General features: G+C 39.6%; 3 protein-coding genes across 12 annotated transcripts; 2 read left to right on the top strand and 1 right to left on the bottom strand.

Moving 5' to 3' along the window:
- Positions 1-7,883: 7,883 nt before the first annotated feature.
- Positions 7,884-22,663, bottom strand: zcchc4 (zinc finger, CCHC domain containing 4). Its single transcript, XM_041778738.1, has 13 exons — positions 22,476-22,663; positions 22,001-22,119; positions 21,834-21,916; positions 19,720-19,992; positions 19,309-19,389; positions 11,304-11,376; positions 11,077-11,227; positions 10,892-10,992; positions 10,640-10,761; positions 10,254-10,329; positions 10,112-10,163; positions 8,184-8,331; positions 7,884-8,072 (listed from the first exon to the last, which is right to left on the bottom strand). Exons 1-13 carry the CDS (start codon positions 22,561-22,563, stop codon positions 7,949-7,951), a joined length of 1,491 nt encoding a protein of 496 aa, XP_041634672.1. The 5' UTR covers positions 22,564-22,663; the 3' UTR covers positions 7,884-7,948.
- Positions 12,980-19,302, top strand: si:dkey-219e21.4 (nuclear factor 7, ovary). The gene is made up of 7 exons (XM_041778739.1): positions 12,980-13,515; positions 13,954-14,180; positions 16,773-16,868; positions 16,971-17,210; positions 17,299-17,318; positions 17,404-17,534; positions 18,594-19,302. The coding sequence occupies exons 2-7, from the start codon at positions 13,962-13,964 to the stop codon at positions 19,190-19,192; spliced, it is 1,305 nt and encodes a 434-aa protein (XP_041634673.1). The 5' UTR covers positions 12,980-13,515; positions 13,954-13,961; the 3' UTR covers positions 19,193-19,302.
- Positions 22,664-25,913: 3,250 nt separating the features above from the next.
- ablim2 (actin binding LIM protein family, member 2) lies at positions 25,914-170,930 on the top strand. Of its 10 annotated transcripts, none has more exons than XM_041779471.1 (23): positions 25,914-26,202; positions 92,688-92,852; positions 114,628-114,811; positions 117,811-117,923; positions 118,194-118,320; positions 120,597-120,690; positions 131,554-131,641; positions 132,267-132,325; positions 132,609-132,650; positions 134,505-134,582; positions 134,667-134,810; positions 137,885-137,917; positions 139,851-139,968; positions 140,821-141,108; positions 146,806-146,913; positions 150,626-150,679; positions 156,600-156,637; positions 156,817-156,925; positions 157,037-157,095; positions 162,352-162,412; positions 164,848-164,855; positions 164,974-165,054; positions 169,114-170,930. In XM_041779471.1, the coding sequence occupies exons 1-23, from the start codon at positions 26,190-26,192 to the stop codon at positions 169,225-169,227; spliced, it is 2,178 nt and encodes a 725-aa protein (XP_041635405.1). In that variant the 5' UTR covers positions 25,914-26,189; the 3' UTR covers positions 169,228-170,930. The 10 variants fall into 10 exon arrangements, with proteins under 10 accessions (XP_041635405.1, XP_041635404.1, XP_041635408.1 ...); XM_041779470.1 differs by lacking the exon at positions 25,914-26,202 and adding an exon at positions 63,661-63,868; XM_041779474.1 differs by lacking the exons at positions 25,914-26,202; positions 150,626-150,679 and adding an exon at positions 63,661-63,868.
- Positions 170,931-209,593: the final 38,663 nt, after the last annotated feature.

Below are 209,593 nucleotides of genomic sequence, written 5' to 3'. Positions count from 1 at the left end.
ACAAGGCAAAAAAGGCTGGACTTTCATTAGTGGTACAAAAGATTAACAGCTGGAGGAGCATTTTGCAACTAACTAGGTTAATTGACAACAGATCAGTAACATGAGTGGGTATAAAAGGAGCATTTTAGAGATGGACAGCCAATCTGCAGCAAACCGTGTCTAAAAGTTGCAGAACAATTTCAGAAAAATGTTTATCCACGTAAAACTGCAAAGACAAACCCCACTATCCACAGTCCATCATATCATCAAAAGATCAGGAGAATCTGGAGAAATCTCTGTGAGCAAGCATGCTTGTTATCCTCGGGCCGTCAGGTTTCCCTGCATTAAAACAGTCATATTCTGTACTGGAAATCACTGCATGGGCTCAGGAATACTTCCAGAAATCATGGTCTACCAACAAAGTTGGCTGTGCCATCCACAAAAGACAGTTAAAGCAAGATCGTGCAAAGAAGACGCCACATGTGAACAGGATCTAAAGATGCTGCTGTCTGAGGCAAAATGGAAAACTTTTCTGTGGTCACATCAATCAGAATTTGACATTTTTGTTCAGAACTACAGATGCTATGTCCTGTGCACTGAAGAGGAGAGGAACAATCCAGCTTGTTATCCTGGCACAGCTCTGAAGTCTGCATCTCTGATCACATCTGGACAGGAACTATCAATGACAAAAGTACAAAGAGGGTTTAGACCAACATATGCTTTTATCCAGACAATGTCTCCTTCAGGGAAGACATTGACTATTTGAACAAGACAATGCTAAACCACATACCACATCCATCACAACAGCATGGCTTCCCAATAGAAGAGTCAGGGTTCTGAACTGGCCTGCCTGTAGTCCAGACCTTTCACCAATATAAAATATTTGGAGCATCATAAAAAGGAAAGGAAGTTTTTAAAAAAAAAAGCAAAATGTTTTTGTTAGTGAGACAGCATAGCATATTGTCCAAAGATCAAGGCTTGTCTCATCAAAATATATGCCCCTGGCCTGTCCACAATCCCCTCAAGAGTCAGACCCCCCCCCTCCTACCAACCATGCTTTCTCCACCTTTTAGAAAATGTATGCTGGCCATATGTGAAAAAATTAACTGTGATTAACTGCAGTTCTTTGAAAGCTGAGTTCAATTTCACTGGCCAGACCAAGGCCTGATTAGCACCAGATTTGTTGAATCAAGAAACACATCATGCCACGATCCAAAGAAATTCAAGAACAAATGAGAAACAAAGTGATTAAAATCCATCAGTCTGAAAAAGGATACAAAGCCATTTCCAAGGCTTTGGGACTCCAGCGAACCATCGCCAGAGCCATTATCCACAAATGGAGAAAACTGGGAACAGTGGCGAACCCTCCCAGGAGTGGTCGGCCAAGAGTGCAAAGACGACTCATCCAGGAGGTCATAAAAGAACCCAGAACCACATCCAAAGACCTGCAGGCCTCACTGGCCTCAGTTAAGGTCAGAGTTCATGACTCAACCATAAGAAAGACACTGGGCAAAAATGGCATCCATAGGAGAGTTCCAAGGCCGAAACCACTGCTGACAAAAAGAATGCAAAGCTCGTCTCACATTTGCCAAGAAACATCTTGATGATTCCCAAAACTTTTGGAGAAATATTCTGGGGCCTGATGGGACAAAAGATGAACTTTTTGGAAGGTGTGCGGCCCGTTACATCTGGCCTTAAAATAACACAGCATTTGGCATCCATCCATCCATCCATCCATCCATCCCATCCTTACTATTACCCACTCATCTCTCAACATTTTTATAACACCCTCCCCCATTAATTCACTTCTCAACTCTTTCCCTAACTCCTTAATACCTTGACCCACTCCCCTTATCCCTCAACCCTTTCCATCATCCCTCATTACTCAGCCCTCACCCTCAAACACTCATTTCTTTTTATACTCTTTCCACAGCCTTAACATCTTAACTTTCCCTTACCTCTTCATCCCTCATCCCTTGCCCAAATCTTTTCATTTCTTTATTGCCATCATCCATTATCCCTCAACCCTGACCCTTATCCCTTTATTCCTCCACTCTTTGAACCATACCATCCTAATTCCTTCACCTTTGCCATTATCCCCAATCCCTCAACACTTTCCCGAACCCCTCGATCCATCTTTCCCTTAACCCTAAAGCCATCGCGCTCATCTCCACTCTTCATCCCTCAACCCCTCCCCTTGTCCTTCCTTCTATCCATCTCTCAGCCCTTTCTCTTCATCCCTAAACTCTTCCCCTAACCTCCCATCTATCTCTTGACTTTTTCCCTCATGCCTTTATCCCACAACCCTTTTCCTTCATTCTTACATCCCTTAACCATTACCCTTATCCTGTCATTCCTCAATCCGTTGACCCTTTTCCATCATCCCTAATCACTCAACCTTTAACCCACTGCCTTCAGTCCTCATTCTTACAGTAGATCCCTCTTCTTGATCTTTAATCCCTTAACAATTTCCCCTTCATCCCTCTAGCTTTACCCAATTCCTATCATCCCTTAATTTCCATCATCCCTTTAATCCTACATCATTTGACTCTTACATCCTACCTAATTCCTTCTCTTTTACCATTATCCCCAATCCCTTAACACTTTCCCTAACACCTTCATTCATCCTTCCCTTAACCCCTACGCCTTTCCACTCATCTCTTTAATCACCTTATCTCTCAGCCATTTCCCCTAATCCTTTCAGTAATCCATCTTTTGGTTCTTTCCCGAATACCCCTTTGCTCTCCCTTACCCCTTCATTCCTCAACCCTTACCCTAATCTGTTCATTCCTTAATCTGAGGCACTTCCCATCATCCCCCCAACATTTACCCTCCATCATTTGACCTTTAGCATTCAGCCAAGTTCCTTGGCTTTACCATTATCCTTAACTCTTCCATCCATCCTTCCCTTTATGCTTCCCACTCATGTCTTTAATCTCTTCATCTTTTGACCTTTTCCCTAATCCTTCCATCTAACCATCCCTTGACTCTTTCTGTTATCTCTTTATACCATTACACTTTTCCTAATTCCTTCTGTCCTGCATCCCTTAACCCTTTATTCCTTAATCTGTAGGCCCCGCTCCAACATCCCTAATCTCTTCATTCCTCATCCTTAGACCCCTTTTCTTCATCTTTAACCCCTCAATACTTTCCTTTACCCCTTCATCCCACAATCCTTATCCAATCCAAACATCATCCTTTCCTTAACTCTTTCCATCATACCTTTATTCTTTCATCCTTAGACCCTTTCTCTCTCCCCCAACTCCTTTACTCTTAAATCATCCCTTGTCCCTCAACACTTTCCCTAACACCTTCATCCATCCTTCCCTTAACCCTTATGCCTTTCTACTCATCTTTTTATCCCTTCATCCCTCAACTCTTTCCCTAATCCTTCCATCCCTAGATCATTTCCATCATCCCTAATCTTTCAACACATTCCTTGACCCCTTCTCCCCCCATCATTTAACCCTTAATTTCACCTATTCATCTCTTTATCCCTCCACCCTAACCCTTCTCAATAACATTTTTTTAAACTATTTTTAATCCATTTCTTCATTGATGTGGTCTTGTTAGTGAAATACTGTAGGTAGAGTCAGACTAGGCAAGAAATAAGAACACACAGGACATAAAGCCGTGCTGTAGTTTTCAGTATTTTGTCTGTAAAGTACCACAGAGACAGCAGCTGGCAGCATCCTTCAAACTGAATAGATCCTGATAGAGACATGAAACAGGACAAAGCGCTGAGGTCTCATTCTCTGTGCAACAACAGAGAAGTGTTTGAATCTACATGGAGTGTGACAGAGAGGCTGGGAGGCGTGGAGCAGCACACATCCATCTCTGCTTTCAAGTGCATCACCACGTGTGTCTGCCCAGGTGTGAGGGAGGCCACCTGCTGCGCTTCACTCTGTCTTTGTTCACTGCAGATTAAAGAGCTGCTTCAAAGGTCAGTGACGGTTCAGACCGGATTAGAATAGAACCGACGACTGGCTCTTTCAGCTCGCCTCTTTACACAAAACGCAGCCGCTCTCTTTATAACCATCCTCCTCTTTAATAGTTGGTATTGAATAGTTTCAAACACTAAAGGTGTGCTATTTGATGTGCTCCACTTTTATTGTGTTGATATTACTTCCCCATCACTTTCAATACTTTCTCATTATAAGGATGACAAGGTGCAATGATTTAATCAAGCAAAATTCTCCTTTATCGTCATGCAGCGCTAAAGAATTTACACAGGTTTCACGTTTTGGCCTTCACAATCTGATACACATCATCCAGTGAAGTTGTTCTTTCAACTACTAGAGCTGTTGGAGCTTTCCATTTTCTTTCTTTGTCATTATACACGATATAATTCAAACTGTTAGTTCATTTTGTCTGCACTGTGTCATTAACTAAGTATTTTTCATTTCCAGTTTCTCGTTGACATCCTCCTTCATCTGCAGGGTTTATTCTAGCATGCTGGCAGAAGTCCTGCCAAGTAGAATCACTTCCTGTCAAGGATTTTGGCATGCTCGGGGAAACTCAGTGAGTCTAAATGCCCTGAGATACAGAGAGCAGAGGGAGACGGTGCTATCAGTAGACCGGGATGCTGCAGACTGAGCCGTTAGAGACGCTGTTCATGCCAGCCTCATGAGATTAGATAATTATTAATCTGCAGAATTTGGAATGAGACATGAAAACAAGACCTGTCTGCATGAAATAAAGTCACATAAATTACAGCTGTTATTGCAAAAAAGTTGGGACACTGTGCAAAATGTTAATAAAAATGGAATGCAATGATTGTCAACCCAGATACACCCATAATTAATTAACAATAAAACTCAATATCAAAGCCCTCTCTACTTTTTAGCATTGATGGTGTCTTTCCAGATGTGTGAGCTGCCCACGCCACAGGCACTAATGCAACCCCATACCATCAGAGATGCAGGCTTTAGAGCTGTGCCAGGATAACAAGCTGGATGGTCCCTCTCCTCTTTGGTCCGCAGTACATGAATTTCAAATTGATCCGACCACAGAGCAGTTTTTCATTCTGCCTCAGTCCATTTTAAATGAGCTTTGGCCCAGAGAAGACAGCTGTGTTTCTGGATCCTAGCTTCTTCTTTGCATGAAATAGTCGACTGTGTTGACAGACAATCATTTCTGGAAGTGTGCCTGAGCCCTGCAGTGATTTCCAGTACAGAATCATGCCTGTTTTTAAGGCAGGTGCTCCAGAGATGACAAGCATCCAATATTGACCTTCAGCCTCGTCCCTTATCACAGAGATTTCTCCAGATTCTCTGAACTGTTTCATGACATTATAGACGGTAGATGGTGGGAGATCCATTCTTATATTGAGATTTTTTTTTTTTGAAAATTGTTCTAATACTTTAAGCCCCCAATTGGTTGCAAAAATGCTTCTCCAGCCATTTTTATTTGTTCTATCATAAATATGGATTTATGAGATGTTGCAATCACTTTTATTTACATTCTACTAAGTGTCCCAACTTTTTTGGAATTGGGCTTGTATTTTAATGCAGCTACCACATCCTTCATGAAAAAATGTCTTTACAAGTCCTTAATTCAGTATTGTACACTTAGTGTACAGATCTGTTTCCAATGATACCAGATATCTTTTAATTATCATGCAAATGTATGAGCCTTTAAAAACAAGACACATCTCATGGTCTAGTATTGAAAAGTCAAACACAGAAAAATGCTTCTTGTATCTGTTTCACAGGGCAGATTTGCAGGAGATTAAATTTTTTTATATTGCAAGCAAAGTCCCTGACAATGTCCAGTTTGATAAAAGTGCATTATTGATAAGCCTGAAATCTTGTATTGAAACACTGCATAGAAATCCAGAAGGTAAACCGACCTCTCTAACAGAGAAGCTCTCAAATGCGATCCAGTTCCAATAGGCCACAGGAACAACCAGGTTCTTCAAACCGGCTTGTTGGTGACCACCACGCCCCTGCAGGGTTAAAGGTGAGCGTTGTTGTATACGTCTCCCTGCAGTGTTCCTGTCTCTGGTTACCTTCACTGTTCACTGTGAATAAACATGACTGAAAGCGTAACTGTGAGGATGAATTGCTCTTCTTACTGTTATTACCATGAACATATACAGTGTGTGACTCTGGCAGGATGTTCAGTGTGAGCATCCATCTCCTTTATAAGACAGCCTTTGTCTCAGTGGAAGTGATCGCTCATTCTGTGTTTATGTGAGAGACGAGTCACACTTACAGGAGATTCATGTTTGATCAAATGTAAACACAACCTGCATTCAATGTACACAAAGCCTCAAGTAACAACTCTGAAAAAATAACACTACTGTAAGCAAGCATTAAGGGGGTGTGGAGCTTGAGCAATGCTGCCATCTAGTGGACAAAAGAAGCCCACTTTCTAAAACTGCAGCAAAGCTTTGTGATTTTTCAGGTCAGTTTTAAATGTCTAAATCATCAATCCTGCAGATATCTTTAATTTCTGCAAAACTTAAAGAAAAAAAAACAAAACAAAACAAACAAAAAACAACAAAAAAAGAAAAATCTGTAAATGCATTTGCATCTGTTTCCCTGCTAATACGGTTAGCACGTGATCACAGAGTTCAAGAGAAGTATGCAGGGTTTTGTTTTGTAGAGAGGTCATGAGGCAGGAGGAAACCTGTTGTGGGTTGAGCTGCACATAATCCCTTAATTTCTGCAGGGTGCTGAAGGATTTCTTTGACTATCACAAATAAGGCCTGTGCAAAAAAGATGCACCAACTGGTTATTATCAGCTAGTTTTCACAACAATATGTGATTAGAAGATCAGAATTTTAACCAATCCAATAATCTCTGGTTAACGCCGTTGTGTCTGCAGTTCACAGGTGTGGTATATTCATTTAATTTAACTTCCTGTTAAGAAGTGTGAGGGCATTTAAAAATTAGTTTGATTAAAAGTGGCATTAAGGTAGCAATGAGTGGCAAAAAGTGGAAAATATTAGTTAAAAGATGCAAAATTTGGTAAAAATGGTGGAAATTGGTTGAATGGGGCAAAAAATTGGCAAAGAGGTGAAAAGGGTTTAAAAAAAAAAGGGGGCAAAAAGTGGCATAAATCTGCAAGAATAATGTTGAAAATGGGTGGGAGAGGGTGTTCAAAAGTTGCTCCACTAAATAATTTCAACATCAGAACCTGGTTATAGCTCATCATACTTCAAATCCAACATGAGGTAATGGTTAGCACCAATGCTGCTAATCAAACACACATGCAGCAACTCTGTAAATAAATCTCAACTGGAGAGGGCCCATTCACTGGGTTTTTCAGGGGCCGAGCCACTTCTGTGGGCAGACTTGCTGGTCTGCCTTCATCACTCCATGTGCAAGCACACTGCCTGATGTGTCAGATACAGTAGGTGGTGGTGTCTATCTACATGGTTGTTTGCTAATCTGCCAAGAAGAATTAAGAAGAAGCAACTAACCACTATCTTCACCACTAGTCATTTATTTATGCTCCATGCTGACAATGCAGTCCATTCTCCGACTATGGATGTTTGTTATTGGCGCTGGTTCTTCCACAAGTAAAGTTGTTGACATTCAAATATTATTAGTCCTTTTTTTTTGTCTTCTTGAATTTAATTAATGTATGAATCTGTTATTTGTTCTGCCATTAAAGTGATAGTTCAGTTTCTTCTACTAAAAGCTGTTGAGATACAGAGTTGTAAACTAGACTGTGCAGTGATGGTAGAGCCAATATGTTTAAAGGTGGATGCACAGGTTGCTACATGCTGTCTGGACAATAATACACACATACAAGCTTTAAGAGGTTTTTAGTTATGGGAAAGTACTCACATATTACCTTTCTCCCTGTGTAACACAGCGATAAATGAAGTTGTGTTTTTGGCAGTAATATTGCAGCATAGATCGCTTTTTTAAGAACATCCACAAACACTGAAAACCAGTTATTTTGTATTTAATAAGCATCTTGTTGCTTTGGGTTTCAATGATGCTAAATGTAGAGATCACACAGACAGAGCGGCCATCTTCTTTGCTCGCCGTGCCGCTCCAGACTTCCTCTTCCCTTTCCGTTTGAAGGCGGGACGGTTAGAGATGTTTTTTGCTCCACCTTTGGCTTTAAAACGTTGACTAAAGAATAGTGGAGAAGAAAATGTTACAACATGTAAACTATTTCACCTTTCTGTCTTTTTAAATAAGTGAAAAGATTAAACCTGTGCTGGTGATTATATCTGAGCTCACCTTTTGTTCCTGTGCTGGTCTTTGACCGGACAAGCTTTTCGTTTGTGCTCCAGGCTTCCACAGTTAAAGCAGCCCTGCTTTCCTTCACCGCGCCCACATGGGTGATCAGGGAGAGCACAGTGGCCACAAGACTGACAGTGTCTCCATGCTTAGAGGGGAAATAATCATCGAATAATACAGATTAACTGCTGTATTTCACATTTGTGCTGCTAGTTGCTTTGGATATGTTTACTACTTACATTTCATTCAGAAAGTATTCAGATCCCCTTCACTTTTTGTCAGTTTTGTTATGTTGCAGCCTGATGCTACAGTAAAAAAAATAAACATTTTTTTTTCTCACTGAAGGTTCCCAAGAGCACAGTGGCCTCCAGAATTCTCTAATGGAAGAAGTTTGGCACTACTAGGACTCTTCCAATAGCTGGTCACGCAGTCAAATTGAGCAACTGAGGGAGAAGGGCCTTAGTTAGAGAGGTGACCAAGACCATCCCAACAGTGAAGCATGGTAGTGGCAGCATCATGCTGTGGGGCAGCAGGGACTTGTACACTTGTAAGGGTTGAGGGAAAGCTGAATGGAGCAAAGTACAGATATATCCTCTATAAAAATCTGACACTTAGGACCTCAGACGGGGCTGAAGGTTCACCTTCCAGCACGACAGTGACCTTAAGCACACAGCCAAGACACCAAGGAGTGGCTTAGAGACAACTCTGTGAATGTCTTAGTGTGGCCCATCCAGAGCCCTGACTTGAACCCTGTAGAACATCTCTGGAGACCTGAAAACGGTTGTCCACCAACGATCCCCATCCAACCTGACTGAGCTTGAGAGGATTCACAGACAAGAACAGAAGAAAATCCCCCAATCCAGGTGTGCAAAGCTTGCTGTGTCATATTCAATGAGACTCGAGGCTGTGATTGCTGTCAAATAAGCTTCTATGAAGTTCTGAGTAAAGAGTCTGAGTGCTTATGCTAATGTGATATTTCAGTTTTTATTTTTGATAAACTTACAAACATTTCCAAAATGTTGTTTGGGGTACTGAGTGTAGACTGATGAGATACATCCATCCATTTTCTTCTACTCATCCGAGGCTGGGTTAGAGTTAGGTCAACGTGCCAGCAAGCTAAGCAAGTCCACCCAAACATCTCTCTCCCCAGCAATATTTTCCAGCTCTTCCTGGTGGATTCTGAGGCGTTTCCAAGTCAGATAAGATAATAATCCCTTCAGCAAGTCCTGGGTCTACACTGGAGTCTGCTCTCAGTTGGACCTCCACAGAGAGGTGACCCTCAGGCATCTTCGTCTGATGCTCCAACCACCTCAGCTGGCTCCTCTCAAGGCGAGCCCCCTCCGGATGTCCAAGCCCCTCACCCTTCCAAGGCTGAGCCCAGACACCCTCCTGAGGAATCTCATTTAGACCGCTTGAACCCACAATTTCCTTCTTTAGGTCATTACCAAGAGCTAATGACCATAGGTGAGGGCTGGAACAAAGATTGACCAGGAAACTCTAGAGCTTTACCTTCCGGCTCAGCTCCCCCTCACCATGAAAATACAACGGTACAACGTCTGCAATACTGCCAATGTTGCACCAATCCACTGGTCAATCTCGAGGTCCATTCTACCCTCACTCATAAACAAGACTCGGACAATCTTGAATTCAACACTTGAACTCCTTCACTTGCGGAAAAGACGCCCTCCCCAGATTAGTATGAGAAAAAAAGAATATTTTCCACTGTAGCATGAGGCTGAATCATAACAAAATAAAAAATCTGAAGGGGTCTGAACACTTTCTGCTACTGTAAAATACCATATCATTCAGCCCTAGGGGGAACCCACAGATTCTCACTTGTGGCTGAATTGTTATAAGGAGCTTTGAATCAAAACAGCATGGCACAGCATACATTAGTACTTGGTGTTAACATTTATATCTTTACTTACATGGTTTCACACATTTCTCACACACAGAGCAGTGCTTCCATTCCCGGCCGTCCTACAAACACAGACAAAAGATAGAAGTTGTCACATCTATCTTTGTCACAGTAGCTAACATAAAAAAGTTTGTATAGTTGTGTTTTCATACCTTTGATGGGCAGATGTTGCATTTAGCACAGTGTTTGTTGAGAGACCAGATGAATCTCTGACACACAGAGCAAAATCTAACAGGAGAGTAAAAAGGATCCTTTTAAAACCCCAAAAACATTTTTTACGTCTGATTCTTTCTGGGAAAAGTTCCTCTGATGGAGTACAAACGTATGGTTGTCATTTGAAAACAAGGAATGAACAAGAGGTGCAATGATCTATGACCTCCAAATCTAAGAATTTTATCTTTGAGTCAAAGTAGACTTTAATACAAAGTTTGAAGAAAACCCTTCAAAGTGTTGAGATATCACGCTGACAAGAAAACATAATGCCTCTGAATGGGAAAAAGTCCAATTGAAACAAGCTGTGTTTCAAGTATTTGTGTACCTGTAGCCCTCATCTTTGGGCAGGATGACGTCTTTAGGTGAAATATTAGTGAACAGTCTGACAGGAGACTGTTTCCTACCAGTCTTCCCATGTTTGTACAGAGGATGGTTGTCATAATCCACCTGGTTCAAACAAAATAATTATTTATTATAATATCTATAACCCAAAAATAAAAAAGGGTAATAAGGAAAGGATGCAGCCTCAAAAAGACGCAGCTCGTTGTTAATTTAAAGCCACTATGTAGAAAAATACCTGATAGTCGAGCATAGTGAGGGAGGGGAGACACTCCAGGATGCGAGGCTCAAAGAAATAGGGGAAGATCCACATCATGGGCATGTCAGTGTTACTGCAGTCTGCAAACACAAACACGTGGATGTTATCTTTAAAATAAAAATAAAGATTAGAGAGCTGAAAAAGAAGAGTATGGTGACACCTACCTTGACTCTGCCGCTTCCTCCACGTCTGTGAGATCAGAGAGAAACTTCTGGCTAAAGGTTTCACCAAACCACCAAACGGAGGGTCAGCCACCATCACCACCTTCTCCCCGTCACTCTCTGAGAGGAAGGTCTGCAGGACGGAGCTGGAGGCCTCAGAGGAGAAGGAAATCTTCACTATACTGAACAGTATCTAGACTTTAATACACTACAGTGGTTTAGATTTTTACCTCTCCGTCAAAGAAGTGATGGTTGAACATGTTGTAGTGACAGAACTCGTCCTTGTTGTAGAACTGAGCATATCTGGAAAACAAAAATCACGAGGTTATCAGAAACACGTTATTGAAAACCTGGGGATTTGTGGTCCAAAAGAGGAGGAATGTTGTCCCATTCTTGTCTGATGTAGGATTCTAGCTGCTCAACAGTCCCGAGACTTCTTTGCTGGATTTTTCCTTTTCTGATGCGCTAAATGTTTTCTACTGATGAAAGCTCTGCACTGCATGCAGACCAGTTTAGCGCAAGGACTCTTCTATTGTGAAGCCATGCTGTCTGTAGTTTAGAATCGTCTGGCTGAAATAGTCAAGGCCTTCCCTGGAGACACGTTGTCTAGGTGGGAGCACATGTTGCTTTAAAACCTCTATCTACTTTACAGATGTATAAGCTGCCCAAACCATAGGCACTAATGCAACCCTCTACCAACAGAGAAGCAGGTTTTTGAACTGAAAACAAGCTGGATGGTCCCTCTCCTCTTGAGTCCACAGGACATGATGTAAGTGGTTTCCAAAAAAATTTCAGATTTTGATTGATGTGACCACAGAACAGTTTTCCATTTTACTGTAGTCCATTTTAAATGGCCTGGGGTGTTTCTTGAACCTGTCCACATGTGGTTTCTTCTTCATATGATCCAGCTTTAACTGTTAGTTGTGGATAGCACAGCAAACTGTGTTGACAGAAAATGATTCCTGGAAGTGTTCCTCAGCCCATGCAGTGATTTCCAGTACAGAATCATGCCTGTATTTAATGCAGTGACATCTGAGGTCTTAGTATACTCTTGTGGGGCCTGGATGTTGACTCCTGGTCAGAGGCGCTGACTACACTCCTTTGTGACAACTTCTCTTTGGTGCATTTTTTGGGTATCATTGGCAAGACCATGTATTTAATGCCGACATGCTCAGGAAAGCAGGGATGGGGAGGGTCAGCTGCTGAATACAGAAATGGCAGTTGGGCTTTCCTGTGCATGATCAGGCTTACCACAAATTGGGTGCCCTGGACCGATGGGTGTGTTGTAGACGAGTCAGCTTGGAGGATACCTGGCACAGGCCTGGACGACAGCTATCAGGGGGCCAGAGCAGTACAGGACCAAGGTTGAAGTGCTGACATACCTGACCTGACCTGCGGTCTGATGGCCCAAAGATCACAAGCATCCAATACTGACCATCGGCTTGTATCTTGCTCACAGAGATTTCTCTGGATTCTCTGAATCTTTTGACAGTATAACAGACTAAAGATGATCAAATAATTTAAGTCATTTTTTTTTATTTCTGAAATTGTTCCACAATTTCAGGTGCATTTTTTCCCATATTGGGGGAGGGACTCTGCCTCTCTAAAATGTTCCTTTTATACCCAGTCATGTAACTGACCTGCTGCAAATTAACCTAATTAGTTGCAAAATACTCCCTACTGGTTTTTCAATTAGCACCACTTACTTTTCCAGCCTTTTGTTGCTCTGTCCCTACGTTTTTGAGATGTGTTGCTGCCATCAAATTCACAATGAGCTCATACATTCAATGAAATGGTAAAATGTCTCAGTTTCATCTAATATGTTGTTTTTGTTCTTTTGTGAAAACAACATGGGTTAATGAGATCTGAAAATCATTGCTTTCTGTTTTTTTTTTTTTATATTTTACACAAAGTCCCTACTTTTTTGGAATCAAGGTTGTAAATGGCCATCCCGTCCTTTAAGCACCTCATGCCAACCCTTTTGGATGGTTGCATTTGCTCTGAAAGATTACATTACACTCTTAGTAATTCACAGAGTTGGTGCAGCCTTAAAAAATGCAAACAGGGCACTTTTGAAGAAGTCAGAGGCCTCGAGAAATAAAAAAACAGGTCTAGGTTACAAAATAACGTAATTACCCTTTAAAAACTGAGCATTCAGATGACTGTCAAAGGAAACAAACTGAAACAAATTGTTTTTCCTGCTTTAAAACTGGAGGCTGAAAAAATAAGAGCAAGTCTGAACCAATCTACTGTACACACACACCTAACACACACTAGGCAAACACCTGGCTGATTCAGAGGTGTGTGTTTCCAGGTAACGATAAGCCATATTTCTCTAAGTGTGTGTGCAGGCTGGAGCTTGTAAGACATAAACACACCCTCAAAGGTGCACATTCTTCACAGAAACACTGAGACGAGAGACGCTGCACAGAAAGAACTCTGGTAAGAACTACTAAAGCATGATTTGATTGTGCTCTTATGTACTATTTAAATGTTCATATTTATCATAGCTGCTTGTTTAAAGTTAGTCTTTATTGAGTTTTAAGGTGGAGTCCTTTCTAAACAAGGAATCACACTGCACAAAAACGACTCATTTTGCAGATGTTTTTATAAAAAAAAACAAAACAGATTTGATACTTAACATTCACTAAGTTGTTACTGTTTGCAGTTGTTTTGTTTTCAGTTAATCTGCAAAACGAATACACTGCAAAAAGTGTGCATGAGTTCACAAAGGCATGCTCTCAGAGCGTTCCCTTGAACCTGAAGAACTGGTTTCTCTGCAGCCTGAATGAAAACACAGGAAACTTTCTGGATCACTAACACAAAAAAGTGAAAATGATCTGCACTGGAGGTTTTAGTATGTGTCTGTTTTTGCTACAGTTTCAAAAATGGCAGAAAAGGAGGGATTATCTGCTGATGATGGACAGTCTGCGGGGGCTCCCTCAGAACAGAGCGGTCTGGTTGCGACCTCTGCAGACTCACACAGTGTACTGCAGGATGGATTCAGCTACACTCCTCTGGACTCAAACAGTGACAGAAACATCCAGCCTTTTCCTCGTTCTCCTAAACTGAAGAAGAAGCTGGCAAACGCTACACCTCCGACTCAGGTAAACACCAGGAATGACTGATAATGGGATATTTGGGGGGGGGGGGGGGTCAAGGATGCTGCAAAAGATAGTGTGTATTTTTTCCCCTCCCCTTATTTTTGCTTTCTAGCATTATACATTGTTTTAACAGAGATGACCAAAAACTGTAAAGGGAGTGACAATACAACAGGGATTAAAGAACAAAAAAATAAACACAAGGAAGAATTAACGTTACCATTGAAAGCACAGCTATAGCTTATGTAGTGAGTTTTTCCATGCTAAATGCCACAACACATCTGGTTCTGCTGGATGCATAGTCAGATGTCTATTAACACCTCTATGTTATCAAAAAGTATGAGTATTGGCAGAAATGTTAATATTTCTGCAGAAACTGGCTGTTCATGTTGTCAGAATTACAGTTTATTTGAAGATGACATTACTTTAAAGTGAAGAACTTCAGATGAGGGGCAGGGGTCATTTCTGCACAGAGAAGCACAATCAAAAAAGTCAACTTTTGTTCTATTTACAACTGTGCCAATTACTGTAAAATAACTGTTAAATAAAAAGCTACTTTGGGTCCTGAAATTAGTGACCAGTTTTGCCAAAAACATTCAAAAAGTTCACAAAGAAATGGAAATGTATAATCTGGAGTGGCACAGATGTCCTGTGTTTAATCCAGCACTCCAGTTTGGTTTAGTACAGTTTGGCATGGTAAACCCCAAACATGCTCATGTTTCCACAGCTGTTGCCCATCCAGCCTTGCTGGTTTGCGATGGGAAATCCATCTCTTTTTTTTTTTTTTTTTTTTTTAGAGATCTGGATCATGTGGTTCAACTCAGTAATAAGAGCTGGTGTTCTGGCTCCCAAACAGAGCTTCATCTGGTCCCAGTTTGGACTACACAGTATAACAACAAACTTGGAAAAAAGCAAACTGGCGTTTAAAGAGCAGCCAGTTCCTGAAGACCTGGCTCATAAAGCCAGCTCGTTCTTGAGTGGCATATCACTACTCAGTTGCTCACCCCACAAGTAGGGATGCGTGTGGTTAAATGGTTACATCTGTTTATCAAATTAGCTGGCACGAGATTTACGAGTTCATTAGAACAGTTATCTATCAGTTCTTCATAAACAAGGCTTGAAATCCCAGTCTAATGCTCTTTTAAACGATAATGAACCTCCTGCCGCTACAGGCCGCGGTAGCTTCAGTTAATGGCTGCTGCCTTCCTGCCGAAGCTTTCTCCCGGCACTTCACCATATGCAAATATAAGAAGCTTAGCAGTTAGCGTGTAGGAGGAACAGAGGTGAATGAAAGTTTTTTAAGGGATATTTCAGTATTTTTGTAGTTGGTCGTATGAGGTACCAAGCAGTAGAAGTTGCATTAGCCTACAGTGATTTCAGTGAGCATTGCTCCTTTAAGAAGGACTGGATGTACTGGCCAGGAAGTAAGGCTATAAAGCCTAACAGATGGGTACAGTTTCTCCCCGGACCAACAAAAATACTGAAATATCTCTTTAAGTAATAAATGGAATTCAAGTGGTATGGTAGGTGTCTGAAGTGAAAAGAGGCCATATATCAAAGCATGAGGAACAAAGGCTGGTGGAGCTAACTGCTAATGTTAGCCATGCTGTGCAGAGTAAATCAGGCTCCTATCACACCAGCTTACACAATGACCCTGTGATGAATTTGACAATTTTCTAAGTATTGTCTTCTCTTTAGACTAGTTGGTTAAATACAGCTTAAATTATCATTTGCCATAATAAGGCTCATTTGTTTTAAAGTATATCAGTTTAAATTAAAAGCATGTTTATGAAAAAACAAGGGAGAATAGCTGTTAAAGGGCTCAGCTAGCCTCTTAGCTCAGTGCTAGACTCTCGTCTCTCTTCACCTGTCTAGACGTGTAATAGGAGGTCTGCAGGACAAAGTCATCAGTGATATTGATCACCTCAATGCCGGGTAAATCAGAATAACTTCTGGAGAAAAATACACTTTTTTGTGAAGTGTAGGGATTGTACCCAACACATGTAAGAATTTTCTGATATCGGCAGTGTGCAGGTCCAACTAAAGCTTTAATGGACTAACTTTCCTGCATTTCCATTCATTTCTAACTGGTCTCCTTCAATGCCTGCACCCCAGTAATTTACAACATTAATCAGAAAAACCTGTTTCTTTAAATATAATACATAATGCAGACAGAATAGATATTCCAGTCTCTTTATCAGATATCCACCAGACCTACCTCTTTACTCTGATTCTGTTTTTAAAAAGGATGCAAACTGTTTTTTAATGACTCTTCATACCAAAAGTAAAGAAGTTTTAAAACAAACCACGTCTATTTCATAAGAGTCTGTATGAAAATAGTGGACGCATTAATTGCAAGATAACTTCTGCATATTGTGCTAATATGTTGGCAATGTTTCACTGAAAAGTTGAAAACAAGACTCTCTTGTAGTTGCATACCTAGAGAATCTCTATTTTTATTGCCTTGGTATCAAAACAGGCATCGATACTGCTTAACTGCAGTACTGCTAGTATCATACTGCCGTGTAATAACAACCTCTGCTGAAAATACTCTTCACATTCTTGTATTCATCTGTAATTATGTTGTAAACTTTGCAGGAGCAGCTGAGCAGACGTTTGGAGGAACTGCAGGGAGAAAGATCAAAAACTGAGGCTCACATTGAGTCTCTGAAGAAACGCAGGGCAGACCTCGCTGTGAGTACCAGACCAGAGACTCTTAGTTTATTACTTTTTCCACTACCAGATCATTAAAAGTGTAAATAGACTATAGCTTTAATACTCTGTTGCCTACTGCAGAGAAGCACGGAGGTAATGAAGCAGCAGGTTCGAGACCACTTTGAGAGCATGCGGTCCGTCCTGAAGCAGGACGAGCAGGCGGTCCTTGACTCTCTGGAGATGGACCTGAGACAGACCAGGACCAGACTGGACCAGGTCCTGAAGAACTGGAAACACCACCAGGACCAGGTCTCCAAGGGCATCAGCAGTACACAGAGAGCGCTGAACGAGTGCGGCAGGATGGTAGACAACGAGGAAAAGGTAGACTAAAGAGCTGCTCAATAAGACAGTTTAAAAATACTCTATCCTTTTGTTTTAATCAGTGTCTGTGTTTGTATCTCTCCTGCAGGCTCTCAGTGAAACTTTGAGGTAAATCTCTGCACTGTACCATGAAAAGGTTTCATCTCCACAGCAGACCTCTGCCTCACTATTCTCTCTGTGATCCCTGTCTCAGCTCGAAGAAGCAGGACGCCTCAGAGAAGCAGATCCGACTGAATGATAAGAGATTTGAAAAGCTCCTGAAGACATTATCGTCCATCTCCAAACAGCTGAGAGCTCAGCTGCAGAGGAAGACCCTACTGTTAGGTACAGAAGCCATTATTAATACTTTATAGTACTTTTAAACCAACTAAATACAGTAAGGTAACTGATTAGGTGCTAAAAGATCGAGACTGGTGCTTCAAGCAATCAAAACAAGTGCCACAGTCATTGATATGATAATTTCAGAGATGGATCTAAAGGAATCCCTGTCTAGATTTTACATACTAAATAAACAAACCTTTTGGTACTGTTTAGTTTTTGTGAACCAAAAACCCTTCTTCAGAAACTCTGGACATCATTATAGACACCCGTATCAGTCAGTAAGCTTTTTTGGAGGTCTTTTTGCCTTTAATTTTAAAGAACAGTTGAAAAAAAAGAGAGGAAACACAGGAAGCAGTCAGTCTGAACAACTTTGAAACAAATCCAATTGTGATTATTTTGACTCTTACTGCAAATGCAATATGAACTACTGCACTGAAAGGAATTTCAATTTTAATATCATTACCATTTTGCTTAAAAAACACACAAAAACAAGCAGAGTTGATTTTTTTGTTCACTATTCCAAAAAAGGCACTTGAATGTTTGCAAGATGAGTAGAGCATTACATCTCTGTTGCAAAAAAACATGTATCCAAAGAAATATTACACCTTCTAAACTTAGAAAATTGCAGGTGGCAAGTTTACTGACTAATTGCTCAGTTTTATGGAGAGGGAGCTGGGAAAAACATGCACCAAGTTCTAAAGTATTAAGGGTTGACGTATATAGTTTTTTTCAGGACCGATATTAATACCAATTATTAGACTGATATGTAATCAAATTAGTAAATGTGGCAAAAAAAAAAACTGCATGTTAAAAATAACAAATTTAGCACTAGCTCTGTCAGCATGAGAAACAGCACAGCGCAACACAGTAGAAGCAGGAAACAGGAAGTGATGCCATGCATGCCCTGTGTCAGTGCCACCCAGACCTAAGTGTAAATAGTAACAAACTTTATTTATATAATGTCCTTCATTTAGCAGTCTCTAATGAGCTTAAAGCTGCACTGTTGCACAATCAAAGCTAAAATGGCATCAACTTATCCACAGATTGTCTATTTCTCTGCAGATTCATCTCCCATGGTCATTGACAGGCAGACCTGCCACAGCGAGATCACGGTGACCTCTGATGGCTGCGGCTTGTCTTTCTCAGGCTCCATCAATTCCACATCAGATCGCCCTCTCCAGTTTGATAAGGTGTGCTGTGCTCTCGGGGGCTCTCCTCTTCCGGCCCCTCAGAGTTACTGGGAGGTTGATGTCCGCTGCAGCTCTGCATGGGCTGTGGGCGTGGCCTACGCAAGCCTAGCGAGAAAGGGGCGGGACAAGGGTGCCAAGCTGGGCCGGAACAGGAACTCGTGGTGCGTGGAGCTCCGTAACAGCCACCTGTCTGCGTGGCACAATGACCGACATGTGGCGTGCCAGGGCGTTGGGCAGCCGTTGCTGGGTAAAGTGGGAGTGTGGGTGAATTACGAGAAAGGCCAGCTGGTGTTCTACGACGCTGACAACATGGTGGTTCTGCAGAGGTTCTCTGCAGCCGTGACGCCCATGTTTGACAGAGCTCATCACCAGTTCACCGAGCCTCTCTACCCCGCTGTACGCTTTCTTAAACCACCAGAGAGCCAGATCTGGCCGAACCACCTGGAGATTTGTCACCTCAACAACCCGTGACAATGAAATGGACTCAGATGGTCCTGCTTACCAGGATCTGTACAATCCTCTCCTCTATTCTATACAACCTCAAAGCGACTTTAACAAGAATGCTACAAGCTGAAATTCAAACTAACCTGAAGTCGATATCCAGCAGCAGACTCTTCATCGTCTCGTGTTTCTGCTCCATATTTCTCAGCTTAATCAGCTCCTGAAGTCTGCAGCAAAAACCAACAATCATTTTTATTAAAACTGAATAAAAAAGATTTCTGACAGTGATTAAAACTCATTCATGAGATTGTTCTTCACCATTTCCCGTCTTTTTCCCCTTGATACACCACTGATGAGCCAAAACATAGATGAAGGGATTTTTCCTGTGATTAATCTCACTGTTAGTAACGTAGAATTTAAATTTAGACAGGTTGAAGAGTGAGAAAACACTACAGTTACTGTCCTATGAGTGTGTTTTCCTACCAGACTAAACAAGATCACAGAGTTTGTGGGTAAACAATGACAGAATGAGGCTAATGTTCAATTTGATGCCTCACCTTGGTGTCCCCACACATAGGATCTTCTTGTACCCCAGGCCAGCCAGCGTGTCCAGCAGGAAGTGAGCGCTGCGGTCGGTGAACAAATACTGGGCGTTACTCTTCTTGTTGTCGAGCGGACGCAGCAACACGCTCGGTCTCCTTAGCTGAGTGGCGGTGATCAACGAGGTTCTGTGAGAAGAGTGAGCAGCGTGCTCTGCAGGCAGGAGCAGAATCTGACAATCGTGACAGAACTTCTTCTCATCCAGGCTGAGGGAGGCGAACTTTCTGAACCTAAGGGGGAAAATAAAGACCATTCAGAGGATGACAGTACATTTAAACCTAAAAGTGTTAGAATAGCTCTGGTTGATTACATCATTTCCCTGCAATTTACCGGCAAACCAGTCCAGGGTGTACCCTGCCTCTCTTCCCATGACAGCTGATATTGGCTCCAGCTCCCCAAAAGGGATAAGAAATGTAGGAAATGGATGCATAGATTACATAAGTCAGGACGGGCAAAAGGGGCTGAGATTGCTGCAACATAAACCTCCTGGGCAAATGAATCTGAGCAAGTATGTCCATTAAAAATTTGTGCCACTGTCAGCCAACTGTTAATTTAATCGTGCTTTCACACCGAGTCTCTTTGGTTTGGTTCAAACAAACTCAGGTTTGTTTGCAGAAATAGTGCTGCTCACTTGTGCTGCTGGGAAAGCTGTTCATCAAACCCTAGTGTGGACCAAACAAATGTACCAAGACTGCTTGAGAAGGTATGTTCTGGTCTGCATTTATTGAGACTTTGTTGCAGTTCATTTGTGGTGAGAGGAAACTTAAGTTCAGGAAGCATTGCGCTTTTTTGGATTAAACCAGCTACCGTAGCCTGAGAGTTATGTGTTAAAAATCAAAGGCAGACCTGAAGAAGCTTCAATTACTATACAATTACACACACAGGTTTCATTTCACCCTTTATCAGACTGCTGTTTGTATGAGAAATATCATAAAGATAATGGTCATAACAGGTCATAAATCCTATTAGGTCTATATTACAATCTTTGGATTTTTCTCGTACACTTACATATTTATTCACATATGCATGAGAGTGCATATTCCTGAAATGTAAGAAATTCCAACCTATTTATTTTCTTATACAAAACAAAGTGCTCTAGACAAATAAATCCAAACAGTACTTGAGACATGAATGAGGACAGCTTAAACTGGCCAAAGGAGAAGGTGACAGCAGGAAAGAGAAGAAGGCAACAGTTGGACTGTTATCTAAAGATGCATAAGAGGAGAAGTAAACAAATTAATTCTTCACTTAACCATTTTAAGAGTATTATTAAAGTAGAACGTTGCATGATACTGATGCAGGCAACACATGACTTAGTGTATCTTAACATGCAATATAACACTGAACTGTATCAAGTATTTCCCTTGATTACCACCTGCTTCATGGGTATGAAAGATAACTTTCTAAGATATAAGATAATGCAGAACACACCTGACAATTTCCTACTGACTTGTAGAAAGCAATTCCATAATGTCTGTTTTAGATTATGGAAAGGTAATTTATAGACACACTTCTGCATCAGCTTTAAAATCCTTACACCCAGTTCATCACTCTGCCATTAGATTTATCACAGGTAACCACTCATCATTGCATCCTGTATGACAAAGTTGGATGGCCTTTGTTAACAGTTCAACATGAGAGACACTATTTATTTATAACACTTTCACTGGAACTCTCTGCCTTCTGCCAAACTCAATCGAGTGATTGGCTAACGCCCAAGGTGCCAAGAGGTGACACTAAAATTAGTAAACCATCCTCCACCTTCTGTGCAGCACACAGCTGAGTGTACAAAGTACACTCAATCTTAACACAACCATCAGCATGGGTGAATTCAAAAGGTAGTGGGTTTGATGCCCAGCTCCCCCACACATGTCGATGTGTCCTTTGAAAAGACACTTAACCTTAATTTAGTCCCACGGCTTCATTGGTGGCTTATATATTGGTATGGCTAAAACTGAAAGGGATTAACTAATACTGATGGCCAGTTCTCCATAGCAACCTGTGCCATCAGTGTGAAAGTGGAGTGAATGGAGTGACAGGGTGCGTATGGGTTGGTGTGAAAAGTTCTTACCTGTTACAGTACTCCTTCTGGGTGAATGGTGGCCTCTTTGACTTATTTTCTGCTTCTCGTGCCAAAAGTCTGGCTTCAGAGACCTTAAAAAGCAAAAGTGCTCAGGTCAACGGGATGTAACCAGCAAATTCATGCCACATGCTCATCATTATAACATGCCTACCAACCTTATCATCTTCCCACTGGAAAAACTTGCAGTCTTTTCTGTCTCTGCAGGCTGAGCAGGCGTAAAATCTACGGCCTTTCTCTCCTCCTTTACTCACTTTTTCAAACAGAAGAGTTGGACCTGGAAAAAAAAAGGGTGACAGTGCACCGGGACAGGTATGTTGGGTTCGTTTGCAAATCAGATCAGACCCAATGATGGATGGCATGTCTTTACAGCATAAAAAGTACGAAAACTCATCTTTAACAACTTTAAAATACAGATGTAATATGAGTTCAGTTATTTCAAGTCACTCCAACCGATATTTTGCTCTATTAATAACTACATAAAACTCAGAATTCCTTACAAAAACTATTCCAATCCATAAAATATCATATTGTTTAAAACACGAAACGTGGCAGGCGTAAAAACCTAAAACAACCACGTTTTGTGGTGATTTCTGACAACGTTTCGTGGTTTTCTGTTAAATATCAACTCACCGTGAGGACAACATGGCGCCTTTTTATCTTCGTCTTGAAGAATAACATCTATTCCGAAAGTTTCATCGTTCTCCTCGCTCATATCCATGTTTTTATCGTTATAAAAATCTTAAATTAACGCATGAATATCTCGCACGAGACTTCTCTGTCAAGCAGAAGCCATGCCGTTTTACTGTCGCGCAGGTTGACGTCACGAGTTTGGTGTCGCAGTAAAAATACGTAGGAAACGAACCAAAACAGAGCACAATCTGTTCGGTATTTATCAGAGGATTATTGTGATTTCTAGGGGTTTATTTTGAACCACACCGGGAATTATCTTGTATTTGACTTAATGGCATTACAATAAATCTTGCTTTGCGGATAAATATGTGTTTTATTACAGAATGATTATTTTTAAATGTCTGTTGGATTTCTAGGCCTATTCAAAGGTTCATAAGAATTAGAGAAAATATTGTTAGTAATGAACCTTTGAACCAAAAATGTCGACAAAAAAATAACTTATAAATCATTCAGAGATGCTGTTATTGCACATGAATGAGAACATTGGTCTTAATAAGAATACATATATGCAATAAACAATAATGTACTATCTATGTGTCTCAAATTGGGGATTTTTTTGTGGAAAATAATGAGAAAAATGTTTTAGCCTCACTCAGATTAAACCTCACATGAATTTCTCATGCAACATATTATTTTAAGAATCTGGAATTTTGTCTCTAAATATGAGATCTTGAATACTGGAGGTTTTTAAATGCTGACCTTCTGGCTTAAAATATTAAATTCCTTAAATGTTTTTAGTATTCATTGTTCTTATTGTTATGTATCTTTCTTGTTTCTTTGTTGATAAAGTTAGTCTACATAAAAAGAAAAATGAAATTACTAAGTTCAGTGAAAATTTAATATTGAAAATTGCAAGGTTAAACTTTACAATAAGGTGACCAAATTGGCATACTTGCTTGGTAACAAATTAATAACTAATTGCTAGTTAACATAGATAGTGAGTCAAATTTTACAGTGTTTTTTTTTTTATGATGATCACCATACTGGGTACTTACTGAATCAAGACTCAATGATTAGTTACTCATTCTGTGTTTCCTATGAGTATTACACTGAGTATTTATTCAGAAGGCAACCTGGTCTATTCATTAATGCCCTTTGTTAATTTGCAGCTATGATTATCCTATCCTTTCATCTGTTTTCCCAAATGCTACTTTAAAAACCACTGACCCAATTAGTCTCATTATTCCACTTTACATAAAGAGGACACAAAGCATATAGGCCTAATAATGTTTATTCCCTGTTTTAATACAAGGCTATTATGATCAAAAAGCTGTACAAACATAACATCACACACATCAAACTGGTTTATCCAAATATTAACATGACCAGTTCTATCACCACCAGTTTCTCACACAATGCAGTTTGTTTACACTAAGCAGGACTGTAGTCCACAATAAGCAGCACGCTGCACATCAGAATGGATGTTCTTTTTTCTAAATACTACATTTCCCTCCTCTGCTGCGCCTGCGCCACCAGCGCAGTGGCGCTGTCAGCCCATAGTGTCAGCTCGAGGATGCAGGAGCAGTCTGCTGGATGCTGAAGCCGAGAGCTGACAAGGTGGCTGCTGTTAACTGACATGAGACAGGAAGAGATGGATGTAGTCCTTCAAAATAAAACAGACATGCTACAATACTGTTGGCACCTGAACGAATTTTCATTTAAAATTCAAGCCTTTTAAAATAATAAAGACAGCAAATTGAAGTTGAATGAACTATAAAGTTGTAAATAGTTCATATTAAAAGGGGCAAGTTAAACCTTAAGATTGCTATTTTAAAGGCAAGATATTTTTTCGGATGTTTACTGCTTTTGCACCAAATGGTATAAATAAAGTTCAACTGATTGGTATTCATTTTATTTCAGTTGGGCCTGTGTATTCATATTCACTTATTAATATTAAAATGCACGTATGGAAGCCCATGTATGCCACTTAAAAATCAAATCATTATTCATTAATCAAAATAATCTTTAAAAAAAATCATAAATCAAAATTCCAAGATAAGAAGACAAAACTATGAAAAACTATAAGATAAAAGTTGAAATTGTGAGATGATAATCTGAATCATAACTATAAGATCAAATTTTGAACTTTATCTCATAATTTACTGATCTCATTATTATGACTTATTATCTCATGAATCCGACTTTTTCCGTCATAATTACGACTTACAAACTCAGAATTTGCACTTCAGTTTTTTTTCAGTGGCATTAATAGGCTTCCATATGTTTAAGGTGTACCTTTGTGGTCTGTTGGTTTGAAGCCTTAAAGTTTGTTAGCATGTGTGGGAAAATAATATAGCTACATGCACAACATGTCAAGTAGTTGTAAAACAGCAAATTCTGTGACAAAGGAGAAGTGTTCTCAAATGTTGATACAAGACTGCAATACCTTCTGAATTTTATTGTTGGACAGGAGAGAGCGATAATGATGTTAGGAAAACATAGACTGCTAATTTAACGTGGTGGAGACATCATTCTGCCAAACATGGTAGAAAATTATGATGCTGGGGAGACTGAAGAAGAGGAATGTTGGACAAAACTTTGTCATTCATGCAAGTTTGGGTCTTAAAACTAAATGAAATTATGCTTTGTTTGACCTGTACCGTGCTGCTGCCAGCTACCGCATTAGCTAGCCTAAATGTCACAGACTGCTAGCTAGCTAACAGGAGCTGGCTAAAGCTACCAAAAACCGTTGATTAGTTTAGTTTACCATAAAGTACTGAAATCTGGCAATAATCAAGTCGTTTTCAAGTATTTCATAAACCCAACAAATGTATTCACTGGCACATTAATTGGTATGTGATTTTAAATAGCAAAGAATATTTCATAAAAGTCAATGTACGCGTTTGTTCATAAGTTGTTTCAAGCTATTTAAGCTACTTTAATTTTCATTATTCTATCCTTTATACATTTTTATTTGTGTTGATTAAAATAGCTCTAAATAAATTGTGTTTTATGAAAACACCAGGGAGTGTATTAATAATTATAATAAATAATCAGACTGAATGTAATTAGCTTTGTTTTATATTTTATTATAACAGAACGTGCTCTCGTATTATCTTGAAAAGAAAATGGTCAACAAAAAGAAAGCCTTCCCTTCCCTTTCCACCTCTTTCATGTATTTTTACCCCCACCATTAAAAAAATCACAAAAGTAGACCAACGTTAAAAATATTTAGGCTAACACAAATATATAACGAAATGGCATGGAAAAGACGTCAATTTAAACTGTAACTGTAAAAATTAAATCTTGGATTGTGTACTCAGGAGAAGAAAAAAAAAAGTTTCTCTCGCAGGCAGACTTTTCTTTTGAAAACTCACACCGGAAACACTATTCATTCTGCTGTGTGCTTTGACTGTAGTCTCGTTTCTCCACCGTGCGCCCACACCCAACCTGCACTGTGTGTCCTCGGTACAGAGAGGCTCCGCAGCCCTGCAGTGTCTGCGGGACATCGTCTCGTCTCTGCGGCTCTTCGTCTACCTCTCTGCGGCCTGAGCAGCACCCAGGGGCGGCCTGGATCTCTGCGACAGCCCCGGTGTAAACATCTTCCTGCTGCGTCCATCCTACGGGCTGCAGGCATCATCCATGAACTGTCAATGTGGATAGTGGCTTATTTACAGTGCATCATCTGACTGGAGAAGACGTCTGACTGGCACCATGAGCAGCACTGGTAAGTCCTTTATTACTGAACTAGGTCAAAGAAAAACACCAGATATATACTTTAAACATTCCCTTTTCTTCTTGTTGTTTGAGAGGGTTTTTGCTTTTTACAAATTTTTGAAAATTTTAACCTGCTTTTGCCGCACATTAACATCATAAGGTGTAAAAATGTGCACAAAATAAGCAGCAGACATCTGTTAAAATAGAGAATAATATATCTATCTTTGTATGAAAACATCAGTTTGAAGGGTTTTATACTACATGAATGTAAATATGTGATGCTGATGTAAACAGTGAGGCTGGTTTTGTTTTGACACAGTTACAAATGTGTCCCTGTGATTATAAAAGTCATGTGGGCTAATTAGTGAGGATGTAGAGACGCCCACTGAGGGTCTGGTGGCTCTGCAGTCAGTCCCAGTACAAAGAAGCATGGCTGATGTGTGTGCAGCAGGCCTGGACTCCTGGTGGGCTGCTGCCACAGCTGGCTTATTCCCCAGAGGAGGATCAGAAAAATGTAACACGGAGCTGCTCTTAATTTGAAGTCTGTTTGCTGTCACGTCCTGCAGCTACAGCTCTGCTCTGTTTGTTTTACATTATGCAAATAAATAAGAGGAATGCAGCATGAGCCAGTGTTGAACAACTTCTTCAACAGCAAGGACAATTAGTTCTCTGGAAGTGCTTGTAAATAAATGTAGTTTCAGGTTGAACTACATGGTCTGACTGCAAGGGAATAACAATAATATGAGGCTGTTAAATGATGGGATTCATTATTGTAATAGCTCACATTTTTCTCAGGACACCAAGGGGGTTCGTTCAAGGACCTTTAGGGGACATAATGCTAAGAAACAGCACATTTACGAGGCTGCTTTCTAGACAGGATTGTAAATCATATTTATTATATAAAGAAAAACAAAAATATGTGCTTTTAGTCAGAATTAGAAGAGGGAACTTGGGTAAATATACTACATGAGGGGCTAACAACTATAGTCATTACAGAAGGGAGATTAAAGCATAAGAAATAATCAGACTTGCTTATTTAGGTCATTTTTTTGCAGTTACAGTAAAAATAAGAGATTTAAAGACATTTGAACACTGCTGTCAGGCCTGGCTGCTTACTCTATGGTGTTGTTAGACGACTTGGTCTCACACAGACCTCCACTTCCTCTTCACTGCAGCCCAGCTGTTCTGTTGTCTGTCCATGTGCCTGGGCAGGCTAACATCATGTTAATGTTTACAGTGACTAACTCACAATCCTCCCTCAAAAAGTTCTGCTGGCCTGACTTAAACTGTTGGCCACACTACTCAACACTGCCCCTACAATTTCAGGAGGTATTGCAACCTTTGTTTTGTCCCCTTAAGCCTCCGCAAACATGCAGAAATACGGACAGGTAGAAGACTCGGCCTACATTGAAATTATAGCAATCATGATGATATTCGATATTTGCCTGTGTATTTCAGCATATAGCTATCGACTGTAAATTTTGTCCATACTAATAAATAAGTGAAGTTTTAGGCTGAATCAACAGACTTTTGTCAGTTGAGATCTTTTTCTTTATTTATCCTCATTCTTTAAACTTTAAAATGTTTTTTGAGGACTAAAGTTTGTTTCCTTGGTCTACCTGAAATCTTAAAGTGTGTCCCAAAGGATTGAAATGTCTTGTCTGAAAAGCATCAATATTGATATTGGTATCGGCAAAAATTCCAATGTCGTGCACAAGGTTGTTACAGTTAACTAAAACTAACTAAATAACTAAAATTTATATTCAAAAATCAATTCGTTAACTGAAACTTAATAAAAACTAAGCTTTACTGAAAAAGCAAAAACTAACTAAAACTGTATGGTGCGCTCACAAAACTAACTAAAATTAAAAAAAGATATGGAGACAAAATATCCGTAGTCTCAGTCTTTGGCACAACCAATACTGACTGGCACCAACACTAGAGTCTGGGGAGAGTAAAATGGCCTGATCTGATTGGTTAAGACTTCACATAGTGGTAGTTTTATGTCTGGATGTGTATTCAAACATCATTATTGAGTAAATAAAATGATAAGTGAAGAGTAGCCTGTTTAAATTTGTTTTTAAAAATGTATGACGCTCACTCAGCCCTGACATCTATCCGTAAGGTACTAAAGTACTAAAACTAACTCTAAAACTAATAAAAACTTCACTAAAACGAAGCATTTTTGCAAAATAAAAACTAAACTAAACTATCTAACCAGCAATCAAAACTAATAAAAACTAAACTGAAATTGAACACAGAAAGTGAAAACAAAATGGCCCTTTAATGGACATTTGAAACAGTTCACCACACCCATTCATTACAGTCGTTATTATTTTGAAGGGTAGTGAGTTAAGTCAGTTTGTAGAGTATGGCTAATGTTAGCAGTGCTAGCAGTGCCCATTGTAGGTTAACATCTGCATGTCTGCTAAATGTGGTTATACATTGCTCAGGCCAAGGGGTTATGTTAGTTTCTTCTAACATAAAACTGGTGAAACTGGTGCCTAGTTTAAGGTCACAATATCAAGTGTTGAAGCTTATGTATAGTTCCAGAAAAAGTCAAACAGCCATAATTATGACGCATGAGTTGATGGATGCCTGTTTTCTTTGGCATAACTCCGGTGAATGGTGCTTCAAATGATAAAACACTCTGCAAGTTTCCTCACATTTAAAGAAGCAAGTAGGTCTTTGAGCTACGTAGTGTCATCTTGCTGCAGTATATTACTCTTTGTCTTTGTTTGTTGTGTCTTGTTTGCTTCCTCTTTTGTTGTTTAAAAGTGATTTTGCATACTTTTATGTATTCAACCAGGACGACCAAACCTTGTGTGGTACAAATCCTGTTATTCCTTCCCTTACATTTGCACTATATAAAGTTGTTTTTAAGCTGCATCACAAGGAGTCCTTCCTAAAGCTCACAGTTTACAGATTTAGTAACTCAGTGTTTGCTGTGAAACCAGAAATAAGGTATGACTGAGAAGAGAGACTGTAGTCCATTAGTGAATATAGTTCTTGTAAACAGAAGCCTAGATGACCTGTGGTTTTAATGAGCAGACGTGTCGATGCTCTGCAGCACTGCCAGAGCTGTTAATGAGAGTGCTGCAGTTTGTCTACAGGTCGAGTCGGGGAAATTCATTAGCAGGCCTCTGCAAAGTGCAAACTGACGGCACAAACAAGAGACGTTTGTTTCTGACTTCTTCTAAACTATGCTTCTTTTTGAGTGATTGACCCTTCAACTTTTGAAGAATCTTGGCTGCACGTGTGAGTAGACTTGAGAGGAAAATTCATTTCACATCTCTACCTGTGTGTGATGACAGCTGGACTCCACATGCAGCGGTGATAAACAGTGTTAGATGAGTGCGTACGTGTGCAGAGAGATCAGTTGGATTTCAGTATGCTGGAGCTGTCTTGGTAGAATTTAATTTTGAAGGCCATGTGGGTATCAGCTCTTGCAGATGGAGTTTTGCTTTTAAAGCTGTAGAGAAGCTCGTCTTCTTGCTCTGCTCAGGTGTTCACAAGCAGTTCATGCAAGCACTGTGAACTTCAAGACCTAAGAGTAACTCTGGGGACCGATGGTGTTGTTGGGTTTGGGAATCGAGTGCTTTTTTGGGTTCAGTATCAGAATTACCTGCATTAACAGCAGTTTAGCTGATGGTTCTGACTGATGGCACACTTTCCCACAGGATCCATTCCTAAAGCAAAGTGGACAGCACTATAGCAAAGCTCAACACAGAGAGTATGGATCACAAGATCACTAATTCATGCAGAAATAAAGACAAAACTTAGTAACAGCATTCTACTTTGCATTGCTTACATGGTACTACTGCTTTTATTCACCCACCAACTTTTAACACACTTTCTTTTCTCTGAAAATGAACAATTTAGGCCCTATTCAGGCATTGGCACAAGTACTTGGTGATTTATCTAGTTTCAGTTTCAATTTTCATGGAAGCATCGAGTGTTAAAGAAGAGCTCTGTGTCTTCTGACTCAAACTAGAGAGGTCAAATGTCAGATTGTTAATGTGTTTCTAATGAGTCTAAGCCAGCGATCGCTCTGTAACAAAAGGAGCTGTTGTCTGCTTGCCTGGCACCAGATTTTTCACACTTTTAATAATGAATGAATGGCGTCTTAAAGTTGAGAATCAACCCATTTAACAAGGTTGAAATACACACATAAGGTATGTGATGTCCAGTGTGAGCTACAGAGTCTAAACAGACACTTGAATACACCTAAAACTTTGTTTTTTTTAATTGTAGGATGCCAGCCATAATTCCTCAGTCATGGGCATGAGTTTTAGGCATGTAGGATGCTGAGGATTCATTACAGGGCCTAATGTGCCACAACCTGGAGCTGGAGGGCAGCTGAAGTCGCTTCGCAATCAAGGTCAAGCTCGATTGCATCTGGTGATACACCTGGAGACCGCTGGTGGTTTTCAGGCCCTTCGGATGACCAGGGGCTCGTGGCAGTCCCTTCTACTTCCCTGGATGGTACCCTAGGCCGTGCTTACTCACCGCATCCACCCCTTACTCCACCCTAAAGGTGTGGACTTTTTCAAACAGAGTACTTTCCCATGCCTTTGGTAATATGCAGACATCCAGAGCATGTTTGCTGTCAGTCCTCTTTTCCACCCTCAGGTGGGCCTCCTTGCCACATCTAGACCTAATACTGGTCTCAATTTTTGGCTTGAACCTACCTTAAAGTTCTACAAAGTACTGTATTTTTATGCACAAGTCACTTGCTATTAAATTTGTGCTTTCAATAACAGTTCAAGCATTCTTCATTACATACAGATAGTCTAGTTCTAGAAAATTGATGCTATACTACAGCTAAATCTGAGGTTACTACAGCAATGGAGGCCATTAGAGTAGAACTTAATCCCGCCCATAGTTACCAACTTTTTTCAAGTTAAATGATGCTGATTGGTCTGAACAGTGCTCGGCACAAACGTTGTGAATTGGAGGTTTTAAAGATGAATTTGCCCGATGACAGCGATGGAGTCTGGCAAACCCATCTGCTTCACAAAATTAACACTGCCATGCACTTGTTGCTTTTCGTTGCTCAGCTAATATAATGATATATGAATTTGAACCAGCTGTTTACAATAATAAAAGTCCCCTCTTGTTATGTTGTTTGAAATCTTTTATGATGAAACAGTCATATCAGGAAATGTGTTAACATTTGCTAGATAAACATACCTAACACAGACACTTAAAATCATCTTTTTATAGACAGACATGAGCCCAAGTTTCACATCACAGGTTTATTTTTAAGAAGAAGGGTTGTTCTAGCTCTTGAACATACATCTAGAATGCAATTCTTTTTGTAACACTACAATAACACAGTTACAGCAAAGAGCAAAGACTTATGATATAAATTTGAGGTTATATTGGGCAGCTCTAGTGTGGAGGGAGATCTAGCTAGATTATGTTATCGCTGTCTTGTTCGGATTTGATTTTAAGGGTTTGTGAGTATCATCTCTTGCAGGTGGAGTGTTACTTTTTAAGTTATTTCCACAAATAGATGAGCTGCTTCAGTTCTTCAATAACAAGAGATACTGGCAGTGATAACTTAAAGACTTGTGCGTATCCTCTGCATTATTATGGTGCATAACAACATTAGGATTAGAATGAAGGCAAGTAAACACCTTGTGAAGCTTCAATCATATGCAAAAATATAAAAACTTCTAAGGAAATATTATTAAATATGTACAGTATATGCATTTTTATATGTAAAATAGCTGTCTGTGTAGCAAATAATACCCAGGGAGCATGCAAAAGTTCACTGTATAAACGGCAAAGAGAATTAAAGAGTAAAAGAAAATGAAGATTCAGAAGTAGAAATGCTCAGGAGACTGGAATCTGCAAGTAAGAGACGGGAGGCAGTAAAGAAGTTTGTCATTTCATCTCTTGACAGATTTTTCTGAAGAAAAAAATGTTACTTCTAATTAAACTGATTATAGAGACATGCAAGATGTGTTTGGAAGATGCAACTCATCCTCTTTTTCTCTGCAAAATATACAGTAAAGATCTCTGATAGCAGCTCTCTTCTTACATTCATGAGGAATCTGCAGAGAATTTGTGCCATGCAAAATATGAACAAAGAGTCTTGTTCATGGTACATTAATATGCAAAAAACAGCCAGAGAACGAGTATTGATCAGGACTCTCCCTATGTGACCTTTGGTGGTAATCTGTGCAGGAATAAACAAGATAATCTATGATCATCCAGCCGTGTTAGTCACTGATAATTATCCCTAGAGGTGAGGAGGGTCACTGCTAAAGACACCTGAGAAGTAAACCCATTAACAAGCTACAACAAACTGCATAGGTAGTCTCTATTAAAGGATACAGCATAAACACGCTCCTAAGGAATTAAAAGAATGTAAACTGGCATGTTGAATGATTTTACAGCTGGATTTTCTCGGAGGGTGTGTTCATGCCGAGCCTGTTCTGACTCAGGGGTTTATTTGAACTTGGGAGCACCACTCCTGTGGTTTTAACTAGATAAACAATGTCGAACACTAGTGGCATTTAACAAGCACTGTGACACAGATCTCTCTCATGTGATCAGTGTTAATCTGAATAAATGAAATCCCCGATGTGACTCATTTTATTTTTTCATGAGAAACGCCAAACTAGTGTCCTCATATTTGATCTGGTCTCTCAGAGGATGCTGCAGAGTCTGGTGAGATATAAGGGGAAAAAAAGGATATTAAAAATGCCTCAGCAGATATAACAAAGTCAATGTGAGGCATAGGAATGAACAATATAAACTTTATCTTTTATTTACATGAACCTGCTGACCCATGAAGGCATTGAGCAGCAGCTTTAGGTGCGATGCAACAGGGATGTGGTCTTGCTCTGCAGGATGCACAGCTGCTTGAAAGGCATGGTCTTATTTGCTTTGGCATTTACAAAAAGATCAAGACTTCACCTAAGAACAAGACCACAGAGGTTATAGGAAAGCAGTCATGATCTGAAAGTGGAGTTTTAGGGTCTGTATAGTTCTGTCTTATTTGCGAGGATTACATCTTCATTTCTCTTCTCAGACTACAGATTGGGTCTGATCTGGGATTTGGGCTTTCAGTGATAACAATGACATTCCATGTATTTCAGCACCTGCCCTTATTCTCTGAACTGTTCTCCAGATTTTATACATACTGTCACATCTTCCTCTTTCCTTACTGAGCTTTGGCTGTAATCTTGAGTACAGTATTGCTTTACATTGTTGTGAATAATAACCTCTTTACAGCAGATTATTGCAACTTCATTGCCCTATGGGTGCAGTATTACCCCTTAAGAGTTTCTTTGATATCCTAACACAGTGGTTCTCAAACAGGGGTCCGGGGACCCCTGGGGGTTCGCGAAATAATTCATAATAATTCATTAAAACAATGCCATGTAATCAAAAATCAAATAAATAAATACAGGGACCACTGTGCCATAAAACAACAATACTAAACCAATCACTCCCACATTATTCAGCTTTGGGCCAATAAAAACTCAGATATGATTGTGAGAGATCACGTAAATCTTTCACTCGTCATGCATCAAAAGAAGCACAAGAAAAAGCACAGAGAGCTTCTTATTTGGCTGCTCAAAGGATCGCAGAAAATAAGAAGCCATACTCAGCTGGACGAGAGCTTGTTTTTAGGTTGAAGAGTTAAAAATACAGCATCTAGGAGTACAAATGGCAGTTAACATATGTTTAATCAGTGTGAGGGTTATGTTGGGGTCCTTAGAAAATGTTCTGCCCTGTAAGGGGCCCTAACCCTTACAAAAAAGTTTGAGAACCTCCGTCCTGACACATTTGTCCCTAAGGACAAAAAAGGGTCAGCTTCCCAGAAACTGCTGTAAAACATTATATATTCATATTTTTTCTATTTTAAATAGTCAGTCTTTTAAAAGTACATCAGCCTAAAATATTCATATCAATTATGAATGATATGTTGTTTTTTAACCCTTTAAAGGCCAGGATGTTTTTTATAATTAATTATAATTGATTTTGTAACCTTAATTTGATTAAAATGGATAAAATGACGTTCAGTATTGGTATTTCTGGAGTAGATTTAATCATTAAAATTCCAGGTTCGCTGAAAATCTGCCACAAAGGATTCAAAGACATCAGTAGTGTAAATGGAAAGGCACAACAAGAGGAAAGCTAGCTTCAAGAGGAAAAGCAAGAAAGAGAAATCAATTTATGGCTCAAAAGTTATTTAACTTTTGATAAACTGTGTCACTTCTTGTCTTGGAAGTCTTTTAATGATCACATTCAGAGAAAAACTGTCACACAGACACCATTCTTTGCTGCTGCAGTGGGTCCTCTGGTTCTTCTTTGACCGTGCATGACGTGCTGTCCAGCAGTGAAGGAGAATTGATTTCTGGTTTATAGTGCTAACATTTAGCATGGCTAAATGAAGCAAAATATAATGCTAAACCAGACGGTATCAGAACAGTGCAAAAAATGGTGTACTTGCTGATACCGATACCTGCATTTTACCGGACGTATTTCTGATACTGCCCAAAAATCGTGAGCATTCGGCACTGACCTTCGGCCTTGTCCTCTGCTCACAGAGATTTCTCCAGATTCTTTGAATCTTTTGATATGATGGAATGTAGATGGTGGGATATTCAGTATTTACATTGAGGAACATTTTGATTGTTCATATAAATTTCTCTCTAAATCTCTCCCTTTATGCCCAGTCATGTTACCGACCTGTTGCCAGGTAACCTAGTTAGTTGCAAAATGCTCCTCTAGCAGTTTTTCATTAGTACCACTTACTTTTCCAGCCTTTTGTTGCCCCGCCCCAACTTTTCTGGGATGTGTTGCTGCAATCAACTTCACATGAACTTACACTTTTCATGAAATGGTAAAATACTCTGTTTCAGTATCTCATATGTTCTATTAAAATATGCGTTTATAAGATTTGACAATGATTATACTCTATTTTAATTTACATGTTACACAGCGCCCCAGCTTTTGTGGAAATGGGGTTGGTAGAATGGATATACGGTTTTGCTTGGACCTTCTACAAAACAACAAAAACTTATGAAAGAATGAAGCTGCAGTTGTGGGGTGGAAGCTTTGTTAAATATGGACTAAATTTTAAGGGAATCTGTCCTGGACTGCCTCAGCTCCTCTTTGTCATTGATTTAAGTCACATAAATATCCTGAAGACAATGACTACCATTAGTACCAGCTGTAACGCAGCAATTTCAGTTTGAGTACTAACTAGGGAGTGATTACAGCCCTCTAAAGAGCCCTCTATGATTATCTTAGTGACACTGTAGCAGTCAGGCTGGTTTCCTTGACGTGTGTCAGAAGTCCTATCTGCAGACGTCGCAGCGTACAGGAGCTTATACTGAAGTGTGTGTACCTCCAGGGTGTGAGTGTGTGTTTTCTGTCAGGTATGAGGATATGTGTGTTTACTCGGGCAGTTTAAACACCACTAAGTGTTTGTTCAGGGGATAACAGAAAGGTTAAGTGCTGTGCATGCATGAATTTGCATTTTCTGGATACAATACATAAAGATGGGTTTGTGTCTGTATCCAGTTTAAGCTCCTATCAGCCAATCAGTGCGCTCCATCTAGTGTTTACTGTATGGATTGCTCTCAGAAGTCATGAATGCCACAAAGGGCATCAGTGTCTTTCTACAGAAGACACAGAAGATAATCAGAAATCAGCTATAAGGACTACTACTCACTCAGGAATGATTAGACCTAGGGCTCCAAGCAGCTGAAGGACCATCGCACCCTGGCGCATGGCGGGGTGTGTTACAACCATGGGAGTGTGGTGATAATTGGGTGTAAGCAACCTGTGCAGAGCCTTTGCAGCAAGGGTGTCAAACTCAAGGCCCGAGGGCCAAATCCGGCCTGTGCCACATTCATACCGGCCCCCAGATCATATCATTTTTTGATTGTAACTGGCCCCCTAGAAGGAGGTCTGCAGATTTCCTCAAGTATAGCAATGTAAACTCAACCTTCATGGTTGAAAACCTCCTTTTTAAGTCATAAGAATTAGAAAGAGTAAAGAGTTAAAATAACTAGATAAAAAGTCAGGAATGTGGTAAAAGACATCTGTGTTTTAATTTCATATTTTCTAATTTGCATCTAACAATTATGGCTTGAAGTTTTGGTTTGGGGTTTTTATATCATAGTTTGACCTTTTCAAATCATGATTTTGACTTTTATCTCATATTTTGACCATTTAGGTTCACAATTTTAATTTTTTTGTCATACTTTGATGTTTTAAACTCTTGGCTTTGAGTTTTATCTTATATTTTGATATTTTTAACTCCTCACTTTAAATTTTAATCCCAAATATTTACCCTTTAAACTAAGATCTTAAAGTTTTAGCTCATCTTTGGACCTTTGTATTTATATATCTTATATTTTGATCATTGATTTTGAATATTTTCACCTTGTAAACTTTTGATTTAGATTTTCATCCTCCTATCTTGACCTTCTGAACTCCTAAATATAACTTTTAATCCCAAATATTGACCTTTTTGATTCAAAAAGGTCAATATTTTGAATTTTTTAATCTCATCTTTACCTTTTAAACCCATTATTTGGAATTTTATTTAGTAATTTAACTGTTAAAAATCATAATTTTAACTTTTGCCTTTTTTTTCGCAACATCATTTATCGTCAATGTTACTTTTTTTCTTTTTTTTTTTAACCTATAATTGGTTACTGATGAAGATGAGGTTGACAGTTTATTAGGCCATCAGGTTAGACCCAAATTCAGAATTCGGCCCCTGCCATGAGTGAGTTTGACACCCCTGCTTTACAGTTTTCAAAGCCATGCAGAGACATCCTTCATTGTATATTTGTAACTAGAGCTATTGCAGCGTTTTACCAATCTTTGAGGAAGCCCAGAATCCATGGGTGCTTTCTTTTTAATGATGTAATAGTTTTCTTCCATCTGCTGGTGCTGGTGCAGTGGTTGAACAGTGGAGACAACTGTAGTTCAGTCAGGCTGACAGCACAGCTCCTCTACTCCTCCACCAGGATAAATCCTGAGTGAGCTCACTGGTGCTAAGCCTCTGCACTGAGGCTACACCAACACTCACACGCATACTGTATACACTCACACACTCACACAGTAGTAATTAAGCTGACAATGTGGTGTGGGCTCGTGACATTTCCCTGCAGCCTGCTATTCTCCGTAGGCCTTTGATGAAGGGAAGAATGGCATTTTGTTTGTCCTCCATGACTGCACAAACCCAATAGACTGACGTCACTCACACAATTTGATGGGCATAGTTTACATGGTGGATAGAAGCAGAATCAGAGTCATCTTTTTAGCATGTCTTTAATGTAGCTCTAAAAAGTAATCCTTTGGTCTGAGCCTGCTTCTGACTCTTACATGTTTGGATCTAAATGAATGAAAAGTACCAAAAGTTTGCTCAGAAGTCTGTAATAATCCTATATGAAGACTTTTCACTCACTCCTGGATATATAAGGAATGTCTTCATCTGATGATGGTGCAATTTGAATGTAATGGTGCTGGGAAAGCATGCATCATCTCCAAGTGGGCCATGGTGTTGTACACTTTCAGTGTCTTCTTCTCTCAGTCTCATGAGCTTGCTTTATAGTCAGCACTCACAGTATGGAGATGAATTCTTCTAAAATTTGTCCTTTAACCTGCACTTAGTACCTCATCATGAAGTTGTCAACAGAATTTTAAAATTTTTAGCAAATTCAAAAATATGAAATCCTGAAATATCCCACTGACATAAGTATTCAGATCCTTTGCAAAACACTGAGATTTGTATATCAATGTATTCTGCTTTTATTAACATTTTACACAGCGCCCCAACTTTTTTGGATTGAGGTAGAACTTTGAAAAAAACATGTTCCTTTACCACACAATTTCCACTTCTAAATGATCATTTCTTTGCTTGCAAAGTCCTAAACGTTGTAAACTTGAGAGATAAAAAGCAGGAAACACAAACAGCCGGCCTGATTCGAGCTGTGATGGCAGTCTGTTGCTGCAGAGTCCACATCCGTGGATGTTTATTACAATAAAAAAAAGAAAAAGAGGAAGAAGAAGAAGTCGGCATATGTCGAGGAATTGGAAATGTTCCCGTGGCAGACAAGCCACAAGGAAATGGGACACCCTGCTGGTCTGGATGATGACTACAATGAAGACCTCAATGATATGGGCTTCACGTGGTCAAGTAGGCGTCCAGTCTTGTTGGAATTAGACAAGGTACCAAACGTACAAGCAGAGCCCACTCAACTCCAGATAACAGCGCAGTGGCTCCAGATCCACCACCTGAAGGATCTCTGGAACAGAAACCAGAGACACCTGAAATCCTTCCTGAAGACGAGCCTGAGAAAGTGTCTGCAGTAAAACCCCAGGCTGCAGAGAATCAAGGAGATCTGCAGTCCGCTGCTGCAGGGAAAAAGTCAGAGCGGTCTGACCACCAGAGCCATGAGGTCAAAAAATCATTGGCCAACGGTGGTAAGGCCAAGAAGAGGAGTGTCAAGGACAACAGCAAGAATGTCCAAAAGACCAGGCCTGCTCTCATCCTTCCCTCAGATACAGAGGAAGAGGTCCCTGCAGACTTAGAGTTCGGCTTCCAATTTCCAAGCAAGCGTTTGAGGTTGAAGGAGAACGCAGGAGTGGAAGTGAGGAAAAATGAGGCTCCCCTTGAAAGTGACACTGAAAAGCAGAGAGTCAAAGAGGAGTTCCTCACTCAAAAAGAAGAGGACTCTGGACTAAGTCTCCTGGCAGGAGCCAACATCCCTGCTCCAAACAACGAGGGTCTGAAAGACAAAATAAGACAACTGGAGGAGGAAAAGTCTCTCCTCCTGGCCGAGTTTTCCAGAGAAACCGGCACTCTCAAGGCGGCTCTGAACCAGACCCAAGAAGAACTGGAGCAAAAGAGCCGGCAGTGGGAGGAGGAGCGATCCCGCCTGGTCTCAGATGGACAGGAGGAGATCACAAAGATAAAGGCCTCTATGGAGCAGGCTAAAAAAGATCAGAAGCTCCAGAGACAGAAATGGAAGGAGGAGAAGTCCCGACTCCTGGAGGAGCATCAGGAGACTACCAGCAGGATGGAGGCAGCCCTGAACAACGCCAAACAGGAGCTGCTTAACAAAACCTGCTCTTGGGAGAAGGAGAGGTTTCAGTTGGTTGCTTCTCAGACAGAGGCACTGCAGTTTCAGGACCAGGAGACCATTAAGAGCCTCAGACACCGGTGGGACGAGGAGAGAGCCCGTCTCCTGGCTAAACACCAAGAGGAAAGTTTAAAGATGGAGACTGCTCTGAGCCAGGCTCAGAGAGACAAAGAAAGACAGCGACAACAATGGCAGGAGGAACGCTCAATGCTCTTGGATGATCAGAACATCGAGACCACCAGGATGCAGGAGGAGCTGACTCAGATCCAGATGGACCTGACTGAGCAGAGACAGAACTGGGAGGAGGAGAGATCACAGTTCCTCACAGAGACCTCCAGCCTGAAGGCCGCACTGAAGCAGGCCCAAGAGGAGAAACATCAGACGGACTGGCAGCAGGAGAAAACCTCTCTCCTGGAGTCTGTCAACATTATCAAACAGCCTTCTGTAGCAAAATTATCTTCACAGAAGCAGAAACAGTTGGAAAGGGTCTAGAAATACATGAAGACTCATTTTCAAATAGTCTTTTTTATTGATGAGTGCTGTGCAACCCTGAATTGTCCAGATGGATGGAGTAGTGGATGGTTGGTGGATGGCCACCATGTCCCAACAAGGCTGCAACGTCAGCAAGGAGGTGGTGGAGTGATGTTTAGGGCTGGAATCATTGGAAGTGATTTGGTAGCCCCCTTTAAGGTGCCTGAAGGTGTCAAAATCAGCAAAATATGTAGGGTTCTGAACCGCCCATTTCCTGCCATGGTGTAAAAAGAAGAACCATGCCTTCTGGAGTAAAATCATTTTACTGAAAGACAACCCACCATCTCATGCTGCAAAAAAATCCCACTGAGGTCTTGGCTGCTATGGGCATAAAGGGAGACGAATCATGGTGTGGCCACCATCATCCTCTGACCTCAACCCTATTGAGAACTGATGGAGCATCCTTAAAAGGAAGTTCTATTAAGGGTGGACGACAGTTTACCTCAAAACAGCAGCTCTGGGAGGCTATTCTGGCATCCTCGGAGGAAATACAGACAGAAACTAGACATTGTTCAATGGATGAGAGCGTTGTAAGGTGATATTAAATAAGGGCTCTTGTGTTGATAAGTATGTAACTTGTTATGTTGATGTTTTTGATTGAAATAGCTTTGATTTGAGAAAAATGACAACCTAATGCAAAAATCACAACTGATTTTTATTTAAGTCCTTTAGAAACTATTGAGTGTTTGAAAACTCTGTTTTGCATAATCATTTGGGACACTGCACTTTAAATTATTTCGCAGAAAAATGCCCTAGTCATCATTGGTAATTAGCTCAAATAAAATTAAGATTACAGCATAATTTTTGAGAATTAAAAACTCATATTGACTGATATTTATGCCATCTACAGATGCTACAGTCTTTGATACATTAGCTGCAGGTTTGACACCAGGGGGTTTTCTAACTTCATGGGTTTTTTTCTTTTCTTTTCTTTTCCTTGCTTTTTTTTGCATATCCTTGCATCCTCTCTTCTCAACTTTGACTTTACAAAGCTGTTGGATTGGCCAGATTCCATGTCTGGCATTAGGCAGATCCTTTTTGCGAAGCTTCAATCTAAAGCTTCTGTCTGAAAGCTTTTCTGCATTGAAAAGATGTTTTAAATCTTTTGCTGGCCTGCTGTTGAAAGAGTTTGGCCAAATGGCACCACTGATGGTGAAGAGTCATGTATCGACATGTCACCAGCTGCCAGTCGAGCTCTCCGTATGTAGATTACCTTGCTTCCTGAAAAGTTCTGTCCTTCTCAGACTCTGTGTATGGGGTATTTCTCCCTAGATGGCTATGTAATATAAGCCATGCCATGGATTTTTGAGACAATCTATCTGTTCAATGGGAATTTGAGAATATTTGGCAGCATTAGTAATGAACACAAACTAGTGCTACGACATAAAAATAATTGGATCGATCTGTTTTACATAGTGGTGCTTCTGGTATACGCCGTAGATGCACTGGAGTGTGCTGTGGAATTGCACACATTGATTAGAGAGGGAGTGATTTTGCTTTGGTGTGTGCTTTGCTTGTGGATCACTGTGCAGACAGAGTATGTGCAATATGAGGGTGAAGGCCTTTGCACACATGGTTCATTTCAGATGCACTGTGCACTTTCAGATGCTGTGCAAAAGAGGCTTGATCTGCGATGTTCTGTGGCTGATATCTACATGAAACCTGAGCAGAGCATGGAGTTTAAGATACAAGAAAGGATAAGAGATGTTTAGGCATGTCGGATCTGACTGACTGGTGGCTGTTGTAGCTGCTTGCCAGGAGATTTAAGGTCAAGCTCAGCTCTTCTTTATCTGTTTCCATGCTGTCTAGAAGTTTGTTTAAGATAGTGTTTTCAATATGACTACCAGTGGGCTTCAAAAGTCAGCAGGCCTTGAAATGTTGCCAGTGTATTTGAGCAATTTAGACAGTATGCAGGAAAAACTGAAATCAAGAAATTACCCAGTATTAGGTGCCTAAGACTTATATATTTTGTTCTTGGGGTATCATAATAGGTAGGGGTGCAGCGATACCAAGTACTTACTCCTGAGTACTCACTGTTACGGGGGAGGGCTGAAAAGTTCGTAGGCTGACCATGATGCAATAGTTAAATTTAACTAAATTTTGTTAATTTGTCAACATAGTGTGCTAAAATGACATTGTAACATTGTAGTCTTCCCTTCAGCTCACACTTTTCTTCCATTGGTGTTGCAGCGCTTGGATTCCTGGCTGTGGTATAGAACAGTGATTTTCAGCTGATGGGTCGAGACCCAAAAGTGGGTCGCAGAGCAATTTTCAGTGGGTCGCGACTAGGTGTCTGAGAAAAAATGGTGGCAAAAGTCCTGAAGTCCCTAATGGGCATGCACCGATACCTTTTATTTTACCCTGTTTTTATGGGAAATTGGATAAATTGAAATGTTTGATCAACATTTCAGCTAATTTATCTCCTCTTCTTGCAATAAATGGCTACTTTTCCCATGATAATGAAGTAGTTTCACACATTCTCTGGGAAATTAGCAAAAATTGACCCAATAATGAGGGGAAAGAGGGTATACAATTTGTCAGTTTTGTCCCTATTCTTTTTTTCTGTTAGCTGTTTTGGTCCAATCATGCTCCAGACTGCAACATATTTAATTAACTAAACATGCGTCGTTGAAACTTTTTTGGAAACTTGGGTCAGGATCTGTCGTAAGACAGACTGGTGGGTCCTGAGGTCATCATTGGTTTAATCGTGCCCCCCCCCCCCCCCCAGAAAATGTATGCTGAAACAAGCTGTTCTCAGAATTTTCCCTTCATGATGTCATTTGGGGAGCTAGCCCCGCCCCCACTTTAAAGAAAGTTCTGCCCTCCTCTCTTGATCGATAGTCAGGGAGAGTCACATCTATTAATCCACATCCGTTTCCTAAGAGGGGCGTGGCCAGGGGCAGAGTCAGACATCTTGTTAACATTTAAAGCTACAGACACAGAAACAGCTTGTTTTGAACAGGGCTGAAACAGAGGGGTTTTTAGACATGCAAAAATCTTATACTGGAGTGTATTTTCGGCGTGTTTTTGGGACCTCTGAGACCGATATAAACTTGTCTTAAAGGGGTAAAATATGTGACCTTTAATTTGAATAACAACCTCAGCTTTGTAGAAGGAAATAGACTTGTCATATTTGGAAGAAATCTTGTAAGAAAGTGATTCACGTGCTGCCTAATGATCTGACCTTCTGCTTCCAAAATCTTGTTAGATCAACCTTGAGTCAAAGTGGACATTTGTGCAAACTTAACAAAATCTCTGAAAGTGTACTTTGAAATAAAATGTCCAGACAAAAAAGTAAATGACTCAAAATGCCTCCAGTCTTTGCTATCACCTACACAGAGAGATTAAAACAATTCTTTTTAGTGGACTAACATGATTGGTAGCTTTGATGCAGCCATTACCGCCAGCTTGGTGACTGCATGTCACAGAAAATGATGCAACACTTCCAAAACTTTTCCTAACTTTTCAGTCATTCAATATGAAGTAAAGTGATAAAAGCTTAAAACTTGTCAGGAGCAGCGTTTACCAATGTATTATTTGCAAGTAATCAGACAGAGGAAAAAACGTGTGCATATTCAGCAGAGAAAACTGCCAGCACTGCATAATCCAAAGCAAAAGGCCCTTGCCATGTGTATTACAGATGAATTACAATCAGAAATCTGCAACAAAGATGTTCCATATTTCATTTAAAGAGAAACGAACCTCCTCAGGCAGTCGTTTTTTAGATTGCTTTCCATCACACTGACTCATGCCTTATTCATTCCCTCCTCTCTGCTCCACTATGTCGGAGTATTAATTGAGCCGTTGGTGTTGGACATGCTGAGTGTGTGACATTTAGGTGCGACAGCAGCCATCAAGGTCAGCCATGCATTTTACAGTGAGCTGTACTATACAGTACACAGAGTAATGTTACAGGCTGTGTTCACCAGCCGCAGCATGTTCATTAGATCTCTGCAGCTGTGGACTTTAATGAGGGGATGGGATAGAGAAAGTGGTCATGTGATCCTGTCTCCTTTTCTATTAGGGGACAGAAACTCCATTTTCTTAACCCTTCACTGACTCTAAATGAGCATTCAGAGGTCAAGTCCGGCTGGAATTGTTTTCCGCCCTATTGAAGAAACCAGTGTGTGTAATGTTATGTAATGAGCTGATTTTACCTCTGCAGTCTGATGACAGATAGCATTTAGGTTTTTAGCAAATTTAATAGAGAAGTAATGTTTTTGTGTTTACTTTGCTGTTTTTTTCTTTTCATTTACCAGAGTCTGCCGGTGTATGAAAGAATGCTTACTTCCTGATTTAAACCAAGGACTGTTCAATTAAAAAGTCTCTACATCAGTTGCATATGGTAAACAGTAAATTGTTTCATATCAGGGATTAATTTAGCATAATGAAGGTGAAAAGCTGTTAAAAATGGCTCTTCCTGGTTTGCATAGCTAGATATGTTTGGATTTTTCCCACTTAATAAATAAAATCATCATTTAGAAACTGCATTTTGTATTTGCTTGGGTTGTCTTTGTGAGATATTAGAATTGGTTTGATGATCCGAAACATTTAAGTGTGATGAATATGCAAAAAAATCAGGAATCAGAAAGGGGGCAAATGCTTTTTCACAGCACTGTATGCCCCTGTACTTTTCCTACAGGAAAGAACAGTTGGTGTTTATTCTATCTAATATTGCACTGCTATTATATAGAATTATTTGTTGCTTTTGTTTGTTGAATTATACATAAGATCAGTAGCTAAAGGAATAATAATAAATGCAAGAAAAATATTTCCATTTAGATTATTTTCCCCAATCATTCATTCCTAGTAGGGCAGGGAAATTAATCGCAAATTAGATTAAATTGCAATATGGCCTGCTGCAATTTTCATTTGCAGTAGGTTCAATATATCCTTAACGTGAAATTTGTGACTAAAATAACAGGTTAAAACTTTTTTGTGGCAGAGACATTTTGCATTACATATCATGCAATCCTTCTAGTGGAATATTTTTAGAATCATGTACAAAAAAATCCTATTTTCTTCATTTTTGTATGTTTTTCTTGTTAAATATTTGAATTATATTAAATTACCATTCCCTTTAATACAACAGTTCATATCCAATTTGCAAAATGAGTCAAAATCATCACAATAAGATTTTTTTTTTCAAAATTGTCCAGCCCTAGTTTGATCTATTATTGAGTTGGTTATAGTATAGAATAAATTATTGCTTGTTTTTGTTGGAAAATACATGAGATGAAAAACTTAAGAAGTACATTATACTGCCAGGAGTATTCACTCACCCATCCAAATAACTGAAATCAGGTGTTCCAATCACTTCCATGGCCACAGGTGTATAAAATCAAGCACCTAGGCATGCAGACTGTTTCTACATTTGTGAAAGAATGGGTCGCTCTCAGGAGCTCAGTGGATTCCAGCGTGGTACTGTGATAGGATGCCACCTGTGCAACAAGTCCAGTCGTGAAATTTCCTTGCTCCTAAATATTCAACAGTCAACTGTCAGTGGTGAAGCGATTGGGAACAACAGCAACTCACCCGCGAAGTGGTAGGACATGTAAAATGACGGAGCGGGGTCAGTAGATGCTGAGGCGCACAGTGCGCAGAGGTTGCCAACTTTCTGCAGAGTCAGTCACCACAGACCTCCAAACTTCATGTGGCCTTCAGGTTAGCTCAAGAACGGTGCATAGAACGGTGCATTCTTCATGGAATGGGTTTCCATGGACGAGCAGCTGCATCCAAGCCATACATCACCAAGTGCAATGCAAAGCATCAGATGCAGTGGTGTAAAGCACGCTGCCACTGGACTCTAGAGCAGCGGAGATGCGTTTTCTGGAGTGACGAATCGCACTCCTCCATCTGGCAATCTGATGGACAAGTCTGGGTTTGCCGGTTGCCAGGAGAATGGTACTTGTCTGACTGCTTTGTGCCAAGTGTAAAGTTTGATTATGGTGTGGGGTTGTTTTTCAGGAGCTGGGCTTGGCCCCTTAGTTCCAGTGAAAGGAACTCTGAATACTTCAGCATACTAAGAGATTTGGACAATTCCATGCTCCCAACTTTGTGGGAACAGTTTGGGAATGGCCCCTTCCTGTTCCAACATGACTGTGCACTAGTGCACAAAGCAAGGTCCATAAAGACATGGATGAGAGAGTTTGGTGTGGAGGAACTTGACTGGCCTGCACAGAGTCCTGACCTCAACCTGAAAGAACACCTTTGGGATGAATTAGAGCGGAGACTTAGAACCAGGCTTTCTGGTCCAACATCAGTGTGTGACCTCACAAATGCACTTCTAGAAGAGTGGTCAAAAATTCCCATAAACACTCCTAAACCTTGTGGAAATCCTTCCTAGAAGAGCTGAAGTTCATATGCAAGTCAAGGCAGGTGAGCCAATACTTTTGGCAATATAGTGTAAGAGATATGACCAGTTTTATTAAAACCTGGCTGGTGCACTAGGCCCCCTGGGGTCCCTCTTTATGCAACACAATCAATAAAAATCTGCTACCAACATCCCTTCATGCCACATTATTTACTGACTGGATGAATAATCTAGTTTTAAAGGAACAGGCCTCAAGCTCTTCCCAAAGAAGACTTTCTCTTTAGTAAAACTAATCCCACATCTATCAATGTCCTTAAAACCAACTTAGTTTTCAAATGATAAAGACCGTTTGTTTTTAAATGCTGAAAATCTTTTATTTTTTGGTGTTTTACAAATATTTATTTGAAATTGGGACACCAAGCTTGCAAACTGGTTCATTCCTGAAATAGCACTAATCACAGAGTAGCCTACATTTGGTGCTGATTGGAAAAAGTGATGTAGTCAATTGATCTAAACTCTTTCTTTGGTAGAGTTGTTTTGAAGAAAGTTGTATTTTTAAATGTAGGACCCTTACAGAGGGACTTCTTTAGCACACATTTAGCTGTTCTGTATGAAACCACCATCAGTTTGTGTCTTCATATCTATTGTTCAGGTGTTTTTATTATTTTTTAGCCTTTTTTTTTTTACAGTAAAACACTGTGGATGTCACATTGTTTCTGTGGATTCTGTCATCTACCCCTGAAGTGACCCAGAAAATCTTCATAGAGAATCCTCAATGCAGACTCTCACACATACAGAAAGAAATGATTTATTCAGCTCACAGTGCTCCTGATTTGACACATTTATAAATAACTAACACTGGTCCCTTTACCACAGGATCAAATGAATCTATTCTGTTCCTCACAGCGCTGTGTGAACTCAGCTGACAAACATCTGACGACTCAAAGTTTGTGTTTTATCCAACAAATACCTCACTATCTTTACTGTAGAACTAAAGTGTGCACTCAGCTGTAGTATTACTAACTTTTTATGCAGCAGAAGCCTTTATTTGAAGCACAAGTTCTAACTTTATCACTGTCTATGGGATTGTAACTTACTGGTGATATCAGAATCCCAGCTCTTCTTTTTGCAGATGATGTTGTGTTGTTTTTTCAGGCTGGGGCTTCCAGCAGTCATCAGGGTAGTTTGCAGCTGAGTGCGAGGTGGATGGGTTACGGTCATGAGCTTTGGGTGGTGACTGAAAGAATGAGATCACAGATTCAAGCGGTCAGAAAGAGATTCCTCAGGAGGATGACTGGAGGTGAGGTGAGGGGCATGGAGTGAAGATGCTGCTTCTTCACATTGGAAGAAGCCAGACTAGGTGGTCTAGGCACAGGGATGCCCCCTGGTCGCTTCCCTTTGGAGGCCTTCCAGACATGTCTAAGAGGAGGGAGACCCTGGGGTAGATCCAGGACTCAAAGGAGGGATTATATATCTGTTTTGGCCTGGGAATGCTCCGTATTATGCTAGGGGGAGCTGGGATGAGTTGATGGGGAGGGAAATCTGGGTCAGATTACTTATTTAGTTGTTTCAGTTTGACTTGTATGCATTTTTTTTTTAGAATTGAGTGATTTAGAGCAAACAACTCATATAAAAACATTTGCAAAAATCTTGATTAAAGTGCCGTTAAATCTATGAATAAAAGCCCATCTCAATTTAAGGCCCTGTCCTTTATACTGGCCTTGTGTTGATGCACATTTTGATGAATACAGGCAAGTTACACACAATAATTTGAATTTTTAACACTAATTAATTTGCTTTAACCCTTAATTCTACAACTGAGACTGCAAGTTCAATCAACCAAACTCCCCCCCTGCATTTCTACATTTGCACTGGAGGGGGCGCGAGAATGAATGCACTCTTGGATCCCATATCACATTGGCATTTTGGGTCCACTTCCAGTGTGAATGTGGAAGTGTTCTTGTACGTGCATTTCTCCTTCATTATGAGAAATTTACACCATATAAGTGCTATTTTCATTGAACAGAGTCCTCAATAAAAAGAAGTTAACTATGAGATTGGAGGAGCTGTTTTGTGTTTAATAAGGTGCCAAAGCTTAAAAAAAATACAGACTTGGAGTCATGATTTACCCAAATGCTTCTGCATACTTGATTGTAATTTATTGTGTCATGCACAAAAAGTGCCCAACCCTCATGGGTTTATAAGACACCAGAAAAACATAGCAGTGCTCCAAAAAAGTAATTTCATTACAAGCCATTACAAAGCTGCATGATCTTTTCCCAGCTCAATAATAAAGAAAACATTTTGCTTTTTTTCCCAGGCTTTACAGATAAAATCTGCTTTGAAAAGGTTCCTTTTCTGGAGCAAAACTGAAGTTTTTCATAATCGTCCGACCAAAAAAGGTCAGCATTAATCAGGAGCTTTTTCCTAAAATGTAAATCCCTTAAATCATTGTAAATAGGACGGTGAAACAAAAAATGATTCTTGTTCTCAGTTTCCCTAAAGTCACACGACAAGAAAACAAGTGGCAAAAATTGGTAAAAGTGGCATAAGAAGTTGCAAAAATGGGCTTAAAGCAGCAAAAAATGATTGAAAGTGGCAAAAAAGGGTCAAAACTGCAAATAAGAAATATACAAACAAAAAATAAAGGTTGATAATTAAGTTGACAATTAAAGCTTACTGTATAAGTTTGGGACCAAACTGATTAATAGGATTTCCACTGGATAATTTCTGAAGTCAAAGTTTTCCTTTTAAAGGTTTTCTGTGGCAATAATATTTCAAATTAAGACATAAAAGAGCTACAAATCATCATAAAAGAGCCACATTTGAAGAGCCACACGTTGAGTATGTCTGGGCTAAAGGTGAAGTTCCTAAGGCACGGGCGTCCAAACTTTTTCCACCGAGGGCCACATATTGAAAAATATAAGATTGGTGGGGCCACTTTCTTTTACTTCACCTTGAGGATATTAAAGTTATAAACCAGTCTAATGTAGATTAAGATAATCTTAGTGATTGAGTGCCCTCACGTGGCTAGTTAGTGGTTGACAAGACAATCAGTTTAAGGATTTTTGGCCCTGGCTACGCACCTGGAACGCTATTTAGTGGGGCAATTAATTAGGGCATTATAAATCAACATAACATTATTATTTTGGTTGCCGATATGTTTACTATTTACATTGTTGTCTTAGTGGCGTCACAAATTCATAAAAAATCAATTAATTCTTCTTGTCAAAATGTTTGTTTACAGAATTAGCGTGGTAGCACTGCCTAATGCTGAAACTATGAAGTACAATATGGTCATACAAATATTCCTGCTCCAATTTCATTTTATGTTCAAAATATGCTGCGAGCCAATCAAAAGTGGGCCGTGAGCTGCATTTAGCTCCCGGGCTGTAGTTTGGACCCCACTGTCCTAAGGGTAACTGTCTAAATTTATGCTGAATCAAACAGTTAATTTGAAAGAGTGCACATCTAAATTGTCTTAATTGCAAAAATACATGCAACTTTGAGACAAAATGATGAACCTTCAGAAGAGCAAGGGCTTCTCCAAAGTGTTTGTACACTTTTAGACAATGTGCAAGCATTTACATTGTGTGCATAATTAAAACAATGAATTAACCAACATTAGGTGCTTGGCCTTCTGTTTTTGTTGCTTCAATATTATTTGATCTTTTATTTAAACTTTATTTAGCCAGAATTAAAGCTGTGTTTAAGGGAGACCTCTATTTATCAGTGTCCTAATTTTACACAGTTCAGCGTTCTTTCTGGTTAGATTTACTATTTTGTTTTTCTTCCCATCTTTGTTTGTTTTGTTCAACGCATGAGACTAGAGGAAACAAAAGCCTTGGCTATTAAATGAGATTTACAGTAGCTGTATTTTTTTACTGGGTCTGTTTGTAGGGACAGTTGTCAGATGCATCATGGGAAAGTGTGCCACTAGCTTGAGGGCTAACTGTGCACTTAAAACCTGGATCAGATTCCTGCTATGAAGGAGGAAGGAGAGGGATCGATCAGCTTCAGTGAATTATTCATCACTTCACTTTCTCCTCATGGTGTGCGTGTTGTGCTGCCATTGATCGGTCCTTTGGTTGTTGGTCTGCGGCTCAGTCTGCGTTTACTGCTTTTAATACACACTTTTTCCTCTGACTGTGCTCCTTCTTGTTTTGTTTCCTCAGCAGCATTCTTCTCTTTCCCTTCCTCCTGTATATTTCCAGTCTTTCTCCTTCCTTCTTACTTTCACTCTCCTTTCATTTCCTTTTCTCTCTTTGTCTCTTGTAGCGTTCACACCTCCCCAGCGTAAATGAACCTATTAACCAGATTAACACGCCCAAATCACTCTGCGTGCCGCCTGTTTCGGGAGCTTTACAGTAAAAACCTAAATGTGGGTCATGCCAGCGTATGTTTTTTGGCTGTTAAATCTGAGCCAGAGGCCGGAGGAAAACGTTGTGAAGACGCAGATTCTGTGCCTCCCTGGTGATCTCTAATCCTGAACATGAGCTTTAGCGAGGCTCCCGCTACATTGAGCGTGTGTTTGAGTTTAAGAACCAGACGGGGATGAAAAGATGCTATTTTAGGATCAGAGCTCCACTTTACATTTAGGAATAGAAACAGAAATAGGTTTGGTGGGAGACGAGGTTGTAGTGGCCGTTTGTATTGATTTTTTCTCCTATTTAATATGCTGAATATATTTCACGCTTTGTTACATGTACAGTTAAACTGCAGGGTGTCTCCTGTTGTCATGCATCTATAATCACATTAAAATAAGCATGCACGCCCACCAAACAAGGGCAAGACTTTAAATCAGAACCAGCCAGAAAAAGAGACAAAATGCACACAGTCATTTTAATTAACAAGAATTCAAATTATATCCTAATAAGAACCAACTTCATATTTCTTTAAACCCATTTATTTCTCATGAAGGATTGGAGGACAATACATGTTGACTCAATATAATGTGACAGAATGACATAATTACACATAAGACTGGGGTGAATGATTTTGAAAAAATATCTTTAAGTGATTATTTTTACTCATATTGCAAAGATTGATATGAATTGTTAGCCTGACACGCCAGATCTGGTAAACCTCACATATACAGCGTTTGGGAAAGGGCAGAGCCTTTTAAAATAGACTCGAAAGGTGATTGGATAAATGCTCTGTCTAGCACTTCCCCCTAAAAAACTATGAAAATGCTTGTTCATGCTTCATAGAATTACTGAATACTGGCAAACTTTTTTAACTTTCCATGTACGATATGTGCACTACACAGTACTGCAGGGAGTTTGTAGACAGGATTATTTATTTCATGCTAGCTTACAGTGAGTATGCACCTTTTGGAATTCAGGCAGAGGGATGTCAGTCATCCTCCATGTTTGCTTTTCTTTTCTTTAAGATGTCAAAAATATAAAATAATAGCAAACTTATTGTATCAGGCTCCTCTTGCAGCCATCAAAGAAAAGCTTTCCAGGGAATTATAAGCCTGTACATCAAAGTAATGAAATACTCTGTCTTTGAAATTAAAGTTTTTTTTAATTCACTTTAATTAGGAGGAGGAGAGGAAGAGAAAAAAGATTAACAACCGTATGAGGAAAAGATTGAGGAAACTATAAAAAGAATGAGTCATTCCAGGTAACAGGTTCTGTTATGAGCTGGTTTCATTCCTTCTTCTCTGGCCTTCATCCATTCATCCCTCCTTCACTGGTTGCCAGTGGTTACCGCCTCCTTTCTCCTCCTCCTCTCTGAAATGAGACGCTGGCACAGCGTCTGTGTGGGCTCTCACTCGTGTCATATCTCTGGCTATGTGAGACGTATAATCTGGAGGGCGTTCCCTCGTGTTTACATGCACAACAGCACACAAACACAATCTCAGACACCACAAACCAGCAGCGCTACACTGCTGCAGTTTGTTATTAGCGCTCTGTTTATTTTATCTCAGGAGTGGCGGAGCTAAATAACCCTGATGTACGACTGCACCAACTCTCTCTGTCTCACTCGGACACACACATCGATTTATGCACCACACACAGACGAGTGAACCACTCTGGTTTTAATCTGGAGAAAGTAAATGTCCTGGACATAGTTTTGTATGACCTCCAATGTTTTTTTTCTCCATCTACAGTAAAAAAGTCATACATTATAGAGGGAGTATAGACCTTAAGATCCTCTTCATTTCAACATTGAGCTAATATTTAAAAGTAACAGGTCTTATTACAAATGATTTTTAAAGTCGACAGCCCAAGGTGCTGCTTTTTAATTCAATTTTCTTCACAATGCTGATGTCTGAGCTCCTTACTCTATCTCAAAGGTTTGGCCCAGCCACTTTCCTGAGGAGTGTCATTTCAACCAGTTGTAAACAGCACAAAACAGGTCAATCTGAGCATATTTCTCTATGCAGAAATCACTACTTGCCCCCCATCAAGGATTCTTCTCTGTGGCGTGACGCCATTTGCAAAGATTCAGGAAAACCAGGATGAGGTTCTGCTGACAGGAAACAGGAAAATACTCCCTTAAGATTGGTCTTATGTATTTGAGTGTCTGCCTCGAGCATCACTCTGGTGTATCTGTGATGGTAGCAGCATCACTTGTACACACAGAATCTGCTATTAATTAGTGTTTTAATAGTCCAAAAACAAATTTTTATTCAAGCCAGATTATAACAAAATTACTTTCTGACACAGTTAAAGCAGCTCTAGATCATACTACTCTAAGGCTTGTTGGACTTTCTCTGCGCTTACAGTATCTGCTGATATTTTCAATGAAAATTAGCCACTAATGATTGGTTGTGGCTTCTCTACTGAATCTTTGAGGTTTGCTTGTATCCATTTTGGGGAAAGCATTTGAAAAGCATCCAAAAAAGGCAACCCAATCAGCTGATTACAAAAGCTCACACCATTCATTATTCATTCCAGAGTTGAATCATTAAGGAGATGGTTATTGATGGATCTCTGAAGGTGAAGTATTTTATAATGATGCTTCAAAAATGGCTTTTTGCTCTCTAAACAAAACCTATAATGTGGCGTGACTTGACTTGCCAATCACCAGCCGTGCTTCACGAGACATTCCCTGCTCTCACAACATTTCTGCGGCCAAAGCATACAGCACGTGGTTGCGTGATGTGACTGAACACGGTATGTGCTTTGTAGACAAACAATGAGGTAATTCTTCACTTAGTCAGTGTTGGGTCACCTTAGGGTAACGGTAATGATGTTGGAACTTCTCCATCTCAGTGAAACAATGACCACTTCCAGCATGGTGACGGGAGAGAAGATTCATTAGGCAGAGAGCCAAGCATTCAAACATGGCTGAACCAGGTGACCTGAGGGGGGACGTTCTGCCATAAATGATAAGACAATTGAACACTTTTGCATTGCATAAGAGGAGATATTACTAATAGCAATGCTGGGAGAAAAGTTTCCTAGACCGTAAAGTCAGGTTTTCTGTCCATTACTTTGGTTCACATTAAAAGTATCAAATGATAGATGTATGAAGTTATCCATACGGATGTTCATCCCAAAAGGATAATCGACTGCATGCTTGTACTGCTCTATCTTCAGTTCCTGATGTCAAAGGAAAGCCAAAAGCAGATAGCAACCTGTGCTGGTTGAAAAGGGATTATTACAATGTGCATTTTTTGTCAGATCAGTTTAAATTGTTCGTATTTGTTTGATTTTTTTCAAAATGACAAAACCATTTGAAATCCTAAATGGACGTTCATGAAATAAATACGAATTAAGGATGACTTTCAATTACTTTTTTTGAGATTTTAGCCCAAACAGAAGGAATATTTCAAAAGGAAAAGTAAAACAATTGTTGAGTAAAAAAGAAAAAATTGAATTATTTATGACTCTGGCAGAATAAATCCTAAATACCTGATTTACGCTCTGCATAGACATGGACTAACATTGGTTTTGGGCAGTTTACTAACCCTCATCTTTTAGCACTTATTAAAGATTGTTCTGTCAACAGAAATAATCCTTAGAAGTTCAACAGCAGACAAAATCACGGTTTCATACTCATTCATCCAGTCTGGCTTGTATGTGACATTTTTTCCTCTTTCTAGAGATCCAGATTATTTGGCTCATCAGAGCCAATCATTAATCACCCAAAAGGCTCCTTATTTGGTGGCTTTTTTTCATGTCTTGTGAACAAAAAAAGAAAAAGGAAACCTGCTCTTAAATGAGAGCTGGATCCTGTCAATCCCATGAAGGAGCTGGCTCTTGGAATCGGCTTGTTCATGAACAACACATCACTACCTTTGCATAACTTGTCATGTTGAATTGAGTTGTCATTTTATTTTAACCAGCATTCCACATGCTTAAAAAGTTCTCAGCAAATAGACAGAACTCAAGGGGTGTGGCTCTGGGAGCTTTTGAAAGTTAGAAAGTCGGTCAATGTCCGCCCTTTTGACAAATATCGGCCTGGGCTTGCCTAACTGAGAGTTTAGAGAAGAGATTTATTATTGAGTAGAATATGTGACCTGTTGGTCAAACATAGAAGACAATGTTGGCGCGGTGGGAGTATTACACCAAAAGAAGTAATTAAAAAGACATTGGCAGTGGTTTCAACCATCAGCTAAATTGTTCTTTCAAACACTGGTATCAGCAGTGGCCCTAATTTTTGCGTCTCTTAAAAAAATAAACTAGTTCTTAAACAGGAGCTGGTTCCCATTGTTCACATAAAAGGGCTGGCTCTTAACTCTTTAAAGCCAAGTGCAAGTGTATCATATATGATACACACTTTTATGAGACCTCTATCTAATCAGAATGATCATTAAATTACTTAAAAACCTTTTGAAGACCATTTGATAAATGATAAGAATGTCCTCCAGTGGATTATCAGTTGAAATAAATATCGTGCTTAACAAATTCATTAGACCACCTGTCATATTTGTCTCAAAGACCATCCAGGATCATGAAGTGCTTTAATGCGGACTCTTTCATTTTCAGTGAGCTCTCCATGTTTTACCATTTTGAACAGGAATGAGGAATTTTAAACTGAATTTCCCCAAATTTTAGCCGGCTCGCTGGACTTCTCTGAGAAGTCAGAAATTAATGAGGCATAATATTCAACCACTTAAACTCATTTTTCTGTTCAAGAATGCAAGTAAATAACTATAATTTATAATAATCAAGAAATATTAATGTGCTTTACTTTTTTTCAGTTTTTCTGTAAATCAGTAAATTTGAAAATTCATGGATAACAATTATAAATAATATTTTAGCATTAAAAATATCATTTGGGTTAAAGAGCTTCTACATATTGGTGTATTAACCATTGCAGAAACATCAAAAATGATTTTGTAATTACCAGTGCTATTAATTTAGGGCAGCTGTGGCATAAACCTTAATTTGGTTAAGGTTAGGGTGGTCTAATAAATTTGTTAAGCACTGTATGTAATACAGCAAATGCAATACAAAAAAAAATACATTTTTATGGCAATTTTTTTCATTTCAGTAGAAGGTTAAAAAACAGGGAAACCCATTTCCACCACTTAATGAAAAAAAATGTGGAAGTTAGAAAATTTTAAAAAAATTCCCAAGTCACAATGATGAGATTGAAAGTTGAAATTATGAGATAAAAAGTTGAAATTATGACTTTTTATCTCATAATGTCAACTTTTTATCTCATAATTATGACTTACGATTTTATTTATTCAAGAATTTTCTTTCTTTCACATTTTCAATTTTTAATTTGGAGGAAATGGGCTTCCATCAAAAAAACATCTCAGTTCCAAAAATTGAAAAATTCCTGGCTATTATTTAAGGGGACAGGCTTTAAAGGGTTAAAACTGGCTCATTTATGACCCCCGAAATGTCACAGCTTTCTCATAACTTCTTGTCTTGATCTTAGTTGTCAGTTCAATCTGACCAGCAAATCACACATTTTATTTCACAATAGTTTTCAGCGTATATATAGAAAACTCAAGGGGCGGGGCTCTGGAAGCTTATGAGAATTGTTTCGCCATGAAACAGGAAGTTTCTGTTATTCATACATATAGGTTGAAAACTGCCTCAAACTGTACTATTGTGGCAACAGACCACTCCTAAACACATCTGTATGACACCATTATATATCCCCAACAGTGCCACCTACTGGTAAGACCCATTAAGACCTGCATGATATGACAATTACGCTCTGTGCTCTAACCTTGAATTTTGTTTAAAAAGACATAAAAGTTCTTTGATAGCTAATAGAAATCCCTGTGGCTGTGCCATGACCCCTGCATGCACTGCATCCTGTTGTGCCTGAATAGTGCAAGGGCCCATTCAATGCTGCTTGCAGCCTTAGTTGCTGTATAATATCTTACTATTTCCTTTAAAAGCATGCTTATGACAAAAAGGGGAAAAGCTGTTAAAGAGGAGCTGCTTGCCCAGTTTATTTGTATTGCCAGCAGCCTCATGCTGATGGTATTCAGGAGTGGAATCGTGTATGGGTTGTTATTTGCATCAGAGTGGGCTGATGTGAATTCTGATTGCAGGTCATCATAGAAGATGTACTGATAATGCTTTGCTTAGATACACGGGCTAAGTCTAGTTCACTTGGTATCTGAATGCCCAGAACAGATGTTAATGAAAGGTACTGCCCCAAAGACTTAGGCAGTAATGATACTTTATCACAACACACTATCTTCAAGGCATCTGTTTCAGTCTGCAGACACTGAAATGCAGCCCTGGAGTTACATAACAACTGTTGCTAAAATATATCGGCTTTTTGAGCTCTTCCGATTGGCCTGAAAACAAAGGATGTCACTTGAACCCAGCTGGATGGAGGACAGGCCCAGCATGAGCTGCAATGAGAGGTGAATGTTATCTACTCTGCCAGGCCAGACCAGCAGGAGCCCAGAGAGGAGGTTATTAAAAAAGGACCAAAAATAACAGGACAGGATGTTTCAGAGGAGCGCACCGAGGCTGAGCTGATTGTCAGCGAGCTGAAACACATTGAGGAGGGACTAAGGAGCGGGCATGGCCTCATTTCGTCTCTGACACCGTCCCCTTCTTTCTCACAAGAGCTCATTTCCCTTTCCCTTTTCTCTCTCTGTCGTCGGGAGCTGTGACGGATCATCGCTGGAACACTAACCAAAGGAACTGCTCAGTAAATGGTAGGAAGCTTCAGGGGGGAGCAGAGTGCACGGTGGAGGACGCTGCCATGTGACTCAGCAGCAGGCAGCACTCGAGCATGTTTGTGAGTGAGGGGGAGAGAAAACACACAGGATCTGCATTGCAAATCATCCAACACCAGAGCTGCCAGGCGGCATCCTCAACAGGCCCAAACGTGGGACCAAAACAGAGCCCTGGAGCCTCCAGCTGATCCAAAATATGAAGACACTTCTGCAACGACATTTATGGGGACCAAAAAGGCCACTTTGTGCTTTTGTCATTCAGACGTTTTGGCAGATTTTGAATAGACGCCTCTCGTCTTATGACTCAGCAGCTTTTCAATATTATGGCATCAACTTTCCGCAATGCTCCCAAGAGGAGGAAGTCTTGTGTGGCACTTGAATAAAAAGTTATAAAAGCAACAATGTCTGCCAAGCACAAAAACGCTGCAAAGAAAAGCAACAGCTCAGCTTGTGGCGTCTTTTCGGCTTCGTCACAAAAAAAGGCAGGGAGACAGATATCTGCATGGGCTTAGAGAAGCATGAAACATCCTCACAGTTGCAGGAAGAATAAGATTCCCATCCTTTCTCTTGCTCTTCTAAACCTCCTTCTTTCCTTCATTTTAAAGTAGAGGTTTGTGAACGCTGCAGGATTTTGTTGTCAGCTCAATCCGTCATCCTGCACATGCTCTATTCACATCCCAGAGAGGGACGAGAGAGGAGAGGAAGAGAGGGAGCATGCATTTCCTCCGATCAGGTGCTTTCATGATTTATTACCTTGATGCATCTTGACCTTTCTCCCATATTTCCATTTGGTATAACCAGTCTTATTTCACAACATTCTTATAGCGTCTACCCATGTAAATTTTCACATTGACATTTCAGCTTAAATGTGAAAAACACTACCTTGGAAAGTATTCAGCAGTGAATATGTAAGACTTATGAAAGAGTGAATCATGTGAGGTGTTTTTAAATAGATGTGAATCAGACTCCTGTTCCCATTAAGAGTAGATTTGGTGTGTACAAAAGCCCACTCTGTATGACTCAGTGCTTCTTTTTAAGCTAAAACATGGTGTTTTCTTGGTGTTTCCTAAAAGCAGCAGCCTTGAACATGAGCGTTTTGTACACTAAGCTATTGCATTTCCATTTTTCCTGCTGTCAGTTCAGAGCTCTTATGAAGGGCTTTGTTTATGAGGTGTTACTGCCTGTTGTTATTCTAATCTATATCATCCAGTCCAGCAAAATTTGGGCCTTTATAAATATTGTTTTTATTGTCAAACCCATGCATACTGCAAGAGGAGTTTTGCTTTCACACCTATAGTTTGTTTGCTTTGTTCTGATTCAGATGATTAAACGACTTGCTCTTTTCTGAGCAATATTTCAAAGAAGGCCAAATAAAGGGCTGTCCATGCATCATTACAACACAACCTGCATCTCCACAGTCCCACTTTGCATTCAAGATGCTTCTAGTTAACCTACCAACAGCATGACTTGAAGTTGACTTGGAGCTGGAGGTCGAATGCTTTATTGACATTCGGATAGATGAGCAAATGTGACTAAAGTTTTACTTCTCTAACAGAAACATAGTGGTTAATAAATAATAAACTTGTGGCCATGCTTACTGATGTTAAATGGTGGTGCAGGGTTAGCGCTGTTGCCTCACAGCTAGCAGGTTCCTGGTTCACTTCCTGGTCACAGCCTTTCTGTGCAGTTTGCAAGTTCTCCACGTGTGTGGGTTCTTTCCAGGTACTCCGGCTTCCTCCCACCACCAAAGACAGCAACCAGTCCAGGATGTACCCCACCTCTTGTCCACTGACTGATGGAATAGGCTCCAGCCCCCTGCAGCCCCAAACAGGATAAGTGGTATAAAACAGTGGTTCTCAACCATGGGGTTGGGACCCCCTTGGGATACTGAGAGGGGGTCACCAGATGCCTTTAAAAACCTAAGAATATTTGTTGTTAAATTAAATTAGTAAACCATTTTTCATCACTTTTTAAGACCAATTTTGCAAATTTTAGCACATTTTTGCCACTTAAAACCCATTTTTGTCCATTTTAAACCCTTTCCATCACCTTTTCTTCCTGTTTTTGCCAGTTCAAAACCAGTTCTTGCCACTTTCTGGCTATTGTTGACTCTGTTGACCCGTTATTCCCTCTATCAACCACTTTTTAAACCCCTTTGTCCCATTTTAACCACAGTTAACCGATTTTTTGCCAGTTTATATCAATTTTCCATCCCATTCCACCTAAATTCCAACAATTTTTTGCACTTCTAAGCCATTTCAGCCACTTTTTAATCCCCTTCTACCACTTTCTGCACCTGTTTTTGCTACTTTAACCTATTTTTGGTTATTTTTTGCCACTTTTAATCTAATTTTTTGCCACTTTTAACCCATTTATGTTCTTTAAAAAACCAATTTCACCACCTTTTCAGCATTTTTTGCCATCATTAACCAATTTTAGCAATTTTTAACTCATTTAAATTATGTATTTAACAAAAGTTTTTTTCATCTAAAGAAAGCTAAATGAATAAATAAAGATATTTGTTTCATTGATAAGAGTGATTATTATTCAGGTCAAATATAGAATACGGTTTTCAAAGCTTAACTTCAAAATGGACCATGACTTTGCTGACCTCCATGAGCCCCCACTTTGGCTGGGCCCCAGAAACCTCCCCTTTATCCCTCCTTATGGATGGCCTTGTCTACACAAGACTATCCTTGAATGTTCATGGCTGTTCAACCACCTTCAGGTACAGCAAGGGTCCCTGGTCTCTGGCACCTTTTTTTGGGGGGTTGCTGGCTGAAAAGGTTGTGAACCACTGGATGGATGGATGGATATCTGATGAGCCAGTTGTGATATTTTAATAAAAAAAAAATGTGAGTACAAGGGCTGTCAGAATTAATTGATTTCTTTTCATCGTGAATAAGTGCACACTTTGCACACTTTGGCAAAGCCACGTTAGTGTCTTCCTGCAGCCACAGCGATGTAAAACAAGTCCACCACTGCTCCGTATGGCGATTTCTGTGCTTTGGCTGATTGTTGATACATTATGTTTCTTCACGATCTAAGATTGTCCTGTCGTGCACCCCTATCATCAACACAAATTTGTGATTTTCATGGACAGAATTTCAAGGAACTGCCAGGAGGAAGAGGGTTTCCACATTTAGGAGCCAGAATCAGAACGTCATCTCTACTTTTTGCAGATGATGTGGTTCTGGGGTGGTTTGCAGCTAAGAGCAAAGTGGTTGGGTTGAGGGTCAGCACTCCCAAATCCATGGCCTTTATTCTCTTTATGCATTGGATTGCACCCTCAGGGTAGGGAGTGAGGCTCTGCCTCAGGTGAAGGAGTTCAAGCTTGTCTTGGTCATGAGTGAGAATAGCAAAATTAGAATGCCTCGAATAAGAAAGGTATAATAATGAGTGAGCTCTGAAATATAAACTTTATGTTTATCCTAACACCACAAGGTTGTTAAAACCACACAGGATGAAGCAAGAAAGATGAGCCTGAACTGATGAGATAAGACAGATAATCTAAATCTCTTTATCTCAGGTACTGAGTTATGATAGAAGATAAGGAAAAAAAAGGAATAATAATCATCCTTAGGCCTGTTTGACTTTATCAATACCTCTCACCACTCTTAAACTTCTCCTCCACTCATCTCCAGTCAGATCATGTCTCCAAAAGCATTCAGGACTTAATCAATTACCCCTCCATCTAATAAGAAACCACTGGGTCATTATACAGCAGGTTAATGCATGACCAGCTGCAGCACTAAAGGGATGCCGGCTATCATAAAGAGCTTCACTTCAAAGGCTCTGATGGCCCTATCAGTGCTGGGAATACTGCTGGGCTGGATAATGGATAACACAGGATCCCAAAAGCCCACCCAGGGATCAGGGAGGCAGAGATGAGGGTCTCTATCTCTATCACTGTGAGTGACTGTGAACCATCGACCCCAATCCCAAGTCCAACTGCTAATCATTAGACTGAGGTAAAGGCAGGGCATTAGACCGGAGGGTGGAAGCAGAGTGTGCGTGTGTGTAAAAATGTACAACAGTTAATGAAAACGTAGGCCGATATGGATGTCTAGATGTCGAGCAGCTGACTGGAAACTAGATTTATAGGGGAAACTCTGCAACTGAGAAGTAATGGCCACCAGGTCAAGACTTCATAGGCCTTCATCCTAACAAGTTAAAACAATTTGGTCCAAGTCTTTCCTGCAGCATGTCCACTCTGCACTCACCTCTTTCAGTATGAATCTGTTTGAGTAGAGATGGCGATGGATCCATGTGGATAAGAGCTCTCTGGATATCGATTAGTTATCAGCTGAGATCAATGATGAGAGTTAAAGCCAGTCTCCAAATACCAACAAACATGCAGCAGCTCAATATGAAGTCACCTTGAACATAAATCAGATATCTGGATGAGCTGCTGAGGAACTGCATACTGCTGCACTTTAGATACCTGTAACAGCTGAGGAACAATGGAGCTAATCAGTCATCTATAGGTTGTATGTCACTATGCACTGTATGATTGGCCTGCAGGTACTGAAGAGCAATGACACCTTAGAAAGAGACTGCATAGTCAAGAGTGTCTGATGGCAAAACATGTGGATGTAAAAGATTAAATCAGCTGTTTTTGGTAAAACAAGGATTAAATATGACTGGATTCCTCATAGACCTGTTTCTGTTATTCAAGCACTTTCAAAAGTAATCTATGATCATTTGTGTACCATCAATGTACTCATGAGTAAAAGTGGAGTTGGAGGAAGGTGCTACACTATACTGCAGATTTCCTCCAGTTTAAAAATGTAAACCTAACCCTGATGGTTTAAAATATCCTTGTTCTGTCATAAAAATAAGAAAAAGTGAAAATAATTCGTTAAAAAGTCAGGAATGTGGCAAAATAAAATTCTGTTTTCATTTTATATTCTTGATTTTGCATCTCACAATTATTACAAAAAGTTATGGTTTTGACATTTTATTTCATATTTTGACCTTTTTAATTCACATTTTTGACTTTTTATCTTATTTTTTACCTTTTAGATCCTCAATTTTAAATTTTTAAGTAATAATTTGACGTTTTAGACTCATGATTTTGATTTTTTTTTCTCACATTTTGACCTTTTTAGCCCCTTACTTTGACTTTTATCATAATTTGGCCTTTTGAATCCTAAATTTTAAATTTTAAGTAATATTTTGACCTGTAAAACTCACATTTTTTAATTTTTTTTCTCATGCTTTGAAATTTTTAACCCATGATTTTGAAATTTATCTCATATTTTGATTTAAAACTCATGATTTAAATTTTTTTTAATCTCATGTATTGACCATTAAAAATCATGATTTAAACTTTATTTCTTATACATTCACCTTTTAAAAACACGATTTTGACTTTAAATGCCTTTTGAGCTAATATGTTTGAATTTTTATCTCAGATTTTAAGCTTTAAAACTTCCAATTTTTACTGTTTTTTTTTTTAAATCTCAAAATCATTTACCATCGGTGCTAAGGTTTTCCCCCCATAATTCATTGCTGGTGAAAATGAGGTTGACAGTTTATGGTTAAATGTTGACCTTGTTCGGCCCTCAGGTTGGACCCAAATCCAGAATTCGCCCTCATCTTTGATTAAGTTTGACATCCCTGATGTATGTAAAGCTTCAGCGTAGCTAGTCATCTTTGTGATCCCCTGTATCTCATTATTTGACTTGGTTAATCTAAAGGACAGCAGTGGGATTTGTAGTCCTATAATCAGCCTACAGTGAGTCCCTAAAATACTGCTGCGCTAGGGTAACTAATGAGCTTAGCAGGGAAATAATTAACATCTTTATTAGGGGGGGAAACTTATTTTTATCTCTGAATGTGGACATGGAGGAACATCATCATTCTTATTGTGCACTGAACTCTCATTATGTCTGACTTTTAAGAGGTCAGCTTCATTGTAAGGCTCACAAAGCTGAATCTTTGCTTACTTCCAGCAGGGATGCACAGATTTATATTCACCATCACTCTATGGTCAAATTAAATTGCCTGTTTTAAACGGGAAGATGCATGCACACATCATTTTTGAATTTTCTTAATACTGGAAAAACTTAAACATGGAGTTTTGTCAGATTTTTTTATGTTGATATCAGGGATACTGACCACACTTCTCTGCCCTCTAGTGGCTAAAAAAAGTATAATTAAGTGACAACTTTAGCCACGCTAAACGAGCTCCGGTTTGTTTATCACTGAGCTGTCAAAGTGGTGTGTACTGGTGAGACTGGGACACACCCAGTGATCACCAGGAGGAGGTGTCACTCTCTTTGAGCTGCACATGCTTCTATTTATACCAGAGAGAGAGAGAGAGAGAGAGAGAGAAAGCGAGCGAGAGAGAAAGAGAGGGGGGAGTCATATGACCTCCAGCTCATTCCAGAGATAGTGACGGACAGAGCGCTCACTCTGTGCTCCTGACTATTATTACACCAGAGCGTGCAGAGGATGTGTCGCAACCCCGTCAGAGGACTGTGAAGAGCATTCTGGGATTTTGTTTTTATTGATATCACTAAAGGACAAATTTAAAGTCACATTTGGGAAATCAGCTGAGGGACAATGCCAGAGGAGAAAGGTAAATCTGACCTTTAATAACCTTTATTATGTTATTTCTAAAGTATGTGTGTTCACCTGCCAGTGCAGTCAGAGTGGAGGTAATGATTTGCTTGTATTAACCACTGACCAGTTCACCTCCTATCTTAAGTAGAAAGTAATCACTCTTTTACTACAATATGAGACAGGGATGGGAAATTTGACCAGCTGTTAAAATTTATCAATACTTTTTCAAATGAGATAATGGGAAACACATTACCTTATATGGATTTATGGTAAAGGTAAGAGCCAACACAATGATATCTTATTGACCACAATTTAATGGATTTGAAAATAGAGTGCTAAATAATTATAAACAGAGAAGATTTTGGATTTTATTTATTTTATTTAGGAACATATAATTATTAGTAAAAATAATTGATGTTGATACAACTTTCATACAAAAACGACAAAAACAGGACCCTGACACACAACATTGGAAAACTCTATTGTTTTGAATGGTCAAAAATTACAGGGAAACCCCCACGCTCTCTAAATTGCCTAGATATGTTGGCAACTTTTGTAAAAGTGAGTGGATCTTGCGAGGCATTCCTCACCAATTCCAAATTTTGTCAACAAGCAAGGAGCAACTTAGTAAGTCTTTTTTTTGTCAACAAACATTTCAGACATTCCTGCACACATGCCAAATTGCACAAATAAGTTGAGAACAATTGCAAAAGTAGGTAAATTTGGCAAGTATTGAATTGCATCAAGTTTTCCAAATTTTGCCAGCTGGCCAGGTATAATTAGGAAACATTCACTGTTTACAATGAAAAGAAATTGCAGGCAAAGGTTATTGGTCTGTCAAAGTTGCATAAATGCAGTGGCAATGTTTCCAACAAAATTCTGCAGACAGGCAAGGAACAAGTTGGCAACGATTGTTTTTATCTGGGGAAGCTCCTCCCCCTAGCAGAAGTGGGTGAATCTGCCTCCAGATTCTTTTCCAAATGTTGCAAACTGTTGAGACATAGGGAAACATCTTTTTTGTTTATAATTAAGAGATTATAGGGTAAGGTCACAAGTCTGTAAAAGTTGCATAAATTCATTGGCAATGTTTCTGACAATGAGTAGGATGGTAATAATTATTTTTTCTTTCCATTTCCTCAGTTTTCTAAATGCTGCAAACTGGCAAGGAACAAGTTGGTATCATTTGTTTTTGGCTGTTTATCATTGCAGAAAAACAATCAAGTTGCTCATATTTGTTGGAAACCTTTGCAGAAGTTAACGAAACTGGCTAATAGTTCCACCTACTTTTCCAAATGTTGGCACGACAACATAAGGAAGAACTTATTATTTACTAAAAACCCTGCATAAACAATTGCGCCGTCGAAGTTGCATTCTATGAATGCATTGGCAACATTTCCAAATGTTTCCGACAATGAGTGAGTTGGCAACATTTGATTCTCCTTTACAGTTCTGCTCATCTTTCTAAATTTTGCTCACTGACACAAAACAGGTTGGTAACATTTGCAGTTTTTAACAATTGAACATAACAAGTTCTCCACACACTTGAAATTGCGCAAACATGTTGACAACTTGTCCAAAAGTAACTGGAAGCGGTGATTTTCCAAATGTTGCTGAATGGTGATGTGCAGGTTGTCAACTTTTTTGATTACAATCAAAAATTGCAGGCACACTCTTGCACAGTCTCAATTGTGAAAATATGTTGGCAACATATTTCAAATGTTGCCAAAAAGATGTGATGTGGTAACATTTATTTTCCATTGCCAGTTCCACCCACTTTTCCTAATTATGCCAAATGGCTAAGAGCAGCAGCATTTATTGTCTACAATGATTAAATATTGCAGGGAAACTTCTCTGCACATTCAAAATTGCACAAACATGGTGGAAGCATAGGTGGATATGGTGAAATGTGAGTTTCATCCATTTTTTAGATTTTGCCAAAAGGACTGAGTTGGCAGCATTTATTTTTTTTATCATCAATAATTACAGGCAAACTCTTTTACACGGTCTGAAAATGCACAAATATGTTGGCAACATTCATAAAAAGGTGGAACATGCATAGCGCCTCTCGCCAGTTCCACTTGCTTTTCAAAATTTTACCAACTGGCAAGAAGAAGCTTAGAGGCTATATTTATTGTTTTAAATCATCAAGCATTTAAGGCATCCCTAGACACTATGTACATTGCAAAAATGTGTTGGCAACATTTGTAAAAGTCGGTGGAACTTTTGAGGTGTTAGTTCCACCATCTTTTACAAATGTTGCCAACAGTTATGAAACAAGCTTGCAACATTTATTGTTTTGAATCTTTAAGCTTTTAAGGAATTGTTTTTTAATATTTTGAATTGCACAAACATGTGGCAACATTGGCAAAAGCTGGAGGAACTGGCTACGTGCGAGTTCCAACCCTTTTTCCTAAAATTTTGGTTTGTTTCCAACTGAAATTATGTGAGTAGTCAATGTTTATTGCACACGATTATAAATAAAATTGCAGGAAAACTCTTGCTCATTGTCTAAGTTGTGCAAATGTGTTGGCAACATTTTCAAATGTTTCTATTAAGGAGTAGTATGGCAAGATTTTTTATTTTCTTCAGGAGTCCTACCCGCTTCTTCTAACTTGTCAACTGGTAAGGAGCAGATGCCGACAACATTTGTTTTTGATGATGGAACATTGCAGACAAACTTCTGCAAACATTCTGAATTGCACAAACAAGTTGGCAACATTTGCACAAATACGGATCATTCAAGGCAGCCTTTGCCACTTCCACCCACTTCTCCAAATTTGGCCAACTGTCAAGGAGAGAGTTTTCAATATTTATTTATTTATTTATTTATTTTTAATATCATCAAGTATTGCAGGCATTCCAGCTTAAAATTGCTCAATTACGTATGTTGACATCGTTTGGAAAGGTGGATGGAACAGGCAAGAAGTGAGAGTTTCCCTTTTACCTTGCCATTTCCATCCGCTTTTCCAAAAGTTGTCAATATATTAGAGCAATTTAGACAGATTCCTCTTAATTTTGTTTAAAGATATAACTACTGATTATTAATTTTGTGGAGATTTGATCATTAAAAAAAATTAAAGTATATATGGAAAATGTTGATAACCTCAGTATAAGGAAACATCAGTGTGTTTGAGTACAATTTAGACGCTGTGTAAGAGTTTGTCTGTAATTTCTTATAGGTGAAGAAATAAAACTTGCCCGGTATTGAGTGTCTAGCACTTCTGTTTTTGTTGCTGCAATATCAGACAGATTTCTAATATGGTTTGGTTTTTATTAGAATCATCGTTGTCCAGCCCTGCTACAAGCTGATTCAAGAATATATTACTGATTAAAACCAGAGTCTGTCTGTTTGTGTTTACAGCAGTCTTTGTAGGTAGCCTTTTACCTACAGGCTTCCTATTATGTAACCGTGGAGAGCTCAGAAGCATACAGCACTTTCTCTTTGAATACGGTGAACAAATATGAATGACAACAGCGAGCGTGTGTGGCAGCAGGCTGAAGGCTGCAGGTTGCTCCATCCCTGGCAGCAGCAGTGTTGTGTTGGTCCTCTGCCTGCCTCTCTCACTCTGGGAGCTCGGCCATTTGGGCGGCTTACAGAGGGCTGAGGAGCACCAAGAAATCCTGATGATATTACTACACTGATGTACAGAGCGTGTTTGCTGTTGCATAATAGGGCTGCAGCGACCTTTTAGGGCTTTAACATCTCTTAATGTGTGTTTACGTTATGTAGAGGGATTTACGGACTTTACAAATGTTCCCTTAATGTTACTAAAGTGACTTTATATGAGAAGAGATGCTTTGTGTATTAGATTTTATTAACAGTAACACTTACCAGGCTTTCATGTCCAGCATGGCTTCTACTTTTCATTGATGCCCAACATTTTTGGCTGTTTCAGGGGTGAAAATGTGGATGAAAATTTGTTGGAGCAGTACCCTGAAGAATAACAATTTTTGGCTGCAACAAATCTGTATTTTCATAATTCAGCAGGTTTTTTTTTCTTAATTTGCTCTGAAGTTAGAATATTGAAAATACTCTCTGCTCTTTGGCCTTGCAAGTTCAGCCAGGTGAATTTAGGAGCTACACTATTGTGGATAAAGTCAGAAACTGTGAAAAGAGTAGAAAAAAACATGCAGGAAAAGACTCATAGGCCACTTCAAGGACAACAGGCTCTGCACATGAGGTACACAGACAAACCCTGAGGCCACTGGTGCCCCAAATTGCTGCAACTTTCCACTAATGTGACCGCTCACCTTGGCACTCAGATAGCCTCACAACAAGGCAACTTTTACAGCCACTGTGTGGGAAAAAATCTGCAACAAAATCACATTTAAGGCTTTAACAATCACTAAAGTATCAACAATCTTTGAGGGACTTATAAATCCAAACTAATTCAGCATTTTGTTTATCTTTTAGCACCTAGAAAGAGAAAATCAGTCACAGCATGCTCAACATCTCCAGTTATTAGGGAAAAAACACAACTTTGGACATTAGTCAAGAGTGCTCTTGAACATTTATGCCACCACCAAACAGACAGAGCTCCACTGAGTGAATGCACAGGTGACATCAGCGCTGCTGATGACAGTGAAACTCATCTAATAGACTTAACGTCCCACACCTGCTGCTCACAAGGTTGATGAACTGTCAAAGATCATGGAGCCATCTGAGGATATTCTCTACAAGGCTGCAGTTTAACATCCATCCTCTTAAATGTTCACATCTGGCTATGGGTGGACTTTTAATTTCATGTCAAAAATATTTCACTAATTCTGCACAAGCTTGTCATTTTGTCCAGTAGGTGTGAGGTTTCAACAGTTTTTAACCATTTAATATCACTTTAATTTTCTAATGTGAAGGTCATGAAGGACAAAAATGTCCACTTCCAATAACTTTGGTTAACATTTACATATTTCTCAGTACTGTGTTTGGGTTCAATCTTTAAATCAACTTCAGTCCTGATCAAAATCAACTAAATATTTGAACACTTTCAGGGTTTTAACCCTTTAAATGCCAGTTTTATTACGATATGTGACTGTTGTCATTTAGAAAGAAATAAACCATTCGCTAATGGTTTTTATGTTCGTGTAATAAATCTGTGGTTCCCAACCTTTTTTACATTGAGCCCCTCCTTCACATATCTAAGAACTGTTACACATAAATTTGAATTGTTTTCATCGTCTAAAGCCAAACACAATAGCCCAAACCACTACTGTTATAAGCAAAAGAGCTTGTTATTAACCATTCATGTGGGTTTGATGATTTTAGGTAGTTAGAGTGGACCTAATTTAATCAACCTCTGAGCAGGCAGGCCATAGCGCCCCCTCTGACAGCTCTGGCAGACCCCTAAGGGGTCCCAGACCCTAGGTCGGGAATCAAGGTAATAAATGATGAGTGGCTAGGAACATTTCAGTAAATCTGATAAGATATTTTGGGGATTTTTCTTGAATTGTTTTTTATATTTTTTATTAGAATTTTTAAGAAAATGTTGGACATTTGTTTGAATGTTTTTGGAGAGTTTCATGGGAAGTTTTTGGGAAAATTTGCATTGATCACTTGGCATTTTCATGGGAAGTTTTGGAATTTTATTTGGTGGAAATGGACTCAAAATTTTAGGAAATTTGACAAGATATTTTGGGCATTTTGCTTGAATTTTTTTCTTTTTTTTTGTAGATTTTTTTTTTAAAAATTTTTAAGAAAACTGAAATAGTTTTTGAATGTTTATGGAGAGTGTCATGGGAAGTTTTGGGGAAAACTACCTTGATTATTTGGCATTTTCAAGGGCAGTTTTGGAGTTTTGTGTGAATGTTTGGTGGAATTTGCCTCAAAATTTAAAGAAAATTTCATGGAAATTTGGGAAATTTATTCATTAATTTTGGGGGGAATTATCCTTTGAAATTTCAAGAATTTCCATGATTTTTTATTTCAATTTAAGGGAATTAGTTGAGATATTTTGGGGGATTTTTGTGGCAGTTTTATTGGAATGTATTTGTAATTTTTTATGAAAATTTGATGAGAAATTCAGAGCAAAATTTTGTCTATTTTGCATGAACATTTCCAGGAATTTACATGGACTCATTGGGGAAATTTTTATTTTAATGTTTAGACTTTATGATTAAGTTTCCCTGAAACTTTTAGGGGAATATTTGAAGAAATTTTAGGGTACTTATCATAGGACAGTTTAAAAATATGCTAAGAAGAATTATCACAGAAATGTCTGATAATTTATAGGAAATTGCTGAAAATCTGTGTGGATGTTGAAAAGGAAAGTTTCCAAGAAATTCAGAACTAAAACCCAGTGGTGTGTAGATATTTGATCTTGTTCAATGACAAGGCTGAGCATTCAAACTGATCAGGTCTTACTTTTCCAAATAAGACAGAGAAACTAAAAATGCATCCCAAACTAAATCTCAGGTCTCAGGAGGTTAAGAAAGAACAGCTGAGGAGAGAAAGGATGCATGCACCAATCAGTACCAAGATCCTTAAAAAACCTCACGGTTCATGAAAAGATGTCTCATCTCACCTTTTTGACTTTTTGGACAAAAGCCACAAGGAAGAAACAAAGCTAAATTACTTCCCTGTGTGTCCTATTCACTAAGTTTCCACTATGGAGCCGTGCACAGTTGGTTGTAAAAAGTCACCTCAGTGTCTGTCCTTGTAAACATGCTAACTATTTCCTCTCTTCTGTCTGCTCCTGTACAGCCTTGTTAAAGCTGATCCAGTGTGAGGTTAACAGCAGTGTTGTGTCTAAAAGCGGGGCCGTAACTGTGTGTTACCGATCAGCAGGGAGGCGTGTTCGCTCTTACAACAATATGACGACGCTTGTGACGGCGTTTAATGGGGAGGACACACACTGAGGACACGTGCTAACACACACATTCTGTACATTGAGCTCTGGGACCAAAATATGCCCCGAGTATGAGAGGGTGTTTGTTACGTGATACTTTAATATTCAGTGTTTTTGTAATAAACAACAGAAAAAGTGACAGAATTCATGTTCTGTACTCTTAAAGGTCTGAACATTGGGCCTGTGAACATGCACTAAGTCATGCACACAGGCTCAAACAGTCGCTGCTCTATGGCGTGTGTCAGCTCCAGCCAAGGACGGTGTATCCTGAGAGTGTGATGTAATGGCTGGCGTGTAGTCAGCAGTCACAGCGACGCCCGTCACTATTCTGAACCCAGCTGTAAACAAACCATCTGTGTGTCCATCACTGTACTACTATAACCTCTGCTCACATAATTCACTGTTTCTTTGTAAATAAATGCATTAAACTATAACAAAGAAATGTGTAAACATATCTTTACAGTATGCTCAATACCTCAAAAGTATCCCTAGATCACCCTTAAGGGGTACAAGCATCCAAACCAACCTGGCCCTATGTGAAAAAATCTTTTACATCAGTGTGGAAGAATTTTGGGCCACTCTTCTTTGCCGAATTTTGTCCCAATTCAGCCACATTGGAGGGTTTTCCAGTTTGAACAGTCCATTAAAGGTCACGCCACAAAGTCCAGGCTTTGACTAGACCATTCTAACATCTTCATTTGTTTGTTTTTTTTTTTGTCCCTTCAGAGGTGGACTTGGATTTTCTGGTAGAGAGCAGAATTCATGGTTCCATCAATTAAGTGGTCCCCAGACCATCTCACTACCACCACCATGTTTGACTGTTGGTGTGATGTTCTTTTGATGAAATGCTATGTTAGTTTTTCGCCATGTGTAACAGGAAGTTCAACTTTTGTCTGGTCAGTCCACAGAATATTTTCCCAAAAGTCTTGGGGATCATCAGGATGTTTTAGTAAAACTTGAGACGAGCCTTTTTGTTCTTTTTGCTTTTTGGTTCCTTGGAACCCTCCCATGATGTAATTGTTGCCCAGTCTCTTTTTGAATCATGAACATTGACCTTAACTGAGTCAAGTAAGACCTGCAGGTCTTTAGATGTTATTCTGGGTTCTTTGGTGACCTCCTGGATGAGTCGTCAGTGCACTCTTGGAGTAATTTTCGTAGGCTAACCACGCCTGGGAAGGTTCACCGCTGTGCAAAGTTTTCCCCATTTGTGGATAATGACTCTCGCTGGAGTTCCAAATGGCTTCGTAACTCTTTTCAGACTGATAGATGCCAGTGACTTGTATTTTCTATAGATAGGGCCATGATGTGTTGCTGTTCGGATCTTGTAGCCTACTCCACTTTGTCAGATAGGTTTTAATAAAGGGATTTGTGGATTCAGCAGGTCTGGCAGTAATCAGGCCTGGGTGTCGATTGTAAAAATAAACTCTACTTTCCAGAAAAACATGCTTAATCACAGTTATTTCATGTTTCATATTTCAAAGCCTGAATTTTGTATTCACTCTGGTTATCTTTGTTTAATATCAAAATCTGTTTTATGATCTGAAAAATAAAGTGTGACAAATTTGCAAAATAAAAAGATAACAGGAAGGAGTTATTGCTGTTGTCTTTTTAATGATCAGAAAAGCTGTCTAATTTTTCCCCTGAAACAGCTGGGAAATGATGCATTTAAGGGACTATTTCCAGCGTGGATTAATGCATATTTACTATCTTAGGCTGACTGCTGTGTTGAGGTTTTGCACAACAATAGAGCTATTTATATATCAGGCTTTGTTACACGTATAATACTAGCAGGAAGGATACTCTCATTGTTAGAGCGGCTCTTTTAATGCAGTCTGCTTATAATGAGAAGAACATGACGTATTTATAACCTTTGACCTTAAAGCTGAAACAGAATCAACAAAACCTGGATGTTTAGTGTTTCCTTTTACCCTTGAGGACTGGGTTACATGGATTATTTTCACAGAGAATCTCTAGGGTCTCTTAGGGTCCTCTTTGGTGGCTGATTTTAAAGTGGATTTAACATTGATGAATAAAATTCAGACTACTTGACCAGTCTAATGGTAAGAAAACTCTGAAAAAGTTGATTTAACGTGACTTAACACCAGGTCACAGAATCCGAGGTAAAATCCTCCTATTTGGTGGTCAATTAGGCTGCAAGATTTCTGCTGTTTTTCTCTCTTTCTACCCACCAGCACCCTTGCATCCACCAGTAGATGCCAGCAGGGTTTGCCTTCTCATAACCCCTCTGTTTCTGCATGTGAAGTGAAGCAACAGGGATGAGGAGGTTTAAACAGGCCCATTTTTGGCAAAAGTACCACATTTTTGGCCTCTTTGAACCTGTGATTAACATATTTGACATGCTTCTCCAACTTTTTGCCACTTTTTATCTCCTTTTCACCACTAATTTGGACCAATTTTGCCACTTTTCAACCTTTTTTGCTTCTTTTGACCCATTTTTGCGATTTTAAAGCAATTTTGTCCAGATTTAACACATTTTTGGGCCCTTTAAGCCAGTGTTTGATGCTTGCAACCCACCTTTCTACTTTTCACTACTTTTCACCACTTTTTCCAGCCCATACTTGCCTCTCTAAACCCCCTTTTGCCAACTTTTACCGACGTTTGCCAATTTTGATACATTTTTGCTTCTTTTGGTCAATTTTTTCCAATTTAAACCAATTTTTGCCAAATTTAACACATTTTTTTGGACTCTTTCAGCCTATTTTATACTCTGTTGTCCTGTTCCCCCCACTTTTTTGGAACACTTTTTAAAGTTCTTTTCACCATATTTCTGACCAATTTTGCCACTTTTCAACTGTTTTTGCTTCTTTTGACCCATTTTTGCACATTTAGACTGATTTTTACCAGATTTAACACATTCCTTGGCCCCTTTTAACCAGTGTTTTAAAGCTTGCGACCCATCTCCTCCACTTTAACTACTTTTTACCACTTTTTCCAGCCCATAATTGCCTTTTTGCCAACCTATATTTTTTGTTGCTAGTTTTCATGAATTTTTGCTTCCTTTGACCCATTTTTGCCCATTTAAACAAATTTTGCCAAATTGAAGACATTTTTGACCCCTTTAAAACTATTATTTACTCTTTTGACCTGTTTCTCTTACTTTTTTGTTGCTTTCAACTTCTTTTTGCCATTTTTATTTCAGACAATTTTGCCACTTTCCACACTTTTTTGCTTCTTTTGACCCATTTTTTGCCCAAATGGACCACATTTTTCTTTTTTTTTTTTTTTTTTTTTTACCATTTACCACCACTTTGTCCTACCTGTATCTGCACATTTCTGTCCTTTATGGCATTTTAAACCCATTTTTAGTTATTATCAACCATTTCCGCCCATTGTAAACCAATGATTTTTGTACTTTCAGACCATTTTTGCAACTTTTTGCAATTATTCAATCATTTTTTACATTACTCACATCACATTACTTTATATGGCTTTGCTCAATGTGCCATCCACTTTGTTAACATTACTAATAAAAGGCAACTCTGTTTTAAGAAAAGAATTTTACATTTTGAAAAAGTTTATATTGCACTTCAGCATAAATAGATAAAAAAATAATTTTTGTTGCTTTGATTGGAGTGGTTATTGTTCAGGTATAGAGTGAAACATGTTGATCACAGCTTAACTTTATAATGGACTGTGGTTTTGCCGACCTCCATGGGCCTCAGAAAGCGCCACCCTTTAGTCGCCTTTACGGGCGGCTGTGAATGTAAGGAAACAAAATGGTAAAGCTTTTTCTAAGGTTAGGGCTTCTGTTTAGTTGGATTTCTTTAGAATTATTGGTCATTTTTATTTACAAGGAGGACATATTTGTTTATTTAGAAAAGACCTTTGGCCATAAAGGTTTTGTTTTTTTACTGAAACCCCCCTGGCCAGGGCCGTGAAAATATTTATTTGTTTAATGATGTTTAATTGTTTAATTGGCTAGTGGCTCTCATCCTTAACTGTCTCTAAAGTCTCATCCAGACTGGAGATCGATGATCTGTTGTAGTCAACACTGCAGGGAACAGCTGCAGCTGCATGAATTAAGCTGTCACAGCTCAAATCAAGCCAGTAGATGATTTCCTGTAATCCGGATGCCAACAGCTGGTTTTCGAATGTTTCAAGCAGATGAATGGAAAAATTTTCTTTTGAAAAGCCAACAAATATTTGTTCAAAGTATTTCATTTGACAAATTATGCCGTGAATGTTGGAAATGATTGCATCTAACTTTTTTTTAAATACATTTTGAAACTTCAGCCACTCCTGCAGTCCCCATCAGCTGTGCACACAAGCAGAACATACAGCACTTTTTGATTGAAAAAATGAGAAAATAAAGGCTTTTTTGATTAATTTATCCAAGGAAATCAGTATTTTTAGCAGATATGTTACATGCGTCTTAGATGGCTGGACTAACAAAGCTTCTTTTTCCAAGTAAGCATGATCTTTGTGCACTTTAGGGTGGGTTTAAGCACCGTGGATGTTAAAAATGTTTCTGTTGTTGCAGCCTCCCTCCTGTCGGTGATAAACCTGCTCGGGCCTTTCCAGCGTTTCTGCTCAAACAGCTGACACAGTCCTTTCTACAGAGCCTCTATTCATGAGTCATGCTCTTTCTCTCTGGGTTTAAATGAACGGCCTGCAGGACACGCAGCTCCCAGTCCCTCAATGTCTTTCTGCTTCCATTCTTTTATTCCCTCCCAATCAGCATTCCTGCTCGGGAACAGTTATTAGCTTCTTCACACGTACGTCTGCTGCAGACACGTGCAGACGAACACGCTCAGCTGTTAAGAGATTTTCTGCTGCATCACTGTGTCTGCCTCAGTCATATGATCCCTGCTATTAGACAGCACTTTCATGCAGACAGACGGGCTATGAAAGCCTTAGAGCAACTTTCTCCTTTCTTTTCTGTCTCTTATGTCATCTCATAGTCTTCATCTTTTGAAAAATAACTCTGTTGACCTGTCTGAGCTACTTCTTATCCCTTTTTCATCATTTCTGCATCTGTCTCTCAGCAATATGAACTAAAAAAACTTTTTTATACAGATATGAAGTGATACAGCTGTAAAAATGTCCATTAGACTAAAGTTTATGGTATATTGCTGACTAAGTGTTTGATCTAAGACAACATGGCAGAATCAAATGGTTGATGTCTTTTATAACAGTGTAGTGCAGTTTTTGTGCTGTTTTCCTTGCTGTCCTGACACTAGTATTGATCCTTTTCTGATGTTGTTATAAATTTGTTGATCTCATTTTCTGTTATGAAGATGAAGGAGCGCTTTTGCCTCATGTTTGTCTGGTTTGGACAGGTTCAGGTCAGAGCTCTGGCCGGAACATCCTCAGAGTTGTCCCTAATCCACTCCTGTGTTGTCATGGCCGTGTGCTTAGGGTCATTGTCACGGTGGAAGGTGAACCTTCAGCCCAGTCTGAGGTCCCGAGTGCTGCAGAACAGGTTTCATTCAGGGTATCTACTTTGCTCCGTTTAGCTTTCCCACAACCCTGACCAGTCTCCCAGTCCCCGTTGCTGAAAAACACCCCCACAGCATGATGCTGCCACCTCCATGCTTCACTGTTGGGATGGTATTGGGCAGGCGATGAGTGGTGCCTGGTTTCCTCCAGACCTAAGTTTAGAATTGAAGCCAAACAGTTCAATCTTGGTTTGTGCTTTTTTTTGCTCCAAGCAGGTTTTAATGTATTTTACACTGAGGAGAGTCTCCGTCTAGTCACCCTCACGGCTAGGTTTTTGCTCTGATATGCACTGTCAGCTGTGAGACCTTCTATAGAGAGGTGTGTGTCTTACCAAATCATGTCCAAACAGTTTGATTTAACACAGGTGGACTCCAGTCAAGGTGTAGAAACATCCCAGCACAGATCAGAGAAATGGGAGGAACCAGAGCTCCATAAAGGGTCTGAATATTTACACCCAGGCCTGCCCACAGAATTGGCTGGGTCCCTGACAAACCCAGAGAATGAGCCCTCTGCAGCTGTGATTTATTGATGGTATCAATGTTTTTTTGTTGGATCATTAGCATTAGCGCTAGCATCCTGGCTAACAGTTTCCTCAAATTGGAGCTTAAAAGTGTGTCAACATATCATTGGGTTGTGATGTTGAAATGATTGGTTTGTGCCACTTTTTCACCACTTTCAACCACTTATATGCACATTTTTCCACTGTTCATCAGTTTTGCACAGTGTTTTCCTCTTTTTACTATTTATTTGCCATTCTGAACCATTTTTTCCCACCTTACAAACCCATTTCATCACCTTCTTTCTGTCTATTTTGCCACTTTACACACATTTTTTTTGTCTTTTAACCCATTTTGCCACTTTTAAGTCCAATTTTACCTCATTTTCCACCAATTTCTGAACAATTTCACCACTTTCACTCTAATTTTTGTCAATTCTAACCACATTTTACTATGTGTTTTCCATAGTTTGCCCCTTTAGGAACATTTTTGGCTGTTTTTTGCCACTTTAATCACATTCTACTTTCTGCCCATTTTAACCTAATTTTATACTTTCCGAATATTGTCGCCTGGTTTGACTCATTTTGTGACTGTTAACCCATATTTTTTACTTTTTACACCAACTTTTGCCAATTTTAACCACATTTCACCATTTTTTCGGCCTTTTATTCCATGCTCAGCACATTTGTTGGTCATCGTTCACCCATTCCTGCAACTTTAAACAAATTTTTTAACCACTTTTAATCCATATCTGCTACTTTTAAATACCATTTTACCAATCTCTTCCCATTTTTGCCACTTTTGATTTTCACATTGTTTAAAGAAAAGGGGTTTAAATTAAAAAAAAATGCTTTATGCTATGGCATTTTGTTTCATAGATCAGTAGCATTAGTGCTAGCATCCTGGCTAACAGTTTCCTCAAAATGGAGCTTAAAAGTGTGTCAACCAATCATTGGAGTTTGATGTTGAAATCATCGGTTTGTGCCACTTTTTAACCACTTTTAACCACTTTTTGTGTGCATTTTGATGTTAATTTTTTCCACTGTTCATCAGTTTTGCACAATTTGTTCCTTTTTTACCCATTTTTGCAATTTTGAACCAATATTTTCACCTTTCAAACCCCTTTCATCACCTTCTTTCTGCCTATTTTGCCACTTTAAACATTTTTTTTGTCTTTTAACCCATTTTGCCACTTTTTAGTCCTATTTAACCTAATTTTCCACTCATTTCTATACAATTTTACCACTTTTACACCAATTTTTGCCAATTCTTACCACATTTCACATGTGTTTTCCACGTTTTTGCCACTCTTGCCCTCCTTTTTGACCATTTTTGGCTGTTTTTTTTTTTTGCCACTTTCTTCCCATTTAAACCCAAGTTTCTACTTTCTGAATATTGTTGCCTCTTTTGACCCATTTTGTGGCTTTTAACTAATGTTCTCTACGTTTCACCAATTTTTGCCAATTTTAACCACATTTCACATTTTTTTCTGCCTTTTATGTCATGCTAAGCTCATATTTTTTTGCCAGTTTCTGCCCATTGTTTGCCCATTTCTGCAACTTTTAATCCATATCTGCTACTTTTAAATACTATTTTACCAACTTCTTTGCCCAATTTTGCCTCTTTTGATTTTTATATTGTTTAAAGAAAAGGGGTTCACACTTTAAAGAATGCTTTATACTGTGGCATTAATAAAAACATCTTTTTTGCTTTGATAAGAGTGGTTCTAATCTAGGTGAAAAGTAAAATATGGTTATCACAGCCTGTCTTTTCAATGCACCATGATTTTGCTGACCTCCAGTGGAGCATACACCCTTATGGACGACCTTCCTTATAACGATATGATATTTCAGTTTTTCATTTTTCATAAATTTGCAGAAATTTCTAGAATTCAGTTTTCACAGCTATCACTTTTGATAGGTTACTGAGTGTAGATTAAAGAGAATAAAGAATATTTTTTTTGACTGTAGCATCAGGCTGCTACGTAACAAAACTGACAAAAGTGTAGGGTGACTGAATTCTTACTAAATGCACTGTGAACATGACTAGATTTAGATTGTTAGAACTAGATTAGAATGTAGAATATGTCTCATTTTGAGTGTACATTAATGCAGACACCAGACCAGTGGAGTTTGACACCATTTTTTACATGTTTTTCTCCCTCATTAGGTCAGAATCCTGCATGTAGGAAAACAGCGAGTTTACTGTTAAGTTATTGAACCTTATGGAGTACTGAATGAAAATACTCAAGTAGACAGGAGGTGACAGGGAGTCCTGGCTTAGAATCGATGCTAATCTGATTGGATAATTATCCCAGAGCAATAGGGAATCATGGGATGTTGATTGGGAATGGTTGTGTTTAACTTGAGGCAATGAGAATCGCTGCAGCTGAGCCAGCTGCAACACGTGGGATCATTTCTGTAGGCCGTGTTTGTCGTCCACATGGAGGAAATATTCACGGAGGAATCTGTCGGAGGAACGGAAGAAATCATAAGTTTTCACACAAAGACCATATTCATCCAGAGCTTGAATAGTTTCAACTATGATTCAGTAGTAGGGAAACTTGTGATAGTTGTGGTAGAATATAGCATCAAAATAGGGTACGATTTGGCGCTCTTGCACTTTTTCAGCCTCTGCACTTGTGTGTTTCTATGACATCCCCTCCTCTCTTAAAGGGACGAGCCAGTAAGGGTGCAGTGGTGTCGTTTGAAGGAGTCAGAGGTCAGCTTTCCGTAGTAGTTGACCTGGAGGTCGGAGATGAAATGCTGCAGGGGTCGGGTTGTAAGCACAGGTGGACGTCAGAGCTTTTAGGAGACTGGGAAATATAACTCCGCTGTCATAAGAGTCATAGTGAGGTAATTCAGCCCAGCTACTTTCAGAGTCTCCTCTTTTTCTCCCGTCAAACTACAGAACTTTTATTTTGTGGTCTTGGCCTGCAGGCTCCGTTCACGTCTTTTTCTTGGCGTCCTCAGAGGGTGAGATAATGGAGGGAGTTTTCTGTTGGATTAGCAGACAGGAAACTCTTCAGCGGTGAAGTAATGGCTGCATGAAGGTAAAGCCAGGTGTGAGCAGGCTCTTTAAAAGTCTTCACATGATGTTAATTATATTATACAGGTTGTAACACCTTCAGAGGATGTAAATATGGCCAATAAAACAGTCTGAAGTCTTGAGTTTGGGTTAATAGGTCTATGAGGGGTTACAAATTCTCTGTGGGCTAAAATCTGCCCTTTTTAAGGAGGTTTATTTCTACTTTAGCTATAAATATGAGACTATAGGACCTAAATTTGACAAGCCTTAGTGGAAACACCAGGCACAACCAAGGATAGAAGAATTAAGAAGTTAATATAAGCACTTTAAGAGCTGTCTTCCATATTTGAAAGGATGTTTTATGTGTTTTGATGCCACTGAATGTCTTTTCTTCTAATTGACAGTCCAGCCAGCAAATCCATGTGGGGCCCAGATGGGATATCAACAGGAGCACGGCTAATTATGTCCTCAGTTTCCATAGAGGCCCCTTATCATCTCACATTTTAACGTTATCATGTTCAGGCTTCTGTCAAACAGTTTTTACTGCAAGTTCTTCGCATACTGTTCGCATTATCCCTGAAATTAAAGCCATACTCAAGATAAATAAGCTGAAGTAGGATCCATGTCAGCCGTACATTTATCTTTGTCACTGTTATTGCCCTGAAAGTGTTCTCTATTTTCTTTCTGCACCTCCTGCTTTTCACTTTCTGTGTCATCCTCTTCTTTCTGCATCTTTTTCTACGTCTGTCTTTCTGCATCTTCCTCCTTTCTCTACCTGCATCTCTGTCTTCTCTTTTTCTACTTCTCTCTCCTTTCTTTTCTGCTTCTCCATCTCCTCCATTTTCTTTCTGCATCTCCTTCCTCTATCTTTCTGTATATCCTTGGTCTTTTTTACTGCACCATGTCTCTTTCTGCACCCTCCTTTAATCACAACTCAATAAATTTATTTCAGCTTTCCCATCTTTCTTCTCTCTCTCTCTGCATCCCCCCTTTACTTTTTTATCTCGTTCCTCTTTATTTCTGCTTTTCCCTCTTTCTTCCCTGATCTCCTTTCTGTCCTCTTGCTTTTCTCATTCCGTATCCTCCTCTTTTGCCTCTCTACATCTCCCTCTCTCTTTCAGCCACTCCCACCTGCATCTCTCTTCTTCCATCTCTCTGCATCTCTTTCTTCTTTCTGCATCTCAGTCTGTCCTTTCTTTTCCCTCTGTACCTCTCTTCCAGCATCTTCCTCCTCATTCTTACTGCATAAATTGCAATTTTTTAGTTGAGTTTTAGAGCTAGCAAGGTGTTATGTTATTGCCCTTATAAAGAAATGATAATGAACATTCCTAAATAATGCTTTTCACTCACTTATTGACAAAAGAAACAGCATGTAACCTTGTAATTATGTGCTTTTGGGTAATGTTTATATGTTTATTTGTAAGAAAACCAAAGTCCCCAAGGTCACCAGCTCGTCCAGCACCAAACACGCTGCTGTGGTAATGTGAGCATTCTGATCCCCTGCCCGCCCCCGCCGCCTCTGCAGATGGTTCACAGCAGGAATGTTGCCGAGCACCATGGGATCCCGGCGAGTTTAGGGAACACTCTATTTTTAGGAGGTGCAGGAGCATGGCGTCTTGTAAAGGCATTTGAGATAGAGCCGTGTGTGTTCCTGAGCGGTTGCCGAGGGCTCGGCATTACACGGACCTTAAAAGCCTTTTCATGTCGGAGCATTAAGTCAAGTTTTTCTAGAGGTACTGAGGAATTTTTCTGGAACTTGGCCTTGAGAGGTTCTCAGGTTCAGTTCAGGGTTTATTAAGTTTCAGGGGCTTTCAGCAACAGCATTTATGCCCCTTAATTCAACAAAAGTGAGCTTGAAAAACGAGCAGTTTAAAGGCTTTTCCTGTCATGTCACAGAGATGTCATATAAAGCCCATCAGTGTGGTTCTGGAAGAAGAGATCTCATTCACTTCCTCTTTAGTGGATTTGATTATCAGCCATAATGTTATAACCATCCAAGGTCGACTCACTGGTGCCCACTGAAACTACTTTATACGTTACATAAAGCACTGTTTATTTACAAACTACAATGTAGTTCAGCATTATTATGAACATTTCAAACTATACAAGAAAGATGCATGCATGGCGTACCTTTTCTCTATTTTCCGGTCCCATTTTAGTAAACACAGTTTTATAGGCTGTTTACAGATGACGTTAAGTCCTAGCAAAGATGGGAGGCAGGGCATGATTTCTGTATACAGAAGTGCTATAAACTTTTATACTGCTTAGGCAGCAACAATTGCTAAGACTGGGGAAAAAATCAATCTGATGCCAAGCTATGCTTTCACTAAACAGCCTGGGTCGAAATCTGTGCACACTAGAGCCCAGAGTCTGGTTCTGCATGGCAGCATGAATGTAAACCCTGTGGCACTGGCCTTGGCCCCAAGTGGACTGTGGCCAGTATGCATGATTTGTGGATGCAACCATGCCCCAGTTCAGGATGGAGAGTTGCATCAGTAAGATGATGTTATTATAACAACACAGTTTCTTAAATGCATGGTGGAAATCTCAGAATCTAGTCAACAAATGGTCTGACTCACCTCATGAATGACTTGAAGTTGTAGTCAGTGAGTAGAGTTGCAAATATGGGCTCATTTCTTCCTCTGAGATGCACATAAACTATATGGACAAAAGTATTTGGCCACACCTGTTGATTATTGAATTCAAGTGTTTCAATCAGACCCGTTACTACAGGTGTATAAGGTCAAACACCTGCCCTTGCAGTGTCCATTTTCAAACATTTGTGATTAGGGATGCATGATGTTATTGGTCTGGTATCGGTATCGGCAGATATTAGCTGAAAAACATAAATATTAGTATCGGCAGATGTCAACATTTCTGCTGATATTTACATCCGATATTTTGCCTGTGTGTTTCAGCATACATCAGCTGTAAATTTTGTCCATATACACTGATAAATTAGTGGCGTTTTAGGCTGAACCGACAGACCTATGTCAGCTCAGGTCAATTTCTGTATTTATCCTCATTCTTTAAACTTTAGCGGGTTTTTTAAGGACTGAAGTTTGTTTCCTTGGTCATCCTCAAACTTTAAAGTGTGTCCAAAAGGACTGAAATTTCTTGCTCAAAAATCATCTTTAAATATCAACATATCAGATAAAATCCAATATTGTGCATCCCTATTTGTGAACTTAAATGGGTCATTCTCAAGAGCTCAGTGGCTTCAAGAGTGGTAGTGAGATGGATGCCACCTTTGCACTAAGATGGTTCGTGAAAATTCATCCCTGCTGGATATTCCACAGTCAGCACTCAGTGAAATTGTTAGAAAGTGGAAGCGTTTAGGAACAACAGCAACTAAGACCACATAAAATCACAGAGCAGGGTCAACGACTGCTAAGGTATGGTGCATGAGGGTCTCCAACACAGCTGATTCCATAGACCAATCCTAATACTTCAGCATACCAGGACATTTTGGACAATGCTATGCTTCCAACTGTGTGGCAACAGTTTGGGGAAGGCCCTTTTCTATTCCAACATGACTGTGCCCCGGCACACAATGCATGGACTATAAAGATATGGCTTGATGAGTTTAGTGTAGAAGAACTTGACTGGCCTGCACAGAATCCCGAGATTGTAAGGCCAGTGCCTGACCTCATAAATGCGATACAAATTGAATGCACACAAATTCCCACAGAAACACTCCAAAATCTTGTGGACAGCCTTCCAAGATGAGTGGAGGCTGCTATAGCTGCACAAGAGTGCAAACTCCATTGAATACAATGTCATTACAGTCCCTGTTGGTGCAATGATCAGGTGTCCGAATACTTTTGTCCGTATAGTGTAGATTTGGATATAAGAAGAGGGTCCTTGACGGTGTCTTAAAAATGATTTAAAACAACAGTAGAGGCAGGATGAACTCTTTTGCCAACATAAAACATAAGCAAGTTGCTCGGGTCATGATCGTAGTAGCTTCTTCTTCTTCTTTCTTCTTCCTGGCCAATATCCAAACCAGCCATGTGCATACCCTCATCTGAATATCAAGCATCTTCAGGATGACTTTACTGCAAATAGCCTATAGTAAAAGGTTCTGTGATAGCTGTTTGGTTTGGTTCAAGGATTAAAAGTGCTGATGCAAGTATTTCTCTAACTGAATGGGGATTTGCTTTAGGAAAGTGGGCGTTCACCGTTGAGCCCTATACCTTCATGGTGTCTCAGCATGTCTATGTTTGGGCACTCGTATGGTTCCATGTGTGCAGGTGGAAATCTCTAATGGTCGCTGTGCGTTCCCAGAGGCTTCCAGTGGTGTGAGTGTACGTAGCACAGACATGCAGCGCTGCATTGCTCAGATAGCTGCCTGCCCGCCTGCGACCTTTGGGACAACGGCCTCAGAAGTGGCCGTCAGCCAGAGAACAGACTCCAGCGTGGCTGATTGATGATATGGACAACTGGGGCTGGCCTCATCATGCTGCTGGGGAGGACACAGTAACTCTCTGTCCTCAGCTGGAGGAAGGAAACAGATTTTCCTTATGTCACCCATGTCCAACTGAATTATTTCCACTACTGACCTCCTCTAATCAGACTGTCACAAGCCTTCATTCTTCAGTTTTTGAGCCTTTCAGCATTTTTTATGAGCTTGGAAAAGTTGGGACAGGAGGTCTGAACCTTTGAACTCCTAAGAGTTGCTTTTTAGTGATAATTGTCCACTTTTCTATGATGTCATTTTTACATGACATCATGGAGCCATTTTAAACTCTTCTTCAGCTAAACTTACATGATTTCAAAGGCATAGTAAATGACTGTATAGGTGCAGTATGGGCATCAAAACAGGAGAAAAAAGAGCTGCAGTTCTCCATGTAAGAAATAGTGATGCTGCTGCACACAGATATCACTTGAATGCATAAGAATTTCACTCTTTTGTATGCATCCTTATGCAGAATTCAGCTTCACAATGAGAACTACCACTGCTGAAAAGGTCAGCAGCACCTGTAATTATTTACACACCATGTGGTAACTGCTGTATGTCTGGGCTGTTATCAATCAGGAAGAATCACCTGATAGGGACGAGACAAATTAGGGGCGAGACAAGTGCTCACTGATAAGAGCCAATCAGCAACGAGATAGCTGTCATTTCTGCAAGTGAAACAAAATCCAGGAGTTTTAAGACATCACTGTGCCTATCCAGAGGTGAAGCATCTCTGAAGAGAAGTCTCTTGGCCTAAGAGCCATAATATGTAGAAATGTTGCTCTAAAATATCTATTGTAATGGAACAATGTCTCCCCCAATATGACATACAGTACTGTGAGGAACTTTTTTCCACTCCATGAACACCTGACAAACTGAAAAAACCCGGAAGATACTTACATTGATTTGATTTCAGGAGCTTATGAGACGATTGTGATGAGGTATGCTAGGGTAGCTAATGACCTGCATATTCATTTTAATGATTGGAAAGCTTTTTGAAGGCAGGAGGCACCACAGGGTGCTGTGGCACCACTGTTGAGAAAGGCTGGCCTAGGGTACCGTCAGAGCAGGTAGTCGTGGCTGTGCTGTGTATGTCCCAAGGGCCTGAAAACTACCGGTGGTCTTCAGTGTATGACCAGTGGTGAAATGCTCAGACCAAAGAGATGCTGTCAAGCCTGACCCTGGCTGCCTCATTGGATCCATTAGCACCCTATATGCCTTAGGCCTTGTCCACATGGAGACAAAAACAATATATTTCTGTTTCGTTTTGAAAAAGTTTTCTGTAAACACCGGATCATTTCAGGAAATGTCCGCATAAGCACCGAACCACTGAAAATGACTGAAAACGCTGTAGTATATTTGCCAAGCCTGGAGGTGGCGCTGTAACGCCTGAAATGCACCAAAAAGAGAGAAGATTACAGAAAACTGCAACAAACTTTCTCCCGGTTGCTCTCCTGGTTGTTCTCCGTGGTGGATTTAAGGACATCCTGTGTTTTCTGTTCCCGGTGGTAAAAGCCATTATAAGCTCAATAGCTTCAGATAATTCCAACATTTTGAAAAGCCAGAAATGGCTTAACTTGTATTGTGGTGACTGGACAAGTCGTCATGGCAACTGCAGATACAAAGCTGTTTGGACAAACTCAAAAACTCCAAATCCTCCACCAAAGTCGTGGCTTCATACGACATTTCCAGGAAGAGTCGAAACCAAACGCACTGCTCAGCTCCATCCAACTCAGTTCATGTTTTAATTTAGACTCTGTCCAATAAAGACTGTGCCCCATAATTTGTGTATTTATCACATTTCATGCTGCACGCTACTACCAATGCAACCTGGGATCCTTGCAGCATGAACCAGGAAAAGCACTTTGAACATCTTTTCTCCCTCTTAATGAGGAATTCGTCCATGAAACCAAAATGTTGGTTTACTAAATAAGTACATTGTATGGAGTGGAGTTTTTTTATTGAGGCCTTCATCCAAAAAGAGTAGTGCACAAAAGAGATTGTTTTTGTTTTGATGAAGCCCCCCTGGTGGTGGATTTTAAAACTTAACTCTCAAACTTTCCTTACTTTATTTAGCAGTAAATGTTCAATCAATTCTGTTACCAGGAGAGGGATGCAGGAAATCACCCAAGTTTACCTGTACATTAGCATGACCATTTTCTGGAAATACTGCCACTCTGGCCTTTATTTCCATAGATTTCGGCCACATATATGTGGCTTTACCTTTCAAACAGTGGCCACTGCATTCATGAGAATTTTCAGAGGTTTTTAATCCATGTCGGCCTCTTTTTTTACCGTCATTTGGCTCTACTTTAAGACTTGAAAACTGCTCTTGTTGTTTCTGATTTGACCAACCGGGACAGCTGTAAGCAGCATAAAACTCTTAGATGTACTTTGATGGTGCTTCTCTATGCAGAAATCTATCCCTGCCCCCCATCTGGAGTTCTGTTGATTATCTCTAACATCTATCATATCATCTGCAAACAGCCAATAGGAAAATAAAGTCCAAGAATAAGGAAACTAAGAGTGCAGATATTCGTAGATTTATTGAGATCATAACCCTGAATTTGTGGGATTTTTAAATGCTTGAATGACGAATCAGTTTGTTGTCAGGAACCCTGTGAAGGACATGACAGAGCAGCAGATTAACATTGACTGAGCAGCCCACTCATCATTCATTTTGTCAGCCAGCTGTATTAAATATAAACACCAAACTGCCCCCCGCTCCCCCTCTGACAGATTATTGGACCCTTATCACACACCACTACGAGTATCCCTCTTACCGGCAGCCTGAATGTCTGGAACAACGTGCTGGATTTACATCTGACCCCAAAGATCATCTCCTGTCTCCTCCTCCTCTCCGCCCTCTTCGTCTATTTGCTGTTTGAAGAGGAAGTGGAGACACTGGATCTCCCCCAACAGGTGCAAGGGTGAAGGAGTGCTCCCCCTCCAACCCCCAACTCCTCTCAGACTACCAGTCCCTCCTGTTGACCCTCCTCCTGATCCTTTCTCGCCTTTGGACTGTTGTCTTTTCCAGATGGGAGCAATCAACCCCGTCTTGGGTCTTTTTTTACGAGAACTTTAGACTTTCCCCTCCTGAATTCTTCCTTTTATTGGTTCGCATGCCCACGTAGATGGTCAACACAAGTAGCTTCACCTCCTACCTCTAACAGAAGATTGTGCAAATCCCTTTTTTGTCTTGATTAGTAACAGAGCCAACTCATTCTCCAATGAAGGATCAGATTGTGATCCAGACATTTGGTTGGACAGAAAACAGGTCATATCTCATCCAAAGAAAACTTCACAAAGAATCATCTTTCTTTATGTTTTTATTGCATTTGCTGGCCTCTGCATTCTTGAGTTTCCTCATTTTTCATTAAAATCTGATTCAGGGATTAGACCTCTCAAACTTCAAGTGAAGAGATCCAAAGAGGTTGTAGGTTTTGTTTGTCTTGGACACTCAGCAGCTCATGCTACAGAGCTATAAAATGACTTTGTTCCCCACGGCGGCTGAGAGAAGAGGAGCTCGTAAAACTCAAAGAAGAATGTGTTGCTCCTGTAGGTCTGGATAGGCTGGTGGCTGTTTTGACTCTCGTGTCAGAATACAGGCTACAAATTGGCTCATACTTCTTTTATGGCGGTGCTATGATTAGCATATTCACAGTTATGCATGTCTATGAAGCTTTTCAGCAAGTTTTGGTTTGTTTTATGTTTCAAGTTTGACAGTAAACAGGCCAGAATATTTTTAAAGTTTGACTCATGCTCCATCTTTGTAAATCTTCTTTGGTGCTCTGTTTTATTGAGCCTTAGACAGCCAAAGAAAAAATTTGTTGACTGAAATAACCCCCATGTTTCTGACCATGTTAAATGAGGTGAATCTTAACTTTTAAAACATGACAGCAGGAGAGTCCACAGAGTTACAGAAAGTGATACAGAGCATGTTATGTATATAAAAATGTTACATACATGTAATTAACTTGGAAACAACATATCTTAACTTGACACAACGATGTAAGATGTTTGTATTGTGTTTGGATGTTTGGTCTGTTAAGTTCACCGGTCAGTAAATTCAGGTATTAAGTCCCTTTATCATCTTATTTGAATGTAAATTATATGCATTTATAATCAATTTTTGAATCACCCTAGCAGCTAGCAGGGCTAGCCTGCCACCATATTGTTTGTTTGTATCCCAGAATGCATTGCGACTTGGCTGTGGCAACCAATGGCAGGCTGTTCTGTTGTCACGTCATGCTTTGCTGCATGTGCAGTCTTTGAAACTGCAGAAGAGAGCCTGAATGACTCGTAAAGAGAGAAATAGACAAAGAGAGGCTGTGACGTGTCCCTCACAGTCATTGCACTTGAAATAATGACTCAAATACCCATAAGCGCAAGAACTTTTTTGTAAAAATGTAAATACTTTTGAAGACTTTTTTTCACTGAATGATTATTTTTTATTTCTGAAGTCCCAAAGAGATGGGAAAACAAGTTGTGCAAAAAAAATAGTCATTAATGTTTACTACTTTTCATACATACAAATCTTGGAGTTTAATTTCAGTTTTTTTTTTTTTGTCTGTATAGTCCCATATATTTTGCAGCACACATATCTTAAAGCCCCGGTTGTCCTAATAAAAGGATGATTAGAGCTTGACTGTGCACCACAGGGTTGATGTTTTACAAGCTTTTAAGACAAAAGGAGAATATTTTGTAGGCTATATGTTGCTATGTGGTTATCATGCCATAATTATGGAAATTATATGATTAAAGGCAGGTGCTCACTGATCAATTGCTGTTATTTTAGTTCAACATACTGAGGTTAAAAATAATGCTTCATAAAGCTTTGTATGTTATTTTTAAGATCACACAGACTACCAGAAGGGTGCAAAGAGAAACCTGTTGCGGATTGAGCTCATTTTGACATAAAGGGAAGTTTTTCTCCTTTTTTTATTGTGATGTGAACGACCAGTCTGTTGGTCGTGTAAAAGCTTGACCCTTGGTGTAAAATTTCTCATTCAACAATTAAACCAAAATAAAAATGTGCTTAACTGACTAGTCTAAAATCAAATAAATACTCTCTTTAAAACAACTTAAATGGTGAAACATTACACCATAACAATGCAACGTTGGCTAAAATAACGCGTCTTCAAAGGTTAACATCTACATTTTTAGCAGACTGTTGTCCCTCAATACTTTCTTCTAAAGTCATCCACATAAATTGAAGGTGTGTAGGTTGCTAAGAGTTAGTCACAGGATGTGGCACAACCCAGGGCAGGAAGAGGAAAGGTGCCCAGAGTCAAGCCTGACAAATTTTGACACACGCATTTCTCTTGGCAGCCAGGGTCAAGCTCAACAGCATTTCTTTTGTCCTGGCCTTTTCACCCTGGTTATTCACCCAGAGCCCTCCAGAGATTTTTAAGTCCTCGGGACATCCACAGCAGGACCAAAGGGTCATGGCACAGTACCGTAGGTCTTGCTTACTTGCCACATCCAACCCTTATTCCACCCTAAACGTCTTTTGGCCATTACTGTCATTTTCTTTCCTCATAACAGTGAGATAAGTGGACTAGTTTTTAGCTTCTAATCTGGTTAGTATGCAGAAAAACCATTGCCTTGCTCAGTTTGGTGCTGGAAGCTTGATGAAACGCCTTCAATAACATGGTACTAAGTACAGAAATAGGTCTACCAAAACCTCAACTTAGACTCAGATACTTGGATTCAAATGTCTACGATGTAGATATCTGAATAGTTATTAATAAGGGAATTGTCTGGTTGAATGGTTTTTGTTTAATTCAATCTTGCTGCCGAGAGTTCCTCCCATTGTGCCAGTTTGTCATGTTGAATTAAAGTCCCTGTTAAGGATTAGAGAAAAAAAACGTCATAGCTTTAACTTAATCAAAGTCTAAATATTGTCCCAATAAACACCTTATTATCACCCGATGAATAAACTCAAACTGAAGGAAGGATAATTCCTGACAGAATGAGAGTTCTTGGTGATTTTCCAGAGAGCTGCTCTGTTTGGCTCAGAGCTACTCTCCCATCCTTCTCTCCCTCTCTCTGTCCTTCTCTAAATCAATTCATTCGATGAAGTCTCCTTTCCAAGCCCAATTACCGGTAACCATGGAGGCCTGATGAAACCGGCCTGACGACAGCGATGTTTCCTAAGAGCACAAAGGGCCTTTTCTTCAGCTGATAGTCCAGTTTGTGTTGAGAGGCTGATCCGTATGTGAGCGTGCTCTGTCAGGGTTATGATGTAAATTAATGTTAGGATGGAGATGTCTACCTCCGCCTCTCTCTTCTTGCATCATTCAAGGAGCCTCAGGGATGTTGTTGTGCCCTTGTTTTTGTTTTTGATATTGCTGGTGTTGACATCATTTTTCCTGGCATAAAAACTCCTTTGTCTGTGTGGAAAAAAGGGGATAAATCAATGAAATTACCAGGAAACATGTCAGCAGTAACGTCCATCCAACATGTGTTTTAAGGTTGTTTTTTAGATCTCTACTACGTGTAAGAGGCCACACTAGAGACTCTGTGTTCTTCACTGGGAGAACACTGGTTCTAATGTAACAGCGGCTATTTAACACTTTAATTTTGGGTTAACAGTTATGAAAATTAATGGGTTAGTAATATGGTTAAGTGACCTTTTTCATGAAAGAAGAAAAGGCTTTCGAGCTTTAAAACTCTTACACTGATGGTAGTATTTGCACCAAACTGAGTAAAAACCCGGCAGGCCTACTTTTAGTTGGAAACATCTCAGCAGCTGCAAGTGGCATGCAGATGTTCAGTCATTCTCCTCATTCTCCTCATTCTTCTTAAAAAATCTGTTGTGAGTGCTCCCTGACTCTTCAGGAAGGGATGCACAGAAGCATTTGTTGAAGCAGTGGTTCACCATTTAGGGTCCTTGCACCTCTAGAGGAGAGCCAAAGATTTCAGGAGGGGGGCGTGGAACATTATCTAGTCTGAAGTTGTGAAAACAAGATATTCATTCTTTTTTTTTTTTTTTTTTTTTTTTTAACCATGATTAGAAGCATATTGTGAAAAGGTGAACCTAAAAAAATAAAAATATCAAGAGCATCTGTTAATTTTTGAGCAAAAATGTAATATTTTTTGGCAAAAATGTGAAAATCTTGGGGGTAAAAAAATCCAAATTTGTGGATTATAAAGTCATGTATTTAAAAAAAACACCCAGAATTATAGAGGTCAAAAAGTTTTAAATACATGAGAAAGAAAACTCAAAATTTGAAATTTTAACAATCTGAAATTCTGAGAAAGTAAAAAATTATTAGTATTTAAAATCATAAATTTAGAGTTTTTTTTTTAAAGGGAAACATTTATCAGACACCAGAATGACAGCTGGTTGTATTTTTGACTTTTTTTGACATTCTAATTAAAAAAATAATCAAAATTATGGTTCATGTATATTTATTAATTTTGATAAATAATAATTTCTACTTTTTTTTTTTAGATTTACTACTGTTTGAACTTGAGAATTCAATTTTTCCTTGAAAATTTAAAGATCATCTTTATTTTTATTATTGTCATTATTATTGATTTTTTTTTTCAATTTATTTTTATCTTTATTTTTTATAATTTTTTATTTATTTATTTTCCTAGAGTGGCTTTAATATGTCATTTTATTAGGGCCATGAATTGTATAGTATATAGTCCTTTTTCTCTAACAAGTGTATGCAGCCCTATGATGTTGGGATTTTGTCAATGCAAACTAAAAATGATGTGCACTTTTTTCAAGTGCGATCTGGGAAGGCTTAGCTTTTCTCAGATATGAGTAGGGGGGGCCCTGAGGAAAACTGAGTTAAAGTAGTTCTCACATCTGACTACTGGATCAAAGACAAGATATTTTACTGGGCAGAATAAGGAACCTACCGGACATATTTTTAGAATTTGTTTAAAAATGGTGACTCGAGCATGTTAAAAGGTTCGGTGGAGGAGGGGTAATGGTATGGGGCTGTTTTTCAGGGTTAGGGCTAGGCCCTTTATCTCCAGTGAAGGTCAGTCTTAATGCTTCAGCATACAAAGACATTATGGACATGCTATGCTGCCAAATGTGGCAGCAGTTTGAGGAAGACCCTTTCCCTAACATGACTGTGCCCCAGTGCACAACACAAGGACTATAAAGACATGGTTTGGTGAGCTCAGTGTGTATGACTGGTCCACACAGAGGCCTGATTTCAACCCCATCCAGCACCTTTGGGATCGACTGGAATGAAGACTGCGAGCCAGGCCTTCTGGTCCAACATCAGTGCCTGACCTCGTAAATGCTCTACAGAATGAATGGGCACAAATCCCCACTCCCACAGAACCTTCAAAGAAGACTGGAGGCGGTGATAGCTGCAAAAGGGGGGGGGGGGGGGGGGAAGCCAAATCACAGCCCCAGTTTCTTTGCTCTGGTTGCTGCAGCATCTTGCATCACTCATTTAAAATCAGCACCCCAGATTCCAGACTAATTTGCCTTTACTAATTGGTTTGACCTTTCCTATAGAGATGCTAATTGTACATAAATGAAACATTCTTCCTTCCTCTGTGTGTCTCTTGCAGTGTTTCAGCAGCAGGCTGTCCACAGCCCTCTGGAGCAGCAGAAGCAGAAGCAGAAGTCAGGCGGAGGAGGGCCGATCCCATGTCAGAACTGTGGGAAGCCGTGCAAAGGAGAGGCTCTCCGAGTTCAGAACAAACACTTCCACATCAAGTGCTTCGTCTGTAAAGGTAAATGACAGACTGTTATGACCTTTGACTTCACACTGATTCTCCACAAGTCAAAAACATCACCAAATATAATATATCATTATGATGTTTTAGCTGTAAAGGAGACAAACAGCCTTTAAATTACTACATTCAAACAGACTGCCTTCCTCTGTGTTTATTTCCATGTTTAGCTGTGATGGTGTCTGGAGTTTGTGTCTATTTCTGCTCCCAGTGTCGGATTCCTGACCTGTCTGTTCTGTGTTTTATATGTGTGTGTTTGTGGTTAGTTGTTGGATTTGTTTTCTCATTTTGACATGTGACTGTGTTTTATTGGAGCGTGTGTTAGCGCCCCTCCCAGCTCAGACTTTCAGCACGAGTCTTGTGTCAGGCCGCTGTTGTTGTCAACAAATTCTGGTTGCTAGGCCACCGGAGGGGTCGCTACGGTGTTGAAGGCTTGCCGGAGTTTATCGCCTGTTATCACACACTGACCAGCAGACTCCACGTCTGTGTGTCACCCCACCCCTGCACCTCATCCTTCATCTGTAATGCCTTTAATAAAGGGTGGAATCAGAGGGAGTGCATACCCATGATGCATCAGTGATGACAAATCAGCTGAAATTAGTGATTGGTTTATTTGCTTTCTATAGCAGTAAAGAAGAGAGCTGTGAAGGGAATGGTGTTGTTTCTGTTGTTCCTCTGAGTGGATCCGTCCCAGTACGTCTGATTTTACAGCATATACAGACCATGGTTGCATTGCATGCCAGCAATAACACACTTTTACACTCTTCATTGATTGGTTACAGCTTATTTAAGAGCCATGACTCATGGAGATTGGTTCAACAGCAGCTTCTGTGGTTTAACATCGTACAGCTATTAAAGAATGCCTCACTAATTGAGCATAGTTTGTTTTTTCTTAAGGATCTTTTATGTCTGAAACGGCAAATCATGATGATTAGACGCCTGGAGTCACACTCAAATTACTCGTTTTAGTTCATTAGATGTTAATGCTCAAAAGTCATTATTTTAAAGAAACTGGCAACCGTGATTAAAGGAACAGAGAGCGTGTTGTCTGCACTGGGTGAGGTTGTTAGAGATGTATTCTGAGGGGCTTAATTAGGAAGCATTGTGCATGCTTTCTGTCAGAGCCAGGAGTGTGGTGATACCAAATACAGTAGATGCCATGTTAAAGAGATGTAAGGGTTGCTGCCCAGCACAGTCAGATCTTTATGTTTTATAAATTTAACTTATTTGGGATGGAGTAGGACATATTTTCAGTTAGTAAGGTAAATGTATGTTTGCAAACCAAATATAGGGTACTGATGAAATTTAGATTGATGAAAAAGCTGCCAGGCCTAGTGCTTGATAAAAAGATTGCTTAAAATAAGAACCACAAACATTAAAATGCTGTTTTAAACCCAATATAAGACAACACAAGATGTTAAAGCGGTCAAAACCAGAAAGGATCTGAAGAAACCCTCACTCCTCACAAGCTCCACCCACTTTTTCCAAAAGTTGCTCATGTATTTGCACAATTAAGAAAGTGGTCCCTCTCTTTTAGTTAAATCAGACTTCAAGAACTTCTTTATTCTTCAAAAACTGTGGACAGACTCCTGAAGTGTATAAAAAAAACCTGGCAATTGTACATTGAAATTGTCAGAATTGTCTTTATTTCTAAATGCAATGATTAGAAAAAGCCAGATTTTCAGCATTTTTAAAGATCAGTGGTATCCAAAAGTACAAGAACTTGAAGATCTTTAATGTTGCTTCCAACCCTCATTGCCAGTCGGCAACATTTGGAACGGTGGGTTGAACTAGTGAGGAGTAAACTTTTTCTACTAGGGCTGTCAAGGTCAGTCACATTAAACATGATTGACAATCAGTGCACTTATATTTCTTAATTGCAATCAGTCACATGCTTTATTTTTGCCTTCAGCAAACTTTGTATAAGCCACTGAAATGTCTCCCTGCAACCTCAGTGATGTAAACTAAGTCCACCACTGCTCTTCAGTGTCTCATTTTAGTTTTAAAAAGCTTATAGACAGCTCAGTGGACAAGTCTGAAGCCATCTGAACCATGTGATGTCAAGCATTTACTTCTACCGTTCATGTTTTTCCTTTACAGCATATAACAAGTTTCTTTTACTGTGGTTAAATTCACATTAGAATCTTCAATTTACCTTCATGAGCAGGTCTGTGTTGAAACTGGAAGTCAGTTCTTTATTTCAAGACAGCAGAAAAATCTAAAATGAAACAAAACAGATTTAAATGCAGAATAGAAACATTTTAGAATGGGATAGACATTAATCATGATTAACTACAGAAACCCTGGAACTAATCACAATTATAAATCTTAATCTTTTGTTAGCCCAAATTGCTACCTCATTTTCTTTTCCAAGTAGTGTCAGAGTATTTGTGCAACCAAGACAGTGTGAAGCAGTTCGTCTGCAAGTTTTAATGATTAAAATGAGCAAAAACTTGGAAAAGTTGGTGGAACCGGCGAGAAGTCGGGGTCTGAAATACACGGCAAAGCTGGTGAATCTCTCTCTTTGTCAGTTCCACCCACATCTCCACTCTTGTTCATAATGTATTCGTGTAATTTAGATGGTTATTTTTCTCGTTTGATTGAAATAAGACTAAAACATGCAAAATTATCAAAACTTGAAAACAGCCTCTTACACACGGTCTAAACTGTTGTCAAACTGTTCTGTACATTGAGGTTGTCCAGTACGTCAAAATGAAAAATTCGTGAAAATAATTGAAAAATATTTGATGATTTATAAATAATAAGTTACCCAGAATTGGTTGTAAAGCTTGAAATATGGGTAGAAGTTACAAGGAGCGAGGGTGGCAACAAATGGAAAAGGGTTTGAAGCTCACTACTCACTGGTCTCACACACTTCTCCAAATGTTTCCAACACATTTGTGCGATTAAGACGTATTCTCTCCCATTTGTTAGTTAAATAACTGAAGATAAAAAAGTGTTTATATCTTTACAGCAAGTTAGTTAATGAGGATTTGATCATTTTGAAACATTTTTTAAGAGAACAAAGTATTTTAACAACCTCCATATGTGCAAATGTGGTCATTGTTTTAGTAAAAGTTAAACAGTTTACAAGATTTTGTCAGCTTGTTTTTGTTGTAATAATTAAGGATGGAAAATGTCCTAGTTTTGGGTATTTAGGGCTTCTGTTTTGTTGCAGTGACGTCAAACAAGATTCAGTAAGATTTGAATTTTAGTTAAATCCCATCAAAATTATGTTATTGTAACAAACATTAGAGGACAAATTGTTGTTTTTTATCTTGTGCATCACCATTCAGCTTAAAAAAAAATATATGACTTGTTGGTCCATATCTCAGATCTATTCTGGGTTATTAATTGGCAGATTTTTCAAACTTTGCACATGGATTGATGGACAGTTTTCTCCTCTAAAGACAGGATTGTTGACTTTAAGAAATCTAAAAGTCAGGACTAGAAATGAAACATCAGGCAGTCTGAAGTTCAGATTACTCTGCAGCTCCAACCTTCACATCCAAGAGATAAAAACATCATGACTCAGAGTGATCAGCCAAGTTCAACACAGTAGCGCTGACTCAGAAGTGAGTGTTTTCTGTTATCACATTCTTAATATCTATTGATCATAAAACCTTGATTTGTGGATCATAAACACACCTCACCTCTGACCGAGTGCACTCTCTTTAAGCCGTCAAGATGAACCTGGAAGAGAATCAAGACCATGACCCCAGACAATATCGCAGTATTAGTGCCAATTACAACCAACCTGGGTGTTAGCCAGCGAGCTAACAGAGCCAGGTCAGCTAGCCATGTGTGTAATTAACACCAGGCTGAGAGTTGCAGTGGATTAATGTGAGTTAGTGTTAGCCACTTTAGCGTTGGACAGCTACAAAGAGGGCTAAAAGTACGCAGCATTGGTGGTTCAGACACATAGAGGAGCACTGGATCAACCAGGGGCTGAAATAGGATAAGGGCAACAATAGACTCAGTATGAATACAAGTGTATTTTAGTACATGCACTATCAATAATTTCACAAATGACAGTAAAAAACTGCTTTAAGACAGCATACAAAGCTGTTCAAACTTGCTTAAAAGTTTATTTTTAACATTTTTTTTTTGATTTCTTGATAAGCAGTGAGACAGAAAGATGGGTTTGGTCGCAGTTATGTAACTTTAAACATTTATTGTCAAGGTCTTCATCAGCAGATCAAGCTGTCATGGATAGTCAGACTGTTCTCCATGCTGCAGCTTCAGGCTTCTGGGCATCTGATGAGCACTAATTGCTGTTTTCATGGCAGTTTCCGTCAGCAGCAGGCTCTGTGGTGGAGGAAGTGTGTTTTATTTAGGTACCAACTGGGCCTGTCTCTGTGTATCCTGTTATGTCTGCTCTTTTGACGCCTCTAAGCTGACACTGAGACACCATCAATTCCTCCGAGATGCAGACAAACGACCTGGCAAAACAACTCCGGCAGACTTTTATCCCTAAGATCTGTTTTTTTGTTTTTATGAAACACCATCGCATCATCCAAAGAGCATTTGAATACAGAGGGGAATACTCAAATGTGAAAATATGCAGTCACACCCTAATGTTGACGAGCCTTAGTTCACAAACTGATAAATTGTGAAAGAGTTTGAATGTGAACAACTTCTTATGTCAGGCACTTTGTCATTCATACACCACGTTCACGATTCACACCCGTACAAACAGAGGAGCGGTGTCTTTTATTCATAAAGTAGGAGACATCTGCCAAGAAAAAACCTCAGTGTTATGAAGAAAAATTCTGGCTCTGGCTTTTAGAGACCATTAATCTCTTCTTTTAGACAAACTAAGACTATCTGTTGGTTTTAGCTAAAGATCAAGCCTTGATAGTTTATTCTGGACCTCTGTGAATAGCTAATAAAAAGGGGATTTCAACCATCTTCATTTAGTGTTTTTTATGATATCACTTCCATTGATGCCTTGGCAAGGCCTTTAAAGAGATCATCAGGCCAAAACCAATGCCAACAATGATTAAGAGTTGCCAACTATTTTTATCCAGTGCTTCTGGACGTCTTGGATATTTCCCCATTCAGCAACTTTTTGTCATCTTTCCATCTATATTTGCTGGATGGAAACCACAATGTGAGGACTTAATGAAAGCTTCAAAAACGTACATGTAAAGCTTCAAACTTAGAGAATTTTTTTATCATGCTGTTGTACTGTAGTTTGTGTGGGAACTTTGATTAATTAAGGTAGCTCTGGTTTCTGTGTTAAAGATGGAGAAAATCAACATTATAGATTGCTTTTGCCTGACCTAAGACTAAAACCCTTGAACTACTGCCATCACTCTTCAGCTGAGTTTATGGCCCAGAGTTATAGTCTGCAGCCTGATAACAGAATGATAGATATGATATCACAGCTTTTAAATACACTCATAGTCTGACACACAGACTGTGTGTAATACGGTATGCCTCATATCAACAGTTTTGGCACAGCCATTTAAATGAGAAAGAACTGAACTTACATTTTGCAGTTATGTTTTTTGATCCCTTATTTCCAAAAATTCAACATAGAGAAGATAAATCCATGTTATTGTGCCATCCTCTTCGCTATCTTGTACCCTGCTTGGTTAGTTACGTACAAGCATTTACACAGATATTGAACAAAATGCATATCCTTATGACTTCCAACTTTACTGTCATTCTACAGCTGAATTTGTGGCCCATAGTCTTTTACTCTCCATCCTTATAACAGAATGATAGATGTGATTATTGTCACAGCTTTTTGTTATGGTCATAACATGACAGTATGAAGTATACAGAGGCATACGATATCACACACAGACTGTGCGTAATACTGTATGCCTCATTTAAATGAGTTTTGGAATAGCTGTTTCAATGACAAAAGAAGTGAGCTCACATTTGGTAATGGTGTTTGAGTTTTGTCCCTTTTGTCCAAAAATTCAACATGAATCTCGTAGACTAATTGGTTACCTACATGCATGCATTAACACAACTATTGAATAACATGCATATCCTTTAGACAGAACATGGACTGAAAATTTGCATTTGGAACTCATGTCATTCTACAGTTGAGTTTATAGCCTATAGTCTTTGACTCTGCAGCCTTATAACAGAAGTATAGATTTGATTGCCTTAAAAGTGTTTCAACTATACTCAAAATTGGACAATGAACACGGCAAACATTAAGACACACAGACTGTGCGTAATACTGTAAACCTTATTTAAATGGCTTTTGGCACAGCTGTTTATATGAGAATAAAATGACACAAGCTTCGAACTTAAGTTTTGCAATGATGCTTTTCCAAAAGTTCAGCATGAATGGGGTAATTCCATATTGCCATCTTGCTCTTAATCCATTGGCTCCATGCACACTGACACAGCTGTGTTCTATGTCAGTGTGCGAACAGGTAGGAGAAAAAACAGAAACAGTGCAGAAGCTTCTGAGATTTTCTTTTTTCCCCCTATATTGTTAAAAAGGTAAAGGATGTAAGACAGTTTTTCAGTAACAGAATAAAAATATATTTTTTAAGCTTAAAGGGACCATATGCAGATAAAACATAAGCATCATCCTGGTTAGGAATGTATATTTCATACTGGAGATAATCAAAGCTGTCATTAGGTGAGGAGGCTTGATTATTTGTGGATCAGTCCACGGGCTGACTTGTAATTTTAAGCTAGAAAATGTGTTTTTGGGTTGTGGGAGGAACCCATGTACATTGACAGGGAGACCATGCACCACATAAATTAACCATAAATAAGCAATCTCAGACTAAGAAACTAAGCTGTTCTTTCCAGTGTGTGGACACTTGAAGATTCTCAGAGTGGATTGAAGCTGGAATTGAGCATTTTCATCTACTTCTGCTTTCTAAAACAAACTTTCTAACTTAGCTGGATATCAGCGCTTGCCTTGAGAGGGCTTCAGACAACCTGGCTAAATGGAAGGTAGCTGTACAACTAAGACGGAAACCAAACCAACTGTAGCACTGATGTTTACAGTATGCAGTCTTAAATCACAGCTCCGTCTCCTGCACACACTCAGCCTTCCTTTGAGGTTTTGGCAGATTTATAGATTGCATTGTTTTTGCACGACTGCCCAGTCTGAGCGTGTTTCTTCCTGGAAGCGAGCTCGGTGAATAGACGCTGCTCGCCACATGTTGAAGCTCTGACACTGGGCTCAGCGGTGTTATAATAGCAGATGGTTGTGATGTTCTCAGTTGGGTGTTGGCTATTGGATTTTCTCGTTCTTGGAGGCATGCTCTCCAGAACAGACTCACAGGGGGAGTGTTTGTGTGTTCATCATGGGCCCAGGGGTGCGTAACTCTTACACAAGAATATACGGGGAAGGGGAACCAGGTGCAAACTTGAAAGGAGTTGAAGGGCAATCTCTAAAACATGCACAACTGAGCAGAGAACAGATGGTTATGGAAAATATGTGAGGTATGAAGATTATCAATTTGAAGCTTTGCTTCTTTCTTAAGTGTATTTTTGAGGTACTGTGGTGCTTTGGCACTGCTCTTCTAGGTATCACAAATCCATTCAGAATCATGGCATCACTTTGATGTACTTGCACAGTTTGGTAGCTGTGTTTAGATTAATCACATTTACCAGAAATCTATGCATGATTTCACTGGTTACCCTGGAAGTATTAAACCATGACCAAACTTTTTGCACATTTTGTGGGGTCTAAATAAGATGTTGCATTTCAAACTAACCCTAACAGATTATTTTAATCGACACTGGATGTCATCAGGCAAAAAACAAAATTATGGCCCCTTACTGACATGAACTGTGTCTAACAGTAAACGTTTACTTTCAGGCCTGACAGTGGACGTCTGCACCCAGTCTCTCTTGTCAGAAACAGACCCAGTGGGCAACAGCAAGCACTGTCAGCCAGAGTAAAAACTACATAAAGTTGAAACCAGAGGTTTACACATACTGTATAAAAGGCACATAACCTTTTTTTCTCACTGTCTGATGCCATGGTAATGTCCAGCCATCATATCACTCAGGAAGGAGACAGTTTCTGTGTCCCAGAGATAAATGTGCTTTGGTGCAGAATGTGCAAAATCAACACCATCCCATCTGTGAAGTCCGGAGGTGGCAGCATCATGTTGTGGGGGTGTTTTGCTGCAGGAGGTGTTGGTGCACCTCAGATAAGCGATGGCATTGTGAGGAAAGAAATAAAGGAACATCTCAAGACATCAGTCAGGAAGTTAAAGCTTCAGCACAAATGGGTCTTCCATATGGACCCAAAGCATACTGCCAGATTAGCTACAAAGTAGCTTAAGGACAACAAAGTCAATGTTTTGGAGTGGCCATCACAAAGCCCTGATCTCAGTCCTAGAGAAAATTTGTAGGTAGAGCTGAAGAGGCGTGTGTGAGCAATCCTGACTCAGATACACCAGTTCTGTCAGGAGGAATGGGACAAAATTCCAGCCAACTCTTGTGAGAAGGCTGTGGAAGGATACCAAAAACATTTCACCCAAGTCATACAGTTAAAAGGCAATGCTACCAAATACTAAGAAAATACATGTAAACTTTTGACTTTGAAGAAAGTCATATAAAAATATTTTCTGGCATTTAACAAATAGAAATAATTTTGATAATCCTAACTGACATAAAACTGAAAAGGTTTAGTCTGATTTAATGTGAGACAGTGAGACAAAAAGGTTATGTGTCTTTTTATACTGTGTATGTAAACTGGTTCTGGTTTCAACTGTAGAATGGCACATATGAAATGCTGTGGTTATACACACTGTCAAAATTGCAGATTAACTTGCACAGAGGAATAAAGGCCAGCTAAAGCTGTCCATGCTAACCTTAGCCATACCTTGCCTACAGAAGCTGTGATCCCTTGTTCAGCCCAAGTGGAAGTCTGTGGTTGGTAATTGAGGACAATGCGGAGGTATGTGCAGTTAAGATTATCTGTGAAAGCAGCAGAAGTCATTAGTATACTTCATTTTTGATTGCAATTAGTTCATATTTGAAATAAGTGTGAGTTATGCATGAACAGGGGCATGGTTAATATGACTGATATGATGTTCAACGGTCCATTTCAAATGCTTTGCCTTGTCACGCAGATTTGCTATGTAGGAGTTTTACGATGCTTCAGTCTGTGTGGGACTGCATATGAGAATTAGCAACTCTCAATCTGGTGCAACCATTTCTTCATTTACTATCGATCAATCATTGAGTGATCATTGCACACTGTCCCTTGATAAATAAATTTAAAAACCCTGCGTTCTGGTATATTGTACCTGTTTGTCAGGTGGCTATGACCTGCTTCAACTCTTCTTCTTTGTTACTAGGCTGATCTAAAGTCAGTCCGAGACAGAATTTCAAAATGCCAGCTGCTGAGGACTGGCCTCATGAACCACCTCAGAAACCAGCAGTTACCAGGTCTTATCCATTATTTTCTACAGTGGAGGGTTTAGCCTTGGTAAATGAACTCTGCTCTGTTAAAAGCGTTAGAGGACAACTTGCCTGGGTTTAAATTTGTGTGATATTTCCCTTTAAATTTCCCTAGGTTCAGCCAACATAAGTGAAGAAGACTCATGGCTACAACATATTTCTTGGGAACATAAAGTTGATCAAATTTGATACCCAGAATGCCTCAGAATAATGTCATGTATCATTTGGACTGCTGAGTAGACAAACATAAAGTCAATCCAGGACACAAGGACAGATTTTAAGGCACATTTAAGCAGTAGTAAAGGTCTGTCAAGCTATTATTTAAGATTTCTTCATTATAAGATTGTTCTTTAATTTGGATAAACTGTTAAGGACCACCCTTACTCTGGTCTGTAATAGACACAGACTCACCTAAATGAACAGATCTCAAATTAAGCCAAATAAAAGAGTGTGATGAGATCAGCTAACATGATATTTAGACAATACACAGACCTCCCCTGCACCCTGCCTCATTAGACATCTGTCTAATGCCACAGTCAAGGAAGTCTGCACCTCTGTGAGCTCATTTGACCCATCACAAGAATCCACCTTGTATTTTTCTCCATTCAGGCACAATCAATCTCTGTCCGGATCGATACCAGCAGGCTTTAAACCTCAAGGTCATGGATGCACGTATGGCGAGTGATTGTAAAACATGAGGTGAAGCCAAGGTGCCACATTCATAGCACAGAGCACATAGCACATGTATATTTAACTCTGCTCCCACATGTATGCTGTGGACGTCAGTGTGAAACATGAGGCAGAGTCAAGGTCACACTCATGGAAGGACACAGCACATATTTATTTTATACCACAAAAGGATGAGGCTGTAAATAAGATTTACAGAGAAAACACATTTTCTTTGTCTTTATCTCTCACGCTCAGTCACTGGACATCCTGTTGTTGATGTGTCTGTAAATTCAATTCGTCAAAGTGAAGCTCAGGGCCGTTAAATTGGATTAGGCTAAATTACATCTATCTTACACGGCATGCAAATTCAATTCACTCACAGGGTGCTGTATCCTAGATTTCCCTCTGGAGTGTTACACTGACTGACATTCACTGTGTGCAAAATATCAACTGTATCTGATGTAAACTTGTACCTGCTTAAAGTCCTGCGTTGGATAGGACCATGGATTTTTAAGTACAGCATAGACATTTTAAACACTTTGAAAATGCTATCTTGAATTTTAAATATTTAACAGATTGCAGGGATTTAAGTGTAAGATGTTCAAAATTAGATGGAACAAACAATCCATACCACTGTCAGTTAAAAGAAATAAACTTCAATCAGGGCTGGACAGGCCCTTTCACCTAAGTGGATATCAATTTATGCATATTTGAAGGCTCACCATGGCCACTTCCTTTGAGTTTTGTACATGGGTGGAACCAATTTTCATCATTAAGGGTTCTACAATATGTTATCCAAATTGTAGCTGGATTGAAGGAACTCCCCATGACAAGATACATCTCAAAGGTCGCCTGGAAATACGCCAGTTTTGACAAATTTATTCAGAATGTCAGTTTTGCCAGTCAGGAAAAATATGGGTTGAAAACTTTTAGGGGGCGCTGTTGAGTAAATCTTGTATGCACAAATCTGAAACCAACAAATATTGCAATTTTAGCAAGTCTTGATGCACCTGCAAAATTTGATGACTTTTTGAGCATGCTGAGGCCCTAAAAGTCCAAATAAAGATGGAGTAGTGTAATTATCACTCATCTTTTGAATTATAAGGTAGTGATTGGGCCCTAATAAGGGAAAACCTACAAAAATGAATCCGGGATTTATGGTTACTTTTTTCCGATTACTGATCTGTGACCTTATAATCAAGATGTTATCCAAACTGTGACCTCTTTTAGCCGTACACTACTAGTTATTCATATTTGATATCAGTTCAGGCCCAAATGGTCAAATGCTCCAACTTAACTGTACAAAAGCCTGTGCATTAGGGGGGATAAAGAGGAGAGCTTTCTGGGGCGTGGTCAAATTTGGGACTGGTAAGGTTCAGCAAAATCATGGTCCATTGTAAAGTTAAGCTGTGATAACCATAAATGTTTTTTTACATAAATAATAACCACTCTTATCAAAGCAGAATTTTTTTAAATGGTTAAAGCCGTAGTACGTGGCCTTCTTCAAAATCAAACATCCCTCTCCTAAACAGAGTTAGAATAGTGAAAGTGGCAACAATGAGCAGAAAAGGTAATGAAATAGGATTTTGAAATGAGCAAAAATGGGTTAAAACAATGTAAATTTTGTTGACTAAACTATGCTAAACATGATTGCCAACAGCCTTTTTTCCATGACGAAAACTAGACTAAGACTAACACAAACAGATCTGTGATGACTAAAACTGACTTAAAGTACATTTAGTTTTTGTCAAGATGACTAAAAATAGATTAAAATGTAATCTAGTTTTTGTCTGACATTCAAAATCCAAGATATTTCTCCACTGTGGGTAAATCTGTCAAAAAACAATGGGGCCCCAGGTTTAGCAGGATGCAGAGAACACACCACCATGATTTGGTACCAGATTTTGGCAATAATGCATAGTCTAAAAATAAAGACTAAAATTTAAGGACTTTTTAAGGACTAAAACTAGACTAAAACTAAAATGGGTAGAAATGCCTAAAATATGACTAAAACTGAAAGGCATTTCATCTAAAGAATAAGACTAAGACTAAAATTAAAAATGGCTGCCAAAATTAACACTGGGTTAAAAGTGTAAAAGTGTATTTAATGTGACAAAAAGGGTTAACAGAGGCAAAAAAAGACAGGTGGCATATATGGCTTGAAAATTGCAAAATGGTCAAAAAAAAAAAAGGGGGGGGGGGTTACATGGGGCAAAAATGGGGTACACAATAAATAGTGAAATGTTAAAATTTGATAAAACTGGTAGAAAATGTGGTATAAAACTGTTAATAGTTGCAAAAAGTGTGTCAACAGAGGCAATAATAGGCACAAAGTGGTAAAAATGGGTTAAAAGTGGCACAAACAGCAGAAAAAATTGGTGCAACAAGACAGTTCATGAAATTCCAACCCTGCTGGATTTTCCACAGTCACCTGTAAGTGATATTATTTGAAAGTGGAAGCATTTAGGAACAACAGCAACTCAGCCACAAAGGGGAAAACCAAATAAAATCACAAAGGGGGTCAACAACTGCTAAGGTGTCTCCAGTGCTTCCACTGGCGTTAATGTTAGCACAGAATCTGTGCTTCTGGAGTTTCATGAATGGGTTTCCATGGCTGAGCAGCTGCATGCAAGCCTCACATCACCAAGTCCAACTTGACGAATCATGCTTCTCTGTCTGGCAGTCAGATGGTTGACTCTGGGTTTGGCTTATGCCTGGGAATGACTTGGTATGAGGCTGTTTTTTTAGGGTTAGGACTAGGCCCTTTATCTCCAGTGAAGGCCTGTCTTAATGCTTCAGCAAGCCCAGACATTTTGGACAATACTATGCTATGCAACTTTGTGGCAACAGTTTGGGGAAGGCCCTTTATTATTCCAACATGACTGTGCCCCAGTGCACAAAGCAAGGACTTTGAAGAGCCCTGACCTCAACCCCATCTAGCACCTTTGGGACGAACTGGAATGGAGATTGTGCGCCAGGCTTTCTCATCCAACATCAGTACTTGACCTCATAAATGTTCAGCAGAATGAATGGGCACAAATTCCCACAGAAACAAGAATAGTTGTGGCTGTTGTAGCAGCAAAAGGGGGGCAACTCCATATATAAGGAGATGTATTTGAATACAATGTCATTACAGTACCTGCTTGTGTATGCACTAAGCCATTCATTTTCTGGTAGTAATGTCTCTGCTACATTTTGATGCCTGAAGGTACAAACACATCTTAGTTGCTACTAGTGTGATACCCAGCTCTCATTTCAGCAACATCACTTGAATCCTTCCACACCGCTGACTCCACTCCTTTTATCCCTTGGACTTTGTTTTTACACGAGTTAAACAGTCTTGACATATTTTATTTACAAATCACGACAGGGCAGATTCGCTGCACATCCGTCCATTCAAGCGTGTAACTCCGGCGGTTGCTGTACTAAAGCGAAAGAAGGACAGACTTGACTCTGTGATCCTGCAGTGCGGAGGAAGCAGATTGAACAGAATTCCTCTGAGAGCTTTTTGAGTACATTCACATTATGTAAGTGTCTTCACAGTGCTCTGATAAGCCTTCAGAGATGGAAGTAATCAGTTTTCCTGTGAAGTAATCGGCCTTTCAGCCTTGGAAAATGTTGTAATCGAGTTCCTTCTGCAGGGCAACCTTTACACCTTCTTTTTACTGGCAGCCCACTCTTCCTATTAGCACTGTTTTACCTAGAAAAGAGCCGGAGTAACGCTTTATTTGTTTTTCTCTGTTCTTTAGTTTCTCATACGTGCTACTGGGTTGTCATGAGTCTTCCCGCTCTCACACAGCGATATTTTCACAAACATGACCTGGGTTCAGAAAGTCAACCCCTCCTCTGATTCCTGGAAGTTTTATCCTCCTCCAGGCGTATATCCTGACACATGCTGTTCTCCACAGCTTAATCTCAGGACAAAACGAGTAATTAGCTGCATCATGATCTCACCCACCGACCAAAGAGCATGTGCAGAGTGGATATACACACACCCTCTGTTGTCATAGCGACGGGATGGTTTCTAAATGATGACATCTCTGTTTGAGCACAACATTCAGTTAGAGTCTGAGAGGGGTTCAAGCTTCTCCCAGGTTCTTCCAGGCCTGTACCAGGGTTATGCCCCATCTCTCCAGGTATTCTCCCAGCTGACCCCTCCACATCTGGCTGCATTTATTTATATTTCTGAACACCCATGGATGCAGCTTGATTCAAATAGAAGGTGCTAACTGGCATTGAAAACACTGAATTGCAATGCTTTTCTGTTAACAACTGGAACTGCAAGCACAAACAATGATGCATATCAGCTCTGATTCCAGTTAGCTTCATTCCCCTCTGGACAACTATCGAGTAACTGACGTCCACATCTGGCTGTGCGTCATCTCTTCGACCTCTCCCTGCCTTTTAACACGGCCCATCAATGATGTATGAGGGAGTGATGGGGAGATGATAAAGAAAGGGAAAGGAGGAGGCAGCTTTGACAATTTCCTTCGGCACTAAGAGATCCAAAAGAAAGAGCACATTTCTCCTTATTACTGCACTCAGAATCTCTCTCTGTGATCTATATTACAGGTTAGTCAGTCAGTAACTCTCTTCTGCAGAAGAGCGAATCCTAAAATGCTTTGGTTTGCTATCACTGCTAAAAGAGTGCGATGCTCTCTGGTTGTGTTAGCTCCATAAATGATAAATGGGCTCCACCGTGAGCTCTACAGACTCTGCTGCTGAGCTGCTTAAGTAACTGAGTTATAATACAGTAAGAAGAGGAGTCTGAGTGCCAACCGGCAGCTCCTGTATAAATATTCAGGGATTGTAAAACGAGCTGACAGTAAGTTGTTCTCAGGCGTCTGGGCGAGGATTCCTGTCTCCAGATCTTCAACGTCTCGTATCACAACCTAAGAAAGCAACAGAGTTTAATCTTTTTAAACTCATCTCCTATCATTTACAAAAGTTATACGTATAAAGTAACCTGAAACACATCCAGTCAGATCCTACGGGAACATTTTTGCATCCTTTAAAAGTATTTTTGTCAAATCAAGACAGTTACAAGTCTATTTTTGTTGCAAAATCATGGCTTAGATTGCTGAGTCAAAAGATTAGTCTGAACTCATGTCAGTCAAGACTTAAGTGAGTAAAAATGCCATTTTAGACCAATGTCAAGTGGTATTTCAGGTCTAAATCAAATCACAAGTCCAACAGAATTGCAAGTCTTGGGGAACTGAGACTTAAGTCAAGTCTGGTGTAAATACTCTTAAAGGGATACTTCAACATTTTGGCAAATTCGCCCATTGCCATAATTCCTATAGTCTTAGTAATAGGTTTGTTTCTTTTACTTGTCGGTGCAAGCCGTTTCTAGATCTGGGGGGACCATTAAACCAGCTGCACAGCTAATGCTATGCTAGCAGACGGAATTTTTGCTTTCCCTCATCAAAATCATCAAATACACGATCCAACAACTCCAAAATGCTCTCGTGGACAAATTGTGACCTGTACATTCACCACGCTATGAAATAATCATGGAACATTACGAGACGGAGATGTTTTAAAGTTAAATGCAAAGCTGGAACTACACTCCAGACATGGCTGCTGCACTGATGACTGCACTCAAGAAATAGTTCAGAGTATTTGCTTCATGTCTCGTAATGTTACATAATTATACGTTATTATTTTATAGCATGGTGAATGTGCAGGTCACAACTTGTCCACTTGTGTATTTGATGAGTTTGATGAGGGAAAGCAAAAATTCCGTCTGCTAACATAGCGTTAGCGGTGCAGCTGGTTTAATGGTCCCCCCAGATCTAGAAACAGCTTGCACCAACAACTAAAGGAAACGAACCTATTACTAAGACTACAGGAAATATGGCAATGGGCGAATTTGCCAAAATGTTGAAGTATCCCTTTAAGTAATTATTGACAAGTTCCAAAGAAACCTGATGTCTGGTATCAGATCTCAGTTGCCTGCCTCTTACCATGGCTTAGTGTAGTGTGCCACTTTAACTGCTTTTCTCCCTCATGTTGTCAAATCCATCCTTTGCAAAGAAACTGATATAGAGCAGATAGACCTTATAGTTCTGCTTAGATAGAGATGACAACTCACTCCAAGATGCAAAGTTGCAAGGAAGTCCTGATGTGTCGTTAAGCTGGCTGCTTTTGTTCTAAACAGGAAGTGGCTCCTGTTTGACAGATGGTTTCCTTTGCATACATTCTTGTTGTTGTCTTAAAGACATAAAGGCAATGGTGCCGATGACGACGAGTCATTGGGGAGCTGGAAAACCAGCTGGTATTGCTGAGCTGAGACAATCAGGCTCTCTAAATGAGCCTCAATTCCCATTACTCCGAGCGAGGCAGAACTTGCAAAGCAGTTGTGTCCACCACCAATCCAGTCTGGATGAAGACATCCTAGACAACCTCTGTATGCAGTCTGAGATATCAGACATTAAAGCATTCACAGGACACTCTGAGGTGGATCCCCACAAAGCGTTACAGATTACTGCTTGTTATCCAGACACCTTAAACTGGTCTAAATCCCTCATTATGCACTGCATGAACGGGATCTTCAGGTCTTCAAGTCATCAGGGATGAATCTAGAAGGAAGTTTTTAGAGAGGTGCACCCCCACACTGATTAGGTCTCGTCATGTCCTCAAACCAACAAGCCAGTAGTATGTAAGTCTGGAGGTTGTTGCACACTGAAACTAAGGATTTGGGGCTTAATTTTTTGATGTTTTTCTTCATTTGAGGATGGTTTATTGTTTCATTTCCTTCTTAAGAAAAGGAAACTAAACACTGAGCTCATCCATGCCTGACAGACCCATACATATCTTAAGTGTATTTGCACAAGCTTGTGAGTCACAGTGCTATGCCAAGTATTTATAAGCCCATTAAAGAGACGCAGCATGTTTCAGTTGAGTCTTTCTTTGTGTGGTTGGGGGTACCAGTTTTTAACCTTTACCTGTTTAATTTCATGGTTGATATAAGGGGTCATCCAGTGTTGCTTTTTCATGGCCAATACTGATACCAGTAATTAGCAGAGACCAGTAACTGATAATTGGAGCCAATATGCATTAATTGTTACAAACGTTAACACAAATAAAGCTGGATAATCAAAAAAATTAGGAAAATGAGTTCTAGCACTAGTGATTATTGGCGCTAGCTCTGCTGACTTGAGACAAGTTTAGCCATCTGCTTGCTGTGTCAGTGCCACTTAGGCTTCACTTTTGATTGGTCATTACTCATCGACATCTAGCGTTGTGTTGTTGTTGGACATACTGTGAGACTGGCATACCTCACAATGGAGCCAAAGAACAGGGTTTTTAGTTGATTAATTTTATTGATGATTGGTAAAATAAAATGCTGACACAGATATTTGCTCCAATAATTTGTCCAGCCCTAAATGAAATCTGCAGAAAAGGCTCAACACGGCAAAGTTTAAGAGTGAGAGAGAGAAAGGGAGCTGCAGCCACTGCTCTAAATAGCCTAACAATTCAAAATGACCTGGACAGAAGCAAAAATAATCACAAAAAATGCAGAAAATCAAACCTGTTCTAAAAGTAAAGAGAGGTTGATGTTTGGAGTCAGTGTGCAAGAATGTTTGAAAAATGTAATGCTTTTATTTATTAAACATTTGGCTACTTCGGTTTAAAAAGATAACATGCAAAGGCATTTAAAGCTCAAGATTTGGACTCAAATCCAGTTTTATTTAACTCTGGGGTTAAGGGTATAAGTGTTTCTTTTTTTTTTTTTTTTTTTTTTTTTTTGACTACTTTTGATTTTACTTTTGTATTTTTCCTCAAGAACTGCTTACCTTGCCTTATTTGGTACAGTTTTTTTCAGCACAACCTTGCATGTATGGCTTTACAGTTTTTTTTTCATTTAGACATGCTATATTAACACATTGGACCTAAAATCACATAAGAAACATTTTTTTTAATGTGAAAACAACAAACATGTTTAATAAACTTAGAATGCAATTATAAATTTTAAAACGTAGGTAGAAGGTTAAATACAACATTCAGGAAAAATCATGGCTTTCAAATACAATTTAAAAACTGGAATATAGTTTGAAAGCAGCAGTTTTGACACAAGTTGAAACAGAGAGGCCGTGTCTTACATGTCTTGGATGGGTTGACGTGTCCGTAGACTCTAGAGGGTTAAGGGTTTATGACGAGCGGTGTAATGTTACTAATGTATTTGTGGAACTTAGAATGCAAGAGCTTGCATTCATTTTTTGTTTTTCAAAACCAAAATATTCTCAGTATTGATTGCCTAGTACTTATGTTCTTATTGGCACAGTATCAAAACAGGTATTTATACTGTTTGCTTTAAACTGTTGTCATATCAAAGTTTAAATTCTGATTTTACAACGACATTTGTGTTGGTGGGACTATTAGACCACTGTGTTGCCCACCTGAAGAACTACTCTAGTCTGGTGGTGGTGTTATTAAAAGTCTTCCATGTAATGCCAAAAAATCAAATTCATCACTGTTGAGTATCTGCTGGTGTTTACTCCATCATCCCACAGTCCTTTCTCATTGTGGATGAGTTGTCAGTCGTGTAAAGCGGATGCAAGAGAGCTGGTAGCAGCTGTTGGAAAATATGCCGACCACTTCCTGAGAAAACATTCCTCCTCGTATTGTTGTGGGTGTTTCATTAGTGTGTTCTAACTGCTGGGGAAGCCTGATAAAAAAGTGAAACTGAGTAAATACACAAAGGTTTTCCAGCGTATCAGTCAAAGTATTAACATAGGGATTAGAGGCTGGGAGAGTTGGATTGTTGCATAACCAGTTGGAAAAATTGGATGTTTCAGTATTAGTTTAAAAGAAAACATCAGAACATCATAAAGCTGGCTCCTTCTTCAACATGAGTGAAGAGTATGTCAGTAGATGTCCTCCTATTTTAACTCCTCTAATCCCTGATTGCATAAGCTTTATCTCATGTGTACATTCAGCAGTTGTGCAACTTTCCAGCAAAAATGCCTCAATAAATACGAAAAGAGGAACGCTACATGCTCAGTTTGTTGGATTTTTGCTTCAATAATAGTTTTTAAATTAGTACAGGGAGTACATTCAATGACGGAATTTTTCCATTAACTTAGTTTCAGCAAAGGAAATTGCTGTGCAATGGCGCGTTGACTTTTTCTCATCTATTGGCTGAGTGGTGTTATAACTGCTGTATCATATTTTTGATGCAGTTGTCGATTATTTTGTTGTTTGTTGTCAGCAGTCAGAAACAGACAAAAGAAGAACTCACAAATTTGAAAATGGTCATTTTCAGCATTTTTGAAAGAAAGTCTGAGAAAAACGTTTATTTTACCATCAAATAGCCTGCAGGGTTTCTATGGCAACAGAATCAGCATAGCTCCATTGGTCTTCCTTTTACCAGATTGAATAAAAGTGTGGTGAGCATGCTTTAAGACAGCTCTGGATGTTTTCAGAGTTTCTCAGTATTGGTCAAAGGAATTTTGAATTTGGTTACAGGGACTGGTCAACCAGAAGTCCATTCATTCCTGTGAGAATTCCTGTGATAACCAGAATGCGTCTTTAGTATGTTTAAAGACAAAAGTGCTCAACCGCTTGACCATTACACCAACAGGGACTGTAATGACTCCTCGTGGAAGGCTTTCCACAAGATTTTGGAGTGTTTCAGTGGAAATTTCTGTCCATTTATTTATAAGGTCAGGCACTGAAGTTGGACTAGAAGCCTTGGCTCACAGTCTCTGTTCCAGTTCATCCCAAAGGTGCTCGATGGCGTTGAGGTGAAGGCTCTGGTGTGAGCCAGTCAAGTTCTTCCACACTGATCTCATCAAACCATGTCTTTATAGTCCTTGCTTTGTGCACTGGGGCACAGTCATGTTGGAATAGAAAATGGCCTTCCCCAAACTGTTGGAAGAACAGCATTGTCCATTTGGCACAGTCAGTAACGTTAAGTTTTCCTGGCGTCCACCAAACTCTCCCATCTTACCACCGAACAGAGACGTGGGATTTATCAGTGCTTTACAACATTCCATCTGATGCTCGGCATTGGACTTGGTGATGTGAGGCTTGCACTCAGGTACTTAGCCATAGAAAACCATTCTCCAGATTTTACTGGTGTATACAGTATTACTGCCAGGTAATTATACAAGCACTTCTTGGCGTGCACGCATAAAACACAACGAGAGGAGTGTGTGCCCTTTACAGCGTTTGTCCCTTTAAAGCCAGGGGTGCATGTCTAACAGTTTGACTTTAGAGTAGACCGTACTGTCGCGTGTATCTGTGCGCTGGTATATATGTGTGCGTTTGTCTTTTGCAAAACTGTACCGACATCATTAACAGGAGTTCAGTTGTCACTTCTAAAGCATCTTCATGCTGGTGAAAAAAAAGGGAAAAAAAAACATTTTCTTGAGGAATTTTTCTAAATGTGCGCTTATTACACAGCAGCACTATAATAAAAGAAATACTGTGGCTGTTTAATTCCCTGGGATACAGTTTTACCACTCATATTACCACCCATTCCTTTTTACCCATCCAGAGATCTGCAACCCAGAGACTAGTTTTAGATTTATTTTTAGGTTTTATCTTTTTAAAAAAATGATTAGTATTTTTTTCTAATTCAAGTGGAGAGATTGAAGATCACAGAGCAGGTTATTCAACTGGGACAATCCCAACAAAAAGAGACTTTTTGTGTTTTTTTTAGCATGTTGTCCTCTCAGACACTTTATGTTGTACATTTTTAGTTGTCAAAACTGCTTAATTATAGCCAGTGAAGTGTGCTTGTCATTGACTTTCACTGAAGATGGCATACATCTTTCACAGGAGGAGATCAATAATGGCATCCATATCAGTAAAGTCTAACAATCCTCATCCCTCCTCTTATCTTATTTAGTGATCTTTTCTACACTCATTCAGTATCCTAAAATCAAAAAAGTACAACAAATCACCTGCTTTTTCTCCTCATATATTCTCACATGTCTGTGAGGACGTATATCAGCCGTATGTCTATCTGTGTATCTGGGAAGCACATGTTACGTTGTGTGATCTCACCAGTGTGTTTTAGCTCGTACCTTCACACATGGCTGTGAGTGTGAAACACTCTGGTGTGTGGATGGGTGTGTAAAGTTCAGTGGGTAGTCCCGGGGTATAACACCAACCAGGGAAAACATTCCCTCATTTATCTTTCCTGTCGTTTCCTCACAGAGAAAGAATGGAGGGAAGAGAAGCGGGGCTATTGTTTTTGCTAAAAGAGAGGAAAAGTAGAGCCAGTTTTCTCCCCCTGAGGGTGTGGCTGCTCAGTGATGTCAAGCCGTTGCCATGGTTACAGTGTAATCATTGTTGTGTGTATGAGAGGAGAGGGTGATTTGGAGTTCCTGTTATTAGAAATAGACACAGTCCAGTCTTCACACAAACAGCATGGTGTTATTTGTTCTTTATAAAAACATGGAGACGAGTCAGACCGGCTCTGCTCAGCACTAAACCTCTTCTTCTTTTACTGCCTCTCAAACAAGCGTCTATTAATAGGTATGGGATGTATATTTATGGAAGTGTTAACAGCTTAACAATAGCTTCATCTAAGGGTTTAATTGCTGCATCTCATCATACAGAGCCTAGTCAGAGTGAAATGGATATAAAACACGTTTAATAGTGAATTTCAAAGTGTTTTTTTAGTCTTTGATTTTATGTAATTCTTTCTCTTCCTCTTGTCCCACTCCTTTCTCTCCTCTTCCTGCAGTGTGTGGCGTCGAGCTGGCTCAGGGAGGCTTCTTTGTGCGGCAGGGTGAATACATCTGTACTCTGGACTACCAGAGACTGTACGGCACTCGCTGCTTCAGCTGCCAGGATTTCATCGAGGGGGAGGTGGTGTCCGCTCTGGGGAAGACCTACCACCCCCGCTGCTTCGTCTGCGCCTCCTGCAAGTAAGATACGAGCCAGGGTGTGGGCTGGAAAATAAAATCAGGTTCATGTAGGATATCAATTTTTTATTTAACCTTTATTCAACCAAGAAAACTCTGTTAGAATTTAAAATGTACTTTCAAGAGTGTCCTGGCCTAGACGGTAGCAGCACAGGTGATAAAGTTTCTGACAGACAATGAGCAGCAATACATACATGAGTGATAAAAACACAATTCCAAAAATGTTGGGGCGCTGTGTACAATGTCAATAAAAATGGAATGCAGTGATTCCCAAATCTCATGAGCCCATATTTTATTCACAATAGAGCATATTTACAGTTGTGTAGTGTCCCCTCTTCTTTTTGGAGTTTTGGGAGAGGAATGTTGTCCCATTCTATCTGATGTAGGATTCTAGCTATGTTTTCTATTGGTGAAAGGTCTGGATTGCAGTCTGACCAATTCAGAACCCGGATTCTTCTATTGTGAAGCCATGCTGTTGTGATGGATGTGGTATGAGGTTTTGCATTGTCTTGTTGAAATAGACGATGTCTAGATGGGACACATGCTACTCAAAAACCTCTATTTTGTTTTCAACATTGATAGTTCCTTTCCAGGTGTTTAAGCTGCCCACGCCATAGGCGCTATTGCAATCAGCATTATCACAAACCACACCATCAGAGATGCAGGCTTTAGAACTGATAACAAGTTGGATGGTTGCTCTCCTCTTCAGTCCACAGGTTTCCATAAACCTTCAACTGTCATTTTGTGGACGGCACGGCTCACTTTGTTGACAGAAAGTGTTCCTGATCCCATGCAGTGATTTCCAGTACAGAATCATGCCTGTTTTAATGGAGGGCCGACTGAGAGCCCCAAGATTACTGGCATTCAATATTGACCTTCAGCCTTGTCCATGCTCACAGAGATTCCTCAACATTCTCTGAATCTTTTGATGGTATTATTGACTGTAGATGGTGGGATATACAAAGTCTTGCTCTTTTACATGAGGAACACTTTTCCGAAATTTAGACACAGTTTTTCACAATTTTCTAAGACGCTTCTTTTACATCCAGTCATGTTACTAACCTGTTGTCAGTTAACATAATAAGCGTTATTATAGTTAACTAAAACTAACTAAATAACTAAAACTAAAATTCAGAAATCATTGTAGTTAACTGAAACTAAATAAAAACTAAGTTTAGCCAAAACAAAAACAACTAACTAAAACTGTATCATGCACTTACAAAACTAACTCACATGACATTAAAATAAAGACAAAATATCAATAGTTTTAGTCTTTGATACAGCCGTACTGACTGGCACCTACAGCCAAGTCTGGGAGTGTAAAACTGCCTAATTTGATTGGTTAAGAAATCACACAGTGGCAGTTTTGTCTGGAGTTTTATTAAAACATCATCTTGAAATAAATAACCTGATAAGTGAAGAGTAGCCTGTTAGAAAATGTTTTTAAAAATATATGATGTTCACTCAGCCCCAACATCTATCTGCAAAAAGCTAAAAAAAACTAAGCATTTTTGCAAAATAAAAACTAAACTAACAAACAAACAGAAAAAAACGAATTAAAACTAAACTGAAATTAAACACAGAAAGTGAAAACAAAATTAAAAAAAAAAAACTAATGAAAAAATCCAAAACTTTGATAACCTTGGTTATGAGCTGCACTAGTACCATTGGCTTTTCTAGTCTTTTGCCCTGTCCCTACTTTTTTGAGATGCAAACAAATTCAACATGAGCTAACGTTTTTCATGAAATGGTAAAATGTTTAAGTTTCAACATCTTTGATAAGTTGTTGTCAATAAAATAAAACATAGTATTATGATTTTATTTTACATTACGCCCCAACTTTTTTGAAACTGAGGATGTAGAAAACTGAGGATATCAAAAAATATGCAACATCTATTGTGAATAAAATCTTGGTTCATGAGAGTTGAGAGTCATTGCATTGTTTTATTTATAATTTACCCAGCACCCCAACTTTTTTGGTATTTGGGGGTGTAAGAAGTTACAGCTATTCTTACTATTCCTAACTACGATAAAGTTTACACTCCACCAACATTTAAGGTGTTGCACCAGGTTTCATCTAAACGTCTCGGTGTTAGAGAGGAGTAGAAATGTGTTTTATTGCAGTGTAGTTACACACAGTCATCTGTAGTTGGTGCCAAAGCACACCAAACTTAATTCCCGCAAGCTGTTGCTTTAAACCAGGCAAAAATCTTGTGGATACGCCCCTAAATGTTTAAGTTAAAGGGGAACATTTAATTCCTGTTTTAGTCAGTCTGTGTAGGATAATAGCCCACTGTTGATCATAAAGGAATGCCATTTTGTTTATGTGTGTGGTGATGTTGGGGTGACTGACCAGTGTGTTATTTCTCTGGCCCCATTACAGTAATGGGAGCCTCTTTCAGGCAGGCATTGCAATCAGAGCTGACACTTAGCTCGTTCCCACAGAGAGTGTTAGATGCCTTTTGAACGTGGTGCACGTTTCCTGTGTCTCTGCTAGTGTTGGTAACGGTGTGATCCCTTCACTGAAGCTGGGATCAAAATGTTCCAGTGTGGCATTTGAGGATTGGTAACGTGATCATCCACTCATTTTTCTCCTCTAATAACAAATGTCTCTTCAGTGGTGGCAAACAGACGTGCTCATTGTGCTGGAAATAAATATAGATCAGAGAGAAAGAGCTGCTTCAGATGAGACTTCAGACAGTTGCAGAGCTTTATTGATCATTTGTAATCAATCTGGAGTTATCCCACTCTGTCTGGGTCTCTATTTCTGTAAGTCTACATGTGTTTACATGTAAATGTCTACCAAGTGTTCCTATTTTGTAACTAGCAAAGCTTGGAAAGGATGTCTTCTAAGAGTATTTTTCACCCTGCCTTTAAAATCTGCCTGTCTGCTGATGTTCTTTGTCTTGTTTCAGAGCCAAACAACTCTTTGTCAGCTCTTAGATGCACAAACATTACCCTTACTTTATCTGTTATTCTATCTTCTCTGTGTTTGTTTGCAGACAGCCATTTCCAGCTGGAGACAGAGTGACTTTTAACGGGAAGGAGTGCATCTGCCAAAAGTGTACCCAGCCTCTCCCTGCCAACAGTCCTGCACCCATCCAGGCTGTGCACAGTCAGTACTTTATTTATGTCAGCATAAAGCACAAATCACACTCCATGCACTAGGCTGGTTATGATTTGTTACACTGTTCGTTATAATTTCTGCCCCCACCCTTAAATCGGCACTCTTTTAAATTGTCTGAAGTCACGGCCCTTGTTCAGAAAACCAGAATGTTCTTTGACTTCTTCTGCTAAATCAATGCACAGAGAAGTTCTCAGCCCTGGAAGTTAACTTTGATATTATTTCTCATTAAATTGCCCCCCGTGTCTTTGTGCTCTGCAGACTGCTGCGGCTGTGGGAAGGAGTTTAAGAACGAACAGTCTCTGGTAGCGCTGGACAAACACTGGCACCTGGGCTGCTTTAAATGCAAAGTCTGCAACAAGGTGCTCAACGCCGAGTACATCAGCAAGTGAGTCACACTGGATTAGGGAAAAACGCTGCTCTGTTCGTATTCCTATCCTATACTACCTTTATGGCAAATCGTTCTTCATTTTAAACAGTTATTATCAGACAGCTTGGGCAGAGAAATTTGAACACATAAAGAGTGCCGAAGTCATTTTGTGACCTTTTTTTTTTTTTTTTTTTTTGAAGATTTTGACTGTGTTAATGTTAACGACATACATTTTGGAGTGTCTTTTTTCAAATTTTTTTTGAAATTTTAACATCAGAACCTGTCACCGGTCAATAAGCTCCATAGACTTTTTATATATATTCAGTCTGTTGGTAACCAAAAATGCCCCATTGAAACTACATTTTTTAAAACTCAATCTTAAAAGGAAAAATACATTAAAATCAAAGTTGTTGCTCATTAGTAACACTAAAGGCTGTGGTAATCCCCTTCAAGAATGTCCAATTTGCATGGAAGATGAAAAATATTTCATTTATTTGTGTTTTTTGCGTCAGGTTGTTTTGCACTAAACTGGCACTGAAAGGAATAGATTTCCAATTTAAAACAGAAAATAATAAAAAGAATTGATATTTATGATTTTGGTTTTTAAAAAAAATGCAAAAAATGTGGAAAAAAAGCTTAATGTTCAGCATTTTCATTGCTATTTATGTTTGGCATTTGTTTTTGGTCACAAAGTCAGATTTTAACAGTTTATTCAAATCTTAAAATTGAGAAAGTAAAAACAATTATGCACAAAAAATAAAGTTTTGGCTCATTATTAACAAACCAAAGGCTGTGATAAACCCCTTCTAAAAAAAAAAACAATTAGCATGTAGAATATGAAAAATTTTCCTTTCATGTGTTTTTTTTTTACATTACAAATAAGATTTTTTTTAACACTTAAACTGGCATTTGAAGGGTTACATTTCCTAAAATTACTTGATATTTGATATTAATGATCAGGTCAGATCTTGGTTTTGAAATTATTGCAAGAAGTGGGAAATTTGTTTCAATATGTAGTATTTTCATTGTTATTTCATGTATAGCTTCCATGTTTGGCCACTTTGACCCTGAGTATTACTTTTATTTTAATTTAAAAATTAAAAAGGATAGAAATCAAAGTTGTTGCTCATTATTAACATATTCAAGGCTGTGATAATCCTCTTAAAAAGACTAAATTTGCATGTAGTATTAAAAAAAAAAGTGTTTTTTACATAACTGATATCAACAGTCTTTTTACACTTCATTTAAAGGGTTAAATTCCCTGAAAATTCCCAAAATATTATTTATGATCAGGGCGGATCCTAATTTTTTTATTTAAATCAAAAGAAGTTGAGAAAAATCTGTATTATTTTCAGTGTTATTTATGTATATTGTCATTTTTGGTCATGATCAGTTTGAGTGTAACTATTTATTTAACACCCTGTGAGGGTTAAAATGAAGAGGTTCCAGTTTTACTGTCTGACATCTGAAATTACTGGAGGCATGCAACAGTAGACCTCTCTCTCTCCTCACTTTTTTTTTTATACATGCTTGCAATAGGTTGCTTGCAGTCATGTGATCTTGGTGACATGCAAATCTCAAATTACGGTGGTTAGATATCAGTGGGAACAGGAAAGTTTGGTTGTTAAACCTCTGACCTGCATGCTGCAGTTATCATCAGAACATTTCTACATTACCTGGATGTGATCCCTGCACTTAACAAAAAATAGGGAATTTCACACGAGTTGACCAGTTTACCCAGCGTGGAGGTAATAAATATCACATATTACTCAGTCCTGCAGACCTGCTGCATGTCTAGCTGATGAAAAGCCAAATTTGTACCAAATGAAGCACCAACTGGGAGACTTTAACTTTGATTTCTGTCGCTGTTTTTCTGCAAGCTTTTCAAACGTCTTACCTGAATGTGTCACAACTTTTAAGACTCAAAATTAGCTTAAGATTGTTTTTCTTTTCCCCTTGATTTGACCCATACTTACAAAATTTGCCATTTTAATAGCACTTCTCTCTGCAAAAGTTAAACTTCAGCTGCCATGAATACACAGTACCTAGGCGATCCACCTGAGTTTCATTCTTGTGCAGGTAATATTGTGCATTTTAACCCTTAAATATCAGAATTGTGCAATATTCATGCAAAAAGGTCAAGATGCACACCAAATGCTGTGATAACATCCTATTTCCTGCTAGTTTCTTTTTTGTGGCCTTCAGTATAATCAGGAACATTAATCTTATTACCCTGTACTCTGTAAGAATTCTGCTTCTTTATTATGCTAACTCATCCTTTTTGGCCCTATCAGGGATGGGATCCCCTACTGTGAGATGGACTACCACGCCATGTTCGGCATCCAGTGTGAGAGCTGCAAGAAGTACATCACTGGAAAAGTCCTGGAGGTAGTACCACTGTTCTGTTGTAAAACTAAGCTGTTAGACCTGAAAATTCACCTAATTTCCTCCATAAAAGCTATGTTACATCTTATACCTGGTCAGTGCAGAAAAACGAAGGTTCCCAGCAGCTTTTACATGTGTATGAACAACTTTTAAGCCAGCTGCTTTTTACGGATAACTTTTCCACTTCGACATCATCAGAACCAAAATGAGAGCTCTGAGATTACTCCCTCTAAAGCCTGCTGAGCGCCGTCCTCAGAGACTAACCAGGCAGCCAGGATCTTTCCGGATATTCAGCACAATCTCTCTCTCCAGGCTGTGGGCTAATGGCTTTGACCTCACTATCTACCGAACGCTCACATGTTACCGCTCCTCCTTCCCTTCACTCCTCTCGCCCTCAGGAAGGGTGAAGGTTCTTTGTTAGTCAGTCTCAGGTACCTCAAACAACGCTACACAGCCTCCTGTTCTCCACATTACTAACAATGGTTTCTGACGTTTTACTCTGCTTTAAACACGTCAGGAGATATGGGTTGTAAAGCACGTCATCCTCTATTGTAGTTTGTGTGTTACATGATTCAGTCTCTGTGCTTATTTCCACTAATGATGAAGACATGCAGAGGAAAGAGCTTCACATTAAATGGCTTCAAATAACTCAAGTAGGAAGTAAAGAGTAGAGAAGAAAACATTTTTTTCCATATTTAATCACCCAACAGGACAAAATGTGAGCCAACTAACTGCAAAATAAGACTAGAAAAGAACCTTTGACAGGCCAAGTTACATGTTAACATAGGAGCCCTTCTTTGATATCACCTTCACAATTCTTGCATCCGTTGAACTTCTTTGCAAGATGTCAGAATATCCTCCCAGAGCTGCTGTTTTGATGTGAACTGCCTCCCACCCTCATAGATCTTTAGCTTGAGGATGCTCCAAGGGTTCTGTACAGGGTTGAGGTCAGGGGAGGATGGGGGCACACCATGAGTTTCTCTCCTTTTATGCCCATAGCAGCCAATGACACAGAGCTATTCTTTGCAGCATCAGATGGTACATTGTCATGCTTGAAGATAAGTTTTCTACAGAAGGCATGGTTCTTCTTTTTGTACCATCGAAGAAGAGAAGACCTGTTTATTATTGCAAAAGGAAAAAAAATTTAAGTTAGGGTTTGCCATGATTTTAGTTCTATCTAATCTAATCTTAACAGCCTCAGAGCAGACAAAGCCTCCCACCCCCCCGAGATCTCTGGTGGCCCCCCCTAGGAAGTCCCGGACCCCAGGTTAGGAACCAATGCTGTAGTGGTGCGATATTCAAAGTCTTGCAGTTTTAAGCTGAGGAGATTTTTTTCTAATTTTTTCTCTACGCTTTCTTTACGTGTGAGATGCTCTGCCTCTCTCAAATGCTCCTTTTATATATTTCACATTTTTCACAGCCCCTTTACTTCTTTTAAAATATCAAATCTGATGCATCTCAATTAGGGTCCTTTACACCTTTGATTCTTGGGTCTTAAATGTAATGTCAAAAATCGAAATTGTGACCAAACGTGAAACTTCTGGGAAAAAAAAAAAAAAATAATCACATAATGAGTCAAAATTATGAGAAAGTTATGACTATGTGAAGGGAAAATTATGACAAAAGTTGAAATGCTTTTCTTAGTCATAATTATGAGATAGACAGTTGAAATTATAACATAGTTAATTAAAATTGAGGGACAGAAAGTCAAAATCTTGGAATGAATAGTCAAATTATGACTTCAAAAGTTGTAACCATGATCAGCAGAGTGAAAATAATGTCCAGAAAAGCTAGAATCATGAGTTAAAAAAGCCTAAATTTTGCCATTAAAGCTCTAAGTTATGACAGTTAAAGTGAATTTTTTAAATAAAAAGTCAGTATTAAAGAAGTCTGGCTTTTGTTTTTACATCATGTTTATTCCTTCCTGCTGAGGCTGGAGGATCTGCACTATATTTGGGAAATGATACCACTCTGAATCAAGGATGAACTTTTAGACTTTGGAGGCAGTACGTCAGGGTAGTTATGCTTCATGACCATCCTGTACTTGTGATAGCATGATGTCAGTGTCCTTTCAGGGATTTTCTTCAAACTTTGCACAAATATCCACTCTGACACAAGGATGAACTGCTGACTCATAGGGCTCATGGAGCTAAACCTGTAACATTTCCAGGTCTGATTTGTCAAAAATATCTTCCCTGCAGAGGAATCAGCACAACGAGAACAGAGAGCAGCTCAGTGACATGTCTGCAGCAGACACAGGTAGAGCGGAGGAATGTGGATTTAGTGAAGCAGTGTGTTGTTCTGCAGCGATGGAGGGATGGGACACAGGATACTCTCCTAGGGCGCAGAGAGGAAGAGAGCTTTTAGAAACGGGGTCTTGGAAGCCACCGCCGTGACCTCAGAACAACAGAGCAGCATTATTAAGACTCCCAACAATCCCTCTCTCTCACTTTCTCTCTTTTCTTTCATCACATGACGGCGCTCACATTCCCCCCTCTCATAAACACCTATCAGGTATCCTGTGAGGACAGCGACAGGGTAGGGAGCATGTTTTGCTACTTAATCAGGTTATCAGGTTGATTATTTAGTGGTGTAGTCTAAGGAGTTGGTGGAGCAGCACTAAAAGCACCTGTACCTGTGAAGTTGGTGTTTGAGTCAGCAGGGAGGGGCAGAGCTGTCTTATGTTTGTTTGCTTTAGGCCAGTTTTTCTGCTCTTATTTCATTACCTCATTTCTGACAACATGGGAAAAGCAGTCACGACCAGGGGTTAGTTAAAGGGCAGTTCAGGTATTTTTTTTAACTCAGGGCCTGTTTTTACCCTTTTTGACAAATAAAGACAACACTTTTAGAGTTTACTCAGGTACATAGCTTCAGCCTGCAGCCATGAAAGTGCAATAAAAACTAAAATGTTATCACCAGGGGGCAAATACGTCTGTTTAAGGAACATCCACTAAATTATGTGTTCTGCTTAAGGGCTGAAATGTCATTTAAAGAGTCCAACACTACAGCATGAGAACAGATAAACCCGGCAGGAGTGTCTGGTCTACCTTTACCTTAATCCACTGATTTCTGGGTTTGAAAACTTCTGGTTTAAGGCATAAAAGTGCACGATTGTTAAACAACTACGATCAGAAATAACTTGCCCAATTTGTACAGAACAAGTTTTTTATGTTTTTTAATCTTTGAGTGTTCATCAGGCGCATTTAAAGAGATACTTATTTTAAAACATGTGGACTGTGAGCTGAATTCATATAGCTGCAGCTTATTAAAATAGCCTTTTAATATGGGCTTTTATATGGCAATTAAAACCGCAATTCCAAAAAAGGTGGGGTGCAGTGTAAAATATAAATACAAACAGAAGTCAATGATTCCCCTCTTGTTTTAGCAGCAGTTCAAAACATCTGGGAAGTGAGGAGACCAGTCCCTGAAGTTTTTGGAGAGGAATTTTGTCCCATTCTTGTCTGATGTAGGATTCTAGCTGGGCTTTCTTTGCTGGAATTTTTCTTCATCTGATGCTCCAAATGTTTTTTATCGGTCAAAGGTCTGGACTGCAGGCGGGCCAGTTCAAGCTGTTGTGATGGATGTGGTATGTGGTTTAGCGTCATCTTGCTGAAATAGTCAAGGCCTTCCCTGAAAGACATGTTGTCTGGATGGGAGCATATGTTGCTTTGAGGTCTCTATCTACTTTTCAGCATTGATAGTGTCTTTCCAGATGTGTAAGCTGCCCACACCATAGGCACTAATGCAACCACATACCATCAGAGATGGATGATTTTGAACTGTGCCAGGATGACAAGCTGGATGATCCTTCTCCTCTTTAGTCCATAGGATATGGTATCCACAGTTTTCATAAAGAATTTCAGATTTTAATTCATTTGACCACAGAACAGTTTTCCATTTTTCCTCAGCTCATTTTAAAATGAGCTTTGGCCCAGAGAGGACAGCTGTGTTTGTTCACATATGGCTTCTTCTTTGCAGGATTTAACAGTCATTTGTGGATGATGTGTTAAACTGTGTTGACGGACAGTGATTTCTGGAAGTGTTCCTGAGCCCATGCAGTGCCTCTTTTTAATGCAGTGGCCCCTGAGTGCCTGAAGATCAAGAGCATGCAATAATGACCTTTGTCCTTGCCCTTTGCTAACAGAAATTTCTCCAGGGTCTCTAAATCTTTTTTAAATTTTATGTTCTTTAGATGGTGGGATATTCAAAGTAGGGATCCGTGATATTACTGGTCTGATGTCGGTATTGGCAGATATCAACATTTCTTCTGATATTTACATCCTTTATATTTTGTCTGTGCATTCCAGTATATATCGACTGTAAATTTTGTCCATATATACCAATAGATTAGTGGAGTTATAGGCTGAACCTACAGGCCTATGTCAGTTGAGGTCTTTTTCTTTAAATTTCAAAGTGTTTTTTAAGGACTAAAGTTTGTTTTCTTGGTCATCCATAAATCTTTAAGTGTGTCCAAAAGGACTGAAATTTCTTGTCCGAAAAACATATTTAGATATCGGTATTGATCTTGGTATCGGCTAAAATGAATCTGTAAATATCAGCATATCAGATATTGGCAAAAATCCAATGTCATGCATCCCTAATTCAAAGTCTTTGCAATTTTTCTGAAATTGTTCCACAGTTTTTAATCACAGTTTTTCACAGATTGGTCAATCTCTGCCCATCTTTACTTCTGAGAGACTCTTCTCTTAAATACTCATTTTATACCCAGTCATGTTTCAAACATGTTGCTAGATCACCTAATTAGTTGCAAAATGCTCCTCCAGCTGTTTTTCATCAGTATCATTTCCTTTTCCAGCCGTTTGGTGCCCCGTTCCTACTTTCTTGAGATGTTTTGCTGCCATCAAATTCAAAATGAGTTCATGTTTTCGTGAAATAGTAAAATGATGAAACGTGTTTCAACATGTGCTGTGTTGTTTATGTTCTATTGTCGATAAAATGTGGGTTTAGGAGATGAGAAAAACATTGCATTATGTTTTTATTTTACCCTGCGCCCCATCTTTTTTGAAACTGGGGTTGTAGAAAACTGAGGATATCTAAAATAGGAGTCAGGATTTAAATTACTTAATCTCACATTCGTTGTGGTCTGATATGAGATATTATATTGCCTGGCCATTAATAAAAACATTAAAATAAACTTCCCACAGTGTAAATCCTCAGAGAGATTATGACATGCTCTATAAATAACAACCATGCGCTTCGGCATCCTTTTCATTATTAAATCAAATGCTCATAGAGCTGTCACAGTGTATTAGTGAAGAGCCATTTGGAGCCTCTCCACCTGCGCATAGCTGCACTTTGAAACAGCGACAGAGACACCGAGCGATTAAAATGTCATGACATTTGGTCCAGATCAAAGCGGCGGCTGTGTGGGGACGCATCGAGTCAATAACGGGAGCTGGCAGCGGGTGGAGGAGGTTGAAATGAGACGCGGGCCTTTTATTTATCAGTCTTCACAGAAATCAGCTGTCAAACAGTAGAAGTAGGCGTGTTTGTTGTTACACCGTTTCAGTCTTAGATGCTCTGGAGAAAGTTTGTTTGTAATCATCTCATGTTAGAGCTGCAGGTCAGCCTCGGTGCACGTCTCTGTGTGTCCACCAGATTTTATTCCAATCTTCTTGATGTATCGCCCCCCTCCTATGGCTCGTTCTTGCAATTTAGAGATGAGGGTATGATTGGGGACATCAGAGGATAATATGAAGAAAGCAGATGGTCTGCTGGAGGTAGAATAAGCCTGGCTGCTCTTTGCAATCTCACACAACTCAACGATCTTTGTGTCTCTTCGCTATGTCTGATTTAAAAACTCTGCAGGAGTCTCGACCCCAAACCTCAACCAGCAACAGCTCTGTTCCAAAATAAACCATCCAATCATCAGCGTACAGTCCAAGCCCTCCTCTTCCCCAACTTATCGCCCCTACAGGACATTGAATATGATAATTTTCCCTCATGCAGCCTCTGTTTCTGACAAAGGAAGGATTTGATTGTGGTGCTATCTCCTTTCCGGACCTCTCAAGCTTTCCATGCTTGAATTTCAATCCAGTCCCGGTCTTTTATCTTTTGGCCTCCGTGTTTCTAAGTCAGCTTCCTTTTTCTCTGTGGTTTTATCTCTTCAGACCTTTTTGGCACGGTCTAAATAACTACCAGTTGAAGGAACCTTACTTTCTTTTTCTCTTGATAATACCTGGAGCCAGAGTCTTCCTGCTCATGTTTGGTCAGCTCCACATGTCTCAGGCTGCTTTCTCTCTCCTCCACGTCTATGGCTGATTCTGTCCAGAGCAAAAGCAAGCAGGCCTGTGGTACAACCCTTTCTTCTTGGAGGGTTTAGGTGCAGGTTTTGTTGTAAACTTTGGATTCAATATGTAGGCCTTGACCTTCAAAATCGGGCCAGTTCACCCTCAAGTGCAAGTGGAGGTTTGTGCCAAATAATACAGAACTGCTTTAGTGCTTTCTTGAAATAGTGCTTACATGATTAGAGGTCACAATGGCCTTTGACCCCCAGATTTATAACCATTCATCCTTGAGTCACAGTGAATTATTATAAACAAATCATCAGCCTTTGCTATCACTGACAGAAAAGTCAAAAGTTAAAAGATAATTCACAGAAAGTCAAACCTCATAGTTATGACTGTCTAACTAACAATGATGTCTTTTCTTATTATTTTTAATTTTCATCCTAAAACTTCAACTTTAAGTCATGATTTCTGTTTCATATCTCATAAATAGAAATAAAATAACTTCTACGATCATAGTAATGACTTTTACTCTCATAATTTTTTTTCTCAAATAAATTTCATCTTTAGTTGTTGTTTTGACCTTTCATTCCATACTTTCTCCAATGTCTTCCATAATTTCAATTTCTTTATCAAAGTTAGGACTAATCCCATATTTCCAACCTTATCCATCATAGTAATGGCTGTTTGTGTCATATTTTAGTGCTTTTGAAGTCATAATTTGATTTTAAATCAATCACTTTGATTCCTTTTGTCATAATTCAGATGTGACTCTTTATGAAATTGGTCTTTTTATACCATAGTTTTACTTTTTATGCAATAATTTTGATTTTTTATATCATGAGCTGCGACTTTAAATCCCATAATTATTATTTTATAACAATCAAAATTTTGACTGTTTTCATCTTAATTTTGACTTTTAGTTGCACAATGCAGACGTTTAATCTAATCATTTTGACTTTTTGTTTTATCCTGTCCTTAAATCATGACTTTGTCATCAGGTATTTGTCTAACTTCATATTTATGACTTTTAATGTCATAATCTTGACATTTCAACTCTTACTGTTTTAATTTCGACTCTAAATTCCTTAATTTCAACACTTTCAACACACCTTTTTTTCTGACTCCTTATGTCATATTATTTATGTTAAGTCATAATCCCTCAGTTTTGTGTTTTCATCATAAATCCGACTTTGTTTTCAATGGGTTGACTTTTCAGTCTTTAATCCCATAATTTTGACTATTTGGCTTAAAATATTAACTTCCAATCCCACAATTATGACTTTTTATTCATGATGTTGGCTCTTTATGTCTAAATTTTGATTTATAATCTCATGATATGGTCTCCTTCATAAAAATTTTGGCCAGCTGTGAATAATATTAAATTTTTTAATCATATAATACCATGGTGTTTAGTCTTCCTGTATCTATCAATATTATAATTTAGACTTTTAATGCTACAGTGTAGCATTTTATGTCATAGATGGATTTCTTCCCCCTTAATTTCAAGATTCTATGTCATAATTTTGGTTTTTAATGCCATAATTTGACCCATTATGTCCTAATTTTACCTTTATTTACACTTCTTATCTCATAATTCTCACCTTATGTGGATTTTTTTATGTCTTATTTTTGGCTTTTTATCTTAGACTTTTGAGTTTTGTCATAATTTTGTCTTTTCATCTCAGAATATTGACTTTTTATTTCAGAACTTTGATTTTTTTAATCCCATAATTTTGACTGTTTGTCATGACCTTGACCTTTTATGTCATGATTATGACTTAATATTATGACAATTATTTATCATCAGTGCTTTGCTAATGAATATATCCCTTTTATATCTGGCAGTGATGGGTTTCCATAGGTATGAGTCTTTGCCATGGTGTCTTAATGTTCTGCCAGTCTGAGGCATCTTAGCTTCTTTCCTCCTTATGATTCTTGGACTGATATTCTTCCTGCTCATGTTTGCTCGGTTTCTGGGGTTATTTTCTCTTTTCTCCATCTGCTGTTGGTTCTGAAACTAAGCAGGGCGTTCAAGTAAAAACAGGGTGTTGACGTCCTGTTTGCTGGTACGCTTCCACTTCGACATGACGCAGCACAGTGTGGATACCTCGGAGGAGCTGAGCGTAATCAGACCGCTGTTGAAGCAAGATGGGCTGCCTTTGGGAGGCAGAGATCAGCAGACGCCAGATGGCTGTTTTGCAAGGGGAGAAAACTTCATGGCAGAAAGAATCCATCTTGATTAGTTTTATTGAGTCCATAAATCATACGTGCTCTGAAACCAGTGGAACTGCCAGCAAAGTGACATAATTCAGCCGGATTCCAGCGATGCTTTTGGTTGTCAAAACACAGTAAGAGACAAAATAAAGAGACTGTGTTAGTAAAATCCCCTCAGTGCAGGAGGAGTGGGATCTGATTACTAAACAGAATGAGCGGCTTGTTATAAAGTAAGCAGAAAGTTTGGATATAAGGTTTGCTGTTTTTGCCACCAAGGCCTTTAACAGCAAACTACTGTGATCAGAGGCAACAGTGAAGCTGACTCTATAACATATAAGCTCCTAGCCATGCAGCCGCCATGCTCAAACATTTTTGATTTTAAAAGGGTCGCTCTGGAGAGTTCACTGACTGTGGTGGATGCCACCTTTGCAACAAGACGGTGGAAGTGGAAGTGTTTAGGAACAACAGCAACTCAGCCACAAAGTAGAAGACCGTGTAAACCCTCATCACTTCCAAAAAATTGGACTAATTTGCTCCATTCATTAAGAACATTTATAGCCACTTTATTCTGTTTGAGTTTATTCTTCTTTAATACTTCATCTGTTTTTTACTTTGTAACTTTTCTTTGCTTTTAAAGATTCTGAATTACTTAAAATCTGTGAGTCAAGATTATTGGAGTGCCTTTAATGCAGTGCTGTCAGCAGGGTCTCTTCCTCTACACAAGTGCTCCATCTTGTGGTGAAATAATGAAGCACAGTGTCGTCTGTGTTGTCCTTTGTATCTGGTGGCTCTTTAATCATGTAACAGTAATTGGACTGAATTGCTGTTAGCTCAGCGACACTTCGGGGACTTGTTGTTGGTGCTGCTACAGCATTTTAACAAGCTCATCATGATTTTTAAAATGAGCCTTCAGACAATCAGAGATGAGTTATTTTAGTGTTTGTGTCATTTTATAGTTGGAGTATTGAGGGTAATGGCAAAATAATGCTGATTTCCCTTTACTGTAATGAACTCTGAGTGATGAGAATAAACATTAGAGGACATTTATCTTCTCTTTATGTGTTAAGGAACTCAGCTGGAAACTATTAGCAGTGTTTGAGTCTTCCTCTACTATCCTTTTTGACACCCCCCTTGGATGTTTTACCCTTTAATTGATTTTATAAATAAATTGCGGTCAATATAATGTCTTTTTTGACATAAAACCTCTTTAATGTCAAAGTGAAAACAGATTTTTACCCATTAATGTCAATTAAATAAAAATATATATTATGTAAAACAAGCGACTGCATGAATATTCACCCCATTCAAGTCAGTACCCAGTCAGGCTTTAACAGTCCTTTTTAAGTCCAGCCACAAATTCTCTATTGAATTAAGGTCTGCGCTTTGACTCAGCCACTCCAGATTATGCATCTTGTTGTCTTTAGATTATTCCTGTGTAGCTTTCTCTCTATGCTTCAGCTCATTGTCTTGCTGAAAATAAATCTTCTCCCAAGCCATGATTGTCTTGCAGACTGAATAAGATTGTTCTCCAGTGTTCTATATTTTCCCACATTCATTTTACCCTCTACCTTTACGAGCCTTCCAGGGCCGGCTGCTGAGAAGCATCCCCCACAGCATGATGCTGCCACCACTGTGCTTCACAGTGGGGATGGTGTATCTGTGGTGATGTGCAGTGTTTGGTGTCTTGTCTGGTGGCCTAAAAGCTCCAGGTCTCTCTCTCTAGTTTCCTTCATGCATGCTTACTCAGTTTGTCAGGACGTCCTGATCTAGGCAGATTTACACACGTGCCATATTCCTTCTTTTTCTTAATGATGGACTTTTCTGGGGATGTTCAGAGCCTTGGATTTTTTTTGTCTCCATTCCCTGACTTATACTTACCTTTTCTCTGAATTGCTTAAAGTGTTCTTTTGTCTTTGTGGTGTAATGGTAGTCAGGAATACTGGTTAACCAGTGACTGGACCTTTCAGACACAGGTGTCTTTATACAACAATCACATCAGCTGTGAGACTACTAGCACCAATTGCCTGGACCTCTGTTGAAAGGGGGTGAATATTTATGCAGCCACTTATTTTACATTACATATCTTTGTTAAACTGATATAACTTTGTAGAAACTTTGACATTAAAGAGATGGTTTTTTTTGGTTTTTGTCAAAAAAGCAAAATCATATTGACTGTGCTTGATTTATAAAATCAATAAAAGGGTAAAATATTCATTGAGATGAACACTTTTCATGTGTTGTAGAGGTTTATTTCATTATCAAGCTTGCACTGGTTGCAAATTATGTCTGTTTACTATGCCATCATTCCTCCTTAGTAGTGAATGCCTTGAATGCTCCATGAAACAGAAAAACACACAATTGTTGCTACATTATTGACTAAATTGTGTTTATTGCTTCACAGGCTGGAGAGAAGCACTACCACCCGACATGTGCCCGCTGTGCCCGCTGTGAGCAGATGTTTGCAGAGGGAGAAGAAATGTACCTGCAAGGTAAAAGCAGCATCTTTAAAACCTTTAACAAATATCTCGCAGTGATGATGCTTTAATGCACCTGCAGATTTCAGGGATGGAACTGCAGCTGTTTCTCTCTCACTGTGACGCAACATTTATAAAAAACACATGATTTTCTATTGTTAGACTTGAAGAAGCACCAAAGATAAAAGGCTTCATCTCTGAACTCTTTTATCCCTCTGTTTCGATGCCATTGTCACGTCATGCCATATAATAAACCCGATGCACTGTGGATCTTTTGGCTCCTAATGAACTGGTTGTGCAGCTCAGTGAATGAATCATGAGCACTGGTGTTTGAGTCATGCCGACACACTCATGGAGGTTTTATTTACTGCTGCAGCAGCACGAACATGAAGTAGTTGCAGCTGCTTCGACTTCTCTTTCACCCTTCTTCAAATATTACTCATCACTTAATTAAGTAGTAAAAATAGCTTTTTTAGATCTTAAGCATCCTTGTCGTTTTGTATTGAGTTTTTATTTCAATCTAACCAAGATGTTTAGTGCATTCAAGGTATGCATTGTCAGCCATAACTCCCAGTAGAGCTGTGATGTTGGGAACAGTCCCTGACCTTTCCTGTTTTTGTTTTTGCCCCTGTGTCATCAGGATCTTCTATCTGGCATCCTCCGTGCAGACAAGCAGCCAAGCAGGAGGAGAAGAGCAAGGTGGGTGGAGAAAAACCTTCAAGTAACAGCTGTATCAAAGCAGATAAGACCCTGGAAGCTATTTTGTCACAACCCCCACAATTAGATCCAAAAATAGCTCACAAAGAGACCCCACAGTGTTTTTGTGACATTCGGGAAGGGCTGATGTATTAATAGGTCTTTTAATCACAACGCTGTAAACAGGCCAAGAGGAAGAAGGTTTGAATTGACTCTTTAGAACTAAAATAGCTATATTGCAGTGTCCACCCCTTCTTAGTCTCCCTCCTCATCATCTCCTTCCCAGAAGCAGGTCCGGATACAGCTCAATGATGTTCCAGAGCAACAGGTCGGTGCCCCCCCCATCCGCAACCCCCCCCTAAACCTCCCCACAACCCTCTGCTGCATGGGTTGATCATTACAGTTGACACCTTGCATTCCAGTTTTTTTGCAGTAGGTTTAGCAGCAACCACGCTTACAAACCTGTAGAGACTTTTGATTGGTCGATAACTGATGATGTGCATTATCAGTTGGTGCATGCACGAGGAAGCTTTGACGAGATGAATGATGTGTTTCAGGATTTATCTGTTAAAGATAACAATCACACAACTTGAACAACAGAGAGAGAGCATAACTGGGTTAATGTGTTCAAACCTGTTCAGACCAAAAGTTTGACAATTTATCACTTGCATGCAACTTGGTTGCAGATTCTGCAGCCTATTAGGAATGGAGGATAATCTTTAGCTAGTGTAATCCTGCAGTGAACTTTTAATACAGCTTAATAACATGTATTTAAATCAAGGGGAAGTCTGTTCTCTGTGTTTAACTTGTGTGCTGTAACAATAACTCTGATTGGTGCTGATAGCCGGTGTTCAATGCTGCTTCACTAATTGCACCGTAGTTCCTCTGTTTGATACAAGATAAGATGTAGCAGCAGTGATAAAGTGGTATTTTTTTCTTTTATGTTGTCAAATTTTAACTCTTCAGTAGACAGAACAAAAGTCAAATAAGACGTAAATGTAAGTAACTGCTTCCTTGTGTGACATCATGGAAAAATCCAAAGAAATCAGCCAAGCTATCAGGAAGAGAATAGTGGACTTCCACAAGTCTGGTTAAACCTTGGGTGCAATTTCCAGATGCCTGAAAGAGCCACGTTCATCTGTTCAAACAATTATACACAAGTAAAAACACCATGGAAATGTCTAGTCATCATACCGCTCAGGACGAAGATGGGTTCTGTGTCCCAGATATGAACTTGCTTTAGTGTGAAATGTGCATATCAACCCAAGAACAAAAGCTGAAGAGCTTGTGAAGATGCTGCTGAAGCTGGTAAGAGAGCGTCACAGAGAAACCAGTCCTGGACCCATGTGGGCTGAAAGGCTATTCAGAGTGAAAGAAGCCATTACAACATAAAAAGCAACATAAAAAAGCCAGATTACAGTTTGCAAATGCACACAGGGACAAAGAGCTTAATTTCTGGAGATATGTCCTGTGGTCTGATGAAACCGAAATTGAACAGTTTGGCCATAATGGCCATGCATTTGGAGGAAAAAGGGGGAAGCATGCAAGCCTGAGAACGCCATCCCAACTGTGAAGTACGGGGGGGTGGCCGCATCATTTTGTGGGGGTGCTTTGCTGAAGGAGGGACTATGTAGAAATATTGAAGCAACATTTCAAAACATCAGCCAGGAAGTTAAAGCATGGGCACAAAAAGGTCTTCCAAATGGACAATGACCCTAAGCATACCATCAAAGTAGTTACAAAGTGGTTGAAGGGCAACAAAGTCAGTGGTTTTAGTGGGCATCACAAAGCCCTGATCTCAGTCCTATAGAGAACTTGTGAGCTGAGCTGAAGAGGCATGTGCAATTAAAGCGTCCTACAAATCTGACTCAGTTACACCAGTTTTGTCAGTAGAAATGGGAAAAAAAATTCCAGCAAACTCTTGTGAGAAGCTTGTGGAAACCCACAATGTTTGACCCAAGTCATACAGTTTGAAGGCAATGCTAGTTCTGTGATTTCCCTTTGGTCCTTTACTACTTACATACATTGGTTATTTTCTAACCTTTTACAGCCAACACAAAAACTCTAAATCTGTGGCTTTTGGGCCAGCTATTGATAAGGAAACCCCTCAGCAGTACACGCTACTACACTGTTGAATAAGTGATCAACTTTGTATTTACTGGCGATTGTGTTTGCACTCCAGGTGACCAGGACTTCATCTGAGAGCATCACTTCCGTCCCGGCCTCAAGCGCCTCTGGCTCCCCCAGCAGAGTCATCTATGTAAGACTGCATCACCTCCTCTCACCACCAGGGAGCAGCAGTTCTCCAGTTAAGTGGTAACTGTTTCATTTTTTCTCTTTCCAGGCCAAACTTGGAGAGGAGATGTTGGATTACAAGGACCTGGCTGCTCTCCCGAAGACCAAGGCCATCTACAACATCGACAGACCCGACATGCTGTCCTACTCTCCGTACGTCAGCTACCCGTCTGAGGAGAGACACTACGGAGAGGTATAACACAGCGACTCTTTGTCTGTCTTTCTCTTTCAACTCAACAAGCTTTTTCACTAAATGTAAAGGCTATACATAGATTTTGTAACGGAAAGAGAGTTAAAAAAATCTTTAAGACAAGACCCTTGTGTCCAAAATGCATGTCAAATTACCTAATTTGTATAAAAAAACAAACTAAGACGCTAACTATTCCCCTTTAACAGCTTTTCTCCACGGTGGAAATGGACCATATGTGAGCGTTGTCTGACCCTTAAATTCCACATGCTCTGTCTGCTCGGCTTTCACTGTAAAATACAACACAATACACAGACTCCTGATTGTAAATCTCATTACCATATCAACATTTTGTCCCATACTGTGGTAGCCAAAGGTCATCAGTTATTCGGAGGCAGAATGTTTGAGGAGCAGAGGCAAAAATAATATAAAGGCACATAAGTAAATATCACAAATAAGTCTTCGTCATAAATAAATGGATTGCAAACATATTCTACCAATGTGAATGTATGTATTTGCTACAACAAGGTAAATATCGATCTCTATTAATCATTTCAATCTTGGAGTTTAATCCAGAGGGCACTTTGTCAAATGTTGCCCATTAAGAGGGCGCAAAAAAAGCACTTTGACAAATTTTGTCCACTTGGTAGGGACCCAAGAGGGAACTTGGTCATGTTTTGTCTGGTTGTAGTAGACCATAAAAGGCACATTGTCAAATATTGCACCCATATGTCCTATTTACAGGGGACTAGTAATACCTAGGGACCTGCTTCTGTTTTTCATCCCATGTGAATTGACCATGTCTGTAGGTTGCTGTGTAAAAATTCAAGGCCAAGTTACCTGTCATATTTCAGCACACACAGAGGTCCACAGGTAATTCTACTCCTGTATGAATAGCATCTAGCAATGGCATCTTGGTAATTTAGGGTGGTAATTATGTTTTTTACAGTGCCTGTGTCTTTTTCTGCTCCTTTTTCAGAACAGGAAAAATAATAAAAGAGGCTTTGCAGGACATTTTTGCAAAGTTTTGACACAGACAGGTTACATCTAGTGCTTTGCTTCCAGTTAATTTCAGCATATGTGTAAAAATGGCTTTATTTGAGTGAATTTATTTATCTAAACTCTGCTTTCCAAATGTGCATGCATACACCACTGCTCTCGTCACACGCACAACTCTTCTGCTCTTCCTCTTACCAGTGCCTGATCTTAGATCAGTTTTAGCCATACATTACATGCATAACACATTTTTGAAATGTGTCACTCCAAAATGAATAGAGCGCAGAATGATGTTCAAAGCATCAACTGCATAAAAACTGTTGAAAGTAAAAGGAGAGGTTCATGTTTATCATGAGGTTAACAGTACTGTATAGGACACATGAAAAAAGCCTCACCTGCAGAACGTGATGTGCCTGACATTGCATTTTTTTAGATTTATTTTGGAAATAAAGATTAATTTTGCTTTTTTATTGCTAGAACCATGTAGCACCCTTATGTTTTCCTTCAGAAATGTCTGTAAATTTGAGTACATCACAGTCATTGCTTATCCCATATGAATGCACCACACTCAACACTGACTTCAGCAGTTGATTCACAAATTATCAGAGGTCTTTAGGTTATGCTTATGTCGTACAAATAGGGCATTAGATGGTACCCTAGAACAGTGGTGCACAACTGGTAGGTCAGGACCCAAAGGTGGGTCTTTGAAATCCTCGGCTGACATTAGTTGCTGAACCCTTTTTACTCAGTTTTGCTGGACAAGGGGTTATTTTGGTTGATTTATTGAGATCTTGACTAAGTATCCTGTTATCTTGGATTGAAATATCTTCAAGAAAGCTGGTTTTCCCTTTAATAATGCATTAATTTTTTGAGGTTTTAAAAATTTACCAAATTTTACGTTGTAAATGCAAAAAAGCCTAAAATGAAATGTTTGAATGCATGTCACCCTGAAGTTTTGGCCTGTCTCTTTGTTCAGTCAGCTGTTTTATTTTCATACTGCAACTTTTTCATTATATCAGCTAAAGAACAAATAAAAATTGGGTTGCAGTTCACATAACAGAAGGGGTGGTAGGTCCTATGGGTGGACCAGTTGAGGACCACTGCCCTAGAAGGCGCAGTGTTGAATGTTGCGCACTTAAAGGGTGCCAAAGGGTCACTTTTTCTTACTTAGCTGAGGTGCAAATCTGCAGAAATGTATTTCAAAATACACATTCTTTCTAGAAAATAGCAACCTTTTAATTTTCTAAAGTACTTACCCATGATAGTAGTTAAACAAAGTCACAGAATAATAGCAAAATGAACAGCAAATCAACCTTGTTACTCTGTGATCTTTCATTTCAAGCTTCTCAGGGCTGCTGTGCATCATTTTAGAAATGTAGCAAAACTGCTAGATGTACAAAACCCTGCGGATACAGAGTATGTGGAATTTTTGGGTCACTTTGTTCCCCTAGACTCGAGATGAAAGCTTTTAATTCTTGTGTGCCCCCATTACTCTTTCAGCTTTTTAAACTTTAATGACTCACTACTTTCAGGACATGAAAGTAACCCAAGAATGTTTTCTTTTTAACCTTATTTGAACATTTGGCACAGCCCCAACAGTATAAAACTTTAGCATTGTGAGTGTGGAAATCACTTTCTGCCCCCATCCAGTTCTTCACAGTGATGTGGCTTCATGTGCAGACAGTCTTTATACTCATTCAAACATAATACAATTTTCTTTACAGAAAATTAGACAAAGAAGAAAATAGATACGCATGAAATTTTAGAAATAGACTTGGAGAAATGTCCTCCAGTTTTGTCGTTTTCACCACGCTATGCCTTCGTCACCGTCCCTTACTGTGACCCAGTCTCAATCATCCATCATCACTGTGTGTGCTCCTCCTTAAAAATCACATCCATTCCTCTGCAGTTCACTCACTGTCCCATTGGTGTGAATGTGATTTTAGCGTTTGCACTCATCTGTCAGGACCGTCCTGACTCAGACATTTAGTAATCCCTCTCATTGTGGGATGGTAAACTCATATACGCTTTCATATGAGTTCCTTGGTCCTACTCATGAGCTCTCTCCCCCTCTTCAATTGCAGTCCCCCCAGCTGCTTTCTCCTACTCCTACTGAGGTAATGTGATGCATGATGTGTCACAGTGGATTTCAAACACCCTCCATCTGTGCTTTGCTGTGCGTGGTTTTGTGTTGATGTGGTACAGAGGAGTTTTGCCAGTGTACTTACATAGAGTGGTGTGATGTTAAAAGGTGGAGTTTGTGATTTCAATCCAGTTAAGTTTAAATCAAGTCATAAGATATTCAGTATAGTTTACTAGCTCAGTGATTCTGCTGTTTTTGTATAATATGCCTCCTCCTTTTTCAGCCATGTTCCCCTGGCGAGTAGAGAATATATTAACGTACATAATGATAGTCAAAATAGAGCTCAACAGTGAGTGTTGTGCAGTGATTTTTCTGCAGGACTGGTTCTAAAATTATGGGCTATTTGATATAGGGCTGCCCAGCAGCGTTAATTTTGGCAGCTATTTTTAATCTTATTCTTAGTTTTAGTTTAGTTAGTTTTTTTTTTTTTACGAGTTTTTTAGTTTAGTTTTAAATGAAATGTATTTTAGTTTTAGTCACATTTTAGTCATTTCTATCCTTTTCAGTTTTAGTCCAGTTTTAGTCGACGAAAACTTAAAACATTTTAGTCCATATAAAGTCCTCACATTTTAGTCTTTACTTTTAGTCCAAGCATTTTTTTTGTCTTGCCTAAATCTGGTACCAAATCATGCTACTGTGTTCTATGTACTCTGCCAAACCTGGGGTCCCTGCTTTCTACAGCTGAGAGGCCGACTAGCTACTGATGCATTGTTTTTTGACAGATTTACCCACAGTGGAGAAATATCACAAGTTTTCAATGTCTGATGAAAACTAAATTACATTTTAGACAAGTTTTAGTCATCTTGACAAAAACTAAACCTAGTTTTTGTCAGTTTTAGTTATCACAGATCCATTTTTGTTAGTCTTAGTCTGGTTTTTGCCATGGAAAAAAGGCTGTCGACAAACATTTTTAGTCATAGTGTTGGTCGACGAAATTAACACTTCTGCCCAGAATAATAAATAACTTATTTTATTTCCATTTTTCTGACTATCAGAGTCTGAAAGATGTTTTAAATGTTATAAATGACCACTTTATCTTCAGTCATGTGATACCCAGAAATTATGCCTACAAGCCACATAAAATAAGTAAATAACAAATGTCATTGAAGAGCTTTTGTGTAAAGGGGACTAAAAGGATTTTATTAAAAAAAAAAAATCATACAAATGTGTCTTCAACAGGAACATAAGTAAATCTACCTTGGCTTGTTTTTGGACTTTATGGCTAATGAGTAAATCTCCTATGGATAAGATCGAGGAATTTTTAGTTCCAGAACCACATTTTTAGCTCTATCGCCCCAACAGCAATCTTAGAACTGAAAAATATTTTATAATGTACTGGCTTTCTGCAACTACTGGCCATTTTCCCCCGGCAAAAGACAAAAAGAAACATTCTGCAAATTCAGAAGCAGACTCCAAAACAGACACCAGACAAAAAAGCAACAATTCAAAGACAATACAGCAATTAAGAATATATATAATTCAGCAAACATGCTGGACAGTCTTAAATCCTTAGAGGCCTTGAAACTTCTGATATCATGACTGGATTTGCAGTCATATTTGTTTCCACAGTTTATGTTTTTGACTATGCAAATTAAGAGCATTTGCAGCACATTTGCATAGTTGGTTTTGTTTTAAAACTGTCTCCTGCTCAGTGTAAGGAATTATGCATGACTCATTTATCAAACTGAACTTCCAAAAGCAATCATGAATACCCCCAGCGTGCCCCAAGGGTTTATACTCCCCACTTTGAGAATCGCTGTGCTGACTGTCCTAATACGATTGATAAAAAAATCAGAGATAAAAGCCCACTCACACTCCTGTTCATGCTGTGATCATGGTGGTAACTAATATTTGTAACTCAATAGAAAATTAACTTTGGTTTTTTCTGTCTGTGTTTGTAAATTTAGGGAGATGGAGAGAAGTCGCCCCGTCAGCGGAGGCCCTCCAGTCCAAGCTCCAACAGCTCCGTGGGGGGTTATGGACGTTACACCCCGTCCCGTTCCCCCCAGAATTACAGCCGACCAGGTATCACACTCCTACACACATTTTTACCTATACTTGTTGAAATATTTCTGCTGTTGGTTATGTATTTTCCCATTGTGTGTGGTTCAAGTGTGTCATTTTTTTCTACCATATTTTCTATCCATACACATCTTGTGAGGGCCAACTTTGATTTTATTTTGAAGAAAATCATCGCATATCCAAAATTTCACTCTTTGCAGTGTTTTTGCATTAAGTGCTGCCAATATATGCTCAAAGATCCATAACTTAAACAAATTCATTGCAATGCCAGCAAGAATTAGCACAGTTCCTAGCATTTATGCAATTTGCCACCAAAGTTTGCATGAATGTGCACAAATTAAATGTTTTTGGTCAATCATGGGAATTTCCAACTACTTTTATGGGTCCTGATTCAGGATAATAATGATATAAATGAAACAGAGTGTACAATTTTTCCTAATTTCCCTATTTGTAATGAATCATTGGGCTTGTTTGCATCACAGCACAAGCAGTTTATTATGTTTACAGTCAAATCTTATTATTTTTAGCCTGTAATGGTATTGCATATTATTTTTAAGAGTCCTGATTTAAAAATGGTGATTCTAGTGTTTCTTCAACACAGAAATTATACCACGAAGTGCACATTTGACCATATTACATGGTATTTGGACCTGTTTGCATCACGAGTTTATAACAAGAACAGTTCTTTACCTTTACAGCTGTTTTTGAGTCAGTAATTGGTGCTTTAAACCATATTTTAAATGATCTATACCCTTTGATATTCCCTGGTGAAAAGTCTTATCCATAAGGCTTAAGCTAAAATCAGAATTCAGCCTCTGACTCTACATGTTTCCTGTGATCTGATCGGACATTCAGGAGCAGACGTATACCTCAGTGGTAGAAACAGCAGCCAGGCCCGTGACTCCAATTCCCTCCCTTTGCCTCCAAATATGTTGGGTGCCATTAAGTACCCGTCCACCTGGGCGAGGGACTCCTCATCCCTCCCTCTGTACTACTCTGGAGGGGCTGAAGGAAGCGGCGGTGGTGGTGGTAGTGGCAAGCACTCGCCTCTACCACCAGGTGGCAATGTGAGCTTGTCTTACCAGCTGAACCCCACCACCCTGGCCATGCTGCAGCAGCACAACTACATCCCATACTTCAGAGGTATCAGAGCACGCCGAGGCCGAGAGCCGGTCAAATGCAGAGTATGGACAGCTTGCTGGGATTACTGCTGTTGGGATCTCTAAAAGGAGGGGGTTTCAAAATAGGACGGAAACTGGCAACCCTTGAATTGAAGATTAAGATTCCAAAAGCTGTTTAGGAAAGGTTTTCCTCCCACAGCAAGCTCCTAATGGATCTGTATTTGACCAGGCTGGACGGCCTCAAAGAATGGAGTGCTGTGGTACAACAACTGAACTGACTTCACTCGGCATGGGTTTTGGTTAAACACCAAATTAACCTCAAATTGAGTCTTAAGGTCTCTATCTTCATCATGAGTGCAACGGAAAGAGTATGTTTGACTTCATGTGCTCTGCATTGGGTTTGTTACTACTGTTTGATGAGTCATAAAGGTTTATTTTGTTGATTCTTGAATCAAAGCCATGAAACTGCTAAAGCCATCTACGATACCACACTTCTGAACCCTGAATCCAACATCACAAACCAGTACTGTACACATTTAATGCTACAACCCCTGCAGAAAGGCTCAGGCTGGCTACACAGTAGATGATTTTAGACCTGGTTTAGAGTCCTGTTTGCCCCCTACAACAATCAGAGGGGTGTCTCCAAATCAACTCTTGTCTCAGCTGATTATTCATCTACAGAATTCCAAGTGTGAGGTATTAATGCAATTATTTTGCTGTTCCTGATCAAGTTGGAGCCTCCCTAGTCTTGAATCATAAATCTCACATGTTTGATGTTTATAACTCCAGATGAGGCAGCCTCTGATTAACCTGAGGAGGTTGACTGGATCCAATAAGAAACCAATCAGAGCAACAAAACATATGTGGTGGTAGTTTTGCACCACTACCAAGTAGCAACCTTTACAATAAGAGCTTGACACGCAGATGTTGTCCTGTTAATGCGCAATACTTCAGTGTCTTTGGAGCCAGTTTGTAGACCAAAGTTTTGCTGAAGTTGGTCAGGAGAAGGGCAAAAACATCTTTTCCACTCGGCGTGGCTCTTAGCTCTGATTTTAATTGGTAAATGTTGTTCAAACTCCTGCTATAGCTGCAGCCACGCTAATCTCTTCACTGGCTGTTTCCACTAAAGCCCAGCTCAGACTCTTGACTTTTATCTTTAGCAATGGCACCATGTTTTGCGTGGATATACTGTATTTCCCTTTCATCTGGGAAACCCTCCATAGAAAGCGTTTGAAAGCACAGAAAAAAATCATCAGAAGGTGATTGGATGAACATTCTGTCTGTTAGATTCAATCAAGAGCAACGAGACAAAATGAGGTCGTGTGCCTGCACTTCTCTGGTCGTATCCTGAGCTGAAAGGTGAATGTTGACGTATTTTTTGAAAGGTAGAGCTTCTCAGTGAATAAAATCTATGCTCAGGCAGGTTGGGAGATGTGCAAAACATCGTCTCTGCCAAGACAAGCTCACAGTGTGGCTCGATTGTTTTAATAAGGGACTGTTGTCCAGTTCTGACAAAACAGCTACTGTGGCTAAAACTGAGCTTATCACTCCACTGGCAGCCATTGTAATAAACCCACTCACACTAAAAAAGAAATGCCAAAACAGGACTGCTGCTGCTTCCAGTGAAACTAAACAATAGCTTCCGCTCCATCCTGATTTGTCTGAACTGTTTTCAGATCTGCACAAATGTAATATATTGGACCTTTTTAAAATGGATTTCCCTTATGACGACATGCAGTCTGACAAATGCATCTGCTTTGCAAGGTTAGCACCATGTCAGACTATGTTGCAAAAATCGTGCCAGGTGTGATGTCAAGATGTACATGGTTGACGTGTGGTCAGGGTGTCAAACTAGTAGGACCAGGTGAGAAAAATTCTTTACATGCTGGTCTCACTGAATTGGATTGTGGGATGCCTTGGACTCAAGAGGTCATAATCAGGCCTGACAGTTGATGTTAAGCGGTGACAATTCAGAGGGGCCGAATAAAGTCCGAGCCGGTCTTAAACCACGTCTGTTGCTACCACCTCTTTCTCCTCAAATGGTGTTGATTGGTCCAGTCGTACTTTGACCAGAAACAGGTGAATCACCTCATTGGATAGCATCATGGACTGGATGTTGAGTACTTTTACAGTTCACAAACATGGAAAAACAGCTTCAAGCATGATTTAATAAAACTATATGTAGGAGGGATATGTGTCCAACAGAAATACTCCTGGATACTGCCTAACTTGCACTGTTTGGGCGCTAGACCCTGGTTTGTCTGATGGTAGTCTAGCATCGAAACGTTGCCAGTAAATCCAAAGCTTGTTCCAAAGGGACTACGAGAATCAATGTTTCGACTTTCCTAGAACCTCAACCAAGTCCATTTGCTCAAGTAAAGCTTTTGGATGACCCTTACCTGGATGGGTGAGAACCTATGTGGATATGCTAAAAAAGCAAAGTGGAATCTCCACTATGAAAGTATTATTTCAAAGAGAAGATCTGTGGTTTCACGGAAAAGTTAAATCACTGTGTGTGCATTCAGAGATGATTTTAAAAACCACCTAAGATTGTCCTCATGTCTGTGGTCACCCACGTTTTTTAGATCCATAAAGTTTTAAAATCGTCTAGTGTGTAGCCAGCCTTATCCAACTCCCTCCCTTTGCTTCATCTTATATCCCCATCCCATCACTGCCCTCCTTCAGGCCTCAAACAGGACCCCCTACCTGACCCCAAACCTAGGACCTCCCTGCATCTCAGTTTACCTCCTCCTAACGGTAAACACTGGTAGCCTTTCTCTTCTCTGTGTTCCCCCTCCCCTCAGTGGAATGGTTAGCAGGTTTTGTGATGTTGTTGTCCGGTATCGTGGTGTCATTTCATGGGGTGCATCAAGGTATGGTCTTAGGACCACTCAGAGTTCCCACCCTGCTTGCTTTGTTTACTTGTGTTTGTGGACGTGGTTGTTGTTGTTGTGCATGGTTCAACTTGAATATGACCTGAGTGAAATATTTGACATGATCTTCCAGAGTAACTTTGATGGTTTCATTTATGTGCTTGTATTTTCAGATTGTGGTCTTAGTGTTTGCCTGCCAAAACCCTGTTGTTTTTTCCTGAATGATCCCTTGTTTATTCTAACATGTCCAACTTTATTCCTTGGTTCTGATATGCTTGATGTGAATCTGTTGGGCAAGATTGGATGACTGATATGCATTGCAAAACTCTTTTAATCCAGGCCAATGGTCCAGTTGAGACAACACTGTAAATGGTAAACATATTAGCAACCAAAATAATAAAGGTTTCTTGATTTATAAAGCCCTGATAGATTACGGTAGCAAATAGGAGTACCAGGGGAATTCACAAGACAGAGCCAATGGTAGCCAGGGCCAACAATGGCCCCCAGGAACCCCCAATCCTCAAAACTGTGACCTAACACTGGTCTGTTTGCCTTGTTAGCCATTTACTATAGCCAATCAATACGCATAACCCACAAAAACTGGTTTTACTAACCTTATTATCTAATTAGCTGATAAAAATCATTTTGGTAATCCTAACTGACCTAAAACAGGAAAACTTTTGTCTGATTTAATGTCAGACAGTGAGAGAAAATAAAGGTGATGTATCTTTTATACAGTAGATATAAACTTCTGGTTTCAACTGTAAAGGTGGCTCCACCAGCCGTATTTATTTCTGTATGTGTAAGTTAGGGCACCCCTGCCTTAAGAGATACCTAGGTGTTTACCTGCAAATCAAATCAGAAGGGATTCAGACCTTTGTTTCAACTAACCAGGATAACTGTTCAGACTTGACCCCCCCCCATAAAGTTATAACATACAGGAAAAGTGTGCAAGGCAGTCTTATTGTTTATTTAACAAAAAGATAAGAAAGAGAACTTTAGCTTTGACACAGAAAATTTTGTACGATTTTGTACGATACAGTACCTTGGCAATAGAAACAGTTTTTTTTCCAGCATGTGCTTGCTTGGACCATGTCTGATTAAAAGGAGGAGAAAAACAGCAGGGGATTCCACTCGAACATCACGAACACGCAATCCAGGGTATTTTGGTGGTTTTTCCATGACAGGGTGGAGAGAGGTTCAGAGTGGAGCTCTCCTCGCTGCAGAAGATGAAAGAAAGGACGGGGAGCTGAGGAATGAAATGGCCTGAGTGACGAGCTGTAATTTAGGGTCTGTTTGCCAGTGGCAGTGGCAAGAAACAGAGCGCACTGCTGCTCCTTTTTAGGCCCTATCTGCTCCTAACACACCGTGAAAGAGGGCTGTTTGTTTTCATGAAAGAGGCTCACTCTTAATGAGCTATCAGGTTTCTGGAGAGAGTTTACTGAGACTTTTTTATCTCTCTAAGGCTGGCTACACAATAGATGATTTAATCAATTTTTAAAACGTGGGATAACACAGTCATAAGGACAGCTTTAACCAGTAACATTTCTACCAGAGCACATGGATATAAGCAATGAGCGTCCTCAATTGGTTGGTGGTGCTCAACCTTAGATGTAGGGTTAGAAGCTAGACCACTGGAGGTGGCCTTATCATTCATCATAAATATCAAACATATTTTAGGATTTGAGATTGAGGAGGCTCTGACTCAATCTGGACCAGTAAAATAATCCCTTTAGGATTATTTGGACAAATGATTAGTTTTCGGTCGCTAGTTACCTGGAGGTTATGTCTGCTCACCCCATGTCCAAAGGCTGAAGTCTTCAAAATGGGCAGCCTTGGTTCAAATCGAGGGTCTTTGGCTCCTTTCCCACACAATTCCTCACTCTGTCTCCCAAGACTCCAACTCTATTCATTTTCTGAATTAGGCATAAAAGTTCCAAAGAAAATCTTGTTTGCAACAAGCCTTGAACCAGGCTACCTCCTGTCATTGTCAGGGGCAAATCAGGCCTTAAATAATTCAGTGTAGCCGGCTGAATCTCTACCAGATGGAACCAAAACCATATTTTCTGTCTTGTTATTTGTGTCGTTGGTTTTCTGTTCAGAACTGGATCCACCTTTCGTGTGATGTTGAATCTTTCCACATGAATTATAACACATCTCCTCCCTAAAGTCTGCCGTCACCTCCTCCTCCGTTAGCTCCAGATGTCATTGAGGAGGATCTGCCCTACATGTAGAGCTGCACTAACAGTACTACGGTGTTTGTGTGTTCATGGGCATGTTTGTGTAGGAGATCACTCAAAACAGTACTAACAGATCTGCTGCGTTTGTCAGTGATCTCATCCTCTTACATCCAGATCTCTGCCCATGGTTCCCCTCTGTCTGAGGAGGAGAGGAGTGTGGGTTCAATCAGCTAACGCTCTCTCATTCAGACTCTAAATCCCTGGCTGATTCTTCCTCAAAGCTCTGGATGTAGAGTGTTTATTACTGTTGGCTTCATGGGTGTCAGTGACTCCATCACCCAGTCTGACTGTGATGTAATACTACAGGGTTGGATGGGATTAGAGGGGCGCACACATGGGATGGGATTCATCTTTTTCATAGTGTTACAGAGGGTTATCAGTCTAACAAAGGCATTTCATCCATTTTCAGGTTGATGTAATTACAGGGAATGGCTGGGTTATGGAGTCATCAGTATCACTAGAAGAATCCCCGCTTCCTTTAGCACTAAATCAACATGACTAACCTAATGCTGCCTTTTTGCTTTTTCCCCCAAATCCTCTGTTTTACCCCAAAAACCCTTCCCCTTTCCCTTCCTGCTGCCTGCTGACTCCTGCTCCCAAATGAAGGTAGTGAAAGTGGTCGGAGTACCCCAAGCTTATCCACCTATTCTGATGGCAAATCCCCCTCCTCTACTTCTACATACGTGGCTGCTCCCCGGCACTTCCACATACCAGGTAGGCTACGCCCGCACTGCTTGGCCTGCAACTTAAGCTCTTTTGTCTTTACCCGTCCTTCAGAGAAGGCTGACAGGAGTTACACAGAGACGAAAAACAATATAAACAATCCAGGAATCAGCGGTGATTATTTGAATTGATCTGTGGTTAATAATTTTGTTGGGCATCTCTGAGCTTTATTTTTATTTTCAATTGTCTTAAACTCTTTTTTTCAGGTTTAAGGATACTTTCAGCAGTGTTTTTGTCCTATCTATTCAGGGTCTCACAACATTTGTATCCATACCAAACTGTTACAGTTAGGATGTCACTGTGGCTGATGCAGTCACATGACAAATATCATTCATCTGAGAGGAGAAAAAAAGGCAATTATACACGGCAGTATCCTCACTCCAGTGATGAAGCTCTTAACTGTTTACTATTAAACAGCAAAGGAATATGCAACAAGACACAAAAAGAAGCATATGTTGGAGCTAGTAGAGTCCAGAACTTCATTAGACAAAGGGGCAGATCCACTAAAGGATAAGGCAGCTTTTTGCACATTATTTAGCTCCAAAAATAGCAAAAATAAATGCAAACTGCTAAACTTAGCATGTAGCTCCCTACTCCTCATTTACATATATGGAAATGAGTAGTAGGGGGAGGGGCATCTTAAAATCTGACATGCAAATCAGCCTCATTACCAATAGCAACTAATCCACAAAGACCAGTGCTAACTGCAGTAGGCACTAGAAGTGATGCAGTTAACACCAAATGAAAGCAGGTATTAAAATCTGTGCTACTGCTCTTTCTCCCTCTCCTTTCTTCTCTTTCCACCTCAGTCAGTCGTTACTGTGTATCCTAAAATAAACTTAACGAAAGGAAGAAACTAATTTTTATTTTATTTTTATTTATTTAAAAAAACAACAACATTAAAATAGAAAATGAGCTGAAGTATTTGTGGAGCAGTGATGAGTTTGAGATGTCATTTATTTTGTAATCACTTTATAATCAGTGGCAATTCTCTAGTGGAGTAGTTAAAAAAGAGGAGCAATTTGTAGTTGCAATTCTCGCACTTAACTCTGCGCTATTATCGCGGAGCAAAAAATCTTAGTGGATCTGCCCCATAATGCGGTGAACTTTGATTCATTGTGTTTTTTAATTGAAAACATTTTGTATAAATAAGAAGAAATTACTCAGATGTGCCAATAAACAGAAGTGAACCAAAGAACCAGATGTCAAACAGCTTATCCCAGCTGTTTTTGAAAATAAATTACAAAAGCTAGAGTAACAGATAACATTCAAAGGCTATGCAGGCGTACACAGTAAAGGATCCTGGTCTCAAATGTGTATTCAAACACCCAAGCCTTGTTACAGCATCCTATCATGGATGTACAGCTAGTCCCTGATGTTTCACTGCTGTACATAAGCTGAACCAACTGTCACAGGGAGTTCTTAACAACAATAAATGAGACAACTTGAACTACTGTCAGTTCAAGATAAACAAGTGAAACCTTGACATATGGAACCCAAACTTTTGGATGTTTTTGTCCTGTTGTACCTAAGTTGAACTGAACTGTGACCCCCAAAACCAACCCTACAAATACTGAACTCTGTGAACCGTTACACCCACTTACAGCCACTTATGCAATCTTTCTAACCAGACTCTTTCCAACCAATGATTTGTTTTTGATTAGAAGATTTAGACAATTTGAATTGCTTCCTCAGAATAAAAACATTAGATTAATTGTGCAAGGTTTTTGAATGGGACTTTTTTTCTACCAGATTATGGATCCCAAAAACCCATCCAACAAAATGGACCTGCTATGTAAAGGTCTTAAGGGTGAATGGTAACTCAGCTTTTTAAACTGTGGTGCAGAAATATTTGACAAATATTGCAGAATTATGGGAGACTTTTCCTTACTTTTAACCAATTCCCTGTTGATGGGAAATGTACACAGTAAAGTTGGCAGTGTTAAAGTAGCACTTAAGCCGCATTCCCATCCCTTTTTTTGATTGTATATGGTTTGGTATGGTTCGATACACTAAACCCCAAAATAGTTTGCACAGCTTCCACAGACAACCACGCCCTCACTTGGTGGGACTGTCAGGGCTATGAATCTGACGTCACATGCCATATTGGGTTGAATTTTTCACAATTCTCTTAAAGGGGACATATTATGCAAAAATCCCTTTTTCAGGCTTTTCTAACAAAAATATGTGCCCCTGGCCTGTCCACAATCCCCTCAAGTACCAGAAAAATCCATCCCCCCCCCCCCCCCCACCTTTCAGAACAAGCCATTCTCAAATTTTCTCCTGATGATGTCATGTGGGGAGTTAGCCCCGCCCCCCAGGTTTGGTTGGTCCTCCCTGCTTGGAGAAAAGGTCTAAGAGGAGGATCAGGAGAGCCACATCCATTTCCTCAGATGGACAGAGTCAGACAGTTCATTAACATTTAAAGCCACAGACACAGAAACGGCTCATTCTGAGCAGGGCTGAAACAGAGAGGGTTTTAGACATGGAAAAATCCAATATTTGAGTGTTTTTTTGTCAGCAACAAACTTCACAGGCATGTTTTGGGACCTCTGGGTCCAATATAAACTTGTCTTAAAAGGGTAAAATATGTCCCCTTTAAATCATTCATTGGTAACCACAGTCATATTAGGGGTGAATCTTTGCATCAGTTCAGCACTGTCTAATATTGGCCAAAATGGTCCTGATCCTCTGAATCAGAATATCCCTAATTCACATCCGTGCTTCTTGCAAGTGTCCCACTGTATTTACTGAACATTTTCTGTATAGCAGTTCCTCTTATGTATTTCAATTGTATATTCTGTTTGTTTATTTCTCTAGGACTGTTTTTGGCACCGTCTCTATTGTATGCTAAATGTTATCATCACTTTGAATGAAATTTACAGCTCATTTTTAACCAGAGTTGATGTTAAACAGTCTACTTTTCAATACTGTCTGTCTCTCGTCAAAGACAATCTGTTTTATCCCACATATTGTTCTCATCGACGATTACCCTGTCAGTCATTCAGAGGAAAAAGAACTTCATGGTGGAAACAATTAAGTGGAAAAAAGCCAACAATTATCCACTTAATGGCTTTCAGAGTCATTGTCCCTATTGCTTTTAAATGAGTATTGTTTCAGATGCTGCCAGGCACTGAAACAAGCCAGAGGAGTAACCCAGATGTGTTGTTTTGTTGTTGTTGAGTCATGTTTCTGCTGTGGTTTTATGTGCAACAGTTGTTACTAAGCTCTTCTATTTGGGGCCCATCTGAGTGTAAGATGGACTAAATAACACTTAGGGTAAAACTTCTTTATCTAGCTGTACCAGATTTCTATTAACTTGAACGTCTTTATTCTGGGTCTAACTTTATAGAGACCATGTTTGAGTTATGTTTTTCTCCAATTAAATTCTCCTGCATCAAATAACTTCCGATTCTCATTCAACACTCAGATAATTTGGTATTTTTGAAAGATGTTGCATGAATAATTAAAGTGTTGTTTTCTTCTGATGTGCCGAATAAACAATGACAAATGTTTTGAGTAAAATCAAGCTCTACTGCGCCCTGCCTCCCCTCTTTTTGCTTCTTCAAAATTATCTCATCCCTCAATAACTGCTAACTCATGCTACTTTTTCTCCATTCTCTCTTTCTTTCTCTCCCTCCCTCCCTCCCTCCCATGTTGGCTTCGTCCATTTTGTTTCCTCTGCGTCTGTTCCCATCTTCAGAGACTATGGTCAAAGATAATATCTATAGAAAACCCCCCATCTACAAACAGCATGGTACAGTCTACTTCCTCTTTAACACTTCCTTCTCTGGTCTGGTCTCTGCACGATGTGTTGCATGTCGCCTGTCAGTCATATCGTCACCCCAATTCTCCCCTGTTTTCCTCTGAGAATGTCAAGTCCATGGATCTACATGCATAAGATGAGGATAACCGCAAAGTTAAGCGTTTATATGTCAAAACGAAGGGAAAAAACTACAACCCAACATTTGACGTAGCTCCAAGACCAACTTTCCTTTTCTGCGGTAAATGATATGCAACAGGAAGATATCTACTAAAAGATGCTTGATTTGGTTGGAATTTAAGGGCGTTTTCACACCTGTCGTTTAGGTACATTTGTCAAGTTAGTGCAGTTTGTTTGCGCTGGTATGAAAGCCACAAATCAAACCCTTATTCAGACCAAACAACTGTACTGAGATTATACTAGAATTTCAGAAATCGGAATCTTTTTTCATCAACTAAAAAATGTTTACCATGGGCTCTTTCTAATCATTATTGTTAAAAACCACAGGCAGACCTGGTAGGTCTATTCTGAAACATTTTTAGGGGATGCGTAGGTCATTTTTCTGAATTAGCTGCACATTCTACTGAACTGTCTTGATACGCACATTGCAACTCATTTTCAAACTGCACTTTTTACTTGCAAAAGTGCTTCCCTGTTTGTCTGCTATGGCCCCTTTAGACTTTAGAGGTAATTTGCAATCAATAAACACCACAAAGATAAAGATCTGATGAAGTGGTGCTACTCTGTTAAACACTGCCTGACCTCAAGAACTCATTAGTGCCTCAGAGACGTCAACACTAAGTATGTATGAAAAGATCCATCTGACTTTTACACCGCTTTTCCCGTGCAGGGTTGTGGAGGCTGGAGTCGAGGCTGAAGTCCACCTTAGACTGGTTGCCAGTCAATTTAAGGGCTGACATATAGAAACAGAAAACCAGGCACGCTCACACTTATGGTCAATTTAGAGTCACTACTTAACCTAACAATGTTTTCTGTTTACCAAATATATGGGCCAGATGTGGTGGATCTGACACCATGTAGCTCCTAGTGCACCTCCTCTGTGTTCTGTATTCTTCGTACGGGATGGAAATAATGGTTCGGCACGTCGATCAAAGGTTTGTAGGTGTAAAGCAGAAAGCCTTCCATGGTAAGGATGGGGGTCTCCACCTCCTTAGTGTCAGACTTTGGGGCACTCTTGGTGTCCAGGGCACCATGAGATTTCTCAAACTTCACCAAATTTTCCAACCATGCGTAGATTGTACTCATTACGGCATCCATGTCTAGAGCAGTGATTACATCATTCTGCCTAAATCCATCTCCACCAACTTCAATCTAATCGTGGGGCTTGAGAGAGTCACCCTAATGGACCACACAACAGTTGAGCAGGTTTTTGGCCAGACTGTTGGTGAGGGTGGTTCTCCATCCGTTGGTTATGCCACTGATGCCGATGATGTATGTCATGATTTCAGAGCTCGTTAGAAAGTTCACCAAGAGTTCAAAATGCAAACAAAACCAGTCAGGAATCGGAATGATCAGAGAAGGTTGCAGCAGGAAATATCAACAACTTCTTTCATGGCACTGAGTCTTTGGTGGTGAAAGGAGGCCAGAGTACCCGGTTAGAACCATGCATGCACAAGCTCTGCACAGAACGGTCTTGACTGGTAACCAGGAACCCTTTTTTGCTATGATGCAACAGCACTAACCCTTGCACAACTGCACAGCCCCCATATAAAAAGATGAATATTTATAATGGAAATGCAGGTGACTTTGCAGATGCCTGTCCCTGACTTGCGCATTTTCTAGCTATAATAAGGTTGTGACTCTTGTGAGGCAGACTCACAGCTCATTGTCATCTTCCACCTGACACCTGTTGTCCTTAACGGAGGAGTGATTTCAGTCAAACCAGAACTCCGTAAGGAGAAAAGCAGTTAAAAAGTGGCGCCAATCTGGCAACAACACAGAATTAGATCAATGAATTGAAGTAGTCTTGAACAAACTGGTCCATGATTCAGACCAGAGCAAACAAACTATTCCTAAGGTATAAAAGCATTTAAAAATAGCCATCTTTCTGGGAACAAATTTAACAAGAATGCAGAATTGTAGAAAAACACCCATTTTTATCTCAAAATAAAGTTTTCTCTGATGTTGTCCTTAAAGGTCATTATATGAAATGGTTGCTACTAAAAGATCCAGCTTCAAGAGGTTTGTGCTGCTGCAGTTTTTAGCAGAAGTGCTGTTAACAAGAATCTTTAAAAAAGCATAGAGCCCATAATCTTAGTGCAGCCCAAACACACCTTTCCCCTGATTACAAAGCCCAGTCCGACACTGCAACACATTGATCTTAAAATGTTGGAATTGGGGGGCTCGGGTGGTGATTCTTCTCATCCTGTTTATGCATGTGTGCACTCATCTCACCAGCTCATTTGTTGTTTTAGTGTCCAAACTGTGACTGTGTTTTTCACTGTGAATGGTTGGCTACATGATTCACCTTGTTTGATCGTTTTAACGGTGTTTATCGCTGTATCAATCACTGTGTCTCTCCCCTCACTGATGTTTGTGTGTCTTATTTATGGTGTACACTTCTCACTGTAGTTGTCTCCTCTTATTTGGGTCACTCAGAGCACACTGTTCATAGGACTCCGAGGAGCTTTTATCACCTCTATCACACAGAAATATTCCTCTTTATCAAATATGACGACTAAATCAGCTGCATACGGCATGGTGCTACAGATTTATGAGCCTGCTGTCAGGGTCTTGATTGTGTGCATTCAAGCAGATGTGAGGTCACTCATAAGTCTTTTTCTGGGCCAGTAAAGGAAAGAAAATCCACTTTGTTCCAAGTAAAGACTGCTACTAATGATTTAACCTTGAGATTTGTAAGGTGACATCATCTATGACTGGACCACACAGACTTTCAGGACATTTAGTCTGTCGGTCCAGTTTTATGATTCATCCAATAAGAATCTGCACAAAGTTTGTGCGGATGTTCAACCTTTTCATCCTGGTAGAAAGCTGTGTAAAATTTAAATATAACAGAATGCAATGATCTGCAAATCTCATAGAGCCATATTTTATTCACAGTAGAACATAAACAACATATCCTCAATGTAAAATTATCAAAAGATTCAGAGAACTTGGAGAAATCACTGTGAGCAATGGGTGCTCATGATCCTTTGGCCCTCAGATGGCCCTTCATTGAAAACTCCATACTGGAAATCACTGCATGGGTTCAGGAACCCTTCCAGAAATCACTGTCTGTCAACACAGTTGGCCGTGTCATCCACAAATGTAATTTAAAGCATAATCATGCAAAGAAGTAGCCATATGTGAACAGGATCCAGAAGCGCCACTGTCTTCTCTGGACCAAAGCTCATTTCAATGGACTTAGAAAAAATGGAAAACTGTTCTGTGGTCAGATGAATCAAATTCCTTTTAGAAACTAGAGACGCCATGTCATTCAGACTAAAAGGAAGAGGGACCATCCAGCTCGTTGTCCCAGCACATTCTAAAGCATCTTTGATGGTATGGGGTTGCATTAGTGCCTACAGTGTGGGCAGCCTATGCACCTGGAAAGGCTCTATCAATGCTGAAAAGTAGAGAGAGGTTTCAGAGCAACATATGCTCCCATCCAGATAGGCCTCGACTATTTCAGCAGGACGATACTAAACCAAATACCACGTCCATCACAACAGCATAGCTTCACAATGGAAGACTCCAGGTGAGGAACTGACCTGCAAAAAAATATAATTAAATTGAGCAAAGAAGTCCAGGACTGTTGAGCAGCTAGAATCCTCTCTCTGACAAGAATGGGACAACATCCCTCTCCCAAAACTCCAGCAACTGGTCTCCCTACTTCCTGGACATTTTGATTGTTAAAAGAAGAGGGGATTCTATACAGTTTATTTATTTATTTGTTTGTTTATTTGTAAAGGGACCACGTACAATTAAAAACATAAATGTTTCCATTTGATGCATTGTACCAGAGTTAGCTTAAAGCTGATTTACATCTGCAGTCCCTTGGCGGGTCACAATTAAAACATCAGTTATGAAACATTACAAAGAAATTGAAATAACACATTAGCTCAAAGCTGCAGAACTGTAGATCACCCACACAGGTACAAACACATTCACACAATCATATTTAAAATGATGTTATAAAATCAGTGGTTACAAGGTTGAGTGTCTTTCAGTAGATTTCTGAGTCTGTTCTTGAAGCTTCTGATAGAATCAGAGTTCTTAATGCTGTCAGGGAGAGCGATCCACTGAGTCGTGACTTTCACAGAGAAAGCTGACTGGCCAAAATTAGTGCGACAGAAAGGCACAGAACAATCTCTAATTGAAGATATTCTGGTGGATTTTATGGACTGCTCAGGATGAAAATTAATAAAGTGACGTAGTGGGAGAGGAGCCAAGCCATTTAAAATCATAAACATAAGACACGAATTAGAGAACAGTTTAAAATTCTGAAAGCTGAGCAGATTATGATAGAATCCTGCAGTGATGATATTGCATAGATTTTTTTATCTAGAATTTTTAAGGTTTGTTTATACCAGTGTTAATTCTGGCAGCTATCTGTAATTTTAGTTTTAGTTTTAGTCTTTAAATGAAATGCATTTTAGTCACATTTTAGTCATTTCAACCTTTTTCAGTTTTTGTCTAGTTTTAGTCAACGAAAACTCAAAACATGTTGGTCTAGTTTTATTCCATAAAAAGTCCTCACATTTTAGTCTTGACTTTTAGTCCAAGCATTTATTTTCTTGTCTAAATTTGGAACCAAATCATGGTCGTGTCTTCTGTGCACTCTGCTAAACCTGGGGTCCCTGCTTTTTACAGCTGAGAGGTAGAAGAGATACAGGTGCATTGCATTTTGACAGATTTACCCACAGTGGAGAAATATCGCAGATTTTGAATTTTAGTCGATGAAAACTAAATTACATTTTAGTCTAGTTTTAGTCATCACAGATCTATTTTGTTAGTTTTAGTCTAGTTTTTGCCATGGAAAAATGGCTGTCGAATAGTTTTAGTCATAGTTTTAGTCGACAAAATTAACACTGTTTTATACAGAGATTCCAGTGGTTTAATGGCTGTTTCTCCAGCTTGTCCCCAACATGTCATGCAAAATGACAAATGAGAAAGGATCATAGTGGTGGTAAATATGGCCCCGTCCCTACTTTTTTGAGATGTGTTGCTGCCATCAAATTCAACATAAGCTAGTACTTTTTCATGAAATGGTGAAATGTCTCAGTTTCAATGTCTGATATGATGTTTATGCTCTATTGTGGATAAAATATGTGTTTATGAGATTTGACAATCATTGCATTTTGTTTTTTATTTAGTTCAAACAATGTCCCAACTTTTTTGGAATTGGCAAGTAAAGTTGTCCAAAATGTGATGAGTTGTTCATCCTCTGGGGAGCATAAATGCACACAACCAACCTCAAAGTCACTTGTTGTTTGGTTGAATAAAAGGTTGACTGCTTGTGGAAATGTGGGTTCTTTAAAGTCAGTAGAGCAATGGACAGGAGGTCAGATGGGGCAATGTCCTCAATATTCTTCAGTTTGTTATCAATACAGAATGGGGGCTAAGGCATTATGAAGTCATCTGGATTTTCCCAAATTCCACGACAGTAAAAGCATCTATGCCTCCTTCAAATGTCTTGCTCTAGTGATTAGTAGTTGATGCTGCCAAAATGTCCATTGTACCCTAAAAAAACACGTCATAAGTATCTGTTTTCCCTGTTTTACCCCGTATGTCCAGTTTATTTGTCAGGCTCCCTGTCGATGCCGTCTGCAGCTGATGTTGTCGTGGTCGGGTGTGATTTACTGTAGACTTTATAGAGCAGTACAGTGGAGCTGAGAGGCAAATGATCCAGCTCATTACCTGTGACTTCCTGTAACATGTGACTGTTTTACAGCTTCTAGAACATCCTGGCAGGATGGGGAGGATAGCAAGGTGGGTCTGCGTGTATCTCTGTGTGTCCATGTCTGTCTCGTTTTCAAGCCATTTTCTTAAACTTTGCAAATACTCTACATCCATTTACTAATTTACTAACTCATTCTTTACCATCATCCATCACCTCTTTCCATCTTTCTCTGTCTGTCTCTTTCTTTCCCTCTCTTTTCTCTCTGTAGAGGACCAGCTGGATGATTCTGAAGCATGAAATCGACGGACAGATGGGTTCAGAAGATCTAGACCCCCGTAAATCCACACACAGTCTGCCCACTGATACCTCCCAGCCCAGTGAGAAGCGAAGCATACGTTTAAACTGACGTGACTGACATGTATTGAAAAAATAATACCAGAAGACAGCTTAAGCAATTAATAATGATGGTGTCTTTTATTTCATGGCAGATTTCCCCTACAACAAGTCTGCATCTTTACCCGGATATGGAAGGAATGGCATCTACAAGGTGAGCTGACAAACAAACAGTGTCGCAGCTGCAAATCAATGCCTAGGAGGTAGACAGGAGCATTTTAGACTCTTTCCCAAAGTGAGCCCTCCTTGCACCGTGTTGCTCTGTGTCTCCACCCACAGTCCACTTGGATGTTTAGTGGATGTGTTATCTGCTGTTTTATTGAAACTGCAAAGTATGTAAGGGTCCTGTTGTTCAGATCTGTTAGGTTGGGTGTGGGGGGACCAATTATTTTTGCAGCTGTGGTGGTACTAAGAGTGAGTTTGGCTTTGGTCTTGACAGACAACATGTTTTAGAAGCAGATGGAGCAATTGAGGAGGGGCTCGCTTGTTATTATATATTCCATAATAAGGATAAAAGCTACGTTTATGTCCCTGAAATGACTTCTTGCAACCAATCTGCAGTTCTTTCAGACCCACGATGCTGTCATGGCCCCACTTATTGAATCAGTACTCTAGATTTAATTTAAAAAATGTAGAAAAATATCAAATAAATGGAGCAGAAAAAGAAGAGATTTTCGTCCACAGTCGTCCTTTTATTGCCATTAGTTTGTGTTCTTGCTGACTGTGGCTGTAATGTTGACTGATGCCCTGTTCGTACTCTGCTGTGGCCAAGGTTATAATAGTTTTGGGTTTTTCATTAGTTTTTATTTTTATTTTGTTTTTTGCTTTTTCTTTTACATTTCAGTTTAGTTTTAATTAGTTTTTCCTGCTAGTTTAGTTTAGTTTAGTTTTTATTTTTCAAAAATACATCGTTTTAGTTTAGTTTTTATTAGTTTTAGTGTTAGTTTGAGTCTTCTCAGTAACATCTGACACCTGTCAGGGCAGAGATCCAAAGGCTCATCACTTTTCATTTCCTTTTTTTCAGTTTTGATGTTTGCATACAACTTAAAACCAAAAATCACCATTGTGTGAAGTGATCTCTAATCAAATCAGAGAATTTTACTCTCTCCAGGCTTGGGCATACATGCCTGTCATTATGCTGCTGTCAAAGACTAAAACTAAGGAGATTTGGTCTTTAATTTCATTGAATTTTAGATATTTTTCTAAGCACAGGATTTAGTTTTAGTTAGTTTTCATTTTCTTTTGAAAGATTTTTTCTAATATCCTTGGCCTTAGCCCATGTGGTAATGCTTCAGTTGCCAGAAATGTCTGTTTTGGAATACCTTAGGGCAGAAGTTTTCAACTGGTGGGTCGGGACTCTAAAGTGGGTTGCAGACCCTTTTTTTGTGGGTCACGAGTTTGTCTAAGGTCTTTTAAGTGCTTTTGTTCCATTGTTTAAGCTTGTGACAGCAAGGGATATAATTAGATTTGTATTTTTTTTACCCCTCAATTATTAAAGAATTTTCATTGTAAATTTACCCAAACTCAAAGGATTTTTTCGACTGAATTTTTAAAGAAACTGAAGGTAATTTTTCCTAAATGGTTCATGAGTTTTCTTAAATTTTTTGAGGGAGTTTTCTATGGGCAGTTCCCCTGAACTGTTGCCTCATTTCTTTAAGAAAAGTTCAAAAGGAATAAGAGACTTCCAGGACTTTCCCTAGAATCTTTCAGCAGTCTTCCCTGGTTTTATTTCAGGAATTTTCAAATGAAGATTTCAGGAATTTTCACATAATCTTCCATAATACTTTCAAGGATTCTTTATATGTTTTATTTTTCTCACTGTCTTTGTTCTGTCACATCTCTATATAGGGTTCAAACAGCACAATCTATTATTAAATAAATCTGAATGATCAACAAATTAATCAGAGATTAGGGTCACCATTTTTAATGAGGAACATGTGGTGGGTCCCAAAGCTAGACCAGCTGAGAACCACGGCCTTAGGGAAACACCTCACAGCCCCCCTGAGAATAGAATGAAAAGAAGGTCAAGCATCTTTGACTGTGACAGTCAGGACAGAACATTTGAGGGAGAAGAAGCAGAAGTGGGTTAGAACTGCATTTTACAGAGATCCATTTAAGTTTGTTAAAGTGTCGTTCAGTGAGGACAAGGGAGGACAACTCAAGGCATTCAAGGAAGAGGTAGAGGAGCATTTAAGAAACACACGTTCAGACCCAGGCAAGAATTTAGTATTATGTCTCCCACCTAACATGCCACCTTTTTGAGAGATAAAGTTGAGTATGGATGAAGGATCGCTAAGGTGAAACGAAGTGCAAGCTGTAGCAAGGCTTCTTTGGCCCCAGTGCTGAATGGATTCCCATACTGGTCCATAAAAGCTCACCTAATGTCCGTAGAGTTCTATGGTGAGTGCTAAGGTTAGTATGGGAGAAACAGCCTGGTGTAGAGCATTGGGAATCCTGATTCCTAAGGAGAAGGAGTCCTCTGAACAGTACTAAAGTGTAGCACCAAAATTTGTGCCTGACAGGTATTAGACATGTTGGTACAGATTTAGGTACTTGTATCTATTTTTTTGTTGACTTCCATCCCAGTTATGTGCTACCTGCTTCTGTGTTCATGCTTTTGACTATTGACTATCAGTTGTACAGTAAATCATGAGTGCCCAAAATAACACCAGTCTCAACTGGTGGTAGATAACAAGCATGACTTTGTTATTTAAGTCCTGGTTAAATGTCACTCCAACAATAATTATATTTTTACAATGCATTAGTGCAATGAAGAATAGATGGATATTTATTCTATGAACAATGTCAGTCTATTTGTTTTAAAAACCCAAACATGGGCATAAGTGCTCAGATAGAAAATTGTCACCCTTCTCTGACATAGCCATCATTACCATCACCAAATGAGCTGCCTGATCTGAGTGTGATCTATGTTCAAGCATGGAGTCACAGGGCATATGGGTATGGTAGCACCACTTAGACAAACTATAAGAAGAGAGTGAAAAGCTGTGATGGACATTTGTGAAAGTCACATTTTATAAAGTAGTATCGTTTTCATCCCTGTCTTTCATAAAGAAACCTACAGACTTGTTTCCAACAGATCTGATTTTATGTTTAATCCTTTTGATTTATTTAATGTTTGCTATTCACTCTGAGAAACCAGTAATTAATTTAATGAGCATTAAATTGTCACAATCAATAAAAACCTTGATTAATACAATGATTGCAAACCCAAGTCGTTCCAATCCCACTTCTACTGATTACCTCAAAGTCTAAACCATTCCTGTCCCATCTGGCACCCGACTTTCTATATTTCCACAGAGCCAACATGACATAATATCATCACCCTTATCAAATAATCCCCGCCCTCGGTGTCCTCTGTTTCTGTGATATCAGATCTGGCTCAATAAAAACCAGACCCAAAGACTTGGCAGGCCTTAGAGCCACAGCTGGGGGTGCGTTTGATTTGTGTTGGCTACCTCACTGAGAGCTTTTTACACTTGACTCACTGCAGAGTGACTTGTTAATTTAAATGGAGCGTGCATGTCACCATAGTGAGGGAAATAAACAAGAAAACCAACAGATAAGAGAAGCTTAGTTTACCAGAAAAGAGCTCACTACGGGATTGAGGAGATCTGGTTACAGTTTCATTTCAGACCACCATAAGGTGGGGCTGTTATGTCTGTGCTTTGCATAGGCATTTTAGCTTTCCCTATATTATTGTAAAGCAATTGTATTATTGTGTCCATCCATCTGTCCATCCATCCATCCATTGCTTATTCAGGTACAGGTTGCAGTAGTACTGGGCAATTAGTTTAAATTCCAATTAGACTTGTAACCAATTACAGTTATGAAAGCAGGATATTTTACATTAAATAATTACTGTGTTGCACGCCTTCTGTAATAAGTGACAGTGTTCCAGTGTTTTGGCCACAAGAGAACAACAAGTCTGTATAAAAAGTACATGTGATGCAGGTCTTGTAAAAGCAATGACAAATATCTAATAACTGTGATCTCAATATCAGTCTCTATAATCATGATCAGGTTAATGGCTATAATCAAGCAGCCTCAGGTTGTGGTTGACACAAACGTCCATCTCCATGGCAACACTTTATACTTCCTCCTGGGAGATCTCAAGGCCTTCCCAGGCTAAGCGAGATCTGGCTCTATTCCAAGGTCTCCTCCCTGTTGTACGCACCCAGAATATTTCTGATTGAAGGTACTTCAGTCATCCTGATCAGACGCCCTCAACTGTCTGCTTTCAAAGTGAAGGAGCAGCGACTACTTTGAGCTCTTTCCAGAGGTCTGATGGAACCAAGATTGAACGTTAAATGGAAAGCTTTGCCTTTTGATTCAAGTCTCTCTTGGTCACAATTGTCTGGTACAACGCCTGCTAGACTGCAGATGCTGCTCCAGTCTTTCTGTCATCTCACAGTCCATTTGACCCTCATTTTTGAACAAGACTGGTACATACTTGAACCCTGTCCCTGTAGGAAGAGGCTCACTCCCACTCCAGAGGGAGCAATCCTTCGTTTTCCAGCAGAGAACCACGATGTCAGCCTCCTGAGAATAGTTGTTCTGCCTTATTTAATGTTGGAGCCAATGTTTTGCTTATAGAGTAATGTACTCTGTGATATATGTTATGATTACTCCTCCCACAGTTTTTCTGTCTCTCTGTAGGGCACATAATGCACGGTAGTTTACTGAACTTGTCTGCTTGGCTGAAGTTTAAAACCCTAAGAGGGTAATTCTTGTACCTTATCCAAACTCTATCACCCACAGTTCTTCAGAAATCACTCAGACCGGCATCTTTATGTGGTTTCACCACTTTTCTATCGAACTCCCCTTCAGAGCATTCACTAATCAGCACAGGAAACCTCAAAGCAGCATAAAGACCATTTACAGTTCTCCAGAATTTAACCTCCTGAGGGTTTTGCTCATAGTTATGGTTTCAGATTACAGAGAGGTCACTCAGAACCCATCACTCCACACAGGCAGAGCTCCAGTTATTATGAGGACGTTGGGGGTATTTAGTCTATCATCAATCGATGTTATATTACTGCTTTACCTTGGCAAAGACAAAACAGAAGTGAGGAAGAAATGAAAGCACAGGAGTCACGATGGATTCATGGCACAAAGCTTATTTAACTGTTTCTCACTTGCTGACATTAATGGTTGTTGGCTCAGACTGTTGTGAGTTTCTTTTTCAGTGTTTTTTAACCAAATGATGCCAAAGAACTTGTCAACTACATCTCATTTTACCCTGAAGGAACGTGAGCGAGTTAGAGTGGGATGCAGTGACTCAAAAACTCTGAGATGAACCAAGGCTGTGAGAATGACCAGAGACGTTCCTGGCTGCATTATCTGAATGATGGTCTAACCGTTCTTTGTTTCTGTGTCTGTATTTCTTTAGGCTGCTGATATGGTGGAAGATGAAGTGGACCCAGACTCCCACAGCTGGGGCGGCATGAGAGGTGAGAGGGAGATGAACGCATGCTGATCGAAGCATCAAATTAGAGCAATGTGTGCAAAGCAATCCATAAATGTGGAGGCCGTCACTGTCCACCTTGGGTCTGTGCCTTTGTTTAAAAGAAAGAAATCTTTGATTAAGATTTAAGGGAGATTTCTGTCTCTTACATTATACAATAAGGATAGTTTTTGACTATCCAAATATAAAGTGACTGTCTATATCCTCCTGAGACCTGAGCTGGGAAAATTGACCATAAACCTGAAACATTCCAATAAAAAAAAAAAGAAATTCTGTGTAAAATCACTACAATTTTTAAGCAAATTCCTCTTAATTTTTTCTTTATTAAATTCTCAAAAAAATATCAATACTGACCCAAATAACCTATAAAAATGTATGACATCCAAGAAAATTCACTGAGATTTACATAAAATTCTTGACGCTTTCAACCCCTCCCCCCGAAAAACACTTTTTATCCCGAATTCCCACAAAATACCAAATAAATTTCCCATATTTCCATGAAAATACATTTAAATTTTAAAGCAAGTTCCCCAAAACATTCCCATCCAATTCCCTGAAATTTACATAAAATTCTTGAAAATTTCAAATGACACCCAACCATAAAATCATCACCTTAGAATTTCTTATCATATTCCCTCAACACCCAAACACATTCCCTAATCTCCATGAAAATTCATGGGATACCCCACAATAAAGAAAATTAATTTCAAACCAAATTCCCCGCAAACATCTGAACAAATTTCCCAAATTCCAATGAAATTGCCAATTAATTTCAAGGCATATTTTTCTCAGACTTTCCAATGAAACTCTACAACATATAATTTCCTTAAAAGTCCTTGAAAAATACCAGCAAATTCCCCAAGATACCCAACAAATTCTATATAATGTCCATGCAAATTCCTGTAAATTTCAAAGCAAATTCCCTTTCACATATCAGTCAAATTCATTTAAGTTTCTGTTAAATTCTTGAAAATAAAAAACCCACCTAAAAAAAAGAAATCTTAATCAAATTCCTAAATACAGTACCTGTATAGAAATTTCCCAAATATCCATGAAATTCCTTGAAATTTCTTATCCAATCCACCCTAACATCCTAAAAAATTTCCTTAATTGCCTTTAAATTTCCTGTAAATTTCAAAGGATACCCCGTCCTTCAAATACCAGTCATTTTTTTAAACATCCAACTAAATGTCCAAAATTTCCATGAAACATTTCTTTTTTTTTTCAATTTCCATGAAAATAACTAGAAATTTCCAAGCAAATTTCCCCAAACATCCAAATGATTTCCCTTTAGTGTCCATGAAAATAATTGAAAATTTCAAATGATAACGCCCCAATATCAAATCAGATAAAAGAAATAAATACATTTAAAATATATATATATATATAAAAACCTTCAAAATTCAAAGCAAATTTCTCCAAAAATTCCAATCAAACTCTTTGAAATTTCCATTAAATTCTTGAAAAATTCAAAGGACTACCCCCAAAAATTAACAAGCAAATTCCCCTACATTCGCATATAAACTTCCCAAATTTTGATGAAAATACCTTTAAACATTTTATCAAATTCCCCCGAAGATCCAAAAATATTACCTTTAATTTTCACGCAACGTCTTTGAAAATTTCAAAGGAGATACAATATCAGCAATTTTGATATTCAGCGCTGGTCACAGGGGACCTAGATGTAACTTAGATAACCCCTGATCTAATGACTTCATTTCAGCTTCAGTTAATTCTCTTCAGAATTCATGAACATTAATGCTAAAACCTGTTAACTGTCCAGTGGTAAGACCAGGCTATCAGTTTGTTCTTTCTTCATTTTTACCATTATTTATTAAACAGCTGTATACTGCTGTTTCTCCAGATGTGGGTAACCTCATTTATGTTAGGCAGAGTTTCACAATAAAAGCGCCTGGAGCATAGACGGGGATTCTAGCTGGTTATTCCATCAGCTCTCGAGCGTACAGAAGGCTTTATGCTTCAGATAAGCATACAGGATCAAACCTTAAACATAAAACCTATAGAGTGAGTGTGGTCTTTATTGGGTTTATGATCCCTGATTACATTGTGACGGAGCGTGCAGAGCCCTGCAGCTCTGGCTCTGGATCACTGACTGGAGGTTAACAACATACAGAGGTGATGTCATGTTTCCAGCTCTGTGTTTACCAGCGTGTGTATGGGTATAATCACGGCTGTATCTTTTGGCCATGTCTGAACTGACTGGATGCCAACCTCATAACTATGTGTGTATTTTTGTGGGTGCACAGCAACCACTTTTAACGTCTTTGATGCCCTTTCCTCACAATATTTCTGATGAGAATTGACTCTATAAGGTATCATTTATTTTATTCTGTTATTCCAGTTAAAAATCACTGTTTCACTGGATTAATCCTCTCTTTTTCTCTCCTTTTCCCCTCTCAGAATACAAGGTAAGATTGCTTTAATTGTTTAATTCTCTGCTAATAATATTCTTGGCAGCTTTGTGTGCACTCTGGATTATTGTATTTCCTAATAAATCTCCCACAATGCTTTTTGTGTGTGTGCCAGATCTACCCGTATGAACTCCTGGCAGTGACGCATCGAGTGAAAGTGAAGCTTCCCAGAGACGTAGATCGCACCAGACTGGAGGTGAGCTGCAATCTTTGACTCTGCTGTTTCTCCACTTTTGTCTACAGGCCATTAAACAAGCAGAGAGAATGTGAAACTGTGGTTAAAAGAATGACTTACCATTACGATAATGAGATGGGGGCACAGCAGCCAGACGACTGAGCCAGAGCTTAGAGAAGTGCCATCTTTGATTTTTCTAGAGCTGGATGAATAATTACAAGTTTGTTTTTGTGGTCAGAAGTATGTGGACAGGAGGGATTTCTGTGTGTTTTTGTCTAAAGAACCTCTACATGATTTAAGCCTGGCTCCTGAATGCCTCATCATTAAACACATAAAGTAATAAACAGGAAAAAGTGCATTTGAGTATAAGCTGATTATACAAAGCGGAGGTGGCAACCAATGGATGACTCGCCTGCTTAGCAATGTGCATAATGCAACCCAGAAGTGCTTTATTTATCCCTGGGGTGCAAGGTTGGGATTCTTTCTCTAACTTTTCCAATATCAGGCACTTTAAAGCAGAGTTGCCAAACTTTTCAGCACTTCACCACCCACAAAAAACGGCGTTAGAGATCAAGGATCCCAATTCTCCCTTGAGGGGGATAAAGTGTACAATATTGCACAAAGCATCATGTACAAAACTTGCATTTCAGGTAGTTTTTATAACTTTTACTTGCATTTAAGCCCAAATATCACTCTATAACTATGTTTTGATTTTAATTTGAACTCATTTAAAAAAGATTTTTAAGATAATAGAATATATGATTTTAAATCATATGAAATTTCACTTTGTTTTATGGAAAGCATCATGTGACCCCCTTTCACCATTTTGACCCCACTTTGGGAACCACCAAGGATACAATATCCGTGATTTGAATGTCCAGTTTTTCCTGAAGTACCAAAGTTTATAGAGAAATAAGTAAAGGTATGATGTCTGTAATAACAGCAACATACAGCAAGTGAAATCACTTTGCAGAGCATCCCTAAAGACACAGGAGCAGAGCAGGAGATGATGATGAGTGCACTGGCACAGGAATGGAGGTACTGAAAAGAGGAGAAGAAATCAGTAGATTAATAGGCTGGAGAGGAGCCTGGTTACCACACTGGGAGCTGTAGTACACTCTGGTGTCTGAAGGTTCAACAGGAGGTGTTGAAAAGCTACAGATTAGCTGCAGCTGTGTCTGCTCAGTCCTCCTGCCCTCACCAACTAATGTGTAGTGAGAGAGAGAGAGACCTTTCCAACACAAAACAATGATGTAAACACAGAGAATCACATAAACAAAACAACAGTAAGTCTTTTAGCTCCAGTGCAGGTGAATGTAAGGTCTACACCACAATCGAAACACGTCATGTATGCATTATATTATAAACAAAACCAACAATTTCTTCCAATTAGATTAAAAAAGTCACTCACCTCTGGTGTTTGTCAGCCTGCTCTTTCCAGTGTGAGTTGTGTGATGGCTGATGAATTAAAACTCCAGCAGACTTTCATTTGTGTTTTTGCTTCAACTCCGGTGGCATCTGGTAGTAAATACACTCACCAAAGAGTAAATTTCGGGGAAAATATTTGTAAATTACCCTCCAAATTTTCCTGTGTAGCCAGTCCTATTTTAGAGTTCTGGGTGGCCAAACAGACTTCTAGGGTGACTATGCCCTCCCCCCTGCATATGTTCTTGTGTAGATAGAAAATTACAGCTGAATCAGTGGATAAGAGTGTTTATTTAGCACTAGCATTCAGCAAGTAAAATATCCCCATGTCGTTTAGCACTGCACTGACCTTACTCCACCCAGCACCTCTGGGTGATAAACCCTGCCTTGTTCAGTGAATGGAAACAGATCCCTGCAGCTAGCTACAGCGTCTGGAAGAGTGGAGTCTGTATCTGTGGTACATTTATGCCCCTGCTTTCTGAACGAGGTGTTTAACAATGACATTAGGGCGTACTTCTCCTGTGGTGAAGTTTGCTGAAGTAAAAGTTCAACAGAGACATGCCTGAATAAAGTCAATAAAATGTGATATTAACCAAATGTGAATGTAATTGGCAGTGTTATTGCTCTAACTTTCTGATGTTGTATCTCGTTACTTCCTCTCACACCGGTTCACGGCGAGTTGAACCCACATGCATGTCGTGTAATAAAAAATTAAGCACTTAATGTACCATAATAACTAATTTCCTGCAGTAGTTATTCTTACACTGCCCGTTTACAGATCCAGAGCTCATGGGTTGAAAACAGGAAATATCTGAGTCAGTAGAGCTCTCTCTGAATTGTGGTTTGTCTTGTGGTACAGTGCTGATTATCCTGCTGTCCTTTTCCCCCCTAAAACACCCCCATTAAAATATTTCAACCTCAATATGAGAACTCCCTGCAAGCCTTGGGGTTTGGGGAATAATGTCCCACCAGGAGTCGGAGCGTCGGGGTATGGAGGTGTTACTGACGTAAAAGATCTCCTCTGTGGTTCAGATCAGCAGACTGGAATCCAGTTATCATTAGCCTGTCAGGGGGAAATATTCAGACGTCTGTTTTACCCACCACCGTCCCGATCTTTAACCCTAAAGTGGTTTTGGTTTACCCGGGCTAATCAGCAGCTAAACCCAAATCAAGACTCCGAGTCCAGACGGTCACTGTGCCAGGAGGCGAAACAAGGGTAAAAGTTAAAAGAATTGTTAAACAGTTTTTAAATGGTAAAAAAATCAGGGTCAAGTATCAATCTTCTGTTTATCGTACAAATTCTGATCATGTTTTTTGCTGCTGATACCAACATTTCTGATACAGCAGCTGGTTTAGAAGGTGATCTGTCTTCTTAGCTTTGTAGTGTACTGGGACCTCCTACAGGGGGCAGCGTAACCTGATAAAAGAAGCACAAAAGTCATCCTTTTCAGTCAGCAATATGCTTTAACTTCATTTGTTCAGCAGAGCAGAAGAGCAACGTCCCAAAGAGCAATGCAACAAGTGTCCTACAGTCAGGACAATAATAATTCATTACATGTGTTCAATAATTAACACAATCATTGACAGAAAAAATACCTAGCCTACTTAATGGGCTAGACAAGGAAAATAATCTGATGACTGAAAGCTCAATAAATCACATGAAAATGTGGGAGTCAATGTTTCACCAAGTGCAGTGCTTCGTCTACCTTTATGATCCCTATTTTTAAGGTTGTTGTTTGAGCTCAGTGGGGCTAGCATTTTGGAGTGGGGTGGAAAAGGAGTACCCACTGCTGGGCACAAGAGCCTTGAGTTTATTTTTTTGTGTTGTTCCTCAATTACGGGAAAAAACAAATCAAAGCCAAAATTGAACTGAGAGTCAGGGGCGTAGCACGGGGGGGGGGAAAGGGTACTGATTACCTGGGCCCACAGTAGGAATTATGCTTCAAAAATACATAAACATGCATATTTGGAAAAAATGATACATTTGTTGCTTGGCTAGTCAGTTAAGAGGGGCCTGTGTGATATTCTTTCTGCGGGCCCAAAATCCCTAGCTACGCCCCTGCTGAGAGTAGCTGCCTTACAACTGTATCCAGGACTCAAGAAGGTCTGTCGCACCAAATAAGCCCACAATGAACACAGAAATTATTGCAGGACTGGGTGTATAAATTTTAAAGGTGTTTAATAAGTTCTTATTTTGGGTGAATTGTTCATCTTCAAAGAGTCAAATTATTGAAACTCAATTTGTTTTAGGTTTTATGTTGTAGGAAATTTTAAAAAATAAATAAAAATTAAGCAAAAATTGCTAGTGACAGTGTGCTTGTGATACATTTTCATGTTTTAACATGTTGATATGTAAGGTGAGGGGTAGGGGGGACCTGAAAATATTTTCAGTTAGGGAACCACTACCATATTGTATGATAATAAATGATACAGTACTTAACAATGCATTTAAATGCATCAAATATGGCTTGATACAGTAACATACAGTAGTTACATTAGAGCATGGGATGACATGAATCAGTATGATATGACGTTATCCAGACATCTGTTTGCAGTTCTTCTTTTAACTAAATATTGATGTTTATCACCCGCAGTACTTGAATGATAGAGCTCATCAGTGTAACTAACCATAATTGTTTTATTTCGCTCCCTCAGAGACATCTATCTCCCGAGGACTTCCAGCAGGTTTTCGGTATGACCCTGGATCAGTTCGACCGTCTGGCCCTGTGGAAGAAGAATGACCTGAAGAAGAGGGCCCGCCTTTTTTAGGACAGGAACACAGAGCAACATCTCAACTGAGCATCCGTCCTGAGTGGAGGGAAGCAGAAAAAAAAAACACAACCCATCTGAAATAACCTATATATGCACCGCCATGATACCCTTACTCTCCACCTGTACAACGCCATGCCATCATGCCTGCGGAGAGAGGCTCCGCGCCGGGACATTTCCACGATGTTGAGGCAGCATTTATCGCTTTTTGTATGCAATGTGGTCTGACTGGAAACGGACGAGGACGAGGAGCTGCGTTTGCATGGCCTGTGTTGATGCTCCTCGCCTCACATGTGGTTTCTGCATCCTTTCACCCCCGACCTCCTGCCCTTCTCGACGCTTTCATACGTACATCCCAGCAAAAAAAGAAACAGCTTTTCTATTTCTGGTGTAGGCCTTTTCCAAGGTTCTGACTGTTTAATGTGATCCTTCTTATCAGTTTTACTTTGTCATCGTGTCCGTCTCTACAAATCATCCGTTTGCTGCTCTGCTTTTTCTCTCTCTGAGTTTTCCTCCCCACACTGACTGTTACATCTTCACGCCAATTCAGTTTTTCTTCAGGACTCTGTTCAAGCATGTGAAGGAGACGAGAATAAGAGACGACTCCAGCTGCTCTGATCTTCTTTATCCAAAAAGCACCTTATCATACACTTTTGTTTTCATGTCCTGTTTAATCATAGATGTGGGGAAACGCTGGTGGGGTAGTTTTGATTTGCGTGCCATGATATGTTCGAATGCAGTCCCATATCTTACATAAGCATCTCGTAAATCAGCACGGAGAGACGAGTAAGGACTGGATAAGAGCCAAACTTGGCCGTAAATCACAGATAGAGGGGAGGATGGGGGTTATAAAAGCAGAAGAGGGGGGTTTCAAGGTGTGCAAAGGTGTCAAACATGCAGCATTGCCAGAGTGATTCGCACTCACGTCAAAAACAAACAAAAGAAATTATTTTTATAAGCTATTTTTGACTTCTGGAAAGCATCATTATGCCACACAGCTGATAGAAATCATGATTTTGTTACCAGATAAGAATAAAAACATATTAAGCTTCCTGCAGCAGCACTTCCAAGTGCTTGATTTAAAAGTCGACGCTTTAACTGTGTTATACGCTCTCAGATAGAGATTTAACTCTTTATATGTTTGATGTTTGAAAGCATTGTCGCGTACAGTAAATCAAGCTGCAGTCTGTCAGCTTTGCTTGATAATTTCTGGACTGCAAACTAACATACCATAAGATGTATGTGAACATGTACTGGACATATACCAGATATATTTGTCTGTATACAAGCCATGGTGTGTAACTCTTCAGGCATGCATGAGGGAGGGAACACAGGGTTTGTCCACTGGTTACAGATGTATGAAAACATTATGATCAATGTGGTTTGAGTGATTTTTCAATGAAACGCCCAGGTCAGCTGCTTCCATTAGCTTGTGTTAGGTATTTATTTAATTGCAATATTATTAAGGAAGGGATTTTATTTTGAAATCTTATGGTTGTAGTGTCAAATGCATAGCATCACAAAGAAGAGCTTTGAAGAGAAACATATCAACATATTGAGTTTAAACTGAGTGTCAAATCACTTTTTTTGTTTTTGCTCCTGTAAGTAACACACTAACTGTTGTCATCAATGTCATGTCTTCTTTCTAATATTCATCTGCTATTAAAGTGCTTTATCCAAACAACAGAGTCACCTTTTCTTATCTCCACTTTACAAATAGACCAGGCCTACGCTGACTCTGTTATATTCTTTGTAAAGACCCGACATTAATCCACCATGAAAACAGGACCAGGGGGCATCTAGCAAACTTAAAAGAGGACCAAAAGAGCAACAACATATTGCTAATCCATAGCTTTCTATGGATTCATCATAGCTTGAATTGCTATGAATGCAGCATCAACTAATGTAAAAAATATGTAAGATAAAAGAAATGACTGCATAAATATTCACCCTCTTTAAGGTCGAGCCAATTGGTGCTAGTAGTCTCACAATTAGAGAAATGGGGATCGCCTTAGTGCGGTGAATGTGTCTCAAGTCATTGGAGTATAAAGACACCTGTCCAGTCACTGGTTAATCAGTATCCCTGGCTACCATTACACCATGATGACAAAAGAACACTCCAAGCAACTCAGAAAAAAAGGTTACTGAAAGGTATAAATAAGGGGATGGATGCAAAAAACAATTCCAAGGCAGTGAGCATCCCATGGAGTTCAGAAAAATCCGTCATGAAGAAAAGGAAGGAATATGGCACATGTGTAAATCTACCTATCAGGTCGTCCTCACAAACTGAGCGACTGTGCAAGAAGGAGACTAGTGAGAGAGACACCAAGACACCTATGACTACTCTCAGGGAGTTACAAGCTTCAGCAGGTGAGATGGGAGAGATTCTGCATACAGTACAACAACTATTGCCCAGGTTCTCCGCCAGTCAAAGTTTTATGGGAGAGTGGCAAAGAGAAAGCCACTGTTGAAGAAAACTGGACTAGAGTTCACCAAAAGGCATGTAGGAGACTCCATGGTCAAGTAGAGGAAAGTTCTTCGATCTGATGAGACTAAAATTGACCTTTTAGGCCACCAGACAAGACACCAAACACTGCACATCACCACAAACACACCATTCCCACTGGAAGTATGGTGGTGGAAGTATCATGCTGTGGGGATACTTCTCTGCAGCCAGCCCTGGAAGGCTTTTAAGGCTCCGTCCACACAGAGACGAAAACAATATATATTGCTGTTTCGTTTTGAAATAGTTTTCCATAAAAGACGGAGTCATTTCAGGAACCACTGAAATGACTGAAAATGCTGTAGTGCATATGCCAAGCCTACATGGTGCTGTAACGCTGCCACGGAAATGCACCAAAGGAGAAGAAGAAGATCACAGTAAACTGACACAAACTTTCTTCTAGTTGTCCTTGTGGTTGTTCACTGCGTTGGATTCAAGAACATATGGTGTATGCGTTTAGTGGTGGGGGTAAAGGAGCATCAGATTTTGCTGTAAAAGCCATAACAAGCTCAGTAGTTTCTGTAGCATGAACACAACCCTGTAATCTGCCATTAATGTTTTGGTTGAACGCGCGCAGGTGCCTTAAGGGAGATACACTATGTGTGACGTAATTGTTTCAAGAAAGATGCGGAGAGCCGTCCACATGGAGATAAAACGGTAGTCGTTTACAGGTTTATGCACTCTGGGACCCGTTTTCAAAAAGTATTGTTTACAGTCACCTGAAACGCCGTTTCTGTGTGGATGAAACGCCAATCCGACATAAAACTTTTAGGTATACACCTGAATTTGTTTCCATGTGGCCGGGGCCTAAACGTAGAGGGTAAAATGAATGGGGCAGAATGCAGGAAAATCCTGGAGGACAGTCTTTTTCAGACTGCAAGAGAACTACGGCTTGGGAGAATATTTTATTTCAATCAGGAGAGACACATTGTATAGAAAAAAGAATTGTTTAATCATGAGTGACATTGAAATGAAATTAACTTGACAGAATTTCTTTGGCACATAGACTCTATGGGGAGTTTCTGAGATCGAGGACTGACTGGTCCAAGCAGCAGCGGAAGAAATCCCCCTTGGAGTCTGGATACTGGTGGTGGAAGCTTGAAGGATTGCAGATGTTTAGAACTTGATGGCTCTTGATTCTGCAGACTGGCGATGATTGGGGTGGTGGAGGGTCACGCAAAACGTCAGCATGAGAGAACTAGGGGAGAGAGAGAGAGGCATATTTAGAAAGGAGAGCAGAGCGATGATTGGCTAATGATGAGGGAGAAGTGTCATGCAATTGGCTAGATAAGGCCGTATGACAAGACCGCTGATTTCCCGGTGACATCCCACAGACAATTAAAGCCCACAGACAATGACGTCCTCTTGAGTGGCAGATTCAGCAATTATTAGCAGACAATAAGTAGTGGTGTGAGAGTGTAATTATTAGGGAGAACTCAGACTGAAATGTGAATCCATAGTCTTCCTGACTGAACTTATGCTAGAGCTTCATTTCACAAGACAACGACCTGAAGCATGCAGCAAAAGCTCCACAGAAATGGTTTAAAAACATCTAGGGGAATGTTCTGGAGTGGTCAAGCCAAAGCCCAGACCTCAATTCAAAATATCATTTGAGGCTGGGTGTTAAACCCTGCTGTCTTCTCTGGGCTAAAGCTTATTTTAAAAGGACTGTGGCAAAATGGAAAACTGTTCTGTGGTCAGAAATATCTAAATTTGTCATTCTTATAGGAACCCATGGATGTTGTGTCCTGCAGACTAAAGAGGAAAAGGATCATCCAGCTTGCTATCAGTTCTAAAGCCTGCATCTCTGATGGTATGGGGTTGCATTAGTTCTGATGGCATAGGCAGTTTACATATCTGGAAAGTAGATTGAGGTTTCAGAGCAACGTACGTTCCCATCCAGACAACGTCTCTTTCAGGGAAGGCCTTGACTGTCCCAGCAAGACAATTCTAAACTACATACCACATCTATCACAACAGCATGGCTTCACAGAAGAGGAGTCCGGGTGCTGAACAGGCTCTGTGACTTTTGCAGAAATAAACAGCTGACATTAAAGGTTCTTTTTTGCTCAGCGGTGTTTGAAATGAGATTAGACAGGGGCGTGTAAAATATCAGAAACTATGTGGGATTAGATGCCATAAAATGTCTCACATCCAATCCGTGTTGACTGCTAGTGCGTGACTGAACAAGCTCCAGACAACAATTACATGTTTCTTCTCTCATAAACTTTTATTTATTGACTGCTGTGTGACAGTCTGTCTAAACCTGCAGAATAAAAGTCCTTAGAGTGGCAGATTTTCTGCTGATGAACTAAAACTTGTTCAAACATTTGTCATTGTTATGTAACCCTGTGAATCTTGTAATCTAAAGAATTACTAAGGTCTATAAGAGCTTTTGTCTGCTTGCATAACCAGTGAAATCCAGCATTTTTAGCAGTCAGCTTCAAACATGGTCTGGACTGGTTTACCTTGCAGTTTTTAACACATAATAAAGCCTACCTTTTGTGTCTAGACACCAAATGGAAGTGAAAGAGACCAGAGAATTATAACACCTTGATCTGCTCTACATCATTTTTCTTTTAGGTCTGATTGTGATGAAACTTGGACTACTCATACAGCTTCAAAGTGAAATATAACCCTGATGAACTTAATGTTTGTAGTTAAAAGCTCCATGTGCTTCCTATTTTGCAACCTCAAAGTATGATGCATGGTTTGATCATCACAGATGGAGGATTAGGTGTCTGATATCTTTAATCTGAGACTGTAGATATGAGCAGTCATCTAACATGTGCTAATATGAGTAATAATCGCTAACTGAGCATGAAGACTTCAGAGGAAGTGGAGGGAAAGCAAAGAGGGGAAATGTTTGATCCTTTAAGACACTCCAAGACAAACAACAGTGAACACTTTCGCTATCAAAACCTGAACAAGAACAATAAGAAACAATATTTGTTCCCACCACAAAGTTTTTGAATATGAATGGACTTCTAAGAGAGTAGTTCCCAAATTTTTTACTTTGTAATTATTTCCACTCGTCCTCTCTTAATGAGCTTCTCTCTGCAGTAATTTCCTCCCCTCTAATCCGTTTACAACCTCATTTTCTTAAACATTTCATGTTTCCTCTAATTAAATCTAAACTGGATGCTCTGTCCTGAGGGGGGCTCTGGGGGTCTCGACCATAACGACAGTTGCTTTAATTTTATTCATTCATAATTTGACTTTATTGCATTTATTAGTCAATGAGCTCTGCGTGCAGAAGATGTAGGTCACCCCCCCACCCCCCGGATTGTGCTTCAATTCAACGCTGACTTTTATCAGAAACAATTTTGGAAAGCGTAATCAGTGTATTAACAAAGATGCAACCTCAGTTCCAAAAAAGTTGGGGCACTGTGTACAATATAAATAAAAACAGATTGCAGTGATTTGCAAGTTTAGTAAATCCATATTTTATTTACAATAGAACATCCTGGGTCGTTTTTGCTGGGGTTTTCCTTTTCTGATGCTCCATTGTTTCTATTAGTGAAGGATTGTCTGGACTAAAGGCAACCAGTTCAGCACCTGGACTCTTGGACTGTGAAGCCATGCTATTGTGATGGATGTGGTTTAGTATTGTCTTGCTGAAATAGTCAAGGCCTTCTCTCAAAAAAAAATGCTGTCTGGATGGGAGAATATGTTGCTGTAAATCCTTTATCTACTTTTCAGCATTGGTAGTTCCTTACCAGGTGTGTGAGCTGCCCACGCCTACGAGACTAATGCAACCCCATACCATCAGAGATGCAGGCTTTAGAACTGTGCCAGGATAACAAGCTGGATGGTCCCTCTCCTCTTTAGCCTGTAGGACACAGCATCCATGGATTCTAAAAAGAAGTTCAAATTTTGATTTTTCTGACCACAGAACAGTTTTCCAATCTGCTTCAGCCCATTTTAAATGAGCTTTGGCCTAGTGAATATGCTGGCATTTCTTAAATATGTTCATATATGGCTTCATTTTTGCATGAAATAGGGAACTCTTTTGACTTACAATGATTTCTGGAAGTGTTTCTGAGCCCATGCAGTGATTTCCAGTACAGAATCATGCTTGTTTTTAATGCAGTGGCCCCTGAAGTCCCCACTAGCATCCAATGTTGGCCTTCAGCCTTGTCCCTTGCTTAAAGAGATTTCTCCAGATTCTCTGATTCGTTTGATGATGTTATGGACTGTAGATGGTGGGATATTCAAAATGTTTGCAATTTTACATTGAGGGATATTTTTCTGACATTGTGTAATATTTTGATTGTAGTTAATCAAAAGTCTGGGTGATGTTTCTCTTGCAATTTCTTGTCCTTCAGTGTATTACATGTTTGACATTTTATTTGTACTGCTGCCTATCTTGGCAAGGACTCTAAAAAAAAGACTTTTTAAGTCTCAGTTAGTTTTTCTCCTGGTTAAATAAAGGTTAACCTTTTATGGGATTAGGATCCATACATAGTCACTGTGGTGGACCTTCATGCCTCCCCCAACTCCCAGTGATACAGTAGAACCAGAGGGATTTTTCTCAGCCAATCAGTGGAGATCAGCCAATGACAGGGAATGTGACATCACACTTTCTGACCTATCAACAGTTGCCCATGGCATCTCAGACTTCCTGTTTCCTTCAGAATTAAAAAAAAAATGCAGTTGTATGTCTCTTTGGTCCCACATAAATGGCCCTAACATCATAACTAACCATGAGAAGTTGATGAAACTAACTCAGTATAGAGGTGAACAGTACTAACTGCCATCATGGGTTTTCTTTGTGTAAGATTTCAACAAATTATTGCAATTTTTGCTTGAAAAATGGAGGAATCATATTTGGAGATATGGTCATTTTGGGATGTAAAATGTTGTTTGTATTAAAACATTATCTAGCAACCATATTAAGGGTAATTTCTTAACAAATGAAAAGGGGTCAGAATCTAAAGAAAACATTACCATGCCTTACAAAATAAATATTTTGTATTTAAATAACCTTTCAGTGTGCTGGTAAATATTCTTAGACTCTTTGTCTGTTTTCCCGTTCTTAACATTCTTCACTGCATACACTTTATGGATCTCTTCTGTTTTGTTTTGTTTTTTTGTTTTTTTTTACCATAAACAGGCAAAGAACCATACATAGCCACTTTGCTGACCTATATTTTCACTATAATAGTGAAAAAATGTATATAAATGACAAAAACTCAACTGTATTCTACGGCTTAAATTTTGAATTTCCGGGTATTTTAATGAGGGCCTTATAAAGGGTTAAATCTAAAAAAAAAAATATGCAAAATTTTTTTGAATCATGAATCTCTGCCCATCTTTACTTTATAGAGCTTCTGCCTCTCTAAAATGCTCCTTTTTTACCCCGTCATGTCACTGACCTGTTGTCAGTTAACCTAATTAGTTAGAAAATGCTTCTCCAGCTGTTAATTATTACTTTCACTCCCGTTCCCATTCTTGTGTTGCCCTGTCCCTACTTTTTTGACACATGTTGCTGCTACAAAATGTGCTCATGTTTTTTCATGCAATGGTAAAATATCTCAGTTTCAACATCTGATGTGCTGTTTATGCTCTATTGTAATTATAATGTAGAAAAACTGGAAATTATTGCATTTTGTATTAATTTAAATTTTACACAGTGCCCCATCTTTTTTGGAATTGGGGTTTTGTCTTTGTTTTCGTTTAACATCCATTAATTTTTTAACTCCTCCTGAGGCAGTACTACGCATTTATTGCCAACTCAACACTTCCTCCTTTCTCCTAATGAGCGTCTTCTTCCACATGGCTCTGAATCCCATAAGTCCCGCCTCTCTCAGCGGAGGAGCCTCTCGTTGGCTGCCGCTGCTGTCACTCAGTCGCTGCTGGGGGGGTTAAACAGGCACACCCGCCCTGCCTTCTTTGTCACCAGACCGAGAGAAACAATAATTTTAAACATGGAGAAGGAGAAAACTGACAAAGGTAAGAGTCGTTTTAAGTTTAAACCTTTCTTAACGGCGGACTTTCATTCATCGTTTTGTTTCCGGTTGGTAGCCGTTAGCTTTGTTTGCTGTCACGCGCTGGTAGCTTCATTAGCGCTTCCTGTATTAGTGGATGAGAGTGATGGAGAGGATGCGCGTCTCCTCTCTGTTTGTTTTTGGTGTAACATTTAAAAAGGAAAATTACGTTTTCTGCTTGTTAGCGACCTGAAAACCCTGCATTTACCTGGACATAAATATTATAATGTTTAAAAGTAAAATTAGTGCACACTGGTATTTTTTAAGTCTCATTAACAGCCTTTTAATAGTATAAAAGGTATTTAAATGGCACTTTTGGTGTTTATTGGTGACTTTATGGACATTTTTTGTCTTTTTGTTGTTGTCATTGTTCCATTTCCACCATGTTTCAAGGGTTTATTGCAAGCCTCCTTTAAGTAAATCTACTATTATTTTCTTTTTTGGCATTGTATGATCTTTAAAGAATTTTAACCATTCTTCCAGGTCTTAGTTGTGTTATATTAATGTCTTTCAGCACATAGATGGTATTTAAAATAATATCAAGGAGGTTCAGTGTTGTGAATGGGACTGTAAGTGAGATACAAAGGACCATGTGGTAGAGGAGAACGGGACAGGAGGAGGAGGGAGGACTGTGATTAATTGGCAGGCTGAAGGGTGTGTGATGCCCCGGGCTGCAGGCTGCAGGCGGCTCCCAGCATCCCCCGCAGGAGGAGGAGGAGGAGGGAGGACCAGCTGGGAGTCTGGATCTCCGTCAGCTCCCTGTGTGATGACCTCCAGACAACAGCTTCCAAGGTCTTTATGGAGAGGATGAGGGTACGTTAGGAGGCAGATGATTCAGTTTACTGGGCTTCTTTCAACACATTAGGAACGTGTAAGGAAAAGTGTCACCAGTACCACTGTCTGTTTCAAAGTTTTCCATTCATTTATTTACCTCTGACCCACTGATGATCTGTGGCTCGTGCCACAGGATGCAATGTAACAGGGATGTAGTGATGAGATTCACAGCTGGAAGTCTGTTTACTGTTTTGTATTTTAAAGTTCACTTGATGCTTTTCACATTTTTGTTCCTGCTCGGGTTGATCCTCTATATGTGGATGGGTGCGTTTTGGTTGAGGCCTGCTATAAACAGGGCAAAAATAATGACTTTTGATGAGAAATTGTGAGTATTTTCATTACAAGTGTCTCTAGTTGTCATTGGTTAAATTTAGGATGGACCATGTGTATGCAGACCTTCATGACCCCTCAATGTGGCTGTGGCCCTGAGATAGATCCCCTCTTATAGGCGGCCTTGAGTAAAGGAAGAATCTGTAATTTTTGATGGAATCACACCAGGATGGCTGGAGAGACAGCAAACACTCTGCATCCTCTTTAAGGACTATAATCTTGGTGATGAGCTCTTTTGAGTGTAAGAATGTGAGCCTAATGAGTTACCCACCAAGTATTATTAAGATGAATTAAATCAACTTTGTCATTGCAATCAGACAAGCCAAGAGTCATTTGAAAAGGGAGTGCTCTTTTGAAGTTTGTCCTTCTGTTATATTTCAGCCATGCTGTGTGCTATCTCTACTGTATGTTCTGTTTGTACTCCGTACTTTGTGATTGCATCTGAGTCGCATAAATGAATGAAATTACATTTAATTATAGGGTTGGTTTGGACAGGAACCTGCACAGTTGCCAATACTGTCTTTCCAAATATTACTTTCTGACTTCCCAAGCACTTCCTCTTGTGACATAATTGTCTGTCCAGGCACTTTTTATTGCTGGAGAACAGAGCTGTGTTCTCGAATGTGTACCGTTATTTAGAAGGCACAAGAGCTGTGCAAAGCTGCACAGCCTGGGTTTTGCTTAGTTAATCCAACATTGGTGTATACCTCTTATACTTTCATAAATATGCTGCAGCTACTCCACAGTGGCCGACACTGTTATGAGCACATAGTTGTATATTGGCGTGTCCACATAGCTTTGCAATTCTCCACCCAAATGCTACTCAGAGCAGTTTTTGTGCCAGTTCCTGCTTTCCTTGAGACATATGGATAAGGAAACCCACGCTGGATCTCTGTGGCAATTAGGTGTCACTGCAGCCATTTATCTCACTCATTTTTAAGTTATTTCATGTCTTCTGCTTTCATTTTTTCTTACAATGAATTATTATTAAAACATTGTGTTTTTAAGGCTGTTGTGATCTTTTACATTGTTATTATACCAGCATTAGGAAAGGCCCAGTGAGAGAGCCTGACGGTGCACAACTTTTATGCTTTAACATCAGGATCATATGGCACTGTAGATGTTGTGGTCCCAGGCTGAAAAGTTTGTGGACCGCTGCTCTAGAGCAGTGTTTCTCAACTGGTGGGTTGGGACCCTGTTGAGCAGTTTTCAGTGACTTGCGAATGTGTGTCTGGAAAAAAATGGTGGCAAAAATCTATGAAGAACACATGATTGTACCGTTTATTTTACTCTGTTTTATTGTGATAATGGGTAAATTTAAATGTTTTATTGATATTTCAACATATTTATCGCCTTTTCTTGCAATAAAAGAGCTGCTTCTACCGTGTTAGTGAAGTAATTTCTCAAGATCTCTGGAAAATTGGCTAAAATTCTCACGCTATCATGGGGAAAGGGGGTGTAAAACGTGGGTTTTGAGGAGATGATATTGTGCAGCCCTGGACCTCCTTTTTAAATAATAGCAGATTTTAAAAGAAAAGTTATGCTTGAGCGAGATTTATCCAGTGTTTACGTCTTCAGCAAATAAAGGTTGATGTTAATTTTTGAGGATGTTAACACAGGTTTTACTATCTTTGAAGCAGAGCTGCAGGCATCAGCTGATCTATCGACCCCCCTGGCACTTCCTGATTTCACGCAGCAGACTGTGGATGAATGAAGGGGAGCGTTCTGGCCGTTCATTGATGTGGGACAAATCCAATTAATCAAGAACAATAGGGCAACAGGACAGACAAGGTATGAGGTTTAGACTAATTAGGCTGCAACAGTTGATGGGTTTAAAGAGGAAGAGTAAGCCTCCATCTTTGACTGTTTGACTCTACTTTTGCTCTCTTATCTTAATTTACATGAAGGACTTTTTAGCTGGTTATGAAACAGGCTGATATTGAAAGGTAAAATTTGCCTTACTTTTTCGAATGCGATGGTTTACCTGTCATCTTCAGACACATTTGGTTGATGTAAAAAGGCGCTGATATTAGATATCCAGCAGTGTACAGAGCTTACATAAGCCTGGAGAGCTCACTGTGGCCTTATTTATGTATCATTGTCTCCACTTGTCTCAGGCTCAGTCCTGAATCAGATTTTAATGAACTCTTTAAACATTTACAGCCTTTGTTTTTATTCTGACCCTCTGTTTGGCATGTGTACGTGCAAATTTCAGTGCATGCAGTGCGTTCAGGCCACAGGCTTGGTATTTCCTCAGTTTACTGGAAGTCCAGACCAGTTTCACCACATTAATCCTTGACGTAACAATGGACAATAGCCGGCAGATTCATTGTATACATCCTGCAGGACTGTAGAGTGGATGAAGCTGTGAGCCAACAGTGTAACCTGCAGAAACAGAGGAAAGAGAGCAGAGGCACAGACGGTAAACAAAGAGATTATTTCACTGAAGTTTCAGTGGAGAGTGACGGTTTATTTCACATCCAGAGCAGGGACAATACCTATCCTGATATACTCCCTCTGCACTGATCACTGTTCACTGACACCTGAAAACACAGGAGTAGTTTTCTCATCCTTTCCAGACTTCTAAACCTTTCTAACTCAAAAATAGTGTCTGCATTAATTCTGATATCATGGCCAAAAGAAAGGCATCAAGACACTCCTGTCAAACATGCAAGGGTGGGACAATCACATCATTGATAAATATGTTCTAGTAAGTCTCTCTGTCATTTAATCAGAATCCACTCATTAAGACAGGTGTCAGATAGAGAGCAGAGGAGAGAGACAGCCATGGTCTCATGGTCTCTAAAAGTATTTATTTAGTTCAGGCCTTTTTAATGACCAGTTGATTTGACTAATTGCAGTTGACCAACTGTTTCTTTGGTTGACTGCAGGCCTACAGGACACAACTCCTTACCTTTTAAGAAAGCAGTTTCCACCTGTAACACTTGAAAAAGTTCATCTTTATCCCCTCTCCAAAAACATAGGAGTAACAGCTCTTAGAGGGAGGCTACATTATAGTTAATGGACTTAAGCCTAATGCTTTCTAGTAGCCTGACAAGATGTCACCCTAAAACATTGCCACTCTCAGTGCATTTCCATCCCTAGTGTCCGTTAAGGGTCAAGAAGTGGGAGACAGAAATTAGAATGAATGGGAACAAAGGAGAGTTAGTACTTCACAGCTTTAAATGGAAATCTACATAGAAATTATTATCAGGAAATATCTACAAACAATGAAAACAATCCCTACACTTTACCAAGAGAATTATTCTTTTTTACCAAAGTTTGATTGATTTAGCTGGTGTGGAGGCTTAAGTCCACACATTTATTCATGTTAAATTATTTTTGCAATTTAAGCAAAAATTAAGCAAAATGCTTTTTTTGTTATTATTGTAACAAGTTGATTAAAAACGCTACAAAATACTTTAAAAAGCATTATTTTGAGTGCATTTCATTAAGCTTTTCAATGTGGAATAACAACCCTTAATAAACAAACGACTGCAGCAGAGGCTGAAATTATCACCTCTTTTTCAGAAAGAGAACCCCAGAATCAGAATTGAATTGCACCTCTTGATACTCAAAGAGTCACTTTTCTACTAGCTAAGCCTCTTTTACATAAAACAAACAACTTAGCTAGCTCCTGTTTGAGTGCCGGTTTCCTTTCTCTCCATCTTTTTTCATCGTTTAATCCACACTTGAAAGCCAAACTGGTGCCAAATGTAGAGCTGTTTGGGAGCCAAACAACCAGCTCTACTGAGCAGAGCCAAATGATCTGGATCCCTTAAATCAGATGGATTTCCCGTCACAATGCGGGCTATCACGGGTATGATCAGAGTTTAATGTTGTAAAACAGGGGTTCTCAAATGGTGTGTGTGCCTTGAGACATGTCTTGGTCAGCCTTGGGAATTTGTACAACCATGCTTGATTGCAAAAACTAAAGATACTTTTGCATGTGTTTTCACAGGTACTTTTGATACTATAATATTGTTTTAAAACTTGCAGTATCACATAATATCAAAATATAAAAAAACTTGAACAACCTCATTGAAACTTTTCTAGTGTGCATTGTGAATTTAATCAACCATGCATTTTTACTACAACTAAACATCAAGATGGTAGTTAAGATGGGATTCTGGATGGATTTAAATGTGGTGTGCGTTGAGATTTTGGCTTTGTCTTAGGTGTACCTTCGGCAATAAAAGTTGAAAATTGCTGTTCTAAATGACTAAACTGTACTGACTAAACTGCAGCAGTGAAGGCCTACTAGGCTATATGTTTTCTTGCTATGATTGGCCCATAATCAGTGTGACAGAATAATCGTCCAATCATCTTTTAGGCTCACCTCTATGCCGCTATTTTCTCTGAGTGCTGCTCCAATAGATATGTATTATGTTCCATGACATGGAGTAACTGTTGATGTCTCAGGCCTTTACTTATTGAGATTCGGGTTTTCTTTTCTCAAATCTGTCAATACCTGCTGATGACATCATCACTACTGGACACCTGCGTCCAGTGCCTGTTGAGACACCATCACTGAATATCAGATGATGCATTCAGGAGCTCTTTATCTCTTCTGTTAGCAGCTCCTGGAAATATCTCCATTATTCATTCTGTGATCGCCAAGTTTCACCCTGGAGATTCTCTGGTGAAATTATTATGGGGATTTTTTTTATGCATAAATTATCACTCACATTTGGCTGGTGTGTTACCCTCCCTCCCTTCCTCATCTCTACTCTCTCTCTCTTTGTTCCTCTCCTCGTCTTTGTCTCCTCACTTTCCCCTCTCCCTCCCTCTGCTCTGTCTTACTGTATCTGCCTCCCTTCAGGCCAACATTCCCAGCCTGCTGTCTCTCTCTCTCTCTCTCTCTCTCTCTCTCTCTCCCTCTCTCTCTTTCTTCTGGAAAGGCTCTCTCCAGCGTCTCAGGTCCAGGTGTTTGCCTGCAGGTGAAGTTTCGGCCCTCATCCTCAGAAGTCATAAAGGAGAAAAAGTGATGAAATATTTGATCGGAGAATGTTGAGCACTTTCTCTGATTTAGTGTGGGGGTGTCTGCAGCCAGAACAATGCAGGGTTTTTGGATCGGTTGGAGATGTCAGTTATTGAGGGAAGAAGTGATATTGATTATGATATGGCAGCTAATGTTTGAGCTGGAATGAAAAAAGACAGTTCTTGGTCTTGGTTGGTCTATTGTCTCTGATTTTTTGCAGTCCAGAAAAGATCCTCAGACAGCTGCTTTATTAAAGACAGATCTGCTTTTAGAGCTACTGTGAGGAACTAACATTTAAGTCACTTACTGAGAAATGATCCGTGGAAAAATGTCAACAGTTACTCAGTCAAAGTGGGAGAAATGACTCGCATTAAATTTGCCATACAGGCTTATATTTCCATGTATTCTCCTTTATGACTCTGTTTGCATTTGTGTTCTGTTAAGAGGATTTTGTTTTGCTAATTGCAGTGACTTGCTTTAGTTAAAAGCTCCTCACCATAGATTCAAGAACATTGCACATATTTTAACATTTCTATCAGGCAAGAATCACCATTAATGTTCCACATACTGATGTGATGATGGGCTATAAGATCATGTGTCTGTACATGGGGTTTTATTTTGAAATTGACTCGATATTTCGTGTGTTCCCCTGTTTGACTTCTTGCGCTGGTCATGCATGCTGGAAGCCCCCGAGTTAAAAATAAAACCTAACTGGCCTTTCTTAGGATGCATTCGAAAAAAAATCATAATCATTCATTTTAAAGTCATACAGAGGTGGAGTGATGTCCTGATCTCTGGAAAGTTCATGTATTATAAAAACTGCAGTGCACTTCAATCAGCTGTCACAGCAGGTATGCTAATCTCTATTCTATTAACACCATTCTGTTACCATCATCATAAGATGCCTAACGCAATGAGGCCAATTTGCATGGAAAGGTTTTTTTTTCCCATAAAATAACTGCATGATGACTCAGTGTCTCTGCGCTGGTGCTTATTTGCAATGATTGGCCTACAACAGAAAAAGGGGAGCATTAATACTGAGCCTTTGACCTTTTTCAAAGATTTAGAGCACTCACTTGAGGAGTGCTTTAAGGGATCGTGGAGCTGGTATCATCACATCCAGGTGTCATAACAGGTTTCCTTATGGTCATGTTTCAGTTGTTTTCCAGCTTTGTCACTTTTTCTCTCAGTTGTAAAGAAAAACCAGACCTACAAGCCCGGCGTAGTTTCTCTTAGGCATTGTGGTGGAGTGAGCTTACGTGTTAATCAGGTGAAGTGAAATAATTGGGGACAGGGAGTGGGGAAAACCGAAGCAAAGGTGCAACAATTTTGGATTTCATAGAAAATCTGTATATATCTATGACTTTTTCATGGCACCAGTTTCAAACCAGTAAACACACAAAGTCTTCTGAGAGGGATCAAGGACAATCAGAGCAACGGTGTGGCATGCAAATCAAAACAGACGCACAGACACTGTCACAATCACACACCCCAGAGTTAGAAATTAACTTCTTCCTACCTGCCACTGTGGCTGGTGAATTCAAAAATTTTCCAGCCATTTATTGTGTTTTTAGCAGCCACTTTATTTTAATAATCAATATAATGTAATGAGAAATGATATTATAATCAGGGCTCATTAGTTCAAGTTAAAGACTCTTCAATAAGATGAAATGGTTAGTGGCATTATCCTGCAATATGAGTGTCAGATTTCAATCAGTTCAACTTTATTCATAAACAAAGTCAGTTAGCAATTAGCTTTAATTACGTGAGCTTTCGCAAATGTATTTAAAGCCAACATAGTTACGTATTATATGTAGTTAATGTCAGCTTTGCAGCTTTGTTCGTGTAGATTTTTATGAGCTTAATGAGCTTAAGCTATGTTAGCTATGTTAGCAAACCTTATCTATGTAGCTTATGCATGTAATGAAGCTACTTAGGCTGCGTTTGCTACATTAGATGAGCTAGTTTCCTGTTTACTCAGCTTTATTAAATGTTTTGTGGTCAGGTTTTGCAGGAGAGGTTTTAATTTCTAACTTTTGTTCTTCTAACCTTAAGTTATACCCTAACCTAACTGAGAGTTGAATCCGTTTTTTAATTTGAAATTTTAAGCATGCATTTTCATTATGACAGATGCAGCGTCTCACAGTAATGGTCTGCAAGAGGTGCCATCTGAGATTTACCATCTGAAGCCAGGCCCCTCTCACGATTCCTGCAACCTCATGTCAGAATTCATGCCTTGTTTAACCTTCTTGCACTTATGATGAGCAAAATATTGGCTGAAAGACAGCTTGAGCAGATACACCAGCTGCAGTACTTATTATATGATACTAAGTCAAACTATGATCATGAAGTTGAAAGGTACAAGCAGGCAAGATAAAGTATTTAGTTCCTTTCTGAAGTGGCAGGTTGTCACACTGGGGTAGCAGATGCCTACTTTAAATAAATAGTGGGGAAATGTCTCAGATTCAGTCCAACAAGATGGGTTATTCTGGGTTACGTGCCAAAAACTGTCTGAAAACAGCCAGTTAACAACATTTATACAAATATTAAAAATTAATTGATCAGAAATAAAACAAAAAATATAAGTTACAATTCCTATTCTGTCTATAGTTTTGCAGACAGTATATTTATAATGACAGTCTGTGGGGAGATCAGACAATAAGTGAAAACATAAACAGGAGTGGCTGTTGTGAAAATTCTAAGTAAGGCTGAGTGATGTGATGAATGTAGGTCATGATAACACAAACTGTGGCTGAAGCAATCCAGGACTTCACTTACATGAGTTACACCTCTTTTTTCTCACACTGTGAGGAGTTAATGTGATATTTTTCTGTGTGGTTTGGCTGCTTTTCTTTTGCCGTATCTTGTCCATTCTTGCCACACTTAAGCCACGGCATCTTCAGCTGCAATGAATCACTGCGGTAAGGGTATGGGTGATCAAAACAAAAATAGAAATGATGGTAAAACTCCAAAAATGTGACATCAAACATCATCTCTGTGCTCTGAATTCGTACTGTAAAGTTTAGGTTAAAAGTCAGAGTAAATCACGTCCTAATGATGGACAGTCAGGCTTTATAATAACATGTTAAAGCTCCATAATGAGTTAAAAATAGTGCTCTGCCCTGAGGAGAGTTCACTGTGATTTAGTAAAACACTCCGTCTGTGTCTCCGTCCTCGTCTGCCTGTCGCTACTTGTGTGCAGACACAAATGCATGATTGCAATGCCTGAGTAACCGAGCAGAGGTGCTGAACTTCATGTCGGGACACGGCGGGTCTCTGCAGCTCACAGCTAATGTGTTTGGATAGTTCAGCCTCTGTCAATACAAGTTCAGCAAACTATCAGCCCCTTTTTCACCCCAGACTCCTACTTCTTGTCTCATGGATCATCTGTGCAGTCTGTACCACTCACTTATTTTACTCCTGAGACAGTGAAAACCCTCTTAGCTTTAGCAGAATTATTCATGAAGACCACACAGCATACACTGTTAGCTTTGTAGTGGTGATTTTGAATAAGAAAAGACTCCAGAAGAGCTGAACTGGACCTTAATAATACTTTAGCTTAAGTGTTTTTTCCATATTGAAGATGCTGAATCCTGACACGTTGCAGGAAGGAAGCCGTCCAAAGTGGAAGCGTGCGGTTGAACTGAAAAAACAGGTTGTCAGCAGGGCAGAAAGGCCCTGAACACATCACTGACACTTCAACACAGGAGAGCCCTCTGAGTCAGGATGGCTGTGTTTTGGTTGTGGGAAGGTGTCTGCATGTTTGTCTGCACCTCACATGTTTATCAGTTTGAAGATGCCTTTGAAAACACAAACATGCACAGCAATCGTGCATTTTCTATGGTGCAAATTTACACAAACAAAACCTGGAGTATGGAGAAGCTGCAGCTTTTCATGAGATACTACTGCATGCAAGAACACATGAGGATGAAACGTCACAAGCTGTGATAATCAAACGTCTGTTTTTGTGGCACTGGTTGAAAAAGGCAAAAGTTGTGGAGGAATTTAACAGATGAAGCCCTGATGATGTGAGTCACAGTCTGAAGGATCCTGGGCTTCGTCTTGGTCTGTGTTTGTGGATTGTGAGTGACTTTTTTTTCAGGTCAGAGGGGTTGAGTCACAGGAGAGTCTTTGTCTCACTTTTCTTCTGTGTTTCTCATCCTCTCTATAAAATATGTCCATCAAACGTCCCTGCAGACGTCCTTTATTTTCACTTACCCTTTCAAACTTTGACCTCCTTTTACTTCACCAGTACAGCTGCTGGTTTGCCTTAATGAAGTGTTATGACTTTTAATGTCTTTTTACAGTTCTATTTTTCATGATTGTCCCCAACTTTCAGAAACATGTTAACAAAGTGGTTGCCAACAGTCACGATCATTCTCTGAATGTCATCCATGCTGACAATGTGAACCAGATCTTCCCAGTGTTCTGGTACGTAAATGTAATGAAGTCAAAGAGACGTAGGTTATGATGTTGTCCTCAGGCTCAGCTTCAACACATGGCTATGTTTTGCTAACCTTGCAAAGCTGATGGATCCACCCATTTCTTTGTTTTTCACTGGCGAATCCATCTTGCAATGCTCCCATCTGAACAATTTGGGCCCGGTTAGAAAGTGACAGGACCAATCAGTGACGAGGAGCAGTACTTTCAGGCGCAGCAGAGTCATGACTTAAACAAGCAGCAGCAAGAGCTGGTGCAGTTATGGAGGAAGAGATCAGCGTGGATGCTGCTAAAGCGCCAGTTTTATCAGAACTTGATGACATTTCATCGTAAAAGAAGAACAAAAATCAGCAGTGAGTTGGTTTAAAAAAAGACAAAAGTTGAGTACTTACATGTCTATAGTCGCCTTGTTAAGCGTTATTCCTGAGTAGCTGCGCACGCACAGCTTGATAGTGGCAACGTCACATGTTTTTTGCTCTGATTGGCCCGTAGAGATGTGACAGACAGAACGTTCACCCAATCATACTCTGAGTTTTTTTCAAAGTCTCTGCCTTTTCTCAAACATTTCCTACTGAAGCTTTCCCAGATGGATGTGTTTCACACATCCATCTGGCGTGTCAGGTTAATGTTTTGCATGTTCATGTCTAGCTTTAGGGTGTTCCTATTCTTGTTGGAATGGAGCGGTAGAGTGAAGTGCTAGGGCTACACGGTCCTTCAAATGGAGGTTTTCCAGAGGCATACTCCAAACCTAGTGTTGTGTATGGGTGTAGCCATACATGTGCAGTCATTGGCCACTTTATTAGGCACACCTGTTCAATTGCTTGTTAAAAACATCGCTATTCAGCCAGTCACATGGTAGCAACTCAATGCATTTAGGCAAAACTGGACAATAGAAGATTGGGAAAACATTGCCTGGTCTGAAGAGTCTCAATTTCAGCTGCAACATTCAGATGGTAGGGTCAGAATTTGGCATAAATGCCATGAAAGCATGGACCCATTCTGCCTTGTATCAGTGGTTCAGGCTGGTGGTGGTGTAGTGGTGTTGGGGGTCATTTGTTGACCATGTCTAACACTTTATGACCACAGTGTATCTTCTGATGGCTACTTCCAGCAGGGTACTGCTCCATGTCACAAAGCTCAAATAATCTCAAACATGACAATGAGTTCACCGTACTCCAATGGTCTCCACAGTCTCCAGATCTCAATCCTATAGCGCACCTTTGGGATGCAGGATTTTCCCATCATTGATGTGCAGCCAACAAATCTGCAGCAACTTTATGATGTTATTATGTCAATACAGACCAAAATATCTGAGGAATGTTTCCAACAGCTTGTTGAAACTATGACACTGAAGGAAAAAGGAGGTCCAACCCAGTGTACCTAATAAAGTGGCAGTTGATTGTGGTCTAAAACCATGAGGAAGGAGCCAGCTTCACAGTACTCATTCATCAAATACAGTGTTTTATACATTAAGAAACATGCAGGAGTGCATGTACAAAATGACTCTCTGATGTCCGATGAGCCCCAGTTGATATGACAGCATTTAAACTTCTCAGGAGTTAAAGTTTAGCTGCTTTGTGTAAATAATCCAGTTAAGGTTAACGATTAAGAGAGATTTACTCAATAACTGGTCTTCATCGTACTTTTATTTTGGAAAATAATTGTCTGAAAAAACAAGGAAAATGTACTTCCTATTTGGTTAAAAACCCTGCTTCTATTCTAAAAAACAACAAGGAACTTCTGGTGAATTTAAAGTGACAACATCACCTTGGTCATGGAAAAAAAGAATTTGCTACAGATTGAAAAAGATTGAAAATAGCAAAAGGAAATGCTGTAAAGGTTAGCTACATGTTTAATATTACAAGCTACAGATGACTTGACTTGTACCCAGACTTGGTTGTATTTTTAATTTTTTTTTTAAACTAAAACGAGACATTCAAAGGAGGATCACTTAACGAGAAAATGCATCTATTTTGTTGTCTGCCATAGTCGCTAGTGTGCCTTTAAGGGCCAAACAGCACATGGTTAATGGGATTAAACAGACTTAATGTGTAATTTTCAACCTTTAAGCCTGAATGCAGATCAATATAAGTCGGAGAAGACCGATGGAAACTCTTATCTACCACACATGGTAGTAATCGCCTGTGAGGGATGAGGAGACGGAGATAGAGGGATAAAAAGGGATGTTTGGTTAGCGCCTCGGCCACATCCAAAGAAGAAGAAAGTGGTGTGGGTTGGTTTCAGTCCAACATAGATACATCCAAAGTCTGAGTCTCTCTTACCTTTAGGGAGCAGTGTAATGCGTGTTTTAACTGTGGTGTTCATCTGGATGAGGCAACCAGCTCCCGTTAAAAGATCGCTGCAGTCTGCTCGATGGTTCACAGATGCTAGGCTGAGTCAAAGATGGTCTATTGGGAGGATGTATCACTCTGCTAAAGCATTGAAGCCAGGAACCTAAGACTATGATGTCTGATGAAACATTATATGACGTATCTCTCATTAAATCAGTCATCATCTGTTTCAGAGGCTTTTTTTTTTTACCGCAAACCAATCCTCAGATTCAACCAAAAAAGTTGGCACATCATATAAATGTGAATGAAAAAGGAATGCAGTTATATAAAAATCAAATTTTCCTCTAAACCCAATTTAACACAACTTAAAGACAAGATATCTAAAGATCAAACTGATGCACTCTATTATTCTTTTGGAAATATATACACATCTGGCATTATCAGACATTATTTCAATAAAACAATTTAGATGAGGACACAAATCAATTTTCCACTTTAGGTTGGTCCACTTCAGATGGGCTTGGGTCCAGAGAAGTGGGCGGGGCTTGTGAATGTTGTTGGTATATAGCTTTGTCGTTACATGGTAGAGACTTAGCTTGACGTTTGTGTTGCTCTTGAGCCCACATTGTAATATCACCACAGAATGATGATGACTTTTAATGCAGATGTTTTAAGCCTTGCCCCTTACAGTTGATCTTTTAAGGCAGGGGTGTCAAACTCAATCACAGCAGGGGCCAGAATCTGAATTTAGGTCTATCCTGAGATTCCAACGGGGTCAACACTAACCATAAACTGTCAACCTCATTTTCAACAACGATGAATAATTGGGGAAAAAAAATAAAACTTAGCCCTGATGATAAATCATTCTGAGATTTTAAAAAGTCAAAATGATACGTTTAAAGGCTTAATCTGTGATTAAAAAGTCAAATTTATTAGTTCAGAAGGTCAAAACATGAAAAGAAAGTCAACATAATGTTTTTAAAAGGCTGATATAAGTTAATATATGAGGCTCTTTAATATGTTAAATTGTGAGTCTAAAAGGTCAAAATTTGGGATTAAATCTGCAGGCCTCATACTGGTGGGCTGGTTTTAATAAAAATCTGATATGATCTTGCTGGCCAGGTATAACAGTACCATGGGTCGGATTTGGGCCTTGGGCCCTGAGTTTGACACCCCTGCTTCAAAGAGTGCTCCTTTTACACCCAAACATGGAACCATTACCTGACACCAATTAACCTGCTTAACTGCTGAATGTTCCCAGTGTTTTTGAGCATTCCTTATCTTTTCTGTCTTTTTTGCTCCTCTCCCAGCTTTTCTGGAAGGCATTGAAGGCATCAAATTTAGAAATTGTATTCATATCAATGAACAATAGAGTGTATCAGGTTTAACTTAACATATCTTGACTTAGTTCTGTATTCAGTTGAATACAGGTTGAAAAAGATTTACAGATCACTGTCTTCCATTTTTTCACATTTTGCACAATGTCCCAACTTTTTTGGAATTGTTTTTTAAAAAATTGGATCTCCGGCACTATTTCCTGCCAGTGTTTCTTGGGACCATATCTTTGTGGAGCTGTAATCAAGAAAGAAAAAGCGTATTTGTGCATCTCTGCTAATGCTTCTCGGAAATTAAATCTAAAACTACTTTACAGTGATGCAGCTTTAACAGGGGTGAGTTGTCCGCTTGTTCGTCCCACGTACACCCACTGCAACAAAAAACAGGCATTTGTTTCTGCATCCAATTAAAAACTATGGTGGTTTTGAATCCATAATAATGACAGAAAACCAAATTTGCTCATCAGTTTTGTGTCATTCCATCAGCTGTGAGCTGAAACCAAAACTCAGAATGTTTAAAGTGGTATTTTTACTTTGTGTCATCACATTTTTCTGCTGTGCCTCATGCACAGCTGTTCCTCCGCAGGTTTACTGCAGGCTTTTAAAGGCCCTGTCTTTTCAGTAGCATCATTCATCTCCATGCCCTCATGGAATAGCTCTCATATCTACTGTAGGCACACATACATGAACACAAACAGATGTTACCCCCCCGAGCTGTGAAACATAAAACACAGAAGAAAGAGCGGCACCGTCTGTACCTTATATCACCTCCTCTCTCTTCACGTGAGCCCGCTGTACTTAAACACATCAATGTAGGTCAGACCGCTGGCCTGGACATGTTACAGCCATGCCATAAGGTCCCTGAATGCCTCACAACACACAAAACAACACCTGTTTCCCTTCACCTGACAGCTCAGTACTGCAGTGACTTTTTAGTGGTAAACAGAGAGAGTGATGACTTCTGCAGATGATCAGAAACTCCTGTTTTTTACTTTAACAAAAACCTCTGACAACACACAAAGACACTCAGCTTCTGTCCGTTCTTGTGAACGCGATGTCTCGTTAATGCTTCGAGGAATTTTTTTCAGATTTTTGCACAAAAGTCACATCTGCCTCAGGGATACACTAATCCATTCAGGGTTCACAGTCAAGGTCACTGAGATCTCAGATCCAGTGGGTACAATATTTCAAGAATGCACTGAGATTTTTTGTCACGTGTCACAAAATTTCATTACTTATTTCATATACTTTTGTGAAGCTGTAATGATCTTGTACCACATAATTTCTTCATGGAAGAAATGTTGGTCTTTTCTGTTGCTCTAGACTCATGTAAACACAGAGACATACGACGGCACCAACGATAATCAACAAGGTCACAGAGGCATCTAACCACCTAGCAATGGTCTGAGTTTTTGGCAATCCCAGTAGTTTATTCCAGTTTAAAAACTCGTTCATTAGGATGCAGGTGTCCGAGTGGTTTGAGGCATGCCCTTTGTGCATGGTTGGCCCGGGATGGAGTCAGACTTGTGGCGCTTTACCGCATGTCTCTCCCCAGCTCTCTCATCCCTGTCTCAGATTCTGTCCACTGTCCTCCTCTGTCAATAAAGACATAAAATACCCCAAAATAAATTAAAAAAAAAAACAGAAGAACCTCATTTGTGCTCACCTCAGTTAGGATTATGGCTGTCATCTTTAACCCTTTACCTACTGACCCGGTGCCAGTGCTGTGTTTTATATGTCTGGAGTATTATTACCATAACTCTGTCAAAGTTTGTCTGATCAGAAAAATTCCAACAGCGTTGGAAAGCTGAGAATTGTGGGCATGTGCAATATATGGTTCATTACGGTACTCGCAACCATATGATGTGGGCATTCATAGCAAAACACCATAGCAAAACACCAGACACTGTCCTATAGTTGCTCGACCAAAGACCATTCTGATATGCTGAGTTCCAAATGGGACACCTTTTTCTCAAGAAATGAGGCTGTTAGAGCTGCTTGTTGTTCAGAAGAACGACAGATCATGTCATATGTCGTATTCCATCCTTATTTATTACTCCTCATTGTTATTTATTAATACCATTTCTCATGACTTTTTCTATGAGGATCTGTCAAATATGGGGATGTGCAATGTATGTCTGTTGTAAAGCACTTTGTAACGTCTGTTTTGAAAAGTGCTTTATAAATAAAGGTTATTATTATTATAATTGTTATGTCGATTATGTGGTTGGATCTTTAATAGATGTACAACTCTTTGTTCATGTTGTCTATTGTTGCTATTGTTGTATTTATTACTTATGAGTTGTTATGGGGCACTTAGAACCCAAGATACATTCCCTGAAAGCCTCCGACAGTCTGTACGTGTTTAACAATCTTACAAGTTTCTGGCATGCTACACTGTGCTACATGAATCTAATAAGACATCAAGTTTGATTTATGCAGACTGCACAATGACAACTTACACTGTCGTTGAATCACAGGCCACAATGTACGTGATATGCAAGAAATAAATGTAATCAGTGCACGCCACATCAGTGTGCATCATCCATCAACAATGCCAGTGCCGTGGAAAATAATAAAGCAAAGCAGCAACAAAGCCATTAGTGACTGGTTAAACCTGGGTAAATAAACAACACCAGAAACTAAAGCCCTAACACTCAGTGTGTTAAAGAGAAGGGATGGAAAGAAATCAGGACTGGTTTTCAGTATTGGAAACACCGGCTGGGTAAGCTCACCTGCACGTTGGTGTCGTCTGGGCCTCTGGCCTAGTTCACTCTAGCAGCACTGGGGTGAGCTCACACTTTGTTGCAGTTCAATTTTAATTTGGTTGGGTTTTATCTCAAAAACAAGAACATGTTTAATTCAAGTCCATGGAAATCAGTTTGCTGTAGAGTCTGAGTTGGCGTCTTCTCCTTCTGTCAGTGGCAGCTCCCCCCCGGCTACCTGAACATTGTGACGTCATTTAAAGGTGACACAGTCGCAGCTTCATGCGCATTGCTAGCATGGTGCAGTCCAACACAGCTTGACTTAACAATTTACAAAGACAAAAGAAAGGAAAAGAGGAGGAACTCTATCTAGCATGCTAATCATTCCTAACAGTTGCAATTGTTTTATTCTCCTTTCTGGTATCGTCTCCATTCTAATGCTAACTTGTTGGTTTGTTAGCACCAGTGTTGTGTTTATCGGTCTGTCATTTCTTCCTGCATTCCTATCGGTTGATGAGTCTATATAGCTTACATTTCTGACTGTCAGAATTTATCCCAGGCTATAAGACCATGACACAGCCGTGTGATGTGGACCAGCGTTTTAGAGCCATGATCAAAGACATCACTACGATTGGTCATATTTTGTCTGGGACAGTCCAAAATCGCAGTGTATAACAGGCTTAAGGGGAAAAATAAACAGAATTTCACCAGATTTATGAGTCAGTTAAACTAATTGCCTATCATTTTTTATAAACACAGGCTTGAATGCTCTTTTAAACTGTTAATAACCTCCCGCCACTAGAGGTTGCTGTAGCTTCAGTTAATAGCTGCTGCCTTCCTGTCTGAGCTTTCCCACGTCACTTCACTGGACGTCAACATGAGAAGCTCAGTGGTAGCTTAGCAGTTAGCGTAGAAGGAACAGCGCAATATTAAGTAGTAAACATAAATAAAGTGGGATGTAGGCTGTCGAGGGTTGAACTCACGTATAACTACTCACCCGAAATGAAAAGAGGCCACACATCGAAGCACAATACTAATCAGCAAAGAGGAACGAAGGCTGACAGAGCTAGCTTGTAATGTTAGCCCCGCTGTAGAGCGTATATCGGGCACCCGGTAAAACAATGACCCTGTGAGGGATTTGACTGTTTTCTAAAGATTTTCTCTTCTTTAGACTAGTTGTTAAACACATAAGCAGACACTGATTTCAGGTTGATGTTTATGGTAAAAGCCAGTAAACGGGTTGTTGCATGGGTGTCTTTCCTCATTGCGGTTTATGATCGAGACTTTTCTGTCTTATATTTTGCAGTTCGTTAACCCCTAACAATAGTAAACCTTTTTTAAACAAGGCTGCTTCCCTGCCAGTGGGTTTCTCTTTCCTGTATGAAGGATATAGAGTCGGGCTCTGCCGTGTTGTTTCAGTCTGATCCAGATAAAGGCTGTTTATTAAAAAGGCTGCGGGCTGAAGACAACAGAAATAAGAGCAAACCCCCACAGAGAGAGCAGCAGTCTAACCATAATAACATCCAGAGAGACACATACATGCCCCAGGACAAGAAATATGCACCCATAAACACGGAGAGAAACCCTAACCCTTATCTATCGTCTCTGCATTCCTTCACACCAGAACTCAAGTCAAACATGACTGAGTGAGCGAGTCTACGGGCTCCTGGGTGGGAGTGGGATGAGGCAGGTTCATACCATGGTCGGGAAAGTCTGCCAGCTCTTCATAGGAATGAAATGCCAGAAATTCTCTCATGGACACAGACTTCATTTAAGGAGAAATACCCGCAGGCAGCAGGAGTGAACCAGCGGCTTGTCTGATTTCACTGAGGGAGAGGGTAGGGATCAGGTGTGTATAGATCCAGGTATTTAACCCTCAGGCTTGTCTGTTTCTACTCCTTTTACCACAGCTGTACGGCTCAGATGTTTGCTGGTTCAGTCAGTGTTGGTGGATCAACACGAAACAACCAGTCTGGTTGGATTTTGCTCAGTATGGCTTGAAAGTTAGGTAAGGTACCAAAATCAGTACCAATCAGTGCCGGCCTACTATTTTGGCACTCTTCTGTCGGGGTGCTAGCATTGCTATTCATCCTGTAAAGGGTCCACTGATTCATTGAAAGAATCGCCGCTTCACATGCAATAGACAAACACAAATTGCATCAAAAATGGTTAAATCTGCTTTCTAAAAACAGCAGGGACAAGCTGTTGGACATCGCTTTCTTTAGCCCTCACATCTAATAGTAACAACATGTTGTGTTTCCAATAAAAACATGTTGTGAACTCAAAGTTTCCCTGCAAAAATGTGCTAAAAGGCTAAAAAAAAAATCCGCCTGCTCTGCCGTGTCTTCACTTGTGTCTTCTCCTTAGGTTTTAAGATTTCTGCATGCACCAAACCATGATGCCCAAGATGTGACGGCTGGTATGAAAAAATGCAGTCACACCCCCACTATCAGGCAAAAACCAGCACCATCCAAAACTCCTGCACTGCTCATGTGCAGAGATTCATGCGACAAAGAGTATGTTGACTGCAGTGATGACATGAATCATCAACTTTTAGGCAGAATTCCTGTTTTATATCCTCCTCCATTCATCCCTCTCCTCTTGCTGACCTTCCTACCTTCAGTTCTCACACTCTCAGACGTTTAATGTGTTGTCCAGCTGTCCACAGAGTGTGTCATATCCCGCTCATACTGTACCGTCTCCTGTGGAGATACCAGCCTCACTGGCGTCTCTCTGTCTCTCCGTCTTTCCTTCTCATGGCCTTCTCTCTCTAGCAGGACATAAAACAACTTTATTATTGTCATATTTATTAAATAGAAACGTTTTGAATATAGTTCTCAAACAGCTGCATCTCCTGCACAGCTCTGAGCTGAACATGAGGTCCATAGAGGAGAGGAGGGGGAGGGAAAAAGGGGGAAATTTCACTCATTGAGGTGTTTAAAGTCAATGGGCCACAGGTGACCACTGAGAGGAAATGGAGAGTGACAGATTTATGATGTCACTTCCTGCTGGTCTGAGTCAATCATTAATGAGTCCTGTCCCTGTTTTTAACAACCTGCCCCTTTTTTCCTCACAGAGCTTTCATTCATAATTCACTGAGACACACTGGACCCTTAGACAGTGAGACCAGTTTGGACATAAAGCATCAGTCTCTTCAGTGTAATTATGAGCACTAATGTCTGTTTTTAAAAAATGTGCCATAATCTTTGAAGTTTATTTTCTTTCAAAATAAAAGCAAGTCTGGAACTGATGAAACATGATCAATTGATTAAAAAAAAAAGTCAAAATTCTAAGTGTAAAGGCTCAAATCTGAGATAAAAGTCAAATAATTAGTTTAAAATGTCAAAACATGGAATTAAATGCCGAAAAAGGGATTTTGAAAGGCAAACATATGATAAACAAAGTCAAAATCTTGATTTTCAAAGGTCAAAATATAGGATTAAATTAAAATCACTAGTTTTAAAAGGTCAATATATGGGATTAAAATTAAAAAGCATCGGTTTAAAAGGTCAAAATATGGGATTAAAATTAAAAAATTGTGTGCTTAACAGGTTAAGATATGGGATTAAAATTTCAAATCATAAGTATTAAAGGTCGAAATATGGGATCAAAATTAGAAACTGTGAGTTTAAAAGATCAAAACATGGGATTTAAATTAGAAATAATGAGTTTTAAAAGTTCAAAATATGAGACAAAATTAGAAACCATGACTTTAAAAGGGTCAAAATATGGGATTTAAACTAAAAATCATGTGCTTAAAAGGTCAAAATATGGGATTACAATTAGAAACCGTGGGTTTAAAAGATCAAAAAATGGGTTTTTAATTAGAAATCATGAGTTTTAAAGGTCAAAATATGAGAAAAAAAAATCAAAATCATTAGTTTGAAATGCCAACATATGAGAAAAAATTTTAAAAGCACATCTAAATGGTTAAAAATATGACATATCAAGTCAAAGTCATACGTTAACGTTAGAGATGCAAGATGTGAGATGCATAATTGAAAATATGAAATTAAAACACATATTTATTCCTTCCTCCACATTGCTGAAGTTTACCCAATTATTCTTAAGATTTTCTTTTGCTGTATATGGATGATATCAAAATCGCAGTATTATCCAGTAAAACTGCAGTTGATCAATACAAACAGATGGTGCCGAAATACCATCCAGATACACTTATAGATACCTCAGCATATTGGCCAGCCATTTTAACTTCTTCTGTTTAAATCCATAATAAATCACCATCAACACACTAAAGAGATGTCCAATTTAACATTAATGCACTATTTAAGAGAGGGTGTTCCCTGTTAGAAATCAAGCTTTATCATTTTTTTTTTCTTTCTGCAGCTTCTTGCTGTTAGTATCATCCTCTACTCCCATCTCATCAGCAATAATACTTCATACACTTATGGAATGTCAAGTGAAACTTTTAAAAAGACGACTGATGATACCTGAGTGTTTTAATACAACGTAGGGCAGATGAATACTGTAAAAAAAAAAAAAAAAAAACCTAAACATGTTAAAGATTTTAACTTACAAAACTAGTCAGGTAGGATGACCTCCTCTGCCACTGCTACTACCCAAGGATAACATAATTCTGTGGGAAACACTGGCATGAATTAAAAACGTAGTCTTTCTTTCTTTCTTTCTTTCTTTCTTTCTCTTTCTCTTTCTTTCATTCTTTCTCTTTCTTTCTTTCTTTCTTTCATTCTTTCTCTTTCTTTCTTTCTTTCTTTCTTTCTTTCTCTTTCTTTCTTTCTTTCTTTCTCTTTCTTTCTTTCATGTGTGGCTTCTTGGCAAGTGAATTTACTGTTTCAAAGCTTGCCCTGGCGTTTCTTTCCACATGGGCCGTGTGTACATGTGCCTATGTTTGAGTCGTTCAGGTTCTGTAGGTGAACGTCTGTTTCTTTCGTTGGCAGTCACCTTATTTATACAAGGCCTGTGTGCCTACAGCGAGGCTGAAAGTCAATTTCATGCAAAGTTTCCATTCTGTTATTTTTCTAACCCACTTCTTTCCTCTCTCTCTCTCTCTCTCTCGATGCAAATGTCAGCTATTCTGAGCTCACGGCGTTTTATTTACTCTGATAATGAGAGCAACACGCCCTTAAATAAAAATAGAGGAAACAATGAGAGAGAAAAAAGAAAAATGGGGAAAAAGTGTGTTGGACACAGCTGTGGTATTTCCACCTTTCTGTAGAGGGTGTGTGTTGGAGTGTGTGTGCCATAGTGTGTAGGTAGATGTAGAGGAATCCCTGAGTAAACAGTCCAGCTCCACATTTTTCACAAGAAGCTGAATGGAAGCTGAGCAGACCTGAACAAGGCTTCACTCTTCTCCTTCAGCTATAGCTACACCAGGCTCTTTAAAAGGGCTGTTGTCCTTCTCCTAGTATAAAAGCAAGGAATTGATTTTGATACTATTTTTTAGACTTGGGTCCAGCTGACCTTGCAAAGCTACTTCATTCTTCTTTCTCTGGACATACCTTCTTATTGCATCCGTCACAGTACCACACTTAAAGTCACTGAGCTCTTCAGAATGACCATCCAGAATATCTATATATGGTATGATATTAGCTATATGGGCAGAGGACTGTATGCTCCTGCTTGAACTGAAATCAGAATGTTTACATCAAATATCTTGTCTAGCCACACACTGATTTTCTGCAGATTCTTGAAGTTACATTTTCATGATGACTATTTTGTTTACTATACCAGCTGCTCCAATGCCTTCAGTCTTTTTAAATGAATCCATCTTCATGTCTACTTTACTGTGGGTGCAGCTCTAATCCAGACTTCATAAATGGTTCTCCCTGAAGAATGCATTTCCCCATTCATCACCCCAGCCTCATGCGAGTGAATGCATGTTTTGCATTACTTTTCAATCAGTGCATTTACATAAAGCTTGTTTTTGTGCTTTTATTCATAAGCTTGAGAGCTTTCGTGAGGTTTCAGTCATAAGCAGAGGCATCATGGTTATTGATCAGATAGTGTTTCATCGCTGAACAGTGTTGGTTTTTGTAACATGAATCATGTGCACCTCTGCTTTGTCCTTACATGGTCCCAGCTCTTGGTGGGTTATTCCTTTCAGCCCTCTTTGATGTTTTAATAGAGCGCGGAAGCCGTGTAGTTATTTGCTCGGCTTGTATAACATCGGGGGAAAAAAAAGTTTTGAGATTGAATTTCAGCTTCACACTGGTGTTTGTTTTCTCTGTAGTTCTTGGAAGAGAGAAACAGAAGAGTGATGTGAGGAGGAACCTTTAGCCATAGAAAGGTTACTGTGGGTGAAGTGGATCAGGACATCAGCTTTGAGGTCAAAATGGACTGTTAATGATGTTTTGGAAATGGTACCCTTTAAATCTGGCCTGCCCCAGGTCAGAGAGCTTGTTTTTGCCGTGTAGCCTGTTTATGGCGATCGCTTCTCATATGTTTTATGTACTGTGAAAACCACATATATGGAATCTGTGGTGTTATGATATGGTTTTCAAATGAATTTGAGGTAAAATAAGTCAGCTTTTTAAGACACAAGGACAATAAATATTTAGTTGGTTGTACACCAAAAGACATGAAAAGACGTGAGAGTGAATTTCCAATCAGGAAGCTACAGTTGCAATCAAATGAAAGACTTTCTGCTTTTTGCAATGAATAAATCAAACAATGACCATCAAATAATGACTCTTCCAGTCTGAAAGTTATTCAGCCTTTTAATTGTGAGCATCTTCAGTACTTAGTAGAGCACCCTTTTGCTTCTATGACGCTGCAAACAAGATGCATATCCAGATACCAGCTCCTGCCAGTGTTCCTGAGGAATCTTCACCCACTCCTCATGTGCAATGGCCTCCAGTTCAGTCATAATCTTGGGTCTGCATGCTGCAACCGCCTTCTCAAATCCCTCAAAAGATTTTCCATGGGGTTCAAGTCAGACGACTGTGATAGCCATTGTAGAATCTCCCAGAACTTCTTCTGCAGCCAAGCCTTGGTGGAATTTCAGGTATGCTTGGATCATTGTCCTGTTAGAAGGTCCAAGCTTCAGTTTCCTCACAGGTGGCATGACTGCCCCTCTTAGGATTTCCTGATACTTCGATGAATCCATCTTGCCCTCCACAGAATGCAGGTTTCCAGCACCAGAGGATGCAAAGCAGCCCCAGAGCACCAAGCCACCACCACGCTTGACCATGGGCACAGTGTGCTTATCAGCGTATGCTTCATTCTTCTTCCTTTAGACATACCGCTGATCCATCCTACCAAAAAGTTCCATTTTTGTTTCACTCCACAGAACAGAATCCCCAGACCTCAGTGGCTTATTCATATGGTTTTGAACAATGGAGCTGACTTTTCTTGTGCTTTTTGGGTCAGTAGTGATGAACGTCTTGGAGTTCTGGCATGGAAACGTTCAACGTCTACGTTCAGTCGACTTAGTGAGAGTTTTAGGGGGAAAGCGCTAGTTGTGTTAATGGTTGTATATAATGGCTGCTAGTGGAGTGATTAGCTCAGATGTAGCTACAGCGGCACTTTTGTCAGACCTGGACAACATTTCTTTATAGCAACATGGTCAGAGAGCGTTTCACAGAAAAGATATGTTAGCTCTTCTCCCAGTCTGCTTCGGCATGGGTTTGTGATTGTTATGGGTGGGGTCCGCCGGTGTATGGACATGACTTATGCCACAAGTCAGTAATAAAAAAAGAAAACTAGAGGTGACAAACAAACTGACCAGACCTTTTCTTGGCCATGATTAGTGACTGGCTGGTTTTCTCAACTATTGCTGATATTTTGCCAAACTCAGACTAAACTTCAAGTTGCATGTCTTGCACAAACTGAGCTTAGTAATGTTAGCCACATGGCTGCTGATTAACAGGAATAACAAAGCTAACTTTAAATTTCTTACAAAGAAAGTTTTTTGTTGCAGTTTGCTGAAGTGCTTCAGAAAAGGAAGTTTGAATCTGCCAACATGGTAATCAGCAGGTCTGAGCTTTAACTAATGCGGTTAGTTAACAGTGAACCTCTGATATTTAGATTGGTCTGTTGCATGTCTGAACTCTTTAGACTGGCTCCCAGACTGTGAAACCAGCTGGGTTTGGCTAAATACAGTCTGGCTATTTACATGAATGGTGTTCTGACCACTTTGGAGTCAATGGTGTGTGATGCTGACTCTACCCTGCTCAGTCTTTCTTAAACAGACACATAGATGAACTTCGGTTCAGAGCATCCATGATCACTCTGCTACCTGCATACCAAGTGATACACTCAGCTTGGCTTCTGTGTGTGAATGTTTTTGGAAAACTGCAAACACACGCATGGTGGACTTCCAGAAACCGCTATAAATACAAAGTGACAGTTCGCTAAACCGTTGCCTCGCACGGGATGATGAAACATCCTCTGCTTTCCAGACTCCCTCCTCCTCCTCCTGACTCCATCTTCGTCCTGGACTCAGAGGAAAGAGATGAAGTCATTTCACTTCATTCCATCTCTGGGATCACCCACCACATCGATGCAGCATGTGGCTTTTATATAACTCTGATGTGACTCCTCGTGCACGGGGAATACCATTGCCTCATGGCTGCACTGCAAATCATTCCAAATGGAGTGACAGAATCCTGCAAAGATATGTGACACTATTTCTCAGAATTGTTCTTCTGTCTATTTAGAGCAGGGCTCGTAAATTAAGTCAAAGATGCCTAATTAGAATTGGGCATTAAATGTATTATCTAAACTCAGTGGCATTTTATTTCTCTCATTAAAAAAGCATAACAGCTTTTCTGTAGGGGAGTCCCAGGACTTTTTCTTCTGGACCAAATTAGACCAGCTTTTGGTGTAAATGACTAAGGCAGCATTATATTGGATTTTTGATGATATATGCCAATATTTTAAAAAAAAAGAGACACTCAAAAACACACTTGAAATCCTTACAAATCCAGGTAAGAATAGTCAAAATGGCTACCAAAGGCATACCCAAAATATATTGATTGCTGTATTGGAACGATTTAGAGTTTAGATGGTAGTAGGGCTGCAGATTTTTAGGGGTTAAACTTTAAGGAATGAGGGAGAGCAAAGAAATTACATCAGCAGACATGGATCTGTCAGTCCTGATTAAAACTCCATGAACTTATTCATATTTACAGCTGACATTTCAACTTTAAGTATCCTAAATACCACCCTTTCTCCCTGATTTCTTACTTGATCCACTGTCCTAAGGCAAGTACAGGCAAAAAAAAAAAACCAAATAAATGAAATAGGTTGATATTTCAGCTGTCCCTGGTTTGAAAGTGTCTTAGTCTATAAAAGAAATCACATTTCTGCTGTCTCTTCTGGTAATATTTGCTGACAGTGGCAGAAACAGGCACTCTTAGTGGTCGATCTTTGATCAGGAACATTTTCCCTCAAAGATCATTCGTCACACAGCACAGCTGGTTGCATGCTCGCAGCAGTGCTGGAACAGTTTGTACCTATTACCTAAATTAGGCCTAAAATATTTGAAGTAGAGCCATAGTTTTAAATCACAAGAATTCCCGTTAAATACTTCCACTCCCGTCTTCATTACTGAAATTTGATTTTAAAAGTAGAGCAGCTGCAGGAAGCATTTCACCCAAACTAAACAGCCATTCTCTTAGGTGATGTGAGTGTCCACAGCAAAAATGTTAAATATAGACCACTCTCTTTTGGCAGAAATAAGCTTGACTGATTTTTCTTCATCAGCCTCGCCTACCCCCAGTGCTCCTTCATCATCCACCCTTCACCCCAGTCCTCCCTCACTGGACCATCTGGCCTTTTAGAAGTCATGGTGTGTGTGTTTGAATGTGTGTTCGTAACACATCTGCTCCTGTTTTTGAAGGCCACCTGATTTTTATTGTCCATGTTTGCATGGCTGTTTGGGTTCGCTCCATTAAGGATGCATGAGCGGTGGACAAACAGTCTGTCATAAAGACATCATGGCTGAGGATGCTGACTCATACTGACCATGCTCACATCAAGGACGAAGAAACACGGGATTTTTATTTATATGGAGGTATCCACAAGCCTAAAAACAGCATGTTGTTCATGCATTTCCAACATTTTGTCATCACATTACAGTTTAAGATGATCCTGAGGCTCAGACCAGGATGACAGGGCAAAAACATTAAAAGACAGAGGAAATTCAAGGTATTTCATGCATGATGAATCCATGATGAACAATGGTTATTGTTGCCAACAGTTTTTGGAGTCTGTAGAGAGCATAAATAAAGAGGCAATTAATGTAAAATGGACTAATAGAAAATACATAGGCTATATTACCAATATATACCAATGTTCAATCCTAACACCAACCAGCTTTCTGGAACAAAACATCCATGGGTGCAAAAACCCAAACCACAAGCAGATCCCAAGGCAGTTTCTGCACGCTGTGTTTAACAATAGCCCCGCTAACAGCTAATGCTATGGTGTACCACTCAAGCAATCCCTAAAGACCCCATCTTTCCAATTTACTGCCGTTCATTTTGGTGTTTCAGCCAGAAAGTGGTGGGGCCAGCATTTGGACTAAGTACCCAGATGGATTGCGCTTATCAATGGTTAAATGCTGTTGCACTTGTTCACCTTGAGATGCTGAAAGCCCTGGACGCTGTAGAGATTTTGTGGCTGACACCACTCTCGAAGTCTGGGACAGTGCCTGTGGAATGGCAGACCAGGGTGGTGGTTCCCATTTTTAGAAAAGAGGACCAGAGGGTTTGCTCCAATCTCAGTTCTTGGCTGCCTAGGGAAAGTCTAATCTAGAGTGCTGTAAAGGAGATCTCTCATCAAACCTCGGATACAGCTGATACAAGGATTCCGTCATGGTTGTCGGACAGTTGACCGGCTCTTTGCCCTTACAGAGCTTCTTGAGGGAGCATGGTTTGCTCATCTAGTCCACATTGTGGACTTGGAAAAGGCTTACGATTGCATCTCATGGGTTGCCGTTGTGGGTACTGTGGTTCTCGGGGCTGTTGTGACGAGCCATCAGGTCCCTGTATAACTTAAGTGAGAGCCATGTTCTCTTCCTAAGCACAAAGTCGAACACCCTCCTGGTGCACGTTGGCCTCCACCAGGGCTGCCCCGCGTCTCCAATTCTGTTTGGACAGGATCTCAAGGCACAGCTGCAGGGAGGAGGGTTCGTACTTTGGGGACCTCAGAAATTTGTCCCTGCTTTTTGCAGATGATGTGGCTCTGTTGGCTTCTGCCAGGGTCCTCATACCCTCATACATTGGGTCGGTTTCTAGCTGAGTGCAAAGCGGTCGCAATGAGGGTCAGCGCCTCCAAGTCTGAGGACATGGTTCATTGCTGGAAAATGTTGAATTGCTCGCTCTGGGTTGTTAGCCCTAAGTGAGGGAGTTCAAGTATCATGGAGTTGTGTTCAAGCATAAGGGTAGATTGACAAGCGGATTGGTGCAGTTGTACCAGATTGCTGTGAGGAGGAAGGTCCACTGGAAGGCAAAGCTCTCAATTTACCTGCTGATCTTCATTCCAACTCTCAAGAATGAGGTCACAGGTTGAAGTGGAGGCTTTAGAGTTAGGGTGAGGAGCTCAGACATCTGGACGGAGCTCAAAGTTGAGCTGCTGCTCTTTCGCGTCAAACAGAGCCAGCTGAGGTGGTTTGGGCATCTCATTAGGATGCCACCCTGAGGTCTTCTGGGCACCTCCGAATGGGAGAAGACCTTGGGGTAGACCCAGGACTTTGTAGGGGGGGGTACATATCTCATCTGGCCTGGGAATCCCCAGGAGGAGCTGGAAAATGTTGCTAGGGAGAGACATCTGAGCTGCCTTGTTGCTGCTATCTGGACCGGGCCCTGAATAAGTAGAAAAAATGAATTGATGGAGGGATGTTGCGCTCCCTTTAGCAAAAAATATGCAAGGTAGACTGGTCTGATGCATACAACAGATTATTTCCAAATCAGTACAACATCCAGATATTTTGGTGAACTGCGGTTCTGACATTTGCTTGCACACTGCACCCATTTTGGCTACTTCACAACGTGCTACTATAGGAGACTGTTTCGATACAGTCTGTTCATTCAGCGATGAGGGATGGAGAAAACACTCTAACTAAAAGATCACAGGGCAGTGTGCCGTCCACCTGTAATTACTATATGACAGTGAGGCGCCCAACACTGAAAACAAAGAGTCAATCAAAGAGCCAATAAAGACGTGATGAGAGAAGGATGTCAGCTGAAAATGTAAACAGTACATTTTGGCTCCAAACTGTTTCCATCCCTTTTTTTCTGCAGATTAGTATTATTTTCATCATCGTTAACCCCATAGTTGCTGCACACCTTCATCTTTTATTCCAGTTTGAAACCTCAGCAACTCTGCACAGCTGGAAGCGCTGCCAGGGCGAAGTATGACGAGGTCAAGCGTGGATGTCGGAAACATGAGGTGAAAGCGTGCCACAGAGCGGTCAAAGAGCAACAGCTTCATTCTCCCTTTGGGATTCTTTTCAGGTTTTATGACTGACAAAACCTGCCCTTCCCCTCCTGCCGCTTCCCTTTATAATAGCACAAAACACTGGCTTTTTTTACCCTCAAACACCTCCTCTTTTATAATAGTTCACCATCTCCAACTTTCCTAGTGAATGATCAGACTAAGCGGCTTCATCTCTGTCAGGAAGTCCTCCTTAAATAACCCTTAAGTCTTTCAAAATAACCCTAAGCCATTAGCTCTCCCTCACATAACCTTCACCTCACATCTACCCTGGCTAATTAGCTCTAAAGCTACATCCACACTGTCAGAAAAAATACCCTTACCCATCCAAATAGCCACCCTGAGCTTCAAATATTCCCTCAAACTTTCCGCCCCCCGCCCACAAGATTCCATGTAACTCTAAACCTCACCTGAAAAACACCCAAACCTCAAAATGACTCCTCAAAGTCGACTTAAAAACCCCTCAAAACAACCTTAAACTGCGACCTAAACCAACCTGAGGTGACCTTTAGCTCTCCGGTGTAAAGAGACCCGTCAGAGTAAATCACTTTGGTGGCGGCAGCGATTCATTTTAGAGCGTATGTGAGCAGAGCCGATGGAAAAAGCAGACAATATAAAGGGAGCGTGGAGGTGTCTTGGGTTCAAGCAGCACAGGGGGCTTTCTTCCTCTTTCCTGGTAGGTTTGCGTGAGTTTGAGTGTCTAATCTTGAGTCTATATAAAGAAAGCTGTTACCAATCAGTACAGAGGAAATCTAAACACGCCACATTCGTTGCAGCACTGATTGACCCTCACCTCACCCCGTACAGTGACGCTGTGTTTGTGTTTGTGTGCAATCAGCCCACGATGACTCCATATCCGAGCAAACACAACACACAGATTACCAAATGATGAAAGACCGAGCAGATACAACATCCTCCTGACCACACTGTTTGCAGATTCATGTTTTTATTTGACTGCGCTGTCATTCACACTTACAATCCAAATCAATTCCAATTGAATTTGTTTTAAATTTTAGTTTAAGATTTTCAAATCTTCTCTTTGTTTACAGCAGAGGCTTGATTATGGAATGATCGTTCGTATGACTTTAGCAGAAGCAACACATCTCTCAACAGTAGGGATGGAGCAAAAAGGCTAGAAAAGTAAGTGGTACTATTGAAAAACAGCTGGAGGAGAATTTTGCCACTAATTAGGTTGATAGGCAACAGGTCAGTGACATGAGTGGGTATAGAAGAAGCATTTTAGAGAGGCAGAGTCTCTCAGAAGTAAAGATGGGCAGAGGTTGACCAATCAGTGAAAACTATGTCTTAAATTGTGGAACAATTTCAGACAAAAAAGAACTCCAAGCATGTTTTCTGTTATTTTGGTCTGCCTGTTTTCATGCTAAAATGCCTGTAGAATCCAAACCGTTTTAAGCACAATCAAGTTTTAGACATCTATCTTTCCGGACAACCTGGACTTGCAGGAATTTACATTTTGCACTGTTGGATCTCAAGAAGGTTCTAAGAGCTTGAAAATGCAAAAAGAAGAAATGGGAGTGAGACAAAAAAAATTTAAATGAGTGAGCAATTTACTGGAAACAACAATTAAACTGAAATAGGCTGTTCATCAGCTGATCAAAAGTTTAAGACCATAGCAAAAAACAAAACAAAAAACTCCCTCAAAACAAAAATAAAATTTTCAAGAAAGGACTCAGTAATGAGTAGCTCCACCATTCTTGTTGATCACTTCAAAAATTCGTTTCGGCCTGCTTGATGCTAGTGTTTCCAGGAGGCTAGTGGGAACTTTTTGTGAGATAAACATCCGCCATTGTCTATTAAAAGACTGCTATACAGCGTTTTAACGTCATCCAAGTTGCATTTTTGTGAGATAAACAAAGATATAGTGTGTATATCAATGTTCTTATGTCATATATCGGCCAATATATTGGATTTCGGCTTTTTTGTAGCCCCCAATATCGATATCGCCATCTGCCCCAAAAATCCCATATCGGTTGGGCTCTAGTCATTACCACACAGATGAGGGCCCTCAGTCACAAGCGATGCCAGTTGCAACATCTCCACTTAGCCAGCCGCCGTTTGACGCCCCTGCACAACCTGAAGCTCCATCGTTCCATTGAAGGAAAAGCACCCCAAATCATGATGGCGCCCCCTCCACTGTGCCGTGCAGAAAACATCTCAAGTGGGATCTCCTTGTCAAGGTTACATTTTTTCTCATCAGAGAATAAAACTTTCTTCCACCTTTCAATGTCCCATGTTTGGTGCTCCCTTGCAAAGTCCAAACCAGCAATTTTTGTGGCGTTGAAGGAGACGAGGCCTTCAAAGATGTTTTTAGCTTTTTAAGCCCTTTCCTTGCAGATACCATCTGATGGTCACTGGGCTGCAGTCGGCACCAGTAAGGCCGTAATTTGGGTCGAGGATCGTCCCATGTCTTGACAGACAGCCAATCGGATCCTCCAGCTCAGCACTGGTGAAATTTTTTGGGTCTGCCACTTGACTTTTTAATTCCATAACCCTCAGAATCTTTTAAGAAATTCAAAA

This window comes from Cheilinus undulatus, linkage group 22, assembly GCF_018320785.1.
Source record: "Cheilinus undulatus linkage group 22, ASM1832078v1, whole genome shotgun sequence".
NCBI lineage: Eukaryota > Metazoa > Chordata > Actinopteri > Labriformes > Labridae > Cheilinus > Cheilinus undulatus.
The sequence above is the reverse complement of the archived record's forward strand: the minus strand, read 5'-3'. Positions and strand labels throughout refer to the sequence as shown.

Excerpts from the sequence above, each read along its gene's own strand:
- ablim2 (XM_041779470.1), top strand. Across the intron at positions 139,969-140,820 it reads CCAGAATTACAGCCGACCAG|GAGCAGACGTATACCTCAGT; the intron begins GTATCACACTCC and ends TCGGACATTCAG. Across the intron at positions 156,638-156,816 it reads AGGATGGGGAGGATAGCAAG|AGGACCAGCTGGATGATTCT; the intron begins GTGGGTCTGCGT and ends TTCTCTCTGTAG.
- zcchc4 (XM_041778738.1), bottom strand. The coding sequence starts at position 22,563 with ATGGATATGAGCGAGGAGAACGATGAAACTTTCGGAATAGATGTTATT. Across the intron at positions 19,993-21,833 it reads CAGAAGGAGTACTGTAACAG|GTTCAGAAAGTTCGCCTCCC; the intron begins GTAAGAACTTTT and ends TTTCCCCCTTAG. Across the intron at positions 10,993-11,076 it reads GAGGAAGCGGCAGAGTCAAG|ACTGCAGTAACACTGACATG; the intron begins GTAGGTGTCACC and ends TTGTGTTTGCAG.
- si:dkey-219e21.4 (XM_041778739.1), top strand. The coding sequence starts at position 13,962 with ATGGCAGAAAAGGAGGGATTATCTGCTGATGATGGACAGTCTGCGGGG. Across the intron at positions 17,319-17,403 it reads GCTCTCAGTGAAACTTTGAG|CTCGAAGAAGCAGGACGCCT; the intron begins GTAAATCTCTGC and ends TCCCTGTCTCAG. Across the intron at positions 17,535-18,593 it reads GAGGAAGACCCTACTGTTAG|ATTCATCTCCCATGGTCATT; the intron begins GTACAGAAGCCA and ends ATTTCTCTGCAG.